The following is a 287692-nucleotide window of genomic DNA, read 5'->3' as shown; positions in this document are numbered from 1 at the left end:
ATGACGAACTCATGGAACTCGGTGGTGACGATGCTAGCGTTGCCGCCGGAAAGCGTCAGCGTGAGAACAACGTCACCGGCCAGGGCACCGATGAGTCCAGCAGCGGTGAGCCGCCAGCGAAGGCGGTTTTGGGGCGACGTGTGGGCTACAAGTCCAAACCAAGCGTTCCCCCCGACCGGCCTACGCCGCCCGGAAAGCCCACGTAGGACTGGACTGGTACTCCGAAACGTTTCTCTGCACGCCATTCTACTGGGTTGGTGTGCACTACAGTATCGAGGCAGGGGGGTGTGTTGAGTTTGGGGATTAGTGGTTACATTTAAGGCGTCCTTTCGTCTTTCATTAGTGTTCAGTTCACCACATAATTTGCGTTGTGCCACCTTGAATTTACGCGGATTGTCTGAGCGTAAGCGTGAGAACCAGTTGTACAGGCTTATCAACGAGAAAGATTTAGACGTGGTAGCCTTACAAGAAACGAAAGTGGAGAGCGAGCAGAGCACAGAAAGAATGGTGAATGTGTTCAGTTCACGATATCACGTCTGTGTAAGCCACGCGGTGGGCTTATCGGCAGGATGCGCACTGTTATTTCGTCAGAGTTGCGGCGTTGTTATCCAAAATGTAACGCCCAGTGTGTCTGGCCGGTTGGTTGTATGCGATTTTTTGTTATCGTCGCGAGAGTGGCGAATTATATGTCTGTATGCGCCGACTAAAGCGGATGAAAGGAAAGTCTTCTTTGAAGACTTAAGGCCGTGGTTTGGTACAGAGCGGGCTATTGTTTTTCTAGGGGATTTTAACTGTGTGTGCTCTGCTCGAGATAAATCCAGTTGTACACCGTTTCGTGATGGTAGAACAATTGCACTGAGCGAAATCGCAGCAGATTTCTGTTTAGAGGATGTGGGGGATGCCTTAGATGGCACAGGAGCGGTACATTTTACTCATTTTCAAGGTGTGAGTCATGCGCGTTTAGATAGTCTATGTATGCCTTTACCTTGTACCAGAGTGCGCAGAGTATAATGTTACGCCTGTGTCTTTTAGTGACCACTGCCTGGTCTCTTTCTTGATTGGTAAGCGAAAAGAAAATGGGAAGAAGTTTAACTGGAGCCTGTGGAAAATGAATCGTCAATTATTGAAGGATGAAAAATTTGTAGTAGAGGTCACTGAAAAGATTAGAACATTAATGGAACAGAAAAATTCTAGCTGTGCCGCTAAGTGGGAGAGATTCAAAGAAGAAATTAAGATGAAAGCCTTGGAACGGTCAAGTGCCTTACATCATGATAAAACGAAAAAAGAAGCCCTGCTCAGACGCAACCTAGAAACACTTTTAGCACTAGAGAGCCAGTCACCGGGACTGTGTAAGGATATATATATTAAAACCGTGAAACAACAGTTGGAGTCTATCGAAGAAGTTAGGTACCATGGGGCAATAGTCCGAGCCAGAGCGGAGAAGTTTTTGCTGGGTGAAGCACCAACCAAGCGAGCTCTTTGCTCTGAAAAACGTTACGCCACCAGAAACACAATCAGTGAAATAGAGTTCAACGGGCATGTATCAAGTGACCAGAGAATAATATCGAACGTCTTTTGTGAGTATTACGATAGTTCGTTTGCATGTCAACCGGTAAACTTAGACTGGTTTAGAGAAGAGTTTATGCGTTTCTTGCCGGTCATTGACGACGAGGTTAAAGATAGTCTGGAAGTTTCAATTACACCTGATCAAGTTAAGAAAGCAATTGACGAATTAAATCCGGGCAAGTCTTCGGGACCAGACGGGTTGTGCGCGGCGTTTTACAAAGCGTTTCGTGATGACCTCAGTATAATATTGTGTGAACTCTATAAGGAAGCATATGAGCGGGATAGATTGCCACCATCTTTCTCAAGTTCGCACACTGTGCTCATACCTAAAACAGATGACAGGGATGAACTAAAGAAGGTCACAGCGTATAGGCCAATCCCGTTAACTAACGTCGATTATAAAATATTAATGAAAATTCTAGCAGGGAGGTTACAGATGGTGATAACAGATATAGTGGGGGAGCACCAAACATGTGGTATAAAAGGAAGATCTATAACAAGTAATATACACGCAGCGAGAAGCATCCTAGAATGTTGTGACAGTATGGACTTAATTGTAGCCATGCTCCAAATAGACCTCGAAAAGGCCTTTGATAAAGTCTCTCATGAAATGCTTTTTAGCATCTTGGAACAAGTAAACTTGGGAAGAATAATAGCGGGGGTGTACAAATGGCTTATAAAGGGTGTTCGACAAGTTTGGTTATTAACAAGTCGGTGTGTCGTCCAATCAAGGTCACACGTTCGGTTCGCCAAGGGTGCCCGCTTTCGCCTTTACTTTTTTGTTTATACATTGAGGCCCGCTGCGCGAGCGTAAATAACAACAACAGTATTCATGGCTTTCGGTTGCAGGCATGTGAGGTCCGTGTACTTGCCTATGCGGACGACATTGCTTTTTTGTGCCGTGATAGGGAAATTATCAGCAGCGCCATTAAAATACTTAATTCCTTTTGTGAATATACTGGAAGTTCCGTAAATTGGAAAAAGTGTCTGGGGTTCTGGCACGGGTGCTGGGACTGGACACCCAGTGTGTTTGAAGGTGTCAGCTGGCAAGTTACGCCTGCCAAGTATCTAGGTGTCCCGCTGGAAAATTACCGCGACAGCGAGCCGTACTGGCGAAGCCAGACAGCGGCGTTGCGAGAGAAAGCGGAAAAGTGGGAGGGAAAGGGTAAAACGTTGTCTGTGTTTGCACGGGCGACGGTGTGTAATGTGTTTCTGTTCGCTAAACTGTGGTACGTTTTGCAAGTTATTCATTGTTCGCGTGCAAATGTACAAAGGTTACATCGTGTATGTGATGTTTTTATCTGGGGCTCGACCTGGAAACGGACGAGTAGAACTAATCTTTTCAGAAGTATGCGTGATGGTGGTTTGTCACTATCGCATCTTTTTCTGCGACAAGTAGTCAATAGATTTTATTTTTTGCGTGAGGTGAAGGACCCCCTACTTCGCACTGTAATTCAGGTTAGGTTAGGTAGATTTCTGCCTCAGTTGGTTATTACGTCATCTTTGTGTTATACCGGAGGACTTCACGGATATTTAAAGGAAGTCGTACAGGCAACACAATTTGTATGTTCGCGTTTTTCCATGGAGTATTTGACTTCAGTGTCGAAAAAGAAGTTGTACAAAGATCTCGTTGAAATCTGCTTTCCTGTGCCACTATACAGATCCATGTTCCGAAGTGGACCAGGACAAAATGTTTTGAAACGTGTAAAAGCAATGGTTGTTCCGCCGGGTGTTAAAACGTTTTTCTTTAAGCTTCATGTTGGTGTGCTCCCGGTTAAAACGTGGATGCTCGAGAAGGGTTTGTTCGTGCCCTGGGAAGCAGACTGCTGGCTATGCAAGAAACCGGAAACTGTTGAACATGTATTTTTGGACTGTTGGGATGCGGTGTTTTTGTGGGATGTTCTTCAGAGAACTTTGAAAAAGGAACTCCCCTTGTATCCTCATGATATACGGTTTCTGGCAGTTGAGAATGATTATGGAGTGCCTTACGACCTATTGATGTTGCTGGTCCTCCACGGATAATGGAGGTCTCGATTGGCAGCTCGTTACTCGGACGTTGATGGACAGCCCGCGAGGCAGTATTTCTGTGAAAGCGTTCATCGCATTGTAGAAATGTGGAAGGGTCAGCCTTGTACACCCGAGTCGCTGCAGGTAGTAGAGAAAGTGTTGTCTATGCCCCGTTTCTAGACATCATACGCTGGCTTAGGCAAAGCTAGCGTTTTTTTATCTGTAGCACGTTTTTGTGATGTCTGAAACCGGTAATAAAAAAAAAAGTGCCTGTGGCCGAGTGGTTTCGAGCGCTGGGTATATCATCGCAACTGTTTTGCAAGTCACAAGTTCGGATCCCCGCGGGTACGTGCTTTCTTTTTTTTTAAGTTAACTTTTTCGTTTTCCCCCGATGTTTTTTATACTGAGTTCACCTTTTTTTTGGGCCGCAACGTTCATTGCTCCACGAACGAGTTCACAGAACGCGCGCAGGCTGGCACTGGCGCGCTAGCGAGTTCTCGTTGGCGTGCTGTTGCCATAAGCACCGACTGCTTGCGGGCAGTGGGCACACGCCAGAATCAAGACCCTTGGCCTGGTGCGAACACGCTTTTTACGATACAGGCATGAGGGAGGCAAGCTCCAAATATGGGGGAAAAGCGCATGACATTTGGGCGTCTGCGGGTACGCGGAGGGCGTTCATGCACTGCGTAGGTCTCGGCTAGTGAATGCTACGATTCCAAGCCGTCCTGGGAGGCTTATCTTATGCATTTTACAGCCGACAACATGGCAGAAGCGGGGTACGATGATTACTGAAATATTGAGAATGCCCATCCAACAACGCCATCGGTTGTGTTTTACAGAACCGAAACCGAAACTTTTTTGATTGCTAACCTTGGTATCGTCCAATCACGGTGCCCCCTCCTCCCAACGTCACAGCCTTAGTTGGTGCGGGCGCCGCAAACCGCGCATGGTAGTTTTTTTTCTTTCGCGCTTTGTAAAATAATTACCGATTTGTCAACCGGATAAACGATGAAAAGTGGGCTAATTTGAACCAGTCTACGCAGTGCAAGCAAAAACGGAAGCTTGACAAATTCACTTCAGTGTCCCTTTAAGAACGATGAGAAAATCAAAGAAAAAATCCGTGCAGAGCTGCGAGACTTCCTAGAAGCGCGCGCGTGTGCGTACCGGCCGGGGAGAACTGCTGCAATCGCAATAGCACTTTCACTTGTGCAGTGTGCCACTGTTAAGCTAAAAAAAAAAAAAAACGTAGGATGAGATATTGCCCTTTCAAGTCAGTTTCCAGATCTGGTCATTCCGAAATGCACATTTATTGACGATAGATGGTAGCGTAGCTTATTTAGTGGCTCTAAGTCTAAACAAATTTGTGTTATTGCAAGATGCTTGATTGCTATGACACTTGCCCTTTGTAGTAACCGATGTAGAGCAAGCATTAAATTGCTTCCAACTTACAGGCTTCAAAAGGAGATGTGAAGGCCAGTATTAAAATATGCAAAATTTTTAGAACCTGCTGTTGCAAGTGAACCTGCAGTGTAGCATCTCAATATTTAATCGTGTGCTCTTGTGAGGTCCTTTAAAATGTTCCTCGGACAAATGAATTGCAACTTTTCAGATTGAGAGGTACAACTTGAAATGGTTGTGAATGTTGGTTACCTGGCAGTTCGTTGTTTAAACTGAAGCATAAATAAGAGACCAGGGGGCGATGACGTGCAAGTTTTCGTGTATTGTCCTCCAAATTATTTCCGCTATTTTTCACAATTTCCACGTTCCTGCAATATGTAAAAGGAATATACCAAATGAAAAATACAGTTTTTAGTTTTATTTATTCCCAGTTCCACAGCCATAGAAGACGACAGGTATCAGGGGTGCCCAGCACAAACGTTGTAGGTGCATCCAGATGCTCGTTGAGACCTCTGTCACTGAAAGTAAAAAAGAAATACCATTTTGAAAACTGGTCAAGCATTCCGCTTATTTCCTTAGGAGCCTCTCATTGAAAATTCAAATGACCAAATAGCTTAAACGCAGTATACTATTATTGCGTTCCTTGCGTGTATATTTTTAGTATGCCTATGGACACTGACGTTTCTGCTGTATTTTTTCTTTTATTTTTTTCCGTGTACACGCTTGGCAGAATTCTCTGATGTTATTATTCTTCGTTCAATCTGCTCAGGTACCGCACCCCTCATTATTGCCCGTGGGGCCATAAGGGTATCTTGAATAAATAAACATAAAACACCAAATACATGGAACTATTTCTACAAATTAACGTTCCTGTAGAAGTTAAAAGAATTATAGAATAATTAATAAAATGGCACATTTTCACAAAAACCCCTAATACAAATAAAAACATGGCCAACTCCAGCTTTCCTCAAAATTTTATACACCAACCTCTTTGAACTAGGCAATAAAACTGTAAACATCTTGCACACAAAATTGTTTGCACGTAAATTGCGGGAAGTTGTGGTTCCAGAGATTGGTTTTGGAGGGGGCGAACTTTTTTTTTTTTTTTGGGGGGGGGGGGGGGTGGGGGGGCGAATAAATAACCGCTCCCCTCTGCGCCAATTTTTCGGAGGAGGTTATAACCATGCCAGCGTGCGCGCGTATGCGGAGTAACCTGCTTGCACACAATCACTCTGCGGCAGTGGTTTTTGGCCCCCCTTAGGCACTAAGACGGCTGGCTTTAGCCCGCATTTCTGGCGGTCGCAACACGTTTGCGACCACGCGCACGTGGGATTCTTGAAAAAAAGAAAAAGTAAAAAGCTGAGGACCTCTTTGGGGGAGGAGGGGGCTTCACACCCCCCCCCCCTCCCACTTTTTGGGACCGCCACTGATTGCAGGCAGCTTAACTTTGGTGTCGCAGAAGCTGTCGTGCAACGATGATTTACTTGCTTGTCTCCAATTTTCTGATTTTGCCCCTCTACAAACAAATCACATGCTACAGTCGCCATGAGGTTGGTCGACACGTCAACACGTTCCAAAAAAGATAGCTATTGTATAGTGCTTTTTTCTAAGAGTATTTTAAAGCTCTTACTCTCACTCCTGTGACACCTAAGGCTGATTTCGCTGGAGAGCACTCCTCTGCGGGCAGCAAGTTCTATGGTGGTCCTAAGTGGAAAAGACTCAGCCAGACAAAACCCTTTCTGATGTAAGGATGATCATCTGCAACGTGAGTGCAAGGGTAGAGATTGCTTGACCTTTGCACGATAATGCCTTAATCACGACCAAGTTCAGTTAGGTGTCCTCAACATTTCAGAGAAGTGCAAAGCAAAAAATGTTTTGGAGAACGACTTAGAAATACTGATGGCCAGAATGTTACGGCCTCTCTTAACTCCAAACTCAAAACGTCAGCTTAAAACAACTAAAAAATACCTTAGGAGTAGCACCACTATTAAACGTTCATAACATGATTAGGCACTACTTAAAGGTGTACTGAGATGAAATATCAAAGCTGAGATAACTATGCAAAATGTTTCCTTTGCATATGAAGATTTTAATAGCAACCGTGCAGTATAACATTTTTTAATCAATTGTAATCTTTGCATGCATCAGAAAGCTCAGAATAAATACCCTTTTGACACTGGCATAAGCAAGACGCGTGGGCTGACTCGTCATGCATTTCACCCCAAACTGCCAACATCACGGCTCCAGTGACTTTACCAACACACTGGCTGCTGATGGTGCACGTTGCACTGCCTTGGGTAACATGTACACTTTTGGGACTGATATTGTGTGGCCCAAACGCGTGCGAACGCGGCCAGCCTGGCCGTGTTCGCTCACTCTAGCGCACGCGTCCAGTCTGACCATGATGCAATGACACCAGTGACATCAAGAGTGCCATTCTCTCATGGCGGACACCTTGGTGTTCATTTTGTCAAAGCCGAAACTGACACGACTAAACAAGGCTCAAAATAATTATTTATTTACCCTGCGGTTGATCATCTAATGTTCCATTCTATATGATTCCTGGGCTGGTAGGCAGCCATAGAAATGGGAAAAATGTAACACGAAAATTTCGTACCAGTAATTTTTAAAATATTTACATAGACACATCAGCTGCATGCTAATGGCCCTTTCTGCCAGTTGTTGCCCCCATCTGTCCACCATTCCTCAGTGAGCATGAAAGACCGGTACAATAAAGTGTCAAGTTTAGATTTGACAAGTTTGCAAGCTTAGTGATTCACATTGACCTTTTTGTGATCTTTTTTGACGAGGATTTAACCTATAACCACTCCTCACTGCCTTGGCTCATGTACAATGCTTAAGCTTCACGCACATACTGTACTTGGCACAGTTTAAATTACTAAAGTGAAGCTTCCAGCCTCTCCCTGATGTATCTTTGTCCACCCAAAATGCATTGCGGGAAAGCCAACTTTTTCTGATGATGACGATCATGGGTGAAGTGAAAAAACATTAAAATGCTTTCCATGATCTGAACTGAACCTGGGTCCCTCATGCTATGAAGCTGACATCTATCCCATTGTGCCATTCCAGCACAGTCGAAGCAATCTGGATTTGCATGGAAGTGGACAATTACACAGAAAATGTACACCTCCATCTAACGACAATGGTTGTACACTAAGGAAGGTCATGGATTGCCTGCATCAGTAAAGCTCTAGAGAGCACAACTGCAGTGCAGCAGACCGTCCCGATAAGAAACAGGTGTTCAGTACTGGGCGGGTTAATTTGGTGTTGTACTTGGTTTTGGAAAGCTTCACATCTCCCGTTTTTGTCGGTTCAACAGATGGGCAGTTGATTTTTTTGTTAAAGGGCTGGTGAAGAGCTTTTCAAAAAAAAATTTTGGGGGGCATTACATTATGGTTTTCCTGACGCTGAATTCGAAATACATGTTTATTTTATGTGTAAGTACACCCAAACCATCTTTTTTCGTCAAAACAAACGACCCCTGCCCGAGGGCACAGTGAGAGCCCTGGCTGCCTTTCGCGATTGGTTGGTGGCAGGTGACGTCATATTCGGAAGTGCCGGCGCTGCGGGGACCGCACGGCCTGAAGATATCATTCTGTCCCCGTTGAGATATGGGCTAGCAGGTCCTCTGGTGAATGGAGGGCTCACACAATCTTTCCTTAGAATAGGAGAGCCTGAGGGAAGTATAAACAAAACAGGTTCGCTCGCGGTGAGCTTTAGAAAGGGGTTCTCCCCCGACGACTCATGGCCGACTTGTTTCTCGGGTGCAGGGAAGTTGCGCAGATATTGGTTCGCCGCTTTCACTACCAGCTCTAGCCACAATTCCTAGCACAATTTTTCAACCAACCATCATCCCCATTCTCGAATGTGGAACTTTGTTTTTACATTTGGACAGACGGCAACAAGCTCTGTGCAGCGGCCTGCGATGTGCACAGGCAGCGCGGCCGCCGCCGGTCGCCGCGTCGCGCAGAGGTTCTGGTGCCGGGTCGCTGCTCGGCCGGTCAGCGGAACGTGGCATTGCTGCACATACGCATGTTTTAGAATAGGGGAGTTGAACGTTGGTCGCCCCGCAAAAGGTAGAGGAACCCAAGCGCAGCACGCTGGTCCCCGACGAGCTTTAGAACGCCTTCCCCAACAGCTCCAGCCGGCTCATGTTGCACGGATCGCCGGTGTTGTTGAGAACTTTAGGTTTAGCACCAAGGGAGATAGTTGGTCGCCGCTATCTCTACAATTGCGAATAACTATCCTTAACACAGTTTTTCACGACATTATCACCCCCTTTCTCGCATGTGGAACGTTATTACTACGTTGATAGTCATTCTAGCGATCGGTGCTGTGCTCATTCTTGCGCGCAGGTAACGCCATCCATCGGCCTCTCGCCGCATCTCTTGCTCGGGCAGGCCCGTCGACGAGCCTCCGCGACCGCTCGGCGCTCCGCATTGCGATACAAATTCAATCACCTCTTTCGAAATCACTTTGGATGACAATCCCTAGCACAATTTTTCACCACACTATCATCCTCTCTTCCACGTTTACCTTGCTTTTCGCGACGGCCTTGATTCTGGACGGCAGCGAAGAGCGGTCGCTGACGCGGCATGTGTGGTGCGAACCGTTTCGTGCGCCGTACGGGCATGCACGACCGGCGAGTGTGCGGAGCGCTTCCGCTCGCAGAAAACGCTTCATGCTTTCAGTTCGCTTGATTTCTTCTTAAAATCTAGCTATTCAGCTAAGCTGTCGTCACAGCCAACAACGTTGATCGGGAAAACGAGCAAGAAGTTCGGGAAGCCCAGCGCGCTGTGGTCCCACAAATTTTCTAATTCCCTTATAATAATGGATCAGAAACTTGGGGTACCTCCGTATTTGTTTAAACCCGTCGCTTCGCGTATGAAGCACAGAGCAGCCGACGACACGGCCGGCCCCGCGACTACTCGTGAAGGCAATGTAGTAGCCACGGGCGATCGGGTAGGAAATCTCTGGTATCTATAGGAGTCGCTTTAGGGAATCACACAGTAGCATTACGGTTAAAAAATCGACGCTAAGCAACTTAAGTCAACACAAACTGACACGCTGGGTACTGTCAGCGCAAATCGTTCACTCGGGAATGACCCAGGGAAATGCTGCGCCTACTTCGGCGTTGTCCCTAGGCGCTCAAAAACAAGTCCAGTGACGTCACGTTTTGATCACGTGACCCAAGGATTTCTTTCCTCCTTTTAGCCGCTCCGGGCTTTACCCGCCTAGTGGTAGGCTATTGTCCCTATTTTTCCCTTTAACCCAATATGGCGCGCTGCTCCTGAACGATTCGCGCTGTCAGCGCTGTCAAGCGTGTCAGTTTGTGTTGGGTGTTGCTGCCAAATGAAGCTGCAAATGAGTCAATATACCGTGAATGCTAGTATTGCTGCGAGCTCCCTATTCGATTAGATGTACTTACATACCTGCTGCGACATTTCAAGAGGGACTTGCAGCCTGAGCTCAGCGTAGATCAGGCATGCCAGTCTCCGGAGTTTGCTGTGACAGAGCCGGAAGAGCGGAAGAGAGGGCATCTATGCGCTAATTTTCCCAGCAAGGTCAGTAACATCATTATTTGATGTTTGTTATAGTTTTTTGTGTTTATACCACTGTACTGTGTACCTAAAGCTGCGGGAATTCTTGTTTGCGTGGCCGCCTCGGTCTCCTAGCTGTCATTCTCATTCCCGATAGTACTGTGACGGTAACAATTTTTGTATAATCTTGAAATCAAATTTAGCGTGTGCTGCATACTTGTACGAGAAACAGAGACAGTGGAAAAAGACAAACCAGACGTTGGCGCGCAAACCAACACCTGCTTCGTGTAGCCAACGTGCCTGTGGTTTGTCTTTTTCTAGTCCCTGTTTCCCGATCTAAGTATGCAACACACGCTAAATTCAAATTATACCATTCTATATCCCCACACACTCCGGCCGCAGTTTCAAGCGTTTCATTTTTCCTTTTGTGTAGGAGCCCATAACATTGCTCAAGTTTGATCGAACCGGTTGCGTGCACATGTACTCCCCGAAGCGCAGTACTGGATCTGTGAGGCGCAGTGCCTCGAACGTAAGTATGCATGTGTTTGATAGCGTTAATCTCGCGAGTATGTCGTGTGCACGCATCAGAGTTCTAGCTCTTCAGGCAGTTTAGTTGCGTTGCGGGAGATGAATGGAGAACGTCGCTTCTGTACAGAGAACGTAACGATATCGCGGCCAAAAGGAAAAAAAACAAAAGCGTGAAATCATTAGCCAAAAAAGACGGAAGAGGGAGAGAGAAAGGATAGACCAAATGACGGCGGCAGAATCAGATCGTCCGAGGGGCTGTGAAGGTTACGCGGCATTTTGGGCCATTTATGAGGAGGCACCAAGAGCAACTGTCAGTAAAGCGTTCGTTGAAGGTGAGTGGAAGAAGCTGCGTGTGAGACAAATAGTATGTGGCAGGGCATAAAGCCATTGAAAATTTGAATGCGCACAAATAACGTGTACAAGCAGGAGGGACACACACGAGCACTTACTGGCAACTGCCGATTTAATGAAAAACACAAAATTTCTACACGAAAACAAATAATAGATAAAAGAAATATGGTGCCGATAAGCGCGTGCGATAGACGATTTGCTGACACACTTGTTACTATGTTCATCGATAAAGAAGGCCTTAACCAGTTCCCTATCAATCTGATCATTATGCATGTACAACACCACAGTCTCATCCAACAAAGGGTGACACCCACACTTTTTATAAGGCACAGGAAGATTTGCGCCCGTTGAAATCGTTTTCGTGAGTTATTGTTTGTTATTGTTATGTTATGTTATTATTATTGTTAGTTATGTTATTGTTTGTTATCATAAGTGTCCATCTCTCTGAGATGGACACTTAGCGTCCTGTCTGGCCACATACACGGACTTACATGACAACGGAATTCTGTAAACCATGCCAATCGTACAACAAATTAAAGGTTGCGCATGGTTAACACCGCACTCATTCCTCCCTCTCCTCGGACGATCCTTGTTATTAACAATGTGGCAGAGATTGCCCACGTTTGCTTTTGCAGAAAACAACACTCAGGACGATGCGCTGTGTTCTTTTTCTGGTAGTGGGTTGCCCTGTGTGGTCTTACTCCACGTCACCATCTTTTATGCATTTTGTTTTTCAAAGATGTATTATTAGCCTACCCAACTTTCAGTTGTGCTGACACAGCATTTAATCCTGTTCCTGCGGCATCTGCATAGGAGGGCTTCCAGTGGAAAAAAGGAAGTGCTTGGACCTGGCCCCTACGATGTTGGTGCAAGCCCTGGAGGGCAAGCCTTGGTCTGCATCCTTTCTGGATACATATGGAAATCAGGTGAATGCCTCCAAAAGTGGCTCTTTTTGTGGTACACTCAAAATTAGCAGCAGAGAGACGGTGTCTCCTCGCAGACCACCCTGGTAGTATGACAACCAAATATGTAGCTGTGACCTAGTTACTGACCGGAAGACTTAATAAAAAATCAACTGCCCATTTGTTGAAACGGCAAAAACGGGGGACGTGAATCTTTCCAAAACCAAGTCCAACACCAAATTGACCAACCCAGTACTGAGCGCCTGTTTCTAATCGGAACGGTCAGCTGCACTGCCGTTGTGCTCTCTAGAGCTTACTGATGCAGGCAATCCGAGACCTTCTGTAGCGTACAACTATTGTTAATAGATGGAGGTGTGCATTTTCTGTGTAATTTTCCACGTCCATGCAAATCCAAATGGCTTCGACTGTTTTGGAGGGGCGCAATGGGTTAGACGTCAGCTTCATAACATGAGGGACCCAGGTTCAGTTGAGATCACGGCAAGCGTTTTAAAGTTTTTTTTTTTCACTTCACCCATGATCGTCGTCATCAGAAAAAGTTGGCTTTCCTGTAGTGCATTTTGGGTGGACTACAGATACATCAGGAAGAGGCTGGAAGCTTCACTTTAGTAAATGAAACTGTACCAACTACAGTATGTGCGTAAGCCAGTAAGGAGTGGTTATAGGTTAAATACTTGTCAAGAAAGATCACAAAAAGTTTAATGTGAATCACTAAGCTTGCAAACTTGTCAAATCTAAACTTGACACTTTATTGTACTAGTCTTTCATGCTCAGTGAGGAATGGTGGACAGATGGGGGCAACAACTGGCAGAAAGGGCCATTAGCATGCAGCTGATGTGTCTATGTAAATATTTTAAAAGTACTGGTATGAAATTTTCGTGTTACATTTTTCCATTGCTATGGGTGCCTACTAGCCCAGGAATTATAGAATGGAGCAAGAAGCGAGATAGTCGACCGCAGTGTAAATAATGATTTTGAGCCTTGTTTATTCGTGTTAGTTTCGGCTTCGACAAAACGAACACCAAGGCGGCCGCCATGAGAGAATGGCACTCTTGATGTCACTGTTGTCATTGCATCATGGTCAGACTGGACGCGTGCGCTAGAGTGAGCGAACACGGCCAGGCTAGCCGCGTTCGCACGCGTTTGGGCCACACGATATCAGTCCCAAAAGTGTACATGTTACCCAAGGCAGTGCAACGTGCACCATCAGCAGCCAGTGTGTTGGTAAAGTCACTGGAGCCGTGATGTTGGCAGTTTGGGGTGAAATGCATGACGAGTCAGCCCACGCGTCTTGCTTATGCCAGTGTCAAAAGGGTATTTATTCTGAGCTTTCTGATGCATGCAAAGATTACAATTGATTCAAAAATATGTTATACTGCACGGTTGCTATTAAAATCTTCATATGCAAAGGAAACATTTTGCAGTTATCTCAGCTTTGATATGTCGTGTCAGTACTCCTATAAGTGGAGCCTAATCATGCTATGAACGTTTAATAGTGGTGCTACTCCTTAAGGTGTTTTTTACTTGTTTTTAGTTCAAAGTTAAAAGAGAGCGTAACATTCTGGCCATCAGTATTTCTAAGTCGTTCTTCAAAACAGTTCTTGCTCGGCACTGCTCAGAAATGTCGAGGACACTTAACTAAACTGAGTCGGGATTAATGCGTTATCGTGCAAAGGTCAAGCAATCTCCACCCTTGCGCTCACCTGGCAGAGCATCATCCTACGATCAGAAAAGGGTGTTGTTTTGCCGAATCTTTGCCACATCGGACCACTATAGAACCTGCTGCCGACATAGGCGTGCTCTCCAGCGGAATCAGCCTTCGGTGTCACAGCAGTAAGAGTAAGAACATTAAAATAGTGTTTGAAATAAGCACTATACAATAGCTTTCTTTTTTGGAACGTGTTGACGTGTCGACCAACCTCATGGCGACTGTAGCATGTGACTTGTTTGTAGAGGGGCAAGATCAGAAAATTGGAGACAAGCAAGTAAGTCATCGTTGCACGACAGCTTCTGCGACACCAAAGTTGGGTGTCCTGCAATTTGCGTGCTAAAAAAAATTATGAAAGATGTTTACAGTTTTATTGCCCGGTTCAAAGAGACTACTGGTATACAAAATTTTGAGGAAAGGTGGAGTTGGCCGTGTTTTTATTTGTATTAGGTTCTTTAGCAAAAATGTACCATTTTATTATTGGTTTTATAAATTGATAACTGTTACGAGAACGTTAATTTGTAGATTTCGTTTTCATGTATTTGATGTTCTATATTTATTCAAGATACCCTTCTGGCCCCTCGGGCATTAATGAGGGGTGTGGTACATGAGCAGATTAAACGAAGAATAATAACATAAGAGAATCCTGCCACGTGCGTACAAGAAAAAAATAAAAGAAAACGATACAGCAGAAACGTCAGTGTCCATACGTTTACTAAAAAACGTACACGCAAGAAATACAATAATAGTATACTTTGTTTAAGCTCTTTCGTCATTTGAATTTTGAATGGGTGGCTCCTGGCTCCTTAGGAAATAAGTGTAATGCTTGACCAGTTTTCAAAATGGTATTTTTTTTTTACTTTTCAGTGACAGAGGTCTCAATAAGCATCTGGATGCACTACAACATTTGTGCTGGGCACCTCTGATACCTGTCGTCTTCATTAGCTGTGAAACTGGGAATAAATCTAAAAACTGTCCCCTTCCTTTGGTATATTCCTTTCACATTTTTGAAACAAAATAGTGCATGAAAGTGGAAATAGTATTGAGGACAATATACGAGCATTTGCAAATCATCATCCCCTGGTCACTTATCTGGAATTCGTGCTGCAGTTTAAACAACAGCCAGGTCGCCAACATTCACAACCATTTCATGTTGCACCTCTCAAGCTGAATAGTCCGAGGTACATTTCAAAGGTCATCACAATATGACATGATAAAGATTGGGAAGCACCACTGCAGGTTCTTTTACAGCAGCAGTTTCTAAAAATTTTGCATATTTTAATACTGGCCTGGAAGCCTTCTCTTCTGCTCTTGAAGCCTGTAAGTTGGAAGCAATCTAATGCTTGCTCTACATCGGTTACTACAAAGGGTGTGTCATAGCAATCAAGCATCCTGCAATAACAAACTTGGTTTGATCATCTTTCTTCAATAAATGTGCATTTGACCACATATAGAAACCGTCCTGAAGGGGCAATATCTCATCCTACTTTTTTTAGTTTAAAGTGGCACACTGTGCAAGTAAAACTGCTATTGCGATTACTGTTCTCCCCGGTACACGCGCGCGCTTCTAGAAAATCTCGCAGCTCTGCACGGAATTTCTTTGATTTTTTTCATCGTTCTAGGAAGAAGCAAGAATAATTCAGTGCCGGAGAAATAACGAAGAAAACGTCCTCCCATTCTGATGATTGGTTGGTGCGGCAGCAGCAATATTAGGGCCACACGGAGGCAAAAAAATGCAGTTTATAAGATTAAAGGAAACAACGCAGGACAAACGCAGGACGGTCAGGCAGGCACGCTCCACATTCGTAAAAAAATGTCGTCAAACAAGAGATTAGTCAAAACTGAAATAATTGAAAAAGGAAGCCTCGGTTCCAGCCCAGCCGTTTCTTGCGTCGTCTGCTGCTAGACGCCGGCAATCAGCTTCTTACAGGGAATTCCCTAGGAGGCGACGCGCGAGGCTATAGAACAAGCCTGCTCGCTTCAACAACAAATTCCCTGAATGTCCCCAACTGACAGTGGTTTTAGGAGCCAATCAAAACGTGGAATATTTTCCTCCTTTTAGCCGCATGCGGCATCCGGCGACTCCGAGCCAGAGGACCGGAGCGGCCAACCGAATACGCCATAATGCGTGGCGTGCGTGCGATGCGTCGTCAATGTTCACATTCATCCATCCATCCGCACACTGTTTTCGCTCCATGGTTGCCTTCCTGTTTAGGCGCACTCCGGCCGATTTAAATATGTTCAAGAGAAATCCGAGCAGGAAAAGAAAACATTTATCAACTTAAGTAAAATTGAGTAGTGCTATTACGTTATAGATTGCATTTTATATAATCAGTAAAGCCATGGGGGGGCGTTTAGCACCGGCGATTCCGCTCGCCCATGCTGTTGGTTCCGCTGTCAAGTTTCAACGCATGTCTACCGGGTGTCTGTATTTTTGGCGGACAGCGTGCGGGACGGCGGCGGTGGCGAAAATATCATCATCATCAACAACAACAACCTGGTTGCGTCCACTGCAGGACGAAAGCATCTCCTAAAGATCTCTGGGCAAGCCTCGCTAGCTGAGTCCATTATTTCCCCCAAAATTTGTGTAGCTCTTCTCTCCATCCAGTCTCGGCCTACCCCTATTGCGTTTGCGGTCTAATGGCAGCCACTCTGTTTAACGGATCACCCACCTGTTGTCCGTCGTGCGTGTTACGTGACCCGCCCATGCCCATTTCATCCGCTTAATTTGAACTAGAATGTCCTCCACCTTAATCTGTTCCCTAATCCATGTGGCTGTTTTTCTGTTCCTTTCAAGTCGTTGGGTGAGACCCCAGATTCTGCCCCGTAAGTCAGTCCTGAAAGGACTCATTGCTTAAATACAAGCTTTTTGAGTGACAGAGGAAGCTTACTAGTCAAGATATTTGAATTCTTACCAGAAGCAGCCCAGCCTATGCTTATTCTGCGGGTATAATTTCCTGTTCACGGTCTGAATCAGGACAATGGATCAGGGCAATCAGAACAGGACAATGTCGCGTGCAAATCTTAGGTCACAGATATTCCCCATTGATTTGCACTCTGGTTTTCGTCTAATTCAGATTTCTCAACGCACCCTCCAGACCAGCTGTAAATAATTGTGGCGAGATTGTGTCCCCTTGCCGTACACCCTTTTGTGTAGGAAATTTACAAGGGCTGTGATGAAGCCGTATTGTTTCCGTGCCTCCGTCGTATATATCTTTGAAGAGCGCAATGTATGCCTCGTCGACGCCGTGATCACATAACGCCTTTGTTAGTCAAATTAGGCAGTGAGTCAAATGCTTTTTCGTAATCTATGAATGCCATATATAGCGGGGTATTGTACTCGGAACACTATTCGTTGAACTGGTTGATAGCGCGAATATGGTCCAAAGTTGAGAAACCTTTCCTGAAACCGGCCTGTTCGCCTGGCTGTTGAAAGTCCAAAGTGGCACTTATGATTTTGAGAATTACCTTTGTAAATAATTTATAGGTAACGGAGAGGAGGCTGATGGGCCTGTAATTTTTAAGCTCTTTGGCATCACCTTTCTTATGGAGAAGAACTAAATTCGCATTTTTCCATGCGTTTGGCACCATTGAATACCTCAAGCACTGCGAGAATAGGGCTGCAAGCTCTGTTAGTACAGCGGGCCCTCCGATGGATGATATATCAGCCGTAATGCCGTCGTCTCCTGCAGCTTTACCTGTCTTCATTGCTTGCAGCGCCGTTGCGACCTCATCTGTCGTAACCGGCAGAATCTGATCGATATCAGTTACTTACTTTACCCTGCATGAGTCAGAGGCAGAAGCGAACAATTTCGTGTAGAATTCCTCGGCTATTTTTAGTATGTCATCAATAGTGTTTGTTACATCACCCGTAGGGTCCGGAGTGCATACGTACCATTTTTCCCAATAGTGAGCTTCCTTCCAGTCGCTTTCACACTTCTTCCGTGTTACTTCTACTTTTGCAACATTGCATTCACTGATGTCGGCAGTCTTGCTTTTGTTGATCAATTTGGGCAACTCTGCCATTTCTATTCGGTCCCGGGAACTGCAGGCGTTTGCGTGGGCGAATGAGGTTTTTAGTTTTCTGTGATAGCTTGGACTCTTTGTTTTTATTTATTTATTTATTTATTTATTTATTTATTTATTTATTTATAACGTACTGTCAACCTCTAGTACAAAGTCCTTGGTACGAGAGGGTGGTCAAAAACATAAAAAAGAAGCTACATGAACAAACGAAGGGAAGAAGTATGTAACAATCTGCCTCACTAAGAAAGGTTTATGTGCAGTGATATCACCGTAGGCACAATATAAAAAAGACAAAAAGGCACACAAAGGAAGGCACAAGCGATAATGCAGTATAGCACACGTACGCATAAAAAGAGAACTTTGCACAAAAGTAGCAACCCACTACAATGCGACAAGATACAAGGCATCCATTAAGCGGCAATTTCATCTCAATAGAACGCTACAAAGTGAGCAAAAATTATGTTCTACAACAAGGTAACAACTTTACTAAAAAGGAAAGTAAAAAGAAGAATTCACGTTTCAAGGGTCTTTGGGAGGAAATCACGAAATCCTGCAAGTGAGCCACAAAGCACAACTGTACAGAATGAGCATCAAGCGACAACTCGAGACGGACACTACAAGATATGCAACGGGAAGGTTGTTGGGCAGAGGAAATGTACCAGGATGTTTTTTTTTTTAATGCAGTCATGGATGATTCGACCGTCCTTAATTCTAGAATGTCAGCTTTAAGCTAATTCCACTCGCGTACGCTACGGGAAAAAATTCGTACACGGAACAGGGGCTTCACTTGACACACGGATTACACAGATAACAAAGCTTGGCGCAGCCGGTCGGTAAAAAGAGAACATAAACAAACCCAATGCATGGTTCGCGGCAATATGTTCGTTCCATTTTAAATCGGAAGGAATGATAACACCTAAATACTTGAAAGGGTCTACACTTGAAAGCACATGATCTTTGATGCAGTAGGCAAATTTAAAGGCTCTCGCTTTCGCGTAATGGTCATTGCTATAGTTTTTAGCACGTTAATTTTTATTTGCATGTTTCACATCATTGTAGTATTCGTTCGAGCGATGTGATTAAAAGGACCTCGTCAGCAGGGATGCACACTTCTTGATACAGAACGCAATCATCTACGAATAAACGCACCTTTACGTGGAGGGCATCCGGTATATCGACAAAAATTGGGAAAAATGGTCCTAGGACGGACCCTTGCGGAATGCCGGACTGAAATGGCTGTGGACTTGAGCAGACACCTTCAATGTCTACACTTTGGCACCGGCGTTAAAGATAAGCTTCTATATAAGACAGCAATAATTCGTTTTTTATAATAGATTGAAGCTTCGCTTTTGGTGAGATACGCGATCAAACGCTTATTCAACATAGAGAAATATGATGTCAATCCGCCCCTGTTCATCTAATACTGCACAGACTTCATGAACAGTTTCCAGTAATTGCGTGGTTGTTAAAAGGCCTTTCCGGTAGCCGTGTTGACATGCACTAATTATGCCATGGTTTACTACTCGTATAACATGTTACTCATGTAAAATTATGAAAGCAATATAAATGTCACTCGTATAACTTTGGCTGGTTTTCTCCTACAGCTAGTGCTGACTGAATGACCGCATTTGTGAAATATAAGTGGCAGAGTCCAGATCATTGTTTTCAATGATCTGGGCATTGGACATTGAAAACATTCCGTAGTCACTTATCTGCCAGCTGTAAGAATGCGAAAAACCCAACACTGGTTGAAATTCCAGAGGCAGCCCAAACCGATAAGGCGGAGATATAGTGCCCCCAGATACTCGGAACTACCACTAGCGCCTCCTCGGGGCTTTGAAAGAAGATTTCGTGGTGACGTCATTACAACACCTTCGGGCTCTCATTGGCTGCTGCCGCACGAAGGTCGCAACGATGGTACAATAGGTGACCGGTAAAAAGCGCAAAGGCTCATGGGTGCATTGTTTTCTCCCGCGGAGAGCCGCCACTTCCGGTTCGGGAGCTCTCCTGGCCTCCCGTATGCCGTCGGCTTTCACGCGCGTGTGTGCTTGTTGTTTATATGTTTCCACCGAAAAAAAAAAACGCTCATGCATCGGGAATTCGATAAATAACAAGGATTGACCCTACCAGGGGTTTATCTGACAGGTAAGCACCCTGTGACAAATAAACAGCGCGCACACGCGCCTGATAGCTGCCGGCGCACGCAGGCGTACGGGAGGGCAGGAGAGATCTCGAACCGGAAGTGGCGGTAGCATATGACGTACCTACGAGCCTTTGCGCTTTTTACCGGTCACCCATTGCATCTGGCTCGTCAGTCGCACGCCGTAAGCCTCCCCCGACGAGCGTACGACGCCAAATCGGTCCCGATGATCAGTCGTAACGATCAGTCGCATGGTAATCGCGTGCGGTAATCTTTGCGGGCGTCTCTCGTTGCATGCGGTAAGTTTTTGTGCAAGTGAGCAAAGCAACTGCTTAAAAAAATCTTTCGTTGCTCGTGGGTGCATCCTATGTTTTGGGTGGACTCGCTGCAGCCGTGCTTGCATTCTAAAGTTGCTGGTGAACGACTTTTCTCGTTGTGTGCATGGCCAAAGTAATTGTCGTCCACGGGTTGCGTGGAGAGAAGGATGGCGCGAACGTTGTTGAACGAAGGAGGTCCGACCGGTCCCCGCGCGTACGTGTCGCCCATACCAGCGTTGCGGGCGCTTCAAGGTCGGCTTGGGCCCGTCCCCGCGAAGGACGTACATTGTCACAGACGTCACAAACGGGACAGACAGTAGCGAAAGTATACAATGAACCCTCGTTGTGGTGGGAGCGCTTTTTTCCATGTTTTTCGGGTTCCCAACTGCACTGCAGCGGCAGGACATCGTCATCATCACTTTTAACGAAGTCGGTCTCCCGTACCGAAGACCTTGTTTATGGTTCGTTAACAGCAAACTGCCCGACAGATCTGGTTCGTGTGGAGCATGTTAGTTCGTGTGGTGCATGCATGCATACGTTAGTAAGAAACATCTTGTGCATGCTTTGTAACTTTCCCCCCGTGCAGTCGCTGTGATGCTGGTTCAACTCAACCGCTCACTGGAAGCGACAAATCGAACCTTTCCATTCTGGATCAAGATCAAAGACCTGGGCGCTTACTCAGTCGATGCCATCAGTTCCCGTAAGTTTTCACGGGCCCAGAGCAGGTACAGCATACGCTGCTGTCCATGGGCGCTTATAGATGCCGCCTTATTTCGCACTATAGAAAATCCCTACACCGAAGATGTGCGTTGACGTGGGATAGATGACTGGAAGAGTCGTTGCCAAGAGCGTCATATTGCCTTATAGATTTAAAATGTAGTCGTAAACGCAGTATTTTGTTCAAATGACCTTTAACTTCTTTTCACACCGCCTTGTTGATAAAAGTTGGCTTCACCTCACATTGACCCACCTTGCCGCGAAGTGGACATTTCTAAGTAAGGCTCATGCAGTATCGTATGTGCAACAGGCTTTCTAAATGTGCCACATTGCTGGTCATATTTTTATTCACTCTATAAAACGGAAAATGATAATTATGACGACGCAATCGTGTTCATGGTGCTTATGAGGATTATTATGAGGACGTCGACAGCAGTAGGGATGATGACACCATTTCCGCGGGTATGATTGTTTGCGCCACCTTGACTGTTCTAGGCAAGTCTACTGTAAGAAATTTGCACCTCAGCTCGTACTTAAGATGGACTGTGAAGACAAAATACACGTTTGGTTAATTTAAGACTTCTTTGTCTCAATCACAGTGATGTCAATGTTAATGCGAACTTTTAACAACTAGGCTGGTCGTTAAAAAAAAAGCAGAGGAGGTGGTAGCTGCCCACTCGCCACTATCTCTGCCATTCTTATGACGTCACAGGGACGTGTTTATGTGATTGTTGGAAGCTGACGAAAGCCACCGCCAATAAACATGACTCTGCAATTGTAGCGATGCCTCCAGTTCCGCTTCATCGGGCCACCTAAATGTTAACACGGAAGTAGCACACTCATAGTTCTGTTTTTAGTATTGCTGACGGAGGAAAGAATGTTTTTTTTTTCTCCCCGGCATTGCCTGTGTTATATGCCCTGCTGAACTTGTGTAGCGCGAAATTTGAAACTGTTTTTCAAGTTTCTTACCTTCTGGTGGGAAACAACGTCTTCCAGAGCTGGAGTGGAGTTGAGTGCGTTACTAAATGCTGTTTTTTTTTTTTTCAAACAAAACAAGGTTGTGTTTTGTCTTCGTTGTCCCCTGAAAGCTAGCCTAACCTCAGTAGTCATTCCGGTATTTCCCCACCACCATCCCTGTCACCTCTGCTAATGTGTGCCGCTGACCAGCCAAGCTGAAGAGTGCTTAGACAACCAATGACTTGCATGCTTCTTCCTTTCAGGCTACAGGTTTTCCCGCTCAATTTAATCCAGGCACCAGCCAATTTAATTCAAACTCCACCTAATTTAGTGCAAGTGCCATATAATTCATTCCAGGTGCTAGCAAATTTAATCCAAGTGCCAACCAAATTAATACAGCGGTCAGATCATGGGTCAGACGGTTGTTTAGGAGTGTTTTGTGCGAAATGAGGGGCAGCTTTGCGTACTTTATTGCGCATGATGTGGTGAAACGTGGTGTTTCTTGATTCATTATGTGCGAAATATATTATGCGCACAGCGCAATGGACATTAACTAACACGCGCAGACCAGGAGAGTGGTCTTGTTTGATCCGTTGATGCCGTGTGCTGATAGCCTGCGAGATCGTCAGAAGTATCGTCTGCTCGTACATTGTTGCGCCAGCAGACTTGCCAGCGTATACATACACACACATATATATATATATATATATTGTTACGCGAGCAGGCGATATTTCTGACGCCGTAGATGAATCACGTCTGACGCGATATTCCTAAAGCATTCATTGATTAGAAATCAGAGTGCAACGGGCATTTAAGTAATCTGTTCTTATCAAAGGAACTTCCGAAGGAATTGTAACGCGAGGAGCGGACGGTAGTTCGGACGTGAGTTATCGAAAGCGCTCCTGAAGACGATCAGCTTACAGCACGCGGCACCAACGCATCAAAAAAGATAGCTCTCTCTAGGTCTGCGCATTTTAGTAAATGTCCATTGGGCTGTGCGCATAAGGTATTTTGCACATAATGTATCAAGAAACACCACGTTTTCACCCCACAACGTGTATAAAGTACGCAAAGCTGCGCCTAATTTCGCACAAACAACTCCTGAGCAACCTTCTGACAGCTGGATTAATTTGGTTTGGCAACCGGATTCAATTGGTTGGCACTTAGATTAAATTCGCTGGCACCTGGATGAATTATTAGATGGTGTTTGGATTAAATTACCTGGCACGTGGATGAAATCGTATGGCAATTGGATTAAATTGAACGGGAAAACCTATAGTTGTGACGATTCCAATTTTCTTATAAGTCCCGCTTAATTCCTAAACAGACACAAATCAATTGCTCGTGGGTTTTATCATCCCAAGCCATCCCCAGAGGCAGAGCCTTCTGTATGTGTTGCAAAAGGTTAATCAAACTCAATCACCAATCAGGAGGGGAGAATCAGCAGGATCACAATTAAGGCAGCAAGTTTCGCTGCCGCATCTTTGTCCTCAAGCCACACGCACCGATTAGAAGGCGTATGACAGCCCTTACGGCCCAAATTCCGGAATTTTTTTATCAACGAACGCATCTCTAACACGCCTTCATACACAGCGGATCTTAAAATAGACGTTCGATTTAAATGAAGAAACCAAAGGGAAAGATTCCCCGTGAACAATGATAGACGCCATGGAATCGATGCACGACTGGGACTGTAAGTTGAATCGTGTCCGCATGCCTCCCTCGAAAGAGCGTTGGTTGCACGTGATCCGTGGTCGGACCAACCCTTCGTCGGACGACGACGACGACATGTACGCGCGCCCGCTGGCGCTGTCTCTGCTGTCCCGGCTGATGACGGGAGACCCGAGCACAGCACGCACGCTCCTCTGGTGGGGCGTGGTGCGCGAGCTGGCGCCGTACGCGAGCGGACGCTTCCTGCCCACGGACGCGAGACAGCTGAACAACTTCTGCGTGCAGCGGGTGGCCGCCGAAGCAGAGCTTGCTATCATGGCCGTTCATCTTTTCAGAGGTAAGAGCCCCACGCGGTCCGCCACTTAGGGCAGTATCACTGAAATTATGGTGGTATCTCATGGAAGAGAGAGAACCTCATTAGACCATATTATGCCCAGTTTGTGACGCGTTTTGATCTGCAAAATTTTTGCCTGCTCGGTTGTCGTGTCTTCACAAGCAAACCACTTCGAAGCTGCGGCTGTTTCGTGGAGTGCATAAAGCTGAGATCAGGGGTGAGCGACTGGGTGGCCGCACAGGGCGCCAATATTGTCACGAAGACAAGGACGATGCAGTTGTCTTGAATGAGAAACCCGTTTATTGGAGCGAACTTGTGCTCCCATAACAACTCAAAAGAATACAGAGGCGGCGAAGCAGCGGTCAACAAAGTGACTTGCACAGGCGAGTGTCGTCGAATCGAATGCCCCGGCGTCCGCACTGCAGGCTTTTTATCTTTCGGCGCGCGTGGTTCTCGAAACGTCGATTCGCATCGAGAACATAGTAGATCCAAGAAGATTATTCTGGGCTGTTCACGTTAGATCGGAATGCTCTCCCTATCACAACAGATAACACATGCGGCACAGAAAGAAAGAATGGAAGACGCGCTTCCCTTGGCGCAGAGATAACGCAGACCGGCGCAGCCGGGCGGTAAAAGCAAAACACAAATAAACAAACCCAATGTATGGTTCGCGGCATTACCCCCCCCCCCCTCTAAGAGTGCATCGACCCGATGCTAACATAAGCGACAGTCCGAACAAATGAAAATAAAAGTTCGTCATCGTCCGTAGAAAGGTTTTAGGCGAACCACGTGGACGACTTCAGGCCGCCTGCGTTGTCGTGATGTGCCGGAGTCACCATCAGGGATCACTTCGTAGGTAAGTTGGCCAACACGTCGTAGAATCTGGTAGGGTCCGAAATACCGTCGCAGGAGCTTCTCACTGAGTCCGCGTCGTCGGATGGGAGTCCAAACCCACACACGATCCCCTGGTTGGTACTCGGCGTCTCTGCGTCGGAGGTTGTAGCGGCCCGCATCCACCAGCTGCTGGTCCGTTATACGAACTCGAGCGAGCTGGCGGGCCTCCTCCGCACGTTGAAGATATCCGTGGACGTCGGCGTTGAGGTCGTCGTCTTCTACGTGCGGAAGCATGGCGTCGAGCATCGTAGTCGGCCTTCTACCGTAGACAAGCTCGAACGGCGTCAGCTGTGTCGTCTCCTGGATAGCCGTGTTGTACGCAAACGTGACATACGGGAGCACTTCGTCCCAAGTCTTATGTTCAACGTCAACGTACATTGACAGCATATCTGCGATTGTCTTGTTCAGACGTTCTGTTAGTCCGTTCGTTTGGGGGTGGTACGCCGTCGTTCTTCGGTGATCCGTGTTGCTGTAGCGTAATACTCCTTGCATCAGCTCCGCAGTAAATGCCGTTCCGCGGTCTGTGATTAGGACTTCCGGGGCTCCATGTCGCAGCACAACTTGGCTTATAAAGAACTTCGCCACTTCTTGTGCAGTCCCCCTCGGAAGAGCGGCGGTCTCTGCGTAGCGCGTCATGTAGTCTGTCGCTACGACAATCCACTTGTTCTGTGATCGTGACGTAGGGAACGGGCCTAAAAGGTCCATTCCAATCTGTTGAAATGGTCTCGATGGGACGGCGATCGGTTGCAGAAGTCCGGCGGGTCTTGTCGGCGGAGTTTTTCGTCGCTGGCAGTCACGGCAGCTCCGGACGTAGTGGGTGACGTCAGAGGTAAGGCCGGGCCAGTAGTACCTCGCCTTGATTTTTCCAATAGTGCGGGCTGTGCCCAGATGTCCGGAAGACGGGTCGTCGTGGCACGCTTCCAAAATTTCGTCACGAAGGTCCGCGGGGATGACGAGAAGGTAATTCGCTCTTGTTCCGGGGCTGAAATTCTTCTTCACAAGGACGGAGTTTCTCAGGCTGAATGCTGGTAAGCTGCGTTTGAAGGTCCTAGAAACGGCAACGTTGCATCCCTCGAGGTACTCGATTATGACGCGGAAGTCGGGGTCGGCACGCTGCCGCGGCTAGGTCGCTCTCCGTCACGATCCCGAAGAACGCGCTGTCTTCATCAGAGTCTTGTGGTGGTGGGTCGACGGGGGCGCGGGACAGGCAGTCGGCGTCGGAGTGTTTCCTGCCGGATTTATAAACGACTGTAACGTCGAACTCCTGAAGGCGCAAGCTCCACCGCCCAAGACGGCCAGAGGGGTCCTTCAAATTGGCGAGCCAACACAGCGCATGGTGGTCTGTTACAACCTTGAATGGCCTTCCATACACGTATGGGCGAAATTTTGAAATCGCCCATATAATAGCCAGGCACTCTTTCTCAGAGGCAGAATAGTTTTTCTCCTCCTTCGACAGACCACGGCTAGCATAGGCAATTACCCTTTCGCAGCCGCTTTGCTTTTGGACAAGGACGGCACCCAAGCCTATATCACTGGCGTCCGTATGCATTTCCGTTTCGGCATTTCCGTCGAAATGAGCGAGCACGGGCGGGCTTTGCAGGCGTTTTTGCAGCTCGCCGAATGCTTTTTCTTGGTCGTTTTCCCAGCTGAAAGGGGTGCTATCTTTCGTCAAGCGCGTGAGTGGCTCTGCAATGCGTGCGAAGTTTGCGACGAAGCGCCGGTAGTATGCGCACAACCCGAGAAATCTCCGCACGCCCTTCTTGTCTTTCGGCCTTGGGAAGTTCGCAATGGCTGAAGTTTTTGCCGGGTCAGGTAGGACTCCCGCGGCGTTGACGACGTGGCCCAAGAACTTGAGTTCCCCGTATGCGAAACGGCACTTTTCAGGCTTCAGCGTCAACCCCGACGTACGAATGGCCTCGAGTACAGACTCCAACCTTGCAAGGTGTTCGTCGAAAGTCCGGGCGAATACCACTACGTCGTCGAGGTATACGAGGCAGGTGTGCCACTTAAGGCCAGCTAGCACAGTGTCCATGACTCTTTGAAACGTCGCTGGTGCTGTGCACAGCCCAAACGGCATCACCTTGAACTCGTATAGGCCGTCTGGGGTTATAAACGCAGTCTTCTCTCGGTCTCTCTCGTCCACTTCAATTTGCCAGTAGCCGGTCTTCAGGTCCATCGATGAGAAGTACTTCGCGTGGCAGAGGTGGTCGAGGGCGTCGTCGATTCGGGGGAGGGGGTACACGTCCTTTTTCGTGATTTTGTTCAGTCGCCGGTAGTCAACGCAAAACCTTAATGTGCCGTCTTTTTTCTTTACGAGTACGACGGGCGCAGCCCAGGGGCTTTTCGATGGCTGTATAATGTCATCGCTCAGCATGTCGTCGACTTGAGTCCGGATGGCTTCCCGTTCGTGTGAAGAGACGCGGTACGGTGACTGTCGGGTAGGTCGGGCTCCATCTTCGGTTATTATTCGGTGCTTCACTAGAGGGGTCTGACGTAGTTTTGCGCTCGACGAAAAACATTCGCTATAGCGACGCAGCAAAGCCAATAATTTTTTCCGTTGTTCTTGCGGTAGCGCCGGATTCACGTCGAATGGTTGCGGGAGCTTGAATGTTTCTACGGGTGTGCTTTCAAAGTCGGCGACTGCGATCACATTACTTGCTTCTTGCGTTTCTTCGAGGAACGCAATTGCAGCTCCCTTGTTTAAATGCTGGTACTCTTCGGTGAAATTAGTGACCAAAACGTGAGATTGGCGTTGCTTAAAGTGCGCAATGCCTCTTGCGACGGAGACACCGCGGTCGAGAAGCAACCTTCGATCACTCTCTACGATAGCGTCGATGTCAGAAGCAGCATCCTCACAGTAGACGGCGATCATCAAGCTTGCGCGGGGTGGCAGGGTGATGTGATCGTCGGCGATCCTGACAGCAGCACGGTGATCGGGGTTCGGCTGCGGCGTCGTGGAGTGATTGGAGGAAAATGTTATCGACTTGGTCTGCAGATCAATTATTGCGCCGTTGTCCGTCAAAAAGTCCATTCCGAGAATCACGTCGCGGGAGCAGTTAGGCAGAACGACGAACGCCGCAGGGTACGTTGTGCCGTCTATGGTGACGCGCGATGTGCACGTTCCACTTGGCGTCACGAGGTGGCCTCCTGCTGTGCGTATGTGCGGACCGTCCCATCTGGTCATAACTTTCTTCAGTTTAGACGCAAATGGTCCGCTCATTACCGAATAGTCAGCTCCCGTGTCTACGAGGGCGACTACGTCAAAGCCGTCGATGGACACCTTGACGTCAGATGCAGTCGTCCTCGAGTTCCGGGTTCGTCGGGGCGTCGTATCTCTGCTTGTACGTGTTGATGGTCGGGCACTGTGCATCGTCGTTGTCGTCGTCTTCTCAACGGACGTCTCGGTCAGGTCGGGTACGCGTCGCGCCGTGTAGCTGTGGTCGTGTTCGGGAGTCTCGTCAGGGTTAGGTCGGGTCGTCGGGATGAGGGCATGTCGTGAATCACTGTCTTCAGCGCGTCCTTGCGTCGTTGGAGGGTTTCCAGTTTTTCGCCGTAGAGCAACTTCACCTCCAGAAGTTGCCGCCTTTAGTTTCCCCCGCGTGGGCTGGGGGACCTTCCACGGGCGAAGTCAGCGTTGCTACGGCGGTTCGGCGATTGGTAGGGGTAGGGCGACGGCGAACGGTTGAAACGCGCTGGGCCACGGCTGGTTTCAGATAGATACTCGTCGATCTCACGTGGTCGTTGGCCAGGGAGAGGGCGAGGTGCGTCGACGGAGAAACCACGCAGTCCGAGTCTCTTTATGGGCAGCGACGGTAAATGTGGTCGGCCTCTCCGCAGTGGTAGCACAGAGGACGGTTATCGGGAGTTCGCCATACGTCCGTCTTCCTCGGCGTCTGGTTTCGGGCTACCGGGGGTCGGGCGGGTGACAGTGGGCGGCGGTACGGCGGGGCCTCTTGACGGCGTGTTGGAGCAGGGCGGGGTCGACGAACAGCCGCGGAGTATGTCATAGCTTGTGGCTCTCGGGGTACCTCGGATGGCGTAGAAGTTCCCAACGCTTGTTGCACTTCTTCTCTAATCACGTCGGTGAGGGAAGCGACTTGGGGCTGCGGCGGCGTTGGGAGAAGTTTCCGCAGCTCCTCTCTCACTATTGCGCGGATAGTCTCGCGTAGGCTGTCGGCCGGGATCCGCGTGCTGCCAAAGTCGTTCGCATTGGCCGCGCCAACAAAGTTGCGGTCATACTGCTTAGCACGCATTTCGAGGGCTTTCTCAATGGTGCTGGCTTCGGTCACGAATTCAGTGATGGTTTTGGGCGGGTTGCGGACAAGTCCTGCAAACAGCTCCTCCTTCACACCGCGCATCAAGAAGCGTAACTTCTTTTCTTCCGTCATTTCGGGGTCCGCGCGGCGAAATAGTTGCTTCATCTCCTCAACGAAGATCACGACCCATTCGTTGGGGTGTTGTGTCCGAGTTTCAAGCAAAAGCGCAGCTCGCTCTTTTCTCACAACGGTAGTAAATGTCTTAAGGAACTCCCTTTTGAAGTGAGTCCAGTCGGTCAAAGAACTCTCATGGCTCTCGAACCAAGTTCGAGCAGCATCTTCTAAGTAAAAGAAGCCATGCCGGAAAGTTTCTTCGTCGTCCCACCTGTTGAAGATGCGGACGCGCTCCAGCTTCTCCAACCATTCTTCGGGGTCTTCAGCGGGGGCTCCCTGAAACGATGGCGGTTCCCGGGGCTGCTGCAGGACGATACGCGACGTTGTTTCTTGCACCATGGTGTTGGTTGCAGCGTTCCTTTTCTTGGGCTCTTCTGGCATCAAACCGAACTCGGATGGTAAATCTTGCTGGCGGAGGGTGGCTCTTATTGGACTGGCTTGACGGCTTCCCGAGGTTGTAGTGGGCATGGAGGGTGCGTACCCAGCACCTCCACCAGATGTCACGAAGACAAGGACGATGCAGTTGTCTTGAATGAGAAACCCGTTTATTGGAGCGAACAATTGTGCTCCCATAACAACTCAAAAGAATACAGAGGCGGCGAAGCAGCGGTCAACAAAGTGACTTGCACAGGCGAGTGTCGTCGAATCGAATGCCCCGGCGTCCGCACTGCAGGCTTTTTATCTTTCGGCGCGCGTGGTTCTCAAAACGTCGATTCGCATCGAGAACATAGTAGATCCAAGAAGATTATTCTGGGCTGTTCACGTTAGATCGGAATGCTCTCCCTATCACAACAGATAACACATGCGGCACAGAAAGAAAGAATGGAAGACGCGCTTCCCTTGGCGCAGAGATAACGCAGACCGGCGCAGCCGGGCGGTAAAAGCAAAACACAAATAAACAAACCCAATGTATGGTTCGCGGCAATATTACGGGCTGCCGCCGGGACTACGGTGTAGAGTTATTTTAGCTTTCTCCTTCATTTTTTTTTTAATTTTTTTATTGCGGCGATAGTATGCCCGTTGGCATAAATACTACGTCACAGGTATAGATTAACCCCCGTTTCGCGAAGAAACGCAAGGAGGGAGCGATGATGGGGTCCCCAAATCCACCGATGAAGGTCAGGTGGTCTGCCAGGGTGGAGGCCTGTGCTTCGGAGGTGTCTTGTTCTCGCCGCTTCCAAGGAAGGGCAAGTCCACAGCAAATGTACAGTGTCCGCCTCTTCGGCAGGAGCCGTGCAAAAGGGGCAGTTCTGTGCGAACGGGGCATGGTAACGTGGTGGCCAGTGGCCACTCCCGGGTAACGGCGGGAGAGAGGGCTACACCAACACGAAGTCTTCGCAGCAAGACCTCCTCCCAGCGAGCGAGTCTGCTAGGGAGGTCCGTTCCACACGGTGGAGTTAGAGCTCGTGTGGCGCGACGAAGATCTTTCCTTTGGAGAAACTGTTCTGGGGTGTCTATAGTGGCAGTAAAAGGCAACGGTCGTAGAATAAATGCAGTGTGGCAGGCACCATCCGCCGCAATGTGCGCGGGGAGAGTATTTCGCCGGACCCACCAGAGCCGCAAAGGGAGCACAGCTCCCGACTCCACGCTGCATGATCGTTTGCCCTCTGTTGGAATGCTGTTCTCAGCTTACAAAACTATCGTGTTACGCCACTGTTCAAGTGCTTAGCAAGACCGTCAGTTAACATATGAGTAGTATCTTCAATTAACCTCTTCCGGATTTATCTGTATGAACCTTCCCGATTTTTTTGTATACCACCGACCTTTTGTTGTTGTATAAATGTACATTAACGCCACCTTCATTCACATCGCCAAGCCAGCACTGGAATTATGGCTTTAAAGGGACCCTGCAACACTTACCATAGACTCTTAGGAATGTATTTTGGGGCGAACTCTATTGTCCCAGCAATCTCCTCCCTCAATAATTATGAAAATCCGTTCATTATCACTGAAACTATGCGCGATGAGAAATCGCGCGTAATTGTTCCCTCTCAACTCGACCGCGGACAACGCGACGAAAGCTGCGCGCTCTCCGCCGCAGAGGGGGGCGGTTCGCGGCGTCCTCTTCGGCGGCCTGGAAGTTTTCTCCTTTTCTCTGCAGCGCGGAGGAGTCTATTTCCTGTCTGGTGCCACAAAAAAGCAGGCATGGCTGCCTGCTCGCAAGCGCGCGCTCAGGCTGGTAGGGCGTTTTAGGGCGCAGCCCTTTGGCGGCCGTCTCTGGGTTGAGCCGCGTTTTCGGCGTAACCGAGTGAACGATGGCAAGACCGACGAGTGAAAGAAAAAGCGAACGATGAAAGAAAGAAAAGGAGGAGAGTGTCGCGAAATTGGGAGGGGAGGGCGGTTAGTCGTTGCGGCGCGAGCCAGCGCTCTCCGAAAGGCTGCGGTGGGAGAGGGCAGGGGGCAGTATGCTGTGCCCGCACGAGGTGCTCGACGGCGCGACGCTTGGTGAAAACGTGAAGGGGGCGTGCGTGTGACTATGATGTGCGTTCGCTTAAGACGCAGTTCGCGGTGCCTTCCTGAGGCGCACTTCGTGCCGCCGCCGCAGAGGCTCACCGTCGAGAGAACCCACAAGTAAGTGCTGCCTCAGAGCACTGCTGCTGCTCCCAAATATCGCAGTAGGGAGTATCTAATCGCCAGTTCCTTTTTTTTTGAGGAATAAATGTTTGTTGTCGCGTGGTCTTGTTGAAAGGGGAGTATTGAGTCCGTCACTCAAACGCAAAAGAAACACCAAAACTATGCGTACAGGTTCTGGCATAGAAGAGGTTGGTACACAGCGCTGACGTACAACGGTGAATCGTCACAGGAAATGCGAGAAATAAGCCGCGAAGTTGACAGCCATGGCCCAACTGACGTGTTTAGGGAATGCCAGGGGTGCATATAATGAGGAGAATTGAAGAAAGCATGGTTGGTTTTTCCGCGTATTCCACAGAGATTTGTGCGCTTACCGCTTCACGTGCACGTGTAATATTTGGCTCAGCTATTCCTGGCAGTGTAATCTAAACGGGGCGCAGGTTTACTTGCACTACACAAAGAGTGTTGCAGGGTCCCTTTAGATAGAACCGATTCTCCTTTTTCAAGGGATTATTGTGCATAACATTATGCTTTTTGAAACTGCTGGACATTTTTTGTAATTTCAGCATAAGTGGTTGTCAGTGATCTCTTGTCTACACCTCCATTTGTGACCCACCTCGCCTGACTAATTTCCCCGCAAATTATCCACAAATGTGCTTTCACTGCGGTGTAGGCAAAATGCGAGTGGGCATACTCGTGACTTCGTCATTCTCTACGTTGCCAATCGTTTGTAATGTACACGTGTCACGTACTGTACCCGCCACGTGCACGCGCTGCCTGACATCGCGAACACCACGTGCGTGCTTGGTATGGCCAGGGACGGGGTGCGCACTGCAGGCTGGCTTCGCCCCACAAGTGGGCTTCGTGCGGCGAAGCGCCTACAAACGAACACCGAGGATCTGAATGCTATGTCTCCGACGTAACCTGAAAGGCAAAGGATCGTCTATTGGGGAGCCCTTGTCGACAACAGGAGACCGGGTAAACGCACTGATAAGGTCGCGGGGGTCAGCAGGAACAACGGGGAGGTGAACGTGTTCAGCTGCTGTGGGCTGACGTTAAAATGCGCGAACGGTGTTTTGTTCAGTGCATGCGGGAATCAGAACGAAACAAAAATGGCGGCCTCGAAGCATGCGTTACGCACAGCGATTCACATGTGGGGATAGACCGAGCGGTCAACATCACTTGCGTGTCTTCTCTTGGTGCTTTTAAGGCAGACCATGGCCGCTAGGTGACTTATTTTCCAAGTTCCTGGGTGGAATGAGCACCCAGCTTGGTTGTGTGACAAGTGCGCATGCATCCCCCTGCCACCCACGGAGCCTCCCTTTCCCGCCGCAGCTACATTCCCTCCAGGGGTTGTAATTGACACCTCAAGAGCCGACTTAACTGTACTCGATGAGCGCGACTGGCTCTTCGATTTCACACTCCTGTATAGCCGGGATCGGGGCAGGAGACACCGTAGCAATGCACGTGCAAAAATAACACTGCACTACATCCCGGTCGACGGCAGACAATCCGCGACTGCAAATCAAAGGGTCGCAGCATATTTCTTCGGGCTAAATTTTGCGTAAGGGGTAAATCACCCAGACGAAAGTATCGTTAATGGACTTTGATTTCAGTATTGTCGAACAGCTTTCGGTAAATGAGAAAACGACCCCCAGGGCGCACTTCGAGCACACCGACGGACCGCAAGGTCGCAGACCGGAAGCAGCCGCTACTTCGTGCATCATTTTCCTCCACTTGGCTTGGAGCACTGCTGGCGAAATAAGTCTCTCTGCGCGCTCCCCGAGCTGTAAAAGCTTCGGCATGCACTGCGTGGAACGTGCACGGTAAACAGGTCCGGTCGGCTGCCGCAGCGGTGTCCCCGAGCACGACCTCGGCCGCCCGGGCCATGGCGCAGCGCATCCAGAGCGCCCTGGTGTCCACCCTGCGTTCCGCGCCCTGGCTAAGGGGCCGAACCCGCGCCGTGGCGGTGCGCAAGGCGTCCGCGATGCGGCTGGCCGTGGGCTTCCCGCCGTCCCTGGAGAACGAGGCCAAGCTGGACGCGTACTTCGCGGCGCTGGCGGACCTGCGTCCCGACCGCTCGCTGGCCTCGTGGCTGGCGCTGCGCCGCTTCCTGCAGCGCAAGGGAGGCCTCAACTACGACCTGGCAATGACGCACGCACACAAGGTGAACGCCTACTACGCGCCAGGAAACACGGTCGTCCTGCCGGCCGGTATCATCCAGGAGCCCGTCTACTTCGACGACGCCGCGCACGCCTACAACTACGGCTCGCTCGGGCAGGTACTCTATTCTTCTCCATCTCCTGTGGTGTAGACCCTCTCTTTTGCACGTCTTCTTTGAACCTACAGAGCGTTCTTGAAATCGGCTAGGTGTGATAAATGTTTTGTACGGTACTCGGGTCTGAGTGGTGGTGGCTGTCACAAAATATGCGCACACAGCAGTCGTTAAATATACGACTGAGTGATGATCACGTAAAGCGTTTATTTGCAGATATTAGGCAGCAGCTTTCAAATTGCGGAACTGATGTTTGTCCATGCTCGTGGCTAGGCAACATTTTCTAAAAATGTTTTTCGTACATCCATGGTCTTCGATTATCGACATCCAGGAATGACACTCAGATAAGCTAAATTTGTTGCAGATGGCGTCGACTTGGTGGTATTTCCTGCAATATGTGAGCTTAACTTCGCGTAACTAACCAAGTTAGAGATGTCAAGTCACATTCATGTCGGGAAATTTTCGAAAGACGATCTACACTTTGTTGGGTACGTTGTCATCCCACCTCTGACAACAGTTGTTGCGACCGGGAAGGCCGACCCGAGCCGAACTCCGTCGCCTCCGACATACGTTTGGTAGCGTGGTGTGAAGCGAGCGTCCAGCCGCTGTTGCAGCCGTGAAGAAGCCCAGAAGCCGTAGGCTAACGTAACTGTTTACTTCCATAGCGAGAGGTGAGCCGAAGCCAAAGAACAATGCCCCGACGGGCGAGGTCACTGTACAGAACTCGAGCAGAGTGACAGCATTGATTTACTGCTCAAACAGGAATGAACTACAGTGCTTGGAGGGTTCTTATTTATACCCACAACGCTAACGGTCGAAACAAGCGTTCCCTCTAGATTGTGCACGCGATACGAAGGCACAGACACACACAACTTTTTCCAGAGTTCGTGAGCAGTCGATAGTAGCGGCGCACGCTGAGTCCGAGAGAGGGGAGAGAGGAGGACTCCGCTGCGGACGCGGGGCCTCTGTGTCCTTGGGCCGCGTTGAAGCCTGCCTCGTCGGCAACCGCCGAAGTTTTGAAACGCGCCGAAAGATAGGCGCCAGAGACCCAGGCTTGTCGAGACGTAAAAGCATGAGTCACCGACACGGGGGGGGGGGTCGCTTGAAAGGCGCACGTAGTGGAGGCTTCGCCGCACAGCCGAGGAGTGTTGAAACAAAGCCCAATGGCGGGCTCAATCGTAAAAGCTTCTCCGCCGGGGGTCCGAGATCCCGATGGATAAGGGTCTTCAACCATTGTCCGAAGGGAAGGTTTTGGAGAGGAGTGCTCGGCCCGCCAAGAACGTCTCTGGCTTGTTCAGGCAAGTAACAGAACACAGGAAGACACAACCGCATCGCTGGCAAGTGTGAAGACAAATCCACACTGAAGCTCTACCAGGCCTTTAGTTGCGAAAAAATACGCGAATAAATAACTACACTAGTTATATTTTAGCCCAGCAGTACTTTAGACAAGCACACAAACCTGAAAGGTGACATTTCGCGTGATTGGAAGTGTCCCACACACAAAAAAACGTAATAGTAAAGGGCGAAACCTGCTTCAGGAAAAGCAATGAAATTGGGAAAGACAGGCGTCTATAGGCCACTTCTCGCGCAGAGAGCTGCGATTTGAGCTCTCGTCATTGCCCTGAGCTTTCCCCCTTTTGTACCGCACTTTAGGTGCACCCGTTCTCTGAAAGCGACTGCGACCGGTCGAGAGGACATCGGCCTTCTTCCGAGACGTGTCTCGAGGGCGCGGAGAAAACTGCCCTACTTTCCACCGCTCGATCAAGGCGTGCGCTTTCGTTCTCGGCCGCTTCGAGGTCCGCTGAGACCCAGCGCAAAGCGAGCGTGCGGCGCTGCCACTCGGCAGGCGCGCATGAGAGCTCTTGCCGCATTTGTTTGCGACACTGTCGGCAAGCGAACACCGCAGGGCGTTTTCGCTCACGTTTCCGGCTGTCAAGGCCAATTTGGGCACGGGCGGCCCGGTCTCAGACGACGGCTCAACCCCAGCGACACCGGAATGGCTACGTGCTCGGCTGGCCGTTTCCTGACATCGAGTATCTGAGTTTCAGGTGGAACGCTAGTGACTCGCTCAGTGGTGGCGTCGTCGTCACGCTTAGCTTCCCTGTGAACATCGTTCAGTGTCTCGACTGCCAGCTCTGCCACAGCGTTGCTCGGTTCGGAACTCGCGTCCGGAGAAACAACTTTCGTTTCAATGGACTCGTGTTGGCTCCTTTCGCTAACGTCACGGTTTAGGCTTTCCCGCGGAACGTCGGTAGCCTGCGAACTGCACGCCTTAGGGTCAGCAGCCGTTTTCAAGGCCTCCCGTGAACCTGCGGACTTCGAACATGGCGACGATGACACATCTCCGCTCACTGTAGGGTCCTTACACACAGTGTACTTACGCTGCCCTCTGTTGTGGGCCTCCGGAAATGCCCCATCCTCGCTATCTGTCTAAGTTTCGCCGTTCCTCTTAGAGGTGGCGGCACTATCGTTACTTCAGCCCTTTTCAGCGAGCCCAGCTGGTTTTTTCCTCGGCAGTTTCTCGAAATTGTGCCCCTTCTCGCGTAACAGCTGATCCGACCTGTTCGAAAATAGGTGCCTGTATTCCGGAAGAAGTAGTGGGGATGGATACTGCCGCATGTGTGACAAATGGACCTCCGATGCTGACCTTGGCAATCGGCAGGCGCACATTTCGTGCTTCTATGGCCTGCTTCACCCAAAGACACTGCCCCGTCAGCTGATCCGGTTCAACGTACGAAGGGTGGATCACGTCTACCGTCGCCGCGGAGTCGCGAAGAACTCGGCACGGTTTACCGTTGACCACGAGCTCAGGAACATACGGCTCTAGAAACTGCATACTGTCCTCACTCTGATCTAGCATGTGAAAGACGAGTTTTCCCTTTTTGCAACTCGCAGCGAAATGTCGCGTCTCGCCGCAGTTGTAACACGCAGCCTGTCTGCGCGCTTCAAAAGTTTTCTTTCTGCGCTGCTCCGCAGCGTCTTCTGCTCTTTTCGTTTTCGCGGCCAGTTTCCCTATCACTAAACTTTACACCCTTTTAGCCAAAAAGGGTATAGCATAAGTGGAAAAGGGTGTTGGGAGGCCTTTACGCCCTTTTTCTTGAATCTCAGCACTCTTCTCGTAGCTCTACACCCTTTTTGGGCGAAAAAAAGGGTGTTGATCAACTTCAACACCCTTGGTTTTTCTTAGGGTGTTGAAAGGGCGTGGAAAAGGTGTTCAACTGTTCATTGAATAAGGCCATGCTTGGATGCACAACAGCACTGTAAAGAACAAGACATCTCCTCATATACTTCTCTACTCGCAAAAAAATGTCAAACGCAAAAAAAAATAATTGATCGTATGCAATGATCGCTCATTTCCATATGCGGTGCATCTCATACCCCAAGTATGGCTTTGGCACGTGAAACACCAATTTGAACCTTCAAAATGAAAAAAAGACTGTAGTCGTGTGGCGCAAAGGGTGTCCGACTGCAACACGCTTGGCTTTCTGTAGGGTGTTGAAACGGTGTGAAATAGGGGTTCAGTTGCAAAAAAAGAACAGCGGAGCTGGGGTTCGACCTAGTTTCTTCCGGTATTGCTAAGTTTTGTTATGCTTGCTAAGCTTTGCAATGTTCTTGCTAAGCTAGGATGACGGCTGAGGGGTGAGGCCAAGTTTAACCGGATTTTACAAGGCTGTTCCAGCGTGTTCCCCCCTCCCGCACTGCCAAGGGATCCAAGGGGGAAACAAGCTAGGTCGGCCCCCAGCTATGCTGTTTCTCCAGCCTTGCACCACTATTGCAAGCAGCACCAATTTTTTTGCCTTTTAGAATCCAAAAAAATACTGGTACCTTTGAAATGGTACAGTAAGAGGTGCGCATACGCATACGCCCCTTGTGCTCACACTCTAACAAGCTCGAAAGTCGACTTCACTGTTATAATACCCTATCTGCGGTGGTGCACCCTTTACAGGTGCCGCAGCTCCTTTTATGTGTATTTTTTGCTAACGCCACCGAAACTAGCTCAAGCTTAAAGAGCTTCACTGGTAATAAATTATGTCAATTCATATTGGTTTAAACATCGTGAGGTCCAACACACCCCCGCTTGTAGAAAATCTTCAGTCCACCCGTGTAAACAAGTACAAAATGCCTCCAAAGTTGGAGGTCTCTTCACCTTTTTTCTTATCCTTTTTTCTTAGTTGGCGGTCTTTTCTTACACCTTTTTTCTTACACCCTTTTTCTTTACGACCTTTTTCTTAGTTTCGAACCCCTAATTTGTAGCTTTACACCCTTCTGAGAAAAACGGTGTTGAAATAATGAACACCCTTTTTGAAGGGCGTTGAGGTGGCGGGGAAGATTTGTTTGACATTTAATAAAATTCTATAACTTATGGAACACGAAAATTACCTTATGATTAAAACTTTTTTGCATATCCGCGTGTTGATTTGTATATCTTCATAGTAAAATCCATACCTCCAGAATTAGAGCTAAATATCTGTTTTTTGCAACAAGCTCACCGACTCGATCGGGGGGCTTTCCTCTGCTGGATATAAAAGCAAGAACAGCACATGTATTACTAAGTAAGTATACACTCCCTGTACCGCTTGCATCCCGTTGGTTTTCTTGCTCAATTCATTAGTGTTCTAACTGTAACTTGTGCGTATTGACTGTTTGAATTGAATGCTGCGCGCTCCGCCGATTCAGATTGCCCCTGCGCATGCCGTTACCTTTAAAAAAAGGTGTGACGATGCTCAACGCCCTTTTTTTAGGGTGTTGAGCTCAACGCCCTTTTTTCATCCATACACTCTTTTTTTGCCAAAACACCTTTTAGGGGTGTTAGCCTCGGGGAAGATTTTTACTCCCTTTTCGGCCAAAAAAGGGTGTAAAAGAGTTTAGTGTGGGCAACGACTTCCCTTGCTCCACCGCCTTCCTGGGGAGCTCTGCCTTTAAGCCCTGACTTATCAGGCCTCGGCCTGAACTCTTTTTGGCCGTCTTTCGGCCCCTGCGCACCTCGTCGTGCGACGAACTCGTCGGCTAGCTGAGCTGCATGATCCACAGTATTTACCCCTGGCCTATCTTGCACCCAGAGTCTCGGGTTTTCTGGTAGACGGCGGTAAAACTGCTCGACCGAAGCACTCAACTACCTTGTCGTGCTCTCCGAAAGCCTTTGCCTCTTTGAGCCACTCTTCCATGTTAGCCCTCAGCTTCACACTAAACATTTTTGCACCCTTAAGGGTGCTGAAAGGATGCACTCAACATTTTACACCCTTTTTGCACCTTTTAAGCACCCTAATTTAGCTCCGGCACCTTAACATGAGGGTGCTTCAAAATAAATGTTGTAAACAGCCGTTTAAAAGGGTGCAACAGCAGCCGGAAAGGGTGCTGATTCCGGGTGTTCACCACGGCACCCTCTGGTTTGGGTATTAAAATAAAGGGTGCAAATATGTCAATAGAAGGTGCAACATTGCACAAAACATGCTAAATATTTACAACCCACTCTGCACTACATTACTTCTTCGAGTGCATCACAACGTTTATTTCGATATCTGGGTATACGGGAAAGTAAGGCTACAAAATGCCTCTTGTTGTCCTATAAATAAAACTTTTACGCAAGGCATCGATGCCTCCAACGAAACTGAATTTACCTAAGAATTTGTTCTCGTATTATTATGCAGCAACACTGCTGACGCGAATCTACGCAGTCTCTGAATGAGGGTTTCGAATTTTATGATAATCAAAGAAGTTTCGAATGATTTTCTAACTGTTTATCGAAATCTTGTTTAACGAATGGAAAAAAAATAAAAGGAACAGTATACAACCAAAAATGAAGGCGCTTACGATGTCTCTTATCGCCAAGTCCAATATACAGCAGCAGCGGCACCGACGTTGAAACAGGAAAAAAAATCACCCCTTTCTCCTTACGAACATCGACGCAATAACACTCCCCCTCCCACTTTTTTTCTACAGCCTTGCGCGGACCCCACCACAACCTTGAACTGTGACATCTGTATCACCATTCCGTCGTTACCTGTTCCTCTCCTGCCCCACCAGCGGAATCATGCCCCTCTGACAACAGTCATTCTCTTCGCTCAGTGTAATTATAACGTACTAGCAATCACATTTTATTACGTCATCATTGTTAGCGACCGTCAATAAGTTGTACAAATGAAGAAACAGACCACCTCGGTCTTTCCTGGACAAACAACGCTGGAGGACGAGGCAGATATCAAAACAAAAATTGAGGGGGAGGGGGTAGCATGAAATCTGGCGCTAAATAAACAGACGCCAAATATTACTACGATTACTTACACTAAAACAGAACCAAATACCACGTGTGTGCGTAAACAGGTGAGCGCGTGATGCCGAACGAGTGTTGTGTACCTCGGTGTCGCAGGAACTACAATAACAGATCCAAAGTAGGGATACTCCGATTTGCGAAGGTTAAAGATTTGCGGAATAAATGGAGCTGTACCGCGAGAAAACTTCCTTCCAACCGACAACACGAGGACGAGTGGTTCTTCGCAGTTTATGTATTTTATTCAGCGCGAGATGAGCTGCTGTTATTAGCCATCAACAATTTTTGAATATTGATATGCAACGTCCAAGCTCAGCAGTACTGCTAAGGATTACAATTTAAAGCAGAGGTCTGAAGTACTAGCCACAAAAGGTGTTTATGTCTGTGAGCTTCACTTCCACCCGGAAGACATCACACTTGAAACGTCGTACTGGGCGAACAGTCACTGGCTCCTTGGTGTTTGCGCGCCTACTCCCAGGGGCAGTTCCGTCAATATTCCCCGATTGCCCGAAATATCTGACCTCACAGCGCAAAGCGAGAGAAGCTCCGTAGGCGAAACGATTGCGCCTGGAGTCAAGTGCACTGCAGAAAGTCGAAGAGGACAGGATTCAGTCCATCAAAGATGTGGGAGAAGGTGCGATTTATCGGCTTTAATTCTGGCACGCAATAGAAGCGAATGAATGCCTCATCCTGCTAGACACCGTTGATGAGGATGCCCCGAGCATAAAGGATTCCGTCACCATCCACCGGATTTCGGCAGTGTTTCATTATTTGAAGGACGCGACTAGGAAACTCGGACGTCACATCTAGGTTCCCGATGCAGCTACAGGAAAGGAAGAAATTATGGAGGTCATTGATGCTGTGGAGAAATGGGACAGGAACGTGAACCAGACAGATCACACTGTCTCCGTGGAGGACCCGAACTACGACCTTGTGAAGCAGCTTCACAGGGGAGGGCTCGTACATCCCTCAATGTTTGCTGTCAACGACGTTGCACACAGCTACGCAGTCGCGGAGGAATTGTCAAGACGAGACGACGTCTTAACGATTCCCAATCAGCATCAACTGGCGACAGATATCACTGTGGATCTACTCACTGATGATGATCCATTTGATTTCGATGGCTGTGATGCTGGACACACGAAATATGTTGTCCTTAAGCACATTTTGTGGTGCAGTACGAACATTTTTCTGAACAACTTATGCTCCATAATGAATGATGAGATTCGTGACGTGAGTGCAAAGTCGAAAAAAAAGAAGCTTCAAACACTGAGTAACAAGTAGAATAGGTGTGGTAACTGTGGTTTCTTTTACCTGAATAAATCGTCTTTGATAATCAGGTTGTTGAAATCATTCGTTTGTTTCCCTCTATTGCTGTGGCGGTAAAGCAGGGACATCAAAACATTAACAAGCCCTATGCAATATTTTGTTACCGCGCGGAACAATTAATACTAGGATGCTAAATCAGATTTTTTCCCACATCGTTTATTGGGTCTAACCGTACAAGGTAAAAAAATTGGTCGTGTATCTGCTCCTTCCGTTGCAAATGTCATCGAAAGACGATAGTCTTTGTACACATTTGCCAAGGAAATTCCCCTCTTTGCGTTCCCGCTCACCTCTCATGCTGTTTCTGTTCCGTCGCGCTCATCTCAAGGTAAACGCACTAAAGGTTTTCTCAAGGCGATTTGAATTTACCGCGTTCCACTGCGACAGGCGGGGTTCCTCGATGCCAGCGCTGCAGTACGGTGGAGACGCGCGTGAATCGAGGCGGCCGCCTTCAAGGTTTATAGAACTACGTTGCCATGCTCCACGTGCGTTCCAAGCAGAACGTGAAACCTAGCTAGTGGAACCTTTCTTTGCTGTTGCCGCGTTATTTCTCATATGCCGCCAGGAGGTGGCGCGGGCAACAGAACAGCAGGTGGCGGGTTTCTGCAGTAGATGTAGAATATCATTTGCTATCAAACAAACCAAGCATGCATGAATTTTTTTAATAAAGGAACACTGTAAATATCCCTTGTGTACTAATTTCCTGTCTTATGTTTGTGTAATGTCTTGTTCTTGTTCAACAAAGTTGACAAGTATGAACATATAAACTGGGGCTTAGGTGTTTACATTTGGCTGTGAGTATATAAGACTATACATAGCTTGCACGTGACGTCACGCTCGAGCGCTCGCGCGGCGGTAGCCATATCGGTGCAGTGGTGCAGTTCGGGGAGCGCACGCGTTTGCTGCTGAGCTAGTCGCTTTTCGCGCTTTTCCTGCGGCATGCCGCTGGTAGCGAGCAAAAAACCTTTAAACGCGACCTACCGCTCGGACCTTACGGGGCCTGCACGCGTGCGGTATGCGGAAAAGGTGCGGCTGTGCGACAACGACCGGGCATGGACACGGCCGGCGATGTGGACTCGTTTCCGGAGATAAGTTACGGCGACATCCTCAACTACCTCGTGTTTTCTGCCAACTTCCTCACACTAGAAGAGATGAAGGCATTCAAGTCTACCGAAGCACATAATTACTTCACGAGCGGGTGGGTGAAGTCCCTGTCGGCTTAACAGCTGCAAGACGACAAAGTGCTTCTGCTCGGAGAGGTAAGCAGCCGGGATCTTTTTTACTATTTCGTCGGTTCGGAAATCTTGCACGGAATGCTCGAAATAGAAACGGCCGTGCTAGAACAACTCTTCGCTGTTGCCGGTTACGTTTTGAGACACGATCAACAGTGACGAGCGCTCGCGCAGAGATGTGGGCAAGAAAAACTTGTGCATTGCATTTTTTTCTCTCGCAGGTGAACCATTCGCAAAGGTTGCGGGATCAGCCTCTGCATGTGTGGATTTTGTGCCAGAAAAGCGGGGTCATGCTCACTGCTCATTGCACCTGTATGGCAGTAGCAGGTGAGGCCTGTTCTCATGTTGGAGCCTGCCTGTATGCAGTTGAAACAGGTGTGAAGATGAAAAACGCTACAAGCTGCACCTCAAAAACGAACATCTGGCTTCCTGCGTACGTGGAGAAGGTGGAGTTCAAGAGGCTAAAGGACATCGACTTCACTTCGTCGAGAGGGAAGAAGCGAAAAATTGACGACATCATTAACAGCAGCAGTTCAGCAGTGAACGAATCAAAAAAACGAATGGACATCCCACCAGCAACCCAAGAGGAGCTTGGCGACCTGTACAGATCATTTCAGAGCACAGGTGTCACACCTGCAGTATTTTCTGTGCTTCCAGAGTATTGCGAAAGCTTTCAGGAGCCTGTGAAAACACAGCCTGCCCACTTGAGGAAGCTGTATCTTGAAGAGAACTTGGAAGACAACCTCGACACGCTTTTGAAGAAGGCTGACGACTTTCTTGCCACTTTTTCCATCAGGGACGACACAGTGAAGACAGTTGAGGCTGCAACAAGGCAACAAAGTAACTCGCCAGACTGGTTCCTTGCTGGCAGAGTGACTGCGTCAGTGATGAAAAGTGTGTGCCACACAAGTGTGCAGAGTCCTAGCTTATCACTGGTAAAATCGATTTGCTACCCTGAAAAAAATTCCCTCAGAGTTCCTACCGTCATGTGGGGCTTAGAACATGAGCAAGATGCTTTCGAGGCTTACAAAGCCAAAGAAGCTACAAAGCACGAGAACTTTGAGTGCCACAGGTCTGGACTCCACCTGAGTGCTGCTTACCCGTTCATCGGCGCAACACCGGATGCCATCACCTCGTGCAGCTGCTCGGGAGAGGTGTTGTGGAATTTAAGTGGCCATTTTTGCCAAGAGATGCTCAAGATATCACCACCAGCATTTCATGTTTGAGTTACACTGGCGGAAAACTTCAGCTTTTGGACAATCATGCGTACTACTACCAAATTCAGACTCAGATGACAGTGTGCCATGTTGACTTTTGCGACTTTGTGGTGTGGGGACGAAATGTGCTGCACATCGAGAGAGTGAGACGCAATGATCAGTTTTGCAGAAACATTTTTTCTTCCGCAAGACAGTTTTTCCGGAATGTCATTCTGCCCGAGTTGCTCAGCCGATACTACACGAGGCAAGAGGCAAGACAGAAGTCGTGAAGAACAGCCAGCAGACACAGTAGAGTACTGCTTCTGTCGTGGACCGGACACAGGCAAGATGGTATAGCTTGCGACAACGAGGCGTGCAGCTACAAGTGGTTTCATTTCTCCTGTGTCGGACTGAAACGGGCACCAAAAGAGAAGAAATGGTTTTGTCCCGAGTGCAAATAAGACAAGGACTAATGTCAGGCTTCCACAGTTTATTTTGCCACAGCTGTGCCTGCCAGTGTGAAGCAACAGACTATCTTGATGAAAATTGCTAAAAGAGCACGCTAATGTTTCTTGTGACGGGAATGCAGAACGAGCTTGCAGTCTTAAAATAAAGGATTACGTGGAGCGACAGCGACAATTGTCGCTCAAGTGTAACTGAATGGATGCGGTGGGCTAATACGAGCAACGAGCTGTTGCCGACACCCCTTCATACACTGACTTCTTTATTAAGCCCTCAGTGCCATGTTTCTTTCAAAACGAACACTCTGCACATGACCGCCAGACAACATTGAACACACGTAGCATCAGAATACAAAAATGTGTTGAAACTGCATTGTACAATAATTGTATTACTGCCAACCTACAAACAACACCGAAGTAATGAATCTCAAGAAGTCACATCACGTGCAGTGGCAAGGGCAGTTGCACAAATTTGTAAATTCAAAGAGTTGTAACTGTAATGCACGACACACAGAATATGGTACGCCTGAAGCACAGCAGCGCATAAGATCCAAACAAAAAGGTAAATGGTCACCTTGCCAGTCGTTGGCTGGCAAAAGAGCATTCTGCCGAGAATGCTGCTCTACACATTTCGAACAAAACAAACAGCAGAAATAGAACTATAAAATTCGAGCGTAACCACAGTGGAACTGTAGAAATTCCAGTTTGTGTTGTAGTGTCACAACAAAGTAGTGCAATAATAATATACAGACGAGGTTTCTACAGCTGAAAACTAACTAGTGTCCAACTAATTTTCAAACGCACAATCACGTGGGATATATCTTCCTTTCTTTGACTTGAACCATAACTTTGCTGCTGTTTGAAATCATAGTCGGTACAACATGTTCCATTGCATTCAAATTATAAGTGAAATAACTGGAGTAAAAAAAGTTTCCATTGATTATGAGGTTTAACGAGTCGACGCTACGCAGGCGATGAGGCACACCATACTGGAGATCTCCGGATTAATTTTGACCACCTGGGGATCTTTAACGTGCGCCGAAATCTCGTACACGCGGGCGTTTTCGCTTAAAAAGAATGTTTCCAATCACAGCTGACGATATAATGTCATTCGTCAACGAAAAGCACTTGCTCAATTAGCAGACTGTTTTAATGATGCTACTATTGAAGGGCACAGATTAGAAAGGGCACAGCAAACAGTAACAATTTTGTCAAGTGGAGTCAAATTATCTCCAGGTCGGCAAACCACATAGTCGATGGACACCGTGGCCATCAGGATTACATACTTATTTCTGATCAGCCCGATCACCCTCTCGACATGAATCCTGACATTGGCTAGTTTCCTGGTGCTTAGCACGTCTGCTGCCGACAGTTGCTTCTTGCCCTTGGTGAACCCTGGCACGTGAAATCTCGCACAGTAGAAGCCCACACTTTCAGACACATTGAACCCTCGGTCTGCAAGAACTACATCACCCGGAAGTAAGTTGTCCAAAAGACCGCGGTGCTCTTTTATGTGTCAGTAATTTTCAGGTCTTCTCCGGACCCAGGAATGCACCGCGGTGTCTCGTGTCGCCGTGAGGGACGAGGCAGACTCGGATGTCCAAGCTATGTACAGTTTATGTACAGGAATTATTTACAAGGCATATACAACGGGAGCAGAACTAGCCCGCAGTGGGGCTTAGAAGATTGCCGGTGTCTAGCCGGCGCAGGCGGGACTCTCCCCGTGACCTGCGGCAAGTTCAGAGCAAAAAGACCCCATCCTCTCGCCGGGCCTGACATAAATACCCTCGGTGAGGGAAGGGAAAGTTCAAAGAAAACAAGAAACGGCAAGGCCGGGTACAATACTCCCCGACCGAGCAAGGTGCGTTCGGAGAACCTCCACACATGGTCGTCGCCACCCGACTTGTCAAAGAGAGCGGCGCCTTTTTGTCCCGGGCCGGACACGACCCTGGTCGTTTCCGTAGGCGCCGTGCGTCGAGACGGCCTAATTGTTAGCGGCCCTCCGAAGGGTGACGGCCGTCTCCGCGTCTCCGTCGTTGGGGGCACCCGCAGTGCAACGACCTCCATGGTCAAACCTTACACCTCCCACACAAGATACATTTAATCCCACTAGATTAAATGGATTAGCAAAAAAAAAAAAAGGGTTTGAGCCGCGCGGCCGACAAGTCAGAGACACGCAAAACTTCGCAAGCCGCGGATCTGGCCGGTGCACGCACCCTGCACCAAAACACGTCCACAGAACAGAGGCACACGCACACACCAACAAAACAAGCCGCGGGCACCAAGGTAGAAGATAAATTAAAATTGCCGTGCGACGCAAGGGTCTGCTCAAGGAATGTTCACCTCCGCTGATCGGTCAGACGCTGATACGTCAACCCGCGAAAACAAAAAAAACATTCAACGGCAGTCATAGCCATCGGGACGCGATTGTTCATGGCACTGCGCAACACACACACGAAAGGGTTCGCAGGTACACGCATGTCCACTGGTGTCGTCCCCGCGGCCACACCTCTGCCCCAGCCCTATGCCACCTGAGCCGGCTGTTCCTCCCAGCATTCATTGGCCAAACGAGAAAGAGCATCAGCGTTTGCATGCGCGATGCCCTGGCGGTGCTGGATGGTTACATTGTAACGCTGGAGCGCTAGGGCCCAGCGGGTCAGTTTCGCCCCCTGGGGCACGCTGCTGGTTAGGTAGGAGAGCGGGTTATGATCGGTGACGACCTTCACTTGGGCACCAAAAACCCACGTCTCGAACTTCTTTAATCCCCAAATGACTGCAAATGCTTCCCGTTCAATGGTGGCCCACCGCGTCTGCGTTGGCGTGAACCGATGGCTCGCGAAGGCAATCGGAGCCTCAGAGCCGTCGTCGGCTATTTGCGCCAAACAGGCGCCTGCTGCAACAGCGGACGCATCAGTGGAAAGCACATAAGGTTTCGCCAGATCCGGGGTGGCAAGAGAGACGGCCTCACAAAGGGCTTGTTTCAGGGACCTGAACGCCTCGTCAGCTTCACTGCTCCAGGGAATTTGAGTAGGCACACTTTTGCCCGTCAATTGTGTCAGCGGCCGGGCTATCTCAGCGTACCTTGGGACATAGTTGCGGTAGTAGCCACAAAGGCCCAGGGCGCTCCTCAACTCCTTCTTGGTCTTTGGGGCCTGCAGGCCGTTAATGGCCTCTAGTTTCGCGGGGTCCGGCCCGTGCGTGCCGGAACCCACGACATGCCCCAAGTAGCGGATTGAGCGCTGAGCCACTTGACATTTTTCTATGTTCGCGTGTAGGCCTGCTGCCTGCAACGTCGAGAACACACGATGAAGGTGTTCAATGTGTTCATCGAGTGTCGCGCTGAACACGGCGATGTCATCTAGGTATGCGCACGCGTAGTGCTCGTGCCCGGACAGCACGTCATTCATGTTTCTCTGGAAAGTTGCAGCTGCGTTTTTTAGTCCAAACGGCATGACCTTCCACGCAAACTGACCTAGATGCGACACGAAGGCCGTTGCAAGCTGAGAATCGGTCGCCAGCGGCACCTGCCAGTAGCCCCGCCTTAGGTCGATGAGTGTGATGTATTTGGCCGATCCTACGCGCATTATGAGCTCCTGCGGGCAGCCCATAGGGAAAGCGTCAGTTTCCGTTAGCGCATTAAGCGCGCGGTAATCGATGCATAAGCGCACTGAGCCATCCTTTTTGGGCACGCAGACTATAGGATGGGCACACGAGCTCTCACAACGGTATATCAAACCTAGCTCGAGAAGTTCCTCTATTTGCTTGGTCACTTCGCCCTTGAGAGCCTCGGGGATCCTGTATGGGTGGCCGCGCTTGGGAGCGGCCCCCTCGAAGAGCTTGATGCCGTGCTCCCCCACGTTAGCGATTCCCTGTTTCTCCTCGAACAGGGCTTTGTGAATCTCAAAAACGCCTCGCACTCGAGCGGCTGTCGCGTCGTCCAGATGCGCGGTTTTTTCCAGCGCGAGACCGACGTTTGCCTGCTCCGGTTTTACGGTTCGCGGTGTATATTCCACATCCCCAAAGTCAGAGTCGTCGTGGAACATAACGCTTAACGCAGCCACCTCACGCAGGTACGGACGCAGTCTGTTCGCGTGCACGAGTAAACGTCGACCCTCTCGGGTTTGTACGTAATAGGAGTGTTCGCGGTACCTTCCCTTGACGGTGTAAGGCCCTAGCCACTTGGGGAACATTTTTCCCGGCCGTTTATCGTCAAAGACTAGCACTGTATCCCCTTCGCTGAAAGTTTTGACTGTCGCGTGCTTATTGTACTGCGACGCGTACAACTCTTGTTTTTTGCTTGCGGTTAGCTCAGCGACGTCAGCCGCAAGTTCAAGTTGTTCTTTGAGCTGTCTGAGGTAATCGGCAGGGGCTTCCGCTAACTCAGCTGGCATTTCGGTCTCCCCTGCCCAACTACCCTTGAGTATCGCAAGCGGTCCCACCGGGTCGCGGCCGTACAGCATCCGGAACGGGGACACGCCGGTGGTGTCGTGGGGCACTTCCCGGTAGGCCCAGAGTAAAAAGGGGACGAACCTGTCCCAATTTCTGGCGTCTTTCACGATCACATGGAAAAGCATGTTCTTAAAGACTCTGTTCCACCTTTCGACCGAGCCGTTGCTTTCCGGGTGGTCGGGAGTCGAGAAACGCGGAGAGCAACCTAGCTTCGCGAGGAATTCGCTCGTCAGCGCGGCTGTAAAGTTGGTGCCGCAGTCCGAGCACACCACTTCGGGTATTCCCGTGCGGCTAAACACGGAAAGCAGTGCCTCGCAAGTGGCTTTGGCCGTTAGCGACCTCAGGCAAACCACCTCCGGCCATCGGGTGCACAGGTCTATTATGCAAAGCGCATACCGATGCCCTCGCGCAGACGGGGGGTCAATAGGGCCGATCACGTCGATGTTGACTTTTTGAAAAGGCAACCTAGGTCGCGTCAATGGCGCTATGGGCACCCGTTCAGCCTGCCGCCTGTCCGATCGCACCTGACAACCGTGGCACCGACTGCAGTAGTCCCGAATGTCTGTCTCCATGTTCGGCCAGAAGAAGCTATGCCTGATACGCGCCTTGGTCTTGCGGAAGCCTAGATGACCGCCCCAGTACGATTCATGCGCGAGACGAAGCACGGCGCTGCGGCGCGATTCTGGTAGTACTAACTGCTGTACACTCTGCCCGAGCACCTTGTCTCTGTGGTAGAGCATCCCGTCTACGATGTGCATACCCGCCTTGCCTCTCTCGGCGTCTACCCAAGCCTTGCGTAGCGACTCGTCGTGCAGTTGTTCGACACGGAACTTCTGGACGTCGCTGTTTGTGCCCGGTGCCGAATGCTCGCCGTCTTCTATACTACGGTTCTCGCTTCCGATCGTCTCTCCTAATGGGGGCTCAACGTCGGGCGTGGGTTGGGAAGGCTGCGATTCTGGCGAACGGGGGCTCTCGCTCTCGGACGCGATTCGCTGGGCTCGTGTTTGTACAGCCTCTACGCGCGCAGCGCTGTCTGGCTCGCCCAGTGACGTCTTCAGCTTCCCCCAGGTGTCCGCTGAGATCAGACAGTCGGTGTGCGTCAGCTTGTCGGTAAGCGCGCACATCACCGGCGTCGCGTCGTCAATCTCCTGAATGAGCGACTGCCCTCCGAACACTGCCAGCGGTACGACAACGAGTTTCGCTTTGACCTTTTCACCGAATGCCGACACGAGGTCAATGGTGCCGTGGGGGGTTACCAGATCGTCCGGAACGCTGCCCTCCCGAAGAACTGTTATCTCGGCGCCAGTGTCGACTTGTCAAAGAGAGCGGCGCCTTTTTGTCCCGGGCCGGACACGACCCTGGTCGTTTCCGTAGGCGCCGTGCGTCGAGACGGCCTAATTGTTAGCGGCCCTCCGAAGGGTGACGGCCGTCTCCGCGTCTCCGTCGTTGGGGGCACCCGCAGTGCAACGACCTCCATGGTCAAACCTTACAGTGTCTATCGCTAGCACGCCCTCCCCAGCCTTCAGAGATGAAGTTAACAATGCCTTGAGGTGCAATGCCAATCAAATACTTTGCCGTATTGCTGCCTTTGTACTGAGACCATGTCTCACTTCGGGGCAAGTATGATGAAGGCCTTTCTATCTTTATCTCAAAACAGTCAATGATGACTGCAACATTTTCCCCAAAAGAATCGTAGAAGGCTTGAGGCATTGTGCGTTGCAAAACACTTCTAGGCGGCCACAATATCTGAGACTTAAGGCGGCAGTAGGCAGCATGCAGCCATTTGTCGAATATGCGCGACACTGTGGCCTCTGACACGTTAAACCTAAAAGCAGGGTCAGTGATGTGCAAATGTAGCTTTAACTTCATTAAGAAAAGCAGGAACTCCTGAAACTTCAGCAAGCTGTTGTTAGCGTTATGCGACACAAACCCCGCTACAACGTTGAACAGTGCGTAAAGGATCTGAAAATTCGCTATGCCGGTGTAGTACACAACTTTGGTGTCGCTACATTTCAGGGCATCTTCAGTCAGCTCCAGCAGCTCGTTTTCATTTCGCGCAGCGTAGAGGCGCTCGTTTAGGGATAAGCACTCCATCTCCATGGCTTCAATGTCACTCATTGTCAGGTCTGTCTGGACTGCCATCCCTGGAACAAAATTAAGTTGTTGCATGGATGATCAAGCAGCGCGAAAAATTCACTTGAGATGCGGAGAGGAGTTATTGGTGACGGGACTGGCAAATAAGCATGCGGAGATTCAACATCTGAGGTACTCCGCCGGATAAAAAAAAAAACTTTCTCTCCACTTTTGACACGCTCGGTTTCAAACCACGACGACGAAAGTAGAGAACACAGGACTAGCGCTAGTTCTGTGTTATCTAATTTTGTCCCGTTTTTATCGCGCTACTTAACCATGTTTCACAGTTCGAACCAACAAGCCCACATTTACGTGTTGACGAAAAAACGCTCACCTGTTTCGTCACTGTTCTCTACCCCGACTCCGTCTTCCGCTGGCGCCGGCGACGACGAAGAAACGGCAGCTGCGTCCGGATGCGTCGTCTGTGTTGTTGCCATTGCCTCGGCTCTACGCTCGGCGTCAGCTGCACGGGCCTGGTTCCGTCGTCTTTTTGCGCGAGCGTGGCGTTCGGGATCTCCCTGTTTCGCGTTGTAGCCGAGTAACAGCGTCGGGGCCCAGACGGGGTCCGCCTCCTTCCACAGCTGTGACGGTCTGCCTACGGACGCAAGGGCATGTTTAAAAACTAGATTCTCCGTAGTGCTTCCAAGTCTCACAGATAAATAATTATCGTGCACACGCCGATGGCTTACCTTTTACAAAGTGTGCGCCACAAACACGTATGCCAGTCCTCTTGGTGTTGAGATCGGCGCGGTTTATCTGGGCCAGCCACAGACTGCGTCGTTTCACACATAGCTCTTTCGTGCGGTCGCCCTGATGCTCGATTACCTTCGGAAGGCGAAAAAAAATTTGTTTGTTGATTTGGTCCAACATGTACGGTTCGAGCATCCAACAATTGCACAGATCACCACTGCGACGCGCTGGCAGTGGACGCACGATCGCTACGGCTAACAGCACCACTGCACCGGCATGGCGGAATGGTATCCCAGGGTTCCTCGCCGTGACGTCAGTGCAAGTCATGTATTGTGCAGTAAGCATTTTACTTTGGCCGCGTGGCTGAATCGAGTTACAGGCACACAGTCGGACAGACATACAGACCTATAGACATACCAAAATTTCTGGGTTTAAGTAGCCCAAGAAAGACTGTCGTCTTTAAAATCGCAGTATCTGCGGACGTGCGAGCGTTGTCTCCTAAAACGTGCACGAAACACTGGTTTTCCGCCGCGTTCGCCGGCGCCACTGGGGCCTCATCCCGTGACGTCATTGCGGCAGCCCTACGGCCTTGAAATCTAGCCGGTGTTGGGGAGAGGAGGCAGGTTCCCCGGTGAGGAGGAGCGACAGCGGCGGCGGGGCAGTTGGTGCCCGCCGGCGCGTCGGCCCGCGAGTTTACGTCACATTCGGCGCGAGAAAGCGCGCTCGTTTGAAGGTCACGCTTGCGGGAGGAGGAAAGGAGATCTAGCGGATCCCCACAATTTCTGGTAACATCGATCGCGTTTTTTTCATTTACACTGCTGATAGAAGAGTCCCGAACAAATTCTTGTTTTTATTTATTTTGTTGTGTCCACTTAAGTCCTCCCCGGAACCTTCGGTGTGTGCAGATAAAAAAAAATAAAAACGACAAGATAAAAGTGCCGGTATACCGGCGACAATATTTTCCTGATAAGTAAGTGCCGCTTACACCTTCCCCACACTAGAAATGGTAAGATAAAAAAAGCAAAGCCTTCATGTGTTGCTTTTTTCCTCGACCGGCGGAAACAGAATGTAGCACAAATATCACAACTTTTTTCGTTGTACTACTCTACTCTGATGATGATGGCGGAGGTCGCGCGTGTTTGCACGAATAAATCCGCTCTGGCACAAAACAAGCGGGATGCCGTCGACGCAGGCCTTGGGTCACGAGATGACGCACGCGTACGACAAGAACGGCCGGGACTGGGACGACCGTGGCAAGCGCTGGAACTGGTGGAGCCGGTCGTCCATGGCGAGCTACGAGGACAGGCTGAAGTGCATTCGTACGAGCCACGTGGAGGTGAGGCGCTTGCAACGGGCACACGCATCGGCCAAAGAAATGACCGACGGACATCCATGGCCGATGGGGGGGGGATCGAAGAGGTAGACAAGCGCGGGGCACCTCGCTCGTCGCCAATGATCGGAGCGTCATCACACACATCTTGGCGTAGAACAGAGCGCAATGACGTCGGACAGAGAGTAGTATGTAGTAGCTTCACTTCATTTATCATTGTGTTCAGGGCAGGCGGTTGGCGGAGGCCCCAACGGCACGGACAGAAAAGCACCCTGACCAAATGGCCCAGCCTTCCATTTCGCTGTCGTCCGAACAGGCCCCGCGGGCGCACGTCAAACGCGGTGTTGCCAGCTGCAAACGCTTCCAAACGGGGCCCGCCTTGTACGGCGGCCGCAGGTGGAACGCGCCCTGCGGCACTGGGAGGACGGAGCGAAGCAGGACCCTGAGAACCTGGCCGACTTCGGGGGCGCCTACGTGGCGTACCGGGCCTTCCGGGACCTGTCGCCGGACCAGCGTTGCTTCTCGGTAGCGGGCTTCAGCTCCGAGCAGCTGTTCTTCATCGGCCACTGCGTCAAGTGGTGCCGGCCGCTGAACGTGCACCGCAACCAAAACTACGCCCGGGGCCTCCTGCGCTGCATCGTGCCGCTCATGCACATGCCGCAGTTCTCGGACGCCTTCGGTTGCCGCCGCCACGACCACATGAACCCGGCCCGAAAGTGCTCCTTCTGGTTATAGATTGCCCGACGCCGCTGAAGGAGGCCCGGACATTCGGCGACAAACGCCAGGACCCTTGCCTGTCCCCATCATAGCACGAGTTTAAAATGACGCCATCAACAGCGTCTATAGCCCACGGGTTCTAGAAAGAGCAATCGCGAAGAGGACGCTAACAAATCTACACATAAATTACAGCGCTGGCTTCCATTTCTTTGTTATCTTTGCAGCGACATCAATAAATACGCTATTTGTTTCAGTTACACACCGAAACTGGTGTACAATGTTTTAGGGCATTATCATGGTTAATCCTAACAAAGCTATAATGGGCTTTTCTGCTCAAAAATATGCCTGCTGCTCTGCCACAGTCCACCGACAGGACTGCCACGAGTGGTCTTTAGCTGGTAAATAAACCACCAAATGCGCGTAATACAGTTAAAGGGGCACTGACACAAAAATTTTGCATCTTGTTTTTTTTGTTGCGATAAGTAGCTAGTGACCTACTTATAACCTGTAGAAACCTCATTTGCTTCAGCGTGCGACGGTTGTTTAATTAGAGGCATTTTCAATGCGGCCAGTCGCAGTTTCGGTTTCAGCGAGTGCCGCGAAACGATGGATTTTGTGGATTTTGTGTGAACAAAGCTGACCACGTGACCGTCGGAGGCAGAGCCGCCGTAGCACTGTCGAATCCGCATCGACGGCAGTTTCTGCGAATGCCCCCACGTACTGATCTCGTGAGGCGCTTAATTAAAAAGCGACCGTGGATGTGACGCAGGCGCTGCGAGTGCAAATGCTACCGCGGCTAAAGAACGACGCGCGACGCTCGAGACGGTGGGTGGCAAGACGCGCGCTGGGAGCAGCCGGCCGGTCTGCCTACAGGTCCGCCTACAGATGTGTTCGGCTTAGCACTGCGGCGGATATTCGCGTGCCGCTCTCGTAAGCGGTGCAGATGACAATTTTTAATGCAACCCACCATCGCATCATTAACTCCTTTCTCATGTAAGCCACCATGGTCGGGACTTGGGGACAATTTCGTGCAGCGGTAACAAGCTATCACTCAAGCTACCTGCGCCGGCCGCGGCCGTGGCCGCCGCCTGCACAGCTACCGTGCGGCTAGCTCAGTGGGCTTTTCGTGCCTCCGCCGCGTTTTCGCATCCAATGGTAATAAACAGTAATAGAAACAGAGTGCCTGGAATCGCTGTAGAACTTTGGTCGTGGCCAGCTGCCCGATGAGCTGACGAAATCACAGCGCCTCCGCCGCCAACGATCGGGTCGTTCGTTCTCGAGAGCAGAAGCTCCGCCCTCCGGCCCTCCGATTGGAGCGGCGAGCCGGGCGAGCCGGCAAAAAGCGCCGGCAGTGCGGAAGCGGCAAACACAAACTCGTGACGTGTGTGGATGTTGTTTATTTACAATTGCGCGTGGTCCTCTGCTGGCTGCTCGGTTGCGTTTCGCACACTTTAAAATTGATTTTAAATATGTTCTAGGCTGTATTCGCCGCTGATATTTTGCAGATGATGTATATGTGTTCCCACCAATCTATCTCCGAAGTTATCTCGCCTTCAAAATTTTGTGTCAGTGCCCCTTTAATGACGAGTCAAGAAGCGAATGCTTTCTATCGTTCTGCCTTGTTTGCGCAGGAAAATGTTTTTAACATGTGTTGGCGCAGACCTACGTAGTTTAGCACCTTTGTGATATGTGAAGTAAAGGTCAGAAATATTAAATGTCCATTACGTCTCCACCAGGAACTCGCCGCTTTTTCTCCCTGCGTTTTTGAAGCACGATACATGGTTGAGCTGACTGGTATGCAGAAAAACTTTATGAGCAAGCTTCCACACGCTTTTCTGAGGAAGAAAAACTATACTGTGAGCGAATAAAAATAGCCTTGTGAAAAAAAGTAAAAAATGTACGCTCTCATTAAAGGAGCACTGACACGAAAATTTTATGTTACACTTTTATTGCTTTTATCGATGCTTAATGGTCTGGCCAACCTGAAACAGCACTTCAAATACTTCAGCGCGCGATAGTTAATTACATTGAACAGCCTGAAAATCGTTTGTTTCAAATTCCCGCGCTTTCATCCCGAACGGCGCATATGACAGACTCCCTGCCTGACCTCACCGCTTTGTGCGGACGTCACCGGCGCCCGCTTGAGAGGGTGTTGCGCCCGCTCGCCGCTCGTGGGGCCGCGCGCGTGAAGCGACGTCACGAGTTTTTAACGAGCGCTGTCGCGTCACTTCTTTTTCCTCTCCTGGAGTGATGTCGCGCTGATGTCCATTTGCTGAGTGGCGCTCCGCGCGCTGCTCCGTCGGCGCGATAAATGAGATCCGATTGAACTATGTTCTTCGCGTCGCAGGCCGCTCATATTTCAGCCAGGGTATTCTGTTGAGTGAAGGAAGCGAACTGTGCAATCATACCCAGCTTTCTCGCTCAAAATTCCGACCTCTCAGGAACCTAGGGAAACCACTTCAGGAAAGTGATATTTGTCACAAAGCAAGACGCCAACGTGGAGATGAAAACACTAGGAGAATTTTCCAGGATTCTGAATATTTTATGTGCAATTCGCTGTCAAATCTTACTCCCCATGCATTTGTATGGGATAGTTTCCATGGCTCAGGAACCTAGCCGCAAAACGTGCAAGACTTGAAACTCTGCGCAAAGCAAGTTCTCACCCCCAATATTAGCAGCGCAAAATAAATTTCAATTACGCTAAATAACTACACGATAATCGCTGTTGAAAGGACTGCCATGAGCGGGAAAGCTGCACATGAATATTAACGCTAAAAATTGGTGTCAGTGCTCCTTTAAGCGAATATTCAGAGAGAGAGAGAGAGAGAGAAGAGCCCGAACCGCATTCCCACATGCGCACATGGCACATGCCCACGCGGATCCTGTGACTTATGGATATTAAGGCGAAATCCTCAGGTGCCTCATTCTGCGAAAAACCGTCGTTATTGTTGTCCCATCAAGAAAATGGCCGCCGATGCAGCAAACAGTAAGTAACAAGGACGTGTGATCCGATGGGATTTGAACTCGCGTAGCAGAGCACTACCAGCGGCGAAACAAAAGTTGTCGTCGTCGTTCCTTTCTACGAGGCACATACCGCACTTGGGGGATTCGCCAGAATGGGGAGCTTTGAGGGGCTAATGTGCCCGCTTCACAAAATTCACACAACATGAATTCGAAACGCACAAGCTGTAGAATAAACTGACAGGCGCACACGAGGAGCGAAGAACGTACCCTTGTTCTAGGGAAGGTGTCACGTGTGCAAGTGTGGTTGCTGACAATTCCCGACATGAAACTAAGGAAATGGAGTGAATAAAGAGACGGCAGAAAAAAGCCGCTTGAAGTTCTTCGCGCCAGAAAACAACGAAGCGAAAGCTTCGAAATAGACGCCAATGCACGGCAGCAGTGAAGTCCGCCAGGCTTTCGCCTTCGAAGCACGAGAGCAGACTTAATTAAGGGGGCCATGCAGACAAAACGCAAGTTCGGTTCATTCGAAAGATTGACTCCTTAGAATCACGTTTAACGTAAGCGTCGCTCAAATAAGCTATATAATTAGGGGGGAAAATGGAGTGGCCATGCGACCCACTAGCTCATTTCCAGCAACAGAACCTATGATGTCATATGCGACATCTCTGCGACGGGGTGAGGTCGGTGAAAGCAAGCGTAAATTAGGCTGAGCTTATAAGCTTGCCGAGCGAGCTATTCGCGCTTACATTTAGGGCACATTTTTTTATAGTAGTAAGCATGGTGGGGCAAACAATAGAAGTTACGAAAGTACACGTAAACATAGAGGTACCGATGCGTACTGCTGTTGGCACTGCGCGCACTATGCTGTTTTAGCGTTACAGCACTGCGGTGCTTCGGGTTTGTCTCAGACGACGCAGGCCGATTGGAGTAAGCGACGCTGTCTTACGTGAACATATTCATCGAGCGAACACCATGTTTCCCGAAACGATATTTTTATACACTAACAAAAACAAGCCAGGTACAAATACGGTCAAAAACAAAGGCAGAAAACGGCCCGCCGTGGTATGGTGGCACCATCTAGATTGAATATAGGTAAACGAGACTCCCCAGCACATATGACATCATTGCAGACGTCGCGAAAACACACGACTTGGCGGGAGAATCAAGATTTTTAACTTAAGTTGATTAATTTGTCAGTGAATAGAGCATCGTTTGCTTCCAAACAAGCACTCGGGGCACCATAAAACCCAAAAATATTTCGAACAGAACAAACTTGTATTTTGTCTTCATGGCCCCTTTAAGGGCCCGAGGAAATTTCGTATCGAAAAGCGTACGGAGGGTTTCGATAACGTAATAACGAGCAGCAATTATTTTGAATGTGGCGTCCATCACCCGCTTTCTTTTTTTACCGGTCCGCCATATATATATATATATATATATATATATATATATATATATATAGTCACGTGATTGCAGTGTCTGCCACCGACGGTAGAACAACTTCTTCTGACAAAAAATTTCTAACAAGAAGCTCTTATGAACGCCCGAAATAAAAAAAAACGAACTTTGTAATGAAATACAGCCTAATAAAATAAAAACGCTATAAAGTGAAGTAGTTGGATTCGCAGGGCAAAAGTGGAGCGAGAGAACGCGCTCAAAAATGCGCCATGCCCTATCCGCGCCTCCTTGGAGCGAGCTGCTCTGGGCTGGTTACGTCACCTCCATAATCAGCAAATAGCACGAATCGCATTTTAAAGCATTTGAACTCCGCCTCAAAATATTGCCATCGTCATACGTTGGCGTCACCAGAACTCGTGTCTCCGGAGTAGCGCTCAATCTCAGGCCTTGTGCCACGGAATAGCACCCCTGATTCCACCAAGGGTATTTATTTATTTATTATTTATTTATTTAATACTGTAAGCCTTTCTCAGGCTCATACAGGGTTGGCGTGCAAATATACACACTCGAGTAGAAACCAAGCAATATCGCACATAACGAAAGAAACAGAATCACAAGATGCCGGTGAAACTAAAACTGAACGATGGAAGCTCTTGCACAAAATCATGGCCAGGTCACAAAACATCATCGTGGCATCAGCAGGTGTTACAGTGATCAGTGTGTTCCGAAGCGCTCACAAACAAAAAAGGGCAACTTTTACTCTTCATAAAACAATCTTTCTACATTTTGAACAAATGAATCTGCAGAGGAAATGTTAACGCATTCACGTGGCAGTTTGTTCCACTCTTCCACTGCTGACGGGAAGAATGAATATTTAAAAGTGTCACAGCGTGACATGAATGGTCTGATGCACTTATTATGGTTGGTACGAAGGGAGTGATGGTTAGGCGGCTTTATATAGTTGTCCTTATCTATGTTTAAACCATTGTGATATAAAAGAAAAAGAAACTTTAAGGAACAGACACGGCGACGGGCTGCAAGGCTCGGTAAGCATGCCCGCCTGCACAGCTCAGTGACACTGTCATGCCTCGAATACTTTGAATAGATAAAGCGGAGGGCCTTGTGTTCGACGTTTTCTAATTAGTTGGAAAGGTTCTTTTGATGGGGGTTCCAAACAATGCTGGCGTACTCGAGGATCGGCCTTATTAGAGATTTATATGCTGTCAGTTTTACATTAGAAGGCGCCAATGCAAGTTTTCGACGCAGGAACCCTAGCTGGCGATATGCTTTTGTGTATGTGCTGTTTACATGTGCATCCCACTTCAGTTTACTTGTAAAAGTTATACCCAGGTATTTAACAGTGTCGTTTCTTGCAATCTCTCTTTGTTGATGATACGATCAATTCCAAGTTTTCTAATGAGCTTTTCAATAAGGCTGTAGCTTTCAGAGCCCTATTTTCATCAGAATCATTTGGCAATGGTATAAGGGACGAACGAAATTCTTTTATATCTTGGTAATTAACGTCCGCCTTACACCATCCTACTTGGGGAGACAGCTATATCAAAAAGTACCGGTATATGGTCGCTAGTAGTAGGGCAATATACTGTACTCCGTGCACAAAGAGACTGATGCGCACTTTGCGAACGTTGACTCCAAGAATGAGCGCATTCAGCTCGGAAAAAAATGTCGCACTACCAGAGTTGAAAAAAAGGAAATTATTATCGGATGTCCAGTCGTACAATCGCCGGCCACAGGTGCACAAGGATTTAAAGCCCCACAAGGTCAGATTTAAAGGTGCACAAGGTCTGATTTAAAGCCCCAACTGATGCCATGTGAAGTCACCGGTGACCACGATGCTTGGCTTACTGTACGAAAGAGCAAGATCCAGGGTATACCTGCGGTGTCTCCGTTCGGGAAATGTGCGTTAGGCTAAAGAAAAGGAAAAGAATCCAGGGAGGCATATACCTATCGCCAGCAGTTCACAGTCCGCTCATAAAAACTGGACATACAGTTTGGCTTTGTGGTAAAATTTAGATAATATCAGAATCAATAATCCACCACCTCGTGTCGCCCTAACCGAAACACGCGAATATCCGGAACAGTAAATAGCTCATCCTTAGACAGCCAGAATTCTCGGAGGATATATATATCTGGACAATGAATGTTAATGAGACATGTAAGATCTGTGTCCGCTGAAATTTCCGAACGACAATTATACATTGTAGCACTCGGATGGACATTAAGGGTAGTGAATAGCAACCATAGCTGCTTCCAAAATGCTCTCTTTAAGTTTAATTTCTGCTGGGCTCTTTTTGCTTATTTAGATTTCAATTCCGTGGGGGAAGTGGCTTCTGGCGACATAGATGAACTGCCAGGGCGCCTCGTCGACGCAGCAGGCATCTCTAGTTCCATTTAGAATTCACAATCTGGACCAAGAACTGAAGAGGATTACTGACCCTGGGAAACCACAGCAGCAGAAGGAACCAAAACCTGGAGCATTGAGGCAGACACCGGAGCCGGGTTTACAGCCTCCTTGGAAGTAGCCGTCTGGAGTGAGCTCGACGATGGAGGTTTCCTCACGAGCTTTGCCCCTTGAACCGCTGAAGCCTGGGACCCTTGGTCCCTGTGATTCGCTGATAAAGGCTGCCAGGAGGCCTTCTCATGGGAAGCCGACAAGGGCGAAGAGAGGATTTTCACAATATTTTGTGTCTGAGCTGACAAAATGCTTGAAACCTGCTTCATCACAGACAAGACCGTCTGTTTGGAGTCCTCAGGCAGCACTTCTTTTAAAGCTAGTGCTCTATTGCTCTGGCAATAGAATGCCCCACTGGATGGAGTTTGGCGGGTGGTAGCAGCTGCACACCCATGAGCCCTCTCTTCGTCTGTAGCTACCACTTCAGAGCGAGAACAGCGGCGGAGCACTGGGAAGTTCGACTAGTCAGCCGGATGAGCAGTTCGACAGAGGCAGCAATTAAGTAACTCCATCCGCAGTACGTACACTGGCCAGCCAGATGGTCGCCCCCGCAATTGCAACAGCGAGAGGACGATTTGCAAGACCCTGCACTGGGACCAAAGCGCCCCTGTAGATCAAGGGACAATTACCTTAATCTTTGAAGGGCATGAGTTGCCGTCAAATGTGGCGATCACCGATCCAGTTGGGGGGCCGGCATTATCCAATGCACGGAGCGATCACCCCGGCATCCAGTACCTGCTCAGAGTCCACAAAGGGAAATGTCCACATCAACTCCGCAGGCAATTCCGTTGGTACATGCAAGATGGAAGGGAGCGGAATGACACACCGGAAATGGAGCAAATGACGAAAGCTTCAGTATAGATCGACCAAGCAGGCCTTACCGACTTGACGATGATTCCGCCCTTCCCGTACGGTCTCACTTCCTCAACTCTCCTTATAGTGCTTGCTTGCTGCTCGTGGGTCCTTTTGAATGGTTTTGAAAATTTTCAACCAGATTGCCCCTCCGTTCTTGGGGACCGGAGCCAGCGTGACGGCCGCCACGCCATTCCGTAAGAAGGAATTCCGAAGTAGGTCCTGCGCCAAGAGGCCCCAGAGCAAGAACACGACGCTTTTTTTAATGCGATAGATTGCCCTACGACATAACAGGGAGGTTTATAGGTACAACATTGCAACATTGCAAGAAACTCGCCGACCAGGGAGATGACCCCTGGCCGGGAGAAGATAGATATGGGAAACGCCCATTCGTTAACAAAAAGCGAAATGTATACGCAGCCAATACCCGATGTTTGGCCAAACTCAACGCAAAAAACAACAGAGCGAAAGTGGTGTCGCTCATGATCGTTCGCTGCAATGCGCGCACGTGGAATCCGCCTCTTTCATTGCGGTGTGCTACCACCTAGCGTACGTGCCTAGCGCAAGTTGAAGCGGCAGGGTTCGCCGGCGTTTCCTCCGGCTGCGTTCTCGTTGTATGCACGGCAATCCCGCATTACGGCGAGGAGCAGCCCAAGTTTTTCTTCTGTGTTGGTGTTAAAACGCCTTAAGATGACAGCCCCTGGTCATCACATAATACCAGGCGGCTTCTTATCACTGAATGAGGGCTGGCAGAGAAATCTCGGACAGATCCGTGTGCCGTCCGAGCAGCAGAGCGAGCAGTACTTGGAGTCGTCTGGCATGAACTGCGATCGCCAGCTCAACAAAGGCCGGCAGTACGCACACGGCCTTTAAGCGCTGCACACATGTACGATTGGTACACGCGATTCGCATACGACTGATCGTTACGACTGTCGCCACGACTAGTCGTACGCGTCATTTTGAGACACATGGCCCGATGCGCGCATGAGATGCGTCGTCGGCGTCGCTCCGCACACTGTTTTTGCTCCATGGTCAATTCGATCGCTGAGCTGAATTTGTGGATTCTGCGCGTTTGTTCGCAAGAAATGGATAAAGCAATCAATCGTGAAGCGTTTTCTGCCTTCGGAAACAGTCCGCGCACACGCCGGCCGCGCCTGCCAGCTCGGCACACTCAGAGGCTCGAACCGGCGCAGACCACGGTAGCAATCGCGCTTGTCGCTGCTCTTCTGAATATCTGATTGCTAAAAAGAAGTTCCACATGCGAGAAAGTAGGTTATATTGTGGTGAAAAATTGTGCTACGGATTGTTTTCAGGGCTTATTTTAAAAGCGGCGATCAGATATCGCCGCGGTGTAAGTAAGTTCGTGGTCCTGATCCCATTTGACACAGGGCTGGCGCATCAAGCGCCACAGGAAGTTCGAACATATGTTTGCACATACGGAGAAATTGTTAAGAAATTGTTGCCACCCGTGGTTGGTGTTTGGGATCGAGTATGCGCCGAGCGGCCGAGAGATGGCGATACCTGCGCGGAAGCATCGAATCAGGCTACGCAGATGTCTTGGTCACCGATCGCTCAAACGGCAGTTATAGCTTAAATAAAGTCCCACATGCAAGAAAGGGGTGATAGTGTGATGAAAAGTTGTGTTACGGGTTGTCATTCGCAGTTGCACAGATAGCGGCGATCAAATATCCGCTAGGATGCTAAGCCTAAAGTTCCCATCACCCGAGCCGATCCGAGCAACGCAAGCCGCCGTAGCCGATCGCGTGCGGCCGACGGGAAGCGATAGAAGCCGTCACCGTTCCCTTTTCGGCACTCCGAGTTACAGCGGAACGCAGCACAAGTTGTAGGCATTGTTCCGCGCACAACGAGCACACACAAAAAATCAAACGATGAAAATACAACCACGACCCCTTCCCGCTTGTGCGGGAGCTGTGGGTAATGTTACGAATCGGCCAGCGCCGCAGTACTTCCCCGCATCACTCCTCGGCTGTGTGGCGAAGTCACTATGTGCGCTTTTGAAAACAGGCGCCACCATGTCGGTGACAAGTTGCGAAAAGCCGCGTCAGACGCTTCGCTTTCGGCGCATTGCAAAACTTCGGCGGCTGCCGGCGAGGCTCGTCTCCACGCTCTTCAAGGACACAGAGGCCCCGCGAATTCAGCGGAGTCCTCCTCTCTCCCCTCTCTCGGACTCAACGTGCGCCGAGGCTACGAACTCTGGAAAGAGCGTTGTGTGTGTCTGTGACGTTCGTGGCGTGTTGCAGCTTGTTGCGTTTTGACCGTTACCGCTTTTGGGTATAAATAGACCCCCGCAAGCGTTGTAAACCATTCCTGTTAGAGCAGCGAATCGATGCTGTCGCTCTGCTCGAGTCCTGTATTGTAACCTCGCCCGTCGGGGCATTGTTCTTTGGCTTCGGCTCACCTCTCGCTATGAAGTAAACAGTTACGTTGGCCTATCAGCTCTGGACCTCTTCCCGGCTGCGAGTCGGCCCTCCCGGTCGCAACAGTTATGTAGTAATGTCGTCTGCTGCCCCTGCTGGACTGCTTAGGGACTTGGCCTCTAGGGGACTGCGCATGCGCAGTGGGGTTGTGAAAGAGGCGAATTGCGCACGTTGAGTCTTGGGGGCCATCCGCTGCTCGCAAGACCGGATTGTTTGCCTCTTATTCCCGAGGTAACGAATCCCTCGACGGTATCGAGCCGGCACAAGATGCTTCCTTCGCTCCTTTTCTGAGCGGGTCGTTTCCAGAGGGAAAAAACCCAAGCTCAAACAACCCTATTCGCCGCGACATCGACATGTAGGTGGCGACAGCGTCGCGCTGCCCCGAGCGCGAACACAGTCGGCCCCTGGCGGCGGCGGGACGAACCGCTCCTATTGTGGATGGCGCTCTCGCGTCGTCTGCTTTTTCACGTTGCGTGCGGCGCAAGACGCGTGCTGCACACGACAAAACAACCAATATGTGTGCTCGTTTGGCAGTAAGCAATGACATAGTTACCTCTGCTTGCGCATTTCCTCTAGAAACGCATAATCAGCGGCCGTTGCGGGTTAATGAGCTGGTTTAATTCCACGAAATATCTTCGCCCTGGTCACCGCTTGAGTGTGAAACGTGTTATAAACATTGCTTCCACACATTGCACTTTTCTTGTTGTTGAGTGCAGTCGTCTGCCGTTTCGGGAACGTCGAAGGGTGCTTTTTGAAGGTGGCGTGGTGTTTATTTAAAGGATAAAAGTTTAGTACGCGAAACGGGTAAGAAGCGCGACAAGACCTGTGCATACGCGTGCAAATTCCACACCCTTGTAAAATTGAGCTGTGTCCTTATAGAAAGAAGAAACAAACAAAAACATTTACACTGCACACGACCCGTATGCTATCGCCCATTCATTACCGGACACGTATTTTACACCCGCAAGCGCCTGTGTGATCGTGTCCTTCCGGTACCTTTTCTAAAATAAATACCATTTTTGGACAGTCGTTGTTTATATTGAGGAGGAGGAAACATTTATTCAACTGTATCTAATTGCTAATTTTACGTATTATTTAAAATATGTTTCTATGGATGCGCAAGAGTATTTAGGGGGGATTTTTTGCTAAAATTAAGCAGCTGTGAGTTTTCGTCTGTGGCATTTCGTGCATCATTTTCATACATATCATTTTCAAATCCGACATGAATCACCTTGTCCAGAAACGTGTCTCACTCAGCATTACCAAATTCCTAATATGGTCACGTCTTAACCTCTTAAGGTGGACCTAAGTGTAAAGAAAGAGGAGAAAACGCGTAATGTAATGCACGTTGTTGCCCACATGTGTGAGGGGTGTGTGCCATGACTCGCTGTTTTTTTTTTAATTTTTTTCCACAATGCTTGCTTTCAATACAATTTTGAAAAAGGCGAGCCACAATTCCTGTACAATCCCGTTCCAAAGATGTTAATCAGTTTTGAAAATACCTACTGCTTTTTCACCGCTAAGAACACGACGCCAAGTGTAGTTTCGATTGTAAGTAATACTGATAACCATAGTTTGGCGTTTCGCGTTACATGCGTTCTCTTCTCGCTGCTCTTGCAACGTTGGCAGAACCCCCCCCCCCCCCCCCCTTCCCGAAAAAAAACTAAATGCACAGAATTTCATTTTTTAACCAATCCTCAAGAATTAAATGCCAAAACAAAGGCGATATTCAGTTTACAAAACATGGTAGTTTCCGGGAAACCGTTGCGCTGATTCGCAACGAGAAATAAAAAGGCAATGTTTTACTACATCTGCAACAGCGCAACTTCATTTATTGCCATCTTTAGGGTTCGTAAGCGACCTTATACGCAAGAATGCAAACACATCTCGCTGTTGCAGGCACCTGTTAGATTTTAAAAGGAACGCAAATGGTCAACAGAGCAGCCGTAACAGAAAATTTGTGCTTACTGTGAGGTCCCAGAAGCTTGGTTTGCACACTGTAAACCTGCTTGTCATTTTGCGAAAACCTTGCTAAACATTAGATGTTTATTGTACTGCGTGCGTTGACAATTCAATTCGCAAGTTCACTTGCTACGAAAGTCGTAAATAAGTGATCCGAAACCGATATTCATGAAACCTTCCTTCAGAGTCGTTAAAATTTCATTTAGAAGACCCGTTAGAGCGGTTACATTTATATCTCTGCGCTGATCAAAATTCAGTAATTTTATGTTGCCTTTTGAACACACAAAAAACATCGTAAGCTCTTAGAAAGAATTTCGGGGCAGTTAAGTAGTGTTACCATTTCAGGGCATCCCAGAAATGCAAGAATGCGTCATGCTACCAGTGAAAGCGATTGAGATTACCGTTGTAAACTGAATTTCAGAGATCGAGGTTCCTGATCATGATTTTTTTCTATTTATGCTTTTATTGAAGGCTCAAAGCCATAGTCTGGAAAGATCGAGCTTGCTACGAGCCAGAGCGTACAAGTTCATTGTCACAATTACGGCCATTCTGAGATTCCCGATGAGTCGTCGCTTTTTTTGGCGTAGTAATGAAAACTGACTGCCGCTTCCATGCTAAACATTGAACGTTGAGGAACCGAACTACAGCATACCACTCTTGTTTGCACCTTTCGTGCGCACATACGGCGGGAAAAAGGCACGAAGCGCGCCCAGAGTGTGCATTCTTACGGGCCGCTCAGCGGAGCATCCACACTAGCAGCGCGACGCTGTCGCCACCTACATGTCGAGCTCGCGGCGAATAGTGTGGATGCGTGGCCTCCGCGATTTGCTGGGCGGCGCGCCGCCGGTAGCCGATCGCGGAGGCCACGGTGGATGCTCCGCTCAGCGGCCCGTAAGACCCGTAAGAATGCACACTGTGGGCGCGATTCGTGCCTTTTTCCCGCCGTATATGCGCACGAAAGGCGCAAACAAGAGTGGTATGCTGTAGTTCGGTTCCTCAACGTTCAATGTATAGCATGGAAGCGGCAGTAAGTTTTCATTACTACGCCAAAAAAGAGACGACCCATCGGGAATCTCAGAATGGCCGTAATAGTGACAATTAACTTGTACGCTGTGGCTCGTAGCAAGCTTGACCTTTCCAGACTATGGCTTTGAGCCTTCAATAAAAGCATAAATAGGAGCAAATGATGAAGCCTCGATCTCTTAAATTCAGTTTACAACGGCAATCGCAATCGCTGTCACTGGTAGCATGACGCATTCTTACATTTGTGGGATGCCCTGAAATGGTAACACTACTTAACTGCCCCGACATCCTTCTAAGAGCTTACAATATTTTTTGTGTGTTCAAAAGGCAACATGAAGTTACTGAATTTTGATCAGCGCAGAGATATGAATGTAACCGCTATAACGGGTCTTTTAAATGAAATTTTAGCGACTCTGAAGGAAGGTTTGATGGATAACGGTGTCGGATCACTTATTTACGGCTTTCGTCGAAAGTGAACTCGCGAATTGAATTGTCAACGCACGCAGTACAATCAACATCTCATGTTTAGCTAGGTTTTCGCAAAGTGACAAACAGGTTTACAGTGTGCAAACCAAGCTTCTGGGACCTCACAGTGAGCACAAATTTTCTGTTACGGCTGCTCCGTTGACCATTTGCGTTCCTTTTAAAATATAACAGGTGCCTGCAACAGGGTGATGTGTTTGAATTCTTGCGTATAAGGTCGCTTACGAACCCTAAAGATGGCAAATGAAGTTGCACTGTTGCAAATGTAGTAAAACGTTTCCTTTTTATTTCTCGTTGCGAATCAGCGCAACGAGTTTCCGGTAACTACTTTGTGTTGTAGACTGAATTAACCACGCTTTTGTCTTGGCATTTAATTCTTGAGGATTGGTTAAAAAATGCAAGGATAAAAGTTTTCTGTGCATTTCGTCTTTTTTTTTCCGAGTGGTGGGGGGGGGGGGGGGGGGGTCTGCCAACGTGCAAGAGCAGCGAGAAGAGAACGCATGTAACGCGAAAAGCCAAACGTTGGTTATCAGTATTACTTACAATCGAAAGTACGCTAGGCGTCGTGTTCTGTAGCGGTGAAAAAGCAGTACTTCAACACGTATTTTCAAAACTGATTAACCCCCCTTTGGTCCGAGATTGTCCAGGATTTGTGGCTCGTCTTTTTCAAAACTGTATTGAAAGCAAGTATAGAGGGAAAAAATAAAAAAAATTAGCGAGTCATGACACACACCCCTCACACATGTGGGCAACAGCGTGCATTATATTACGCGATTTTTTCTCTTCCTTTAAACTTAGGTCCACCTTAGAGGTTAAGACATGACCATATTAGGCATTTGGCTATGCTGAGTGAGACACATTTCTGGACAAGGTGATTCATGTCGGGATTTGAAAATGATATATATGAAAATGACACACGAAATGCCACATGACAGACGCAAACTCACAGCTGCTTAATTTTACCGAGAAATCCCCCCTCAATACTCGTGCGCATCCATAGAAACATACTTGAAATAGTACGTAAAATTATCAATCAGTATAAACAACGACTGTCCAAAAATGGTATTTATTTTAGAAAAGGTGAAGAACACGATCACACAGGCGCGTGCGGGTGTAAAATACGTGTCCGGTAATGTATGGGCGATAGCGCACGGGCCGTGTGCAGTATAAATTTTTGTTTGTTTGTTTCTTCTTTCTATAAGGACACAGCGCAATTTTACAAGGTTGTGGAATTTGCACGCGTATGCACAGGTCTTGTCGCTTCTTACCCGTTTCGCTTACTAAACTGTTATCCTTTAAATAATCACCACGCCACCTTCAAAAAGCACCCTTCGACGTTCCCGAAACGGCAGACGGCTGCACTCAACAATACGGAAAGTGCAATGTGCGGAAGCAATGTTTATAACGTGTTTCACATTCAAGCGGTGACCACGGCGAAGATGTTTCGTGGAATTAAACCAGCGCATTAACCTGCGACAGCCGCTGATTATTGCGTTTCTAGAGGAAATGCGCAAGCAGAGGTAACTATGCCGTTGCTTACTGTCAAACGAGTACACATATTGGTTGTTTTGTCGTGTGCTGCACGCGTCTTGCGCCGCGCGCAACGTGGACAAGCAGACGACGCGAGAGCGCCATCCACACTAGGAGCGGTTCGTCCCGCCGCCGCCAGGGGCCTACTTTGTTCTCGCTCGGGGCGAATAAAGCCCATACTATTTCAAGCATATGCATCTCGAAATACTGGGCCCACTGCAAGAACAATGCAGCGAATGTCCGGCTCGCCATTCAGAGCTGATGATGATGATGATGATTAAAGGCCTCCCCTTTGAATCGGGGTGACGGCGCGCGCCATCTAGTCTATCTTAGTAGTTTGAATTTAAATTTAGTCCCTCAACTCGGATTTCTTTTTAAATTTGCCCTGCCGCTACCCCTGGCTGGGCTGTTATTTTATCGACTTCCCTGCTTTTTTCCACCAATACTCTAGCCGCTGCTTAGTAATACCTACTGCTGACCAGTTAATGTTTCCATCTATTGCGAAGCCCAGTGCCTCAGGAAGTAGGACTTTCCCCCCAATTCTATCCGGCTGAATATTTTGGCATCCTATTACTATGCGGTCGATTGTTTCTTTATCCCTGCCACATACAACACATGTCTCATCCTGGGACGAATATTTGCTCATGTAAGTTCGAGTTCTCAAGCAGCCAGCCCGCGCCTCAAAGAGCAACGCACTACCTTTATTGTTGTCATAAAAGTTCTCTTTCCGGATCTCTTTTTTGCTTGCTTTGTAGATTCCCAGCGACGCCTTCTTTTCCATCCTCTCTTTCCGCATGAGCGTCTCTGTTTCCTTCACTTGCTTTTTAACTTCCCCCCCCCCCCCCCCCCCTTGTTTATTTGCCGCGGTCAAGGTATATTTAGTCGCCAGCTTTCGCGTCCTCTTCCGCCATTGGGTGTCCACACTTTTAAGGTACACGTACCTGTGCACTCTGGCTGCCCAGTTCTTCTCATCTAAATGTCTAAGCCGCTCCTCAAAACGTATCTTACTTTGCGCTTCCCTCGCCTCAAATGAAGCCCAACCCATATCGCCTTGTACCGCCTCATTTGTAGTCTTTCTGTGAGCTCCCAGTGCTAATCTGCCGACTGCCTTTTGGTTAATCTCCAGTCCCGACAGGATATCGGACTTTAAGCATAATACGGCATTAGAGAACGTGAGCGCCGGCACCATTACCCCTTTCCAGATGCCTCGCACTACCTCGTACTTATTGTAACCCCAAAGTGCTCTATGTTTCATTACTGCTGCATTTCGTCTCCCTTTCAGTTTGAGGTGTTCTTCATGGGCATTCAGGTAGCCTTTTCCTTCATTAAGCCAGATCCCCAAGTATTTGTACTTGCAGGACAATGCGATTTGTAATCGCAGGACAATGCCGCCACCTCGCGGAGACTATGCATAACACACCTCTATATATACGTGCCCTACGTATCCCGCCAAATGCATATTCTGCATTATAAACAAGTCACCCTCCACTGCAGAGAGTGGAACTGCTCACCTGCAGCTTCGTCCTCTCGCCGCGAATGGGGGAGAAGGCACGGACGGCCCCGCAATATCCGACGCATCCCTGAATAACGACGCCTCCTACCGGCCCGGTCGGGTGCTCAACACTCCGACTCCAACCAGTAGTTTTATTCGATCAGCTAACTGACAAACATTTCCAACTTTGCACTGAACGTCCTTTGAACGGAGGGGCAGACATTAAGCTTGGCAGGTGTGCGACACGGTTCTTCCGTTCCCCCTCCAATTCCCATCCAGAGGCTGGAAGCTTGAGCTTGAGCGGGGCTTGCGGAGCTTCCGGTCGGTACTTGAGGCTTTTGCTCGCGTCCGCCAAGCCCTCGACATGTGGGGATTGCACTCACTCGTCCGCCTTGCCCGCTAGCAGAAGCGAAGACTGCAGGCATTTCAGCTCGTCGAGGACGTAGTAAGACGGAAAGAGGGCCATGGTGTCGCAGCACTCGCACAGCATCCTTGCCAATTGTGGCCTGCAGGGCGGCGCCACCCAGCGGTGCCAGTGCGCGATCCGCGTTCCCTTGTGACGAGCAGGCTGTCCTCCGGCCTTCCCCTCCAGATAGTCGATCCGTTGCTGCAGCTGGTGGGACTACTCGGCGTGGGAGCAGCGCCGACCGCCCGGCGAACCACTCGTCGATGGACGCCAACGGCGGGTTGGCGAAGGCTCGGCCGCGCTGCTTCGACATGGCAGGGACGCAGAGGTCGGCGGTGGGCCTGGCGATCCCTGCCTGTCGCGCGACCTTGGCGCAGAGCGCTAGAACGAGGCACTCCTGCGACATCAGTGGGCCGGGGTCCTCCGTGGCTCTCTCGGCCATGCTCCGGCGCTGGGTGGCAGCGGCGGCAGGCGGAGACTCGTCCTGCTCCCCGCCACATAGGTCGGCAAAACAGAAAGAACTCACTCAAACTCAATCACTATTTTTTTCATTCACGCTGTACTCAATCAAACTCAGACTCAAAAAGTTCGTCTGTTCACAAAATCACTCGTACTCACTCATCAAATACTCATTTGTAATCGTACTCACTTGTACTCAAACTCATTTGTCCTCACGAGTATTCGTACTCAATCTGTACTCCTGAGTACTGAATCTGTAATCATGAGTAGTCACTCTGTACTCATGAGTACTCAATCTGTACTCATGAGTACTACTCATTCTGCACTCATGAGTACTACTCATTCTGCACTCATGAGTACTCAATCTGTACTCATGAGTACTCAATTTGTATTACTCACGAATAATCAACTTATCTGCACTGTTAGCTAGGTCCTAGCTGGAATGAAAAACTAAGTAGAAAAAATAAATTGTTTGATTGATTAGAAAAACACAGGTTACATATAAATCAGGACAGAGGAAGAAAACGTTTGAAGCGGTGCACTGTCGTTGGGCGACTTACTGCGCGAAGGCTAGTACATGTGAGAAAGCGAAACGGAACGGAACGTAAGCACTCGCGTTGCGTCTGGCGTCTCCTCTTGTTCTCAGGCCGGGTCGGCCTCAGGGGAGCTCGGGGCTTATCGGTGCAGCCGTGGCCGTAAACTGCGTTTTTCTGCGTGTCTTCGGGTGGCAGCTTTTGTCGTCCGTTTTCTTGTTTGCACTACTGTTTGCACTACTGTACTCAGGAGTGCATATACTCAAGAGTGCAAGCACTCGCAAAAACAGTATTCATGAGTATTGTACTCATGAGTGCTGTGTACTCATGAGTACTGTGTACTCATGAGTGTCTTGTACTCATGAGTACTCATACTCATGAATACTCAAACTCATGAGTACTCATACTCATGAATACTGTACTAATGAGTACTCATACTCATGAGTAGTGTACTCATGAGTACTGTTCTCACGAGTAGTTGACTTACCCCTGTACTCACTCGTCATCGTACTCACTGTTTTTTTCTGGGTGTGTCATCACTCATCATCGTACTCACTCGTGAGTTTGAGTACAAATGAGTACAAATGAGTGTACTCACGAGTGAGTACGCCGACCTATGCCCCGCCATCGGGGCGGGAGCCTCCCTCGGCCTGTGCTGCATCGTTCCCCGAGCACCCCGGCTTGGCCAGGACCGCTGACATGGCTGAAGTGCAACTCATTCCGTTCTGACCTCGTGTCGCTCGTTCCACGTACGTCGTTCTGATTGGCTCACGAAATTAGGAGGAGTTTGCGAATATATTTTGATATAGAAACGATAAGTTCCATCATTAAAACACACGTACCAAATTTGCCATTCTTTGCTGAAAGATCTGCAATTGTAGTAGAGAACCTTTACAAGAAAAAGAAAACCACTGGTCATATCTAAGTAAGGGAGGGAAAATTAAGTTATCTTAATATATTATGTTTACCTAGCTAGCTCCAAGGACACCCTTGTCCCTTCCCTTCTTTGTTTATACGACGATGTACGTCACAACGCATTTCCATCATCGGCTCTATATGAAAGCTGCATTATCATCATCATCGTCGTCGCTGGCTTGGGTTCCTGCTTGGAGGAGCGCATAGGTTAGGAGCGCAGTGGTTAATTAGTTAATTATGTCAATACTGTTAACACAATGTGCAATGACGAAAGCCTTTGTCTCTAAATTTCAAGCGCGCGCGTAGTGAGGTACAGGAAATAGTGAGACACAGAAATAGGTGCGCAACCCGCGGAGCAGCTAGGTGTATGGCCCGGGAAGGTGGGTGGATATAGTAGACCTTTGTGTGAGCTGGACGTCGAAGACAAATGCAAGGAGTGGATACGGGGAAAGGAGGGGGGGGGGGGAGGAGCCACCATGTTCTGTTAGGAACAGGGCCGGCCCCGACTAAAGCACCCGTGTTTGATTCATTGATTGTAGGGTTTAACGCGCCGACACTTCACAGAGGATGAGGCGCGCCGTAGTGGAGGGCTCCAGATTATTTTTTACCACCCGGGGATCTTCAACATGCGCCGAAATCTCCAACACACGGGCGTTTTTGCTTTTCGCCTCCATCAGAAAAGCGGCCGCCGCGGCCGGGAATCGAACCCGCGTCGTTGTGCTCAGCAGCGCAACGCCATAGCCACTGAGCCACCACGGCGGGTAAAGCGCCCGCGTCAGGCCTTACATTATGAAGCAATGATTTGTCAATTGATGTATAATTGATTTCATTTGTCGTCGGATAGAGGGGGGAAGTACCAAGTTCCTCCCCATCTGACGCTACGTGAAAGTATACGCCGCTGTGGCACGCGCAATACAAACCGCCCTGAGAGGTTGTCGACGGGGGCGAACAAGACTCCTGGCGATGGCAAGTGAGCGGAACGAGCTTTGAAAGGTGCTGTCCTTCAGGGCGCTGGTCAAGTGGTCATTGTACAGGCGTGTTGCCACCACACCGGGTGCTCGTATTTCTCGAGTGCTGTGGTGAGTTTCGGCGGACAGGTAATTGCACGGCCAATCGCAAACAAAGCGTTGTTCAAGCAAACGTTTACTCCACGGAAAAAAAAAAAAAAAAACGTTATAGCCCACATGCAGAAAATAACGCGTCACCAGAAAAAAAATTAACGCCCTTCCACTCAACGTAAAAGCTGCCCGAACTGCAGAGCAGTGATTCGATAATGGGCTTTGGTGCCGTTATCCGCTCTCTGCTACCACACATCACGCTCTTCGCTGCCCTGTCCCACTTCTCTCCTGATGAATTGAATGGAGGTTTGTCCCACGCATTTCAAATTTGCCGCCTTCGCACTGCTCGAGCGCCCCCTGCCTGAAACAGCGCGAGCGGGAGTTCTCTACTTGGGTCCGTAATCTCGCTGCGCCCCTTGATGGCGACAGTAGCTTGACGTGCTTGCCTTTCATCCCGCCCGTGACGGCGACTTACTGCGCACTTCGGAAGGCGCTAATTTTTTCTTGCAATGCTAGTTTTTTTTTTTTCGCTTAATATCGTAAAAGCCTACCCAACGAGCGTTCCTGACTAATAGCATCCTCGATAAACACGCACTGGTGTTGCCCCCAAAACCGGCGCGGTGCCACAGAAGCGGTGCACAGTGCCCCACGACAGTGCGTACCGGCACGGGGCGTTGATCGAGGACAATCGGTGAGGTTCTACCCAAGCGCCATCTCTCAATCTAAGAAATCAACTCATAAAAACGTTCACAAGTGGCAATACGGCACTGTGGCAATACGACACAGCGCTATTAGAAAGTGATATTTATTGAAGGCCAATGCACCGGTGCGGTTTATCGAGGATGCTATAAATGAACGCGGGGGCTGCCGGTTAGTGACATATATTTTGCCTCAAATGTACCTGCAGTTTTCTTTGGGCCAAGCAACGGGGAGATGTGTGACAAGCGCCAGCGGTTCACGAGTTTCCAACGGTTATGACTATATAAACCGCTTGTTTTTCGAAGCTTGTGTGGGATGCCGTGACGACGGCTGTATACCTGGGTCCGTAATCTTGCTGCGCCGCCTGATTACGGCAGGCGCTTGACATCGAGCAGCGTACCAGCTAACGAGCTACAGCGGCTGCAGGGCGAGCCCCTAAAATGCTCGGCACTCAAAGACATGCTGGTTTTATATTTCGAATGCCATAAAAAAGCGTCAAAGCGCTGTGCTCACGGAAACGTAGCCATTGCCCGCTGAAGCAATCTGTTACACGAATTGACGATGGTTGGATGTTAACGGTGCAAGGCCGCAAGGCCAACTGGGGCAAAGAGCGCCAAATGAGAGGATATATGTACGAGGGGTGAAGATTAAACACTAAAATCTCTGAACAAGAATGAAAGTAAAATCAGTAAAGGCAATGAGGCTGGCTGGTGTAGAAGGCCAGGTTGTGATTATGCGTGGTATGAAATTAGGTCTCAAAATTTAACTTATGCTAATTATTTAAAAACACGCTTGACAGCAAACATAGGATCGTCAAACAGGGAAAACGCCGGGTGTAGTGTAGTCTGTATAGTCATAGGAAGTGTTTGCGTCGTATTGCGTCGAGTGCCTTGCATGTGATTAGGATGTTGAATACGGGTAGGCCCTCCTTACACCTGCTATGTATACACACGGGTCTTGGAGACCCAGTGAGCAGGTGTGAGTGTGTCGCGTGTGTGTGGCCCATCCGCAACCTGTCCAAGGCGACTTCCATCTGTCTGTGGCGTGCGCCTGTAGTGTATATACGGCCCCAAGTGTGGTTTTACTACGTCTAGTTTGTTATCTGCGTGTTCACCAGTGTGGTTGCCATGTTTTGCGGAGGTATTGCCTGAGGTGTGGTTTCAGGCCGGTGTAGGGTACTGATGTTATGTCCAGTGCATTTACAATTGCAGCAGTAGCGGCCATTGATCTTAGGTGAATTAATCTTAGGCAAAAAGAGCGCTTCTAAGCCCGTTGCAAGCTGGCGTGATGTTCCCCTGTGCTGTAAGGTCAGGTATTACTTATTAGCATCTAGCGCAATACTGCGTGGAAATATAATATAATAAAATAAACTACCAAAGAACGAGCGCGTCTGGAATTGAACGCGCATCACAAAAAAAAAAATGGACGTGGATTTAAAAAAAGGACAGGAAAAAGGGGGCGGTGTTTTTGAAGAGCGGAGCAACGTGCATGCTGGGAACGAGGAGTGCACGACGGGACGGCGCAGGTCTTTGAAGCAGCCCTTTCCGGCGCATGCCTGCGGAGGTATGTACGTGCGCGGAGGCCGGGCCCATCCATGTATAATGCAGCGGCCTTTCGGCGACGCGGGTCGCGCAGTGACACTCGTTTCGTCCATGCCATTATATCCTCCCGCTGTGTGCCTGGCCGCATGCGTAGGCAGCGCTCGCATGGAGTCCGCAATATGGCACGACACGAAGAGCAGCGCGCTCAGCAGATTAGGCCCGTCGGGAGGAGGCGACGTCGAGGTGCGCGCACATAGTTCGGTGCAGCAGCTGACCGCAGCGCTCAAGGCTGGCTGTTCACGCCGAAATGGGGGAACCGATCCTATCGGCGCCAATTCAAACAACCCGCTTAACAGAACCCGCAGCTAAGGCGTTTTTATTTGACGTTGACAACGCGCGCTAGAAGATTTAGGGGTCTTTGAGGGGCCTCAAACGCCAGTTTATTGTTACCTGTCGGAAACCTCGGTCTGATTTAATCGCCATTTTTCCTTCGCGTCCGCAGCGTATTAATTAGAGCAGCGACCGAAACAGGGCATTACGTCCGTGAGTTGAAGCTATGCCGCTGTAGGCACTCATGTTCTTGGTGTTAATGTGCATTGCTTATCTGTCTTATTACGACAATGCTGTGCTCTCATCAGAGTTGAGATGTCTGCATGTCAGAGAGCCCAGTATCTAGCACTCATCTGTGATGCTTTTTTTATCTTTTCTTGCAGTAAAAGCGCGCCTGCGGTAAATTTTTTTTTTTGTGTGGGTTGGAGTCTGCATATTTGTTATGGTAAGTTCAGCGATTCGAGGATTTGTTCTAGATACTTGACGATGCTCTATAAGATCGCTGAAAAATAGTTGGCAATTTACTGGTTGGACGGGGTGTGGGTATTTGAAGTAGTTGGCCTGTTGTAGCTCAACCCCTCATCCACAGTTAAACAGGTGCGAATACTTTTTACGCACTTTGCACACATCTATCCGTCCCCTGCCATCCCGCGCAGAACAACAAAATTAAAAATGTAATATCTTTAGTGCACATTGAAAAAATGTCTGTCATAAGGCCAAAAGCCGTCTTAACGAATTTACCGATTGTAAAGAACAGTCTGCCTTGGTGGGCTATCAGGAAATGCATCCAAGGCACAAGTACGCGAAAGGAACGCACAAGGGCACACACAAAAAATAAAGACAAGGGCAAAAAATGGCAACAGGACACAAAAGGAAGTTAGGGCTGTGTCTTGCCCATGTTCCTCTCGTGTCCGTCTATCTGCAGTGCGCTGTAACCTGATTTAAGATGCAACGCACAGATTTCGCTTCCCCGGATTAGGTTTGTCGCGATGTTACGGCATTGCCGAATTTAGGGCAGCATTTTACGCCCCACCAAAACCGTGAATTGATAAAATCTGCTTTTAATTTAGCCGCTTCCAGTCAGCCGTATACGGCCCGTTGCGTCCCGCCGTAACGGGGAGCCGAAGCAGCTCGCTCGTTGCGCTGCACGCAACAAGTAGGGGCCGGCTAAGCTCATCGCCATCGTAACGATGAGTTGACGATGCTGGGGGCTATTCACGAACGGGCCTCGAAACAATTTACCGGCTGCGGGGACACCGGTGAGGCTGAGGAAGACCGCCGCGAGCACGCCTATGCACTGCCCTGGCTGGGGCAGTGCATCGCTGGCAGCGCGATCGCACAGCTTCACCCGACTTCTGGAGCACCGCTTGCGGGAAGGGTTCGACGGACGCCGGAGAGCCGAGAATAGTGCATGCGGCGTCCGCATGGGCGCAGCCGTGTGTTTGCCCGCGCTGTCCGCGCCGATCGCAATTGTCGATGCGAACAGAATGTGGGCGCGGTTGGCTCAATATTTGCCGGCCGGGAGGATGCCAAACAGTAGACGGGCGCGTGCCGCTCTGGCAGGCCCCGCAAACCGTGGCACCGAGGCTCTTATCGCGCATGCGCCTCCACGGGCGGGTCTACCCACAAATGCGTGTGTAATCTGCACAGGCAGCGTGCAAGCGTAGCGCGAATGAAGCGTGTCGTGTATGCATGCGTACGTAGTTCTGAGACCCTTGGTAAGCATAGTCTGCGGCTTGCACGTGCGTCTGCTTACAAAACTGCCCAGCGCGCCTGAGCGTGCACTTTGCACATGTATGCAGCAGAAAGTGGAAGGGAGTGTGGAGCCGCTGCGGCAGCTGAATTGGTACAGCCACGACCACTCGATGACCTAGGTGCCTCCCCTTCACAGAGTTGGGGTGGTAAAGTTGTGGATACGGATTCCACCCACCAGGTGACACCATGTTTATCTCCACTTTATTTTGTAACACTTAAAATTTTCAATTTCCAGATGAAAAAAGACGCGAAGTACTCACAGTATAGACTCGCAATAATTCAAACTCAAAGGGGTCTCAGGATTTTGTTTGAATTATCAGAAGTTCTCATAAATAGAACGCGAGCAACAGACCAACTTGTGTTGTAATGAAACACTCACATATATATTTAAAAATACAATATTCCCACACAGTACTGAAGTGCTATTCACGCCTTGAAAAAAAGAATCACGGATGGATGGCCGCTTTGCCTTTGCATGAGAGTTCAAAGCACAGTTTCTGATGCCAGCAACAGCGACCAGTTCATTGCGAGAGTTTTCTGCACTGGTCAAGAACTTGCGGATCCCAACAGTAAGCTGAAAGAATATAAATGTGCAGTAAGAAGATGCAAATTCAGCAGATATTTTCCGCCAAGGACAAGAAAAAAGTACAAATTAATGAATTTACGCAGTGTAGTAGTTTGAATTGAGCGGCTTGAAAATACATTTGAAACATATATATAGCGCGCCAACAAAAATTTTGAATTTGTTTGAATTAACTGAAAGTTTGAATTATCAGAATTTAGATTATCGCGATTTTGCTGTACTTCTCTAGGCCCTCCATTGGCGTTCTGAATTGAGGACTTTCTGTGTAATTTCAGTGAGTAACTAGCGGCAGGACGGCCCATCACCGAATGCTATGGCGTAAAAAGGTCACCTCAGCTGCTGCTGCAGTGGACAGGAGAGGCCAGAGTGGAGAGTATTTTATCACCCATGACAAGATGTCTTCAGCCCTGAAGCTCACGCCCATCCTGCATGTCTTCGTGTCCATTCGTGCAGCGATCTTCCAAACCTTGGATGCAATAAACACCGGGAGAATATAGCTCCAGATATTTCGCGCACAAGAAAAGAAAAATAGAAAGATAGAAGAATGAATGAATGCATTTATTGTAATTAACAAGGAAAGGAAAGACCACCAGCAGGCGTTGTTTGTCTCACCTAAGGGTGGACACCGGAACACCTGCTGGGGGGGGGGGGGGGTGAATGAGGAGTACAGTTGTACAGGAAAGGGAGGAGATAGAGAAGGGAAGGATGCATATATACCTATATACAGGTCTAACAAGGACATGTGTGTACAATATATGCAAGCTAAACGCTAGAACACTAAGGAAAAAAAGGAAAAGCCCCCCTTCCCGACAAAAAGAAAAAGAACCGGACACACTTCAGTTTAGCTGGGCAGAAAGCTGAGAACCGGGAGGAGTCCTGAAGCGTCCAGGTAGGACCCCAGGGCCTGCATGGACTCCGTCCCGCTCTCTGGCGATTCCTGGCGTCCACAGGAAATCTTCGAGGGGCCCAGCCCCTCCCCCGAAGGCGGCCACCAGTTCGGTCCTCCCTGCCGCAAACTCCAGGACCAGATGCGGCAGGGTTTGGACAACCGCCAGGCAGATCTGGTACGACGGGTCGTCGACGAGCTCCAGGCGGTGTTCTCGCTCGGCCGTCCACGCGCACCCCACGCGGAGGCGCAGGACAGCCGAGCGTTGCTGTCGGGGCATCCGTGTGGCCCGCACAGGTGGTGGGGCCTCTCCACCACCTCGGGTCAGGGTTCTGGGCCCGTACATCCGCTGGATCAGCAGGCGGGCGTCATTTGCAGCTGCCTGGGCCGCAGTGGGCAAAGGGGGCAGCTCGTCTGCCCTCTCGTTGCCCTCCTGCCCAATGTGGCCTGGCACCCACTGCAGCCGCGAGCGAGCTCCCCGCTATAGAAACAAACAAACAAAAAAGAAATTTATCTTGAACTGCGGTTTTGCTAGTGATTATCTTTCTTGCGTGCCATCCCATGTTCGGGTCTGTCCTGTACCGATTTTATTTCTTACTTATTTATTTATTTCAAAAAAACCCTAAGGCCCTCTGGGGAGGGTATTACATAGGGTAAAGGTGGTTACACTGGTGTCATAAAAAACTACAAAAAGAGCAAAATGAACACAAGAACTAAAAAGGCAAAAATAATTTACATCGCTAGAGTGGAAACAAATAGAAAAAAATCAGTAGAAACAATAAGAACGGTTATCGGTACAGTAACTGAAATAAACTATACGCAGAGTATTACTACACGGAATATTACCACACGTCATTTGACAGCGCAAGAACTGAGTGAAAGAAAGTAGTGAAATGTTACACATACATTGGCATTTTTACTCAAAGCAATAGTAAATTTCATGTTATTCCATTCAGTAACAATGTTTGATGGTAGATTATTCCAGTCAATTGTGGTACGAGAAACAAATGATTCGAAAAAAGCAAGGGTGCGACATGTGATGCGTTTGAGTACGCCGCAGCGTACATCACACCAAAGTGTGGAATCAAAAAGGAGGAGGATGTGTTCTTTTCATAGAGCTGTGTATTTAGACCGCGATTCGAGTGAAATTGTGTTCCTATTGGTATGGACGGATGATAGCGCAGGTCTACTTTTTGGAGTAGAAGGAGAGCGATTACGGGGCCTCTGCTTGGTTCTTCAGACAGAGTGAGTGTCTTTGTTGCTCCTTATATACAGAAATAGCCGTGATCCATCATACAGAACGCGTTTGTATACTTATGCCGGCTAGAGAAGCGCTTACATGGCTTCCACGGATGGATTCGATAGAATCTCAGCAGCTACGCACTGTTTGCAGATAAGATCATTTGCGCGCTAAGTGAGTTCAAATGCGCCAGTGGAGTACCGGGCTGTCAGACAGGAGGGCGCGTCCTCTCGCATCGTTGAGCGCTGCGTGGGCATAACGCCCGCACAACCGCCAAGAGCTCGCCCTGGTGCAAACGACTGAGCGCTGCTCCGTTTGCGGACCGAGGTACGGTGTCAAGGGGGCGCTCCCGTAACGAGGCGCGCTATGCATCATTCGTAGCGTGTAGCGACGCGGCGTTCCGGTTTTGTTCACATCGGCTTTAAACTCGTTTCGCGCAGGACAATATTTATTTCCCGTGAATGATTACCGGCCGTACTTCATATTTCCTTCACCTTTATCTCTATACGTCTTCTCTGCCTCGTGTTTTCCCGCTAAAGGTCTTCACAAACATCGGTTGTTCACGAGGCTGGAGATTGGAAAGATTGTAAGCTGACGTTGCCTGCAATTGTCTTGTCGCAGTTTGGCGCTTGCCTGCTCTATTAGGGCCAAATTGTGTAGAAGATAACGGAAACTATGCTTCAAAGGAAAGTAGGTGCGCCAAGCCGGGAAAAGGGGGCGTCCTTTGCGAAGATCTGTGTTCCGGGGCCTCAGCCTCTCAATGATGGATTTTGGATGCATCGAAGCACATCTCCCGTTTGATCTGGGCCTCGTGTCCAACGTGCATGCACCAAGCACCGCATGACTCGGTGAGTGAGTGTGTGAAAGAACTTTATTGGGGTCCGGCGATGACGCGAGCTCGTCGCGCATTCGGCTAGTCCCACGTCGGGACCGGCAGGTCTAGCCCACCGTCCGGTCGCGGGCACGCCGGACCAACGTTGCGCCGGACTGCCAGGATTTGCTTGTCTAGAGCGGGGCTACGCAGAAGAGAGTTCCACTCCTCCTTGCTGAACTTGGGGTATGTGGACCCGCACTGTCAGAGCATGTGAGCTAGAGTAGAGGTCTGTGCGCAGGATGGGCAGGCATCGTCGCGATATACGTCAGGGTAAACTTCGTGTAGAACTGCCAGACACGGATATGTGCCGGTCTGTAATAGTCTAATGGAAATGGCTTGCGCCCTATTCAACTTGGGGTGAGGGGGTATAAAGACCCTTCTAGACATGCGGAAGAATTTTGTGACCTTGTTATAGTAGCGGGAGCGTCCCTGTGGCCGTAAGGGGGAGGGGAGTCAGCTCTCCTTACAGAGGAAGCGTGGTCAGTGAGGTGGCGCGCAGCCTCGTCAGCAGACTGAGGTTCGGGGGAGCACCCGCGACAGATCCTACATGAGCGGGAAGCCAGTGAATTGAATGATGCGTGACAGCATCTGGACACTAAACGCTAACAAGGCGAGCAGCTTGCTCAGCTATGCGGCCATTCTGAAAAACCCTGACTGCCGGTTTGGAATCACTGTAGATCTCAGTCCCACGACTGTATAGCAGGGCGAGGGCCATGGCGACTTGCTCGGCGACTTGGGGGTCTGAAGTGCGAATGGAAGCGCTGTTAGGAATCTTTCCGCTGGAGTCAACCGCAACGACGGCAAAGGTCTTCCCATTGCTGTACTCCGCGGCGTCAACGAAGCTTGCTCTAATGTTTTTTGTTTTTTTTTTTTTTGCTTGATCTGTTTGAGGATCGCTACTGCTCTCGCCTTGCGTCTGCCCTCGTTGTTGACAGGATGTACGTTACGGGGCACGGGGACCACTAGGAACTTCTCTCGAATGCACCTAGGGATCGGGGTACTGCTCCTCGAGGATCCTGCTGAAGGGTAACCTAGCTCTTCGAGGATGCGGTTGCCTGCTGCTGTGGCGTTCAGGCGAGCGAGTTGGGCGCGTTCTTGGGCTTCGGCAATCTCCTCGGCGGTGTTGTGTACCCCCAGCTTGAGGAGATCCTCTGTATGGGTCCTGATGGGTAATCCGAGAGCCCTTTTGACTACTTTACGGATGAGAGCGTTGAGCTTGTCTCGTTCCGCTCTGAGCCAGTTGTGCACTGAGAAATCGTGAACGTAAAGTGGCATAGTACGAAGGCATTGATCAGCCTGAGGAGATTGTCCTCCTTCATGCCTCGGTGTCGGTTTGCAATTCTGCGAACGAGGTGGAAAGCGTTTTCCGTCTCTGCGATGATTTTGCGGAGAGCCGTTCCATTCCCGCAATTGAATTGGACAAACATGCCCAGGACCCGAATCACGTCGACCCTGGGTATCAGCCCCACGTCACTGGTGCGAAGAGTGACCTTGCTTTCGGAGACTGGCTTCCAGTCTTTGGGTGTGCCTCCCTTCTCTTTTTCTGTAAAGCGGTAGTTCCGACTTAGCGGGGGAGCACCGAAGTCCGGTGGGGTGGAGGTACTGCTCGGTCACATCGATCGCCTCCTGCATCGCTTCTTCAACTCTTCCCTCGCAGCCGCCGGAGCACCAGATGGTGATGTCGTCGGCGTAGATGGTATGCTTGACTCCCTCGACTTGTGCCAACCTCTCCGAAAGGCCAATCATACAGTTAAACAGCATGGGGGAGATTACGGCGCCCTGAGGAGTTCCCCGTCCTCTGAGGGGCACATCGTCGGAGCAGAAGTCTCCAATGCGAAGCTTGGCTTTCCGGTCCGTTAGAAAAGAGGTAACGTACCTGTGGAATCTGGAACCGAGACCCAGGTTCGAAATTGTTTTGACGGTGAAGGTGTGGAGCAAGTTATCGAAAGCCTTCTCGAGGTCCAGGCCGAGCAGAGCCTTTACGTCCCTGGAACGGCCGTCCACGATCTGATGCTTGATTAGTTTCATGGCATCCTGCGTCGAGAGTCCGACTCGGAAGCCAATCATGTTAAACGGGTACACCCCGTTGTCTTCGATGTACCTGTTAATCCTATTAAGGACGATGTGCTCCATTACCTTGCCGACGCAAGACGTTAGATATATCGGCCTGAGGTTCTCGATGTTCGGGGCCTTGCCGGGTTTGGGAATGAGCACCGTGCAGGCCATTTTCCATTCTGCAGGAACAACGCCACTCTTCCAGACCTCGTTGATCTTGTCGGTCAGAAAGGCAATCGATGAGGCGTCAAGGTCTCGCAGCATTTTGTTAGTGACCCCATCGGGACCCGGCGCAGACTCGCGATTGAGCGCGAAGATGGCCTGTCTGACCTCAGCAACGGAGAAGTCTTCGTCCAGTACGGGGCGAGGAGGGCCTCGGTAGTCCGGGAGTTGTGTCACCACATCCCCGTCGTGTCGGACGGGCAGGTACTTCTGAAGGAGTTTGGAGACGAGTTCGTCGACCGTGTGAGTCCGTGTGGCCTCGTGAAGGGCCCAGGCCAGTGTGTGCTTCTGGTTCGATTTGGGGCCGCTTAAGTCGAGAAGGTGCTTCAGCATGCCCCAGGACTTGCCGTTACGTATCTGTCCGTCGATGGATTCGCTGAGGTCGTCCCACTGCTGCTTGCACAGCACTTTGCAGTGGTCATCGATAACCTTGTTGTGCTCTGAAATCTTCTTTCGAAGTCTGCGATTGAGTCTTTGCCCATTCCATTGGCGGAGCAGGGCGTTTTTGGCCTCGATCAGGTGGGCGAGCCTGCTATCCATTTGCTCAACGTCGAGATCGGTTACTACTTTCTTGGTGGCCGCGGAAGCGTCGTTGCGGGTGCCTTCACACCATTCCTCGAGGCTGGCAGGTGCACTCGCTCTCCCGGGTTCTTCCCGAATCTTGCGAAAATGGTCCCAATCGACGAACGTGAATTCTCTGACCCTACTCCGAGTGACCTTGAAATGCGTCTCGAGAATGTAGTGGTCACTGCCGAACTCCATGGTGGTGTTCTCCCATCCCACGTCCTCCACGTTCTTGACGAAGGCGAGTTCGGGTGTAGCGTCTCGGGTTGCGGAGTTGCCGATGCGCGTGGGAAAAGCCTTGTCGGTTACCAGAGTGAGGTCCATCTCGTTGGCGCCTTGCCACAAGTTTCGCCCCTTGGTAGTGCCATAGCCATAACCCCAGAGGCCGTACGGGGGCGTTGAAATCACCTACGACGACCAAGGGTCGAGGGTCGGCCAGGTCGGTCGCTTTCTTGAGGATGGTCTTGAACTGTTGGCGGGAGTCCCTAGGGTTTCTATAGATATTGAGGACGAGGACGCTATTTTTGCGCTGATTCCGCTGTGGCGCGTCGAGCAGTATCTCAACCATGACGTATTCGAGTCTACCGCTCGCCAGCTTGAGGTCGTGGGTGAGATGAGTAAGCCTTTTATCGATCAAAGTACAAATACCACGACCACCAGGCTGGCCCGATACGGCTCTGTAGCCTTGAAGCTATGCGGCGGAGACTAATGTTTCTTGGAGTGCCATGACCTGAGGTTTAACCGCCAAAGACCTGAAAAACTGCTGCAGAGGGGCTTTCAGGGTAGAATACCCCCTGTAGTTCCATTGCCAGATGCGAAAACTTTATTTGGAAGTATCCATTATGGGGCTGACCGAACTGACTAACGCCTAGCGGGGCAGTTAATGTTGCGCTAAGAATGGGACATTCTGTTACCGCGTTGGTGGGATAAATAAGCGTAGCTTCCCTCAGCACGGTGGGAACGGTTAGAGTATGTACGACAGTGGCAGGTGAAGCCATTCGCGCCTCAATGGCGTTGATGCCATCTGCGAGAGCTCCGAGGCCCCTGTTGGGATCCCCGAGCGCAACCTGAATTTTCCGAAGGCTGACGCTATCGGTGACCTGTTTGAGGCCGTCTGCCAGGACAGTGAACGTTTGCTTAATCTCGCCGACTTCTGTGGACAACACTCCTGACTCACATGTGTGATCGATCACTTCACTGCGTTTGGAGGATGTTGCAGTACCGTCTACCGGAGGCGGAACTGGAGTCTCGGTGGCCCTGACTGCCTCACCGTTACCCGACGTATTTGAAACGAGTTTTCTGATTTCTGCCATTTCGTTAACTAGCCTGTTGGTCATTTTCTTAAGGTCGTCGTTCTCTTTGCGTAAGCGAATGACTTCCGCGTCCCTAGCTTGCTCTGGGAGTGGGTTGTTACGAGCGCCCGGGGCGGCCCTCACGCTGGGGTTGGGACGCACCAAATCGGCCCAAACGAGGAACGGTTGCTTCCCGCCACGTGTATACACGCGGGCTCATGTCCGGATGCTGGCTGGCTTCTGGAAACCGAACGGCCCCTGGGCCGTCCCCCCCTTCCCCGCGCCGCCTCTCTTGTCCCCTCGCGCACATCCTCAAGCGCCGCCATTCAAATCCTGTGCTGGATAGCTATTTGAGGCGATTTTTTCTATCGAAATGGGGGAAATCCACCTCACGAGAATCTGAGGGGAAAAAAACACGAAAGTTTGGAACCGCACCTAATTGCAATTCTGTCAAAACTATTCAACGACATGCTTCGCATGTCAGGGGAAATCTGTAGCTACAAGTAATCAAGAATTATGCGGAGAATTTGAGCAATATTAGGATAAGTTCGGACTTAGCTCGTACTCAGTTGAAACAGGCAAGTTTGTGCGGCATTCTTATGAAAACTATTGTAATTGACTTTCAAGAATGGTACGATAGAGTTTTAAGCAAAAAAGGCAATAAACATGCAACAGAGCTTTAAGAACAGTAAAACTACACATGAAGAGCCGGTGAGTCCTCAATTAGCAGCTATTTTCGAATGGTTCCATAGGGTACGTTTTTGGGCACGCCTGAAAACACTCGGGAGGCTCTTCATTGCTTTGCTATAAATTTCAAAAACGCTTCACAAGATGCCTGCTCGTATCATCTTCCATGGCTTGCCATGGCTTGTAAGCGGCAGCTAATTTGTTAGGTGCGTAAATGGGAAATATGGGTGTAATAATAATAATAATAAGCAGATTTAGTCCGTAAGGACGAGGGAGACGAGATAAAATGATAGTATCACATCTCTCAGTTTCATTTCGTTCACTTCCGCTCACGTTATCGTAGACGTGTGGCGGCAGATCATTTGCCGATCTTTTCATTGCTCTCTGAATTCATGATAAGCCAGCTCTCAAAAGCAAAAATAAATTGATGCAAAAACGCACAAAACAGCCCGAATAGTCACACCGAAAGCTAAATACAATTGGGCAAATGAATTTGGCGCATTTTGATCTGTGCCACAACAGGGTCTGGCTCATTTTCCATACGAAGTAAAATCTGCGTACACGTTTGCTGGGAATTGTAACAACTATTTCCTAGCCACATTTTTTTCTAGGGGAAAGTTGCTAGGATTTTCTGGGCACTGCAGTTTTATCTGACTCAGTTTTGGTTTGTGAATTCGGTTCGATTCGAAGAAAAAGACGCCCCATTTGGTGATCAACGTGGGATAAAAAAAAATAAACAGGCGAGGTTTGTTTGCTCCGTTTACACGGAAGCCAGAACCGCTGTACACTGGCATCGTGCTCTGCTGCCGGCCTGCCACTTGCCATTCGCTGCACCCCCTTTACCCTGTTCGTTTGCAATTGGTGCTTCGGTTCTCTCGGACAGCAGTAACTTATCGCTTGTTTCGCCAGGGTGGCGTTTTCAGCGGGTCGGGTCGCCCATGCCTGGTGTTTGCGGCTGAACCGTTTCCTTCCCTGAGCCGAATTCACAGCGCGTTTTAAAGCAAAGCTTTTTACCTCTACCCCCCAGGGGTTCTTTCGCGACCGTTGGTGTCACCAGAAAACTCCAGCGAACAAATAAAAGAATTTACTGGCACCGCTGGGGATCGAACCTGGAACCAATAGACTAACAAAGTGAGAGCCCGTTGTCTTACCGATTTAGCTACGAGCCCATGCGAAAACGGGGAAGACAGGTGGTGTACTCACCAAGCACATCTACGGGTTTACCCCCTGCGTTCTTGCTGAATGCCACGTGAAAGCGTCACGCGACCACTCACGCCCGTCTAGCGGCCCTGTGCGCACATTGCTCATGTGCTAAGAGTTACAAAAATTAAAGGAAACTCACACCAATGCATGGCATCTCACTTCTACTACGCCAATGTGCTAAAGCCTGTGGCCTCCAGTGTTCACGTAAAAAATCACAGCTCCTTGTCGTCCGCCCTCACACCAAATCAAGGATCACATTCAAACACTCCTTAATGGCCAGGCCATCACTCCAAGCAACAGCATCAAGATCCTGGGCCTACATCTCGAGGCTAACACCAAGAGTGACGTCTCATTGCAGCGCCTCAAAAACAGCATTAATCAAATCATACACATGATCAGGCTGAGTTCCCACCAAGAAGCGAGGCCTAAAGGTACCTTTCGATTAATTGAAGCTTTTGTCCTCTCGAGAGTCACTTACGTCAACTCCCTGTCTTCTTCTCGACAAAGAAGACATAGAGATGCTTTATATAATGATAAGAAAGGCGGTCGAGCAGGCCATTGGTCTTCTTATGAGCACGTCCACACAGAGGCTGCTTAGCACGGGGCTCCATAACACGGTAGAAGAGGTGATAGAAGGCCATCTTTCTAACCAGAAGGTCCGACTCAGAACTGTGATGGGTAACTGCATGCTTCACCAGATTGGCTGGGCAGCCCAGAATGTCACCCCGCTTGACGTACCCCCAGACTCTTGGGGACTAAAACTAAAGATGCTCCCTTTGAAATCGAGGCTTCGACGGACGCCCGTCTGGTAGGGAATGACATTGAAGTACATAATAAAGAATACGCCGACCACAAGAGAAAATAAAAGAATATGAAATATTGTTATGAACCCCTCACATGACGATGGTCACCGAAAAGCACGGGCTCAAGCGCTAAACACCACCCTCGGTGGGGATCATGCAGTTATCTACACAGACACCTCCAAACATCGAGGGCAGCAATACGCCATCATCGTGGCTACCTCCAGAACCAACCTCCTTGCGTGTACCTCGCTTAGGACCCAAGAAATGACAGCAGCAGAAGAGGCAGCCATCAGCTTGGCTCTCACTCAACCAGGGGTTCGGAGGCTAGTCACCGATTCCCAGCAGGCCTACTGGAATTACCAGTCGGGTTGGGTGTCCTGACCTGCACTGTGCGTGCTAAAAAACCACTCCCCAAACGGTTCCATTAAGCTAATCTGGAAACCCCCTCACGCTTCAATGGAGGGCAACAAATACGCCCACCCAACAAACCTGTGATTTTACCTCCCGTGCTATGGAGCTGCACGAGGACAGTCACCCGCTTGTCACGTTCAGGGAGATAACCCAGCATTAGCGCCTTCTGAGACAGACCGTACCTTCGCCTTACCCTGACCTTTCGAGAGAACAACAAACTACCCTACGGCTCATACAATCCGGGCTCCTTCCCACAGCCTACGCGTCTTCACTTAATGCATCCGAATCGCTACGACGCTGAATGTAAATTTTGCTCAGAAGTAGGAACACTCCGCCCCGTAATCGGGGTGTGCGACTTTAGCCCTGAGCACCCTCCTCCCTTTCCGTCAACTACCCAACAAGAGCAATGGGAGATGATAGTGTCCTGGCCCTCTCTACCTACCCAGCTTCAGCGGGTGGACAGAACACAGGCCACGCGGACTGCATATGGGCCCCACAGAAGAAGGAATCCCTCCCCAGGGCTGCACTCTGGGCCGTTCAGAAATCTGAACAGATGTATTTCTTTCTCCTCCTGCTTCTTCTCTGCCGCAAATCTCGTCGCCTCCGTCCGCGGCGCAGAGACGGAGAAGTCAGATCCTCTAACACCGGGTTTGAGCTTGCTTTAATTTTATAAAAAATGTTTCCACTCTTGTGCTACCCCAATACAACTCGATCAAACACCGTTCATGCATCATGCATTGATTTAACCTTACCAAGAATATCTCTTTGAAGTAATAAATGGTGTGGTTAAGTGCATTTCACTTCTCTCTGGTTTTACTATTTGTGGAGCGATGTTACTGAATTTAAGTGACGTCGCATGGGTAATCGTTATGGGTGCCGTTTACAGCTTTGCTTTCCAACCACATTCACGGGGTGGATTGGCGCGATTTTTTTACGGCGCGGCTGATGTTACCCGCTATCCATCCTGGGCTGGCATGCGCGAACGGCATCGGCGTGCCTGACGGGACCTTGTCTGCAGATAGCGAGGGCTTCGCACGCTGCATCATCGCTGAATCATCGCTTCACTACAGAGCTGCACTTGCGCCGACATGGATGACCACGTCGGTGACATGCCATCACGTGACGGACCGAGGCGCTATAAAGGACGGGCGAACACCGGGCATCGCCAGTGGGCATGGCAGCAGCGAAACCGGCACCATGCTCAGCAACCCCTTTTGCTTCGTGCTGCAGGTTAGTTATTATCGGTACACGAAATGTTACCGGAGTGATGACCGTTTTTTGATTCTGCTGCCATGCCCACTTTGTGTTAAGTGCATTTTTCGTTGCGTTCTTGGTCTCCCTGATGACTTATTGTCTTGTGGCGACATAGAGGCTAATCCAGGACCTTCGAAAACAGATAGGGATATTCTGTTAGAACTGGTAGAGGGACAGAGTAAAATGACTGCCACAATTGAAGCCGTACTCACTGCGCAAAATAAAATTGAAGATAAGCTCTCAACCTTAACGGACCGCCTGGATAGATTTGAAAAACAGTTGACTGACCTAAATGCTGTAACTAATCAAGTGAAAGTTCTGGAAACCTCAATTTGATGAACAGATTTCAGAGCTGATGCTTAAGGTTGATGATCTGGAAAATAGGGGACGTCGGAACAACCTAATCATTTATGAGGTCTCTTCGATTTGGCCTGCACTTTCTGCACGAGTTCAGGATGAGTTCAGCCAGTTCAGCGCAGGCGCCGCCACTGCAGAACCGGTCCTGCACTTTTGTCGTCTGCTTCTGCACCTCCTCCCTGGGAGGTGCAGGGAAAGCGTGAACTCATCCTGCACTCTCTGCACCGTCGGTAAATCGAAGAGAAAAGTGCAGGCGCCGCGCGCTGCACTCGAAAATCGAAGAGACGAGTGCTGCACTACCTGAATGAGTGCATCGAGTGCAGTAAAATCGAAGAGACCTATGGTTTAGAAGAGCCTAACAAAGAGACGTACTAGGAACTGCAGGCAACAGTCAAAAATAACATTTTTCATGAAATGCTGGGTGTAACCGTGAACGGTATTGAGAGGTGTCACAGGCTTGGACGAAAAACGTCTGAGAAACCTCGACCCGTTATCCTAAAGTTCGTCGACTACCGTGAAAAAATAGCGGTACTGAAAGCTTCTCCTCAACTAAAGGACACCGATTTTTCCCTCTCTGATGACTTTTCGAAGAGAATTCGGGAAATCCGCAAACAGTTATGGAGGAGTGCAGCTCAAGAAAAAGAAAAAGGCGCTAAGGTCAAACTACTCTTCGACAACTTAAGCGTAGACGGTGTACTCTTTGGTTGGAACGAGGAAAAGGCGACACGGTTTAGGCTGAATAAGAAAACTGCAGGACAACATAACACTAAAAATCAGTCATTAAAAATAATAAACATCAACTGCAGGAGCGTAATCAATAAAGCTACGGAACTCGAAAGTATATTACTATACGCGATGCCGACATCGCAGTTCTCACTGAGACTTGGCTACATGAATCAATATACACAGCGAATTCGTCCCTGCCGGATATACTGTAATTCGAAAATACCGAGGCAGTAAAGGAGGCTGTGTATGCATTCTTTTTAAAAAACGTTTGCGTATAGTGAGAATGCCTGACTTGACTGACGTTGAGTGCATATTCTGCAAAGCGTACCACGATCAGGTTAAATATGTAATAGCAGTCATGTATAGACCCCCTAACTCGTCCATTGACATGTTGGAATCGTTAAAGGAGTATCTACATTCGAATATAAAACCTGGTGACAAAGTTATTTTGGCTGGAGATTTTAACTTGCCGAATATAGACTGGCCGAATTTCTCGCTCAATAATCAGAATGATCACTTGGGAGAAGCAATGCTAAACATTGCGTTCACTTTTGACTTATTTCAAATTGTAACAGACTTCACTAGAATTCAAGAAAATTGCAAATCAGTACTAGATCTCTTTCTAGTGAGTGAATCCATTAGTGCCAAAAGTTACTGCGAAGTAGTTCCGGGAATTCCAGACCACAAGGCTGTGTTGCTTACCCTAGCTAATACCTATATAAACAATAATCGTACAATTTTGTCATTTCCGAACTTCTGTCTTGCTGATGATGTGCTATAATTGACCTGCTTTCCTTTAATTTTGATGATTTCCGCAATAGCACTTGTGATGTACACCACCTTTGGGACAGATTTAAACAGATTGTGAATGAATGTATCGAGTGTTCTGTACCCAAGATTACAAAAAAATGTAAAGGTAAGAACCCATGGATTTCGAGGGAGACATTGCAATCGAAAAGGCGACTAAAGCGCTTAAAGAAAAGGTTAACAAACAACAGAACATTATTTATAAAGTAAGAAATATCAAATCTTACTTCGCAAATTAAAGACCAAGTAGCTGCTGATAAAAAGCGCTATTACGGTGAATCATTACCAAGCTTCATAACCACGTCTCCCGAGAAATTTTGGCGTTCAATTTCTCCACACTCCACTGAATGTGATACATTTGAAGTTGATGGCTGCCTTGCTCACGATAGTTCAAAAATTGCCCATGCCTTTAACAACCATTTTAAATCGGTGTTCACCCAAGATAATGGTATATCACCTGTGTTTCATGCATCCCTACCACCGATGTCTAATGTCATTGTTACTGAAGGTGGTATAGTTAATCTTCTCCTAAGGCTTGATGTCAAAAAATCATCAGGGCCTGATGACATTCCGAATTGCTTCTTGAAAAGGTACGCTGAGTGGGTGTCAAAATATCTTCATGTCATTTTTTCCAAGTCCTTACAAGAAGGAGAAATACCAAGAGACGGGGGAACTGCTAGAGTTAAACAAGTTCATAAGACCGGAAATAAGAAGTTCGTTAAAAACTATCGTCCAATTTCATTAACATGTACCGTATGCAAGATTCTGGAACATATCATTTACAATCACATCTGCGAATTTCTGGACAACTATAACGTTCTAACAAAATGCCAGCATGGTTTTAGAAAAGGTTACTCGACCAGCACTCAGTTGAAACAATACATGACTTTGCCAAATCAATAAATATTAGGACACAGACCGACGTTATTTTTATAGACTTTTCGAAAGCCTTTGACAAGGTATCCCACACTAAATTGCTATATAAGATAGGTAAAATAATCAATAATTCTCAAGTAGTTAACTGGATTTCTGCATATCTAACAAAACGTGAACAATTTGTTGTCTTTGCTGATTGCTGCTCAAATAGACAGCTTGTTGACTCTGGCGTTCCCCAGGGCTCCGTGCTAGGACCACTCCTTTTTCTCATTTTTATTAATGATATTGTTGATGGCATCCCGGTTAAAATCAAACCGTACGCTGATGACTGTGTACTTTATAACGAAATATGCTGTCCCGCAGACCAACAGGTGTTAAATAATGCTCTACAAAAAGTGTCCTCCTGGTGTGATGAATGGCAAATGGCTATTAACTTCGAAAAAACAGTGTTTATGCAAATAACTAATAAAAAAATCCATTAAAGTACGAGTACTCTACTACCCATACTAAACTTTCCGAAGTCCCACATTACAAGTATATTGGGTTATGGATCACAAATGACCTGAATTGGACTAAACACATTAATACGGTAACTAAAACTGCAATGCGTAAGCTTTTCTTCCTCAGAAGAGCATTGAAACTTTCTACCCCCTCCGTCCGCCTTCTGGCTTATAAAACAATAGTTATACCGACTTTGGATTATGCTTCTATTATATGGGACCCTTTCACCAAAGCTAATATCAACAAGCTTGAAAGAGTGCAAAAAAAGGCCATTCGTTTTATTTATAACAGCTTCGGACGCACTTCGATTACGGAACTTTCAACTCGAGCTAATCTACCAACACTAACAGGAAGAAACCGGTTATCTAGACTAAATTTTCTATATCAACTAGTAAAGGGATATTACAAGACAGACATTTCTGAAGTTCTTTCATTTTCGTCCGGATATGCAACTCGACAAAGGCATGAGCGCACAATAACACCTTATGCAACCCGTAACAACTGCTTTAAATATTCCTTCTTTCCACGAACTATAAACGACTGGAACAAACTAACCAACACCGAAGTTTTACAGCCATCGTTAACATTGTTTTCTTCTAGCCTCAACAACAGTGTTTAAACTAACATGCCAATTAATCTCTGTCCCCACAAACGTTGGAATTTTTTGTATATTTTGAGTTGCTTTGTGCGTACTTTTGTTTCTGTGTGTTTTTTTTATCTGCCTGCTTTGAAAATTTGTTTGTTTGCATATTGAGCATTCATGTAATTCATGTAACCCACTCTGCGAAAATCCCTAGTACGGATTGCAGTATTCATAAATAAATAAAATAAATATTATTTTGGAAAAAAGAGACCACGAATTGCGATTTTCGTGCAAAGTTTGAGCGAAATCGAGCCAGCCATTTTTTCTTTCAATTCTTTTTAAAGACGCTATTTATCGTTAAAAGACGTTGTATATAATGTATATAAGGGAAAAAAAAAAAAAAAGAACTGCCGCTTTCACATCAGGAACTGGCAAAGCTGCAGTAATAACGAAATGCGAACGGAAGCAGGAAAGTGGTGGAGCTAAGCTCGACACCTGCCGAATCATTTTCGCGCAGTAAGTGCTTTATACAACCAACCTTGCAGTTGTGGAAGCAATCAAAATTTGCGTAGATAAGTGAGTCACTCTAAAATTTTGAATTAAACAACGCAACCTTCCAAGAAGTAATGGTCCTGGATCGCATGCATGAGCGCGTTTCATAAAGCCGGAGTCCCGCGCTATATCCTTGGCGTTTACGACAGCAGCAGCAGCCTGCGAGCACGCCTATTTCCACGTGTCATGTAAACTAAACATCCTGCCAAAAGCCTATTTGTCACACGACTCCTGCACAGGTTAGCGCTTACGTCGCATTCGATGGTATTATTAAAGCAATTTCCTCCTGAAGCATAGCCGCTATTTTATCGCCCTGTCAGCTGCTTAGTCCTGATAAATCGACAGCCAAGTCCGAGGAGAGCATAAATCAGCCGGCATCCGGGCGTGCACGTGTGTGAGCTGTTTATTCGAGGCCTGACATTTGGCAAAAAAATGCGAGGTTTGGACCCCAGACTGCAGTAAATCCGGCCATAAATCAAGCTCCCTCCGTATGGCCACTCCGTTGGCGGCGAGAATTGAGGCAGCCATGCCAAAAGTGCCAGCAGGCTCTCTTGAGGAGCACGAGATTTTTATTGCCCCTGTTGGCTCTCTCCCCATCAAGAAAAGAGGGAGTGATGCAAGTCTTCTTCCTTCCACACACATTCTTCCCTCCATGTTTCCATAACAAGAGAAAAATCAAAACGGAGAAAGGCCGTTTCGTAGCGACCAATCAGAAAAGAGCAGCATCGCTGGCGACGTGCGCGCCCTCTGTGGAAAAGAACGCACATCGCAGCCTCCGCGCAGAAAAAGACGCGAGAGACCGGAGGCCGGTGCGGCGAACCCGGCGAGCGTGTTTTGTGCCACCGCCACCGCTGCCTCAAGTTGTGCGCCAGTGCAATGGCCCTAGTGCATCGACTACGTTAGTGCCGACCGTCGAGTTCAAACACGGAGGTTGCAAACAAGTGGCTGAGTGAGTAACAGCGTCTTGGCACCGGGCCCGACAATCGGCGGCGGCGGCGGCGACGGCGACGCGGCGTCTGTCCGCTGGCTTCAAAATGGTCGCTGAAGACCGGACGGCGTTGTTCGGAGCGGAGCGTGCTCTGGATTTCGTTTGATCATCCCCCGCCGCTTCTCTGATGGATTTGTGAGCCTCTTCGCTACGCCTAGGCAAGCGGTGGCAACTGCGTTCGTGGTGCGGCCGTCTTTCTGCGTGTGCGCTGCCTCGGATTACGATTGCGTGAAAGATTTCCTTTTGCTTCGTTTTAACGCACGCATTGGCAGTGTTCACGCATTGCGGCCAGAGTGCAGCCCCAGGCCATTTTCTGCAGCCCAGTGTCAGAAGGTAAGCTTTCTAAGTCGCTAACAGCTCACGGTTTTTACTACGAGCGCACGTGCTTCATGTTTCAGAAGGCGTGTTCAGGGCTGACGCGTGTGTGTCGGCTCGGGAGCGTCGCTGTGCGTCTGCGTTTGTAATTGGCCATCAGATTAGCTTCGTTGTCGGCGATTGGATATTTGGAATGCACGCCGGCGAGAGACCGTTGTTAGAAAACAGCCTTGTTCTGACCGCTGCGCTTATCAAACCGATCACGCCTTCTTTTTTTTTTTTTAATTTATTTTGAGGTGCACAGCCAATCCAGAGCAAGTAAGGGCGCTAGCTGGGAATTAAACTACGCAGAAACTGCAGCAGCAGTTGTAATTGGCGAGTGCGTTCTGGCTGCGCCGACAAAGTGGTACGCTCCGCAGCTTGCATGCCAGGCGGGTGACAGGTGCGCGGAGATTTTGCGTGCCTCAACTTGGGCCGTTTTGAAACGTACCAGTGGGGAGTAGCACAAATGGGAGTAAACTTCGTCAACGTTGCGCGTTCTATTTTAAACTAATAGAGGGGAAAATTCACAAGGTAACGACTGTTTAGCCCGCAGTCACCGCCTCCATGAGATTATATCATCTGGGACGGTATTCTCGTGATTGTCCGTTTTGAAAATGTCTGTTTTGGGTCCGTTTTGTTGTGACGTACTTCCAGTTGTAGGCGGGCTTTGGGTTGATTTTCGCGCAACTGTTCTTGTAAACACATTTTAAATGACTAAACCCATTTTAAACTGTCTTTTATGTGTTTATTGTTCCGCCAGCGAACCAACAACAAGGCGGCGAACAATTGTCTGCTCCAAATCGTCTGCTCCGAGAAGCCGCGGCTCATACCTCCGCCGTGCTTGCATGGCGTCACATCCGGGTGTTCGCATTTAGCCAATGAAGGCTTGCTCAAAACGGACACAAAAAGGACAAAAACACGAGAATACCGCCCCTGTTGACGGTTTTCCGTCGCGAACTGACCGTTCACATATTGACATTGGTACCATACTTGTAGTGTAGAACGCGCTGCTTCAATTTCAGAGTTTGGAACCATGCTTGGAACCATGCTTAGAACCAAATTCAAGCTTTTCATTTATGCGTGCAATTACAACTGAAACCCACATGTGCTCTTATCATCCACTTTGTATTAACGCGTGGTGCCGCCATGCGCGCTCTGGTAGCGAACCCAGCACCTTTTCTTGCCTTTTTCGCCTTTTATTATTGTCACTCGCAGTTTTTTGTTTTGTCCACTCGGGTTATTAAATATCGCTCTTGTCTCTTCAACATTACTCCTGCTTCGAAGTTTAGTTTTGTAGATTGGTTCCATCTGCCAGTCGAACTTTGAAAGCAGCAATTTTATCCTGACTTTGGGGCTGCTGAAAGGGCCATGCAGACAAAACACGTTCGGTTCATTGGAAAGAGTTCCTCGTTAGAATCATACTGACACCACTTCTAACGTAAACTTAGCTCAAATAAGCTATATAATTAGGAAAAAAATGGAATGGTCACGCGACTCACTAGCTCATTTCCAGCACTAGAACCTATCACGTAATATGCACAGTGCTCGATGGGCTGAGGCCGACAAAAGCAACGCAAGTTAGGCAGCTAGGGTTTATAAGCTTGAAGAATGAGCTATTTTGGCTTAAAGATAATGCATATTAATTTTATAGCAGTAAGAATGGTGGGGTAAACAATGAAAGTTACGTAAGTACACGTAAACATAGAAATACCGGTGCGTAATGTTGTTGGTACTGCGCGCACTGTGTATTTTAGCTGCACAGCCGTCTGGCGCTTTGGAGTTGTGTCACACGACGCTGGCCGATTGGCGTAATTGACGCAGTCTCACGGCACCCTGTTTGTCAAGCATACCCTTTGTTTCACGAAACGATCGCTAGGTATACCGTAACAAAACAAGCCAGGTGCAAATACGGTCAGAAACAAAGCAGAGGCAGACAGCGGTCGTGCGCGGTATGGTAACAGCGCACTACCGTTCGCGCGAAGGCCTGTCCTTGTTACGTCATCGCAGTCGTCACGGAACACGCGATTTGGCGGGCGAATCTAAATTTTAACTTAAATTGTTTAATTCCTCAATGAATAAAGCATCGTTTTCTGCCGGGCAAGCGCTGGGGGCACTATAAATCCCTAAATCTTTCAACTAAAACAAACTTGTATTTTGTCTGCATGGCCCCTTTAAAATTAGCACTTACTGTTTTGCGTGAAAGCATTAAATTTCCCATTACGCGCGTGAAGATACGACGACATTTGGCGGACGGCGCAAAGAGAGAATTAAAGTGCAGGGCATAAAAAATTGTCGCCATCCCGCCCTGCTGAAGTGGAAATCCAGCGAAGCTGTTGTAAACCTCTACAAATGCTGATGGGGAGGGTATGAAATGTTTCTCGTCGTCTCGGCGGGCCTGTCGCTTGCGCTCGGCTTCTCAGGCGGCGAATGCTGGGTCCTGCCTAGCCTGACGCATGCTGTCGGCGTCTTGGGCGAGAGCTGCTCTATTTATTAGGGACACTAGTCCTGCCTAGCCTATAAACACCGTATGCAAACATAACCTTTACCAGGAGCGCATGGTGGGGTGGGGTCCCATTGTCCACAGGCGCCTCATCATCCGTAATGCGGTTTCGATGCTTGTTTTGTGGCTTTTTTAAACGAATACTGTTTGATTAGCCTGGCGCATGCGATCGGCGTCTTAGACGAGAACTGCTGTTTTTTTTTTTTGTTGTTGTTGTTTACGGCTAACAGCTTCGCTGTAAAACGGGGCGAATCGGTTGGGGGATTCGAACCCGAGGCCTGCAGAAGGCGAGTAGAGCACGCATCCCCTGTACCACGGTCGACACTTGGCTCCAGCTAACCAAACGGGGAAACGGTAAATGCGTTGTGACCTTCGACGCGTGTTCTTAAAGACAATGCTTAGGCCCACAGGAGTAATTTGAGCAGGCTAATTATAGGTGCAGCAAAACACGTTTAGGTGAATAGCGCCATGTAGGTGGCGACAGCGTCGCGCTACTATAGTGTGGATGCTCCGCTGAGCGGCCCGGGGGAATGCACACTGTGGGCGCGCTTCGTGCCTTTCTCGCACCGTATGTGCGCACGAAAGGCGCAAACAGGAGTGGTATGCTGTAGTTCTGTTCCTAAACATGCAATCTATAGCATGGAGTCGGCAATACGTTTTCATTACTACGCCAAAAAAGCGGGGACCCATCGGGAATCTCGGAACGGCCGAAATAATGACAATTGAACTTGTAAGCCTTGGCTCGTAGCAAGCTCGATCTTTCCAGACTATGGCTTTGAGCATTCAATAAAAACATAAATAGGAACAAATCAGGACTCCTCTGGAATTCAGTTTACAACAGCAGTTCCAATCGCTTTCACTGGTAGCATGATGCATTCTTGCATTTGTGGGATTCCCTGAAATGGTAACACCACTTAACTTGCCCGACATCTTTTCTAAGAGCTTACAATATTTTTTTCTGTTCGAAGGGCAGCATAAAATTACTGAATTCTAACCAGAGCAAGGATATAATTGCAACCGTTCTAACAGGTCTTTTGCGTGCAGCTTTAATTAAAATAAATTTTAGAGACTCTGAAGGCAGATTTGATGAATAGCAGTGTCGAATCGCTTATTTAAGGCTTTCATCGCAAGTGAACTTGTGAATTAAATTTCTAACGCGCGCAGTACAATCAACAGTTTAGCTAGACTTGCAAAGTGACACGCAGGTTTACAGTGTGTAAAACAAGCTTCTGGGACCTCACAGTGAGCACGGATTTTCTATTACGGGTGCACTGTTGACCATTTGCGCTCCTTTTAAAATTTAACAGGTGCCTAGAACAGTGAGATGTGTTTACATTCTTGCATAATTTCGCTTAAAGATGGCACATGAGGTTGCCCTATTGCAGATGTAGTAAAACGTTCCTTTTTATTTCTCGTCACGAAACAGCGCAACGGGTTCCCCGTAACTACTTTGTGTTGTAAACTGAACCTCGCTTTTGTCTTGGCATTTAAGTCTTGAGGATTGGCTAAAAAAGGCTCGGATAAAATTTTTCTGTGCATTTCGTTTTTTTTTTTTCGGGTGGGGGTGGCAGTGTGTGTGTGTAGTTCGGTTAACGTTCCAAGCGCAGCGAGAAGAGAACGCGTGTAACGGGAAAAGCCAAACGTTGGTTATCAGTATTACTCGCAACTGAAACTACGCTCGGCGTCGTGTTCCGTAGCGATGAAAATTAAAGCAGTACTTCTACGAGTGGACGCCGGTATTTTCAAAACTGATTAACCCCATTTTGCACGAGATTGTCCAGGAATTGTGGCTCGCCTTTTTTTCAGAATTGTATTGAAAGCGAGCATTGTGGGAAAAATAAAAAAATCCAGCGAGTCACGGCACACGCCCTCCACACATGTGGGCAACAATGTGCATTATATTACGCGATTTTTCCTCCGTCTTTAAACTTAGGTACACCTTGAGAGGTAGGCATTTGGTTATGCTGAGTGAAACACATTTCTGGACAAGCTGATTCATGTCGGGATTTGAAAATGGGATCAATGAAAATGTCACACGAAATGCCACAGGACAGGCGCAACCTCACAGCTGCCTAATTTTACTGAGAAATCCCCCTGAAATACTCTTGCGCATCCACAGAAACGTATTTTAAATAATACGTAAAATTAGCAACACTGCTATAAGCAACGACTGTCCAAAAATGGTATTTATTTTCGAAAAAGGTACTGGAAGAATTCGGTTACACAGGCGCTTGCGGGTGTAAAATACGTCTCCGGTAATGTATGGGCGATAGCGCACAGGTCGTGTGCTGTAATTGTTTTTGTTTGTTTCTTCTTTCTATAAGGAAACAGCGTAATTTTAGAAGGGTGTGGCAAATGTACGGGTATGCACAGGTCTTGCGCTTCTTAGCCGTTTCGTGTGATAAAAGTTTTAAATAACTTTTAAATAACCACCACGCCACCTTCAAAAAGTACCCTTTGACTAAAAAAAATAGAGCGCGACTTGGACAACGACAGCAAAGAAGGACGACGAGACAAGCGCTCCCTTTGACGTTCTCGAAACGGCAGACGACTGCACTCATCAATAAGAAAAGTGCAATGTGTCGAAGCAATGTTTATAAAAGCACGCGTTTCACCACGGCGAAGATGTTTCGTGGAATTAAACCAGCGCATTAACCCGCAACAGCCGCTGATTATTGCGTCTCTAGAGGAAATGCGCAAGCAGAGGTAACTGCCGAACAAGTACACATGTTGGTTGTTTTATCGCGTGCAGCACGAGTCTCGCGCCGCGCGCAACGTGAGCGAGCAGGCGACGCGAGAGCGCCACCCTCAGATTCCACACTCGTGGCCTCCAAACGCGCGCGGGGGAATCTCGGAGGCCACGCCACACTAGGAGCGGTTCGTCCCGCCTCCGCCAGGGGCCGACTGTGTTCGAGAGAGAGAGAGAGAGGAAAACTTTATTGAGCAGGGGATGGCGTCTTCGTCCAGAAGTACAAGCGTCGTCTTCGCACGTTCCGCCCTCTCCGTCAGCATGACCTGGTCGGCGAGGTGTGCGCTGGACAGCGCTGTCTCCCACTGCTCGAGGTTGGGGCTAGGGAAAGGGGTGGCAAGTCCGGGTTTTGGCTACATTCCCAGACTACCTGATTTTCCACAGAACTTGCATTGAGGTGGATGCTGATTGGGGAATTGCATATGGAGCCGGACTGGGTGAGGGTACGTGTTTGTTTGAAGTAAGCGAAGTGTCGAGCCTTGTTTTAAATGCAGAGCATTTCAGTAACTCACGATGTCACCCGCGTTGACGTCCGTCGTAGTCCGCACCGTCGTTGTCCGCACCCCTCTCCCTGCACTATACATAAAAAAAAATACTATCCGGCGGCGGCGCCTGGTTTCGATCCCTCGACCCTGCGGGCGGAACGCAATGTACATGGTGCTCTACCCACTGCGCCACAAAGCCGACACAGAATGGGAGGCTACGAACGCGCCTTATATCCTTGACTCATTCAAACTACGTCAAGAAGCTGCTGATACAACGCATTCACTACCACCAACTCCCCAAACGCTAAACGTTAACGCAATACACCCACCCCCTATGCGACGCATTAACTCGAGTCCCCCTCGCGGGGAGATGGGCCCAATTTTTTTTTTACTTAGTTCTGGGTGAGGTGGTGGATAGACTCTACGTTCTAGCCGGTAATGCTGGGTAATGTTACGGTAAGTCACAACAGGGGTGGGGTCAGGTTCTCCTTCCAGGGCCTGGTGGGCGAGTGCGCAGGCCGTCGCGTGGGCGAATTCGTTGCCCGCGAGGGAGGAGTGTGCCGGCGCCCAGACTATCGTGAGGTGCCGTTTCGGGGGGTTTGTGTTCAGGATGCGGTATGCTGCGGGGGTCACCTATCCAGAAGTAAATCTTCTACAGGCCTGCTGCGAGTCAGAACTTATCGTCGTTGCCTTGGTCTGGGTTATGGCAAGCGCTATGGCCACTACTTCTGCTTCTTGAGGGGTAGTTTGGGGATGGTTGCGCTGGTGTTCGATCTCGGGGCGAATAGTAACCGGGGATGGGAAGATGATTATGGCGGCGGTGGTGATATGACAGATCTGGCCTACACGTTTCTGCTATGGTACCATATTTCTGCTGTCTCCTGCGACCGACCCTGAAGCGCCTGCAAAAGAAGTGCGCGGCCTCAGGACAAGATGCGAGGGAGCAGGGAAAAGCCGCACGGCGAGCGAAGAAGCAGCGGGCGCTCGCTGCGGCCGACGCCAGCCGTTGCGGCGGGCCGAAGATTACTCGCCACACAAGACGTTGTCCCAACACGAGATGACATGATCGCGACAGCGTTACAGTCAAAGGATCGCATTGCTCGAAATGCAGTGCTCTCGCATTCCCACGCGGAAGCAGTCTTCTGTTTCAATTCAATTCAATTCATTTTATTTGCCAGAAATGAAAATACCTAAATTCTAGCGGGATTCCCAGGCTAAAAGCTGAGTGAACACAGCTTGACGAGCCCTGTGAACCCGTAACAAGGCAGTGACTATACTCGGTGACAACTTAAGAACGGTACCGGAAGTTGCCGCTGTGCCTTATCACCGTAGCCGGATGTTTCTCCGCGCGGCGCAAGTAGGGCGTTACTGGGAACATTTTGAACATGGCTTGAGCCGTTCCCGTGATTTTTTCGACTTAATATGCTTATAAACGACTCCAGTGACGACAAACAGACTGCGTGAGACAAGGCAGACGATATCACGCATTCATAGCAAACCCCTTTCAAAACGCGCGCGCACTTACGTCATGGGTCCGGCGCTTTGGCTGAGTGATACACTACATGAGGTGGTGCCGTTCTTGAGTTGTAACCGAGTATAGGTGACAAAATGTTCACAATGCACTTATGAAATCACACACACAAGAAAGAAGCCGGAAATTTCTAATTACACAAGTAGCAACAAAGTAGTTTCCCTCTAGCTTTGTTGCTCTTACAATTATTCGTATTACATTAAGGCGATTTCCCTTACGGGCTGCCTCAATTCGGTTCGCGGGGGAGGCAGGGCCGAAAATCGGGAACCGCTGCGGTGTGCAGTCGCCCAGCGAACGCCGCGAGATGAAGTGGTTCTGTGGCCGGCCGCCGAGCAGCGCTGTGCGAGGGAACTGGGTTAGCCGGCGGTCGCCGATCGCGCACCGTACCGCTGCGCGAAACAAGGCCCGCCGAAACCGGGCTCGGGCTGCTGCTGCTGCTGCGCAGGGCGACCCGAAAGACTGATGGCCGTGCGACCTGCTGCTGCTGCTGCTGCTGCTGCTCGGGCCCGCAGCGGCAGCCGTGCCTAATCGCCGGTCCTTTATCCCTTCGCTCGCTGCGCCTGCTCGGACAGGCAGAGGTGCCACCCCCTTCCTCTCTCGCCCCGGCGGCGGCGGCGTTGTACGGTTCGCGGACTGATCGATGGCGCCTCGTGCGCGGACTCTAATCGGCTCTCGTTGCATCCAGTGGACACGTAATAGTAAGAAAGGGAAGTTACTATCGCCGCGCCTTGCCTCCCTGCACTCGAGGGCCAGTGAGAAGAGCGAAGGAAGGGCTCGTGGCGGGGTTACGTCGGTGTTCCTCCGCAGCACCCAGGCTACACTGCTCCCGGCCAGAGGTGCGCGCAAGGACCGAAAGCGGCGGCGGCCCACGCCGCCGGAAAGGCGAGGAAACGGTACTGAACGGACGAGCTTGGTTCGCGAGGTGGGAGACGAGGGTATGCACCAGGTGGCGGCCGAACAACCGCGGGTTTGCTAAACGGTGGTGTACGAGGAAATCTGGCAAAATTATTGGCAGAATGCTGCTTCACGCAATGCACCACTAGCCTGAAATAATGCTAACGCAATTGTTATTCTCATGGAATTTTTAAGTGTGTGCGATGAGAAAGAGCTCAAAAGTTACGGACCGATATCACCAGTCTACCCTCTGCTGTATACAGGTTGTCGCTGATAAATTTTGAGACACGCTGGATTTCGAACAACATCGGCAACAGGCTAGATTTAGGAAAGACTACTAAACAGTAGATCACGTTCGCGCCATGAAGCTGCCAGTGAAGAAATCCGCGGAATATAATAAACCTTTTTACGTGACCTTCATACAAAACGAAGAAGCATTGGATTCGGTTGACACAGCGGCAGGGGTGGAAGCACCTGGGGAACGTACATCTATAACGCTCCTGGAGGCCATATGGAGGGAGTGTACGGACACAATAAGCCTTGATATGAATGAGCAGTGGAAGGCCCCCTACTAAGGAAGGTCGTCAGAACAGGGGCCACCATCTCACGAAATTATTTACACTATCACGCCTAGAGGGGGTATTTATAATGGAGCCTGAGCTTTTGTGGCGTGTAATGCAGTGAGATGGGACTGGAACTTGGTAGTATACGGGAAGACAACGAACTCCATAGAGTTAGGAAAAAAGAAAAATCTATAGTTTCTCAGTCGTTTAGCTCACTAGTACACGAATGCCAAAGGCAAGCAAACGGGGCTCTATTTATTGATCAACTGCAACACAAATGCTGATCTGTGTCTACTCCGTGTGAACCTTGTGACTACATGGTTAATAAAGAACAACTGAGTCTCACGAATGAAAAGTCCTTTCACTAAACTGGTATCACCAGGTCCAATGCCAGTCAACCAACCAAACAGCATAACATTGTCTCTTCAAGACACTTATGCTTATAGCGACGCCTCCTGCTGTGATGCCAGCCGGTACCTCGAATATGCAATTTCTTGGGAATGTAGACTGTAATAAATTGTGTTCCTCCCCGAGGTTTTTCGAGAGCTATGCGCGGTGCTGCCAAGCTTGCACGGCTCCGTGCTCAATCACCGCAGACGCAGACGCTCATCGCGTTCCTCTCGTTCCGAATTGCGGAGCGCTTGTCTGCACAATGGGCCATCTTCTTCTCTCCAGCCGTCGGCCACTGCTGAGCGAACATGTGGGTCACAGCGACGATACGGGATCGTCGAGACGAACCCGGCTATATGCGGGTCCATTGAAGACGCCTCGTGTCCCTTCTGTGTACTTGCGACCTCCGAATAATCGAGCGTCGCTTTTGGTAGGCAACAGGGTAAGTGCATTTGCACGCTCGGAGCAAGTTTCGAGACGTCTTTATCGAGGGCGCGCATGGACACTTGCTGCCGCAAAGAAGCAGTGCTGTTCCAGTTGGTGGCAGTTGCGCTCGCGCACTCCTCCGGGCCAGGTTTAGCGCGGAGACGCCCATTTCACAAAGTGCCAGGCTGTCCGGCGGTATGGTTCGATCTTGCGCTAGTCGTTAGAAGTCCCGATAGGGCGGCATGCGAAAGCCGCGTCACGTGTGGAACTGCAGCAGGTGTGGGGGGACGGCACTGTAAGACGCGCTTGGTTAGTTCCTGCTCGTCGGCCTGTAGAGATGATCTTACTCCCTGGTTGCAACAGCATACTACTGCAAGCGCAGCACCGTTATAGTCGGTCTTACCAAATAGCGTCGGTAAGCGAGGGAATGTGCTCGCCTCGCGCAAAGACGAACGGGCACAAAGTGCTTGCCCAAATCAAATGGACCTCACGGGACGCTGCCCCTCCCCCGCCAAGTGCAAGAAGCGTTCTACAGTCCCCCCGTCCATTGCATGCAGGCTGGGCGAGAAGCTAAAGCCAAAAATCTGATAAAGACCACTGGATCCCGAGCTACCCACAGCGGTCTACAGATACAGCCACATGGCCTAGAAGAGACGCCCCGAGATCAGCACAGTCGGCCCCTGGCGGCGGCGGGACGAACCGCGCCTAGCGTGGATGGCGCTCTCGCGTCGTCTGCTCGTTCACGTTGCGCGCGGCGCAAAACGCGTGCTGCACACGACAAAACAACCAATTTGTGTACTCGTTTGTCAGTAAGCAATAGTTACCTCTGCTTCCGCATTTCCTCTAGAGACGCAATAATGGACGGCCGTTGCGGGTCAATGCGCTGGTTTACTTCCGCGAAACATCTTCGCCGTAGTATCCGCTTGAGTGCGAAACGTGTTGTAAACATTGCTTCGACACATTGCACTTTTCTTATTGATGAGTGCAGTCGTCTGCCGTTTCGAGAACGTCAAATGGAGCGCTTGTCCCGTCGTCCTTCTTTGCTGTCGTTGTCCAAGTCGCGCTCTATTTTTTTTAGTCAAAGGGTGCTTTTTGAAGGTGGCGTGGTGGTTATTTAAAGGTTAAAACTTTTATCACACGAAACGGGTAAGAAGCGACAAGACCTGTGCATACCCGTACATTTGCCACACCCTTCTAAAATTACGCTGTTTCCTTATAGAAAGAAGAAACAAACAAAAACAATTACAGCACACGACCTGTGCGCTATCGCCCATACATTACCGGAGACGTATTTTACACCCGCAAGCGCCTGTGTGATGGAATTCTTCACGTACCTTTTCGAAAATAAATACCATTTTTAGACAGTCGTTGTTGCTAATTTTACGTATTATTTAAAATACGTTTCTGTGGATGCGCAAGAGTATTTCCGGGGGATTTCTCCGTAAAATTACCTCGTTAAACTGCTTAAACATACCTCGTATTTGCCAACATTGTGGAGCAAAAAGAAAACGTTAGGCATCTTTGAGGCAGAACATCAGCACATAACTGGCACAGGAGTGTTCTTTTAATTGAAAATAGATGTGTGATCCATTTTCGCGGTAGCAAATAAAAAATGCGCGTTGAAAACATTATATTGCTTTAAAAATGCAAAAAAAAAAAAAAGAGTTTGTGCCCGAGCCTATAGACCTTGTGGCGGCATTCCAAGTAACGAAAGGTTCTAATGAGCAGTGGAAAGCGGGAAATTTGAATTGGCTTTAGCGAACCTCCGCCGTGTTTATTGTGGAGGGAGCGAGACGGGAGAGGAAGAGCGCGAGGGGTGGGCGGGGGAGAGAAGGGAGAAATCTATGAAGGCGAGAAGACTATCGCCTTTCGATGACATTTGCAGCTAAGTGAGCAGATATGCTGCCAATTTTTTTTTGTCCCCCGTCTTAGGGTCACTGCTTCGCGCGTTTAGCAGCAGCACTGATGACAACGTGAGAGGCGTACAATTTTAGAGAGTTATAGAATAGCCAAGTGCTGTAACGTAAGCAGACGAGGCAGTGATTGACGGAAGCAGCAACGATGGCGGCGCTACGAGGACGTCTCGGACTCGTGCGGGCTCGCCGGGAGGGAAGAAAACGTGCCGGGCTCTCGTGAACTGCGCTGGGATGCCGATCTCCTCGCGCGTAGAAAAAATAAAGCGCCCCGCGCTAAAGGAGGAGGAGGAGGCCCCTAACGTGTCCTGGCGCGGAGGTCCCACAACGAGCAGGAAGTCTGTGCACAAAGGGAGCCTGAAGCGGATAACAAGCGCGGATCATGCACCCAGCTGGACTGGGGAGCGTGTATACTACCGCGGCATGTGCACTTGTTGTAGGATATGCCCGCGGGGTCGAACCGCGCTGTGGCCCTGCTTCGCGCGTGTGTTTACGATCGGGCCCACCTATGGACCGCCGCCCCCTTTTCAAAAATAGCGGCCGCTCTCGAAGCGTGCAGCAGCTACGTGCGCCCCGATCTGCGCGGGCTGTTCTTCCCGCATGGGCTGCCGACGACACTGTCCGGGTACGGAGCTGCCGCCCTCGATCTCGTCTCCGTCCTGAGTACTGTCCACCGCGGTACCGCCGAAGCTGGAACCTGCTGGGCATGAGTTGTGCGCTAATGGCATGCCCGCATTAGGGCAAGTTCGCGGGGGTGTAGAACTTCTTGTTCTTTTTCTCGGTCTTCTAGAAGCCTTGCTTGGGCCGAGCATGGTGGTGAGGCTATACTAGTAAATTATTGGAACGTTAACGAAATTAGGGACAAAAATGGAGATGAGCTCAAGCAGCAGTCTTCGTGCTGTCGACGAGGATACGTGGATGAACAAGACACAAGAATTGCCCCCCTACTTCCTCCCTCTGGTGCGGCAGGCGCAGCCCGCTGATAAGACGGGACATTCTGTTTTGACGCCATGGCTGGGCTTCCCGCCCTCCTGATCCCCTAGCGTGAGCGGCGCTCGCGCCTCCGTCGACCTCCATCTTCTGCAGTGAGGCTTCGAGGTGGCGTCAAACCGCTCCCACGTGGCCGCTTATACTTCGTGGTAAACTGCCGGTCGTAGTCCTGTCGCGCACAGGTTTCTTTTCGGGAAGGCGGGCGGCCCGCAGGGTCCGACGGTGTCCGCACAGACCAAGACACGACGGCACACGCGCTCGCTGGGTCGCCGCGCTGAGAAGTCGACGACCCGGTCCGCGCGGTGACCTTTCCTCCAGTTTCCGCGCTCGGGGACGCGCCATTTGCGAGACGCGCCGGCCGCGTCACGACTTCGCCTTCCGTCACGCCGTCGTCGCTGGCGGGCTCGAGTGTCCACCAAGAGCCGTCTCTTCTCTGCCCGAAAGGGGTACGATGAAAGGGCTGCAAATGGCTGTGCGGCACCATCCGAGCGCAGCAGCATCCGCAGCCTCTTCGTCCTCCCCGCCGGCGCGCTCCCGCGTCGTGTCCAGCTTTTCTTCTCCCTCCTCGAAGACTCTCCCCGCGGGGGTTTGTGTGTTCTGCTGCCGCGCGGGGAGAAGACACCCCCGCGGGCCGGTGTTTGTTTGCTGGCCGCCGCTTTGAGGTCGCTTTTCGCCGCCTCGCTTCCTTGTCGGTATCGTGCAGCCCGGCAGCCGAAGCATCCTCCCACGTCTCCGCGGAACAGACGCAAACGCGCGCTGCACGCCTTGATTGATGAGCCGACGCTGTACCTGGGCATTTTTTCACCGGTTGTCGCTCTTCTCCCTTCCTGCTTGGCCTTTCCTTTCTTCGCGCATTTCTCGAACCGCAGCGCGGCGCTCGTTGCCATTCCCGGGTATTCCCGGGTAGGAGGGGGTACGCCGTGACCTTCCGCAGGAAAAAGGTTTCGGAAAGAGAAGAGGGCGAACTGGAGAGAGCGAGAGGCCGGAGTAGGACGCGGGAACAGTATTGACGACCACCCGTCGTCCGAACTCGGCGTGATGCGAGCGTGCTGCGATCGCGCTCGTTTTCACGCACTGTCCGTAGAAAATCGGCGCGTCTGTTCGCCCATGACATTGCCCCCCAGCCCCCCCAACCTACGAGTAGTGGGAGCGCGTGCTGCGCAGAGGCCAGCCCAATGGCCAGGCTGCACTGTTCCAACGGGCTGGGTCAACAGCTAAGGCACGTGACCTCCCGGAATAGGATGGCCACCCTTGCGCGCTTTCTATAACCCCCTTCCGCAGTTTTCAAAAACAAATGTTTACTCTATCTCTCTCATCTCTCTCTCTCTCTCCCTCTCTCTCTCTCTCCCTCTCTCTCTCTCTCCCTCTCTCTCTCTCTCTCTCTCTCTCTCTCTCTCCTCTCTCTCTCTCTCTCTCTCTCTCTCTCTCTCTCACTCTCTCTCTCCCTAATCAACGAGTGTTTGTCTGATGACATAGAAATTATATGTCGACAGAGACACGCAAATCCCTTGCCACTTCTTTGGCTGGGGCCCCAAGCGATGCATTTGTGTGTACTTGTGAAGCCGGCTTCAAATGGACTCGTTGGGATACATGGGCTCTTATGGAGGTATTTAATAAACTGTCCTAGAGCCCAAGGACGCGTGTCAATTCCCGGCCGCGGCGGCCCCTTTTCTGATGGACGCGAAAAGCGAAAACGCCCGTGTGTTCGAAATTTCACCGCTCGGTAAAGATGCTCAGGTGGTCAAAATTTATCCGCAGCCCTCCACAACGGCACGCCTCATCGCCCGTCATCGCCTACGTTGGCGCGTTAAACCCCACGATCAATCACTAAAATGCCCTAGGGCCTTCCTTTGCTGTTATCTGACTGCTTATACGGTCTCTGGAAAAGTGTACCCCTTAGAGTGCGTATGTGTGCGTCTTCTTTTTTTTTTTTTCTGTTTGGTTGTTGCTCACCGCAATGGTACTGGATGGTCCATCACAATGGCCTATCAACAAGCCCTGTAAGGCTTGAAATGCACATCAACCGTGCCGAGCGTTGTCGCTGCTCGGTGCCCAACTCATTTCCAATTTAGTTACTACTACGTTCTTCACTCTCCAAGGTGTAGCGTTCGGGAAAACAGCGCTTGTCAGTTCATTCAGCGTAGCGACGGATCGTTTAGACCCTAAAAATAATTTACGGGCGGCTAATGTCGCGTCTTATGCGCCTTCCGCGGCTGAGGGCTACGGTGCGCTTCGGGTCGTTTGTAAAGTGGTCTTCCTGGATGTCAGAGAAAGGGCCGAATAAGTCAGCTCGACTTCAGGCCAATCAGCATTCGTTTGTCTTTCCATTCCTGTATTTGTACCTGCGGTTAGAAAGACGGAGCACTACCGGAAGCGGGTGTTGGGGAGGAGGAGGTGGAGTTTTTCTACGCGGAGGCGGACTCCGTATTTTCTTTTCCGCCGAGTTCTCGGATTAGCGTCCGCCTTCGGGTGAATTCTCGGCTCTGTCAAAGCCTCGCCAGGCTGTCGCCCATCCGGCTCGTTTGTCTCCGTCGGGCCGAAGCGAAGCCGTCCAAGGACCCCGACGTCAGCGCGCTCACGGGCCCCCTCCTCCCCTTCCCGGGCACTAGAAACGGCGTGAAGGCTCCGAGCAGAATTTCCAAAACGATGGCATTGTTGCGGTGGCGGCGGCGTCTTTAATGTTGTCTCCCAGAGAGAAGAGAAGGTGAAAGGAAGTTACACAGAAAAAAGACGACTGGCGGACGTCAAAGTGGCTGTAGTGACGCCTTGTCCTCTCTGCCAAAGTAAAGGAATAAACAAGCACCTTGTACGTTGTGTTCGAGCACCTTCCTTCTCTTATCGCGACGGTTTGATTGGACAGCAAGCGTGGTATTTTCTTGAGATGCGTGGGTGCCTGTTTCGGTGCGGCACGTGTGCGCGGACAAAGTTCTGTGCGTCTTTTGTGGTTATTTTTGTTTTCTGAACCTCGGCTTATTTTGGGGAGATCATGTTGTGTTGTCTTTTTCTCGGGCTTGGCGGGCGACACGACGAAAATATGATGACTCGTAAATATGACTCGTGAAAATAAGCGTTTCACAGCGGGACGAGATTTGGCTCTCCTGTGGGCACAAGCTGCCACTTCCGGTTAAAGTCAGTCCTGTACGCACCCAGAGCCGCCTGCTGGTTCACTTCGAACACCTCTTCCACTGTTTTCAGCAACTGGTAAATGTACTCCGCCCAGGCACGTACCCGGGATTTTTTTTCGGGGGAGGAGGGGGGCAACCCAAGGTAACTTTTCTATGGAAATTAGGGGAGAGGGCGAGGGTACCGGCCGCTACTAGAACAAACACGATGAACTCCCAGCGTTTACCATAAAGGCGCATAAACCTGCATAGAGAAATGAAATTAAGTGTATCCGCTTTTGTGATGGAGGCGAAAAGCGAAAACACTCGTATGTTCGAGATTTCGGCGAACGTTAAAGATCCCTACCTAAGTTTGCAAAATTAAAAAAAAACAGCAGAATTAAAATATTTACAGCAATAAATAGCGTACTGCACAGTAACTATACATTCCCTCTGCTAATGTTAACGCATATTTCCGGAGCATTCCACACGTTATACGCCAGCGAAGTCGGCAGAAACGGGAGTGCATGTAGGTACCCGAGAGTTCAGATCTCCGTGGCAAACCTCTTGCGCTCCCATATTTTTCTCCAAACAAAACCTGTGGCTACTATAGTTATGAAGGAAGGAAACAAAATGCTAGGTAAATCGGAAATGTCATGTGCTTAATTCGGTGTGTTATTACCATAAAACACCCTCAGAGTTCGACGTTTAACCCTTTCAGCCCTGAATTTTTTCTTTCTACTGGAAAGATTTTTTCTATGTGTTTTCTTTAATGTTTGTACCCTATTAGTTTACAAACAAAAAATTGAGCTTGTGATGCATGTAATTAGCGATCTACAGGCATGACAACTAATTAGGTCATTAGGCAATTAAAATTTTAAAGTCGAGTACAAAAAAATATTTTTGCTTGTTTTCCTAAATTTTGGAAAGAACTTAACCCACATACAAAAATTGAAGATGGTAGTGCAAATATTTTTCGATTGACAGCCATGTAATCTAACTCTGACTTCAGTCCTTGGAGTCACCCTGACGTCAATTTGGTCTTCACTGCAATGCCTTCCTCTTTCATGTGTTCAGCTATAGCAAAAACGAACAATAGTTATATCAATCGGAAGGGGCATCCTTAAAGAACTATTTCCCAGAAAACTATCTGTTTTTGTTTTGTTCTCAAATTGCTAGAAGACTTTTGGTTAATGTCCTAAATATAGGACACCAGGGCCGAAAGGGTTAACGATCTTCCATTCAAAGCGCCAACGATTCAGGCCTCGGAAATTGCAGTATCGAGACGCAGTGGACTGCAGTATATGTAGATAAAAAAGCGGTGGCAAGCGCCAGCGCGTCAGCGCTTACCTATGGAAGTTTTGTAAAGAAGCTTGTTATTTCCAGGGATGCGCCTTGTCGCTTCCTCGGCGTCGCAGCGTGGCTTGTCCTGCTGTCCTTGCCCATAGCAACGGCTCAGGATGCAATGCGGGAATGAGCTTCTCCTCCGTCCTCTCGTTCGGCCCGTTGGTGAAATAAACTTGTTGCTACCTGCCGACACCTTGACGATACTCCGACATCGCGAGACTGCGCTATGTTTAATGCGCGTCGTATTTTAATCATATGTACCCGGAGTTTTATAGCCTCTCTGGTATAACCACGGGTCTTGGCGCGAACGCTCACCAATAGGGCGGAATTTTTTTCAGCACCTGTGACTTTTTAACACGAAAATGTTTTATTCCGGGATTCACGAAGATTTCGCTGACGTGATATCCGTCACGGAAGGGACGCCAGTACAATGAAGCAAGCGGCCTGTAAAGGGTGCACCCCTGCACACAGGGTCTTCTTGCGGGGAAGCAACCTTTAGCACTAAATAGTACGTTATACTTGGGGTTGTTCGTTTTCGGGTTTTATATTTTAACACGAAAGTGTTTTATACCGCGATACCCCAAGATTTCACTGATGTCATACTCGCCGCAGAAATGACGCCAGTACATCTTTGCCGAAGCGACCCGCCAGCGGGACGTCGCTCGCCAAGCCAATCCACAAGACAGTCGCTGACCGGCAAATCATGCCGAGCTGCAGATTTCACTTTCGTGTTTACCGATTCCTATGACAGAGGAATCAACCACGGTTTTTTGTCGCAAAGTGTTCTCTCGGGTCAATTGTACGCACCCTTTTCGTAAACAAAGGCAGTCTGGAATCTTTCATGTCGGTTTAGGGGTGGCGTGGCGTGTCTGAACGTCTGATTAACGTTCCGCATTGCACCGGAAGTGCCTGGCTTGTACCTATTTCGGAACAGAATACCGCGGGGGCATCGAAGCCTACTGGTCTCGCGACTGGCCCTGTTCTCTTGCGTGGTATTTACCTTACAACGAGGCAGTGTCTCACATGAGAACTACGCGCTCATGGCGATGAACAAAACTGAGCGCCATGAACACGCTGCAGATGCGAAAACGAGCTAACCGAAGACATATAACCAGCGAAGGATTCCAGTACGAGTCAAGATGGCTCGCTGATCCAAGGCACATTGCTGACGACGGTCTACTCCACAGAATTTACGCTTTATTACGATATTTACAGCTAAGTTACAACAGACATCGAAGATACCATTGCTCGAGGAGAGCTCGAGACGAGCCCGCAACAAGCGGGGCTCCCCCCTCCCTCTGCCACCAACACCTTGGTTTTATTTGAAAAAAACCACGCCTCCGAGAGAGGCGGACCCAAAGAGACAGAGCCATTCATTGGCCACACAGGCGGAGCTCATAATTAAGCAGTTGGCCCACCCCTTGTTCCAAACTCCTTTCCCATTCCCACGCAAACTAGACGTCAATACTCGGAAACGATTCGTCGCCCCGTAAGACGCGAGACGAAAAACAAACAAACTAACCAAGTCTGACGCGTTGTTACACCGATTTAGGAAGTGGCCCCAAAGGGCCCGACAAGGCCTACAGTCCCCGAACCCCACATGCCAACAAACGCCTGCGGCGTGTCGCCGCTTGTTTACCAAAGGTGCCGCCGCCGCATACAAAACCCCAAAAGCCCCAAGAAAGAACTTATTTGTTATTACGTTATAAAGGCGCAGATTCTTTTCCCCTTGCAGTAGCGCTCATTTACGCAGGCGTTGTCGTAAGCCCGCAAAGTGCAAAGAGAAAATAGTTACTCTCACTGAGGGTCATACGCGATCCTGGATAAAACTGTAGCCCTTTCAGGTTTCATTACTATCATGAACTAAAAATAGGTTAAATCGCAAATAACAAACACTCGTGTACTGTTTCTTCACTCGTTCGTACTGCATGCGCTCTTTCAATACGTTCGTAAACAAGATGTTAGGCAACAGGGCATTTGCACTGGAAGTAATGAAACGTTGGAGGTGTGGTGCATTGGATGTACTGGCTCAAATTGGATGTAATGACACAGCTTTGGATGTGATGGCACGTTGGATGTGATAGCACGTTGGATGTGGTGGCGCGTTGGCTGTAGTGTCACGTTAGATGTGATGGCACGTTGGATGCAGTGGCCAAAATTGGATGTTTCTGCTCGTTGGATGGGATGGCACGTTGGATGTGATGGCACGTTGGATGTGATGGCACGAAATTGGATGTTTCTGCTCGTTGGATGTGATGGCACGATGGATGTGTTGGCCCCAAGCGCCTGGACACTACTTAACGCGCCCGGTGCGAAACCACATGGCCCCCGCCCCTCGCATGCTTCCGAGAATTAGGGCCAACCGATTCCCAGTTGCCGCCGAAGCGCTAAGTGTACACGTCGCAGCAGAGGAGCAGAGCAATTTGCTTCCAGCTGCGCTTCTCAAGAGTTCGTTGTTGAGGCACTGACGAATTTACTTTGGCATGGTCGTGGTGACAGCGTCAGTACTTCACGCAGAAGCTGACGGCAGAGCCTCCCCCCCACCCTCTTCCCTTGTTTCTGGGTGTAACCTGTTGCTATAAAAGACCAATAAGACGAGATCGAAACTGACGCAGCACCAAACAGCGCTTCAGAACCCCTTGAGGTATGCGCGCGTTTCGATCGAAGTGCCGCCGCTGTACCTTTCTTCGTATGCAAGCAGCATGCCTCGGCGGTCGCGATGCGTTCAGGCGCCGCGACGTTCTTTGTTCTCGCAAGCGGAACGCGCCGGCGTCGAAAGCTCGGTGGGCGCAGCACGCATGGCTGGCTTCCAGCTCGACGCTGGCCACGGTTGGGGGCAACGTTACTGGTTGGGGGTCCCGCTCTCTTGACTTTCTCCCGCGGCGCGTGGTTGGAAAGGCTCGCTCGGCGGCCCTACCGGTCAACTCCTTCGGCCGAAGTTCTTTGCTCTTAGCGGCACACATTGTAAGGACGGGGCAGGGGGACGCTGCTGCTGTTTTAATGTGTCGCCGTTTCGTTTGACTCTCGCGGGGGAAGTGGTTTTCAGCTGGTCCCGTCCGTGGGAATCGAGCATGTACTGAGGCACGGGGTGTCATTAGTAAAGCACCGCCGCGTTTGTGCAACTGTACAACTAATGGCGAGGGGCGTAGCCGGGGGGCTTGCTTCGGGGTCAGAACGCCTCCCGAAATGCTCTGAGCGCCGCATCCCCCGCTCCCCTTCTTCTCGCCCCTTCCTTTCGCCCATCCTTGTTTACACACCGAACCGATACACCATAGTGCAAAAACAAAAATGAGAGTTGCGTCGGTTTATTAAAGCCAGAAAATGGCTCAAATTTTGTTGGGGCGCTGGATCTCTTTTTTTCTTTTTTCACCGGCGGCGTATAACATCCGTCGAACAATATTTCCGGCCACGCCACTTGCTAGTGGCATACTGTGAGGAGGAAAAGAAGTCAGTCTGGTCGCCTAAGCGAGTTGTTGTGGGGCGATATATACTAGCAGCCCTCGGTGCCCCTCATCTTACGTGATAACATAGATTACTGATATTTTGACTCGTTTCTTGTTTTTTTCCCTCGCTGTTCACCGACTCTATTGGTTCTTCTGATAGACGTGAAGTGAGAGATTTGGCCGCACCGCGGGAACGAGTCGGGCCCGAAACCTGGTACGCATATGCGTACGAGCCTTGGGCCGGTCGCGCTACACCGTTTGATACCCCGCAGGTGAAGCACGCGAAGCGGAAGGCGGATACGAGCCGCGTACTCTGAGAACAAATGCGGTAAAAACCGGAAATTTGGTGCGGGTATATTGCGGAAATAATTGGCTTCCGTCGCGTTCCTTTGACCGCATGCGTGAACGAACAGTTCTTTCGCTTGCACTAACGCCTTGCTTCATGATTGGCTACAGATATCGCTTTACACGATTGAATCCATTTTTTTCTTCACGATCTGAACTAACCGGAGAGTTGTGGGTCGTCTTGAAAGTGTGTGTCTTAACCAGGCTGTTCCTCATTTTGTCATAATCATCATCATCGTCGCCGCCTAATCTAGCAACCCGGACATTTTGTTGACGCTATGCTGGTAAATAGGTTTTCTCCTTCCTTGCCCGCCAGTTTTGAGTCGCCTCGGTGGAGATGATCAACAGCTGTAGCTTTTCACGACTGGTGGAGAGAAGCCGGTATTTCAGCGATACCTCTTGCGCCGTATTGAGTGTGAGCCGCACTTCGTGGTGCCCTCGCGTACTGAGCTGCAGTAGGCGACAAAACAAGTTCTGCGGCCGTTCGATTTCCCGACACGGGCGTCGGTGCGTGCAGCGAAGAGCGGCCGTTTCCGGGGTCGGGACACGCGGCAGCAGGAGCGTCGTGGACGCACCGCGCCGAACAGCCGCGGCACCGGACCAAGGCTGCAATCAACCTGTCACGTGCCCCGAAACGTCGTCGTACCGCGCAGTCTTTGTCCGGGCTCCAAGTACGAGTTACTTCTACCGTGGCAGCGCGCCTTAATAGCATGCTGGCCGGTATGTGTCCATTCCTTAGCAGCGTATAAATGCACTGCTTCCTCGCTCTTGGTAATCCCCGACACGGACTGGGTTCGCGGCGGAACGGAGAGTACTTGACGGTGGAGGCCTGTCTCGTATTTCTTGATGAGCCTTAGGGGAAATAAAATTTATGCGGGCCCTTTTGTAGGTAGGCACGTCGTCTGTTGTCCCGGTTAAGCTTCGAGCCGCTGTCGACCGTTTTCGCTTCTGTGGGTATAAGGGAAGCATCTAAGCCCATCTAACCACCGCCACCTTTTTTTTTTTTTTTGACGCACGGGGTAGATAATTCATTTTTAAAGACTTTTGCAGTGTTGTCGTCTATACCGCCGAGCTATATACGTACGGCAAAGGAGGTGGGGGGAGTGGAGTTCATGGGGTTCTCCTGCATGTGGTGTCTTCGCATGAGCAAACACCCTGTCTTTTCATGGCGTACGGATACCGTTGAGAACGTGTCCAGCCACTGCAGACGTTGCTTCACAGGTCAGGTGTCAGACGGGTATCAGCCCCAGCTAAAGCTACGTCTTTCCGGGCACACCCACCATTTAAAGCGAAGCTTGATATGGCAAGGCGAAAGGAAATCGGGCGGTCCTGTGTGGGCAGAAAACTCCTCCGGCGCAACCCGATAAGCGTGCGTGCAGAATCCAGGTTCCAGAGGAGTTCGATGTAAGCTGTCGAGACTGTGGCTGTTTCACAACTTCACAATTCCGAAAGTTGTAACAATAGACTTCTTCACACCTCTCGCTTGCTCGCACCTTTACTTTGAGAATGTCGCTTTACGTGCCAGATGGATGGATGACTTTTTCTGTGCATAACTCATGGTTGATTCATTTGCGCACACGCAATTCACAGTGGTCAACACACACACGAGCTTTTCTGTACTTTTAGCTTTCTTCTTCCTGGCCGTGTAAAGTGGTTTGTAAAGAACCGCTGCGCGACTGCCTAGTATAAGCACACCGCTTCAGCCCCGAAAGCATCCTCGAGCAGTTGGCGTTGATTTCCCTATCTGAAGAGCTGAAGTGCTACATGTTGTAGGCGAGTGTGTAGGGAACAGTATACGGGTTACACTGTGGCTGCAGACTTCATTAGGCAGAAAAATAGCTGGAACCCGCCCAATGTGACTCTCGCAAAGCCCCGAGCTGGGCTCGCTGGTCCGAACTGCAGGGCCACTTATTTCCTCAGAGCAGCAGTAGTCGCTCGCGCCTGGTCCTCTCCCGCAGACGTGCCATTCACCGACTGCTCCGCAATTCGGCCGGGCAGCACAATAGCCGTTTGGTGCGTAAAGAGACACTCCGCACAAAGGCCGCCTCCTCAAGTTTCGGTCCGCGGTGGCCCGTGTGGCTCGAAGAGGAGGCGTCCTCGCCCCCGCCACGCGTATAAAGACTGTGGTCCGTCTCTCGGTGGCCTATTATAGTTCGGTACAGGGCGTTTCGGTACGGTCTTTTCGGTGCACGGGCGTTTCGGGACACGGGCGTTTCGGGACACGGGCGTTTCGGTACAGGACATTTCGGTACAGGGCGGTTCGGTACAGGTCATTTCGGTACGAAAACGAATTCGAGCGAGCGTTTGAGGCAGCAAAATTCGCGTGCGTTTTTAACATGGGAGTTGCAAGGACGCAAATAGAAGTTGTTTATTACAGCGGCTGTTGCTCGTATTTCTGCGTTATTTTAGGCCAGTAAAAATTTATGTAGCCTAGCCAAAAAATGCCTATCTATTTGCGTAACAGTAGCTCGTTCATTACTTCGTCTCTCTAGCGACAGTATCATCATCTATTTTTTGTCGCATATTTCATGAATAATCAGCGACAGTAACTATTTTTTGCGCTTTCCAGAAACTACAATAACAGCTAGCTGCGTAAAAAACGCCACCGCAGGGGCAATGGAACCTGTATCTTTCCAACGTAATGACCAAGAAGATCTTACAAAATGTTGGCATTACGTATTTGTGGGCGTTGCTTTCTCTTTATAACGCAATGCACATACTGATTGATTATCAATTCATTACCGAAGGCACCTGTTGTACATTGTCGCACGCTTACGTGCCGGCCTTATTGTCGTCATCAGTTACAATGCTGGGTTTACTGTTTTTTGTAAATTGGAAGTTGAAAAGGCTCATAATATTGTCACGAAGACAAGGACGATGCAGTGGTGTTGAATGAGAAACACGTTTATTGGAGCGAACTTGTGCTCCCCTAACAACTCAAAAGAATACAGAGGCGGCGAAGCAGCGGTCAACAAAGTGACTGCACAGGCGAGTGTCGTCGAATCGAATGCCCCGGCGTCCGCACTGCAGGCTTTTTATCTTTTGGCGTGCGTGGTTCTCGAAACGTCGATTCGCATCGAGAACATAGTAGATCCAAGAAGATTATTCTGGGCTGTTCACGTTAGATCGGAATGCTCTCCCTATCACAACAGATAACACATGCGGCACAGAAAGAAAGAATGGAACACGCGCTTCCCTTGGCGCAGAGATAACACTGACCGGCGCAGCCGGGCGGTAAAAGCAAAACACAAATAAACAAACCCAATGTATGGTTCGCGGCATTACCCCCCCCCCCCCCCCTCTAAGAGTGCATCGACCCGATGCTAACATAAGCGACAGTACGAACAAAGGAAAATAAAAGTTCGTCATCGTCCGTAGAAAGGTTTTAAGCGAACCACGTGGACGACTTCAGGCCGCGTGCGTCGTCGTGATGTGCCGGAGTCACCATCGGGGATCACTTCGTAGGTAAGTTGGCCAACACGTCGTAGAATCTGGTAGGGTCCGAAATACCTTCGCAGGAGCTTCTCACTGAGTCCGCGTCGTCGGATGGGAGTCCAAACCCACACACGATCCCCTGGTTGGTACTCGGCGTCTCGGCGTCGGAGGTTGTAGCGGCCCGCATCCACCAGCTGCTGGTCCGTTATACGAACTCGAGCGAGCTGGCGGGCCTCCTCCGCACGTTGAAGATATCCGTGGACGTCGGCGTTGAGGTCGTCGTCTTCTACGTGCGGAAGCATGGCGTCGAGCATCGTAGTCGGCCTTCTACCGTAGACAAGCTCGAACGGCGTCAGATGTGTCGTCTCCTGGATAGCCGTGTTGTACGCAAACGTGACATACGGGAGCAATTCGTCCCAAGTCTTATGTTCAACGTCAACGTACATTGACAGCATATCTGCGATTGTCTTGTTCAGACGTTCTGTTAGTCCGTTCGTTTGGGGGTGGTACGCCGTCGTTCTTCGGTGATCCGTGTTGCTGTAGCGTAATACTCCTTGCATCAGCTCCGCAGTAAATGCCGTTCCGCGGTCTGTGATTAGGACTTCCGGGGCTCCATGTCGCAGCACAACCTGGCTTATAAAGAACTTCGCCACTTCTTGTGCAGTCCCCCTCGGAAGAGCGGCGGTCTCTGCGTAGCGCGTCATGTAGTCTGTCGCTACGACAATCCACTTGTTCTGTGATCGTGACGTAGGGAACGGGCCTAAAAGGTCCATTCCAATCTGTTGAAATGGTCTCGATGGGACGGCGATCGGTTGCAGAAGTCCGGCGGGTCTTGTCGGCGGCGTTTTTCGTCGCTGGCAGTCACGGCAGCTCCGGACGTAGTGGGTGACATCAGAGGTAAGGCCGGGCCAGTAGTACCTCGCCTTGATTTTTCCGATAGTGCGGGCTGTGCCCAGATGTCCGGAAGACGGGTCGTCGTGGCACGCTTCCAAAATTTCGTCACGAAGGTCCGCGGGGATGACGAGAAGGTAATTCGCTCTTGTTCCGGGGCTGAAATTCTTCTTCACAAGGACGGAGTTTCTCAGGCTGAATGCTGGTAAACTGCGTTTGAAGGTCCTAGGAACGGCAACGTTGCATCCCTCGAGGTACTCGATTATGACGCGTAAGTCGGGGTCGGCACGCTGCTGCGCGGCTAGGTCGCTCTCCGTCACGATCCCGAAGAACGCGCTGTCTTCATCAGAGTCTTGTGGTGGTGGGTCGACGGGGGCGCGGGACAGGCAGTCGGCGTCGGAGTGTTTCCTGCCGGATTTATAAACGACTGTAACGTCGAACTCCTGCAGGCGCAAGCTCCACCGCCCAAGACGGCCAGAGGGGTCCTTCAAATTGGCGAGCCAACACAGCGCATGGTGGTCTGTTACAACCTTGAATGGCCTTCCATACACGTATGGGCGAAATTTTGAAATCGCCCATATAATAGCCAGGCACTCTTTCTCAGAGGCAGAATAGTTTTTCTCCTCCTTCGACAGACCACGGCTAGCATAGGCGATTACCCTTTCGCAGCCGCTTTGCTTTTGGACAAGGACGGCACCCAAGCCTATATCACTGGCGTCCGTATGCATTTCCGTTTCGGCATTTCCGTCGAAATGAGCGAGCACGGGCGGGCTTTGCAGGCGTTTTTGCAGCTCGCCGAATGCTTTTTCTTGGTCGTTTTCCCAGCTGAAAGGGGTGCTATCTTTCGTCAAGCGCGTGAGTGGCTCTGCAATGCGTGCGAAGTTTGCGACGAAGCGCCGGTAGTATGCGCACAGCCCGAGAAATCTCCGCACGCCCTTCTTGTCTTTTGGCCTTGGGAAGTTCGCAATGGCTGAAGTTTTTGCCGGGTCAGGTAGGACTCCCGCGGCGTTGACGACGTGGCCCAAGAACTTGAGTTCCCCGTATGCGAAACGGCACTTTTCAGGCTTCAGCGTCAACCCCGACGTACGAATGGCCTCGAGTACAGACTCCAACCTTGCAAGGTGTTCGTCGAAAGTCCGGGCGAATACCACTACGTCGTCGAGGTATACGAGGCAGGTGTGCCACTTAAGGCCAGCTAGCACAGTGTCCATGACTCTTTGAAACGTCGCTGGTGCTGTGCACAGCCCAAACGGCATCACCTTGAACTCGTATAGGCCGTCTGGGGTTATAAATGCAGTCTTCTCTCGGTCTCTCTCGTCCACTTCAATTTGCCAGTAGCCGGTCTTCAGGTCCATCGATGAGAAGTACTTCGCGTGGCAGAGGTGGTCGAGGGCGTCGTCGATTCGGGGGAGGGGGTACACGTCCTTTTTCGTGATTTTGTTCAGTCGCCGGTAGTCAACGCAAAACCTTAATGTACCGTCTTTTTTCTTTACGAGTACGACGGGCGCAGCCCAGGGGCTTTTCGATGGCTGTATAATGTCATCGCTCAGCATGTCGTCGACTTGAGTCCGGATGGCTTCCCGTTCGTGTGAAGAGACGCGGTACGGTGACTGTCGGGTAGGTCGGGCTCCATCTTCGGTTATTATTCGGTGCTTCGCTAGAGGGGTCTGACGTAGTTTTGCGCTCGACGAAAAACATTCGCTATAGCGACGCAGCAAAGCCAATAATTTTTTCCGTTGTTCTTGCGGTAGCGCCGGATTCACGTCGAATGGCTGCGGGAGCTTGAATGTTTCTACGGGTGTGCGTTCAAAGTCGGCGACTGCGATCACATCACTTGCTTCTTGCGTTTCTTCGAGGAACGCAATTGCAGCTCCCTTGTTTAAATGCTGGTACTCTTCGGTGAAATTAGTGACCAAAACGTGAGATTGGCGTTGCTTAAAGTGCGCAATGCCTCTTGCGACGGAGACACCGCGGTCGAGAAGCAACCTTCGATCACTCTCTACGATAGCGTCGATGTCAGAAGCAGCATCCTCACAGTAGACGGCGATCATCAAGCTTGCGCGGGGTGGCAGGGTGATGTGATCGTCGGCGATCCTGACAGCAGCACGGTGATCGGGGTTCGGCTGCGGCGTCGTGGAGTGATTGGAGGAAAATGTTATCGACTTGGTCTGCAGATCAATTATTGCGCCGTTGTCCGTCAAAAAGTCCATTCCGAGAATCACGTCGCGGGAGCAGTTAGGCAGAACGACGAACGCCGCAGGGTACGTTGTGCCGTCTATGGTGACGCGCGATGTGCACGTTCCACTTGGCGTCACGAGGTGGCCTCCTGCTGTGCGTATGTGCGGACCGTCCCATCTGGTCATAACTTTCTTCAGTTTAGACGCAAATGGTCCGCTCATTACCGAATAGTCAGCTCCCGTGTCTACGAGGGCGACTACGTCAAAGCCGTCGATGGACACCTTGACGTCAGATGCAGTCGTCCTCGAGTTCCGGGTTCGTCGGGGCGTCGTATCTCTGCTTGTACGTGTTGATGGTCGGGCACTGTGCATCGTCGTTGTCGTCGTCTTCTCAACGGACGTCTTGGTCAGGTCGGGTACGCGTCGCGCCGTGTAGCTGTCATCGTGTTCAGGAGTCTCGTTAGGGCTAGGTCGGGTCGTCGGGATGAGGGCATGTCGTGAATGATGGTCTTCAGCGAGTCGCTGCGTCGTTGGAGGGTTTTCATTTTTCCGCCGTTGTGCAACTTTACCTCCCGAAGTTGCTGCTTTTAGTTTCCCCCGCGTGGGCTGGGGGACCTTCCACGTGAGAAGTCAGCAGTGCTGCGGCGGTTTGGTGACTGAGACGGGTAGGGCGACGGTGAACGGTTGAAGCGGGCTGGTCCTCGGTTGGTGTTGGAGAGGTATTCTTCGATCTCAGCAGGGCGCTGGCCGTATCGGGGGCGTGGGGCGTCGACGGAGAACCCTCGCAAACCGAGCCTCTTGTATGGACAGCGACGGTAGATGTGGTCGGCCTCTCCGCAGTGGTAGCACAGCGGGCGATTGTCGGGCGTTCGCCACACGTCGGTCTTCCTTGGCGTCTGGTATTGGTCTACAGGGCGTCGGGCGGGCGGCGTTGGACGGCGGTATGGCTCAGCCTCTTGACGACGGGTTGGAGCAGGGCGGGGTTGACGAACAGCCGAGGAGTAGGTCATGGCTTGTGGTTCGCGGAGTGCTTCCGACGGCGTAGAAGTTCCCAGTGCGTTTTGGACTTCTTCTCGGATTACGTCGGTCAGGGAAGCCACTTGAGGTTGCGGCGTCGTTGGAAAAAGCTTCCGAAGCTCCTCCCTGACCACTGCTCGGATGGTCTCTCGCAATGTATCGGAGCTTCCATTTGCAGCACCGATGGTCTCCGAGAACAGCGCGTTTACAGGGCGGTCGTACTGCCTGGTTCGAATTTCTAGCGTCTTCTCCATCGCGGCCGCCTCAGACGCGAATTCGGCCACATGTCTTCGGAGGGTTACGGACTAGACAAGCAAAAAGCTCTTGCTTCACTCCTCGCATTAGAAACCTGAGCTTCTTTTCCTCGGTCATTTCAGGGTCCGCACGACGAAAAAGTCGCTTCATCTCCTCAACGAAAATCACGACTCCTTCGTTGGGGTGCTGCGTTCGAGTTTCAAGCAAAAGCGCAGCTCGCTCTTTTCTCACCACGGTAGTGAAGGTCTTAAGGAACTCCCTCTTGAATTGAGTCCAGTCGGTCAAAGAGCTCTCATGGTTCTCGAACCAAGTTCGAGCAGCATCTTCTAAGTAAAAGAAGACATGCCGGAACGTTTCTTCATCGTCCCACCTGTTGAAGATGCGGACGCGCTCCAACTTCTCCAACCATTCTTCGGGGTCTTCAGCGGGGGCTCCCCGGAACGATGGTGGTTCTCGGGGCTGCTGCAGGATGATTGGCGACGTTGTTTCTTGCACCATGGTGTTGGTTGCAGCTTTCTTTCTCTTGGGCCCTTCTGGCAGAAGACCGAACTCGGGCGGTAAATCTTGCAGGCGGGGGCTGGCTCTTGTTGGACTGGCTTGGCGGCTTTTCGAGGTTGTAGTGGGCATGAAGGGTGCGTACCCTGCACCTCCACCAGATGTCACGAAGACAAGGACGATGCAGTGGTGTTGAATGAGAAACACGTTTATTGGAGCGAACTTGTGCTCCCCTAACAACTCAAAAGAATACAGAGGCGGCGAAGCAGCGGTCAACAAAGTGACTTGCACAGGCGAGTGTCGTCGAATCGAATGCCCCGGCGTCCGCACTGCAGGCTTTTTATCTTTTGGCGTGCGTGGTTCTCGAAACGTCGATTCGCATCGAGAACATAGTAGATCCAAGAAGATTATTCTGGGCTGTTCACGTTAGATCGGAATGCTCTCCCTATCACAACAGATAACACATGCGGCACAGAAAGAAAGAATGGAACACGCGCTTCCCTTGGCGCAGAGATAACACTGACCGGCGCAGCCGGGCGGTAAAAGCAAAACACAAATAAACAAACCCAATGTATGGTTCGCGGCAATATTCAAAGCTGTCTGCAATGTTCTCTGCAACCTACATAGATATATTCTTTGCAAGGACTGGTCACTTGTGATCTCCAGACGGTTCTGCCGGAATTTATACTTGTCATAATTTGGTCGGCTTTTATTCCTATCAGAGATAAATGGCACCTGCAGCTAGCTCCCCACCATCAGTATTTTTTCTTGGGCTCATTAGGAGCGGAAAATTTGGCCTCTCTGTGCGTCAGTTTGTCTGCCTGCCTCCATGTCCGTCGATACAGCCACTCGGCCAAAGTTGCTGCAGAGGTTGAACGATACGTTTACAGATAGCATTTTATAAACGCGTTGTCGATTAATGTGTTTTGACTGTGTTGTTTAGCTCGCATCATACATTCGCGGGGGTTCCCAGACAGTTTATCGAACGCCGTTTTATCGAACGACCTACGTCTGTTTTATCAAGAGTGTGGTTTTGCGGCTTTCATTGCAATTTTCGGGGTTTATTTTGTTTAAATGGCCATCGCATTAACCTAACCTGCAGTTAGTCTCTGCTGTGCATTACACACAAAAACCTGCTTATATATTTTGACGCATCTCTCCCGTGTTTTTGATCACCTTTGTTTTATTAGATTTTTAGAATTTTTTGCGTCTTCATTGATTGCACTCAAACATGTATGTCCACCTTGTATACATTACAGAATTTGACCCTATACTATAATAGCAAACCTAACCCCGTGAGCAATATACTTTGGGTGTGTATTTAGGTTGCTGTTGCCAAATGTATCCCTTGCGCCATGGTTCGTCATTACGTGATAAAAAACTCTTGTCCTCCCCCAGTTTTTCTAGTCACATGATTTGCACGCAACTCCTACGCGGACCATGTGGTCACATTGTTTGCATCTGGAGAAATATCGTGCCAAGAACTTCTGAAAGATTAGTGCTATATGAATGGAACAGGGGGGGGGGGGGGGGGTCGGACAATGAAAGTGAGGCCCCAACAGAGGTGGTGGAGTCTAGAGAACTCACAAGTGAACCCGTCACAGCCAACTCGTCATATGTGAACTTATCAAAAGATCTAGAAATACAGATGTAGACGCAGGCTTTTACTAGCTGTCCTGTTTAAAGTTTTGACTCTGGACGCACAAGCGCTGATTTGATTGATTTTGGGGTTTAAAGGAGCCATGAAGAGAAAATACAACTTCGTTTAATTTGAAAGAAGTAGTATTCAGTATCTCACTCAGCTCCATTACAGCCACAAAAAATGTTTTTTAACGAAAAAAAAAAGCAAGAAGTATTTAAAAACTTTCAAATTTTGCGCCACAGTGACGTGTTATGAGCAAGAATGACGTCACACGGGCCAACAATAAAACATAATTTCCAGTGCGTTAACTGCACGTTAGCATTCAAGTGATGCGGTCAAATGGAACCAGAGGCCCCATTACAGACGTCCAGTCATGTGCCGTCGCGACAGGTCAGTTAGGCGGCCGCCAATCGCACAAACAAGGTTCCGTGACGTCATAGAAAAGTTGCGAGAAATTGGCTAGGGAGTCGCGACTGCTTCACACGTTTTCTTTCTTATCTCCGTTATTTGTTCGAAGATTGCGATGATACTGGTATCATTGTTATCGGGACTAAGCAGTCTTTCTAATAAACCCAACTTGTATTTTGTCTTCATGGCTCCTTTAACGCGTCCAATAAAGACCTCGGCAACGAAGCGCGCTGTTGTTGAAGGCTCCGGGTTAATTTTGACCACCTAAAAATCTTTGACGCGCGCCAACATCTTGACACACGGGGGTTTTCGCTTTTCGCCTTCACCCGAAAAGCGCCCACCACGGCTGGGATCGAACCCGCGACCTTGGGCTATGCAGCACAGCGTAGAGTCATTAACACCGCCTTAGCCCTTGAGCCACCGTGACGGGGTTGCTCAAGCGCCAAGAAGTGCGTTACTTACATAAACACACGCGGGAAAGTAATTATGTGGCGATACCAAGGCGGAGTATTGAGAGGCATATCAGGGCATTATAGCCTATACGCTACAATGGCGTGTATGCTGCGGATCAGATGGGGGACTATACAGAGACGGAGAGTCGTTATAGAAGTGCCGCCTGCACAATGAACCGAATAAGAAATTGACGAAGAGAAACCTTGCGCATCCCAAAAACATGAAAAGCATGCAGGAAATAAGAGGCGTCTACTATAAATACTACAACTTTTGGTAAACAATAAGGAACCGCTGTGGAGACAATCTTTTTGAATTACGTAGCATAGAGGAAACGAAAAAAGTATACTGCATAATTCCCAAATGTACAGGCTGAGAAAAACATTTCGATAAAACGGCTTTCGATAAAACGACTTTGATTAAACGGCGTTCGATAAACTGTCCGGACCCCATTCGCGGGTACTTCAAACGTATCGGGGCCCATAAAGACTGCGGATCTGTCACTCCGCTCTTGTTATAAGTCCCCTTGAACAGTAAATCACGAAATTTTCAGAATTAATGGCAAGAAGCCTCTCTTTTTAGTATTTTTTTTAAACCCTCGCTCCCCCTCCCCCACAGCTACTGAAAAACTCTCCACCTAGAATAACCACCCCAATGATTTTTAACGGTCGAAATTTGTGTGTGGGCTTTTCAAAATTTGCTTTCGTGGAGCTTTTTAAAAGTTCATTATTCCAATGGACAGCCCCAATCTTTTATTCTCAGTGTTGCTGAAAAATTTGAATGAGTGATTGTTCGTTGATTTTCCGCCTTGCACGTCTTTGCACTCTTCGGGTACAAGGCTTCCCGTCGACAAAGTAAAAAGAGGGCCATGAAGACCCAAGTTTGAAGTGTATGCGTTCGTACAAAATAACAAAAAAAAAAGGAAAGCATTGGGATTGACTACCAGGGAATGAATCCCTCTTCAGCAAAGCCGATGGGGCAGCGCACCGTACGCAAAAATACGGAAATACTAAATATTCGTCGTTTCGCGGGGAAGTATTTTTTATTTGCACCCTCGCGTTTCCCATCCCGTCGTCACCCACGTGGTCGCTCCTCCACCCACTTCTCGTGCGTCCAGAGAAATTCGGGAAAGACAGGTGACTGACCCCCACGGCGAACGTCCATCGGGATGCCGCAGCCCCTTCGGTCCAAAATTTTGGTACAGAGTAAAAAAAGTTACGGGTTTAAGGAGTTTTCGGTGCATGAAAATATCAGTTTGTTCTTTATTTCGTTTTTATTTTGATTGGTTTTTGCACAGGGTCTCCAGCATCTATTTTTTTAAAGACGGCATCTAAGCTCTTATTGTGATTATTTAACGCCTATTTATGCATCCGCGTACTTTTCAAGCGATATCTCCTGTAAATATTTGTTTAGGACAGTTCCTCGATTCTTTTTTATTTGTTTACTTTTCTCATAAATGCTCTTTGAATAAATTTTTCAATTACGTAACATCATTTTAATTTTGTTTTCTGAGTAGCGAAGTTCTTTTTCATAAACGTAGCGAATGTGAGCTTCAGAGATACCAATGAGCCGCGATCCAACATCACTCCTAATCGGGGACGCTGCTTTGACGTGCATGCTTGCTGCGGAAAATATTTCCTACGCACTGAGCTCTATTCCGTGCTGTTAAAAAAGTAAACACCTATATTATAAATCAGAATGAAAGGGTTTACCAGTGCTGTTAAAACACATTATCAGTCGGAACAGTAGCGCTAAAGTGTTACACTTCGGGTTGTTCACTTACATCATTCCACGCGAGTTAACCTGATAACCCGCAGCATGCCTGTTGCAGTCGGCACTTGTTCTTTTTTACACCATGCCTATTTTACACCATAATGTCGGGTAGATACCTGCTTCTGCGAACATATCACTTAGACGGTGATATTGCGCGGCTCAAAAAAGTATTGGTGGGGAGAAGGTGACACTGGTCTCAGATAACATCACGACCATATTATGGCAATTATACTCTGCGACAAAACGCTAGCAATTCCAAATGAGCATCCATTGCGAAGATGAATATTTGTATGTATGCTGCAGAAACATTTCAGAGTGCTTTAAACGTCATTGCACAGCATTTCCAACTTTCGGTTCACAAACACAATAAACCCGCCGCAGTCCCTGCTAACTACGAAGAAGTCGGGACGGAAGCGTGCGGCAAGATACAATGGCTGCCTTCCGAATGCATTGCTAATAACGCCTTTTAATACTTGCGTTATCAGGAGGAAGCAACGCACACAAATGGAGTATTCCAAAAAATAGCAACTTCTTCGCCAATACGTTATAAAGGCACAGGTTCCTTTCTCCGTGCAGTGGGACTCATTTCCGCAGCCGTTGTGGTAGGGACTCCGCAAAGTGCAAAAATAAAATAGCTACTCTCATTGATTTTCGAAAAAAAAAAAACCGCTGATATTAAGTCGTCGAAAAGCGAGTGAAAAAACACGATCATACTGTCACTGATTTGTTATTTAAACTACTGGTGATAAGTAGTCGCTATGAAAAAAAAAAGGAACACTTATAGGTTGTCTAAATGCTACAAATATCGCAGCTAATAGTCAACAAATCAACAGAGGTTCTTTTGGCAAGGTCGCATAACCAACTGCTGGCCTAAAATAACGCAGTATTTCGAGCAAGAACATCTGCAATAAATAGGTACGAAGTGCGTGCTTGTAACCACCACGTAAACAACGCGCGCAGCCTAAAGCGCCCGCCGAAATTCGTCTTTGTACCGAAACACCCGTGTCCCGAAAAGTCCGTGTCCCGAAACGCCCGTGTCCCGAAACGCCCTTGTACCGAAACGCCCGTGCACCGAAAAGACCGTACCGAAACGCCCTGTACCGAAACGTCCTGTACCGAAAAGACCGGAGCCGCCCGTGGCGTGTGCGACTTTCGGATTCGCCAAGCCACTTCCCTTTGGCTGTGTCCCGACTATCCCAGCTTTGAGCTGTGTACATCAACATCTTTCTCCGCCATCCTCCAAGGGGAAAAGAAAAGGGACAGAGAAAGACGCTGAACGAAAATTCACGGAACCCTGGCCATAAACAGGATCGCTGTAAAATTTCAGGATCGCAGGATCCTGCAGCGCCTGCAGGATCCTGCAAACAGGATCGCAGCGCACAGTTGTCCACTCCATTAGCCGCAGCGAAGCGTAACTGCCTCCTAGATGCGACCGCCGAACTCCGCGAGAGCGTCGTGCGTGTTTTGTACGATCTGGCCCCGAGCATCCCTTCGGGGGGCAAGCTGGAAGCCCAAGCGGCCACTCCTGCTGCCGATACTCGGCGGGCGCATTGTGCGAAACAAAGGGGGCTTCGTCCGTTGGGCAACGCAGTGCGTATACCATAGTGCTTTGAGCGGCTGTCGGCGTGGGAATGGAGTATTTAAAAGATGTGGGCCACACGGCGCAGATTTCGCGCACGGCGATAAGCCGCCGTCCGCACCGGTTCGGAGACTTGATGATGCGCGCTCAGGGAGTAGAGATCAGATGCATGCTCCTTCTCGGCTTCTTCCGTTTCTGGCTTTATTTTGTTGAGAAGGGACGGTGCATTTGATGTGACGAAAGATAAAGCTGCCCACCCCTGAGTGCGTCTTTAAGAAGGCGCTATCTCTGATCTCTGCCGTTGCGCGCTAAGCTGTTGCCTAACTGTGAACCACTCCCCGTCAGTTGGCGGGCTGGATGCAGCATGGCGGCAGGGGCCGATCAGACGGCCAGCGTAGCTGCTCGTCGATGTAGCGCTGCAATGGGGAGATACTCGGTGGCGCCTTTTCCGTTCCCGTTTGGCTGCCTTTCGGCCCCTTGCAGGCGAGCCACTTCACCGCGACGCCGCCGTTTTGGTGCCGACTCATGTGTCTCCTTGCCCTATGTGTGCGTATGCTGTATGTCTCGCGATTCACGACGCGGCCTTTTACTGACAGCTGTTCTACTTGAGACATCTTAGCGTTATCTTTTGTGGTGGTCTCAAGCTCTTGCTGAATAAAGTCACCCACACGCGCACACCTACACCTACGCGCACACACACCTACGCACACACACCTAAACGCGCACGCGCACGCGCACACACGCACGCGCACCTGCGCGCACGCACACACACACACCTACGTACACGCGCAAACGCACGCACGCACACACACATATACACACACGCACGCACGTATATACATACACACACCTACACGCACACGCACGCACGCACACACGGCGTCGTCTGATGTCTTCACTAGCACGGGCCATGACAGTTTTTGCCCTGCCCAACTCCCTTTTTTTGTTGTGATAAAGTGCTGTGATGGCTGGCTCTACATCAGTGCCCCAGGACACGGCGACGCCTACGTGGAGAGGCCAACTTTATGCTCAGCCGTTTTCTCCGCAACCAATCGGATTTTGAAAGGGAGAGATAAGTCACAGGGAAGGGGGGCAAATAGCTATGAAAAATGAAAAAGACCGACAGAAAAAAGAGGGAGATTCTTTCTATAATTCTGTTCATCCGATTCAGAAACGCGCCTAATTAGCTAGATGTGTGTGCACCTAACAAACCCAAACGCTAGCCTGATGTCCTTTGTGCAAGCAGAGCCCCTCAATAAGCTTGATTTGCTTCGGGAAAGGAAAGGCTGCTTGGGCATAGGCTGGCATTGAATGAAATGATTGACACCCAGTCCTCCTCACCTTATCGGACGGCGAAGCTGTTGAACTATTTTGCGAAAATGGCACGCCGTATGGGTTTCGGATGAGCTTTGGATTGCAATTTGAAAGTTCTTTACTTGAGCGTATTGACCGGGCACAGTCACAAGGAGGGCAGAAAGCAAAACACGTTTGTTCCTCATTTTCGAGTTAGAATTCTTCTGAATTAAGTAGCTACTTAGAGGTACTACACTTTTATCGTAGCAGGAAAACATGGGGCTGTCACACCGGCTTTATTGTGATGCTGCTGGCATGGCTTGGGGGCGGCGGCTTCACGTCATTTGCATTGAAACCGAGACGTATTAATTGTTCACGATACCTGCTGAGAGTAAACTTGCGATGGCCACGTGGTCGTCTGAGCACTCCGCCGTCACATAACTTCCTGTCAGAGAGGGCGGCTCCAACGGCACTCCGGGGGCTTCAACACTATAGTACACCATACAATTCAATGGACAACAATGTCGCCCATCAACAGGCTAAAGAACTGGCCCACCGAGCCCCCGAGGTCACTGCAGCTCCGGCACCACTTCTTGCCTGTCAAGACATTGCTCAATTTTGTGGGGACCGCTAGACGGAAATTCCCGAGCCCTCGCGCAATAGCCCTCATCAAAAATCAGGAAGGTCACGCTCGGGGAATGACAAAGAGGCACGTACGTCACCCAGTCTTTTCGCAACACATTACACCGCCGCTCAATGGAGATTTTGCCAACAATTAGTCAACTTACAACACATACTTCTCGAATGCGTACACAACCTGCGCCTCTCCGCCCGTTCCTTTCCGGAGCTGCGGGCAACGCTGTTGAGACCAGCTTTCAGCTGGAGGACCAGACGGTGACACGAGTGAAGATGGCTAGGACAACGCATATATTCTTGGACTATTGCTCTCTCACTTTCGAGCTCATTAGAGTGGTCTCTCTCTCTCTCTCTCTCTCTCTCTCTCTCTCTCTCTCTCTCTCTCTCTCTCTCTCTCTCTCTCTCTCTCTCTCTCTCTCTCTCTCTCTCTCTCCTATCCGAGGAGGGAGCCGCCTACAGCTTTGCTGTGAAGCTATATATATATATATATATATATATTATACACACACATACAGAAAGAAATGCAGGAGGCGTAGGGGAATGGTTGGACTATTTTTTGACCGTTAGTGAAATTATATTTTTTTATTAATTTGCGTAGAAAGAAAGAAAAACACGCGCCCAGAGTGGGGACCGAACCCACGCCTTTCGATAAGATCTCGAATGCCTTACCAATTCGGCTATCTGGGCGACTGTGTTCTTCACTTTCTGGGGTATTTATATTTACTACAACTGTATCTGACGCTTGAGGGTGGTAGCCAGCGCCACTCAGACTATACGGGGAGAAGGGGGCCTTCTTTTCGAACCCCGAGGCGTGACTCGAACGTCTACAGCCTGTCATGAGCGGGTAACTGGCGGGAAACCCTCTTATGCTACCTTGGCATCAAGGCTGCCAGAACCGAGGCCCTCGCTAAGCTTTCGCAGGATAATATGATTTGGAAATGAGGGGCTCGTTAGGAAATACAGAAAGAAATGCTGGCAGTCTACAACACCACTCGGTCCCCACTCTGGGCGCGTGTTTTTCTTTCTTTCTTTCTTTCTTTCTTTCTTTCTACGTAAATTAAAAAATATATATATAATTTCACTAACGGTCAAAAAATAGTCCAACCATTCCCCTATGCCTCCTTTGGCGTTGTAGACTGCCAGCATTTCTTTCTGTATTTCCTAACGAGCCCCTCATTTCCAAATTGTATATCATCATCATCATCATCATCATCACCAGCCTATCTACGCCCACTGCAGGGCAAAGGCCTCTCCCATTATTCTCCAATTACCTCGGTCCTGTGCCAACTGTGACCAATTTATCCCCGCAAACTTCTGGATCTCATCTGCCCATCTAACTTTCTGCCGCCCCCTGCAACGCTTGCCTTCTCAAGGGATCCACTCTGTTACCCTTAATGACCAGCGGTTATCTTGCCTTCGCATTACATGCCCTGCCCACGTCCATTTCTTCTTCTTAATTTCTACTAATATGTCTTTAACACCAGTTTGCTCTCTGACCCACTCCGCTCTCTTCTTGTCCCTTAATGTTACACCTATCATTTTCTGCTCCATTGCCCGCTGAGTCGTTCTCAATTTAAGTTGAACCCTCTTAGTGAGCCTCCAAGTTTCTGCCCCGTAGGGGAGTACCGGTAAGATGCAGCTGTCATACACTTTCTTCTTCAGCGACAATGGTAGGCTGCTATTCATTATCTGAGAATGTCTGCCATATGCACCCCACCCCATTCTGATCCTTCTAATTATCTCTGCCTCATGGTTGGGATCTGGGGTCACAACTTGGCCTAAGTAGATATATTCGCTTACCACTTCCACTGCCTCGCCACCTATCTCAAACTGCTGTGCTGTCCCGAGGTTATTGATCATTACTTTAGTTTTCTGCATATTAATTTTCAGGCCCACGGTTCTACTCTGTTCGCCCAGTGCGGAAAGCATGCTTTGCAATTCGTCCCCCGAGTTACTTAGCAAGGCAACGTCATCAGCAAATCTGAGGTTACTGAGGTATTCTCCATTAACCCTTACTCCCACCTGTTCCCAATCCAACGTTCTGAATACTTCTTGTAAACATGCTGTGAATAACATTGGAGAGATTGTGTCTTCTTGTCTGACACCCTTCCTTATAGGTATTTTACTGCTCTCCCTATGGAGGATGATGGTAGCTGTAGACCCACTGTAGATATCCTCTAGTATTCTTACATAATGCTCATCTACCCCCTGGTTCCGTAATGCCTGAATGACTGCTAGGGTTTCGACCGACTCAAATGCTTTCTCATAATCTATGAAGGCTATATATAGGGGTTCAGTATACTCAGCGCACTTCTCTATCACCTGATTGATCGTGTGAATATGGTCCATTGTTGAATAACCTTTACGGAACCCTGCTTGTTCTTTAGGTTGACTGAAATCTAAGGTTGCAGAGATTCGGTTAGCGATTACCTTGGTAAATACCTTGTAGACGACTGACAGTAAGCTGATCGGCTTGTAATTTTTCAAGTCCTTCATGTCGCCTTTCTTATGGATTAGGATGATGTTCGCGTTCTTCCAAGATTCCGGTACCATTGCGGTCATTAGGCATTGCGTATACAGGTTTGCCAGCTTATATATATATATATATATATATATATATATATATATATATATATATATATATATATATATATATATATATATATATATATATATATATATATATAACCGTCTATAGAAGAGCATACCGCTTCAGTCAAGCCGTTTGTTCTGCCTTGTTTGTGCTCTTCAAGCAGCCACGGAAGCAGGCCGCACCAGCGTTACCCCAAGGCACTCAGTGTCCGCAACAGGCTGCCACCGAAAGCATCCTATTGTTCATCGCTCGAAAAGCAATGGACCGCTTGTAAAGAACGCGCAGAGAGCGCTTTGTTGTCTCGGGGGCTTCGTACGGGAGCGGCATTCCGAGACAAAGGCGGCCGGGCACCGCCCCATGAGGACGTTCACGTGCACATAATCAGTGCAAATCGCACGGACTGGAAATTCAGAAGCTGGGCGGGGCACGCACTGGTTCGCGGATGTGTCGCTGCTCCCGAGGCTTATTCGCCCGCCACGGATGCGTAAGCCGCACTATACGGGCCGTGCATGTGTATGTGTGTACGAGTGGTTGCAGACTCCCCTGCGGCGTCCATTGGGCTCTGTCCCGATGTGCATACAAGTCGAGCGGCGACCGGCCAGACTTGCGCGCCCGATCGTCGTATTCCTGTTCCCTGGCGCTTCCCGTTTTGCAACTTTTTCCGGTCGGCTGACCTTTTATCTCTCCTGTTTTTGCTGCTTCAGATGCCCGTTCATCTCGTTCTGCGTGCTTCGCTGCTGCATCGGGCCACCCCCTTGTTTTATTTTTGTTTTTGCTTTTGGAGTGACGGGCTGGTGGAATCGGAGGGTTGTAATTTATACATGCGATCTTACCTGCGTATGCAGACGTGAAAGAGCCGCGTTGTTCAAAACAGAAGGAAGGAAAACAAAAAGACGAAAACAGCACAGGAAATAAGCTAGGGAGGTTATCTGCAGCGGGGAGGCGTACGACTTGCTATCCTGCACGTTCGGAAGGGGATAGGAAGTTTGAAGGAGAAGAACAACGGGGAGTTACTTTGACAAGAAAAATAAAATCATAAGCCCCTCCGTTTACCGACGACGATGGCTGAAACGCGACGCTTTCTTGAGTGTGAAAATCAAATGGCGAAGTGCCAAAGTCAAAGCCTCTGCAATCAAGTCGAGGCGCCAACGACCAAAGTGCAAACCGCCTGAGAGTCAAAGCCCAAACTCAGACGACATCGTCGTCGTCCAAAATCCAAAGCGCCAAAGTCGGCTTCAACTCAACCACTAACCAGCCAACGCCCGCGCAACGAACCCACAGGGAAGGCTGAGCGTGACAGCGCTGTCGGATAGACGTCGGCCTCATAGCGCGGTGGACCCAGGTTCGATTCCAACCACGGGAAGCGTTTTTTTTTTCTTGTTCAATCATAATCATCCTCCTGCCGTTCTGTAAAGTTGGCTTTCGCGCAGTGCGTTCTGGTTACGGCACCGCCATCAGCGAGAGCAAGGAAGCTTCGCTTGAAAAATAACACCCACAAGACAAGTAAATTGAGCGAGGTAAAGCGTAACACCGACAGGCGCAGAGAACTGCACGCTGCCAAGGTCCCTACAACCGTTCGCACCGGTCTGAAGACTCCAGGAAGCGAGGTACGCTTTCTTAGTTGTTCTTTTTATTTATGTAGGAGTGGTTGCCTCCTATGCGTCAATAATGTCTGCTCTTTAAAGGTACAACTACGTAGTTTTACGGAGGGATGGGGTAGGAGCTGCGTGGTGAAATCGCACGAATTGTAAGGGATGGAGCTGTGGTTATAGATGCGTCGTTGTGATTTCTTTTTTTTTTTTTTTTTTTTTGCGGAATTCCGCGGCTGCGCGAGTGTTGGTGAATAGGGGTAGACGGGTCTAAATAACGAGAGGAGGTGAGTAGCCGAGGAGACCGCCGCAGTAGCATTTTTCTGTTTCTGCGCGGTTCTTCAAGGCTGCAAGAAAAAGAAAATCGAAGAAGAATTTAGACACGTAAACAAAACCTCTCGCTCTCTCTCTCGCTGAGGATAACGTACGAGACGGCGCTTGCCAGCTGTGTCGGTTGGCGCAAGAGCCTCTTCGTGAGGACGTTCAACGAGGTGGAGGAATGGCCGCCTGGCGTCCTTGCACGCATTTTGCAACGACCACGCATTGAAAGGCCCGATAGCATTTCTTGCTCCTCCGCAGCCGATCTTGAAGGCGGGATCACCCTCCACGGGCAGCGCGCGATATGCCATTAAGAACTACCTCGGGTTCGCTATGTCGCTGTTAATTTTCGCTAGTTCCGGTTAATGACCTCATCGCTTCATTACTGTGGCCAGCCAGCTCCACCCGCCCTGGCCCATGCGCGAACCAGGAGATTGTTCGAGCGTCGTCTCCTCACCTCGGAGACAAGCAGCTGCATCTCGCACCTGGAACAACGGAGGCGGGCCGCTTGCTGCCGACCAAGGGGGTGTTGGGTGTGCACGTGTGAGCCTTCTCCGCAAACTGGGCGAGCGCTTTCGTCCTGGCCTCCCACTGCGGGCAGGCAGGAAGCGTATTCGCTCGTAAGCTGGGCTCGATGGCTGTGTTTATAGCTGACGCATGTATGGCAAAGACAGAACGTGTACCGCTCTGTGCTTAACGGGCCGTTACATTCCCCGAGGGTGCGCAGCTGTAATTGTTGTCATGACGTCGCTTGTAGGCGTCCTTTGTTCGTGCAGCAACACCCACTTTGTCAAAAAGTTGCTTCAGCAGCCAGAGGAAGTCCTCGCTGCCCGGCCGGAGTGCTCGTACAGCGCTGCGGACACGCGCTCATGAGCGATGCAGCTGTTCGCCGGGAGCGAAGCAAGGGACACACCGGGAGGAAATGGCCATGTTCGCGTGAACTGCGCTCCTGCCGCCGCTGACCTCAGCTGCGTTGTGCGGCAGCGCCTCTCCGGAGCAGGTGCGCTTTCCGGCCGCCCCGTCAATGGGGCACGACGACGAGGACGAAGCATTTGCGCGCTCTTGCGACCTGTGCCCCCCTCCCGGGAAGAGCGTATTCCGCCGAGCTGGTAATGGAGTTGGACGAGCAGCTGGGGTCATGCAGTGGATAACGAGGAGGGGAACAGCGCAAGACGGGCGATGCACGAGGCGAAGAGAGAAGCACAACCACAGGCGCTGGGTAGTCGTACCATCTCGCTGTACGTCGGTTCTTGTTCCGATAACATCTGATCAGAATCAGAATGATGCTGAATTACGTTCAGCCTTCCACCGATGTATGGCAACATCCTCGTCGTGTTGGAGAAACGCTTCCCGCAGGCTTTATTTGCGGCGTGTGGGATGTATTGCGCTGGTATGTGGTGCGTGGCTTAGCGTAGTGGGTGTACTTCGCCCCCGTAAGCTGCGAGGACATCCACCCGTGTGAGTAACTCGGGCTGACGCATGCCGTCTTTAGCTGCAACTATCCGTACCTGCAGAGTTACGCAAGTCCTATAGGTCTTAGCCAATCGGCTCCACGTTGATGCAAGAAACCCATTTGGGCACCGTACGAGGCCAAGCACCGGCCAGCCAAAACTTCGCTCTGTCGGCTGGTGAGCCTCTTGTCAGGTTACGGTCGGAATAATTGGAGGGGGGGGCGTGTTATTCAGCCAATATATATATATTGTACAGTTAAAACGGGATGTAACGAAGTTGACAAAAATTCCAAATTTTTTCAGGTTTCGAGTTAAGGCTCGCGTGAATGAAGCAGAAACGAAACCAAAATGACGGGCATGAGTGATTTCACAGTGATTTCGCGAGGATTTATTTCACAGTAAAAGTCTGCGTGATTTGAGCCTGCTGCTGTTTACACGGCGCTCCGAAGAAGCAAGGCCACTTACCCCCGCATTTACAAAGGCAACTTTATTATAACTTTTGCCTTTCGACGACACTTTTGGTGCCAAGCACGTTTCAAGAACCAAACGCGGGCTGAAAGCGCGCCTTTTCGCGAACTCGATGCTCTTTCTGTAGTACTCACAATTGTTGAGAGGGTGCTGGCTTGGATACTAGCTGTATACCTGGCGGCGGCTTTCTTCTTCCTTGCCGGCAGAGGCGACGTTTAAAATTTTAAAATTGCGAGCTGGTCTCGAAAAGACGAAACTTTCCATTTTCTGGCGTCAGAACTGCCCACCGACGAACCGACACCACAGATAGCAGTGGAGACACGTGAGTAGGCGCCGACAGGCTAGCCTAGCACCTAACCGACACCGTACTCGCACGAGGAGAAGCACCGTAGTGTCCGCTGCGCGCGAAATTCGCTATATTAGTGCATTTATCCAGCCGATTTTTGGAAAAGGGAAAAAAAAAAAAAAAAGACAGCAGCGTAGCGAATTCGTTACATCCAGGTTAACCGTCGCAGCGCCTTCGTTGCACAGAGGTCGCAAACACATGGGTTTCAATGGGGCTGGCGATGGGGAATTGAAAAACTTCGTTAAATCCAGGATTTCGTTACATAGAGGTTCGTTACATCAAGGTTTGACTGCTTAGCCAAACGTGTCAGTGCGATGCTGCATCTAATGAGAACAGCACACTCAGCCCGAGTGAATCGCCGAAGACTGACCAGACAGAGAATGGTTGGAGGGGACATTTAGCTCTATTCGTCGTGGGTAATTTCAATGACGACGCCTTGGCAGAAGTGCCTGATTTTGCCAGCGTAGATTGATCGTTGGCTAAGGCGGATTAGGGGCGCGGCCGGGCTCCCGTTTGTGTAGTATTTACCGGTCAGCGCGGTTGATCGCTTTTCTTTATAACCATTTTTTTCTTCTTCAGAGCGCACTAAGAACGAAGGACGTGTCGGGCACGGCATGATTCGAGTGGCGCACTCGAGGCTATTTTAGCGCGTCTTCCAGCTAGCCTCGCCCCGGGGCACGCCGTTTCCCAGATCTTGCTCACTCGTGTGCGTGCACATGCGCGACCGCCGCTATTTCGTCTCGCGTCTTGAATTCCCACCAAAGCCCTCTGGGCGTCGCCGTTCTCGACTGCCATGACGCGCGTGCGTCTGAAAAAAGAGATGATGACAAAATATCGGGGAAAAGCGGCAGCGGGGGTCTTTTGCGAACGGCGATCGCATCAGTCCAATTGCAGCACTTGGTAGAATAGGCAACACGCTGCTTAAGGCCGAAGTGTTTTTTTTTTCGCGTTTTTTTTTTTTTGCATGCGACGCGTACCTTTGAGAATTTAGCCAGCTTTTTTGTGTGTATATGTGTGTGTCGCTTTTTTGAAGCCGGTTTCAGCTCCCGGGGGGCTGTACACCATTGTAAAAAAAAAAAAAAAAACATTCCGCGGCCAAAACATAAGGCATGAACATGAACTATAGGTAAAACATTTCAAAAGTACTAGCACAGGCGCACGACTTGCACATGCCAACATTGTTTAAAGCAAAGGAAACTATGTTTGAGGTACAGTCGGTAAAACGCTTGTCTATAACAGCGATTTCAACTTCAACCAGCTACATCCGAAAACTGCCGAAACATACTCGTTCCAAACATGTCGGAGGAAAAAGCGAAGGGCTAAGACCTCAGTATTCCGCAGCAGTTTTATTCAAATCCCGCTCCGGCGGGGCAGGATAGGGCTGAGAGTACGAAAGCTGTGTTATAGACAAGCCTTTTACCGGCTGTACATGTTATCACGACCACCACCGCCGCTACCGTCAGCAAAGCTAAAAGGGTTTGAGTGCGTCCACTCTGTGTTCTGGGGACGTGAAACGCGGGCAGGTACACGTTGGCCACGTCGCCGCGCTGCTCCGGCGGGCTGCATATGACATTTTTTTGTACAGTTATCTCGCCTCCCACCAAGTGTGCATGGCAGCCTTTACTTTTTGTTTTAGTTGCCGGCATTTTCTTGGCTTGCAGTATTTCGTAAATCAATACGAATAGCTAATTATTATTTTTCTTGCATTGAACTTTGCGGTCTCTACCTCACAACATGCATAACCGATGCATTACATGAGGCATGCACTCATGCACACTGCGAGGAACCTCCGTGGGCTCGAGCTAGCTGAGCACGCTCACGAGACTGAAACGACGTCGCGCCAACTCAGCACCGCCTCTGTTGGGCAGGTGGAGTAGGAGCAACAAAGGAATATGCCGAGGGTACGGAGAGAAGACGTTTATTACGCCAACCTCCCAGTTACATGGGTGACGTGTACGCACTTCCCTTTAGATGGGAGGTGCGATAAGGCGCCATGTGCAAGTGTGCGCGTCGTCGCCGCGCAGAGCCAGTGGGCTCTTCGGTATGGGCAAAATCCGAGGCGCGGCGTGATCGGCTCGCAGTAGCGAGGGAGACGCGGTCCGTCCGTCCGCTCGCAGGCGCGTACCGCACGGCGTGATCGTATGAGCGCAGGGACTAAGGAGCAACCCAAGGCACGGGCCGGCAGCCGGAAGGGGCTCTGGTCGGGAAGGAAAGACAGCGCGACACATATCTTGGGCGTCCTGAAGAGCGTCTCTCCCGAACCGACCGCCGCGCAGGGCGCGCTCGGCGCGTCCCCCACTATAACATGGCGGAGCGACTGCTGCCTGACATTGCTTCATTGCCACAACGGTCGCTACAGCCTTCACCTCAGCCAGGAGTTGGAAACGTCTGCTCGGCTGTACATATATCGGCGCCGAGGCGAGCCGGCCTTTTGGGAAGAGAAGGGAAAAGCGCCGTGCGACGGTACAAACCCAGCAATCGCGCAATGGCAGCAGGTGCCAGGATGCCCGCAACTTTTCATCCGTAGCGAGAGCAGTGCACGTCACCCCCCGAAAAGTCGCGTATTAGTCCGCAAGCATACGCCTAAGCATAGTGGACGGCCCAGGCGTTGCTTTTAGCGAGTCACTCCGAGTGTTGGCCTTCTCGGCCGCAACGAGCGCCGTATACAGACGATCCCTGCGCAGAAACCTTCGGCTCCATCGGGGCGCCGCTGTGTAAAGCTGAGCTGCACGTCGCCATTAGCCTTCTTCTCCGAAGCCCTCTGGGGAAGAAGGGCCGGCCGACAAAATTGCGCCTCATCAGCGGGATTCCGTCCCGTTACCCCGGCGGCGCTGTTGAGCGGTGCTGCCCGCTGTCTCCAGCGGACGTGTCCCCGCCCCAAGCGGTGCCCTGCAGCGCGCACCCGTCAACAGCGGCGCCCGACCGGGCCCTGGGAACCGAGCTCCCGCGAAAAGAAAAACAACACGGAGATGTGGGTGCAATAACAAAAAGTCAGTGCACGTGAGGATCGATTTGAGAGGGGACCCCTCGCGGTGCTTCGTGTAGCCCGTCACAGTAAGTGGATCGCAGCAGTGGCATAATTCGCTCGTTCGGTCGCCCATTTTGCGCCTCTGCGGCCCCTGGTTGCGCGTTTCCGCCGTGGTAATGTCAGTGGTCGGAGGCGGAGGAACTGCTTCGGCGCTGGACACACGTCGACGGTGGGGCATAACCCAACACCACCTCGAGGCTGGCAGCAAGTTTCGGGCGGGGCGCCGTGCTGCAGCTGCGCAGCCCTCGTTTGGCGCAGTCGCGATGTTTATTAACCGGAGAAAGCGCGCACTCGGTTGACGTCCGAAAAAGCGCCCACAAAACTTTTGGCGCGCGCGTAATTCCCGTTGGCTGCGACGTATTCCCCAGCGCGCGCATCGGACACCTCCACGGCAGTGTCGGTTGGCCATAAGCTTCTGTGGAGGCAGTTGCGGTGTGGAGCGCATTTGAGTCCAACTGAAGGTGTGAAGCAAGGGCGGCAGGTGGCTGACACAGCTGTCAAGTCCACATCTCCCGCATGAACGCGGGTCAGGTACACTTGCACCAAGTCCCGACAGCCTTTGCATGGTGCTCCTTGTAATGGCGAATTCCATTGGGAGAGCAGGAGCACTAAAAAGTACCCCGAAAGTGCTCTCTTCTGAGCCAGAGTGTTTGAGTGGTTGAACAGCACTGTCATCCAGTGGTAGAGCGAGATCACTTAATTTCGCTGCGCCCAGAGCAGCCGGGAGCAGTCCGATCTGCTCCCGCTTGAAAATCGGAGTGAGCACAGCACGAAGGAAGTCACATGACTTTTAACGTGATATCCTCCCCTTCTCGTGTGTGTGTTTTTTTGCTCCCGCGAGTTGTCGCGCGGCCCGGCGAGCGCGGTGGTACAAAGGCAATGGCGGCAGCTACGCGTATTTGGTGCTCGGGTTCCAACGAATTTGACGTCATTGTGGTTTGTCCTGGCAGTACCCGTTCACCTTGCCTGTCGTTAGATGCACTAGGGACGGAGGCAGCAAAGCGTCGTCGCCCTGCCGAAGTTATTGACGAACTATAGAGAACGACAGCAGCGAGAGCTGCTGGCGCTCAACGTCAGAGTCAAGTTCAAGCAGTAGCAGCATCAGTGACGCTGACGACGAAGGGTACCGTGCAGCGGCGTTTCACCACCCGTTTTCGATGCCGGACCAAAAGATGGTGTCAAGCTACTCAGACCAGGAGCTGGGTTGTTCAGCTTCCGACCGTGGTGAGATCGCTGAAAGGCCTTCTGGCTAGTGAAGATTGTTTGGACGCCAGCGCACTCAACCCTCCAGGGCAACACGACCGCCCACGACATCGCCCGAGTTCTATCCCGCCAGGCGACACGAGGGTGTAGGTTAGAGACTGCGTGTCCTTTGGTTACGTATCAAGAAATAACGGGGTACTATAAGTGCCAAAGAATGATCTATCCCCCCGGTCATGAATCCCTAACCAAAGAGCAGGAGCACTGCCTCCGGCTCCTCCAAACAAATACGTTTCCTCATCCGTCAAAACTTCACTTGCTCCATCCCACTCAGTACTTCCCGCTGTGCAAATTTTGCGCTTCCCCGGGCACCCTGTACCATATGGTATGGGAGTGTTCGGCAAACCCCAAAATTCCAAGAATCGCGCACCCTTCCCGTGAGCAGTGGGAGAAGGAGCTGTCCAGCTCCGGTCTCGATTCCCAGCTTAGGCTGGTGGAAAGGGCCGTAGCGGCAGGGGTCTCCAATGGGGTCCTGGACTGAGGGCCCCACACCACATTACTATGCTCCAAATAAAGTTTATCCTCCTCCTCCTCGTCGTCGTTTTCTTTTCTCCCACCTGCTATCTGGGTGCGTGCCGTATTTCACTGGTAGGTGCAGTGGCCCTGCTCCCAGGTGCTCCCAAATGTTCTGCCCCCTCCCTGCCCCTGTTCTCTTAGTGGAATTCGCCATAACAGACGAAGGTGGGCGCAAACGGCTGTCGAGTCCGCCTGGCGACGGAGGTCCACCACTGTCACGAGCAGTTCTTACCAACAGCGGCTTTGCGAAGGTTCGCGAAAACTTTTTGTTTAGATGTTAACGGCTTGCGATTGGCTGTTACCTCTCGTAAGATCAGTTTGGTCTCCTTTGGTCCAAACGTGATACCAAGCACAAACTGAGTCGGTGACCCTATATACGAGCGACATGCGGTGACCATCATCGATGATATTGAGAGAAGCTTGGATTAAAGGCGGCGCGTAATCATTGGTTACAATTGAGTCTTGTCGCACCCGGACGTGTGGGCGGAGTACAGATTACGGTATACGCTCGCCGCTAGCGTTTCGTATATGTGCCTGATGACATGGGTGATACTGCTTCCACATGGAGGACTCGATCGCGACTGATGGCGCACGTGTCCGCCCAAACGCCGTAAGCTGGACCGGGCGGCGCCTTTGTCGTGGGGGGCCCGGCGAGAGGAGTTTTCAATCAGCACCCGCCGCCGTTGTTGACGTGGCGTCATCTCCCTGGACAGCCAGGGGCCCCTAAATTAACTTCCCGTCCTGTCTCCTTGTGTCAAGCTGCGTGGCAGTAGAGGTGTCGCAACACATTCTCCTCCCTGGAGTGTGCCCCCTTCACCCTCTTCTCTTTTCGAAACTGCTTTTGCACTTCGTAGCTGCCGCCTCGACGCGGATGACATTGTCGCCTCCGCGGTCTCGTTTGTGACTCCATTCCTTCGGCGTCTTTTCTACCTTTCTCCTCGCAGCGTCGTCTTCCTGTCGGCTGCCGTTGACGTACGTATTAGTCCCTCCTGAGCGTTCCGAGAGGAGGAGGAGGAAAAACGAGCGAACTTTATTTCAGGCTTCTATTCCAGCTAGCCCTGCTGCCTGAGCCCGGCGAGTCCGGGCGATCAGGTGTTGAGCTGATGTTGAGGTGAAGGGACCGGAAGCTTATTAAACGGACACTACATGCTGAGTGACTTTTTTTTTTTTTTCAAACTGAGAGATTACGGATTTCTTAGCTCTTTTCATTAATCCTGTTACGCCATTCATGATTTGCTATGTCACAAGTTGTAGTGCAGAAAAATGTCTGCGGCGTTATAGACTTTCACGTTTCGGCCTTTTCTACGTTATTGAATAACTTCTGCTGCCGCGAGTGGTATATTCCGATTAGGATTCACGGCGTTGTTGTTTACCGATACAAGTGAACTTGTTATGAAACTTTTGTTTGCTTTAAGATAAATGGTTAGATGATGTTGCTCTTTAAATAATACGCCAACGCTGCTTCCTATCTCGTGGTTCCTTATTTGCTCTGCCCAGCTCGGACGCCTTGTGCACGACGCAGTCGCTCAGACATGCGCCTCGTAATTGCTTCCTGTCCGGAGTTCGGTGCTATACCCCGCATCCACAACTGCCTCGTCTTCTCAGCCCGTTTGCAGCTGCCGCACCTTAAGCTTTTGTGGTGTGCATACTCGCTGTACAGTTCGGTCGTTTCACTGTATTTTCTGCTTCACTGCGCGACACTAACGTCACCGAACGTGCGACGTTAGCAGAAGCGATGTCAAAACTAAAAGGAACGTATCCGGCCATGAATCACTGATCGACGAGAGTCCCTTCCCATGTGACGTCACGACCTGTTATATCGCCACAGATGTTATGAATCGGCCTGCTGCCCAAGGACGGACATTTTTTGGGGCCGGTGCACGCCTTAAAGTGGCCTTGAAGCGGCCTTGCCGTGTCCTCTACGTGCCTTTCGATCAATGCAGGAGCTTCACGAATCCACGCTCGGAGAGCAGCCGCCGTATTACGAAGAGTTGGGGGACGTTCCGAAGTGCCGCGGGAGCATAGTTCAGCTGCCCTTGAACGTGCGGTGGAAGTTCCAACTCCACGATGCTGGAATGCTTCGACAGAACTGGGCCGACAAAGAATGCACGTAGTACTGAGTTTCGTGCGGCCAGAAAGGGCTGATGACTCGTCGAAGCCATGCGTATTGGCATGCCTCACATGGGACGTTCCTTTCCTCTGCCGTCCCGGCAAGACAGGGCGCGCACTTACGCATGTGTAACGAATCCGTGGGTATGCGTTGCCGTAATCCCACAATCGGCTTTACGTTTCTCCCGCGACCACTTAACATGCTGGGGGGCGGCACGCGAGTCACGATTTGCCTCGCTTGTTTTTCCCGTATACGCGCCCTCTCCACGAGTCATGCATGATGTAAACGGGCTTCTGGCGCGGTGGCTTGTGCTCTTTTGTGCTGCTATCGCAGCAGCGCGTCCTTTCCTCGTGAGCGCCTCAAGAATCGAATAACGCCACGGCGTGCTCTTCTCGCTGCAGGGTCCGTGCGGCGGACGACGAGGAGCACGAGCGCGCCTAGTGCAGGCGGAAGCCTGGCGTATTCACGAATACGGAAGCTCATTCTCTTCTGCGCCGTCCGTTCCGGAACCTCGTGACTCGGTGAGATAGAGAGAGCCGGGCCTTTACCGGTCGTGCGAACCGCTGTTGGAACCAGGGCTGGCGGCCGCCGTGGTGGTTTATCATCACCCACGTAGCACTCCTCTTGGTGCTTGCTGAGCACATTCGGCCGTTGGTTACCACGCAGCAGCGCCCTCGTCGTGCTGCTCTTTCTCTTGTGCGTCTCGCTTCCTTGCGGCGTTCCTTCGGTTGCGTGCGGACCATCTTTCGGGGCCAGCGGCCCTTTTAATTGGCAATTCATTCTGCGGCGTCGGGGAAGTCATTTAGGGTGTGAGCCGCCACCTCGTCGGGCGGAGTTTGCGCGGTGGCTTCAAAGGCACGGGCATCGGCAGCGTCGCGGTCCTTTATAAACGAGAGATTTAATTAGGCTCCCGAAGCTTATTAGTGTCGCAGGGAAATCTAAGTTTCGGCTGCAGTGCCCTTTTCACACGTACTCGTGCATTGGCTAAATGTTCCATGAGCGGTTGAGGACTGTACGGGAGCGGTGGCCTCGTAAGCGACTTCCCCTTCTTGATTTGACTGTAAAGCTGCGCCTTCTTGTTTGCGAGACAGTGTACATCAAATAAGAATGGTGTAGTCGTGTCACCGCGCATGCGCATGACGACGTGCTTATGTGGACCTTGGTTGCTCGGGGCCTGTCGTTTATAACCGGTGAGCGCGCGCTTGTTGCGCATGTTCAGAAGCAACGTATGCATGGTCCAACCCCGCTTGGAAGTGTAAATGCCGAGCTTATTTCCGCTGTAGTGAACTAGGAGATGTTATATAGTTCGCTGTAGTTCAGCACATATGTCTGCTGTATGGTGGGAGACAGCGGCAATATGTGTAATGTTTATACACAAAGAACCGTTCGTGCAGCGCGGGTTTACGAATCAGGTTCAACAAAAAGTTTTGGCTTGCTTGACGCACAGTTATAAAGACCATTCTCAATCGCTTGGGCGTCTGGGAACTACAAAGAACGGGACTAAATCAACTAAAATTCGCAGTCTGGATACTTACGGAAATGCTACCGAATCGTTCGTATGGAAAATACAGGCCCGCAAAATTGGGGGTATGTCTTAATTGAGCGTCGTAAAAAATATCAATGAAAATAATTTTTTTTTCTTCGGACCGTGCGACTTGACATTTGATAAGAGACACCACGGGTGTTTCACCTGCGCCTCAAACTAGCTCATACACAGCAATTTCGCTATAAAGAGGAGCCGATCAAGAAAATTTAAAAAAAAAACAGGCTCAAGTGAATCTGCTGATTTTATTCCTTATGAGCCAGCTTGCTTGCGTGGATGCAGCTGTACTGCAGCTTATGCCGCCAGTGAGGCGTACGACTGCGACATGCCTGCTTAGAGGAATGTTATACCATAAATTATAGCACAACTCCGCAACCGTATATGCAACAATGTATTTTTTTAGATATCTCTGCAAGTTTTTTTTTTTTTTTTTCATCGCCAGGCGTTCTGCACGGGGGGCAACTTAATAATCTCGCCTTCATAAAAAAAAAAAGAATATCCGTACTGTGCGCACCGTGTCGCGGTTTCTCATCTTATGCATCGTTTCTTACGGTTTCAGTCCTCTTTATTCTGGCCACAGGCAGACGTTAAGGCGAGCGAGTGGGAAGGAGGGAGATTCCTCATTTAAGGAGGGATCGTTGTTAATTACAGCACGAGCCTCGCGACTCCCAAGCGGCCGCGCTGCCGTAATTAATTTTTCCTCCTCCAGTTGTGTACCTGGATTGCGGGAGTATTCGTTAATAGACGGCGTCGTGTGTACGGCCCTCCGCGGCGCGTTCCGGTCGCGTAGAGGCCGTCTTCTTCCCCTTCCTCTTGCGCGCAGCTGTCGATAGGCAGAGGACCCGCTGCACGGCCAACTCGTTTGGTGGGTGACTCGTGGCTGCCGCAACTGTTTTTGCCTTTCATGATTGTCATCATTTTCCGCGAGCGCAGCAGGCGGCACGGGCGAGGGGCCGCCGCTCTTGGCTTCGGCAGCCGCCGGGTTATGAATGAGCTGTAATTGCTCCGCAGTAATCAACGCCGCCGCCACGGGGAGTAATAAGCAGCCGAGAACAAAGGACGGAAAAACGATGGACAAGGAGTAAACGGAGAGCGTAACCAGGCCACGAGCGTGTTCGGGGGCCGGGACAACAACGGGACCCACGTTGGGCGCCAAGTGGGGTGCTATATGATGACGCGAAGGCAAGAGAGGTCACGGGCAAAGCGGGCGTGTATGTAGGTTGATGTCACCTTGACAAGTGCACGCGTTATGTCGGGCGTTGTATGGGCTGGCGCGAAAGATGTTTTGCGAACGCGTCTACTGAGGGCATCCGCAGGTTTATTTCCCTCGTTGGGGGTGGATGACGTGTGGTTCACGGACAGCTCTGGTGGCGGACAGTGATTGTCATCGAGGAAGTGCTCACGCAGATGGCGTATACGATGCTTCAGCTGCGCCCTGAGTGTAGTTTTTATGGGCAGGATGATGATGGTGATTTGTGAGGGAAAAAACGAATAAAAAATCACCGCGTATTATGCTTCGTTGAAAATGTTGCCCCTAGCTGCTACGTAACACGCTCTCTCTTCTCTCCCCTCCCTCTCGCTTCCCCGTAGTGTATGCATAAAGGTTGGCTCAAATCAATTCAATTTCCACGAGTTCGCACCTCTCGCGCGCCATCTGTTGGGAACTTTTTTGCTGCCGTGCTTGGCGCTACTCGAGCCTGCACCTTTTGTTTTAATGTTTGCCGTTACCTCTCCTTGGTATATGACACACATTTTGGCGCCTTTTTGATAACTTAGAAGCCAATGCACACGCTCCATTCGAAGGACGCTGGTACTTTGGGTTATATATCTGTTTCACTTCAAATTGTCTGAAAGGTTCCTTTTCACTGAATTGTGGCGGGGACATGTGCGAGCCATGGCAGCAGTTTTAGGAGCTATAGGAGCGCACACTCCTCGTGTTCTTTCACCCGCCCTCTTTAAGACCCCGTCCGGGCCCCGTCGGGTGACATGCAGATCAGAGTTTTCGCAAGAAACACTATCGTCTCTAAAAGGAGAACAAATGAGCAGCTAATAAAGGAACACCGAGCGGGCATGACGGTGACGTCATAGTCACGAGCTACAGTAATGGGAGCATTTCATCGGCGGCCTGCGGTCATTGCACCTTCCTTAACTAACATTGCCCATCCGCGTCACTGGGGGTGCATATAGGGCGGAAAGGCCAGTTGGCCATTATCGCCGCCTGCTCCGCTTCCGAGCAGGCCGGCATCCGCGGTGGTAGTTAATAGCACCTGCAGAGGGACGAGAAGAATGCCAACTGCTCGGCTACTGAGCACTGGATGTGCGCGAAACGAAATGCTCTGCACATGGGAAACATTCACTGTCCCGGTAGATGAAGGCAGGGAAAAGAAGAAGAAAACTAAACACGTTGGACGCCCTCGGTGCAGGGAAAGGCGAGAGGTGCGAGTCCCGTAAACAGGAACCGCCCGTCTTCTCAGGTCAGACTCATTTGTGTCGGCGGCCGGCGGCGGCATATGCATCACTCGTAGCGTGTGCATGTGTGTTCCGCGTCGTTGGTGTTCGCTAAAGTGCGGAATTGATTTTTGAAAAATGGTTTCGGGTTAACCCGCAGGTCAGCTACTCCTCGCAGCGGCGGTTGTAAGCATGCCGGGGGTAAACCGGTTCTGCGCATGCGCGGTGGTCGTGAGGCCCGCACGTACGAGGGAGCAACGCCCCGTTGGGTAACAAGGCCCTGTCATTGCGAGCGTCGCACCGACTTGACGAGTGCTGATGGACTCGACGCGCGCGCTTTTGTAGAACATTAAAAAAAAAAAAAAAAAAAGAAGCGCAATTTCAGTGGTTCTCAGGCAACCAGTGAATATGATAGCTAAAGTGAAATTTTTTTTTCTCGCGCCGGCGTTGACGGTGCCTGCAATGGCGGCGATATGGACTGCCAATGGCTGGCGCCATATGCGTGATTTGTCAAATCGAATTAGATTGCGCCCTCAGGGGGCTGGGGTTTCAAAAGCGCCCTCGGGTATTTTACTTCTGCTAGCTACTAAGGAAAGACAAAGAAAAGTAGGCTTTTGATGCGTCGACGATTGCAGGAAAGCCCGCGGCAACAGTGTTCGAAAACATTCATTAAGCCGCGCGCGCAGTGGAAGGCAAACGCGTAGCCTCTAATTACGTGGACTAACCAGGACAAGTAATCATCCACGTGTACGGTGTTTCAGTAAACGCGTCCTCAGTAGTTAGCATGGTTGATGACTCCACTCCGATGACGGTTTTGTGGAAGGGCGAATGGGGACGGCCACTTTGCGTAGTGGTCATGAAATGTCCGGCGATGGCGCGAGCGACGCTTTATTTTGGGCTGCTTGTGTGCGTGATCACGATGAAAGGAAGGGAAAGAGAAACACTGCGGGCACGGGTCTCGTTTATTCTCCTGGTCAAAATCGAACTGATGGCATGGTGGCTTCGCTGTAGAATCGTTTCATCAAAACTTTGCGCTGTTATTTTTTCTTTCGGCGCAGTACGAGGGATGGTATCACGTACTATTCAACTTTCGTGGCAAGTATTACCACATATTCACTGTAAGGATATTTTGCTTTGTTTGAGCTATTTATTATTATTATTATTATTATTATTATTATTATTATTATTATTATTATTATTATTATTATTATTATTATTATTCTGTTCCCCTCGTCGGGGGGCTGAAAGCAGGTCTTAGAGCGTGAAACGCGTGTTTGCGCACGAACGCACACGTGCAGTACTTCCTGCCCTCTGCTATATAGACAAGCACGCACGCCACTTCCGCTTCCGACCAGTGCAAACGTATGTAGTCGAAACACCAAGAACAAAACAAAAATCTCGAAAAACTAGGTATGCTTAGGTGCTCATTGTGCCCCTTTTCCAAGGCAAGTTTCTTTCTGCCATTCGGCACATATATGTACTTCCTATTCCGACGAGTCGAAATTAGCAAATCCTTTGCACTTTGCGGAACCCCTTTGCGGCTCCTGACGCTGCCATCTCTTTTCCGATGGACTCTATGGTTTCATCGCCCACTTTCGCATGCCACACACAAAATAGCATCCAGCTAGGCAGGTGGACATTTCGAACCTTTATAGCCGTGTGTCTATGAAGTGCTCGTAGCGCTATACGCGGGGCTTCTGTATACGGGTATGCCCTTTGACTTGAGGGACGCTTCGTTTCGCTATAAACTGAATTATAACACTGGAACGTATGCGGACGGACACGCAGGCGGGAAAGCGCTTATCAAGTCTTAGTAGCCGAGCCATGCTGAGGGCCCTGAGTCTGAAGCTTGTGCGGGAGAGGGGATATCAACGCACACAGGGCGGCCAGGTTAATAATACGCACCGAGCTGCTCGCTTAAACGCAGGCGCAGGTCGCCTCGTCGCCAGGACCTCGTGCGATTGGGCATGCACGAACGAGGGATGGCGTGGAACGGCCGAGTTTACAGCCTCTTCGAGGGGCGTCGCTTCCCTTTACAACCGCCTCCTAATCGCGCTCCCTGATTCTGCAGTTCGAACCGCGTGCTGTGTCCGCTGCCCTCCCGGTGATAAATGTTTAGTGCCGCTTGCGTATGCGTGCACCTTCCGTTAACCGGGCGACTGCCAATTACGGTGGCGCGCGCAAAGAAAGCATGCCTGGTGCAAGCCTCTCGGTCCGCGAACATAATTCCTGCTGCGTAAAATGTCTGCGCGAAGTCGGCTCAGTCCGCTACTAAAAAGAAAGAAAAGCGGTTCGGCCGCGTAAACCGTTCGGCAATCGCCGTGGACATGCGAGCCTCTCTTACAGCGCACGAATAATCTGAAAACGGGAGTCGTTGTTGTTTTGAATAAAACCGAGAACAGTGGCCGGTGGCCAAACTGGTCGGCGGAGAGAGAAATGCAAGAACAAGAGCCGAAAGGCCTGTTCGGGCGATCGTCCGAGGGTCGTCCGCATCGCGAGGCGTGCATCGTTGGCTAAATATAATAATGGCCAGGCGGCGGTATGTGCTCTAAGGTCCAAGGATAACAGCCGCTCTTGAGCGTACAATGAGGCAGGAAAGGCCCGTATTCTGAGCTGTGTACAGGCCCCTGTCGCGGTCACACGGTGTCCCCCGAGAAAGGGGCCGTTTTTTTTTTTCTTGTCTTATTTGCCTTACGTCGGTCGCCCCTCCTTTTCTCTCTTTATATTCCCGTCGGGTCGCCTTTGTTTTCATTTATAGCCCTGTGGCCATTGTTGACTGTCGGCGGCCGCCTACCCTATCGTCGTTCTCAGCGCGTCGCGCCGTATACGCTTTTCTTTTTTTCCCTCCCGCGGTAAATAGAGAAATGAATGGATAAGGAAAGGTGCGCATAACGCACGACAGGAGAGGGTCAAGAGAAGCGGTCGTCGCGGTGCCTTGACGGCGGAGTGAATGTGCCCCTTGGCATCCACGTGCTTCTCGGGACGTCCAGTCGCTCGCTGAAGCCGACCTGACCATCCGTTCAACGCCTGCAGTTCGCGGCCGATCTCCCACGGCGCACTTTCTTGAAGCAGCCTTGCCGCGAGACTCCTGATGTGATTTTCCTTCTTGCTGCTTGGCACAGTAGCGTTCGACTGCTGACTTGAATAATTACTCCAAGGTGGGAAGGATATTACGCTGACCAAAGGTGGTGCTTGTGTCGCGCAACATTTTCTCTGCACTCGGCAGGTTTCGCTCGACGAGCAAAGCGCCACCACGTTCGTCTGGGTTTATTCGGACAATCGACCTTACTGGGGGCTGCTAACCCTGATACCATATTTACGAGCTGTTGGTTTGTGCTGCTGCTGCTAAGTGGAAACTAGAATGTTCGTGTGCCACTTTGCAGGTGGTACCCGCCGCGGTGGCTCAGTGGCTAAGGCGTTGTGCTGCTGAGCACGAGGTCGCGGGTTCGATTCCCGGCCGCGGCGGCCGCTTTTCTGATGGAGGCGAAAAGCGAAAGCGCCCGTGTGTACGAGATTTCGGCGGGCACGTTAAAGATTCCCAGGTGGTCAAAATTAATCCGGAGCCCTCCACTACGGCGCGCCTCATCGCCTGCGTTGCGTCGGTGCGTTAAACCATGTGATCAATCAATCAATCAATCAATCAATCAATCAATCAATCAATCAATCAATCAATCGATCGATCGATCAATTAATCAATCAATCAAACGAAACTTATAGGCTGTGAGAACTAACGAAGCGCATCCTGTAGAATCAGGTAGCAACATGATGAGAGGGCAGTGCGGATTCCATCTGGCCACGACTTGACAAGATGCGATGCGCGTATAAACTATGGAAAGTTTATCCCCGGTGCTCCCGGCTGTCTGACCCAACAAGATACAGTAAATCATCGTTTCAACGGAATCCCCTTATTCGGAACATCGCTTTAGTTGAAATTTCTGATGGCCCCAGATGCAGTGCAGGGAGAATAAATCATTCCTGCTTTTAACGAAGTTCCGCTTATAACGACGTCGGTTTCCTGTTCCTAGGTTATGGCGGGGTGTGTGCTGGTCAGCGCTCTTCGGCCGCGTGACGAAATACCGCTGCGTTTCGAGACCCCGCACGGCCAACGCTCTTCAGCGGTATTGGCCGCACGTGGCCGGCGATAGCCTCCCCTCGCCGAAATCGTCGCCGATGCTCCTGCCCCCTCCCCGTCGCCCGCGGAGCTTGGCGGCCGCTCGGCCGGCTTCTTGGCGTCCCCTCCAAGCGGCGGCACTCTTAATCTGACGTTGACCCCGTTTGGCGCGCCCCACCGCCTCCTCCGTTTCTTCTCTCGCCCTCGGTCGTCTCGGCGAGCGCTCATGGCGCGAAGGCGAAAAGTTTGGCTGCGTCGCTCGCGACCCGGTGACGACGCCGGCCGTGGTCTGTTTGGTCTCTCAAGATGGATGATGCGCCAGATATGATCGTGCCGCGCCAAAGTGTTCCACGCTGCTAGAAAGGCCCGCTCGCGTAGCTGCCGTCGCTCGCTTGTATGGGTGGTGGTACGTGTGCCGGGGCACGCTGCGCAGCGGCGGGAGCTTGGTTGGGTGTTGTGCACCCGCGAGGTGGGCTGCTGCGCTAATGGAAAATTAGGCCTGTGTACATGCGGCGAGTGCGAGCGGCTAACCGATAACACGTGCTGCCGTTATCGCACTTCGTATCTACGGCGTGCTATGATTGACGGCATGGCAGGACTATTTGAATTACTCCGGGAACGGACAGTTGGAGGGCACGCGTACGCCACGAGCCAGATTGTCGCTTTGTTGCGTGACGCCAGCCGTGTGACGTCGCGATGATTTCAGGTCAGTTCGTTGTCGTAGTTGCTGGTTGCGTGCTCTCTCTCTCTCTCTCTCTCTCTCTCTCTCTCTCTCTCTCTCTCTCTCTCTCTCGAAACAAATTCTGACTTCTTTAACAATCAGTTGTAGTGTTCGTGTTTTCGATTTAAAGGAATTATTTTCTCCTTTTTTTTTTACTTTTTTACGGGCGTTCACAACAGTGCGTACACAGAAAAAAAAATAGGGATGAAAAGAGGTTCGCCCTACGTTCATCGCCTCCACAGCGGAGCCTTTTCAAAAGGCTTCGGAACACCGAGGAAAAAGCCTTTCTCCGTGGTCTAGAGGAGGTTTCCCGTGGGTCGGCGCGCGTACTTCCGGGACCGGGTACATTTACGAGCTCGCTAGGCGGATTCGACTGATGCCGCGAGCGCTCTGTACCGCGGTAAATGAAATGCGCACGAATACCCTTGCGCCGGAATTCATTATTCAAGCGCCATAACTTCACGGTGGCAAAACGAGTGAAAAGGAAAAGGCAGACTTTACTTTCGTCTGGGCTCGTCGGACATGGAAGCCTACATACTCCCTGCTGCCCGTCTTCGTCTCACACACACATACTAGGAAGACAGAGAGAGGGGGGGGCAGAGTAGGTTTTAAATTATTGTCCGACCCTTCTTTCTTTCTGTCGCACCCTCGGGCACCGCGCTCAACGTTTTCCGCCGTCACGCGTGAACCACAGCCAACGTTCTCCTGCTGCGGGACAGGGGCATCCCAGCTTGGGAGCACATATGCGGCCGGCGCTCGCATCCGGCGTGTATATTTACGGCCCCTGCATGGCCGGGGCGTTGCCGCGTGGCCCCGTAAGAGGGGGGAGGGGGCGCGTTCGCCCGCTTGCCCTTGTGCGGACTGCGCGAGCACGCGCGCGTCTCGGCTTTCGCTCCCCCTCCTGCGCAGCCTGTGTGGAAGAGAGGAGGAGGAGCGTTGATAAAATATCCCGGCCAAGGGTTGCAACTGGAAACGGCGGCGAACAAACCAAGCAGAACAGGAGCCGGCCGACGCCTGAGCGGCCGGGGGCGTAGGTGGCCCAGCTCAGCACGCGGCAGCTCGGCCGTCCATCGTGGCTCCCTTTCTCCACTCTGCCACCTCGGCGTAAATTTGTCCAACCGTGGGAGGTCGGCTGCTTTTGTGCGCACGCCACCGAAGCGCTTCATTGTTCCACGGCGTGCATTCCGTGCATGTTGTTCGGTTCGACGATAAGTCGCACGGTGAGCTCGCACGTGCGCTTGGGAACCCTGAAAGCTGGGCGGTCACTGCGCCGTCGCCTACAGATGCGGATTTATGGGTATTCTTTTTAACGGGAGCACGTCTTACTCCCGTTTAAGCTCAAACACCCACCACAATGGTTGCTTCAGCGGCTCCTCAGTGCATTCGTACACTTCAGTGCTTTGTTTTTTGTCCAATCTTCAGCACTCGTGTCACAGTTTACTCGTCCTCGTCTCTCTCCCCCACGCCATTTATAGTCTACTTCGCTGCCTTCGTGCCGCGGGGCTGATACTGATGCTGAAGGCGTACTGGGGCTGTTCCCCGTGACCAACGGGGTTGGTGTCCCCAACCCGACCAGCGGGAGTGCGACAATGTTCGGCGCACGGTTAATATCCCCGTGCGGTTTGAAGTAATCCGGAGCCCTCCACTACGTCGCGCCTTATGTAGGCCAGGTGTCGCTTCGGCGCATATTAGCCCCCCGCATCCCCTCTCTCGAGAAAAAACAAAACAAAAAACATCACAGCCGGCAATGCACTTGCTTTGCGAACTGAAGGCCCTCTAATCGAAACCTGGGGGTCTATCAAGGTCTCTTTCTTTTTTTCGGTTGCAGCAGTTTACCGGGGCCACACTGGGCATCCATCAGCAAAGTGTTGAGACTTGCCCTGGCATTCCGAGTCCTTTGAAATCGATTTCCCCGTGCATCGCCGAATCATCCCCCTCAGCCGAGTGGAGGGCGCAAATGGAGCGCAGGAGGGACGCAGAATACGGCCCTTGGTCCCATAAGCCATCATAGTCTAGTACGAGGCATGAAGCAACAATGACAGCTCCGAAAACCGCAGTTTCGCGTGTTTTGAGTAGATCCTGTTGTCGATCCACGAAGTTATCGTTTGGTGCCTGGGGCCGATACGTGCCTTACCCGCGACAAAAACGTGCCAGCGATAAGGGTTGCCGTGAAGCATTCGCGGCGGGGGCAACGCTCGGCAAGGTTCCGGCAGAGAGCGCGTCCTCGCATACCAACGGCCGTTTGGTGCCGGAGCTGCGGGTGTGGCGAGCATCGGCAACCATGCAGTCTCGTCGACGACTTCGTGTGTGCCACTGCAAGCGGCTATCGTCGGGAGGGACATTAGGAGAGATAGTCGCCTCGCGTCTCCCAAAGAGCGGCGCACTCGTGCAATCTCGGGTATAATCACAGCTAGATCGGAATTAAGATTCGGTCGTAGCTTTTACTGACCGCGTTTATTTCTGGGCTCGTGGACATCTTTCGAGAGTTGACGGGTCGCCAAATCCGAGCAGCGCTGCCTTAGCAGCTGCCTAGCTTTCACTCTCATTTCTAGCGGCGACTCGTCCTATCGGCTTTTTTTGTTGTCCCTCGTTCTCCAACTCGATCGGAACATGATCTGGAGTACCCGACCTGGCAGTGACCACAAACTAAGCGCATGGGTTTTAAGTGTAGTTCAAATCTGCACGAAGATTGGGGGCGAATGATCCCTTTTGAAAAAAAAAAAAAGAACTGTGGTCGATTCCTCTGTCATAGAAATCAGTAAAACACGAAATTGAAATGTGTAGCGAAATCTGCACCTGAGCATGATTTGCGGGTCGGCGGCTGTCTTGTGGGTGTGCTTGGTGAGCGACGTCCTACTGGTGGGTCGCTTTGGCAAAGGTGTACTGGCGCCATTTCCGTGAAGGATATGATGTGAGTGAAATCTTGGGGTATCGCGGCATAAACCACTTTCGTGTTAAAATATAAAACCCGAAAACGAACAACCCTAAGTATAACGTACTCTTTAGTACTAAAGGTTGCTTCCCCGCAAGAAGACCCTGTGTGCAGGGGTGCACCTTTTACAGGCCGCGTGCCTCGTTGTACTGGCGTCTTTTCCGTGACGGATATGACGTCAGCGAAATATTCGTGTATCCGGGAATAAAACACTGTCGTGTTAAAAGCGGATCATGGAACCGCTCATAAACAGGGATGCCCTAACGTACGAACGGCCCGAGTTCGCTCAGGACCAGACGTAGATGGCATTCTGATGAAAAAAAGAAAAGCGGCCTTTCCTCCTCATTATTGTTCCCGCTCTGGTCTTCCGCCGCTCTACCTCCCCTCCTTATTGCCCGTGTTAGGTGGGAAATTAGAGCGGCTTTCGTGCCGGTCTCCTTTAGCGTTTCGAGGCCTGCTTACCGCAGTAGCAAGCTTTGCCCACGGTGACACGAACACTAAATCGGTTCGTGCTGAGTAATGCAGTGCTCGATCCGCACCACCTTACCGGCAAAGAGGGAACGAACCTGGCCAAGTTCAGTGACAGTGGAGGACTGAGCCGTCGGCTTTTCTATTGTCCGTGCGCTGGGATTATAAATACAGGGAAGAGCGGTGTCCGCTCTGCAGTGACGTGGAACGGTTCGCGGCGCAAGCTCCGGCGGCGTGAAGTGTGCGCGGCAGTGATTTCGCGGGAGGCGGAAGCGAGAGGAGGATGCTCTCCTTGGTCGACGGCTTCTTCATTCATCATCGGCCCAATCGGCCGCCTCGCACGACTGAGCCTCAAGAATGGCTCGAGATCGCGCCTTTGTCAACGCCTCGGGGCCCCCGATTGGAGCTGCGTTGCTCGAGCGCTCCGCTGTCGCAACCGCCGGCTACTGTGCCGTGACGCCCGTGTGATACGAAAGGGAACGAGCACGGCGCATCCTCCCGTCCGGTATCTCTCCTCTCTCTCTCTTCCACGCAAGGTAGACCAACGTTACTAGAATAAACTTCTAGTAACGTTGAGGTAGACCTCGTCGAGCGAAATCCGCCTTTTTCATTGCGCTGTGGCGGCCTCTGGTGGCGCCGCCGAGAAGCGATATGGCAGGGGTGCAAGTGGGCTGCCACTGCAGCGGAAGGGGAATCAGGGCTGCGTTGCTGGTTGTTTATTTGTTTCACGTGAATTGTATTGCCAACCAAAAGCTGCAAAAGGAATAGCTATGCTGGAAGACGTACGTTTTCAACGAGGGAAACATCTGAACAAGCATGCGACTTTTGCATGCGACTTTGGCCGCGCCGCGGCGCCCTGTTCTGTGGTGCTACTCCAAGATCGGGTACGCGTTCGGTTGGGGAGCGGTGACTCTTGCTCGGATTGGGGGAAGCGGCGCATCGGCGTACTCCGAGTCGGAGTATCAGAGCGACCTCCCGAATACAGCATATAAGTCGGAGCAGCCGAGTAGGGCTGCCTCCCAGTCCTCCCGGGTGGGGTTGGGTTTTGGGGCGAGGTTCGGAGTTGATTGGCATGCCCACACCATGTGGAAGATGTCCGAAGACTTCTCCGCACAGTACGGGCATTGTCCTGTATAGGCAGGATCAAAGTGTTTTAAAACTGCCGGGCACAGCAGTGTTTTGGTGTAAAGACGGAGGAGGGTGCGTTCCTCTGCCTTTGTAAGGCCCTTACAGGGCTTAGGATAAATTGCGTGGCCGAATAGGTATAATTCAGTAATTTCTCGAAAAGTGAGGGCCGGTTTGGGTTCGGGATCCATTTCGGAAGGGTCTGAAGACGTTGCCCGGAGAGTGAGCGCGCGGGCTGCGGCGTCTGCCGTTTCGTTGCCTTCGAGGCCCATGTGAGCAGGAGCCCATACGATGGTTCGAGACGCGGGGGCCCCGAGATAGTCGCTATTTTGAAGGATACGATACGCAAAGTGAGGAATGTACCCCTGTTCAATGTTTCTGCAGGCCCCTCTCGAATCGGTGATGATGACTCGCGACTCCTGGTCTGCGGCTGCTAGCGCGATGGCGACTTCCTCCGCATGTGTTATGTGTTGAGCTCTGAATGTTAGGGCATTTACCGCGACGTTTTGGTGGACGACTGCGGCCGTGTACCACCCCCCATGGTGAGGGCCGGAGGCGTCCACGTAAAAGATTCCGTGCTTGTTCCCATAGTGGCGGGTCAGTGCCTCCGCCCGCGCCAGGCGCCTGCCACTGTGGTCGTCACGTGTCATGTTGGCCGGAAGATGGCGCACGTGCAGGGCGTATCTCCAGACTTCGGGGATGCGTACGCGCTCTTCCGTTAGTGTTGTGTGGTGGATGTGTAGTCGGGCTAATAGGCGGCGTACGTCCCGACGGCGTCTTTGAAAGTCTTGTATATTGATTAGTCAAGTGTGCCTCCCGGAGCTCCGCGAAAGTGTTTACCATCCCCAGGCCCATGAGGCGCTGGTTTGACCTGTTTATCGGGAGGTCGAGGGCACGCTTGTACATCTTTCTGAGAATCACTTCGAGGGCGTTCTCGTCAAACTTGCGCAGATGGAGGTAAGGAGTCGAGTAGAGGACTCGACTGATCACGAATGCATGCGCCAGCCGCAAGGCATCTTTGCACCGTAATCCCCCGCGTTGGTTGGAAACCCGGCGGACCATCCGGCCCACCTGGTCCCCCACCTTACGCAGTTTGGCTATTGTTGTATCTACCCGTCGATGTTTGTGGATAAAGAGGCCAAGTACTCTAATCTCATCGTGTTCGGGTATCGGGCCGCTGGCCAGGGAGAGTTCCATTGTGGTGGTGCACTTAGGCGACGGGCGAATGTGCACAAATGCGGATTTGGACGGGGAGCATTGAAGGCCGCAGCGGCGGGCGTAGGCGTCCACAATTTCCGCCGCTTGCTGCAGGTTCGCCTCAATGTCTCCAACCGATCCGTGTTTGGCCCAGATGGTAATGTCGTCGGCGTACAGCGCATGCTGGACGACTTCGACCTTCGCCAGCTGAGCCGGAAGTTTCATCATAGCCAGATTGAAAAGTAACGGCGAGAGGACCGCGCCCTGTGGGGTTCCTCTCGTTCCCAGTTGATAGGGGCCGTGTTCTTCGTCTTGTATTCGGATGAAAGATTGACGATCCGAGAGAAATTGCTTGATATACCGAAAGGTATTATGTCCACAGTCGGTCTGGGATAGATGTTGCAGGATAATTTCGTGTGTGACGTTGTCGAAAGCCCCCTTCAAGTCTAAGGCGAGTATTGCCTTATCGTTGAGGGGGTATTCGACAGGGTTGAGAATTTCTCGGTCGAGTTGAAGCAGAACATCCTGCGCGGACCGGTGTGGGCGGAAACCGAACATGGTGTCTGCGAATGCATTTTGGTTTTCCAGAAACAGACAGCCTGTCCCGCACCATGGTCTCCATCAGCTTTCCCGCACAAGACGTGAGGGAGATGGGGCGGAGGTTGTCCGTGTTTATGGCTTTGCCGGCTTTCGGAATGAAAGTTACCAGGGCGGTCTTCCATTCGATTGGGAGGGGTGCCTCACCAAGCCAGATCGAGTTGATGAAAGCGAGGAGGGTCTCATAGGCGGGGTCGGGAAGATTGGCAAGCAGTTTTACAGTTATCTTGTCCCGGCCCGGTGCCGTTCCTCGTTTCATTTTAGCTAGGGCCGCCTTCAGGTCATGCAGCTGGAACAGCTGATCCAGCTCCGCGTTCTCGGAACCCGCATACGAGTACGCGGGCCCTCGGGGGTCCTGCTGAGTGCAAAGATACTGGTCGCGTAGCTTGCACGCTAATTTTGAGGTATCTCCATCGAAGCTATGAATAGCTCGTAGGAGATGTTTTTGTGTCTCGGCGCGGGTTTGAGTCGGGTCAATTAGGGCGCGGAAGAGGCGCCACGTGCTCCGGCTAGACATTTGTCTGGCCGCCGTGTTACAGCGGTCCACCCAGTTCGAGTCGGCGAGTTGGGCCGCGTACTCTGCCGCTCGCTGGGTGAGCTCTGCGATACGAATTTTAAGCTTTCTGTTATGTTTTTGGCGGCGCCATCTGCGGGAGAGGCTGTGCCGCGCCTCCCAGGTATGCAGAAGGTGGTTGTCCACCTCCGGCGTTGCCTCCGAGAGCTGAATTTTAGTTTCCACCAAACGAAGGTGTGTAACCAATCCTTGTGCCCATGCGTGGTATCCTTGTTCGTGAATAGAGGCCGAATTGATGTAACTTTGCCGGAACTTATTCCAGTCGGGGAGCCGAGCTTGTGCGTGGGGAGCGATCTCTAGATTTGGCGCGCCAGCAGGTTGGCGTCCCCGGCGATGTGAATGCCTGGTGTGACTGCGACGGGACGCAGAATGGGGCGTTCATGCATAGTGCCGAGGCGGACAGCTCCTATTTGTTTACTTTCGTTTCGGGGTTGGCGTGTGTCGATAGAAACAAAAATTTCACCCTTCATGTCATTGTTTGCCCGACAGTTGCATTTCTAAAACGTACTGCATTCTGTTTTCTCGATGGGAGCTGAACCCGGCCGCGTGTTTTCACTACACGGGCTCAGTTACAGCCGCAGACAGCAGTGGAGTCACCGCGGAGCAGACCGGCCTGGCCTACCCCTGCCAGCCTGTTTCCGGCCTCTTCCGCCAGGGCCTTGCGCATGCGCAGTAGCGTTGTGAAAGAGGCGCGGAGGTACTACCGTGCTCTTTTGTACTTGTGTAGTCATATGAATGTCCGATCTCCCTATTGCGCTACGCACCATGTGCGGCCGAAAGGTAGAAGCCGGGCGAGTTGGGCGGTAATGCCATGGGGAGTGTTATGTGAAGGCCGATCCACTGCCCGCGCTTCCACCTCGGAGTCTGCCGGTTTTCGGCCGCAGTTGAGAGCGGAAGTTGACAATGACGACGATGAGACGATGGACGTTGATGTGGATCGATCGCTCTTCGATGATGTCGTAGTCGACGATAGATGGCTCGTTGGTCGAGGGCACGTAGCAGACGACTGACTTTTCAAGGAATATTTACAGTTTATTTACAAGTACAACTATGTACAGGGCATGTATTAGCCCTCAACATTGAGCCGAGCCCGCAACATGCGAGACTCGCCTCGCCTCTCGATCGACCTGATCTCTCAGATCTCCTGATCTCTGACTGACCCCAAACAATCCACAACATTCCGTTTTTGATCACAAAAACCCCGCCTCTAAAGTGGGCGTTTAAGAAAGAGTGAAAATCCCTCCCAAAATGGTTGAAAATCAGCACTCATTGGCCACAATTACACCCAATCACGGATACATTCATTCCCCCTCACGTGACCCAACGCTCTCTCCCCACACGGGTTCGAGCAACAAACAAACCAAAATGGAGCACTATAGAACGGTACAAACCCAGTCGAGCGGTAAACAAGCCGTTTCGAAGAACGCGTGTCTCTTACCACGCCGAAGCCTTTAAGGTCATAAATTTCCCTTTTTTGTGACTGAGCACGGAATCTACCGCGTCTGACACTCGACTTCCGCGAAGATGACGGTTCACGGAAACCCCGCTGTGCCATATGAGTGCGAACCCGTGTTCTACAGCCTCGCCCTCTATGGGGTGGCTGGACATGGACGTTTGACGAACGCAGTGCCTATTCTGTGGACCAGTCCACAGGATAGTGTTCAGCTTTATTCTGTGGACCAGTCCACAGGATAGTGTTCAGCTTTATTCTATGGACCAGACCACAGAATAATGTTCAGCTTTATCCTGTGGACCATTTGAGGCGGCGCTTGGCGGTGGTTCTGCCAGGGCGCCTCACCAGGGACGTCCGGAGCCTGCTGCTCCGGATGCGCCTCAACTGTTGCGAGGTGGCGGCCCTGCTGCACCACCAAGGACGACGCGCCTCTCCCGCCTGTGCCGACTGCCCCGAACCCGAGACGCTGGAGCACCTGCTCCTGTCCTGCCCCGAGCACGCAGCACACAGAGCAGTGCTGCAGGCTGCACTCCAGCGTCTCGGACGGCCCAGACAAAACCTGCAGGACCTGCTGTTCCCGACGGGTCCTGCCAGCTCCCGTCGTGAAGTGTTCCGACACCTCCTGGCATTCCTCGAGGCCACTGGACTAACCCAGCGCCTGTAGCTGAGGCTACTCAATGAACACTTGTGCCGCTGTCGCTTACGTAATGCCCCCCCCCCCCCCTCTTTTCTTTTTTTTTCTTCTCTCTTTCTCTGTCTCTCTCTCTCTCTCCTTTCTTCCTGTCTTTCTCCTTCACACCTTTTCTATTCCACCCCTAGCCTCCTCCCAAGTCTTTTATCCCCTCTTCCCCTCCCCACCGCACTGGGTTGTATGCAGGTGAGCTCCCTACTGAGCTCAATAATATCCCCAGTGCACTTTCCTTTCCTTTCTTCCATCCAATCACTTCTCTCTCTCTCTCTGTTCGGCGCGGTCGTGTCGTGCAACATTTTTTTTTTTAGATACTTATTTCAGTTTCGTAACTGCGCCTTCCAGGGCGGGCGCTCCGGTCGCGTGTTGCGCGGTGTCGGCGGCAGCGTTGACGGTGTGCGCCGGTCCGCTGAGCTCTAAGTTGCGGTGTGTAGTGCATGCGTGTCTGCTCTACAAGTTTCTTCTTTTCGCGTGCGAGAACCTTGCTTCTTCAGCGCGCGGTTGTGCGGCCAACTTAACTTAGCGTTTTCTGCGTGGTTTGTCCACAGGTTTGTGATCTGGTTTACAAAAAACCTAGGCTATGAACCTAGTAACACATATTTTTGATGCCGATTTTGAACGTACTGCAACATTTTTTTAGCAAGCCTGCCCCGAAGTCAACTGAAGCCACGCCAAGCTTGTTGTTCTATAATAAACATTGCGACTACATATTACAAAGTTCGCGTGAGACAAATACGGCACAAACTGAGCGTCCTGTAGCGTTAAAACGGTCGGCATCATGTCATCGGGAGTTGAAGACGTTTCTTTGCCCGCCTAATTTTTGTGAACGTGAACTCGGCCGCATTTCGCCGCATCGTGGTCGTCGTGGTGTGGAACGTAGGGCTCGCCGCTTCGGAAGTCTTTGTTGATTTCGTGTGTTCTGTTATGCTGTGTACTAAATGCCTGACGACGACATTACGCTACCTGCATCGCTTGCTGTGCGTAAAGGGGAATGCTGTTCTGATTAACGGAGTTGAAACCGTCGGAGAGGGTAGGGGGGGAGGGGATAGAGGTATACAGCTTTGCTGTAAAAGTCTCTTGTCTTCGAAGCACGAAGCGTTCTAGCTCGAGGCGTAAAGGAGAGTCTCTGTGTTTTCCTTTTTTGTACTATGCTTTTTTTTTTCTTTATTGCATATAGAACAAACAGGCACGTGAATGACTACGACGCTGGTTTAAAACACATCAGTGTCGGTTTAAAACTCGCTCACCGAACTTTGGTGGTCAAAAACTATCATACACATCGAAAGAAGACAATTCTTCTAAAATTGGTAACCACGTAAGCTCCGGGCACTGCATATTAATTATGCGTTACAAAGCGCTCTAGCGCGAGGCGTAAACGAGTGTCCCGGTGTTGTAGCACCGTGACATGAGAGGACGATTACGACGACGGGAGATGCCAGCCCCAGCCCCTAAGCGGCTCGGCCCCTAAAAAGAAGTAGGTGCCGACAGAAGTAACTGGAGCATGCGAGCTGTGGCCGAACCGCATAGGAGCATCGTGTAGTTGCACCGGCGGTAAACGAAAGGGGCAGAACACGCATGCGCGCCTGCCGACGGTGATAGCATTAAGAATTTTTCGGTTTTTCTTCATTAGGCTGCTTGGTTTTATTAAAAGCTTTTTAGCAAGAGATTTCCTCCTCGTTCATTTTGTAAAAGACATAAGCATGTGCCCCATGCACAATGCATGTGCTCAGCCATCTCACAAGCGTCAGCTGCTTAAGTGGGCTGGGAAATTATGTGTACTGTTCCTGTAAATAAAGATTCCTATTATTATTATCCGCTCGTACAGCCGGCTGTGAGGTAGGTCGGGGCGCCAAGACAGCACATGAAAGAAAACAGCGTGTTTACGGAGTCACGAAACGTTTTCGTCCGCGGTCGTACAACCGAATGCACTGAAGAGGCAAAGTTCTCGCACAAGGGTAAAGGCAAACGCAAGCGAAAAGAAGAAACTTGTAGAGCAGACACGCAACTACACACTGCAACTTAGAGCTCAGCGGACCGGCGCACGCCGTCAACGCAGCCGCCTAAAGTCCCTCCAACTCGCGACCAGAGCGCCCACCCGGGAAGGCACAGTCGGCGCAGTTACGAAGCTGAAATAAGTATCTAAAAAAAAAAAAAATGTTGCACGACACGACCGCGCCGAACAGCACCGCCAAGCGCCGCCTCAAATGGTCCACAGGATAAAGCTGAACATTATTCTGTGGCTGGTCCACAGAATAAAGCTGAACACTATCCTGTGGACTGGTCCACAGAATAAAGCTGAACACTATCCTGTGGACTGGTCCACAGAATAGGCACTGCGTTTGACGAAATGCGTACCGGAGCAGGGAAGCAAATGACAAAGGCGGCAGTGCTGTCCCCGGGTCTTAAGAACCCGTAATTTACTGCCGCCACGTGCCGAACAGAGTGCGCGTCTGGCATTCTGACTTTTCGGCTCTTAACGATTCCTGAAACCAAAGGCAGCAGAGTTAGTTGCCCGTCCACCGGAGACAGCAGCGACACACACACTTATAAATCTTGACCTCCTCGCTCCCGGCCATTACTTTGACACTTCGTTTCACCGTGCGGTTGGACCCTCGTCGCTAGCGCGCTCCGGCTGCACCCTCTGCAGCGCTGCTCTGCGAGGCGGCGCAGTACCCATTCAAGGCTGCGGTCACGGCGCCGGGCCGACTTCGAGCGTCCCCGGCATCCTTACAACAATGAGCGGGAGCGCCAGGCGCGCCACTTCTCGGAACCTGCCTCATGCGCCCCCCGACTACACGAAGAAAACGCTTCCCCATCGTCGCGTTCCGCTCTGCCCATTCATCTCCTCGTCCCAAAAAGGCGGGAAAAGAAAAACGAACGACCGTAAAACGAGCAGCTGGCGATCTTTGCCAATTAAGAAGGGTGCTCGAACATAACACCTCCCCACCAAGAATGTTGTCCGTACACTTGCTGTACGGACAACATAAACTTTTGCCGCGGTTTAAGAAAGCCCATTTCACAAGAACGAAAAAAGACAATCACTCATAGCACGTGCTACAACATAAACACCCAATGAGTGCAACAACACCACTGAATACGCAGGCAACATTACAACCGTGGCGTGCTCCCTTGATACAGAAGAGGCAACCAATACCACTGATGGTGTAAACAACAACACAGCACATACTCCCGCAATAACACAGGCGCTCCTACAACACTGGATAACGTTCTCATCGTCTCTTCGCGCACGCGCACAAGAATGTTTTCACAAACCACAACACACACTGTTCAAACGGTCCAGTGCCCACAACTCCACACATTCACAAGGTGGGCCCCACTTGTACATTCCATGCTCCATGAAGGCGGTCACCACACTTTTACTGCCAACGGGCATTGAAGGCCCCACCTTAGGTTTAAGATTTCCCGCTTTATTCGGACAGATCTCCCCTGAGCTTCGCCATCACGCGGCTCTCAATTATAGCTCTCCAACCTTGACAGGGCATCAGCACATTTGTTTAACGACCCTTTGATGTGAGAGAACTGCAGATCATATTTCTGCAGGTCCAGACTCCAGCGGGTTAGGCGAGCGCTTGACGACGTAGAGCGCGTCAGGTACGTCAACGGATTATGATCGGTCACTACTTTCACCTTAGCGCCGAATAGCCATGTATCCAAACGACCAAGTGCCCACACGACCGCAAGCGCCTCTCTCTCAATGGCTGACCACTTTGCCTGCTGGGGAGTGAGCTTCTTACTGAGAAACGCAATGGGCCTTTCTTCCCCGTCGGTCTCCTGCGCTAGGCACGCTCCAACCGCCATCTCAGACGCATCAGTTGTTAAAATAAACTCTTTACCCACCTCGGGTACAGTTAGCGTAGGCAAGCTGCTCAATGCATGTTTGACCGCGTTGAATGCACTCTCTGCCTCCTCGTTCCAAGGAATCGCATTTGGGACTCGGCGGTTAGTCAGATCGGTCAATGGAAGCACCATTTCCGAGTAGGAGGGGATGTAGTCGCGGTAATAGTTAAATAACCCTAACGCACTACGCAGGTCCTTTTTGGTTACCGGTGCCTTAAGTTGCAAAATGGCCTCCACCCTCTCCGGGTCGGGGGAATGAATACCCGATCCGACCACATGACCGAGGTACCGGACCTTTGACTCTGCAAATTTGCATTTAGCAGGATTAACTGTGAACCCAACTCCAGCAATAGTCGCTAGGACCGCGTCAATGTGCTCGAGGTGCTCCTGCCACGTTTCGGAATACACTGCCACATCGTCAATGTATGCACAGGCATACCCTCTATGCTCCTGCAGGGTTTCATTCATGACGCGCTGAAATGTGGCGGCCGAATTGCGAAGCCCATATGGCATCACCTTCCAAGCGAACAACCCCTTAGGCGTTGCAAAAGCGGTGTATCTCTGGGAGCTCTCCTCTACGGGTATCTGCCAGTACCCCCGTGTCATATCCAAAATCGTCACGTACCGAGCCCTGGCTACCTCGAACAGCAACTCCGTGACGTTTCCCATCGGAAAGTTGTCAACCTCCGAGACAGCATTCAGCTGACGATAATCAATGCATAGCCTGACGGAGCCGTCTTTCTTGGCTACACACACAATCGGGTGCGCGCAGCTACTAGCTACGGGATACACCAGGTCCCATTCCCTAAGCTCATCAATCTGTCGGTCGACCTCAGGTCGAAGTGCCACTGGGACTCTATATGGGTACGCCTTTCCGGGTACTCCACCGGGCACTATTCTGATCTTATGTTCACCTAGCGCGCACCTGCCTGGTTTTTCGGAAAACGCCTCTTCATATCGCATGATGACTCGGCCAAGCTCCTCGGCTTGCTCGCTCGTCAAATGGTTTGCCTCACGCAACACCTCAAGTATCTTACTTGTGCCTTTTCCAGAGCACGGGGTACTTTCTACCTCTCCAAATTCCGCGTCTTCCTCGAATATTACGCCTACGTTGTTTGTACGGACGTAATACTTTCGCAAACGATTTGCGTGCACCCAGCGCTCCGTTCCGTCTTCAAACTGCACCACGTAGCTGTCAGGGCGCTTACGTTCTTTAATTTTGACCGGCCCGATCCATTTGGGGTGCATCTTATTCTGCGGATTGGCATCTAGGACCAAAACCTGCTCCTCCTCGCTGAACTCCTTTGAGCGAGCCCTCAGGTTATATTTCTCGGCGTATGCCCGCTGTACACCTTCTATTCGCTCGTCCACCGCTCGCGCCGCCTCCGACATCTGCTGCCGGAGCCCCACTAGATACTCCGTAGCTACTTTGTTGAGCCCGACAGGCGGCGACCACTCCCCTGACCATGTTCGTTGTAATATACTCAGGGGGCCTTGCGGCACCCGGCCGTACATCATCTCAAACGGCGAAGTACCGGTGATCTCATGTGGCACCTCTCTATACGCCCACAGCATGCATGGAATTAGGCGATCCCATTCGCGCCCCCTTTCAAGCATTACATGCCTTAGCATGGTCTTAAAGGTGCCGTTCCACCTTTCCACTATGCCATTGCTTTGTGGATGTTCCGGTGTCGAAAATCGCATCCTGATTCCCAAACGTTCAGCGAGCTCCCTTGTCAGTGTAGCGGTGAAATTTGTACCTTGATCGCAGCAGATCAGCTGTGGGGTACCAAACCGTGAAAACACTTCAAGGAGCGCCTGGCACGTCGCCTGGGCTGTCAAAGAGCGGAGCGGAATAACCTCGGGCCACCTGGTGCACAGGTCTATGAGGCACAGGGCATACCTGTGCCCACGCGCTGAAGTCGGTTCGATTGGACCGATACAATCCAGATAGACCACTTCGAACGGTTCTTGCGGTCTTGTCAAAGGGGTTATCGGAACTCGATCCGTTATCCTCCGGTTAGAGAACATCTGGCATGAATGGCAAGACTGGCAATATTTCTTAACGTCTCCCGCCAGGTTCGGCCAGAAAAACGCACTCCGGATCCGCTGTTTTGTTTTCTTTTGCGAGAAATGCCCGCCACATGGCCTGTCATGCGCTAGTACAAGTACCTCCTTGCGGCGCGACTCCGGCAGAACAAGCTGCTTACACCGTCTACCATCGATCGTTTCCAGGTGAAAGAGAAGGCCATCTTCTATCACCATCCCATGTGTTCCCGTTCGCGCCTGCTCCCACGTTTGTGACAGCGAACTGTCGTCCCTTTGCTCTATCACAAATGCTCTCCTCGCCTCAGCCTCATTCTCCCGTGGCAGTGTGTCGACTGCGGCAACCTGCGCTATTTCTCCGCTTTCTCCATTGCGCTCGCGTTCCTCGGGCTCTAGGGTGATTATCGCGTGCCCCACACTTTCCCGCTGTGCCATGTCTTTCTCAGCCTGTACAATCCTAGCGGCTAGATCATCGGCTTCTTTCTTGGCCTGCCTGAGCTCATCGTAAAGGTCGGGTGTAAGGATCGCGTCCACCCCTTCCGCCAACTCGTTAGTCACCGCGCAAAGCGTTACCAACTGCGGGTTCACGCTACCCTCACCGGTACTCAAGCTCAAAGGAACGTACATGAGGTCTGCCTCTACCGCATGCCCAAATGCACCACGCATCGTTAGTTTCCCCGACCCCTTCTCACTTACGGCGTCTGGAATCAGGTCCCTTCTCACAACTGTTATCTCTGCCCCAGAGTCCAAAAGGGCTCTAAACGGGGTCTTCCCAGAGGTTAGCTCGATCCATGTCAGCTTAGATACCTGCACCCCCTTGCTCACTCCACACTCCAACACGCCCCCCGGGTCACAGTGTGCCCTCGCGGTTAGTTTCGAAGAAGGCGGTTTATTCGGTCGCTCCGGAGGCGGTTCTCCTCTCCTCTCCTGCGGGCAGCTCCACTGCATGTGACCAATTCGGCCGCAGCTGAAACACTTCGGAGGGTTTCTCAACTCGCCTCTCTTGTTTTTGTCTGCGAACTCCCGCTGACTTCCCTCGCGTGCCCCGTTCGAGTCACCGCTCCGCTGGTTTACCACGCGATGCTTCGGCCTGCTGTCTTCAAATTTCTCCGCAAGCGATGCAACCTCCTTTGGTTTCAACCAATCCTTCGTTTCATGCTGAAGAATGAACGCACGTAGTTCGTCATTCATCAGCTGTTTAACCCGATCTGCTACGAGCAGAGATCGCAGCTCTTCGAGAGAACGAACGTTGCGGCTTCGCAAGTAGTAATCTAACAGCCCTTCAAGCTTAGTGACAAACTGGCCCCATGTCTCATTTCCCTTTTTGCAACCGTAGAGCCTGCGTTTGTATTCTTCGGGAGTCAATTTTAGTTCCTCTAAAATGACATCGCGGACTTCCTCAAACAAAAGCCTTCGACCATCCGACTTGTTTGCAATCAGCGCCCGGCTCCTTTCATTTAGGAACGGGACAATGATTGATCCTGCAGCCTCATTAGGAATATCCCAAGTACGGATCATGTTCTCAGCGCTGCGGAACCATGCGGGCACGAGCTCATCGGATTCCGGCATCGGCGCAAGGACTGCTCGTAGTGAATCTGCCCATCCTTTCAAATTTGGCCTATTACCACTGTCCATGCTACCGTTCTGCTGCCTTAATCTTTCCAGTTCAATCTGCAGCTTCAGTGCCTCGATCATTTTGTCGGCGTCGCTGGTACCGCCGCTCGCTACTGCCTGTTGCCCTGTCACCATTGACGGATCGCTCAAATCTGTCCGATTAGAAGAATTTGATTCGTCAACCTCTACGGCTTCCCCCTGTTGCTCCTGGGATCGTGTGGTGGGCGCCATCATGAAACCGGAGGAAACAAATCAGGGCCCACCTGTGTTCCCTCCGTGTCCCGCCTGGCGTTGCCGGTGCTGCCGCTCGCCTCTCGACGGCCGGTCGTAGCGTCGCTCCAGTAGCCTCGCACCTATCTGTCGCTCCGTTGAGTCTCAGCTCGAACGCTCGAACGTCTCGTTCGACGACGCCGGGTGGTGCCGCTCGCTTCTCGACGCCGGTCGTAGCGTCGCCCCCGAAGCCTCGCACCAACCTGTCGCTCCGTTGAGTCTCAGCTCGAACGCTCGAACGTCTCGTTCGACGACGCCGGGTGGTGCCGCTCGCTTCTCGACGCCGGTCGTAGCGTCGCCCCCGAAGCCTCGCACCAACCTGTCGCTCCGTTGAGTCTCAGCTCGAACGCTCGAACGTCTCGTTCGATGACGCCGGTTGCCGCCGCAGCCGCGGAGACCGCTCCCGTTGCAACTCTCTCTCCCGTCCCGAGCTCTGCTCGAACTCTCGGACTCTCCTTCGCTGAACCCCGGGTTCTGCCGCAGCCGTGGAGACTCCGCTCCCTGGGGCCTCTCACTGGGATGTCGCCCGCTCCTTGAAGTAGCCGCCCCGTCGTCCGCCGAAAGCCACCTCGACCGATCCTGGTCACGGCACCAGTTGACAATGACGACGATGAGACGATGGACGTTGATGTGGATCGATCGCTCTTCGATGATGTCGTAGTCGACGATAGATGGCTCGTTGGTCGAGGGCACGTAGCAGACGACTGACTTTTCAAGGAATATTTACAGTTTATTTACAAGTACAACTATGTACAGGGCATGTATTAGCCCTCAACATTGAGCCGAGCCCGCAACATGCGAGACTCGCCTCGCCTCTCGATCGACCTGATCTCTCAGATCTCCTGATCTCTGACTGACCCCAAACAATCCACAACATTCCGTTTTTGATCACAAAAACCCCGCCTCTAAAGTGGGCGTTTAAGAAAGAGTGAAAATCCCTCCCAAAATGGTTGAAAATCAGCACTCATTGGCCACAATTACACCCAATCACGGATACATTCATTCCCCCTCACGTGACCCAACGCTCTCTCCCCACACGGGTTCGAGCAACAAACAAACCAAAATGGAGCACTATAGAACGGTACAAACCCAGTCGAGCGGTAAACAAGCCGTTTCGAAGAACGCGTGTCTCTTACCACGCCGAAGCCTTTAAGGTCATAAATTTCCCTTTTTTGTGACTGAGCACGGAATCTACCGCGTCTGACACTCGACTTCCGCGAAGATGACGGTTCACGGAAACCCCGCTGTGCCATATGAGTGCGAACCCGTGTTCTACAGCCTCGCCCTCTATGGGGTGGCTGGACATGGACGTTTGACGAAATGCGTACCGGAGCAGGGAAGCAAATGACAAAGGCGGCAGTGCTGTCCCCGGGTCTTAAGAACCCGTAATTTACTGCCGCCACGTGCCGAACAGAGTGCGCGTCTGGCATTCTGACTTTTCGGCTCTTAACGATTCCTGAAACCAAAGGCAGCAGAGTTAGTTGCCCGTCCACCGGAGACAGCAGCGACACACACACTTATAAATCTTGACCTCCTCGCTCCCGGCCATTACTTTGACACTTCGTTTCACCGTGCGGTTGGACCCTCGTCGCTAGCGCGCTCCGGCTGCACCCTCTGCAGCGCTGCTCTGCGAGGCGGCGCAGTACCCATTCAAGGCTGCGGTCACGGCGCCGGGCCGACTTCGAGCGTCCCCGGCATCCTTACAACAATGAGCGGGAGCGCCAGGCGCGCCACTTCTCGGAACCTGCCTCATGCGCCCCCCGACTACACGAAGAAAACGCTTCCCCATCGTCGCGTTCCGCTCTGCCCATTCATCTCCTCGTCCCAAAAAGGCGGGAAAAGAAAAACGAACGACCGTAAAACGAGCAGCTGGCGATCTTTGCCAATTAAGAAGGGTGCTCGAACATAACAGCGGACTTGTGTCGATCCGGTTGTAATTCCCGATCGATCCGTAACCGAGCGGCGGGGTCACGTGCGTTTCCACCCCACGCTTACCTTGGAGAAGTTGCGTAGCTTTCCAGTCCCCTTGAAAGTGTTATTTTGGGATTTGCTACCTTTTAAATTAAAAACGAGACAAGACTGCGGCATAAATGAGAAAGACGTTCCATTTGTGGCAGTTAACGTGACGGGGTAAACGGACTCTTACCATTTCGACGTCTTCTTCGTGGCTGTTTTGTTTCAGTGCGCCCACGGTGCGCCGAGAATCCGCGAGTACGCATGTTTCGTGTACATTTCGCGAAAACGGCCGCCCTACAAACAGAGGAGGTCCTGTAACCGTGCTGCCAAAAACTTCCGAAGTCGAGCACATCTCTCTGTGGAGTGCGGGTTGTACCTGTGCTGACTGGGTTCAGCAGCTCGCAGTGCAGGCCCGTTCACTTTCTCCCATTGCGGCGCGCTCATTCATTAGTTTATTTGTGCGCGGCGTGGCCGACTGCGGGTATGCATTCACGTGCCGCTTGGCACAAGTCTAATCGACGGTACGCAGCTCGGTGGCGGCTGAGCGGCATGCTGCTGCTATGCAACGCCCACGAGAGAGAAGGCCTCGCTACGGCGTCGTTGCTTAGCCTCTGTTCACATGGTGCCAGTGGGCCACCACTTGTAAAGAGAAAAGATAGCCCGGCGGGAAACGTCAACGGGAGGGGAACAGGAAGATTCTGCCTTGCCAGAAAGGTTCGGCCTGGGCCCGGGCGGAGCGGCTTAGTCTCCCAGCCTTCTTGTCGTGTGGGCGTTGCGCTGCTCCTGCTCCCAGCCGCAGAGGAGGCGCGGGACAGCGTCGGCCGGCCAGAGAGCGCCTCGGCGGCAGCGTCTGAGCGCAACCGTGACCGGAATGCATAATGAACGAAGCGGGGCCGGCCGGGCTTACTTGACCACTGATCGCAGCGACGCCTGGCCGATAAGAGGGGCCGGATAACGGGCGCCCAGCGCCTTATCTCTGCAGAGCGATTGGCTGAACACGCCCGAGATTCGGTCGCTACGCGTGGTGATGGCGTCGAAACTTGGCTGCTGACATCAGGGGGCTCGCCTCGGGCTTATGACTCTCTGTGAAGACGTCCTTCCGAGTCGATGTTACTCCGAGCCGACGGTTACCGTAACGACGCAACCGACGTCGCTGCTAGCAAATGAAAACGATGGACACTTTGCGTTTTGTCAAAGTCTTAGTGGGACCGATGTCTTCCTGTCAAGAAAACTAATTCATTTCCCCGTGGACCGGTTGGTCGACCGAAAAGCTCTGATAAGACCTCTGGACACTCGGCATGGGCGGGAGACCGGGCTGTGATTGTGACAAAACGGTTACTTGAAATTCGTGAAAAAGGAACGGTTCTACACTCTTAGCCAAAATGGGAGAAAATAAGACTAACTGCAGCAATTACGCCTCGCGAGGAACATTTAGTCCCCAAAAGACCAAACGCGCCAAGATTAGGGCCGTGTGCAAAATGAAGGGACCAAACGTTGGTCCCTCGACGCGAATGGGACCAACGGAAAGACTAACAGCGCCCGTTGCTCCCGCAACGTTGCTGTTGCTCCCCCTGGCGGGGGCCCTCCGATTTGTTTCTACTTCCCTCCGATTTGTTTCTACTTGTTCGGCGGCCAGCGGGGACGGACGTGCGAAAGGTGAGCTGCGGCGGCGACCGCTTTTCCCCATTCGCCCTTTTTTTGAAGTTCGTGAGCTTGCATCGTAGCGTCAGAGTGCTGAGCTATTTTTTAAAACCAACGCCAGTCGATTCGCTGTGCGTTACTGCCGACGGCGACCTAATTTTTATTTGTTTCGGTCAATATTTACCCAATTTTTTGCTTAACCCTAAAATAGTAAAAATGTAATTTCTCTTTAAACAAGTGGCCCAACCGCATAAATAACCGCCCCAGCAGGAGCAGTGTACAAAAAGGAAGCTAACCGCTAACTTCTTTTCTGTTTAAATTGCAGTTTTAATACATTTATAGCCAGAAATGTCAAAGCGTGGTTAACACGTGGCCGAGAATCTTGAAGGGCTCTAACTTTTTAGGCAAACATATGAACACTAAAATAACAATATGGTACTGTTAGGACACAAGAATTACTCGCAGACATATTAAATTTTAAATGAAAACGTGATATTTTAAGCACGAAAATTACAAGAAGTCTGGCAGAACGCCGGAACTGCAACGGACGCGTACACTCTGAGGCTGAGTAGGGCAAAAATAGTTGCACCCTCGTAACCGCAACTACGTCCAGAATAAAACTAGACAAAAACGGTTAAAATCTGATGTAAATTGGCTGAGTAAGGTATTTTTTTCCATAATTTGCGGAACCCGAACTTGTAATCTGCCGGACCACAGCAGAACGGCAAAATGAAGTCTTCCTTGAAGGCGCGGTCTGACCGCCGTAATAAAAATCCTCTAACAAAATCGTAGAATCTTTATGTATGTCACGGCAAGTTTTTTTTTTTTTTTTTTTGAGAATACAGTGTCATCTAATGGCCCCTTTTCCAGTACCGGCCCTCCTTGTGGCCGCCACGGCGAACCTAACTGGCAGTAACGCGCCCCCCCAAAATTGTTTGGCTTTCGGGGAACTCGTTCACGAAGCATTCTCGTCCTGCAGTCCTTCCCGCACCCACCCGTCACCCGTGCCTTTCACGTGAATTTCACAGTAGCAGGCGGCACGCTCGCGTGACTCATCTAACGTGGCCGAAAGCTTCCTTCACTTTTTTTCATTTTCGTTGCTCCCTCACTGGTAGCCACGCGCTCGCAGCGTGGTCAGCCTCAAACATTTTTGCCCCTTTTCTTTGAAAGCCTTTTTTTGTGTGCACGTACGAATTCACTGTGAACTGTCCGTAAAGAGGAAATAAAAACGTGCAGCCATAGCCACTCCCCATGCAGAAAGCTGAGAGGACGCCGTTTTGTTTGTTTCGCCCGAGGCTATTTCTGAAACATTGTTAAATTTATTAAACATTGAGAAAATTTGGCTCTTAATACATTTTCGAAATAAAAACGCATTCTTCGACACCGGCATCACAGCCAGAAATCAATAATGACCTTGTTCTATACAAACCCGCACCATCAGCGCAGGAAAGCAGGTTTTCTTCCAATAAATAAATATTCCTTCTTGTTTTCTTTTTATTTTTGATTGCAGTCAAACCATTTTGATTTAGAGCTGGTGCTGACAGGAAGCGTCTCTTTCCCTACATGTCTTGTGAAAGAGAGGGAAGAGGCCCTTGTTTCGTGCTACGTAAGCCTCTGAGAATGATAGCGAACCTGCATGCGAGAAATGAGCAATCTTTCTATTTTCTGTTGCCCTTATACAGTGGTTCAATGCGTTGAGTGAGGGAGCATGAGTCCCCAGGTTCTATTGCTGGTTTGAGTGGCGTCTTTTCTGCTGGAGTCGGAAAAACAACAATGTCTGAGTTTCGCTTGTTAACTACCGTGGCCATGGTCTTAATTAATCCGTAGTCTTATACGCAGTGCAATTCACAGGCCACATTTGGCTGCACTACATAAAGCGTTGATTTTGCTTCTTTTTGCTTTTTGAGGTACTTTTTACGGATGCTTGTTAGGGCTGCTGGAAACTGCGTTTTTCTCAATTTTGCGTCCTACCATGAATAACACTTCTTTCGTTGCCCTATTTATTTCCTGCAGGAGCGTGACGACATACGCCCATTGCCGACAGCGTAACGGAGGTTGGCTGTCTCCTCTCAACGGGCAAGTACCTCAAGACAAGTGGAGCACGCTTGCGTCAAGGACAGCAGCCATGTATACCCGGAATAGCCCAATACTGGGCGCATCGCCTCAATAAGGTGTGCCGTACAGGCCTTCGAAATAGAGACTCCAACGTCAAGAGTAGAGTACGGTTTACTTTTGTTGTGTATGTTGCTCACACAGTGTTGCAATAAAAAGCTTGAAAGTAACATTTTCTTTGTCGTGAGTACTTTGTCGTGAACAAGTGGCCAAGAAATACTGCTTCTGGTCTCTTGTGTTTACTCCTGTCTTCTGAATTGTCGGTCTAATGGAACGACAGTCATTCATGGAGTACTTGCACGAGCCAGCACATCGTCTTTTAGTATGCACGGTTAATCCAGAGGGGAGCATTTGCAGGGATGAACATTTAGTCTTGAAAGCATCAATTGGTCTAGGGAGAGTAATGGGAAAGATTAACGATTGATACTCAGAGGACCAACGGTTGGTCTCCAGTCGACTAACAGGGGTGACTAACAGTTGATCTGCAAGGGACCAACAGTTAGTCTTCATGGCGGACCAACAGTTGAACCATCAAGGGATTAAGTGTAGAGGGACTAACAGTTGGTACCCTTGCCGTTAGTCCCAAAAAGGACTAATTCTAGTGGCAACGCAGTTAGTCCCCAAAAGGACTAACGCCGATGCCCCGTTAGTCCTTTTTGGCTAAGAGTGTAGGTAAGACAATACACGCCTCGATCGTGAATAAGGACTACAATAGAATGCCTTTCGCTCATAAACCACGTATCGGCAGTCAAATAGTGCGTGAAAAATCGCCTCACGGGTTCGTTTTTCGTTTCCCATTTGCGTCTTTGAAGGTTTGTCAATCGATTGGACCCACTTTTAGCTTTCGCGCTTCTCCCAACTTTCGATAGGAAGGGATGGTTTTTCTTTTTCTTTTTGCTAAATGTATCTCGGTGGTCCCCGGCAGGTTTCTGGCGTCACTTTTGTTGCGCCGTTTTTCTATATATGCTGTATTTCTACGTGGTCTCAGCGAGAAAACTCGCCTGTCCGATCGTAATGCCTGGTCAGTTAGTACAAATTCTGTTAGTACAACGCGCTGGGGACTTCATACGTAGATACCAAAGTCGGTTTATTAGCCACAGAAGAACGTCTTCCACTTGCATCTATTAGTGAAGTCGACTTTAGAATTAAAGAGATGGAGATATTTATAAAGCGGCAGCCGCCGTTCTTTGACAGCAGACTTCTCATAGTCCACTAGAAAAATGTCTTCTCAGCCATGTGTTTGTGTTGTACTCAAGCCGGCTCCAAAAGGGCTGGGTGCATAGCTCGGATAGGGGTATAGGCGGATTTATGAAGATGTTTAACGTGAGCCCATAGCGCATTCATATTTTAATGTTACACCTCCAAAAACCTCTCTTTCCTTCCCTCCCCCTCACTCTCTTTTGCACACGGACGCAAGCGCTCGTTCGCGGAGAGAGAGAGAGAGAGAAAAGCTTTTATTAAATATATGCACGCAGGCCTGCTTAGTCCTCACATTTTAGAGGACCTCTGGTGACGTCTTCAAGCCGCTGCCTGATGTACGCCGCCAGTTGCCTTTGCTCTTCGGTGGTGCTTCTTGCGGTCAGCCATCCTTTGTTGGGTGTGTTTGTAGTGTTGTGTATGGTTGCGCAGTCCCAGAGGATGTGATCTTGGTCCAGTATGACGTTACAGGTGGAGCAAGTAGGGGGTGGTGCGTCAGGATCTCCCCATATCTTGTGTAGTCCAGCTGGAGTGTCCAAGGTGTCTGTTTGAGCTTGTCTTATTAGGGTTGCTTGGTGTCTTGTGAGCGTGTCAGGGAGCTGTGGCAGTCCCCTCCTTCCCGTGGAGTAGTCCTTCAAATTAGGTGCTGTTGGGACCGTGAGCGTTTGATTTGGTTCGAAGTTGGCAGGAGCCCGGGCTGCTGCTTCTCGGGCCAGCTGATTAGCTTTTCCGTTGTCTGTCATTCCTTCGTGCCCAGGTATCCAGTACACTGTTACAGCTCCCTTGATGCTGTTGTTGATGGCCGTAGCTGTGGGTCGGGGCCGTTCCATGCTTAGCAGTTGGTGACGGGCGCTTTTTGGATCCGTGTGCTTCGTGGGGCTGGATGTGTGGGCAATGGCCGTGGCGATTGCTGTGAGTTCAGCCCAGATGGGTTTCATAGGGGGGATACACTGCTGGTACTCCAATTGTCCTTTGAGGTCAGCATACGCTATACTGTCGCAGGTTGCGGTTCCCTCTAGCAAAGGCTGCATTTATAATGCAGACAAGATATGGAAACATTCGAGGGGTCCGCGAGATTTGGGCGGCATTTAAACATCCGCGGATGGAAAGCGGAGCTCTCCACTACGACATGTCATTAAGACCGGACGTGCACCTTGGGCGCTTTAGACGCACATCCCCGCTCCCCTGCTTTCTTTCATTTGCTGGATGTCGTGGTCGCAGCGCACATTTTTAATCGAGAATGCAAGTTTGCGCGGTTTCTTCCTTGGTCATCCGGAAGAAGCAGGCCGCGCGCGGCGTCGTCGTGATAAATTGAACGGGGCGTGCAACGAACCGAGTGTACCACACGCAGTGGTCGAGCTGCTGCAGAGCAGGGAACGCGCTGTTCGCTTTGCCCCGCCGCTCTTGGAGCTGTCCCGTGCGCCTCTGACCACAAGTGGGGAACGAAGTGCCGCTGTCCGCCGGTGGGTGTCAAGCCATAAGTTTCGCCGCCGGCTCGTGGCAGCCCCGGGAGGGAGGAGGAGAAAGGGCGCCCGCTCGCAAATGAGCCCGCTGCGGCGGGCCTGTCTGCTCGGGGGCGTCCCGCACGCTAGTCTAGTTGCGTGCAGCGGCTGCAGGCTGACCGACCGCAGCGCGAAGAAGTGCATGCATGTCCAAGAGTCAGCGGGCCTCGAGACAAAGGAACGCTATATGCGGGACCCTTCTTTGTCTGCAGTTTGTCTGTCTGCAGTTAGACAAAACTTTCGTGTTCTATTAAATTCCGAGACTGCGCTAAGCCTGCTGGAAGGGATATTGCTTGTGAACGAATGAGTGGTAGCACTAGCAGTCCTGCAAACCATAAGCGTCCTATTTTCTACGCTACTACATTCTATAATGGGCTGGGGGGGGGGGGGGATAAGTACTGAAGCTTCTAGTTAATTAGTCCGAATCCGATTGGCATAGCTTGCACGAATGTGGCTTTGAGTGAGTGAGTGAGTGCTTTATTGATATATAAAGTGGAAAAGAAGTGGACTGGGGATATTTTGAACTCATTTGGGAGTTCAGCATACAACCCAGTCCGGGGGAAGGGGAGAAGGGGAATGAAAGGGGATAGGCGGGAACATATGGGGACAGAGAACCAGGGAGAAAGAGAAAGAAAGAGGTAAGGAGTGCGTAAGGCTGGCCGGCAGGCATTGGGCCACAGCCGTTGTATGAGGTTGGTCTCCGCGAGGTAGGCTAGGACAAGTCGGAATGCTTGGGACCCGTCGGGAAAAGCGGGCCCATCAGGGCGTGGCTGGGCAGCCCGAGACGCTGGAGTGCAGCCCGAAGCTCTGCTCGCGGGGAATCGTGCTGGCGGCAGGAGGAGAACAGGTGCTCCCAGGGTCTCGGGCTCTGGGCAGTCAGCACATGTGGGCGACGACCGGCGGCCTTGTCGGGGCAATCGAGCCGCATGCGGAGGAATATGAAGCGGGCTTCCCTGCGGCCAGGCAGGCTTTGTGGAGCTTGGCCGCTGATCACTTTGTATGCTGGTGTTTGTTGCAAGTGAAATCAATTCGCAGTGGGTTTCGTGGAATTTCGGTGGATGGAAATAAATTTATCTCAACTCGCTTGTTTGTCTATAAGGTGTATTCACAGGGCCTTGAACCGCGCGGCGGCGCTACCTGCGCGGCGGCGGCGACGCCATATTTGAGGTTGCACTCCGCCGTGCGGGCAGCGCGTTTCCCGACGCGAAACGTTGTTTGCGGCGTGGTGCTGGCAAGAACGTTCGTGTGGACGGTGTTTTTCTCTGCGTGATTCGTGTGTTCGAGAATGCCTGGTCGTAACGAGTAGCCAGCATATTGTTTTCGCTGTGAAATTACGGATGCGCTGTTCACGTCTCGTATACAACCGCAGACCCGAAGCAGGCCGAATAAAGAAAGCAAGCGCACCGTTTTTTGTTGTTGTTGTTGTTGTTGTTGTTGTTTCGAAGCGAAGGCCAGGGCAGCGCTTGAAGACGGTATGATTTCGCGCGACGAATGCAAATTGTCCGATGGTTTGACAGACGCGAACAGCGGCGAGCATAACCCTGTCCGTTTTGGCGATTTCGCGCTATCTCGATCGGTGTCATCCCCGTGCGCCGATTTCCTTATTTCCTCCGTTGCTTGAAGCGACCGTGGTGCGAGTTCAGAAAATTTCTTCACCCAAGGCTGCGAGGATATTTGATGTGGTGGTGGCGTCTGAGATGAGGAGGTGGTTTTATTGTGCCACCCAGGCATGTTGCGCGCTTCTTGAGGAATATGAGAGACGGCGAGGTTCTCTGGCGACAGTGTTCTGTGCGTTGAAAGCACAAAGGTCGTCCATTTGAGCTCCTAATGAAGCGGAACAATTACGCACAGGGTCTGGGTGGAAACCATCGCGGGGTAAGTACGTGATAAAATTAGGTATGGTGGCGACGACAAAGATCCCACCGATGATTTTCAAGTCTTTTTTCTTTCGGTAAAGACGAAGCGGAAATTATAAGCAGAACAAGATTATGAAACACGCTTTGGCTAGGTCGAAATCAGCGCAGAGACAAGTGACAAAGGCTGCTCTAGCTTGTCCCTGCATACATTAACGTTTTAGTCTCAACGCTGTTTTTGAAGTAGTCAGACTGTGTACCCAGCGTCAAGCTTTAGTGCCTGATCACGTAACGCGCGCTTGGTCATTAGAGAACAGTCGAAGGCGACGAAGAAGAATTGGATCAATTTGGATGCCCGCAATTACCTGGGAAGCGATATTGCATGTACGTGTGTGTTTACCTCAACACTCGAAGTAGCCCATGTTGAGGCTGGGAGCCCAGTATGGTTCGTCACATCCATAAAGTACGCCGGCTACCTTAATTTGTGAACATTTTAAGCATGCGAATGTTTCAAACATGTGACGAGGTGCGAGATGAAAGCTCCGACGCCCATCGTCCCGGGGCCCACCTGAATGAAACGGGCTCCAACAGATTCGGTACTGATTAGCCATATTATCGATAACTTTTTTTGGAATTCGTTGAATGAAGACAGACAGCCTTCAAGCACTGCTCTAGCCGTCGCTTCGAAACAGCGAAAGAAAAACCAAAAAAAACACGGCGCGTTGATTTTGTCGTGCGGCCTGCTTCGGATCTGCGGTTGTAGGAGACCAGCGCAGACCGGATTTTCGAAGCGAGAACAATGCTAGCTACTCGTTACGACGAGGCATTCGCAAATCCGCGAATCACGCAGAAAAAACACCGTCCACAGGAACGTTCTTGCCAGCAGCATGCTGCAAACCACGTTTCGCGTCGGGAAACGCGCTGCCCGCGCGGCGGAGTGCAACCTCAAATATGGCGTCGTCGCCACCGCGCAGGTAGCGCCGCCGCGCGGCCCAAAGTCCTGTGAATACACCCTTGTCTATGTGATTCTCGTTTAAATGTTGTTTCACTTGTCTCTCTTCGTGAAGTATATAACTGCTGTTATTCGCTCATTTTATGGGTGACCTCACTAACCAAGCAAAATGAAAACTGTTCATTTGCTGGAACTGTGATGTTCGATGGTTGCAGGTCCTTTCGAAGGACCGTCGATGCAGGCGGGCTGAATTTCACGAACGGTGGGAAATAGTGTGCCTGTCGATGCCGTCAGGGAGCCTTCAGACGCAGAAAAAGCACCGTGGAATCGCGGGTCTGGATGCGTTGTTTTGAAATCGTGTGCTTTCAAGACGTTTTTAGGGGAATGCACCAGACTGCCTTGGTTCCGTGCTGAATTCCTAACGCAGAGAAATGTTAATATAACATGTGTCTACCCGCGTTCCACACGCAGTGGTAGGCCATCCGCGCAGCCAGCGGGAACCATGAACGGACCGCGTGAACTTAAATAGAAACTCCACAGCTTCACAGTATAGTAGTAGCTTGGAATTAATCTCTTCTCTGCGAATGTCAACCAAGTGGGCACTCGGAGTCTCTCTCTGCAACCGCAGTTTCGGCGCTGCTCGAAACTTCCCGGGCTGAAGGAGGCGTTTACGCGCTTCCGTCGTCAGTGCGGCGGAGCCGGTTGCCCGCAGCCGTAATAAAGTGCGCACGTGATGCGTTCTCCGGCCACCCCGTCCGAAGAAAGATACGCGGCCGAGGAACGAGGGGGCTGCGATAATTACACGCACGGGGAGAATCAAGAGAGGGCGAACAGCGGAGGGGAAAGTACACACGACGGGAAGCACGCGGAGGCATGCGGGTCTTCGTGGTTCAGCAACCTCCGCTCTCCGGAGCCGGCAGCCACCGTTGTCGCGTAGCGTGTCCAATCAGAGGCAGCGGCTGATCAGGGCCAAAATTAGCGCGAATTAGGAACAACGAGGTGTGCGCGTTCAATGTGGGGTGAGGATTATAAAAAATAAAAAATAATTAGCTGCGGGTGACCGCTAGGCTTTTTGTATACGGGTGTACTCTGTAGTTGAGCATTATTCGTGTGATCTGCGTATTATCTAGACGGGGAGTGCTGGTTATAGAATAAGACCAGAATCTTACAGCCTTCTAGGAGGCAAAAGAAAGGGCTGTAGCCTCGTGAAACGGAAGTCAGTTCCCAACGCACCAAAGAGGAGGCCGGAAACTCTGTGATGCCCGTGGGAGAAAATTCTATCCACGTTGACTTCCCCGCTGGTCAGCGAGCGCGAAGGGGACCCGTAGAATCTTCAAGACGAAGCAGGCGCGTCTGCTGTTTGCACACTGGTATGCTAGCGGCTGAATGACGCCTTACGTGTGACCACTATGGGAACTAAATAAATTTTCACCCATGCTTTGATCAGGTTCGTATTCCAATATAATTCGAACTAATTCTTTATCGCACCCGCCGGGCTGGCATATATGTATTGAGACAAAGGCCTTGTGCTGATACACGAATGAGGCCGCAGGTTTGCTCTCCCGGCAGGGAGACTGCGTTTGTGATGACAACAACAACAACAACAACAAAAAAACGGTACACTAGGAATCGGCGTGCGCTAGGCCTCGTATGCCCCATGATGCGGCCTCATCGCGTCAAATCCCGGATATTGAAAAAAGAAAGGAAGAGAAGCCCTCACCACATTGATTTGAACATCCCATTTTTTGTAGATATTGGCAAGGTCATGGGTTAGCCTTTGATTGCGACCCAAAATTGGGGCCAATAATGAGTGTAAAAGAAGTTCGATGTCATTTTTTTATTCACACTGAGTTAGGAACACGGGAAACTGACTTTCTTATCCCCTGTGTTCTTGCGTGCTCGGGCGTGCTCTTCGTCTATCGTGAATGGTCACACAAAGTGCCGCCAAACTAGGTTTCAGGTCGATGACCCTTACAGAATTTTCAACTGAATGCTGGTCGTGTAGCTTTCAGTAGTGATTGCTGGAATTAAAAGAATGGATGATACCTAGCCCATCTTAAAAGATTGTTATTACTTGTGTGTATATTTTTAACAGGGATTCGAAGACAGGAGCACCCTTAATGTTACATGGGATTGAATGAACAACGAGTGGAATGTAAAGACCCCGCTCGTTTCAATGCGGAATCCTTTTCTGTGCAAGGCAATATTGCTTTTTGTCGTGCCCAAGTTTTGCGCGTTTTATGAAGCTCAATAAGCGGTAGAATCGGAGTTCGGAGTTCGCAGATTCAGCCGGAACCAGCGATGGCCCGAATAACAAAAGCGAGGCAGGTCGCGAAGAGTGGTTGTAGTAGTCATCATAATCATCCGCAGCCTATTCGTGTCCACTGCAGTACGAATATGTCCCTCCCAGTGATTTGAAACCGTTCTTGTGGCGGGCTTTTCGGGTCCGTTGTCCCTTCGAATTTTCGCATTTCACCACTACCTCGTCAGAACTGCATGATGTGGCGCGTGTTGTATTCTGCCGTGAAGAGAACACTGATCGCATGTCTTTGGCATTTGTTTCAGAGCTTTTGAGAGAACTGCAGTGTTTAGTCATTGGTAGTATTAGAGCCTTGATTAAAGCGGATGGCCGGCGAAGGGAGAGGAAGTGGCGGAGAGAAGAGTGTTCCGGCCCATGCCACGTGCGGGGTGCATACCTACGCAGGGTACTGCCCCAGAGTGCGCTCAACGGACACAACCAGGAGTACGTCTGGTGTCAAGCAAACTGCCACAGGCCACATACTGGCACATGGCACATACGGGAGCACACCAAGTTGGGGTGTGCTCCCGTATGTGCCAAAAGCTGCACCAAGAGCTGCGCGCCAAAAGTGCAGCAAGGCCGGCTCCCTCGATGAATCCCTGAAACAGAGGTTCTTTCTCACCTGTCATGCGCGTATTATTCAGAGAACGCTGCAGCACGTGCGTCCCCATTTGTTCGGAGCTGGTTTTGTCATGTTGATGATGTTGCCTGAGGTTGAAGGGATTAGATCGATTTCAGGCCTGATGCGGCCTGCGTACCAAACGTCCGCATGCATGCTGCAGCGTGGTTGGTGAGTGCCGAGCGATCCAGGCCCCGAAGCAGCGCCAGCTAGAATGAAACTCTGGAGAATTCAGTGGCCCAAGACGACACAAGCCGTCCTGCTCCCTGCTCTTCCGTGGCTGCTTTCTCTGTCCTGCTTGGGCGCCAGCCCAGCGAAAGAGAGCGTGTTTGGCTTTCTGCAAGGGCCCCGAAACGCTTCGCTGCTGCCCGCCTTGTTGCACAGGCGACGGGGCCCCCTCTGGGAACTGGTTTCTCTCCCGCTCGATGCTTTCCAGTCATCTGGATTGGCCTTTTTTTTTCCCCCTGCCCTCTCGTCTCGTCTTCATCTTATTTTAGCTTTGTCCCGGCCTCTCTCTTTCTCGCCCTCTCGGCTTACTCCTCTTCGGTGTGATATTTATGAAGGATCATTGCGTCCGGCCAGTACGATCTCGATACGTGTGCGAAGCGTTACCAACTCCGAATGCTTCCGATGTGCGTTTGTTTCTTCTTTGACGCCGTCTCCGCTGCCTCCCGTTTTCGGCAATCACGATTCCTCGGGGGCGTTCGGTGCGCCTGCGTACCCGTGTTTTCCAGTCGAGCAAGCGCCCTGGAACACGTGCTTCCGTTGTTTTCGGAGCACGCCAGCCGGCTGGACCGAGAGAAAGAGCGGCGAGCGAGCGCGTCGGAGCAGCTGGTAGATGGCGGCGGGCGCTCACTCCTCCTCGCCGAGGCCGTGCTGGCCGCCGTGGTCGAGTGCCGTGGCTCACTGAAGTCCTTGCTCGGCTGGCCGCCTCGACGGTATCGGAAGGAGCCCGAGAGACAGCAGGCGGCGACGCTGGCGGCTGGGAGCGCCGGCGGTGGTGGCGGGCGCTCCCAGTTTCGAGACGACGTGCCGGAAGCGTTGTGTCTATCTCCTAATTATGAGATATGGCCGCCCATCCTCCTCCTCGCCCTCTCCTCCTCCGTCTGCGTCGCTCACTCTCTCTCTCTCTCTCTCTCTCTCTCTCTCTCTCTCTCTCTCTCTCTCTCTCTCTCTCTCTCTTGTGCGACGTTATGGCTTGACGCTCTCGGGGAATGTGGCGTTGCCCCAAAGTCCAGCACTGTGGCTCGTCTTTGTAGGGTGATTCTTTTCGGTGCGCATGACGAGCTCAGCTCGTCAAACATTGCGGCAGAAAGTCGTCAAGAAGAGTAGAACTCGTCCAAGAAGCCCTATAGTCTTTCGGAATTGTTGTTTTAAGCCTTCGGAGCTTGTCCGCGACGCTAAGTTCCTTGGAAAGGAGCCCGTACATGTGAGATACAGCTGTTAAAGCGAAAGCTTTCTTAGTGGGATCTATGGCGTCCTGCGAACAAAACTAATTAATTTCCCCATAGACCGGTTGGTCGACCGAAAAGCTCTGATAAGACCTCTGAACCCACGGCGCGTGCGTGAAAGCGGGCTTCCAGTGTGTCAAAACGGTTACCTGATATTCGTGAAAAAGGAACGGTTCTACATAAGACAGTACACGCATCGATCACGAAGAGGTAGTGCAATGGTGTACCTTTATCTCATAAACCACGTATCGGCATACATTTAGATCGTTCGTTGATGCATTTACGTAGCGCGCGGAAAATCGTCGCATGGATGCGTTCTTCGTTTGCGATTTTGGTCTTTGAAGGTTTGAAGATAGATTGGACGCACTTTTAGCTGTCGCGCTACTGTCAACTTTCTTTGGGAAGGGATGGTAAGTTTCTTACTTATCCCCAACGATTAATTTGAAAATCGGTTCTGAAAAAGGTGTTTCTTGCCTAAGGGGACGTTCTTCTTGAAACGAACTGAAATTTACTACAGCGTGAGGCTGTTCCACATGACCCATCACATGAGTGCAGTTCGTTAGAGAACAAAACGCGCAGCACAGCCAACCGTGAGAGCTCCTAGCCTGTTCACCGCATCGGCGAATGCGCGGGTCGATAGCTTATAGGCACGCACCGTACCATTACGCTGATGCAATCTCACTTCACCGGGCACTGCCGACGGCGCAAGTTGATTTGTCTCTGACTTCGAGAGACCCGCCGCACTGCCGAGTCATTTTCCTCGCTCTTCTCCGTCTGCTGCACGAACCGGGGGCGGTCGTTGAAGGGGCCGCACAGTAGGTGGATTTCCACTTGCGCCGTTGTAATATTGTAACGTAGTATTTTGGTTACAATACTGCCGCTACTGTAGCATGAAGATTTCAGTGAAGAAGTCGAAACGTTGCAGAGGTTTTAAAGATTAACTTGTTTACTTTACAGATGACATGGGTTACATTTAGCACATACGAACTTGAAACAATTACACTTATTCATCATCATCATCATCACCAGCCTATCTACGCCCACTGCAGGGCAAAGGCCTCTCCCATTATTCTCCAATTACCTCGGTCCTGTGCCAACTGTGACCAATTTATCCCCGCAAACTTCTTGATCTCATCTGCCCATCTAACTTTCTGCCGCCCCCTGCAACGCTTGCCTTCTTATTACATAGATACACTTATACACTTATTACATAGATGAAAAAGGCAGTCAAAAGATTCAGAGTACTTAACGAAACATGGTTGGCGGGAGAAGGGCTCCCGGCGTCTGGCCCCGACGATCGGCAGCAAGCGGCTTTCCTGGTGTTGCTCGCCATCTCGCTTCAATAGCCAGAGGGGCCGCGTTATATTTGCTTTGGGGGGACGCATTGGGGGAAAAAGCGCATCCTAGCGTGTGCTGACCGGGTGGAAAAAGGCTAAGGCACACCCGAAGCCAATCAGGAAGACGCTTCTTAGCTCTAATCAGACATGTCCCCGCCAAAGTGAAAATGACCAAAAACACAGACACAAGGTTCCGACTCGAAAACGCGCGCTTGGAGAATTACGGGCGTAGAGCAAGTAGTTAGACAAAACACACTAAAGTAAACAGGAGAAGAAACAGGAAGGTCGTCGGAAGAACACAGCGACCCGCGTATAGGCGCGCAACGGGGGTCGGAGACGCCAGTGCCTGTGGTAATACAAGATGCGCGGAGGGTCCCTCTCGAGAGCCACGTCTCCCGGGTCGGCCGACGGGCCAACACACACCCGGCCTGCGTTTCTTAGAAAAAAGGGCCAGGGCCCAACTGCGTCCGAAGCGCCTTCACACACAACACTTTGGAGGACGAGCCCTGGCTGCGGGCAGAGAACTCAAAAAACAACCATAAAACATCAAGAGATCTCCGCTTCGCGACAATATTTACCGGCACGTTCGCGTGTAAGTGGCGTTTAGCGTCGTCGCGGCAAGAAAACAACTGGCACAGTGACGGCGAAGAAGCGGGCTGACGGAGGAAAGCCAAGGTGATGAACGCTCCTTGGTGGTCCAGGAACAAAGGCAGTCTTGCAGTTGCGTCTACAGAAACTAAATCCCGTCACTACGTAACATTGTTACGTACTGTTACTGTTTTGTTTTTGTTTTTTGGTTACTGTTTTGTTTTTTCTCAAGTTTTGCAACTCCTCCGTTTTATAAGCTGACGTAAGCAATGTTCGCGAATGATATGTATATCTTCTCAGGTGTCGCTCATTATTTCTAGTCAGTGGTCAGTACATGGTCATATTTATTTGACGCTTTTCAAGAGTTAACCACACTGCTCAATAACAGCGTGAGTTCTGTTGACAGCCACATCCTGTTCTGATATTTTGTTTGAACCAGCGGTGTACGAGCATCGCGAGAATTTTCGTCCCGTTCTGTGCACGCAGTGGCACTGCTATTGCGGTACACCACATATGTAGCATTGCAGCTGTCCCTGCGCTATCATGAACTCTTCAAGCCAAATTCAGGCATTACAACACAGCACACCAGCGTCACACTCACGCGCGTTTATGGATAATGCAGTTGTACCTTTTCTTATTGTTACTCGATAACCCATACCATCAGGCCGACCTTTCTGTGTTTTCTTCAATAAAATCTCTCTCTCTCTCTCTCTCTCTCTCTCTCTCTCTCTCTCTCTCTCTCTCTCTCTCTCTCTCTCTCTCTCTCTCTCTCTCTCTCTCTCTCTCTCTCTCTCTCTCTCTCTCTCTCTCTCTCTCTCTCTCTCTCTCTCTCTCTCAACCGTCCGTTTTGAAGTGCACCCCCCGCTATGAAAAAAAAAAATAATGCCATGTTCAAATCTTTTTTTCTGCATGCAGCACACCGGGAACTAGTTCTATATATACGTCGGTTTATCCTGGCCGACTGATCAGCTGCGATTTTATCCCAGGACATTCGCGTTACTGCTCGTTTCTGTTTTCCCGAACCCTGTGCGGTGGTTGCTACGGTACGTCCAACGCAGCATGAGTAAAGAAGACGGCTCTCTCAATGTTTTTAAATACAAATGCCTGTTGTAGGCGTAGGATTGAAGTGCATGGTAAGTACTTGTATTTTTGTGCCGCAATAGGCGGAAAGTCCATACATTGTTAATGTGGTGCTCCGACCAAGTCGTTGATTATCATTAGGCCCAGATATCTTTATTAGTCTGCTTGCTTGAGTGTTTGGGCAGAAACGGGATAAGAAAACTGAAGAGGTTCCTTTTCTTATGAATACAAAGGAATACAGTTCTAGGATAGCAAATTTGCGTACCCGAAATTTCGCTTCTGAAACACCTGTATTAATGCCGAGCTTAGCTCAAGTTCAAGAAAAAAAGCAGTCGCTGGTTAAAAACCTTCTTGAACGTGGTTATTTACAACATTAATAATGTCCTTACAATGAATTAAAGCAAAACTCAAACGCCCTGGGTCATTTAACTGGGGAACGTCAGATGTAATGATGCGTAATGGGAAAAGCACCCGAATTAGTTTTGTCAATTTCGGCGTAGTGGTTGCGATTTGTTAGGTGTGCGGAAGCCCATTCAATTGCTAAGGTTGGAGCCAAATTGTGATAATTTCTCAATTTTTTGGGGCGTGACGCCATCTCACGCCTTGCTGAAATCTTAGAGAATCAGATCAGCCTTTCCTCTCTTATCGAAAAAGCAAATTAGTTGTCTCCTGTTGAAAATCCTTTCGAAACCTGTCCTTGAAAGGGCATATTGTTTCATATGTACATTGACCATTGAGCTGTTACAGAAAATAAGATGGTCACCTTTTTTTGGGAGTTTATAGACTTTAAATTATACCTTATTTTAAATTTAAACCGGGAAGGCAAAGGGGCCGGTCGATTAAAAGTTTCAAAAACATGTGCCAGAAACCTTAGAAATCTTGCCGAAGTATCAGTGTATAGGCCTGGCCACGCTCAAGAAACACGTTCGGCAGAGAGAGAGAGAGAGAGAGAGAGAGAGAGAGAGAGAGAGAGAGAGAGAGAGAGAGAGAGAGAGAGAGAGAGAGAGAGAGAGAGAGAGAGAGAGAGAGAGAGAGAGAGAGAGAGAGAGAGAGAGAGAGAGAGAGAGACCCCATGACGAGGGTGAGGTGATGCGGGTGTCAGGCGAAATCTGAGTGAGGTTTTCCTTTCATTGTGTTAAACAGAATTCCATGATTCCATGTCACAATTCCGTGTGGCTCATTCATCACGACGTTCGCTAAAGTGTGCTACACGATGGTTACAAAGGAACGCTGTTTTGCCGCTTACTCCATCAGCGCTGCGAAGGCTGTGGGGGACGTGACTTCTTACTCGTGCGGGGCGACCCTTCTTCCGCGTGTCTTCGTGACGCATGGGGCGACCAAACGGAGAGAACAGGCCAGAGTGTGCGCGTCCAGCGAGGTCGCCGAGTGGCGAGAGGAAATTGCGCCTCCTGGCCGGTCACACGTCCCCACTGCAGAATGGGAGGGGTCGCCGCTGCAATTTGGACTTCATTAAGGCGCAACCACATGCGACGTTTTGGTCGCGTTTGGAGACCGTCCGCGGCGACGCGCGTTCAGCGCGCGCCACCAAATACATAGCAGCGCGCTCGGAGCGCCGGTGTCTGCGCATCCCAGATTTTCGGTCCGTTTTCGGCGTCTGCGCCGGATGTTGCTGTCCTCAATTTCCGGTCCCCCTCCGCACGCAACATGGCGGCTCTTTATTTGGCGGCTCTTTAGCACTTTATTTAATAGAACATCAATTTAACGTGTTTTGTTTGTTGATGTTTTGATTATTCTTCAGTTTATTAAGAATGACTTAAACAGAACGATGCTGCCTTTACCAAAGTAAGTCTGGCAACTTGGATCGGAGAAGCGCTCTTCGCGCGTCTCATGTGGTTGCTCGCCCTCTCCAACGCCCGTTCCGCGTCGGCGCCAGGCGCCGCAGACGGTTGCAAGACGCGGCCAAAACGTTGCATGTGGTTGCGCCTTTAGGCGCGTCTGCTGGGAGCTGCTTCCCTCATACTTACCACAGGGTGCCCCCGCGTTCTTGCTTCGCTGTCAGCACTGCTGGGCTTGTTTCACTTCGTTTCTCCTCCTTTTCACTTCACTTCGTGGCTCCTTTGGTACGCTGTAGCTCGAATCTCGCGGCTAAGGTGTGCTCGTGGTACGCAACGCTGCTTACGGTTCATCGACTTTTGGGTTTGACTGGCAACTGGGTTTTCGCTCCGTTCCTTTTCTAAACCAGGAGGTCCCGCTGGGGTGATGCGCTCACATTCACGGCAGCGAAACAGCGACCAATTTTACGCGCAACCTTGGAAATTCGCGTTGCGGGTGACCAGTTTCGGAGTAACACTGAAAGTCGGGCGAGTTGGTGGGAAACAACACAGCGCGCGAAAGAACGGGACGGCAGAAAGAGGCGCAACACAAGCGCTGACTCCCGCTCCACGATTACGATTTACGAAAAAGAAGCTCACGTGAGCTGTCAGCCCTTCTTTCTGCACGTGCTTCTCCTGTGGTTTCTTATATTTTTTAGCGCTTTATCGTATGCAGAGCTGCATCAGTCTTTTCGTGTCCCTCTGCGCATGTGCGCGCTGCGTGTATATATTCTTTGTGTTTTTAATAAACACTAGTTGTGAGTCAGCGCTTGTGCTGTGCTCTTTCGGTAGCCCCGTTCTTTTGCGCGCTGCGCTGTTTCCCACGATCAACAGTTTCGGCAATAAAATTGTCCCAGCGTCAAGAAGGGTGTCAGCGGCGCAGCTATCACGGAGGAATAATGTGACTGTGCTGTCTCTAAGTGGGTAACAAATATAAGAGAATTCTCATAATCAACTCGATAACCAACGAGAGAATGCTTACATAAACAGTGACTGCGGAAGCGAGCGAAAGTAGGCTCCCGTGAACTACGGGTTCACTTCGTGGGACGAACTTTTTTAACCCGGAGGCAGGATGACAGCCTTCTGAGACGAGACGCGGTTGCCTTTTTGTCTCCTGAACAAGACTGCTGCGAGTGGGGGCGGCTCGAGAAGGATTGTTTTCTTTCAGCTGACGGGAAACAGTGTACACGTAGCGGAGGAGGAACAGTTCGCCGCGAGTGCGCAGCACTGTTCCCGAATCACAACCCTCCTTGTCACTCCCTGCAATCTTTCTTCCGTTCCCACCTCTCGTTGAAGCTCACTGCGGATATATATACCGGGGAACTTATCTCTTGTAACGTTCTACTCATAGAGCCAGGAGACAACTACGGAGATCTTTTCTGTTACTGTAAGTGCGCTTATATCGCCTGGGCACCAAGCCTGCATTCTGATTGCCATGAACGCCGTCGGAGCTTGCTTTCGAAAGCCGACTTTCCTTAGAGTTGATTGGAGCGTTTCTCATGACTCTGTTTATTATTAGGTAGTAGAAACGTAAAACAGCGCTCAGTTCTAAGCAGAATCTCTTCTTTGCGCTCCCACACCCCTCTCGTATACCCTTGCTCGTAGCCCCCCCTTACAAAAATGGGTTCTGAATTTCTGTTGACGTTTCATTGAGTTCTCATTGATTCAACGGAAAATCAACAGAAACTCAATGTTCATTGAGTTTACACATTGAGAACACAACGGAATTTTCGTTGTGGTCCGCACAATGATTTTTCTATTGTGGAGTTCTTGTTGACTTTTTGTTGTATTTTCAGTGACTCATGGTGATTATTTGTGAAACTCAATGTTCATTGAGTTTACACATTGAGAACACAACGGAATTTTCGTTGTGGTCCGCACAATGATTTTTCTATTGTGGAGTTCTTGTTGACTTTTTGTTGTATTTTCAGTGACTCATGGTGATTATTTGTGAAACTCAATGTTCATTGAGTTTACACATTGAGAACACAACGGAATTTTCGTTGTGGTCCGCACAATGATTTTTCTATTGTGGAGTTCTTGTTGACTTTTTGTTGTATTTTCAGTGACTCATGGTGATTATTTGTGGGCAAGTCATCAGCAACTGATGCCAAATACTATCTGCATGCTTCTTCGACATGGACAGCCACGTGCACTAAAACTTTAATACCCACTGTCCTGGATGTATGAGCCTAATTAGGCAGCATCTTAGCATATTTTTGTGCAGTGTGAGTGTATTAAATAAGTTGCATTTTTCAAGGAAGTTGCATTTTGTACAGGTAGCCAGCTTTCACAATGCAACTCTCAGCACTTTCTTGTTTGATTGATTGATTGTGGGGTTTTAACGCGCCGACGCAACGCAGGCGATGAGGCGCGCCGTAGTGGAGGGCTCCGGATTAATTTTGACCACCTGGGGATCTTTATCGTGCGCCGAAATCTCGTACACACGGGCGTTTTTGCTTTTCGCCTCCATCAGAAAAGCGGCCGCCGCGGCCGGGAATCGAACCCGCGACCTCGTGCTCAGCAGCGCAACGCCTTAGCCACTGAGCCACCGCGGCGGGTAGCACTTTCTTGTACCAGTACGTATATCCCAGCTGAAAATATGGCAACATATTCATACGACATGCATGATATCATAACGATTTCGAGATGTCTTCAATATCACAAAGATTTCAACGAAAATCACATAACTTTTACGGCATGTTGTCGACACCTTATGAATTCAACGACATTTCGTTGTCCTCAACATCATGAAGGTCCAATATCGCAAAGATTTCAACGACTTGTCGAATAAGTATAACGACATGTCTTTAATGATAAGGACTTTTACTAGATGTCGATATACTGCAAGATTATAAAGGTCTGATATCGTAAAGAGTCAAACAACATGTCGAAGATCAACAACATGTTCATGATATAAAGATTTTAACGATGAGTCCTAGACGTTCTGCAACATGTCTTCAAGGTATTCTTACAACATGTCACATATCGCACAAATCAGCGTGTCATGTCTGATGATTTGTGTAACATCTCGCAGACAATATATGTTCTGCCTTGTCAGCATATTGGAAGCATGCAAAGTACAAGATACAGCACAAGGTAAAGTACAGTACAAACTCTGATAACTTGCACTCTCAGTGTGATCGAACAAAATTCAAATTCTTGTTTATACTGTTGTTTTATCAATGTTTCTAGAGTGCATATTTCAATTTCAGCCATTCAGTTAACCCATAAAATTCACTTGTCCATACTACAAAATATCCGCTGCTTCACCACCAGCTAAAAATTTGTCTCCAGATATCATTAAACAGCAGCGTCTATATCTGGTATAGACGCTAGACGAAAACGTTTGCGTTCTGATTTTTCCCTTCTAGACGGACGATAGCATAACGACAACGATGTCAAGATATGCTTTGACTCATACCACGGCAAGCACAATCGTTTGTTGCTGAAGCCTCGGTTGCTCTTCGTCAACATTGCTCTTCGTCAACAACAAACTGAATCGGCCGGACAGTTTTTTTCGATTGCGTGTTTCCATTTCTGCGCAGGCCGGCGGGGGCGGCCCATGTTACATCTTTTTCGCTCGTCGCTGCCGCCCACAGTACCTGTTTGCTGCACTTATTACGTCGCCGCCACCACATGCTTCGGTCTCTTTAATATTGCCTTGCATTATATCCCAACTTGTTACAAACTCAGAGGTTTTCGCTGCTGTATGCGCCTGACATGCCAGGAGTGACGTCGCTTGTAGTTTTAACGCGATGTTGCTTGTCTGCAAGATCGGTGCGTGACAAACAAGCGTTACCAACGCCACAATTCCAACGGCGCATGCCATTTCCTTCGTGGCTACCGTGGCTTGCGAAGAAAAGATCGCGGGTGACCTGCGATAGCTTTGTTTGAGTCAAATAAGGGAGCTCCGGCTCAATCGCTCGGAGTACTAACAATGTGACCTCGTCTGCAAGATCGGTGCGTGAGAAACAAGCGTTAGAACTGCCAGAATTCCAAAAATGCAGCATTGACTAGACACAAACGACAATTTTCATTGCCGGCTTACGTAGTTATACAATCATTTTAGGCTTCGGCTGAAGTCCCGCCTGTGTGGCCGAGTGGTTACGTCTTCGATTACTATTTTGAGGGTCCGTGGTTCGAATCCTCGTCGGACTTTTTTTTTTTTTTTTTTCCCTGATGAAGGTTTTATTACCTCTTCTTTTTTTAAAACCATAGTAAGCGCCTGTTCCTTCCTTTCAATCACACCGACGTTTGCCACCCTCTTCCTAAACCCAAAGTAGTTCGTTTTCTCGCACCTCCTCTGTAGAGAAACCCGCCGTGAAAACAAAACCAAAACTAACTTTAAAACCTTCTTTACAATTTAAGTATGGCAGCGTCTCCTGCCACGCGCGTGGCACCAGCCACGCCCCCCTGGCAACGGCTGCTGCCACGCGTGACGTCATAATGACGTCAAAACATTAATAATTGACATTATTTTGTGTAGTGTAGTCCGAAATACACATTTTTTTTATTTGCAGTACAAAATAACGCACCATTGAACTGCTAAAACTTTTCTAAACAAATAATTTTTGTTCTTGCGGGAGCAGCCGGCGATGCTGCTGCTGCTGCCAGCTGCCGTATCGCGTACATGGAGTCGCGTATCCAAAAGCGTGACGAAGCTCCGATTTTCTCGGGCCGACAACGTAGATAAACCGGAGTTCATATTGTTAGAAGCACTATCTGAAAACGTGAGGAAGTTGTTTGTGATTATGTATTGCGTGGGGACCCAGCCAGCCTTTCCAGACCGCAGCAAAATAGCCGCTCTCGAGTAATGTTGACCTGTGACCGCTTGGTTTTGCTTGGTGTACGCCGATGGTACCTGCGTACAGTTTCAGCGTACGTGAGACGACATCGCACAGCCGACTGGCCCCGTTCGAACAAGCTACGTTCCACACAAGAAAAGACACCGTGCGAGCGTAATTCTGTGAACCTTCCGACGCATGTCGGCGCGGCGGCATCTGCTATCAACAGTTTGCACCACGGCAAGTCCAGAATGCTTAAATGGGCGACCTGAAATCGCGGTGTGTGTTCTCGAAATGAAGACAACTTAGCAGCGCCAAAAGATAACCAGAATGTACAGTGCCGAGGACGAAGGGTAGTGGCGGCAACTGTTTTTTACTAGGCACATGTGCGCATTACAATTACAGGCAATTGCGCCAAGAATAGGAAAGTTAATCTTTGGTGTCCCCACACATGTACCACGTACGTACCACTACAGTAGATCTCCTCTTCTGAAATATTAGCAAGGAAAACTTCCGAAAATCGGGAAGTTCTTATTTTCTAGTGGGCGAAATTGTAGCTTAAAATTTGTTTTACACCCACGATACGTTTTATGAGCAGAAAAGTCTTGTGAGCATGCGCCACAAGGATCATAATTGCGTGATATTCAGCGCTTAAAAAGATTTCCTAGTAGAAACCAAAGATTTCGTAGTAGAATACATGATTCTACCACAGTTTAGGACCTGCGACCTTCAAAAGGTAGACTAGCTAGACGCTTCATCTCATAGCCACTGCACTGGTATAACTTTCACGTCTCACTGTACCGTGGTGTACGCTATGTTGGCCAGACTTGACTGAGTCCCTCATGCAAAGGAAGTTAATTCAGGACACACACCCAGACGATAGGGTCAGAGAAGAGGCTGTACAGACGGTAATAGGAAGGGTGTACGCTTGGCCGGCCATCATGTCTAATACACCTACATGCACTCCAGCATATGAAAACCTATGGGTTCTGCACAGGCTCAATATGCAACGCCAAAGAGAATCTTAAGATGTGCCTGGAACGTGAAAGCATCTACGGATTGTTTGTCTAAACAGGTATAAGCAGCGAGCATGCTGCAAATGTAATTGATAGGCAAACGTCAAGGCTGTCATGGGGCAAATTTAACAAAAAGAAATGGTGAAAAAGATCCCAATTTCAAACTACATTGATGTTATATGTGCATGCACTATAAACACAGTCATCAGTATGTTAACTGTACGTAAACACTCAAGTGATATGATCAAACAGAACTAGAGGCCCCACTACAATCGCCCAGTTATGTTTCTTTGCAGTGGAATAGGTCGGTATCTGTTAGTCGCACAAACAAGATTCTCTGATGGCATGGAGAAATAGCCGGAAAGTGGCTATGGAGCTCCAGCTGCTTTACACATTTTCTGTAATACCAGTTATTTGTTTGAAGTTTTCAATAAAATTGATGTCATTTGTTAGTCTTTTTAATTAATGAACGAAACTTTTCGTGGCCACAAAACAGTGGTCGATAAACAAATGCTCACTTTCTTTGGTGGCTTGTAACGATTCACTAGAATTTCACATGGCCAACCCAAGGAATCCATGGCTCGTACACTGCAGGGTAGTGCTAGTCTCCAAAAACATTTGACAGGACGACTGGAAACTAACGCGGCCTACAAGCTCCAAACCAGTAGCCCACCCACAGTGCCATAAAACAGCTAATGAATGGAGTGAGTCTCTGCTAAATATTAGGCAGGTTCAAAGGGTAGGTTCGCATTGATAGATTTTATGCCATCGTTCACTGTGCGTAGATTAACTATTTAATGGGCACAATAGTCATTTTTGTTATTTCGGACAGTTCTTGAAGGGTTGCCTAAATGTTCTTTAACAAAACAAAGTGAAAGCTCTCAGTTAGGGATTTTAAAAACACTGTTTAGCCTCTCCAGCAATTGTCCCAGCCTGAAGGAACTCGGCTGATAGTTGGTGCCGACTGTCGTCCTCGCTTGCTAGCTCCCTGACCAAGCACATGAATGCAGTGACTAAGAAAGATGGTGACCAAAGTGAGAAGAGAAGGTGGATCCCGTACAACAGCCCTTGATCATCTAAACACCAGAAAAAAGCGCCGATGATTCACAGGCCACGACTAGGGCGTTAAAATACCTTTTGACATACATTTACAGGGCATTTACAACCTTTTATAAAAAAAAATCTTATGATTACGCACAGTCCCTCCATAGAAGGAGTTTGTTTCAGACAAGGTTGTTGAAATTTGTTATTAGTAACAACATAAACTCATCATTGGTCCCTTTCATTCAGCACACTTACGGGCTTCGTTTTAAAAACCCTGCTGTTTCTATTTCACGTATAAATGAACTGCTTATGCAATATTCTCTTATTTACCTATGTTCGAAGTAAACTGTGTTATACCGTAAAATGTGATGTGCCGAGTGCATGCAGGTGTAACATTCTTCAATGGGACATGCAGAACATGAAGCTCAGTGCTGATAAACTTAAATCAGGGAAAATAAAGCTTCCCATGTTGCTTCTTTATTTTTGTAACTATTCCCTCTACCAAATACCTTGGTGGTAACTCAACTAAGCTCACCTTTACCCTAGGCCTTTATAATTATTTTGCTCTGCAATTACACATTCTCAGCTGGAGCATGTCTGCTGAATTCAGGCCCCAACCACGCTTTGCTATTTCACATTTGCAGCTGTATGAAATGTTCTTTAGGTTTTGCCAATGATTTCCAACAGGCCACTTAACTCGTGTCAAAACCATTGTATACCTTTAATTGCTATTTATAACAAACAGTATTATATCATTTTTCATAACACATTTTGTTGTAACCTCATTCAATGATTTTGTTACCCCGTCAGCCTGGTTCATAAATCTTTGCGTGAACATGCTTGTCTTGCAGCTAATCTGCAGTAACAGACGCCACACATTTTGGCTTTCCAGCGTAGCTTTGATGTCCGCAAAAAGGAATCTTTTTCTTGGCTCGTCTGCAGTGCTTTGTAGAAAAAGATCACTTGCTGGTTTGGCTTTCCCGCAAGACTCTAGTGCAAGAGAGTATCGCTTGCTTATTCCTTTTTTGTTGAGGTTTTAATACTGTGCATCTTCCAGAAGAACCCTGGCATTTTGTTTAGAAATGGAGCTTCACACCACCAACAGTGCACAGAAAGTAGAGCTACTCACTTTTTTGTATAGACACGGAAGTTTGGCAGATCACTTGTCATTGACAAGCAGATGTTTGATTTCTGGCTTAAGGTGCAACGCTGGGATAGTTTACTAGTTGGGGGGAAAAAACGCAGCGCTGATAAACGGTACTGAAGTACTAGGAAAGGTGCCGTGATCAACATGGTTTCCATGTGTTGGCAGCTTTTTAGTCCAGTGTTTTTCATGAATATTTGCCATTTGCCAGGGGGCCTTAACATGGCCTGCTTTTGTGTAACAAAAATGTCAACAGTGAAGCACTTATCAATGCTCACATGCTGCTCATTGATACCAGAGCAAAAGTAAGTTCAGCAGTCATTTTATTGTTAAAGCCACCCATGATCCATACACCTTCCAGCTGTACTGCAACTTTCACAACCACCGACAGGCATTCACATCCACGCACGTGGCCTTGGCTCCAGTTCTTGCACAAGGTATTAAGAAGTACTCTCGGTAGTGGGCAATGTCACACTCGACACCAACCATTACCCAGAAGTTGTACATGAGAACTATTTTTTAAGCCTGTTGGCTTAAAGGATTGTTTAAGTGCCCGTTTTGTGGAAGAAAAAGAAACAGCTAATGGGCACACAACACACAACCCGTGAATGTGTTTTCTAGCAGCTGGCTTCTGACGAGACTTGCATCATTGTGAACGAAATGTGGGACATTTTATAATGCCCCTTACCACTAAGTAAATTCAATTGAGCAATTTTCCAAAACAGTTTACACAGTGCGGAGTTAAAAAGCAATAGAATGTGAAACGTTCCCTCACAATTGGAAACTCTTTCTGTTCACTACCCCAAAGGCTTTGACAGTAGACGCTTAAGCACGCTTCACCAGTTGCGAATACAAGCATTAGTGTCAAGTTGAACTCCGCAGAGTGCTTGGGATGGGCATATAGATGTCACAGCCACTTGGAATTTGTGCATAGACTGCAAGCCTCCGAGATAAGCTCTCATCATCATTAGCCCATCCTGCTGAGAGTGAATGAAAGTATTGTGGCTGGTTATGTTCAATTCCAACCAAGCCAAACACCTATCAAAATACATACTCAAAGCAGATGCAGGAGGAAGTTCTGTTGCCTAACCAGTTAGAGGAGGCGAAAGGTACTGGAGCGAAAGAAAGGGAAATAAAAGCCAAGCAGTAATTTTAAGCCTTGCCTATCATTTCATTAAGACTTCGTAAGTTGAAAGCACAATGGTACTCTAAGCAACAAATCTGAGCATAGATGAACAATAACTGAATTGTCACTTATTAACCTTATGCACACCATACTTTTAAAGGACTACGTATTAGCAGAATTTCCAAACTTGGCTCACACGGCGATCTTATCGGCTGCACTTCTCCCATGCTTGCACAGTTGGAGCTTGAGCCTCCTTGCACAAGAAGCCAGCCAGTCAGCGAATGGTTTGAGTGGTATCTTGAGTAGATATCTTTGGACAGGCAGTTGGGCTCCACCCACGAAAGTGAAGCTGCGCTCCCTGCACGGATTCTGCAGCGCCGCGTGCACAGATCGTTTCTGCGGAATAGTCAGGATACATTTCTCGGCGATAGTACTGCCCCGGGGGAAAAATTGCAGAAGCTACATGCGAGGTCGGATTGCGTTTGATGATGCCGTGCGCTACCTGACGACACTAGATTCGTGCACACGCTGACACTACGTCGCTTGCGTTGGCATGACATCAAAGATAGCTACCTTGTTAGCCACGGCGCGACACGGTGGAAAATACTGATCCCCACGTTTTATAATTGAGCCACCACGCCAGAATCAGAACACAAGGCTTGGCATGGAAGAAGCGAGGCACAAGTGGACAACAAATGCAGGCGCGTAAAGCCGATAGCACGCGAACTGCAAAACAACGTGAAGCTTACAAAATATTAAACGACAACAGTACAGTTCTAGGAGCATGTAAAAAGCGGGGCGAAGCAGCGTGCAGAAAACAATGCGTTAGGCTTACCAAGACGTGCAACAGCAAGTTCACAAAAAATACCCAATCTAAATAATTACAAGCACACCTCCCAACAAGAAAAAAGCGCCGCGAGGCAGCCGCTGTACAGGGAGATAAGGACGTAACGATGCGTCAGGCCTGCCATTCGAACCACGGGCGGAGAATATCGGGACACAAGACGCGAACACCCGGCTGCCGTCGTCTTTAGCACAAAAAAAGTAGCATGATCAAATGACGTAAAAATGACGTTTGTTTTGTGACGTCACAGGAAGTCACGTGATTACTTTAGCTTGACGTCACTTCTGCGTGGCAGCAGCTGTTGCCAGGGGGGCGCAGCTCGTGCCACGCGCGTGGCAGGAGACTTAACCTTTAAGTATATATGTCAGTTAGTTTACTTTTATTCGCTTTTGCGTTTAAAAACCTCAAATTCAAGTTATAAACACTTTTAATACTTTAAAAGCAGGAAGTTAATTACCAATAACACAATTTTCGTCAAACACAGAAATGCTGCTATTGCAGTCTGGCAACTATCACTCCCTTTTTGTGTGTTTGTTCATGGAGTTGGTTTTGTGCGGAGTGGTAGCTGGGGCGATTTGTTCAGTTTTATCTATTTCAAGCTTAAATCATAGTTATAAAAGCTTTATAGGGTGATGATTGCCCTTCCAACCTACGCGTGTGTTGAACACGCGGGAACGGGAAGAACGATCATCGCCTCAACGATCATCGCGCGTCAAAGGTGGATGACATTGCGTCCGAACAAAGTGTCGGTGTCCTTGAAGGGGAAGACGAGCGTGAAGAAGGATTTTAGGCGGGAAACGTCGTTTCTGCTGGGGTGAGTACGCATTTTTTTGTTTTTCTGTTCTTGTTCGGAACGAGTTCTGGTGCTTATGGGTCAGTTATTCGGTAGACCCCCATCTCATTTGCTCTCAGAGCCTATGCGATATAGCATACTTGTTTGGCGCCTTGGATTTACCAGTCTACCGTTTCCGCAGCCGTCAGCATCAATTTACGCTGAAGCTAGACCTTTGTTGCGATGCTCGCGCTGTAGAACGCGGCAGCTAATTATTTGACATCACGCAAGGCTCTTAAACACCGGGGCGTTTGTTTGTTATGTGTCTCTCAAACAGTGCCTTTGCGGCGACTGTTAATTCCGTGCAGTGCGCTTCGCAGCTATTACGCTCGCGAGACCGGCTGCCGCCGTCGCGACCCGTCTTGTGGTCTTCGGGCCGCGATATTCGTCGTGGTATGCGTGCCGTACTCGTGAAGCTCACATTCACATACGTGGAAATTGAAGGTGAAATGCGCGCGCGTGGTCTCGCAGGGGCGCCTGCCCACTCAACTCTATTTATATTGGAGAATCGAACTTGCAAAGGCAAGCTAGGCATTGAAATGGAGGAGCCTCAACTAGTACTATCGCGCCCAATTTGACTCGCAACAGGCGAGCGGCCGCCGCAGCTGCTCCCCGGGAGGCGGTGGCGCCTTGCAGCGAAGCACTCGAGAAGTAAAGGAAGAGGGGGTCCGCTCTTCCGATACCCATCGGCATCCCCCTTGTGCTCTGTTGCCTTTCGCGCTCCGAATGCGGTGCGCATGAAGCTGCCCGATGTAGTTCAGCTTGGCGCAGCCTTGCGACTCCAGAATTGTGGTAAGGCAAACATAGTGGCGCAGTGGCCATCAGTGACGTAGCTGAAAGCATAATAGTGCATTCCGTACCTTGAGGCATTGTCAGATTTAGAGGCAGATGCAGTAAATAAAAAAATGCGGTCAGCCAGTGTTTCACATATCTTTACTTGTGTGGAAGATTCAACGTTATCGGTATTTCGCGACGCCCTATTATTGCCAAACTGGAAGGCTTGCGCAAATGCGCTTAAGGACATTGCATCCAATGATAAAAATTATCGCTGGCGATGCGGTAATCCACCCCGAAAATTGCTGAGGCAAAAATTTATACCAGACGCAAAGGAAAGAAGCCAGCAATGGTGCGCACGGGGGATGCCGGTGGGTTTCGGAACAGCTGACCCCTCTCCCTTTACTTCTCGAGTGCTTCGCTGCAAGGCGCCACCGCCTCCCGGGGAGCAGCTGCGGCGGCCGCTCGCCTGTTGCGAGTCAAATTGGGCGCGATAGTACACACCAGTTCCGATTGAAAGCTAGGGATGCATATGGGCTGCTAGCAAGCGTTCCATGCAAATTAGCATAGCAGAGAGCTTTGCATATATCAGGCATACCCCACTCACAGAACCTGCGTGCCTAATAAATACATTACTGTGACCTAAATTTCAGTTTGGGTGTTGCGGGAATGTTCTTATTAGGGCCTTGGAGGTTACTCATTAACGATTAATAATCTGCTTAATCTAAGCATTCGTGGTTTGTGTGTGCTTTTCTTGTATTTCATCAAGTGCCACCACACTCACAGATTATGCACTTTCAGGTGCTGCTGCTGGCTGTCCGGGTTGGCTGGCTGGCTTTCAGTCCAGTTTCAAAGGCTTTGCCAGGGCCCTCCGTGGCCAACTGACACTGCACCTGCTGTACCCAAGTACTGCCTGGCCTTTCCTTGGTGCTGGGTACGCTTTGCCGCCAGGAATAGTCAATCCTTCATCCATCATCTGGCCGCTTGGACCACCCGTTCAGAAGCCAGCGCATTTGCTCAACGCATCGGTCCAGGCACCGCTGCCACATCAGCGCACCCACTGATTATGTACTTTCAGGTTAGTTATTTCATGTTGGAACCTGTCATAATGTATACCTGTTAGCAGTGCTCTAGCCCCTGGTTATTTGAAACAGTTTCATGAAGCAGTGTTGTGCATTTTGAGTGTGTCATTGCTTAGCAGGGATATCGAAGCGAATCTGGGGCCAATGGCTAAAGTGCAAGAATAGAAATTGAACTGACTTTGAAGCAAGTATCCGTATGTAATCAAGCCAAGCAAACATTTAGGATTTTCGATATGGTTTTGAATTTGCAATACAAACTGGTGTGGAGCTACTTTCCATTTTAAGTAAGCTTACAATATTATCTACTTCAGATCATACTGTTATTAATCACACTATACCGAAAAGTACATACCGCAGTCTGTAGATTTTGTCGGCACTTTTTTCGCAGTCTCTCATGACAGGCACTATTCTCAGTGATTGGAGGATAGCCGAGGTAGCACCAGTCTTTAAATCAGGGACGGTACTTCACCATTAAATTTTCCTAACAAGCACCATACGCTAGGTCAGGGAACATTTCATCCACTCTCAAGTTGCTAATTATTTATAATATCACATTCGAATATCAGCACGGTTTTCACAAGGGTTACTTGAGAATTTTTCGCGTACCCAAGCTGCAGCATAAGTGTCTGATTGATTTTCGATGGCTTCCCGTCAATGAAACGGACCAAACATACCTCCAAAGAACAGAAACGTGCGATAAGGATTGAGCATGAGGGTGATTAAACAGCGCTTCCAAAAGCAGCGTACCACCGGGCTCATTCTGGCAAATTTGCGAGGCTCTAAGTCTGCGATTTAGCGCGACGACCCATTTACGGTGACACTCAAGCGATGCAGGAAATTTGTGCAGCCAATAGACTCCGCACATGCAGACACTTGTTTTGTCATGGTGCACTTCGCACGGTTCTTGCATGAGCACTTTGCGCTTACGCTGATTGTTGGTGCAGCCAGTAACGACGTAATCACGCCTGCCCGGACAAGTAGCTTCTGAACATCGCCAAGTAAAAGGCAATGATGGCAATTTTCCCAGAATTCCGAAAATAAACATCAATTGAGGATAAAAAGGTCAGGCGTCCTGCTGGCAGGACGAAACGTGGCCTCACAGGCAATGCCTGTCAGGACAAAGTGGTGTGGACTGGCCCGCCACCTTAGCGGGTTAGGAACAGAATTGATGGGCGAACGGGACACCTCTTGGAAGAATTAAACGTTCTCCTTAGGCACTGCTAAACTTGTTGCTGCTGAAATGCCAAATAAATGACACCCGATTTTCGATGCCGTTCGGGGCGTCTGATATTCACGCATGGCACGGAGCAACAGCGTGGGACTCAGCGTCGTCTGCTCACCCCGCAGTCCGAAAGAATTGGTGGCGCCCAGTGCAGGATGGAAATTCTTGTCTATCATGTCTGCTGCAAAATATGCCCATGTGGTCGAGATTTCGGCGCATGTAAAGATGCGCAGGTTGTCAAAATTAATACGGAGCCCTCTACTATGGCTCACCTCACAGTCTGTGTAGCGTTGGTGCATTAAACCTGAGAATCAATCAATTATAATTTATGCTTCATCTACATTGAAAAGAAAACACTTGAAAATCTTTGTCCCCCAGGTGGAATCTCTGTCACCGCCACTGTATGTAATTTTATTGCACTCTTACCTCGCAGTCGTTTCCACCCAGATCCTGTGCATAATCGCTCAGCATTGGAAGCTCAGGCGGAGGATGGTCATGCGCTCAACATACCAGAACACTGTCACTAGAGCACCTCTCAAACTCTCGTACTCACTCCTCAAGAAGTGCGCAGCATGCCTGGGGGGGCACAGTAAAAACAGTGCCTCTTATCACACGCCACCACCACATGAAATATCGTTGCAGCTTTAAGTGCATAAATTTTCCTTATTCGAGCCACAGTCATTTGAAGCAATGAAAAATAAAATAAGGCAATCAGCGCGCGGAGGTGACACAGACAGTGCAAAATTACCTTATCTGAGCCGCTGTCCGCACCTGTCCAATTGTCACGCTGTGCTAGCTCGCTGTGCTAGCATTCATCGTGCAGCCTGCTTCGTGTCTGTGGTTGTAGGAGGCGTGAACAGCGCAGTGCGGAATTTCGAACCAAAAACAATGCTGGGTACTCCTTACGACAAGGCATTCGCAAACCCACAATCCTGCAGAAAGAACACCAGCCACACAAAAAGTTCCTGCTAGCACCACGCCGCAAACCACATTTCGCGTATGACCCTCGTGCACTGCTAGCCAATGAAAAAATGAAGGAGCAAATTGGCCTAGTTGTAACTAGGGTTCACTCTTTTCAATTTAAATAATTTAAAAAATCAATAACAGTCTGCTCATTTTATTTTTCTGAATCGGGTGCTAAAAAAAGGTCAGTTTTTTATAGATAGTTGCATGAGTCAGGGCAAGGCATCGTACTGCCTACTTTGTGTGCATTACAGCCATCTGACTATTTTAGCCACATAACCTTTCATCCAGATTGACCTAACAGCACCCAAATGGTTTTTTTTGCCTTTCTACCACAAAGCAATACACCCACGGTGTACTGCAGTGGGCACTTGGCAAACACTTTAATGAATTCTTGAAACGCTTGTTTAAACAAGCCGAAAGCATGTTGAGGTATGCATGTTCACCCATAAAAACTAAAAATATACATTTAAATTAAAGCTATTCGAAAATAATTTTTAGTGGATCAATGCCAAAATCTGTAAATGAATTACCGTAATATTCTGAGAAATTGTTCATGGGTACTCAAACTCTTCATTGTCTCGATCCTGGAGTTCATGTTGGTTCAACTGTTTCGGTTTTATTTTCTGCTCGCAGGTTGACATTGGGGGCGGTGTGCTAATTGAGAAGGGGTACCTGGATCAGCTGGTGCATGCGTGTGCGAGTGGCCCTGGCAAATTTGCCAGGGCTCTTTTGCGCCATGTCTTCACTGCGGAGGAGCTCAAGGGGAAAACTCTCTTTGGAGGGAAAGGCAAAGCCCAGGGCGACGCTCCTACAAAGCCAGGATTGGACCAGGTGCGGGTGAAGGCTGTGGTCGGTGAGTGCACATGATTTGCATTTAGAGTGCCAAGAACAAAGCTGTCATCTTTGTCAACTTGTAGCTAATCACCCGTTTTTCTTCATGTGCACAGTGAGATCAGTGCATCCCTTTTATGCTTTTTGGGAAAGTGTCTATTTTTGCACACTTTTATTACTAATTCTGAGAACTTGCTGAACACGTTTTCATTTTTTATAGTAAATCATAAATTCATTCTATCTCTTGCAGGCTACACGGGCCGGAAGTTTCCAGGTGTGAGCGCCGGTTACATAAAAAATAACCTATCATCGCTTTTGAATCGGGAAATAAAATAAAAAGTGCACGCTGAACACCTTGTTTTTCTTTTTGCATGTCTGCATGAGGCAGAATTTTTAGTCACATGACATGCACTACTGCCACACCATAAACTCGTGTATTGGTGGTGCGATAAAATGTAGATTCTTGTTCAACCTACAATGATCGCAAAAACCTTTGAAAGAAATCACAGCAGAAACACATTGAGCATTCGTGTAAAACTCAACAACATATCAACAGAAACGCATGGGGCACTCGTAAAAATCTCAACAAAATATCAACAGAAACGCATGCGGCACTCGTAAAAATCTCAACAAAATATCAACAGAAACACATTGGGCACTCATAAAAACCTCGACAAAATATCAATACGAAATTCAGTGGAGACTCAACGGAAAGGCAACAGAAACTCAATGGGAATTCGACGTAAGAAATTCAACGGAAAATCAATGAAACCACGGTGGCCACTTTTCCTGAAAAACTCAACACAATCTCAACAGAAATTCTTTGGATACTCAACAATGTTTGTTGAGTGAATTCAACAAAATTTCTTATGAAACTCAACAATCATTTTGGAAGTTCGGAAGCTTCCGAACCGCTGTGACCGTTCCGGTGTATAGGTGTCGGGAAGCACGACCGTCCGTACCTCGTGGTTAGAGAGCGGCCGGTACGCGTGAATGGGAGGGAAGGAAAAACTCGATTTCGCGGCGGGGCACTCGCAGCTGCCGCGGTGGGCGGACAGTCGCTTCTGCGGAACCGCGCAGCGACACGGCACACAGGCGGCGGCGGCGGCACGCCCGCGAGTGTTCGAAGGAGACGCCAAAGAAGTACGATGAGAGCAAAACAAACGGTTGGCTTATAGGAAGTGAGAGAAGGGGAGAAGTACATTGGCAGCGAGGGGGGCGCTTAGATGATTAGGCGCTTGCCCGCCGCCCATGGCGATTATTGGACGTTCCGCCGCTGCGTGCATATATAGTAGACGCGGCGCGGCTAATGCTCGCGAACTTTCCGCCCCCACGGCCCCTAGCTGTTACAGGGAGCCTGCGCGGTACCCGAGAAGCGAGCCGGGCACCTGTCGCAAAATTTCGAGGGGAAATGACTCGGCGGTAACGTCCTTATGGCCCAGGCGACGAAGGTTCGTGCGTGCGTATTCGCGCACGTCATTACCAACAGCCCAACTTTCGCGCACGAAGAGAGGGCAGGGGCTTGCGCTTGCCGGCCGCTGCTGCATTTTATGCACCAAACCACATTCCCGGTCTTTTTCCCCTTCGTCCTGCGATGCGCATAGATCACGGCGGAGAAGAGAGAAAGGGAAATGGTGGCGGTACGGGGTGGCGCTTCTTGCACGCGAGCTATAATTTGCGGCCCACTCTTCTCCGGCGGAGTTGCTCTTCTTTCCGAGAACTGCGCCGTTGCGGCGGCTCTCCTTCCACGTTTGTCTGCGCTGCAACTTACTCCGCTGCGGCTGTTTCTCTGGCTCTGCTTGGCCCTGTATGCAGGCCGCCAAGTCGGGTCTGCGGCCGAGAGACAAGGTGCACCTGCTTGTCAAGGCGGCCACAAAAAGGCTTGGATGGCAAAATAATCCGCCCTTTGTGGCGGTGGAAGCCGTACCGGGTCACTTATCAACGATTTGATGCGTGCGTCTCTGTACCTACTGCACAAGGGGTAAGATTTTCGCTCTGCAAGTTAGTGACGAGTGAGATAAAATTTCACTAGGGTAATTTTTCGTTAACTTCACTGGCTACATGTGCACTAGTGTGGCTGAGCGCAGTCAGTGTAGGCTGTAAATAAAAAAATGCCATTGTGTATTTTACCGTGGTCATGTCAGTGCCTCATCTTAATGAGCGTGGCGAAAAAAAATTGTTTTGTTTTCTTGAACAGTTTACTGGTAATCTGGAAAATTGGCAATTTTTCGGTATATATATGCTTGAAAGTAAAAAAATCTTGCCCAGTTCAAAGCAGCAGACTTGGGGTTTAGGACAGTGGCGGTCCTAAGGGAGGGGCAAGGGAGCGATAGCCTCCCCCCGCCCCCCCCCCCCCCCCTCCCCTCAAAGAGGTCCTCAGCTTCTTATTTTTTGTTTTTTTCAGCTCAGCTTCTTATGGCGACCACATTTTTCGCAGAACTGGTGCAAGGAGGGGAGCGGTTCTTCATCCCCCCTCCCCTCCGCCAAAAAAATCCCCCCCCCCCAAAACCAATCTCTGGGACCGCTACTGGTTCAGGATGTGCTGTTATTTTCTTTTCCAGGCGAAGAATTTAGTTAATCTTGGAGAAACGCACAGGGCAGACAAATCTAGGCCTCGAGCTGGAAAGCGCACCACCTGGTGGCGCGCATTTAGGTGTGTGCTAACTCCTGTGAAAATATAAATATGAAATACCTCCGCGAAAAGTGCACACGGTTAGCATTCGCTTCAGTTATAAGGAAATGTTTTAGAGCGGAAGCTGTGATACGCCGTGTCTCCCAAAATCATTTATCATGTCTCCCAAATCATGTCTGCCAAAATCAAAGCAGGGGAAGAGATATAAAGTCTACATGGGAGGCCATCCGCAGAGAGGAAAAGGTGTTGGCGACGGATCGTTTCCCCGCTGTTCACTTTTCGTGAAAATGGCCTTCACGTGACTCACATTCCGCAGTGACTGAGGCGAAGTCCACGTGCGTATAAACTGCGCGCGGATAATTATAGAGCGAGTGGCTTGCACGAACTGCCCGGTAGCATTGGCAGTGAGAAAGAAATGTCTTTAGCCAGGCTAAGATTACCTCAGTCCAGCTGCGCAGCAAAATAGAAAGGAGGAAAACAAACCTTACACGGGGAAGAACGGGGCACATTGTAAGTGGAATTTCGGGGAATCGATCGCTCTCTGCTTTTCTGTGAAAAGGCGCTCTCTGCTTTTCTGTGAATGCCTGAAGGTCGGAGTGAATGGAGTGAATCTCTCGTGGTCGGGAAGGAAAAAAGAACAATAAAATGACCCAAGTTGACACACGGTGAGTCTATCCGGTAAATTCGAAAAACAAAAAACAAAATCATGCACCCCTTTCCCCGTCAAACGGCGACGATGATTGAACGCGAAGCTTTCTCGTGACGGATTCTTTGGTTGTCGGCTGAGTTTCCTAAATCACTTCGTCGACGATGTCGAAATGGGCAATCGGATAGGCGCGAGGGATCCAAATTAGATTCCGGCCACCGCAAATGTTTTCTTTCATTTCACTCACGTCATTCATCATCATCGATATATAAGTTGGCTTTCTTGCAGGGCGTTCTCGCGTTACAGACGCCATCAGTGAGAACACCGAGGCTTCGCTTTGAAACAATCAACTGCGCGATCATTCGATGGAATTGCGATGGTGATAGACGTCTCATAGTGACTTTTAGAGGCGAAGCTGGGGCTGCCGGAGTCTCTTGTCGTCGTAGTCGTCGTATCTCGTACCATGGAGTCACGGCACTAAAACACCGGGACGCTCGTTTTCCAACGCCTCGCGCTAGAACGTGTCGTGCTTCAAAGACAATTAAGCGACTTTTACAGCAAAGCTGTATCCCTCTACCCACAACGTTTTCATCTCCGTGGGCAAAAGCGCCAAGAATACTCTTATACACTGCTTGCTTCGCCCCTTCCCAGCTTTCATGTTAGCGGAGATTGCCCGGGATTTTCTTCTGAAGCCACGGTAAACGCTGTACTAGCACCCTTACGCTGCTATTGAGGAAAAAGATGACAGAGTTGCTCTTTTTTTTTTGGCGGTAATACGTCGATGTTTGGATGATGTCACGTCATAATCTATGATGTTACGTTTTAGCGACTACTTCGACCCTGTCTGTACCGTCCCACTCTTGCACACGCTTTTCTTGGCGTCTGCGTCTGTATATTGATTCTCTGCGCTATGCTTGGTGTTCTGTCGATGACCGATTTGGATGGGCCAATTCTGTGCAATCTGTTCTTTTAGGGGCGAAACCCCTGAGGGGACCGGGCTGTCGTCGTCGTCATCGTCATCGCATGCAGTCACGGTACTCAAACACCGGGACACTCTTTTTCCAACGCCTCGCGCAAGAACGTTTCATCTTTGTGGGCCAAAACGCGTTCTAAAAGAACACACCGGGACACCCCTTTTCCAACGCCTCGCTCTAGAACGCTTCGTGCTTCAAAGACACGAGACTTTCACAGCAAAGCTGTATACCCCTACCCTCTAACGACTTCATATCCGCGTGCAAAAACGCCAAGGTGCCAAGAATACGCTTATACACTGCATGCTTCGCCCCTCCCCAGGTTTCACTTTTGTGAAGCTGGCCCGGTTTATTTTTCTTCTCTACAGCATGAGCTCGCCTCTTCATTCACGTATCACCTCGTCGGTGAATTTATTTTGAGGAGCCATCGCAATTGCGCTTACCCGCTAGCATATCAATTACGCTTCATTCCCGATTCTTTTTAGGACGAAGCACCTTAGGGGGGCTCGCGCCGTCGGCGTCACCTGTCGTCGTCGCCTCATGTCTTCGCGGTAAATCAAGTTGTCAAACGATGGTCAAAAAACAAGTGTTTATTCTATAAAACCGGTTCAAAATAAACTAACGGGACTGAAACTAATTTAAAACACAGGAATATTCAGGAATAATCGGCATAATAACAGAAATTTGTTAAATTACGTCTCAAAATTAGTATCAAGCGCCAGGTTTTCTCCTGTAAAGCATACTTCTTAGCGTGCTGCGGTGTGTGACACGAAGACAACTTACGGCCAGTCTGTCTCTCGTTTAATTGCTCAAATCCGGTTCAACGCAAGAGCGGGCGCCCCGCCCCAGCAAGCGCGCGATTGCTTTTTCCGGCGCCAAATCAGTGCGCGCCACGTGGCAAGAGAGAGACTGAAAATCTTTGAATGCACTTATACAATGCATGCTTCGCCCCTCCCCAGGTGTCATGTTTGTGGAGATGGCCCGGATTTTTTCTTGTTGCTGAAATGTAGAAATAACTTGTTTGTAAAACCACCCCCGCGTGCTCGCAACGAGGAGGCCAGTCTGTCCGTGTAAAACGCTTAATGTGTCTTGCTTGCGCCGCAAACAAACAAACAAACAAAAAAAATATTAGCAGTGGCTTAGCTCGGCTATGCCAGGATATACGTAGCGTGAGCTAAGGTTCAGCTGGTTATTCTTAGCTTTCCTGGTTGTCTAGGATTAGCTTGATTATCATGCTTACTGCTGCTTCAATGACACACACACGGTATACGCATTGTGTGACACGTATATTTATCAAGCGGCGCCGGCGCGGCGTCATCAACCGCCCCAGAGCTAAGCTTGTTCCACAGCCGCACGCAGGTGCTGCTGCGACGCACGAGCCATCGGTTCCACACCCGGCCACCCCTCGCATGATCATGAAGTTGACCGGGCCGCCAAGTACGGAACGGAGGTCGGTGAAGACGCTGGACGCGTGGGGTGTGAGGGAGACGCCGGGCAGCGAGCAAGGTTCGGTGCGCCGAGTGACGTCACTGCTCCTCGCGCATGCGCAGCACAGCTCTCCAGGAGCCATGCGAAACTGCTCAACCTCGGCCAGTGTAGCTTACGCTACAAAATGGGGGGGGGGGGGGGGGGGGGGGGGGGGGGGCTGTTAACAAAAGGCGCAAGCCTTCGAACTTGCTGTATGTTGACCCTAAACATGTCTTACCAGCGATGCAGACGTGCGTAACATTGAGGCCGACTTTACAGGGACTTGGCGTAAAGCGCTTCGCGAGGGTACATGAGCTCTTTGGAGATGTTTAATAAATGGACCTAGGACCTTCCCACTTTTCTATCAGACTGTTCATATCACTCCCGGTAACTATCGTCCCAGCAATGCTTCTGTGCGTTGTAGTGAAGACTACTTTAAATTATCTTCGTGTATAGCAGAGTGGCGTACCCATTTATCGGACAGTTCCCGCTTAAGATTTCTGGCATTTTTTCTTGTGAACAAAATTTGCTTCAGTACTTTTGTACCTAAGTCTTCTCGTTGTCATATCCTGCCTTGCTTGGAGCCCATTTTTATCTGGCTTTGAGCGACCATTTCTGAGCCTGGTATATATTATGCTACGTGAATTGGCAGCTCGGAGCTACCCTCGAAATTATTAAGTGACGCCATGGACGTACCATTTGATTGGCGTTTTTCGATGTCCCGCCTTCTCGCAGTGAGTTTCTCGCAGTGAAATCACTTATATATAACCGAACATGATCACACGATTCTCCATTCATAAGTATAGCCGAGGTGCATCTGCGGTGTTTATTATGTTTAGGGAATTTAAAGCAAAAGATGTATGTTGTGATCTTCTGATTGAACGACGGTTTACAAGTTTTGCATGCCATAATGAAAGCCACAATCTTCGAGATATGTGCTGTGCATGCCTGTGAGTTGGAACGTCTTCAAAAATTTTAAGTGCAGCGCACTTTAGGGTCTTGTGCGCCTTAAGTGTAGTGCACTAGGCGGGAAGCCCTTTACGAGCGATCGTCTCTGAACGCAACGCTTGGTAGCATGTCGTTGGGCAGTTTCTGCAAAGGTCGCTTTCTTTCCTGAAGGTTGACGACCCGTTCTTGGTTCGGAGACCACAAGATGTGTCGGACTTATTTGACGCAGAGTGCCCTGGAGGCGTCGATGCCTTCTCAATCGACATCAAGGATCTTTATTACTGTGTACGAGGTGGTCAGTGAAGGCATCGACATGTATAGAGCTATTCGTTTCCAGAATGCCTGCGGGGTTAGTGCAAGCGGTTTCATGGAACTACTGACGTTCTACCTCCGGTCAACCTTCGTCCACTTTAATGGCGAATGCTTCATCCAGAAGCAGGGAGAGTGCATGGGCCTTGCTCCACAGCTTAGCGATCTACTGTTAGCCAGCCTCGACCGACGTCTGAAGGAAGCGTTGGAGGACGGCCCCATGGTGAGGACCCTCCGGTACGTGGACGACTTCTTGGTGATCTACCGGGACAGGAATGACGCCGTAACAGAGTTAGAAAATTTGTTCGGAGCCTTCGCCTCTGTGCTTCGCGAATTCGTCCTCAGCAGGGAGCTGCCAGTTACGGGCAGCTGAGGTATCTTGACATGAGGCTGTGAATCAGCTAAGAACATGTGTGTTGGGGATACGCGCCGAGAACACAGAAGGAACTGCTGCCACACTCCTCCGCCCACTCCAAGCTCGTGAAACGACGCGGAGTGGCCACAGCCGTTTTGAAGAACGCCCTATTCAGATCGCGCCATCACCAAATAGAGGCGATGTTCCTGGACCGGGAGCGTCTGAAGCGTCTACAAACGTCTGGATACCCCGAGGACCTCATCCGCAGCCTGTCAAACAAGTTGCTGACGGAAGAGCGGGTAGGAACACGCACCAAGACGCGCAAGAAATACAGGGCCACGACGGTCATCCCATACGTTCACGGCGTCTCGCACAGATTAAAAAGATTGCGGAACGTTCAGGGGTGTGAGTTGTATTTTCTGCGCCCAAGAAGTTGGACGGCCTTTGCAAGGTGGTGAACTCGGGAGAACCGAAGGCGCAATGTTTGCAACAAGGGACACACAAGGGCGCCAAGGAGAAGTGTCTCCTGTCGCCCTTTCCCACTGCCTTCCCGTGTACCCCAGTGTATACCGCCTGCTCGCTGCACACCGCGGATAAACGGCCGATCTAGGCGTCTCTGCGGTCACCGTTTGTCACCCTTGGTGCGCACTGTGAACTGGATTGTGCGGCTTCTGCAGGGCCGAGTAGTCGTCGAAAGAATAATACGAAATGAGTTTGACGGCGACGGTGGGCCGAAACTGCTAAACAACGGAAGGAGCAAGATGCTCGCGCGTTCCTTCGGTCCACCGATGGATCTCCCGTCAAATTTTTACTGCCTAATTTTTACTTCACTGTGCAGTAATGTTTGCCAGATTTCTTTTGCTGCAATGGGCAGGTAAGACGTGTACTGAGCATAAAAAAAAGAAAAAAAGAAAGGTGGGCGGCGTCTCCAGTTCAAAGGGCCGCGAGCCGCCGTTGTCGGGTGGCCGGCTGGATGAGGCTGGGCTGCTCTTGCGCTGTTTCCGAGCAGTGAGAATGCCCGTTGAGCGGCTGTGATCCGGCCCCAGAACTGAGAACACACGGTCCGAGATACAGTCGTGATTGATAAATGCCGAAGGTTTTCTTCCCCCGCTGATTTCAGAGATACGCTTTTCGACTTTTCGTGCGCTGACCTCGAGGAAAGCTGTGCGTTGCTCCTCAAGCGCGTTCACCTTTGTTGCGACTAGCTCGCGCGGTGATTCGTCTCATATTTTTCGATCCAAATCACGCTTTGCATGCCCACCTTGTCACCCAACTAGAGCGGCTCAGGCAAACTTCGACCGGCCGCACGGTGCTGAGGCAGCCGGCTACCAGATAGCGCACGCCAGCCCCTCGACCGGACACTGTGCCACAGGACATCCGTGCGCTCATCAGGGTTGCTCGGCTTCCGCGAAACATGCACCCTGAGCTTCACGCACCGCGCAGACAAGCACGGGTACAATTCCTACAAGGGAAGTGCTCTGACCACACTCATGTGCGGTTCACGGACACGGCCCACTACGCGTCCCATCCAGCCACAGCAGTAAGCGTCATAGACGGTTCAGGCGATGTCGTTCGCAATGCGACCGTAAAAACCAGAAACATCGTTGAAGCTGAAGAAACTGCCATCGAACTGGCGACGACGTCTCCAACTTCGAATAATACCCTTCACGTAATTACAGACTGCCAACAAGCACGCAGAAACTACGGCAACGGTCGCATCTCAGTATCCGCCCTCCGACTACTAAAAAAGCACAAGGATACCCTCAACCTACTAATATGGACGCCAGGTCACGCAGGGCTCGATGGAAACGGTCGAGCACGTGCTACAACCCGAGAATGTTCCCTCCAGGCACCAGGCACCAGACCCAGAGCCTATCCAGCAGCAGTACCGTGCACATCTGCAACACCACCGCCTTGCCAGATGTGCCTAGGCACCACTGCACCAGAAGCTCACCTGAGAGAAGGCTGTTGCCCGGCGGCAACTACAGACAAAGACATGTCCCCACCTTAGCTTCCTGCATATCATTACACCCCACAATATATCCACCAACATGCCCACACTACAGCGAACATCCAACACTGTACCACACCACGTGGGCTTGACAAAACACACCAGCAGCCCCCATTATTCACACCCCAACCCTCGAGCAGTGGGAGGCCGCGCTGCGCACTTCGGTCCCTGAGGACCAGCGACAGTTGGTGGACCGGACTCGCAGGACCGCCGCTGCCGCAGGAGCCCTGGACTGAGCTTCTCCCGCTTTCAAGCGCGAACCTCTTTTACTTGAATAAAGGTTTCAGCACCACCACCCATGTTTTTTTCCCGTGTCGTCCACATTTTGTTAACGAGGCACTTCGCAGCGAGTCATAGCCGTGTAAACCGAAACTCGTGTGCTCGAAATCCATTAGTGGTAAGTGCGGTGCTATCGCACCTGTTTTAGGCGAGCCTAACTGCACGCTACTAAAAAGGGGATGCGAGTGGTTATTGCGAGCATTTATGCTCCTTGGGCGAAGCGCGTACCCGAAACTCTCGGCCGGGCGGCAAGCTCGGGTATCGGGGGCACCCCCATTTTAGTAGCCGCCAAATGCACTCTGCTTCTCTTGTTGCGGTCTCATGATAAAATGCGCGGTGTTCAAACAAAATGGCAAAACGAACTCCCGAAATAAAAAAAAAAGTATGCCCAGAGGCTTGGTAGGGACAGAGAAAATAGCAGTGTAGCTCTTGCTTTTTAATGGTCATTTAAGTGGCCCATAAGTGCAAAAAAATGTTTAGTAGTTAGTTTACGAGTACGCTTCTCAGCATTTTTTTACGGCCCGTATTTATCATTTTTGGTATACAGTGCTACGATATGGAATATTCGCGCGGTCGTCGTTTATTGTGGTTTCCATTTAGTGCACTGAGCTTTTTTTAATTACTCGCAGTTCTTTTAGGCCTTAAAAGCTGGTAAGCCTGCTTTTGCAAAAACGTGGTGCGTTCGCATACCGAATTTTCCACCTTCAGCAATGCTGGAAGCAGCAGACGGACAGTGCCCCTCGAGAAGCAGGCGTCCACTACGGGTTGGGAAAAAGAAGCAGTAGGACGCACCTCAAGGGTTGAAATCTCGGCGGGATTCCTTGAGCTCCGTGCCTTCTCGGAGAAGTGCACCAAGGCCGTAAATGGTCACTCAGAACCCAGAACAGGCCAATTGTGGCGCCTTGGTGTGAGCTCTCGGACCTGTAGGTTGACTCTAGGCTTAAGAACTTTCAAACGGAAACTAACCCCTGCAGAAGTGACTGTTATTTGGTTGATTGCAGCCGTACACATCATGGAAAGGGTTCTCGATTACTATTGCGCAGCGCCGGTGGCTAGTGACGCAGTTCCTGCAGTGGCGTTGTACGACGAGCCGAAAGCTAAGACCTCCACAAATACATACGCACGTGGCACGCAACACGGGGATTGGCCAAGAATATCAAACGCCCAGTTGCCCCCTCGAGGCAACTGGGCGTGGAGCTAGGAATTCTTTGACCACCCGCCACTCTTTTGATTTGGGGTCCGTGGCGCTTACGTAGGAACAGACTGCGAACGGACAGACTCGCCCAGCGCTTCACCCGTGGCAGTGTCATGTTGGAGTCCAGAATCGTTTAGGACTTTGGTCAGTCGTGCACGATGGCTATAAAATCTCCGGCAGGTTAATGCAGTGCACAGATGTGCGGTTATTCGCAACTTCGGAATGCACATACTAGCGGTAGTGTTTCACTGGCCGTTCCGTTATACTAGTCGAGTGAGAGTTGGAGGTGCATAGGGAATAAGTTTGCGCCTGAAATCTAACGGAATTGTAGCGATACGTTTAGAATATTGCTTTCCAGCTCTCTCGGACAAACAAGTGTGGGAGAGCGGGGCACCGAGATTCTGCTTTTGAATGCTTGAGCGTTTGTGTGCGGACTCAACTAGGAAACCCGTATACGTCCATCGGCAACGCTTCTTGTGTCGCACCTTCGCCGCGTAAGAAAAGTTCGTTAAAATGACCGAGGCCCTTCATACGTTGTGTAAACCGAGGAGAAAGTGTCTTCCTAGCAATGCATTTGCGTATGCTTGTGAAGCCGACTTTAAGGAAGCTACGTATGCACACACACAGTCTTATTTATAGACGTATTATTATGTTTGTGTTTGATGGCGCAAGTATTTATAGAAGTATTGTTTAAAGAAATGCCTTCGCACTATCTCAAAAGGCTGCCCGTGTTGCCCGTGAAGAGATGTCTCCCCAGCAGTGCATTTCTATTTACTAGTAAGCCAACTTTAGAGGGGCTCGGTTTATCTTGCGCATTCATCCGACAATTCCCACTTAGGAGCTTCTGAAAATTTTGGCCTTGCATGCATAAGTCAAAAAAGCTCTGGAAGGTTACCTGGCACATACTTAAAGAAAGAAGAAAACGCCGCGCAAACTAGACGTGGACGAAGAAAACAAGGTAAGGCAGATACAGGCGCCTGTGTCTGTCTTACTTTGTTTTTAGAGAGGAAAACTTGCGAAAAAACAAGAGAGCTCAAGGAACAGAACCTTCCTTCTGCTTCTTCTTCTTCTACTGATGGCTCTGTGACTGCATCCCGGTCCACCGCGGCTGTGGTAATTCCAAGCTTATGCGTTACCCGAGGATTCACACTAGACCACAAGACAACTTCTACTGCCACTGAGTTGGTTGCCATACGGGAGGCGATTCGTTTAGTCTCCCGTGAATCACCTCAAGCTTGGACACTGTTTTGTGATTCCAAGCCAGCACTCCAGGTCCTCAACGGAGTTATGAGGCAAGGACCCTATTATGCCCTTGCTGCGGAAGTACTCGAATTATGCTCATTGGCACTGCAACAAGGACATGTCCTCACCATTCAGTGGGTACCAGGCCATTGCGGGCTAGCTGGTAACGACTGGGCTGACCAGGAGGCAAAGAAGGTTTCTGCAAATGCAGATGTTGTACGTCTGCCCTTCGCAAGGACGGACACGACCGCCCTTCTGTTTACCATTCTCCGCCACGCCTCGGCGAATCACCGGTCCCACCCTGACAATCGTCATAGAAGATTACACCGCCTGGACCCCGACTGCAAGTTTCGGTTACCTCCTGGTATTCAGCGAAACTACGCCACGCTGTTTCACCGACTACGGCTTGGCGTAGCTTTTACCCGTCGCTACAAGCACCTCATTGGCTTTACGAGTGACCCCGACTGTGAGACATGCCATGTACCAGAGACTATTTCGCATGTTCTCTGCCACTGTCCACGCTATGCGCAACCTCGAGAACAATTAGTGAGAACATTGGCCCGTTTGGACTGTCGTGTGGTGTCGGAGGAAGTGCTGCTGGGACCTTGGCCAGACGCGAAGCGTTCCTACAGTGCATTTAAAGCTGTGCTGACATTTCTGCGCAGCAGCGGCCTCTCAGAGATATAGTAGTTGAGGCCCGTCCGGCTGAACTTTAACACATACACCGTATCGGTATAGGCATCTTCTATACATAGCCCTTCATTTATTTCTCCGCCATCTTCATCTCTCTCGTCCTCTATCCACACTCTTTCCTCCACTTTCCCTTCCCGCACACAGAATAGCTGGCCAGATATGCTACCGTCAGGCCGACCTTTCTGTGTTTATTTCATTTCAATAAAATTCCTCTCTCTCTCTACTTTGTTTTCTTCGTCCACGTCTGGTTTGCGCGGCGTTTTCTTCTTTCTTAGCTCAGCAACAAGTTTCGTTATACCTGGCACAGCTTTCAGCGGAGGGAGAAGCTAATTGTTGACAAAATATTGCGTAAAAAATCATTGCAGCGCGTTCGTGAGGGCGTAGCGTAACTTAGTGGGAAAGTGCATTTCGCGCCTACTTACCTGAACACTTTCGTAGTTCTGCTAAATACTCCCGCACAGCATCTGTTGTCTGTTGTTGGAAATGGGAGCTTGCGGCGTACAAAACATCGCATCTTAGACCATTTTTGGAGAAACACCCAAGGGGAGTAAGTTTCTTCGAAGGAAAAGTTTGATATCCTCCTCAAATCCGGCCCTATGGCTCCCGAGGAGAGCTACCTATAGCTTTATCAGAAACTACCTATAGCTTTATCAACGACGCCCTGGCCCCGGGCCAGGACGTCGTTGTATTCTGATGTACAGTGTGAACCATCTTTCTTCTTCTGTACTGGCGGTTACAAAATTATTCCGATTGGAATCGTTGCAATTCGCTCTGCTGGATTCGCTTGAATCAGACATCTGGGCCAGTTTAAAGGAGTCCATAGTTGAACGTTTCACTGCGCGAAGCAGCGAATAGAAGTCAGCACACAGACGAGCGCCATCTCACTAGAGACGCAACCATGCGGTCACATGGCCTCTCACGGGATGCTGCACGTTGGCATTGTAGGGGTTTCTTTTGTTATAATGTCAACGTTCAGCATCACGTGAAGGGCCATGTGACCGCGTGGTCGCGCGTATATCAGCTGAGTTTGCAATAAAAATTCTCCTGTGACACGGCGTTCGTCCTTACTCCTACTCGTTACTTCAGGCAGTGAATTTTTCAATTGCGGATTTCGTCCGAAGTAAAAAAGAAGACACTGTTCGCACATTTCCATAGAAATCACGGGATGCTTCCAGCGGGTGCCCATTTCTGGGCAGGCCGGCGTGTGGAGCACATTGAAACGGAATCGTGCCCATTGTCTTCAAGGATGCCACGGCGGCAGTGATGGCGCCGCCTTGCAAACACCGAGACAGCGTGCTGAAGTCGCATGTTGTACACCCCACCCGCGGGAACAAAAACTGAGGATACGAACAAGAAACGTGAAATCTGCGTAGTTTCTTTTCCTTTTACGTGGTTTCAGTCATATTAAACAAAAAGAAATAGAAGTTGAAGGGACAACGAATGACGGAAATGTGCTTTCGCCTTCGAATAAAGCATATATTAGCCCGAAAAAGAGAAAATAGAAGGAACAGAAAAAATATGGTTGCACTAAATTTGATTCAGTAACGAGGCGTATACGTTTTACACCCCTCGCAGTTGGCTAATGACTGACGCAGGCATCGCGGCACTCAACCAAGGCGGAACACATTAGGCCATTTTAGAAAACCAACCTATCGGGACTCGAACTCGAGTGACAACTGGGCCCAGAGCCTTCAGGCATGTACTTCCCTGCGTAACACTTCTTGAGCTCGCCTTCGAGCAGTCTACTCGATTACGCCAGGTAATCGGGAGCCGATGTAATGCACACCGTCACGCAGTTAGCGCCCTGCTTAGGAAACGAGCTTCCGCGTGCAGTCGACGACGAAGGTGGGCTTCCGATCCATCACGCGAGCCCGAAGGCAAAGCCACGCTAACGAGGGTAAAAAAAAAGAACCCATTGCAAAAAGACGGACGCTCATCCGCCGACTGTTTATTTAGCACCGCACATCGTTACGTATTCACTATTGTCTTGTAGCTCTTTTCTGAACGCTGCTTCAATGCGCCGTTAGACCCTCAGGGCTGTTTATGTTTTAGTACCTGTTTTTATCTCTGTCTATTTCTCGCTTCTCGCGTTCTCACGCACATTCTCGCCCAGCACCTAATGACATCGCGTCGGGCATTCGGGATTAGTTGCCCGGGTACCTTGCGAGCTGACAACTAGGCTGCTGCTGTTGTGCCGCAGTAGCGGGGCCCCGACGGCGCTGGGGCGCAGCCGCGTCTTCGCGGGCAATCACCGACTCGAAGCCCAACATTCCGGCTGGGAGTCGTTGGATGGCGGCGCGTGAATCGAGCCTCGGGGGCCGCGGCACGCGGTTGCCTGGGGCCGGGAGTGCTCGCCGGTTAAGACATTAAGTCGTTAACGAGCCTGGCCACGGTGGTGACGCCGTGAGCAAACATCCCCACGCGACGCTCACCCGGGATGCGGTCATTGGGCGCCTCAGGAAATCAAGACATAACCTGCCGGGTTTTCGTAGCGGATGTTCGCATCGACCTCCGTGATGTAGTGCATTTCCTTGGGCGAGCTGCCTGGCGGGCGCTTTGTTATGATCCTTAGCGCAAATAATGTCCCCCTGGTTGATGGTACACGTCAGGGGTCTCATGCACGCGGACCTTTCGAGTGCGGCCGAGTGTCTCCGTTCACTTATTACCAGCAGATCTGCTTCGGCTTTTAGTTTCGCCGTCGAGCGTTATCAAAAAAAACATGCCAAGAAAAATAGCGAGCGCACGTGAGCGTGCGCCTCGTGAGGAGCGCCAGGTGTCGGCCAGCTCGAAGTTTCTGGCGTGACCTCTCGCGTGCTGCTCCCCTCGCCAGTTCACGGGGGGGGCACAAACGCCGAGTTCGCGAAGGTGGTGGCCGCCGGTTCTAGCCCGTGCTAACGTTGTCCACTTTGTGAGAGAGGTGAAAGGCTGCGGATAAAGCGATCCGGGCCTGCCAGTCATGGAGAACGTTCAGCGGCAATTTCGGAAATGCACGTGACTTGCAACACATGGGTCTCTGACGAAGGGAAAGGGGCCGCCAGCTGTGCTGCTTCTCCGCCTTTGCACGACTAGTGCAAGCTGTGCCAATTTTTATTTGTTTTTTTTTTTTTTAAGAGCGAAGGTGTGAGTGCGCGCCTTGGTCGCGTAGCCGACGACGCAAATGGCGAGAGACTGCCCGAAAGCGCGTCGATATTGTCTTTCACGGCTTCATGTAAAGAGAGGGGACACCCCTCTTTAGCGCTCGGCGTTATTTGGTGGTCCCATGCAGTCACAATGTGTCGAAGCATCACCGTGAAACAAATGTACATTTCAGGATCGCCGTCCAGATTTCAGTCATCGTGGAGATCGGTGTCGATATGTTTCTCAAATTGTGACGCCAAATTCTATTTCGATATTACCCGGCATATTTAGAAGATGCGGGAAACGACTTGTTTCTTTCAAATGGAAGTGTGAGCTGACATTTGTTAACCCCCTCCCTCGTTCCAACATTCTTAGCTGCCTCGGCCTTTGCAGGACTCAATTTCGCGACTGCGGCCCGCTCACTCATGTGAGTTTGGTACCCCTGGTGTACGAGCACAGTTTAAGAATATATTTGTAATCGTGAAGGGCGACTCAGCGCCGCGTGTGTGTTTGCGGCAGCATTACACTTCCGTGTCAGGAAGCTGTCATTGCGTGGGCAATAAGCGGGGCACGTCGGCAAAGCTTTCACAGGGCTCTGTTCATTTTCGCGTCGCTCTGTAACCAAGGGGAGCGATAGAGTAGCAGAGAACGACGGAGTGGAGGCAACGCGCTGGGAGCCGTCTCCTAGAGTCGGCTGGGAGTCGTCGCTCGAGCCCGGGCAGCCAGCCAGGACCAGGGCATCCCGGACTAAGGTTGCCCCCCACAAGGCTGGTGCCCCTGCCATCTAGCACCAAATTTGCTCGTTTTTATTAAACGTTTATTTTTCTCTCTCTCTCTCTCTCTCTCTCTCTCTCTCTCTCTCTCTCTCTCTCTCTCTCTCTCTCTCTCTCTCTCTCTCTCTCTCTCTCTCTCTCTCTCTCTCTCTCTCTCTCTCTCTCTCTCTCTCTCTCCTACATTCCTTTTCTGTCGTTTCTTTCATGTCTCAAACGGTCAGGGTATACCACACGCCTTTTAGTTTCCCCTTGAGTTGACGTGCAAACATCAATGGGGCTGCCGAGTTAGAAAATTACGTGGAAGTGCCGGGCGCAATCTCACAAATTCCACTTTTCATTTATTGGCAGCTATGTTTTTAATGCCCAAGCATTGTACCCCAGAAATCATTCCGCCGCTCCGTAACGCTTGACGCGATGCGCCCCACAGATTTATGTGCATTTGTAAATGTCCCTGGGCCTAGCGTTGTCTAAGGCAACGTAGCAATGTATGTGCTAAGGTGTGCCCCTGGAAAGAAGGCTTGCTCGAATTGTAACGGTTCCGACTACGTGGAACTTGGGCATGATTTTTCACATCTTGTTGACGTCTCTAACACGACCATTATTATGTTGTAGTATATTTCTACGCTGCTGCCGTTACAGAAATGTCGGACATGCGCGACCATTACGTTTAGGGCCCACATAAAGGGATGCAGTATTTTTTTCCCCGACGTTCTCAGCCTCGCGGCAGCCCAACTCCGTTCCTCCCGGGTGCGCTTGATACCGGCGTCGTTCACTTGAGATCGCCTAAAATGGCGCGAGCGTCGGCGACTCCGGTTGCACGGAGGAGCGGCGGGACTCGCGAGACGTCGCTAGGACAATCCATCTTGGCTAAGTGGCGGTGTCCGCGCACACGTCGAGGAGGCAAGGATTCGGCGGCCCAAGCTTCCCTCCGTCTTCCTCGAAGATTGTCTCGTGCCCCGCAGCAGGCGCGCGAGCGTCGCTAAAGGGACGTCGCGAGCTCGAACGGTTCGCAGGTGTGTTCCCTCGCGGAGAAGGAAGAAACAAGAGCGGAGGAGGCGCTCATCACCAGCGCTATCAAGTGCGGCAAACTCGCATGGCCGTGCGGGGCCGCGCACCGCGGTCGGCAGCATTCCGTCACTGTCCGTTGCATGTTTGTGGCTTGTTGCCCGTGGCTGTTCCGTGGACACGTGGGGGGATGGCCAGATCGATTCTAACTGTCCTTACGCAGAAGGGTGCGTCCTGCTTGGCCGATAATTCCGGGCCGGCAGGGATGGGTCAAAAATGGCTGCTTTCCGGCAGAATTATCGATCCTCGCATCGCTTCGCTGTCAGCATGAACGCGGGAATAGGGAGGCCTTTCCTTGTTCCGCCGTGCACGCCGTAATATTAGTCGCGATTACCCGCGCATTAGCGGAACAGCGAATGGCGCGGCGGCTGCAGTGTCACGCACGGTGCGTCAGATTGGAGCGGCAGCGCCTGCGCACATGTTTGCCGGCGCCAACGGCCATGTAACGGTCTATCGCGGAGGAACAAGATGCAATCGAGGCAACAGCCGGGAGCCGCTGTGTGTCGCAGAAAGATGTGAAGCGCGCTCCTTGGGCACCCGAGCTGCAGCGCGCAGAGCGGCTGCTGTGCGCGCCTCCGCAGGAGACCTTGCGAAGTGGGCAGTTCCGACTGGCGCTCTCCTTTCGCGGACGGAGCCGCTAAGCAAACCGTCGAGCCGAACACCGTTACTAATGGGCTCCGCCTAAACAAGGCCTATTTGCTGAAGCTGCCCCTAGATACGCATCACAGTCTACGCATACACGTCGGGCTGATTAACTTTAATCCCGCCGTTTTTTGCTCCGCGCCCACTTTAATTTTCCCGATCGGGCGGGACAGTTAAGACGTCTCCCGTGCGCACGCGCCGGGACGATCGACCGGCCGTTGCACGCGTCACTGAACTCCGCGCTCTGATAATGGCGCTTGCAATCACCCGACTGCAGCCCACGTGAACAAGCGACAGGCCGGCGAACCTGCTCCTGCGGCACCTGTGCAAGCGACGCTGGCGAAGAAAAAAAAGAAAAGGCTTGGCCCTGTACTCGTGTCTCGAATTCGCGTGGCGTTTTTGGGCGCTCGGGGCGCACCCTCAGCGTAATCGCCGCTGCGCGGCTACGCGGGACCAGGGACGATTAAAAGCTCTTGTGGCCAAAAAAAACTAACAAACGGACAAAAGCAAGCTCCTTCCCGTTAACTCAACGTGTTTATGCATGTTTGCGCGGATTTTTCTGGGATTCGAGAACCGGCGAGGTAGCGGTGATTTTGTTAACGACGCAGACCGTATCCGGTGTACTCCCTTAATTGCTCGCTCATTTCTGCCGAGTTTCTCGTACTATTTCCCGCATACTTTGCTCGCTCCTCCCGCCCAAATGGCGCGCCTATTAACGGGCAAATCGATTTACCTTGGTCCACACACTGGCCCGTCAGGCGCTTGTCTACAGCTCTTCCAGACCGTACTCTTGCGTGCCGCATTCGAATTTTTATCATTCTTCGTCCTAAGGCGCAGATAAAGTGTCTCGTTGTGCATATTCTAAGCGTAATATAGGCAAAGTTCGTCTTCGTTGCCCTCGTAGTGGGGTGATATTTAACAGACAAAAAGGACAGTCCAGTTAGGTTCCCGCGCTAGATTGAAGCGTAGTTAAGGCAACGATATAGCCTAGCTGATATATTTGTTATAATCTCATTAAGGTTGAATAGTAAAATGCTAGAAGAAGAGATTTCTATAGCTTGGCGTTGTTGATATGCAGTCTCAGGTTGCTATGGCGAATTCGTACCTGCAGGCGAATCCGGGCTTTCAGGCGAGATCGGTGTTACGAAATTCGGTTTACTGCATGAATTTGGTCAAATCGATTTTTTTTTATAATGGAAGTTCGATCAGGCAAGCTTGGTACTCTTCAACCACGTCTGTGGTGCTTGCGAGCCAAATCGTGCTTCAGCACGCCCAGCTGTAGCCACAGAAATATCTAACGTGTACATAGCTGCGCAGATAAGGTCCGGTTAGGACTTTACAGCGCAGCGACTTTTTCCCCATGCGTTGTTGGGGGAAAATATAGAAATGACAAGGTGCGTGAAATGGCAGGTTGTCTGCAGGCCGTTGAGGCTGTGTTTGGGCGGACGCGAACACCAGTCTGAGTTTTTATAGTGAACGAGCAGACAGGTTTCACACGCTGTGAGCCGGCTATTCCGGCTACTTTAGAGAGAGAGAGAGAGAGAGAGAGAGAGAGAGAGAGAGAGAGAGGAGAGAGAGAGAGAGAGAGAGAGAGAGAGAGAGAGAGAGAGAGAGAGAGAGAGAGAGAGTTAAGGCAACACTCCACACCAACACGATAAGAGCTAACCAATATCGAACTGCTTTGTCCTCTTTTTTTTTTTTTTTTTTTTTCCAACTTTCGGGCTCACTGTATGATCACGTAGACGCGCAGGTGCGCACACGATTTGTTGTATTTGCAAGGTTCCAAACGTTTAGTCGTCGGCGTTATTTTCTGACCCTTGCTGCCTTTGGTTTCAGGATCAGGTATGGAGAGCACACGGTTCGGAACCCGGCCTGCAGGCGAGATCGCGCGTCCATTGGGGCTGACGTGAGGTGAGCACACGCCCTCGTCTCTTTGCAGCGGAGCTCCCCCGTTTTCTTCTTTTCCCTTTTTCTTTCCTTTTTTTCTGTGCGTCTGCAGGACGAGAAAAGCCGCCCCGTCGTCCTAACTTCGGCACACCATCACACCATATCTTCTCTCCCAGTATACGCCATCTTACGGAGCATATACATAAATATAGGAAGCAATATACGCCATGATATTTATGAGATGGCGTATATTGCTTTATAATGGTATCTTCTCAGCAAGGCATTAGTTGTTCCACCGTGCATTAGTTGCAGGTGTGAATAGGCGCCCAGATAGCCGAATTGGTAAGGCATTCGAGATCTAGTTGCAGGTGTGAAGCCGACTTTAAGAAAGTCGGTGTAGGCTTGTTCTTCGTAAGCTGGCTTTCCTACGTGGTGTGGTGTTGCGCAGTGAAGTCAGCTTGGCATCCCGCTGAACGCTTCCCCGGCGCAGCGGCTCGGTTTGAGCGGTAGCTGGGGGCCATCCAACAATAACCCGAGAATGGCTCCGCTGGTCACCCACCTTGGCAGAGTAAATTAGCCCTGAATTCTTTTTTTGTTTGGCATTTTGGCTAATAAGGTGTCTTTTTCTCTGACCACGTATTCTTACCTGCCTGCCTACATGTCTGCCCGTCCGTGTCGAATTGCTGGATGAATATAAAATGTCGGCTGATTCGAAAGATTGGAATACTAAATGTCTGTTTCTTCCGTAGCATACGTAGCGAAGCCTATCACTTTTGGGCGCGACCTGCTGGGAAGCAATCAATAACGCGAGGTTTATTTTTTGTCGACATGCTCGTTCGTGTGTGTGTGCTCATTATAACGGTATATTTCTAGTGGTCGATTTCGTGGTGGGTATCGGTTTGCTTAACATAATCAGGAATAAACGATTCGACTCCCCCCCCTCCTTCCTCGAGCATTGCCCAAAACGCGCGAAGCATATATTAACTCGATCGCGTGAAGGATGCTTGCAGGAGCTTATCGCCTGTCGCACCTGTGCATCAATCGAAGGGAACCGAGGCGTTCACCACCACTGCTGGACGTTGATCACGAGTTTCCCACATGAAGTGAAGGCCATTTTAGAACTGTGATTAAAGACACTTCCATCTTAATGGAATTTCAGAAGCATCCATACATTGTATTCATTGTAGGGTGTTAGTTGATGCTATTTTCCGCAAACAGTTGAATACGATGAATTGGAGCGTTGGTGCACAGCCCGTGGCTGAAGTAGGTCATGAGACTCATTAACCGCGTCAGACGATGAGGAACTCCGGACGGCTCGCAGTGAAGATAGAGGACTGTGGTGGCAGAGGATTTGCGAGGGGAATAAATTCATTACTCTGATTTATCCGATCGATTACCCTCGCCTCATTAATATCTCGTGGCGGTGGGTGGTGTACGAATCAAGTGCCGACAAAGGTCTCTTCCGCGCGGAGAAGGATCACTGCGCATAGAGATTAGGGCTGATAACAACGCGCACTGCGGGTATGCCGCAGGCGGAGATGTGATCAGCGGGCGTGTGTGGGCAAACCCTGGCACGACGGGATCGCAAATTAGCACCTGTGTGCCTGCTTCGTTGCGAACTATCCCCGGAGCTTTGCTTGCATGGCCCGTGATCCTTTACGTGTTACTCACGCGGTCGCGTTGGTCAAGAGTATTCTTTGGCGAAGTCGATGGCTCGTCCGAGATTTTAAAATCGGAGCTGTTGAAGATTGAGCTTGGTCCGTTTGCGTTAGCAAAAAAAAAAAGTACAAAGAAAAAACTTCCCGACAGGACCTTCGCGCAGTGGCTTTAGCAAAAAAAAAAAAAATGCCGAGCGCACGCGAGCGTGCGCCTCGTGAGGAGCGCCCGGCGTCGCCCAGGCTTGCGCGTGGGCTTGCACCACGTAAGGAACTCCCGCCTTCGTCGTCGTCATCTTCGGCGCGGTGGACCCGTGGCGCGCCGGTCGCGACAGGGCTCCCCCTGTAGAGCCGGAGGCCGTTGTCTTGCCCACGTGACCGGTAAGCTTGGGAATTCCGGGGCGGGGTCGTTGAGGACGAAGCCCTGGGTGGGTCGGAGGGAGGGGGACGTAAGCGGGCTTGACTCGGTCGGCGGCGACAACGTCTTCGTTCCGTCTGTTCCAGGATCCGTTCCATTCGTACCGTGTTGACCGGGACGCGTACTTCCAAACGCTTCGCTGCACAGAGTACCCACGTGACATATCTGTTCGCGCCATGCAGAACGGTAATTAAACGTCGTCATTGGCTGCGCCCTAAACCTAAAGCGGCTAAAACATACCAAATCACTATTATTAACAAAAACAATACGCCGATTTGAGATTTAAAAAAAAATTAAATTTAGAAAAAAAGTTAGGCTTTTTTTAAATGAAAAAAAAAAATCTAAAAGATAGACCTGGTGGGGCTCGAACCCAAACCGTCCGAGCCAGTGCTCAGTACTCGAGGCCACCGAGGCCGGAAGGTAGGGCCTGCTTTAGCAGGCACTAGAAGAACAGCGCGCGCAGAGACATCACACATGTCACGTGGGTGCTTTGTGCAGCGAAGCGTTTGCAATCACGCGGCCGGCGACCCGCCTGGGCACTTGCGCATTTGTTCCTTTAGGGTGGATTAGTTCCGCAGGCCGGCCCTCACCATGTGCGCGCCTTCGTTACGGTGGGGTCCTGCTCACCGTGCCCGCGCGCAGGCGCAGTCGGGTCCCGGTACTGACGGTAAGCACGGAACGGACGGAACAGACGGAATGCTAAAACTCTAATTCAGAGAGTGGCAGTCTTGGGTTGCCACTCGCCGTTCGAGGAACGTGCATAGACTTGCCCGTTCTGCTGCCGTTCCTCTGGGATCCGCTATCAGTGTGCGGAGAAGCTAGGTCCACACCCAACTCTGCTGTTTCTCCAGCCTTGCACCACTAGTGCGAGCTGCGCCAGTGCTTTTATTATTTTTTTTGTTCCGGATTCGCGTAGACCATTTGCCACTTCTCCGAGCTCATTATGCCTACACTGTGGGTCCGAATCGGCGGCGCTACTGCCTGTTGCGCGTACAACGCATGTTTTGTTCTCACAGCCAACCTCTGGTGTATTTTATGGCGGTTTATTTTCGTTTCGGGGGATCGAGTGGCGGGTCGACGCATGAGACCTTCCTAAACAAAATAAAACCGATGGCGGAGAAAGTCGCGGATTGCACTCTGTGGACGAGCAGCGGAGCTGTTTGTGGTTTGTTGGGTGCCGGGCCACCAACCGCGCCGTCGCACCACCGGGGGAGCGATCAGAGGGACGGTGAGCAGGCTTCACTGCGCAACACGCGAGGCGGGAAAGCCACCCTGCAAAGACCAAACTTGCACCGATTCCCTCTAAGTCGGATTCACTTCTAAACGCAAGTGTATTGCTGGGAAAATATTTCTCCTGATTGTACGCCCGCCTATATTTAAAAGTGAAGCTCCGGAGATGAACGGGTGCCAAGGGAGAGGTAGTTCCGAAGGGAAGAGGCAGCAACTTTTCTGGTGCCGCGCATGCAAAAAAAAAAAAAAAAAAAGAAGGAAACAGGGAGTTTGTTTGCAACACGATACTGCATTATTGTTGCAAACTTTACTCCCCCGTTTTTTTTGTTTGTTTTTGTTTTTGCATCCGCGGCAACAGCTCCACTTCAAGAAACCAAAGAATGCAGCATCGTGTTGTGGTAGTTTTTATTTATTTATTTATTTATTTCAATACCTTCAATGCCCAGAGGGCGTTACAGAAGAAAGTGGTTAGGATTACAAAACAATTGTACACGGGGAGATTAGTCAAGTTACACTATAAATGTGGTTTACATATAGAAAATAATAATGTTTCCAGAAATTATACAAAGGTAATAGCAGTATACAGGCTCAAACAATGAATTAAATACAAAGCGAGCATATGAACTAATGCAATGAAATTAAAAACCACTTATCAAATAACATCAGCGTATGAGACCAAAATACAAGCAGAAGAAAATACAAAACGAACACACGAAAAATAGACCCATCTACCAAAAAGAAATCAGTATAAAAGATAGGGAGACCGAATACGTGTTCGATAAATATACAGTGCACGCGTGTAAACAACAAGAAGAAGAAAAAAGTTTAATGGGAACGAAAGTAGCGTTCGGCGGCTGTTTGAAATGCGCGCGCATCGATGGTTGTGGCGATTGAGGTTGGCAGGTGGTTCCATTGTTTCGATGTTTTCGGGATGAAGAAATCAAAAAATAGATTTGTATTGCAATGCGGAATTTTAACCTTGTAGATATGATCAGTGCGTGGTGATATATATGATGGATACTTACCAGTTCGTTTTTTAAAATTGGGTTGGAGTGGTATATCTTGTGAAATAGATTCAATCGATTTGCTTTTCTGCGCAAAGAAAGATTGGGTAGATTAAGGGTGAGTTTCATAGATGTTACACTTGACGTGCGAGAGTAGTTGGCCAAGATAAAACGTGCGCTGCGGTTTTGAACGGATTCTAAAGCGTTAGTAAGATAATCGAATCCTGGGTCCCATACTGCGCAGGCATATTCTAGCTTTGGACGAATTAGTGTTTTGTAAAGTATCAATTTCAGGTCAGAAGGGGCAGCAGAAAAGTTGCGTCGGAGGTACCCAAGGGTCCTATTAGCATTGTTAATTATGTAATTCACGTGCGTTTCCCAAGATAAGTTATGAGTTATGTGGACTCCTAGATATTTATATGTTTTAGTCTCTTCAAGTCGGCGGCCTTCAGTAGTGTAAATGGAAGCTTCAGAGGGATTCAGACGCCGGGAAATTATCATTGTTTGGCATTTATTAATGTTTAGACGCATTTTCCAATTATTACACCAGTTAGACACTTTGTTTAGATCACACTCTAGCAGTGACGAGTCAGAATTTGAAGAAATGGTTCGATACAGTACACAATCATCCGCAAATAATCTGATGGAAGAGTTAATTGAGCTGGGTAGATCATTGATATAAATTAGAAAGAGAAGGGGGCCGAGTACGGATCCCTGAGGCACGCCTGATGTGACTGAACAGAAAGAAGAGTCAAAATCGTTAGCGGTTACAAATTGTGTTCTATTAGATAAAAAAATTTCAATCCAAGCTACAATATTAGCGTCCAGATTTAACTTTCGAAGCTTCATGCAAAGTAACTGATGAGAAACAAGATCGAATGCTTCGGAGAAGTCCAAGAATATGCAGTCAACAAATGATCCGTTATCTAGAGCAGAGAAAAGGTCATGTGTGAAAGAAATGAGCTGGGTCTCGCAAGAAAATGATTTCCTAAAGCCATGTTGGCATGAAGAAAAAAAAGAGTTCTTTTCCAGAAACTTAACCAGGTGGGAATAAATTATGTGTTCGAAAAGCTTACATGGGATGGTAGGTAATGAAATCGGACGGTAATTTAATGGGCTGTGCGTGTCGCCGGACTTAAATAATGGGACCACCTTGCCAATCTTCCAATCGTCAGGTAAGGTGTTCGAGGTTAATGACTGGGTGAAAATCTGAGCAAGAATTATGGATGTATATACTTCGGTGCTTTTGAGAAATTTTGAATTTATTCCATCTACTCCTGATGACGATGATAATTTTAAATTCCTGATGAGCGGTATGATTCCACCCCAGTCAATAACAACTCGTTCCATTGGTGGAAAATCGACCGCTTCTTCAATGGGACACAAGTTACTATTTGGGGATGGTTGAGTAAGGACCTTAAACATGTCATTCAAAACAAAACAGCTTTTGGAATGAGGGATGACTGCACCGTTTTCATGAACTAAAGAGACTGCGTTGTTTTTTGGGGCGCCGATTATAGTCCAGAATTTCTTGGTATTTTCAGCAAGCAGCAAGGGAAGTGTATCATTGAAGAAAACGCGCTTTGCTTTTTTTAACTGCATCCTTGAAAACATTATTACTTTGGCGGTACGTAGCCCATGCATCAGGGCGGTTGCACTTGCGCGCTTTGCTAAACAGTCGCTTCTTTCTATTTAAAAGGCGCTTGAAGGAAATATTAAACCAAGGGACACGGTGTTTACAAGGAATGACGCGCGAGGGAATATACTTTTTTATCAAAGAGTGAATTTTATCTTTAAAAAGGGCCCAGTTTGTATTTAGTGTACGTTCATAAAATTGGACCATGAAATCATCTATGAAGGCTACAAGCTCAGTGTTAATAGCCGCAAAGTCGGCGTTAGCTGTCACGCGCACCTTGGCAGTCTATATTCTAACCTTATCGATGTTTTAGGGAGGCCCGTCGTGCGTTTCGTTGCGTTGCGTTGCTTGGCTTTGACCACTGCGATGACGTATGCGCGTAGCCTGCGTGCCGCACTGTGTTTTTTGGGGGATACTCTGTCGGACCTACGTGTGTGTTAACATTTGCGAATTTTTTTGATTAGAGAATAGTTACAAGGCCGCGGCACGGCGGCAATTAAGCGTGGCCGCTCGCGAAAACAATGACTGCTCTTATTGATACCCTGCGCTCGCCGTAAAAGGCATGTCGTTGCCCAAACGACCAAACGGGTCGCGTGTATACGGAGTCATGCACACACAAAAAGAAAGAGAAATACTATTTGTAGGGCCTTGGATAGGTTCCGTTCCCTCGAGCAGCGTGGCAACTGAAAATGGTCAAAGTATTGCACGGTTCGAAATCCGTGTTGGGCCAGCCAGTGCACCGTCTCCGCGGAGAGGTTTCTCCTCAGCAGAGACGCAAAGTTCAGAGCCTCTGCCCCGGCAGCGCTTTCAGCAGTGCTAATGACGGTTCGTCGAGAGGATGCGCGCTCTTTGTGGAGGAAAAGGGGGCCCGGGGAAGGGGGAACGATTACAAGCGTGAAAGTGCGCTCCTTGCTCGACGCATATCCATCCATCCGACCTTGCCTTCCGCCACTTCATTGTCCGGCAACCGCTATGCTCATTTGTTGGTGGCTAAGTACGCGAAAGACGGAAGAGCGTGTGCGCGTTGGGAAACATGGCCATCGTGGCCTCTCGTTTGGGGCTGTCTACCACAGGGGTTGGAAGAAGTTGCTTCGCCGACAAGCGCCGAGTGTAGACGCGAATGCTGAGCGATGGCGCCCCGATGAGCGGGTCCCCGAGACGGCGCTAATTGTCACTGTCCAGCAGCGCCTCCATCACGGGCTACACGAGCTGCGCATGCTAAGCGGACGCCCGAGAATTCGCACGTGCCCCCCTTTTTTTTATCGAGCTGCATCGGACTCGCGTTAAGCCTACATTAAGGGCTGCAATGAAGCGCGGAGCCGACGTAGGAGCGAGTGGAGCTCTGGACAGTGATGCATCGCGGAGACCCAAGATTGCGCCCGTAATGGGCGCTCTTCCAGGCAGGGACAGTGGGCTGTGTAATGACCCCGGAGCGCCACCTACGTGCGATAAGGCCTGGCGGCCGCTTCATCATCGGAGTGGGCCGGCCGCCAGGTATCGCACCCTTGTGCGCGACCATGTATAAGTGAGAGCGCTATCAATCGAGGTCTAAACGCTCAAAGGAACGAGCGGGCCTCTGTATTAACGGGCTGGTCAGCCGTATGTAGCTAGTTCACACGCATGCCAGCCCGTCGACGCGTTCGTTGCGAAGGGGGCTGAAAACTTCTGCTGGCTGTGTCTGCGAAACAGAGTGGATGGATACTTGCTATCCTTTTACAGCACTCGGCACTGTTACTCCGATTTCAAAGCAATTTCGTCTTGTGTTTCAGCGGTGCATTGACGGCCGCTGTTCAACGACGATGTAATGCACAATGGGCGACCTCCGTTATCTTTTCAGGCCTGCAGATAGTCCTTTGACCAAAGGCAGTTCGCACTCCCCCAGCGCCGTTCGTTTCGTTGACGACGAGCATAGAGTTTCATACATGTATATACTAGAGGGAAATCTGGCGCCGCTGTCTAGGGGAGCCGCGCTTGGGCGAGCGTTCCGTCGTGTACTGGGCAGGCACGTTCCTCTTAACTGTCCTTGTCATGGCTCGTGAACAGGCTGAAAAGTTTTCGATTCCCGGCCGCGGCGGCCGCTTTTCTGATGGAGGCGAAAAGCAAAAACGCCCGTGTGTACGAGATTTCGGCGCACGTTAAAGATCCCCAGGTGGTCAAAATTAGTCCGGAGCCCTCCACTACGGCGCGCCTCATCGCCTGCGTTGCGTCGGCGCGTTAAACCCTACAATCAATCAATCAGGCTGAAAAGTTGGCTCTGGCTGCAAAAAAAAAAAAAAAGCACAATATTACTGTAGAAGAGTAGAGGGCAGCGCAACGAACGGGACGAAGCGAAGACGTGACAAACACAAGCGCTTGTGTTTGTCTCGTCTTCGCTTCGTCCCGTTCGTTGCGCTGCCCTCTACTCTGAAAGTTATGTACGAACCGGCTGAAGCTTCGGCTCTTCTGAGGTGCTGTAGAAGGTTCATCAAATTTATTTTGTTATTATAAAATGTAACCTCCAAAAAGATTAATTTGTCAGTGGTTATGGAGAATCTTCATGCACGACGAACAAGAAAAAAAAATGTTACCCTTTTCTGTTGATTTTGGCTTCGAGACAAAAAAGAAGCCATATAGCTAACTAAGCCAAGTAGGCGAGGAACGTCGCTGGCGGCAATGGCGCCGCCCACCGCGGCCCGCGACTACAGCGACAATTTTCCCTCTAGTATATAATTAGCAATACTAGTATGAAACTCTATGACGACGAGCGCCGGAGTGTTGGTCGTGTAGTGTGTATAATGCCGGCTTGCTATCTTTTTCAGTCCTCCTCGCTTCCTGCCTTTATCGTGTTGCCGCGCCACGTGCCGGGCGCCGGAATTGCGTAACGGCCGTTGCCTGCCCACTCGGACGTCGTACCGCCCGATTGCACAGCTTCTGAATCAGGTTATTACCGCCCGGCCGATGAGCACGCAATTTCGACATGCGGCGATTCCGGAAATGAGGCTGCGCTTTTGGGTGCGGAAGCCGCGCGAGATTTGTCTTCTCGCGACGTACGTGGTGGTGGTAAAAACATTTATTTGAGCTTTAGGGGGGATGGAAGGGGAAGTGGTCAGCCTCCCATGTCCAGGAGGCCGCGAGCCCGCGCCGATTCCAGAGCTCGTTTCACCAGGGCGAGTTGCTGCTCCGGTGCCGAGCTGGTCAGAGCGGACTCCCACTGCTCAAGGGTGGGGGATGGAAGGGGGGTTCGGTGCTGCGCGCAGGAGAAGACTAAGTGGAAGTGGTAAGAGGAACGTACGTGAAAAGATTTCATTGAGGGCCGCTGATAGTCGGGTGACCGGAGTGTGGGGTTGACTGATCCTTGGCCGGCCAGAGTCGGTTTTGACGGGAAAATACCGACTTTAATTTAGCAACGCAAACCGGAAACGATCTATTTTAACTCAGCACGAGCGAACTTGTAGCCAGTGGGTCGATGCACGACTGGGCGTTCATGTCAGGGTGACAATCCCCCTCTTTTATTTCTCGCGTGCGCTAATACCTGCGGAAAGCGTCCTCATGCTATTAGATTTCTATGCCTTTTGGTTTTGCACCTTGCAACACCTAAAATAGGGTCCTCGTTGCTCCTCTCGCGCCGTTAAAAGGGCCGCGAAGACGGAATACAACTTTGTTCGATTTAAAAGAGTTAGCCTTTTTGGTAGCTCACTCATCTCCATTCCAGCCACGAAAGAAGTTTTTAACGCAGGAAATCTTGGCAAACTTGCGAACTCCGCGCTGGTCAAGAGTAATGTAATGTGGGCCAGCTGTGATAATTATAGTTATTAGTGTGTTGACTGCCCGTTAGACCGGGTTCAGGCTGTTGCCGCAGCTGTCATAATAACTTTAAAGAATGACGTCATTTCACGCCTCTGCCAACCGAACTGCGTGACGCGCCGATTTTTTACGTCCATAGGTCACGATATGGCCTTGGCGTCGGTACATAGCCTTAGCATTCAGGTGATACGATCGAACGGAAGAACTAGGGGTCTTACTGTCGCCCAGCCATAAGGGCTTTGCTCAGTCCATGGCCGCCAGCCGCACAAACAAGATTTTGTCACATCCTGGAAAAGTAGTCGCCGGAAAGTGGCTGCGGAGTAGCCACTGTTTCCTTTACTATCTCGATTGTTTGTGTGAAGTGTGAGATAAAGTTGGTATCATTGTTATCGGGACAAATAAGTCTCACAAAAAAGAAAAATGAACCAAACTTTCATTTTTTCTTCATGTCCCCTTTAAGCATCTATCGACTCGTGCACGTGCGGCATTGGTAGTGATCAATATTCAAGGTATCGCGCGCGGCTGGAGTGTTTGCTTACAGTGGAATTTTTCGCTCAGACGGAGCGAAAATTTCAGATGGACGTAAGACCTTTATGTGAGTGTTCTCCTCTAAAGTACGGACAGAAAGTGCTGTTTTACAATAATAAATAAATAATAAAGACTTGTGCGTTCACTCTAAGGGAGAGCAGGTCGCTCTTGGCCAAAGTGTGCATATAGAGAAAACTCTGAAGGGGTCCTTTTTTATTTTACGTCGCGCCAATGTTTAAACCGCGAAGTTTGTCCGTACACAATGTCTAAAACAGTTCCCAGGTTACTTCGAGTACCAACTAAGGCTGATGATAAGCTCATGTGTATAAAGTCCTATAAAACTAACCTTCGCACACGCGTTGTAGTGCAAACTTTCGGAAACAACGCAGGGACAGGAAGAAGGCAGGGCGACAGAACGGAGCGCTGTGCATTGCTTGAAATGCTTGTTTGTCATAAACGTTTATTTCCGCGTGGTTCTCGGCTGATTCTACGCGGTGGGAAGGGTTGGCGGGCCGGGTAGGAGAAGGGTGTGGCCCAGAGGCGATGTGGTTCGGTCCGTCGGTGTAGAGAACGAAGGCGACGGATTGGCGCAGTGTATCCTCTGCCTCGCTACGCGTGCGACCACTGGGGCCGAGTCACTCGCGCCGTTGAGGCCTGAGTGACCCCGGGGAAAGTAGAATTCGGTCGCCACGATTTCGGTAAATGTACCAACCAAATGTACCAGTCAAGTCTGCAATGTACCAACCAGTCCAAAAGCCCACTTTGTTGACGGGTTGCTGCGCCGCACGCGCGACGGAAGTATATGGGACGGGGCGCTACTGAGACGCGCACGGAGCCGAGGCCAAGGCGCGGCCGTGGCATCAACAAGGGTCTCACGTAGAGGCCTTCCCGGCCGGCTGGCAGGACGGCATTTTGCCGTCGGCAGTCCCGGGAAGCACGTATCCGCGTGGCTCAGCGGCGGGACGCGGAAGGAGCGTCACCGCCCTGCGCAGTCTCGCCGAGGAGACGACGGCGTGTACGCTAGGGCGCCGCCGGTAACGACCGGTTGGAGGAGCGAGCCATGCGGCGACCCGTCCACGCGGAGGATGAGGAGTCGAGGAGGCCAGAAAAAAGAACGAACAGCCGAAGCTGCAGCTATCCCCCCTGCCTTAACCCTGCTCTGATTACGGGCCTGCTTCGGGCGTCGCGAGTGCCGAGCGTCGCTACGGGTTAATCGTGTGCAAGCTTGGGTGCAGCAGCTCCCGTAATAATGCCGTAACGGCTGCTCGCCTCTGTATACAAAGAGGAGAAGGGGGAGGCGGGTGCGAGAGAGGGCCCGTTTCAGTGTCAGGACTGCAACACTGCTCTCCTTTCGAATCACGTGTGTTTGGTGTCTCTGTTCAGTATAAGTGAACGTTTACGCACCGAAAACGCGCACGCGTGCGGCAAGCGACATCTGTACATGTATCCGGGCACCTCGTACGGAGGTTTCACAGCAGGCGGACCATCCGGGTGACAGGGCGGCTTAATTCCGAGAGACGGGGCCATATAGAAGCGGGGGAAGATCGCTAACTCTGCGGGGGGTCCAGGTAAGAAAATTGGGGACAAAGAACGGAGTTGGGAAGCGCAGGACAGGAGGGGTTCGGGATCTGTGGGGAGGGATACTTTTATTGAAAGAGGGGAGGCACGTCTGGAGGGCTGGGGGTGAGGATCTCCTGTGGCAGAGGCCTTCGCCCTGCGGGGCGGATAATGCCGACACTCCGCAGTTGATTTTGATCAGCGGAGGTGTGTTTTGGGAGTGGCATGCCTCTCTCCCGTGCCATCCGCTAATTGACTATGTCTGTTGAAGACCAGGAGGCAGACGCGGTTAAAGGTGCACCAGTTTATTGGCGGCCTTGCAACGGGTGATTCTGTCCAATTCTGAGGATGATGATGATGTCACGAGCTCCGTTGCCCGTGCGATGGCTACTCGCTTCTTGTTTCTATTTCGTCGTCTTCCCAACCAGACCACATTTTCTAACAATGTCAAACGGAGCGGGGAAAGCAGCCGGAGCCCGCTCGAATGCATGAAATTCTCCGTCACGAATCTATAGCTGCGTAAATGATGCGTGCCAGAGCCTGTGCAGAAGGTCGGTTAATGAGAGGGTGTTTCTGAGAGCGGCTATTGTTCCTGCGCTTTCTAGGTTGTCTTCACCGATCCTAAATCGAGCCAGTGATCGCGGCAAACAGCTTTGTTTAGTGAAACATTAAAACAGAGCGGTAGAGACGAGACAAGAGGACACATGGGACTAGCTCTCGACATCAACTGAATTTTTTTTCACACACAAATGAGATGTATACAGAAACAGCGCAGGTGCGAACACGGGCGAAGCAATCGGGACAATTTTCTCGGCGAAGTCAGGTGGTTCAAGTTTCCTCACGTGGCAAGTGCGCATTCAGGTGCTCTGTTTACTCTCAGATACACGCGTCAAACATTTCACTTCTGGTCTTGTCCTTAAAGGAGCCATGAAGAGAAAACACAAGTTTGGTTCATTCGAAAGATTGCCTCGTTAGAACCATAACGACACCACTTATAACGCAAACTTCGCTCAAATAAGCTACATAATTAGGAAAAAAGGAAATGACCATGCGACCCACCAGCTCATTTTCCGCAACAGAACCTATGATGTCACTCGAGAATGCTCTGCGATTGGCGGAGGCCGGCAAAAGCAAACGCATGTTAGGCAGGGCTTACAGTTTGCATAGCGAGCTAAATGCCCGTGAAACATACTGCACATTCTTTTTATGACAAAGAACGGTGGAGTAAACGGTTGAAGTTCCGAACGAACACGCAAGCGTGTGCACCAATGCGTACGAAACTACCGCCTGGCCGAGCTCGACATCTCGCCGTCGCGCAGACGAATTTTCGGGTTCGAGGCGCTCTGACCTTGGGGGAAAAAATGCCGTAAACACCGCGCATTGACGCTCGTATCTTTCTGGTCGAAGCAGAGAGCTCGCGCGAACGGCTTTCCATACACGACACCGGCCAACTGGCATAAGCGATACTGCTACTGAAGTTGAACTATTATTAACCGTAATAAAAATACGGCACATGCGTACCAGTCTGTATTCGTCCGTCGCGACGGGGCTGACGAGGCAGCGGTGCCGACGGCAGGGCGTTCGTCTGTTGTGGCTATCGCGGAATGGTCGCTTTCCCGTCCACCGCGTATCCCACAACTCTTGCCGCTCGTGCACTTAGAAGCATTGAGCGTTCAAGTGGTGTGAGGTTGTTAAATGCAAGCCCGAGCTCCTCGGCGAGAGTTTTGTTCTCCGGATCAGGCGATTCCATGACTAGGGCTGCGGGTGCACTAGGTTTTACTAGTATTTTTAAAATGGCCGCCGTCTCGGTCGACTCCCGCGTGTGGGTGCTATACGGAGTCGACATACTAAGTATCTGTTTCATGGACCGGCCCGTGGGACGCCGTTGCTCACGTCACCAAATGTGCAATTTTAGCGGGAGATTTAAAATTTTGGCTTAAATTGCCTTATTTCTCAGTGAATAAAGCATCATTTGCTTCCGGGAAAGCGCTTGGGGTACCATGAAACACCTAATCTTTCGAATAAAACAAACTTTTGTTTTCTCTTCATGGCTCCTTTAAAGGAGCCATGAAGAGAAAATGCAAGTTGGTTTTATCCGAAAGATTTCGTGTTTTATAGTGCCCCCAGCGCTTGTCCGGATACAAACGGTGCTTTATTCACTGAGAAATTAAACAATTAGGTTAAAATTTTGATTTTCCCGCTCAATCGTGCGTTTTCGTGGTCCCAAATGACATCACAGGAACCGACCGCTCTGCAGCCTAGAGTACCTTCATTCACGCATCCGCCGTACAGGGTAGAGACACGTATACGCTGGCGCCGCCATTTTCGGTTGCTCGCTCGCCGCCGAAGCAAGTCATTGTGTCAAAACCGCGCTAAAATTATCGCCGCAACGCGGTTTACTGAAGAAGTTTGAATCATATTGTCTGTTTCGCGTTGCTAGGTCTCGTGGGAAACGAAAAGAATAACGCGTTGAGCCCGTTGGCCCAATTGCGGCGGCACGGGACCGTTCAAAGGTTGTCTCCACCCTGTACAGCGGTGTTGGTTTGTTCCCGCGTTTCTTTACGTTCCGTAACCTAGATGGCGCCACCATACCGTGGCAAGCGTTTGGTTTGTTTTTGCCCGCATTTAAACCTGGCTTGTTTTTGTTCTGGGAGAAAATATTTGTTCCCTGAAACAGTGCTCGCTCGACAAATGGGGTCTTGTAAGACACCGTTGCTTGCGTCAATCGGCCAGTGTCGTCTGAGACAACCCCAAGCCCCGTAGTGCTGTGCAGCTGGCTAAACCAAGCATGCTGTGCGCAGTACGAACAGCAGAACGCATCAGTACTTCTATGTTTACATGTGCTTTCGTAACTTCCACTGTTTGTCCCATCATTCTTATTGCTTTGTAAAGAATGTGCCCTAAATTTAAGCGCAAATCGCTCGTTCGTCTAGTTTGTAAGCTCTACCTAATTTGCGTCTGCTTCTGCCAGCCTCCGCCAATCGCAGAGCTTAGCTCATGTGACATCATAGGTTCTGTTGCGGGAAATGAGCTGGTGGGTCGCATGACCATTCCCGTTTTTCCTAATTATGTAGCTTATTTGAGCGAAGTTTACGTTAAAAGTGGTGTCAGTATGATTCTAACGAGACAATCTTTTGAATGAACCAAACTTGTGTTTTCTCTTCATGGCTCCTTTAAAGCAGCGCAACACGGTCAGCTAAATGGCCCCCCGCTGCGAGCGCTTGAACAGCTGTACGGTGCTCTCGGAGCCTGTCATTAATGCACCAACCTGTCTGCCCGCTATAACATTTTCCACGCTATTGTGGCACTTTGGGCGCAACACCCATAGTTTGCAACCAACAATGTTTAAATGTGTTTCACCGCTCCAGCAACCATTGACAAGCATCGATTACACCGATCACACGCTCGCAGTTCTTACGCAGTTTTTCCTTCCGCTTAACTAAGGGCATATTTGACTGGAACCGGGTGTATGTCCTCTGGCGCCAAGCTTACATTCCATCACTGAGGTGTTGGCCACGTTTCAGTGGCTGCGGGGTTCAGATTGCGTTACTTAACTTGTTAGTATGTGGTGTACGTATGCAATAACCAGTGCGTAAATTGTTCTCTGGAGGGGCGTTTTTGCTAGGGCTAAGTGCGTGCAGTGGATGTAATCGCCCTGGTGCACGGGAATGACCATACTGCTGCGTAGCTGGGCCGGAATTTAGGATTGCACTGGACAGCACCACGTCTTCGGTCGCACCGCGTACCGAGACTTAGTTCGCGGCAATTGTTGGAAAAGAGGCCTCATTAAACAAAGAGCACGTCCAAAGGATGCGTGGTCCCCCTCTTTATCTTTTCTTTGCGTGGCCACCGGAGGGCACGCGAACAGGTGATTCCGGAGCGCCACTCACGAACTCTAGTCTTTCAGCCTGACAACGCGAAGAGGAAAAGTGGATGGCAAGAAACTATCCTGCGCCGCCGAAGTAGTGATCAAAAATATTTTTCAGAGCGGAACTGATTAAGCTTGAGCTTAGACCGGTGGCATTAGCAAAAAAATTCCCCGCATTTCCCCGAGGGGAAGAATGTGAAAGGGCGAATGCACGAGTTGAATTTGCGCGGTTCGGTAATGTTCGCGAAAGAGAGATCACACACACACACACACAACTACAAAGAAAGAAAGATGCATTTATTCACAGACACCTATTTGTGTTGTCGTTGTACTTGATTGCTAGAGCGGATCTCAGCTTTGAAATTTCGTGTCAGTACTCTAGCCCTTCTCACGCCCGATTCCCCACGTGGGTATGTGCCATGTCAGCGGCCAGGCAGCGCGCGCCCATCTCCCCCCGTTGCCAAGGAAGACGAGGAGCGCGCGCACCCGCAGCTGTTGCTATGCGGACGGCGGCGGAATGCGGACGGCGGCGGACGCTTCAGGCTCGCTTAAGAAGTGCATTCGCACTTAAAAGAAATGCCAAGGAAAAAAACTGCGGCGCCTGTAGAGGATGCACCACCGCAGATAGGGTATTATAGCAGTGAAGCCGGCTTTCGCGCCTGCTCGAATGTGAGCACAAGGGGCGTATGCGTGCGTGCACCCCTTACTATACCATTTTATACGTGATAGTATTTCTTGGGCCACTAAACCGCAAAAAATGGCGCAGCTGGCACGTGGCGCAAGGCTGGAGAAACAGCGGAGCTGGGGGTTCTCCTATATCTTCCCCCCCCCCCCCCCCGCCCCTCCTCCCATTGGGATCCGCTGTCAGAGTGGGGGACCGACCAGAACGGCCCTGTAAAATCAGGCTAAGCTTTGCCTCACCCCTGAACATTTAGCCTAGCCTAGCTGGAACATCGCAAAGCCTAGGAAAACGTAGCAAAAGCGGAGGAATCTAGGTCGGTCGACCCCCAGCTCCGCTTTCTCCAGCCTTGCACCACTCGCTCAAGCTGCGCCACTTTTTTTTTTTTGTTCTTGCGTTTTGTGTTGCACCTTTTGCAACTCATTTCTGTTATAGCATTTGAAATTCTTCCTAAAGGAATGGTGCATTTTGATGATTGGATATTAAAGGGCTTTTATGGCACTAGGACTTGGGGTTCTGTGTTTGTGGAATGACAACTCAGGTTTTCCAGTGACTCGCTTTTGGGGCAGTTTACGGTAATCATAGCCCTCTCGACTTCAGTGTGAAATTTTATGCAGCTGTGGTGCTTTTCGAGTGCACTTTTCTTTTTTAGGGCGTCTCATTCTGAGGAAATAAGCGGAGTCACGTGCGTGGTGCTCGAAGCTTGGCGGGTAACTTGTGATTATACGGGCCTCGTGTCTGGGGCAAAGCAGCGCCATATTTCGTGACAGTTTGGCGCCAGACAATCACGAGTATCGCAGATTTTGGAGGAATGCAGTGTATATATAGTGTTACGCGGTATTCGTCAGGACAGACCGGGTAGATGTCCCGCCACGCCGACAGGAACATTCATCGTTCGGGCGAGCCACTTTAACGTGCGGCGGCTGTCAACAATGGAGATGTTGAGCGGCCTCGCTGCATGGTTTCCCTTTTCCTCCGTACATTCATTCGTCCATAGTACGCTGCCTTGGCCGGATTGGTCTCATTTCGTCGTTTCAGGCGATGGGCTCGCGAACACGAACCGTTGATTCTGTGTACCAACTCATCGCCAGTCTGTGTGGCGACCGGTCTTCACGCTGCGTTAATGCGCAACAACCAAGCCAATAGACGCAGCTTTCAAGATCGCTTCCTCCAAATGAACAGTGAGTGGTCGGTCCCCGTGCGCTTCCACCCTGCAGCCCATCGATCGGGCCGGTGTGCGCGCTTACCTTCCTCCGCCTGTCGGGCACCTCCTTGTGCGGGGAGGCCCTTCTCCCTCCCGGGCCGCCCGTGCACGTCTGCGCAGAGCTGCGGAGTTACGCGAGAATTTCCCCGTCCCGCTGACTCATCAGCGACTGCTGAACGACCGGCGTTGTCGCATAAAAAGGCAGACTCCGCACCGACCACCACGATGCGGTGTCGTGACAGCGCGTGCCGTTTCATTATCATCCTGAGCGTGCGCTCGCTGAAATAAATGCGCAAGAATACGCGACCAAAGTAGTACTACCACTCATACACAGCAAAGGGGGAGGAGGCAAGCGCCGCCTCTGTGGCGTCCTCGCTTGCGTCGGCTTGGCCCGCGCACATCTACAACGCGCCATGACAGGTGACTGCGTATACGACACGTGGAGACACGGGGTCGTGCACCTCCCCGCTTCCTCGAGCTTTCTTTGCATTCTTCTTATTATTTTTTTTTACCTTCTTGCTTCCTCCCAGCTTCCCTCTTCAGGGTGGCCACGCGGTTAAACAAACATGTCGGATTTTACACCCGCAGCGCGGTCCTTGACCCCTGACATCTTCATTGATCATTTCTGCCGTTTCTTCTTTGTCGCAATGGCGGCACTTGCGCAGGGATTATTTATAAAGCCGCAGATGTGGTTATCTGATAGTGCAGCGGACACGAAAATTCTGTCGGGGCACGGGGCACGTTCCGTGCACAACGTATGCGCTGCGTAATTTCATTTGAACCCTTGTGCGCATGCTCACGCGTGTTGGGCACAGTACAGAAAGCGGCCCTTTCGCTCTGCTGCAACTGCCGTAGCCACTTAGTAGTGCGGTCTGCCGTAGTAACGCGCTTTCGCTTAGGTTTTTTTTTTTTTCCCCGCAGGCCATGGATATTGTTACATAGTGTTTGCAAATAGTCGGTGGTACCTATTTTTTTGTGAATCGTGGGACACAGAGCAAGAAAAAAGTGCGCTGAAACGCGCCGCCGACCGCCACGCGCCATGTGGAGTAGAAAAATGAAAGCCAGCTTGCACAGCAGTGCGAGCCTGATGTTTCAGCTGAGCCGTGTTCGTCTCGATTTGGCTGATTGCTGGGTTTAATGCGCCGACGCAACGCAAGCGATGAGGCGCGCCGTAGTGGAGGGCTCCGGATTACTTTTGACCACCTGGGGATCTTTAACGTGCGCCGAAATATCGTACACACGGGAATCGAACCCGCGACCTCGTGCTCAGCAGCGCAACGCCTTAGCCACCGAGCCACCGCGGGGGGTCTGTGTTCGTCTCACTAAGCTAAACTCGACGATGGCCTTATAAGTAATTCAGAATAATTTACTCTGTGTATATATATGGCGCTGGTCAGAAGGATACCAAATCAAACGAACATTGAAGTATATACGTGCCTTATTTGCACAGTGTCGTCTTCGGCCTTCATATACTTCATCGGCCGCCGCCGCAAAGTCTTCTTCGAGCGCTCCGTCGCCGTTGAAGACTTGCACTACTACTACTTGTTCTTCTGGGCGATTGCATTCTCGCCTGGCAGCGCAGCGCGCTTCCTGATGAGCCGGATCGAGACAGTAGTTAAGCACGCGACAAAAATCAAATACACTCCCCGTCAGGCAACACTAGTCGAGTGGGACGAATTCCTATTTCTTTGAAACAGCAATGCAGATGACGCTCCAATATCAAACATAGACACGTGGACGGAACAGCTCCTAATGGACATCAAAACCCCCACTAAAAAGCTTGATCAGGACATCCCATCCCTAACCATTGATGCCAGACTTGCCCACCTCTGGGAGGCCTTCAAAAGCATCCAGAAGCGCTGGCGCAGGCAAAAACACAACCGCAAGCTTTAGTTGCGCATGACCTCAGTGGAAAGGGAAACAGCAGCAAACGCCATAGAGCTCGCGCGAGACCAATGGGACCAAATTTGCGACCAGCTTCAAGGAAATCTAGGGATGAAGAAAACATGGCAGCTTCCCAGACACCTCATCGATCCTAACCGCAGCAAAGCTGAGCAGAGAAACCGTCTAACACAGGTTATGCATAATTACCCAGGATCCGATACCGAACTCCTTGACGAAATTCGTTACACATATTTGCCCCCAAGTCCTAGCCCCAAGCTCCCAAATTACACAGGCCTCCCGAATTCTGAAATGGACCGAGACATCTCGGAAGCGGAGCTCAGTTCGGTCATCGCAAAACTTCGCACCAGCTCAGCTCCTGGCCCCGATGGCGTAACTCCGGGCACTCCCCAATCCGGATGACAAATCGATTGCATCCCTAACGCATTACATGAACGAGTGCTGGAGTGCTGGAGATTGACCTCGGTCGTGGAAACATGCCAAGGTAGTTCTGATTCCAAACCGAACAAACCTCTCGCACTCGAACATCTACGCCCTATTTCACTTACATCCTGCCTCGGTAAGCTCATGGAGCACATCATACACACCCGACTGTCAAATCACGTCATAGACGCAGAGCAATTCCCCCATACGATGATAGGTTTCCGAGCCGGTTTATCTACACAAGATGTGGTGCTCAGACTCCATCATCACGTCATACGACGTTCGCCTGACAGGTTAGATTCATCGGCAGTGCTAGCACTAGATCTGACCAAGGCCTTCGACAACGTTGGCCACGAGGCCATTCTCAAAGGCCTGCAATCGATCAATCCTGGAGTACGCATCTATAACTACATCAAAGACTTTCTCTCAGACAGGACGGCTGTCATACACGTGGGTGACCTCGTAACCCTCATTTTCTCGGTTGGAGGAAGGGGTACTCCTCAAGGAGCCGTTCTTTCCCCACTCTTGTTTAATCTGGCCATCCTAAAAATCCCGGAGAGACTAGAAACAATTCCGGGTCTCCATCATAACCTTTACGCGAACGACATCACTCTGTGGGCCAACAGAGGTAGTGATGCCCAAATTGAGGAAATCCTGCAGATGGGCATCGACATCGTCATAGAAGAAGCTGGTCGAGCGGGACTCTCTTGCTCTCCATCTAAATCCGAGCTGCTTTTACTTCCGTCGCCGGCTCAAAGACCACCCCAGAAACCGAACTTCGAGCTCTACATAAACGGCAAATCGATCCCAGAGGTCCCGATAATCCGAATCTTAGGACTAGGAATACAAAGCAACCGCAAAAGTGACACCTTCATAAGCCTAATGAACCAAGCCGCGGACCAGACGGCCCGACTTGTCCGCAGGGTCACCAACCGCCATAAGGGTCTTACCGAAAGGAAACAGTTCGCATTCTCCAAGCCTCTGTTATAAGCCGGCTAGTTTACTCCCTCCTTTATCTCCTCCCAACTAAAGCCGACCTCGATAAAATAGACGTGCTAATTAGGCGAACCTATTAATTAGCTCTTCGACTCATTACAGGCACTTCCACTGCCCGATTGGACGGAATGGGTCTCCCCAATACAGCTCAAGAGCTGATGGAAGCTCACTTAACGAGTCAGTATGAGCGACTGGCCCGAACCAGCACGGAGAGGCACATCCTTCAAGAACTGGGTATCGGTCACCATACAAACTTCGCGCAACTACATCCCATCCCCGCGCCAATACACTCCCAACTAATAATCAAACCGTTGCCCCGCAATATGCACCCTGGGCACCTCGTCACTAGGAGACTAAAACGAGCCGAAGCACTCCACAAGATGTACGGCAACAATCCCCGAGTTGGGTACGCGGCAGAATAGAGATTCCACGACGCATACATGATTGTAGCCATGAACAACGGCAAGGAACTTCTCAATTCGGCCACCGTTCGGTCCACCCGCCCAGAGACGGCGGAAGAGGCGGCCATAGCCCTAGCTCTAACACTCGGCCCCACTCCCAGCACGATCATTTCTGATTCTAAAACTGCAATTCAAAATTTTTCCACTGGACGCAACTCACAGCCGCACTCAAAATTTTGACAGGAAACTCTGCCCGACCCCTAAAACAGCCAGTCCTTCTGACCTGGACGCCCACGCATTCGGGCCTCGAAGGGAACGAAGCGGCCCACGAACACGCCCGAGGACTCACGATCCGTGCTGGGCCCAGCCTCTATCCCTACCACGGGGCGCGATCTGCGCGGGATCGCCTGGTCTCTTTTCTCGACATCACTATGCACTACCGCCTCTCCCGCTTGACCTATCCTCCGGCGGACAAAACTTTAGACAGTTCTGAGGCTCACACGTGGCGACTTCTTCAGACAGGCACCTTTCCTAATCCCGCCGTCCTGACGGACATCCACCCAACTCTGTACCCCACTTCAGCCTGCTGCTTATGTGGCGGTCATGCCACACAATCCCACATCATCTGGGCTTGCCCGAAAAACCCCTTTCCCGAAATACCCTCCGGGGAACGGTGGGAGGCTGCGCTGCGCAGCTCGGACCCGGACCTACAGGCCCGCTTGGTCGCCAGGGCTGCCGAGGTCGCTGATCAGTTCACGCTGACAGCCATCAACGCGATCTAACCACCAGCATCGCTTTCATTATGCATAATCACTGGTATTCCTCGAAACAGTTTATTCTCTCTCTCTCTCTCTCTCTCTCTCTCTCTCTCTCTCTCTCTCTCTCTCTCTCTCTCTCCTGATAAGCCGCCTCTTCTTCGGGCGTCCGGATCTTATTTGGTCGGCCCCTTCCCCGTGTGCGCGGCATCTTCTTCGCATTTTTTCTGTTCATTGACGGCGCAACCGCTCTGCTGTTAAAAAATGAGGGAGTTAGGGTTGTTACAATTGTGACCGGGTCTTTTGTAAACAACACTACCGAAGATGCATCGAAATAGCATCTTTGGACGCACTTCTGCTGCTGAAATACTGCTACACGCGTTATCTTCGATTCGCATTCGTAATGACGTCAGTCGCGCGCATCCGCAGAGAAGAGAGGACAAGCTAAGCCTCCCGGAGTTGACCGACTACAACGCATAAACAACAAAAAATAGCGGCACCCATGAACCGTAGCAGTGTAGACAAATGTCACGTAATGGCGGCGGCACGGAACAATAGGGGATGAGAGTCCCAGTACTTTGTACCCTTATCTAATGATGTCACTAGCCGAGCGCAAGCGACCCTTCAAGACGACGAGAAACATTTCATACCGATGTCCATCATTATTTGTAGTGGTTTACAACAGCTTTGCTGGACATGCACTTTCGCAGGGAGGGATGGCGACCTATTTTTATGTTGTATTAATCTCGGTCTGAGTTAAAAAAATATTTATACCTAATTTATACCTAAAGGCAACATATTTATACCTAAAGGCAACAAACTTTTTCGGGCTCACTTTTATAGTCTGTCGGACTCGGGCCTATATTGAAGAACAGCTCTGTCTGGCTCGGGCCAGGCTCGGGCGGTTGCCTAAATATATTGTGGGGATCGGCCGGGGCCGTGTCTCTGCCGGGCCGGGTTGGGGCGGACATAGGAACATAGAAATTCCGGACCGTGCTCTAACCTCATGTGCACAGCGGACAACTTAATTGACCTCATAGTCACTACCACAGCATTTTGGGAGCCTCCGAAAGGCGACTTCATGATTGCGACTAGCAATGAGCGGTCTCGTTTCTGGCCCGAGCTGTTGAAAAAAATCTTCAGGGCGCTTGGCACTCCAGATTCGCCTTGAAGTCATAAAAGGCAGCGAATCTGCATTGATAAGTTTTACTCTATGTGGTGGACATTGTCACGTGGACATTGTCACGAAATGCCGCACAAAAATCTAACAAGAATGTAGTCACGCGTGCTTTACACGCATATATTTGAAGAGCGCAAATGCTGCTGTATTACTGCGTGGGATAGCTCTCACATAGTACCGCGTGTTGTTGGGCTAGTTGGTACTGCATTTCAAGGAGTTTCAAGAAATAGCTCCCGCGGTCCGCCCCTCCAGGAAATTGAAATGCCAGCGCTGAATCATGGTAAGATAAGAATACACAGCGTGAATGTTATCATGGAATGCTCAAACATACGCGATGCGGGGCTGGTTCGCTGCCCTGGTCACGACCACTTTCCGTGTCTCAGGAGCGCGCACTGTGGTCGCGGAAGTTGTTACTGCGGCAGCACATTGGATTGAGTGGGAAGGTGCAAAGAGCAGTTCTGCGCGTTTCTGATTTCCCTTCTCTACTCGCTTTGCTTGGGACGTGGCTTCATGGATGGCGACGGAAGTTTCCATTCGGATGCACTCACAAGCACGGCGCGAGTTTGTTGCTTGTAGGGCAAATACAGTGCGTAGCCCGGTCTGAATTATGGCCGCCTTGTACGTACTGTGCACAGACCTTTACATTTTCCGTTGTTCGCCTCATTTGATCTGTTGCCTCCCCGTAGCAACTGGTTAACTCGCACATGCCTCGCACAGTTGGTTGCTCAAACTTCCCGCTTCCCGCACATTTCTTTGCGGTAGGTGTGGTGGCGCCCTCTCTTGATAAATGTCTGAAGTAGATGGCTAGTCGCGGGGAAAGACTGCCGATGTGCTTGCATAGTGCGTGCAGGTTTTGCGGTTTTACGCTTCCAAATATGATCTGCGGGATCTGCCAGAATGTTATGCGAGTGATACTAACGTGCGCAACGAATCAAATGTTCGCTGTTTGCAGTGACCTCGGCATTTGGGTCGCTGCGACTGCTTGCCGCCGTGGCTACATCGGTAGTGTCATGAGCTACAAGTCACGAAGGCGTGGGTTCGAAACCCCGCCGGCGGCAATGCTGTTACAAATTCCGGATAGGTGGCATATTTCCACATTCCGGGCCAAAGACAGCTACAGTACAGCCGTTGCAGTGTGTGTATACTCAACTCTCGCCTGAGTTTGAGTTAAGAGGCGCGGCTACAAAGTGGGTTTTTCCGTGGCTTACAAATACGAAATTTTAACCCTGTTACTGCCTGCCCTTGTTGACCGCGGATTCGTAGTTTTAGTTTGAGACGTAGCTGTGGCGCATATTTGCTCGAAAATACGAGGAGGCATTGACGTGCAGGCAGGTTTCGTTGACCGTATCCTGCGGTTTGTAGCTTTTCCCCGTGTGCTGTAAGAGCGAAGCTAGCTCGTTTTTCTTGCATCACTTGACGCCTCTGTCTGAACCTTGCGCTTACAATAATTTTCTGTCTCGTTCCTGAAATCAAGTACGGATCCAAGAAGCTTTTTAGTGCTAGTACACCGAACTATCATCGGGGAAAGAATATGCGTTTATAAATGTTGATACATGTTTTGGTAAACGTAGTCAAGCATGCGCAGTGGTCACTGAAATGTGTGCTACACTGGAATGTGTAAAAGCTTACTCATAGATGCTTAGAGCATAACATTTAAAAAACTGTATAGCCCTTTCAGAAATATGCGTATTTTTCTTTCACTTCGAGTTGTATAAAAAAGAATAATACACAAAGTCCTACATCTGTGCTTGTTGCAGTGTTAGCCCTGTCTACAATCCAGTCTTCAAAACATTGCCTTGGAACTTTAAATCAGAGTTTTGTGGGAAAAGGAAGTTTTTCTCTTGGTCACTTTGTCAGGCTGTGCACAATGCAAGCAGGACTCCTGTCCTTGCTGCCACCATAGAGCAAGAAACGTCAAATGGCATTGCTAAAGTACCCTAGTTGCCTTGTTAATCCGTATATGTTACAAGTGACCGCAATGGAGTTTTCTGTTCACATTACAGCTTAAGTGCTCAAACTGTGGCATCTGTAGATTGTTTTTCTCAAGTGTTTTAGCATTTTAGTCACTGGCTTTAACGTTTAATGCTGCAGGCAAAAAAAGACTTGCATGTGTCGTCGTTCTGCCGTGAAGGACAAGGTTCCTAATTACAAAAACTGATCATCCAATGAAGCTCTGAAATATTCTTGCTGTATTTAACCATTTGCTGTATATTAGTGCTTATTGTAAAAGAGATTCAGCGGTACCTCTTCTCGAGAAGCTATACAGAATTAACTGGCACATTCACTACAATGGCAAGTTCTATAGGAGGATTGTAGGCTGGAATGGGACGCCGCTTGTATGCTACAAAGCAGTGCAATTGTCTCTGTGTGCAGGTGGACAGCTGAAGCTGCGGGGACCTGGGTGGACGGGCTGGCGGCCCGGCCATGTCCCTCTGGTCGGGGGACATCCACGGCGGGATTCAGCTGCCTCCCAGCTACAAGATGTCGCACGACAACGAGTCCGTGAAGTCGGGCCCCAGTGAGCGGTCGCGCCGGTCGTCTTCCTCCCGGCACCACAACCACACCAACAATGTGCAGAACCATAGCAGCCACCACCATCAGCGACAGCAGCAGAAGCAGGAAGACAGCCAGCAGCAATCGTACCGTGCCAGCCGAAGGCATTCGCACCGTTCTGCACGCTCGTGCACGACACAGGTGAAAGTGGGCGACCGCAGGGACGAGGTGATCGAGGTGCAGATCCTGCCGCAGGACGACAACTGGGGCGACAACACCACCGCCATCACGGGGAACACGAGTGAACGCTCCGTGAGCGCTGAGGATGTGTCGAGGCTCGGGCGCGAGCAAGACAGCACGCCGGGCGGCCTCTTCCGGTGCCACATGTGGGCGGGCACGGTGCTCACCAGCGTGCTGTCCCTGGCCGCGTTCCTCTCGCCCATCGTCATGGTGGCCCTGCCGCGCATCGAGATGCTCGAGTGGAAGGTGCAGAAGTGCGGCCCCGAGTGTGACGGCCTGCTCATCAGCTTCGCCTTCAAGCTGCTCATCCTCGCGGTCGCCACCTGGGCCCTGTTCGTGCGGCGCCCCCGGGCGACCATGCCGCGCATATTCATCATGAGGGCGGTGGTGCTGGCCCTGGTGTTTGTGTTCATCTTCTCCTACTGGCTCTTCTTCAGCGTGCGCATCTACGAGCGGCGCCACCTGGACTACGAGCTGACCTACCTGAGCATCGTGCAGTTTGCGCTGTCCCTGGTGGACTCGCTGCTCTTCATCCACTACCTGGCCGTCATCTTGGTGGAGATCCGGCAGCTGCAGCCGCAGTACTATGTCAAGGTGGTGCGCTCTCCGGACGGGCAGAGCCGAAGCTACTCTGTGGGGCAGCTCAGCATACAGAGGGCTGCGGTGTGGATGCTGGAGAAATACTATCAGGTGAGAACCTCAAATAGTGGCAACATCGTGTCCCTGGGCGTGAACCTTGTGCTTTGCTACCATAACTCCTTACCTACTGTTGATGCCGGTATAAGCGGCAGATCATCGGGTGTAGGAAGAACTCGACTATGTATGTGTGAAACTGCGTGCTGAGTGCTGGAGACATTGAGCACTAATGCTGTAAATTGTTCAGCGAAGTAAGCCTTCGTGGCACTAAGTATGGAAGCAAGAACAGCTATAGGAGCAACATCAGTGTACATTGCCAAATTTCCTTGACCACATGGCAGTACAGATTGCAGGATGGTCCTGTTAGTGCAGTTGAACCCGGATGTACCGAACCTCTGTGCAACGAATTCCTGGATTGAACAAAGTTTTTCAATTCCCCATTGCCACCCCCGTAGAAGCCCATGTGTTCACGACCTTTATGTAATGAAGTCGCTGCGACGGTCAACATTGACGTAACAAATTCGCTTTGCTGATGAGCCATTATTTTTTGAACTCTTTTTGAAAAACCTGCTGGAGAAACGCACCAATTGAGCATACTTGGCCTGCATTGCAAACTCCGTGCGTTTCTCGTGAGAGTGCAGTGTCAGTTAGGTGCTAGGCCTGTCTGTCGGCATGCAGTCACACGTCTCCAGTGCCGTATGTGGTGTCGGTTCATCGGTGATGAGTTCTGGTGCCGGAAAACAAAACGTTTTGTATTTTCAAGACAAGCTCGCAATTTTAAATTCCAGCGAGAAAGAAGAATGTTGCCACCCAATATTGTATTCCAGCTAGCACACTCGCAACACTCTTGAAGGTGGCAAAGAGCATCAAGTTTGCGAAAAGGCACCCTCTCAGCATAAGCTTGGTCCTTGGAACCGGTTAAGGCACTGGAAAGTGCCGAAAGGCGAAAGTGGTACTTAATATACGTTGGGAATACCTTGCTTCTTTGGAGTGACTCAGTTCATGGGAAAGCAGTAGGCGCAAATCTCAGTTTTTCTCTGTGAGATAAATCCTATAAAAGGAGTTCACCCTCGCTGATGTCTAGCATTTTGTTTTCGTTTCTGCTTCAGTCACGCAAGCCTTAACCCGAAACATGTATGCAACGAAACCTGCATGTAATGAAAAAGTGCGAATTTTTGTCAACTTCGTTAAGTCCAGGTTCCACTCTACATTAATTGGTGAAGTTTCTGCTTCACGCTTGCGCTTTTAGCAATGCTTTCACATCTAATCACGATTACAGTCATTAGAAAGGCCCTGCCTTTGTCCACATGTTGTTTCGAGGGTTGTCTAGAATTTCGCAGCATAACTAGGTGACAAACTAGTTGATTATCTGGCACTCATAAGCAAAATCAGTGAACGTTTTTTCAAAGTGGAAGCTGCACTTCTGCCATGTGGCTTCAGATGGACGTTCTCACCGACTCTCTGACCTTTCAGCTTTACGCTTGTTTTCCACTACACCGCTGTCTGTGCCTTCTTCCTGCTGCAGGATTTCCCCATCTACAACCCCTACCTGGAGACAGTTCCCAGTCGTCATCGAAAGCAGCAGCAGCAGCAGCAGCAGCAACAGGCATTCAAGGCAGGTGTCTTGCAGTGCTCTTAATTCTAGCCCATCAAGGAGAATTCCTGTTTGCTTTAGACCATGAGTTTAAACGAACAACACACAAGAAAATAGCCGGGAACAGTCACTTTATGGTAGACATTTGTGTAAACACTACTGTGTCTGTTCTTGTTGTCTTAAGCATTAAGGAACTACTTTTTGCTGCAAAGGAAATCGTGCATTGCTTCGCTAACTTTTTTGGCTCACCAGAAAAACTTCATCATTGCCACGAAGTGGCCTGAGTGACTAGCCAATAAGGAGAGCCGTAAGGGGTGCAACTTCCAGCTTAGTGAGAAAACGAGAGGAAGGGGCGAGTGACTGCACAGTGTATCCTTGAAAAGTACAACCCTCTGCCTACTGAAATACATTTATTCCCATTTTTGTGACAAATGCACGCATAAAAAAACCTTGCTGCTGTGTGTACTTTGATAATCCTATTGGGTACAGTGCGGCAATATTGGGGTTGTGTTTCACCGTTGCTTGCACAATTGCTCATATGGCTGCCTCAGCGAGTGATTGGGACAAGCGATTGCGGATCTCCATCACATCGCTCGTCGCACCGCTTGTTGCGTCGCTCGCTAAAATCTTTCCGTGTGGTTACAGCTTTACTTTGTTCTACTGTGTTCCACACATCTTCCCCTCAGCAACCTTTAATTTATTATTCCTGCAGGCCACGTTGTCATGTAGTGTGCCAGGCACAGCTAAAGGCTGCTTGACACAAAACAAGCAGCATCCTGCTTGTATACTGACAGCAGTAGCCATTGATAGCAAAAACATGAAGCAAAGCACAGGAACATTCCTTTGTGTGGTGGGCAACCACGTCAGTGGGCAGCCGCTTGCCAAATAGAGTGCTCATACAATTTTTGCTGAAGAGAAGTGGGACATCTCCAAGTGTACTGGGTGAAAGGAGCATTGGATATGCCTGGGTGTATGTGTAGCGTATGCCAGCCTTGGCGAAAAATAGCCCTTTATGAGAGGAAGAACCCCTTACCACTTTGCGCTCACGTGCACATTGATAACGGTGGTTGCCTTCCTTTTTGGAACTGTCAGTTTCTGCTGGTCATAGGCAGAGCAAAGCAGAACAAGATTGTGCCATGATCGTGCTACATTGTGCGAAATGGCAGTGCAGCTTTCGTCAAAACATGATGAAGCGGCTGCTCTCTTAGACTTAGGCTGGCCGCTGACCCATCTTGCTGGGCAAATGGAAGCAGATGCTACATTTCGCAGCTCTTATCACCGCCCTGCATCAGCTGGGTTAGTGAGCGCTCAAGGCCGCATCAGGTGACGCCTCTCTGTTCTCCCAGCTGCTCTCCCGCATGTTTTCCGCAGTTGGATGCAAGGGGAAGAGAAGGACGGCTGCTTCTTTGGGCCGGTCCCATGGAGCTAAGTTTGCCGCAAAGCATTTCTTTTTGCCAGGGGTGCCTTCTTTGCAACTGACAACCACGTCGCACCACGAAGAAGGAGTCACTTCTCTGCTACTGAAGCGACACCGACCATTAGCAAAGCAGACTGCCTGGATAGAAGAGGCGAGCTGCCACAGGGGCCTGCCACAAGGGCCCTCTTTCTCTCACCCGTCTCTCTCACTCATCCATGTGCTTGCATCCCTCCGTGTAAGGCTGCTTCATACTTCACTTGGCTAAAATAATGTGAGATTTTAAAAGCTGATTTGAAGCCGGGTTATGGATGTGAGCTGGAGCACCAAGACACTTCAGCTTTCACTTGAACTGGCAACCATCGAGTCCCTCGTTTGGTTTCGCTCTAGTCTGTAGAAGGAAAGGGGGCTATTTTATTATTTTTTAAAGGCGAAAGCCTTACTGACCTAGTCCAGCGAGTTTCACCTGTGTGACAGTTTGACCTTGAAGTGATACCACGTGACTCGCCACAGCCGTGAATCAGGGGTGGGGGGGTGATAATGCTTCAGCATCCCCCCCCCCCTTCCCCCTCCCTCAGAATTTTGTCACGCTGTCATGCACGGCTCCCAAGGCAACTACCTGCGCCGGAAACCATCCTATAGGATTTTGTCTAGAACCCCAGGAATCCTGTGCAGAAAGCACGCCCACCCTCCCGTGGTGGCCTGTTTCCCTTCTGCCATGCCCAACTCCTATGCAAGGCTCTCATCTACAGTGGCGTTCTGCAAGCTCGCGCTCCACGACGTGGTGGAGTGTCGCTGTTCAGAACAAACTAGGGGAGATTCGTGGGCAAAACCACAGGCCTGGCTGCTTCGGTACCTCCATGCAATCAGGGCCAGTGCCAGAAACCAGTGCGCTAACGACTTCAGACGTCGTCAACCCCACCCCCCTTCCCTCTCCACATGTTACGAGTTTACCTGTGAATTCGCTGCGGCGGCTCCATTCTTGTGGCAAAACCTCAGCTGCAAAAATAGGTCGTTCTGCCGAACGAGCAGTGCCGCAGCAATGAATTTGCAGGCGAATTTGCACTGTGGAATGGGCTTTCTGTATAAAGGTACACCCTGTTGCCAGTGACACTTTGTTTCCCTGATCAAAATATACAATCCCGCTTTTTTCACCACAACCATACATTTTCACGGATTTTTCTGTGATTAATTTTGGTGAAATTATTTGCAGTACGCGACGGTTGACAAGCTGCTCCTACACAATATCTTGGTATAAAAGACAGGTCTGGTAAGATTTGTCCCATCCTGTCGTGTGTGGGCAAAAATTTAAAAAAAATTCTTGGATGACAAACCAACTATAACATAACATGTCCACCCACAAGTTGTTTGTTTTGTGCTTTCCGCATGTATAATGCCCGCTCTCTGGTTTGTTAATTTTAGATTAATTAGTTCTTTACTTCCATGTTTGTTAAGCATATATGTTTATTATAAGCATATATGTTTATATAAGCATATATGTTTATATTTGTTCTAAATTTTCATACTTCTCTAAGTGCTATTTCTTCTTATGTGGTAACAGAAAATTTCAAGCAGTCATAGCAAGTCTGCCACAATTTTCGGAACGTGCAAATAAATTTTTCTATAGAATATTTTATTTACCTTGTTCCTGACAGTTAATAGTTTTGCATTTTCATTTAATAGTTCTGTGTATTATCAGTTTATAGTTGCGTATTTATTAACACATCTTTAATTTCTTGAAAAATCATATGGAGAAGGTCGTGGTGCTCCCCCCTTGTCCCAGCAAAATTTACGGCCACAGCCCTGCTGGGCACCACTGCTGCCACTGCACCGACCGCCGCCTCCCATGTGTCTGACCACGCGACTCACCGGTCGTTTGAAAGGGATCGAGGCAGCACCGTTCTCTCTGCCGCCTTGCAGTTTATTGCTATAGCCAGCCAGTGCTTCAGTTCAGCCGTTGTGCAATGGAAGGAGGGAGCAAGGACGCGGGTCCATCTGTGCCGAGCTGGTTATGCAAGCTTGCACTTGCATGACCGGGCCTAGCCGAGCTAAGCCGCAGCCATTTTTGTTGCAAAATCACGCACTTTTATTTTCTGCAGTTAGTATCACTTTTTGTCTCCGTTCAATTGCAACAACCTGCTGCTAATGTGGTTTTTTTTTTTGTTTTGTTTACCAGATTACTCTTCAATATTCCTTACAACATTCACCACAAAAAGAAACTTCTCCTGTTACGTCTGCATTCAAAAATCCAGCTGGTCAACAAATGCAGGAGTTGGGCATTGGGGATTGGCCAGGGGCATGGCAGCTCTTCCCGGCAGACCACGGGGAAGCTTGATGTGAAATGCTCGGCCCGCGTGCAGGTGTACGATGTTGACGGTGTTGCGGAGGAAGACCACGCCCCGCTGAACCACCAGACAGTTCTCCCTGGGCGGCGGTCGGGTCACAACGACCGCTTCTACGAGGAGCACGAGTACGAGCGGCGAGTGCGCAAGCGCAGGGCCCGCCTGGTGTCGGCGGCCGAGGAGGCCTTCACCCACATCAAGCGCATGCAGGAGGAGAACGGTACAGCCCCCCGGTGCTTGGCGGGTGCGACACCACAGTGTGCCGTACCACGTTGGCTTCTGGTGCTGAGGAAGAGTGCAGAGTTTCACATTGTGCAGAGTTTTGCTATGAGGGGCATTCTTATTGCAGCCTAAGAAAATGTAGCCACAGCTGCGTCAAAAGGAAAAGTATGAAGCAAGTGCATGTGTTGCTTCCTAGCAGCTGCGTCAAGCGGCAGCAGGTTCTATGATGGGATGCTAATATGTTACCTTAAAGGAGTACTGACACGAAATTTTTATGTTACGTTTTTTTCGCTGCTATGCGTGCCTACCAGCCCACTAATCATAGAACGACAGATTAGACGGTCAAGCGCGGCGTAAACATTCATTTACGGCGTCGTTTATTCGTGCCATTTTCGGTTTCGACAAAAAAACGCCGAGCGGCCGCCATGACAGCATGTATGACATGGCGTCACCATTCTTGCCGTATCGCTGCCTCTCTGGAAGCGCGCGCGAGCGAGCGCACGCGCGCGCCCAGACCGGCCGAGGTCTTCGCCGTCCCCACAGGCCCGGGCAGCATGACGTCAGTCCGGGCATGCCCCGAGCAGCGCGCGCCAACCACAGCCAGCGCGTCGGCTTCGTCACGGGAGCCCCGACGTCGGCAGTTTGGGGCACGTAGCAGATGATGTCACGTCGGCCCGCTCTGGGCTTTCTCGTGCGGGCGAAGATTAAAATGGATTTTAAATATGTTTCGCTGAACGGTTGCTGTTGAAACTTGCTGGGAGATATCTCCTGATAAAAAGGAAGCGTTTTACATAGTTATCTCAGCTTTGAAATTTCGTGTCAGTACTCCTTTAATTTTCGACTTTTTTCATGTACTTCACTTGGCACACGAAAAATATTTTTGCTATGACATGTTTCTCCTCGAAAATTTCAAATAGCTTTGTGCAGCACCTCAAATGTGATCATAGCTTCGCAAAGTAGCGCACACATGTGCTACAGGACCTTGCATGTATGATGTCTGGAAGCTGCGCTTAGCCATTGCCAAAAACCCCGTTTGGTAGCCCACATTTCCAATTATGCCTCTAGTGAAGTACTAGCTGGGTCAGGTTCTTTTTTCTTTGTCCGAATTTAATACAAATTAATGGTTTATACTCGTGTTAGTGCCATGTCAGTGTCCCAAACCTTTACATCGCAGCCTTGGCATGAGGTCACTATACAGAGGAAAAACAAAGGCTCATGCTTTGAAGATGATAGTTGTAGGTCTTCCTTTTGGTCCTACCTATAGGCACGCATTTCTAGAGTGCATGCGTGAACAAGACTGTGCAGAGTGGTTCCCTGCTAGTTAACGGATCATAATCAATCGCAATCTCGTCGTATTCCTCACGCGAGTGCGCCTCCTCCTGACGTCTCCCGTGCAGCAGGGGGTCCGGCCATCCCGATGGACCCGACGGAGGCGGCGCAGGCCATCTTCCCGTCCATGGCGCGTGCCCTGCAGAAGTACCTGCGCATCACGCGCCAGCAGCCGCGGCACAGCATGCAGGGCATCCTGGAGCACCTGTCCCAGTGCCTGCACTACGACCTCAGCCCACGGGCCTTCCTGGAGAAGTACGTGCAGTCGGCTCCCGTGCTGCAGGACGACCGTGAGCTGCTGCGGCCCGTGCAGACGTGGGCCCTGGTGTGCGACGTGCTGCTCTCGCGGCCCCTCAAGCCCGGCGTCACCTTCCTGCTGCGCCAGGGTGAGGTCTCCCTGCTGGTCAGCGTCCACGCCCGGCCCCACTTCAACGTCACCGAGGAGATCGTCGACCCAAAGTCCAACCGCTTCGTGCTCCGGCTCAACTCGGAGACCTCCGTGTGACACGCCCGCACGGCACTTGGGCTCGTGCGTGGCACCCAAATGCATACGGTGTTCGCATCCTGAGCAAGGACTGTACACAGCCACCACTGCCGGGAAGAGCATCACGTGTGCTGTGCGGTGTTGGTACAAGTGGCCGAACAGGCTTCGGTGTTGCATGTTCTGACTTTACACTGATCCCCGGCCTGTGATCACTTTTGGCAGTGATTGTCCGTAGGTCCACCCAATGAGACTGAACATGTGGCTGCGTGTTATGCACACATCCAATCACATGTACGTGAGATACTGCATGCTCTTTCAAAAGACAAGAAAGTCAGAATTGAGCAATGCCTTGTTTTCTAATGGTACATCTTCAAGCCATGGAACCAGTGTGTCGACAGAACACTTTGTTTTTTATTCTGTATTGTATATATGAAACTTCAGTCTTCAGTCAGTCTTCAACTGCGTCATGTAGGCTGCAGCTACGTCATCAGTTAAAGATTGCATCAGCTTCTTTTTCAAAGGTTCAGTTGTTTATGGACATATACTGACAGCTATGCTCATGCAGATAAGTTTTACAATATTGCGCTGTAACGTGAAATGTAATATAGTGCGAAGCACTTGAGATGTGAAGTGTTACAAATCCTTATTGTAAATTGCGGTATGGTGTTTGCTGTGACATGGCTGTTGCATATGTCCTTTAGTAAGGTCTGTGTGAGCTGTCTTGGCAAAGTATTGCCAACAAATAAAGGTCTGTTTCTTTTCCTAATGTTACCTTACCCCAATCAGATGAGCATTAGGGCCATGAAGACACAGTGGAAGTTTAGTTCATTTGAAAGAGTGCCTTGTTAGAATAACATTGACACTACTTCTAATGCAAGCTTCACTAAACTAAGCTATATGAGGAGGAAAACTGAGGGTAGGCATGCGACACCCTAACTACTTTTCCACACTGAACTCGTGACGTATTACGTTGCAGCTTGCAGGGGTGGAACAGCTGGGCCATTTGCACCTTTGAGCGCCCAACTTGTTTACCTGCCCCAGCCTGCGCCAAACCACCCCTGTTGCGCCGAACTTGCTTATCCTGTGCTGCAAAGCCCGAATTGAGCCATGAAATATGACCACCATGAGGCCCCATGCTCGAAAACTTGGCTGAAACATCGTGTTTTTGGTTTCAGTGCGGTTATGGTTGCGGTTTCATCAAAGTTATGAGCAGCTATGGAAGCTGGCTTTTGCTTAGCTGTAAGGCCGCAGGCACTAAGCACCTTCTGCGCCTTCACTGTGGATTTATTTATATCACATTTGCACGTTTCATTTGTCGATGCCAGCCGCTGCACCACAAACAATGGAAAATGACTAAAAGTTAGTGAAATGTTCTTATTACATCGCAAGCAGGTAGAAAACAGAAAAACATTCACATAAAAGGTTGCAGTTTATTGGAGGTGGAATTGGATTGGATTGGAACTTCAGTCCAGTTGACCATTTTTTAGAAGCATTTTCTTAGTCGACCAATTTAGTCGACCATTTTTGACAATACTATATGCAGCTGCATGTATTGAAAAATCAGGGTCTTGGGCACTATGCCCTCTCTTGTTAATTCGGTGCACTTTTGTTGGGAGGTAACTACTCTCATTCTCGCCTGTGAACTTTGGGATTAGCTTTGCTTATGTGGAGGATGGTCCAGCATTAATGCTGCCTTCTAACATGCTCTCGTTACGTAGTCGACAGCGTACGCTCGTCGACTCTCGCAAATCTGTGACAGGCGAGGACAAAGCTATGTTCTGCTTCACATGCGCAGAAGCCGCTGTTCGATAGAACAAAAGGCAAGCAAATGCCTTTTTTCACGGAATTCTGCCGTGAGTTCGCTTAACAATTCCGTCTACCGGATACTATGGAAGGCCTGTTATCTGATCCTCTTCGACTTTGTGTGTGAGGTTTACCCTTTGAATTTCTATAACGCGGCGCACTCGCTGGGGCGGAAGGTAGATAACTCCGCATATTGTGAATTTCCAGATATAGTACAAGAACTGCGTTCCTGGTTCGCAGTAGGTTCTAGTGCACGGTAGAATGCCTGATATAGTAGATGCATAGATTAAAAGTTAATTGGCATTGGGCTGGCGCAGCAGCCTGTGCCAGTCCCCTGCCAAACGGCCTTTCTGGCTGCTCCACGCCTGCCACAAAGGGCAGTTTTGCCTGCTCCCAGGACTGCTCCCAAACCGATGTACCCTGTTCCACCCCTGAGTGCAAATTAGGCAGGGCATATAAGCTTGCCGAATGAGCTATTTGCGCTTAGTAAATTTAGGGCACATCCTTTTTATAGCAGTAAGAATAATGGTGTAAAAAATCAGCCAGCTACGAAGGAACACGTAAACATAGAAGCACCAGTGCGCACTGCACACACTATGCCGGCCATAGCTGCACAGCTCTTTGGCTGTTGGGCTTGTCTGACAAGACAGTGGCCAACTGGCATAAGCGACAGTGCCGCTTAGTGACCCTGTTTGTCAAGTATGCCCCATGTTTCACGGAACAATCCCTATCAACCGTAGCAAAAAATGAGCCAGATACAAATCCAGTCAAAAACTGAGTGCAACAGCGGTATCGTAGCGCCGTCTGGGAAAACAGATGGTAGAAGGTATCTGCTCTGGATACACCATCACTGATGTCACAAAACACGTGGTTTAGCAAAATAATTAAAATTTTTGTCTAAAATGTTAAATTTCTCACTGAATAAAGTATTGTTTGGTGCTGAACAAGCACTGGGTGCATAAAACACCAAATCCTTGGAATAAAACAAGCTTCTGTTGTGTCTCCATGGCCCCTTGAAGCTTCACTTTTGTTAAGGAGTGAAGGCAAAGTTTTGAGAGAGAAAACTTTATTGCATTTCAGATTAGTAATACATATGTCGTTAAAACAACTTTTTCGAGAGTTTAAGAACAAAATTAGAGCATTGACCTCTTTGTAGCCTCAAAAAGACCTGGAAGAAGGCTTGTGATCATGGTCCTACTATATGGCAGTGTGGAAGAACGTATTGAATTGCTTTTTCGTATTTTTTGAAATTATGGGGCTGCAGCAATGGTTTGAGTTTAGTAACTGGTGAACTTAATTGCTCAGAATTGCAACTTCCCATCAAGAAGACTACTTGGTTTTGTTTCAGAAGGACCTTTTTGAAAAAAAAAAAAGGAAGCGAACGATGTTAGTGCAACGTTTACTTGCCACGCTGCTGCAGCAGTTCTTGTTTTATGCTCTAGTAATTGTAAAATAGCGCACGTGTTGTGAGGGAAACAACTGTACAGCATGGCAATGCATTGTGTATAATTTTTTTTCCACCTGCCTCCTCCATCCTGTTCCTCAGTCTTCTGTTCTTGTGGGTTGTTTTTGCCACAAGAAGTGAATGCCAAACTGTGCTGTGTAGCGTCTCTGTTACTATTTCATGTTTATTTATTTTGCATTCTGTGAAGCAGTAACATGAAGCTGGACTTTGTACGTTATTTTTTACGCGATGATTTTTAGGAACTAGCACGGAGCTGTGCCAGGAGAGCAAAGAAATTTACGAGTGAAAATAACCTCTTAATGGCACTCAACCACAGACAGACCTGATGGCTCCTAACTTTAAACAGATTTTTAAATGTTTATACAATCAAGCCATTTACAATTGCTCTGGTGGATTTTTGGGCTGCAAGCATACAAACTTAAAAATCTGAAATTTCAGCCTCAGAATAAAGGGAAAAAAATTGCTTGTCAGTGCAGAACAGGAAGCTTGTACAGCTTTCACTTGTAAGTGCACATCTCATTCCTAAAGTTTGTTCTGTTATGAAACCCCGTTGTAAAATGCTAGAGGCATAAAAAAACAGTTCCTTTGGAAGAGGGGAAATATTTCATTGTCTATGAAAACAAAACGCAGCTGGCAGGCGGCAAAGATTATCGAAACCTCTTCTGTATCGCATCCCCATTACAGTGGGGCCGTCCCATCGCAGGGTGATTGCCGCAAGAATGGAGCCACAAGGAACACCAAGTTCAGCTGTGCTGCACGTATACCGAAAGTCGTACGAACAAGGTTGGACTTGTAATGTTAACGCTGCCAATATGCGCGTTCTTTTGAATTGAGATTAATGACACAAACTCGGCATTTTTTGACATTGCCAGCCACAGACCGAACAGCCATGGGCTACAGGCCACAAAATTGCACCGTTTTTTTACTCCTAGCTTCTCCTTTAGACACATAAGCATGCGCTACGCATGCGATGACTCACCTGAAGTGTAATGTACTTCAGCATCATATTGTGTTTCAACAGATACTCATTATGTGCCACATTTTAGTTTATCTAGGATCATGTGTTCAGATGCTACGTGAACATTTACTGTACTCATTTTTTTACCAATGCTCTTTGTGCCTTTGGTGAAAAAGCAAATTGATTGCCATTTTTTGCAGAGGTGTGTGGTGCGCCCAAAACATGTGCATTCTGATCACTGCAAGTGTCCCATTAATGTATATAGTGTGTTTAAACTTAATAAAATTAGCCACGCATACCCAAGCACATAGCAAACCGTGTAGGGAGATGCGTACTGAAATGTTGCGGTGTATGTCAACAAGTGCAGGCCGCAGTTATGCACATGGCACATATGCTACATGCAGGTTGAATTGTCTTCACCTTATCAGGTTCAGGACTTTCTGGATGATACAAGAAATTTCTGGCACCAAGCCTCGTTAGTTACCAAAGTTGTTACATATCACTCGCTCTATACAATGAAATTTTTTCATTTTACTGTACCCAAGGCCTATCTTGAACTTCTGCCTCCAGATTTCCAGATGCTGTTCTGGCTTGGCTGTCATGCACTGTGTCATATCTTGTTAATTTCTTGCCTTTCAATTTGTCCATCTGTGTATCAAAAACATAGAAGTTTCTTTACAGGTGAGGAGTAGACATTGTAGGCATCTGTTTCATAAGCCTTCTGTACCTTGAACGTTATGGCAACGTACTGAAGAAAGTTCACAGAATCCAAGGTGTCCAATTTATCACTTCAGTGCCTTTACTTGAAGTATAATTTCAGATGCATTGCTCTCCTCTTTTAAGCACAAGAAGAAAATCGGCATTAGCACAAGTGCTGCCGACAATGGTTGAAAAGTTTGCGGTGCATAGCCACTCTTCACATCGCATAGAACTTTGTCTGTGAACCACGGCATTAGCTAGACTTAGTTGAGGAAAGCAATGCGTTCAAAACTGGTCAGTCCGGAGTTTCACTGCCAACAGAAGCTAGATATGTATGTGCATATGGCACAGCACAGCACCTTAAACATGCTAGAGCAGTGGTGTTGCCTTCTGTGGCTAGCAGTTAACATGCCCCTGTAGTGCACAAAATAGCATGGTACTACCGGATCATCAAACATAAGCGCATGTGTCCACCTTTTCACACCACCTTGTGTCTGAACTGCCATGCAGCTAAATGGGTGCAACTTATACGGAGTGAACGTGTATTGCAATGTGGCAGCTCTTGCGGATGTCAAAAGCGCCATGCAGTGTGGGAATGCAATAAATGGATATGATTATTCTTGGCTTTCTTTTCTGTCTCCTGTCCTTCTTTTGTTTTTATTTTCAAGCAGAAGATGTTTTGGTGCCTGAAGTAAATCAGGGTTGTACCCAGAATTTTTTTTTTTTTTTTTTTGGGGGGGGGGGTTATGGTTTATTATAAGGAAGGAGTTTTGCCAAAAGCAACACTAAGCCTTGCTTACACGCCACCTGGAAAAAATTTTGGGGATGGTTGGAGGTTCGAACCCCCAAACCCCCTCTGGCTTTGTCCCTACCACTAATACCGTGGTAAAATCAACAAAACTCGACTAGGGTAGCACGGCGCTGCCCAGACTGGCCTGACTTCAATGGATCTGCTACCCACTCTTTTCTGATGCCTTCTATAATCCAAGCAAAGCTTTTAGGTCTTCTGGGAGCACTAAATCACACCACCTGTTCTGGTCAATCCTCCCTGCCGCCCTGTATACAGGCTCTTGTGGACTATCGTGGCGTCACTAAAGTGTTAGCAAATTCATTAACTTCCATGTACACTCGGCCTTAATTTTGTCCCGAAAACGCACGCAGACATGGATGCCGGGGGACCCTCTGCGTATGACGCAACATGGGAGAGCCCCCTCATCGCACCCCTGCTGGTGCTGGTTGCCCCTGCTTCTCATTCGTGTGCCTCTCGAGTCTGACGTTTGACCGTGTGTGGCATGCCTGAAATCGCCACATTGCAATCGTGACACCTCTGGGGTGCCTTGTTAGTGGCCCCCTTTGCCACATTCCGCAGAGATGTCGGTAAACAAAGCCATGGCAAATACTAACCCTACTTCACGCATCCTTCTAAAATGGCTCTGCCTCGTTCAGCCAGCACCCCTAGATTTTACCGTTTTGTAACACTTTGGTTACATCCAACAAGCCACACTTAAACTGGTATCGTCAAAATTGTAAGAATGGTCGAATAAAGGATGAATGAATGAATGAATGGGGAAAAAAAAAAAGACACTTGCTTCGAGCGCTCCCCTCGTCTTTTCTCTGGACAAACCACCTTACCACGAGCCCAAATTTATTAACCAATTAAGCCCGTCCTACATGGTGCAAAGTTTGCTCGCAAATTCGCTGCTGCGGTGCCACTCTCGCGGCAACATGATCCATTTTTCCTATTTTCACTGCTGCGGCAAATTTCCAAATGCCAAGCAGCATTCACAGGAGACGCTTGACTGTTCTAAACATTTGACAATTGCCCACAGCAACGAGAATAGATTGTTTTGCCGCCGAGCGGCACCACAGCTGCGAATTCGCAGGTGAAATTCGCACCATGTATAATGGCTTAAGGCAACTATTCTATTATGAGAGCTCTGGCGAGATCTCTGTGAGGAGGAACCTGTGCCCTCCTGATCAGCTCCCGGGTGCCTACAGCGAGCTCCAGCATGTTTTCAGCTGATGTGACCTGATTGAACCAAAGGATCCTTTTTTTCTTTTTGTACGCACACCTCTTTCTTTCCCCCTGATGGCCTGAAGGCCTTCCTTCTATGAATAAAGGCTGTTTATCGCCATCACCTTGTTCGTTGCACTTTCTTTAGCCACGCACGCTTGTATAGGCAACTGTCTTGATTGTGTAACTTTTTGCTCCTTCGAGTAAGCATATTTATTTATTTATTTATTTATTTATTTTCAATACTGCCAGTCTCGGGCGAGACCATAGCAGGTGGGCATTCATACAATTTCAGCAGGAACAACAGCGATGGGCCTAACATTGGCCAACAAGCAAAAACAACAATAAACCGTACAATAAAAGGGTATCACACACTTTCACTTCACGTGCAGAACCGCTGAGTTGTGCAGCGTCGTCAATGTTTACATAAGGGGAAGGTAAAAACAATGGTATAGAGGCAACAATGATGTAGACACAAGAATACAGACAACAATACGGACGTACAGACATGTAAACAATGTAAAGACATAGACATACAAAGTCTTCGCGCACTGTAGACCACCGAAGTTTAGTTACGAAAAGCATCAAATTCCTTCCACCCCGACATCCAGTTCACGCTTCAAAGCGAACGCGATGGCTCCCTTCCCCCCCCCCCCCCCCCCCCTCCTTCTTATTTGATGTCCAAGTGACGAGTAGACCGAAAGGCCTCAGGTGTGTCCTCCCTATTCCCAGAGCGGCGACTGTGTGTTTCCCGTTTTATACCCGCAAAGAGAGCAGAATCGGGTAATTTCGGACCCAACAACAAGAAAGAAGAAAAAGAGAACCACTCTAAAGGTTTATCTTTTCCGTGTCCGCCGCCGTAAGCAAGAGAGGGCGGCTAACTGCGAGAGGGCATCGACCGTCGGGGCCCTGGAACGCCGAAGCCGGTGCCCGGCGTGCCATGAGCAAGCGAGACGCCAGACGGCTTATTCAGAAAAGAGGGGTGCAAATCGTCCATAACCATCAACGGCGACGGGCTACCCGATCCCGGCCCCAAAGAGAGCGCCCGGAAGGCAGAAACGAAGTCGGCGGACAGAAGAAAGGACGCAGCGCCGTCGACGAACAATGCGGGACAGGATACCAGGAAGTTGACCTTGCCGGGACGGCCGTCCTCGAAAGGGGAACGAACTGGGGGAAGCAGCCCCTCCCTTTGTTGCCCCTCCGGGCCTGAATCATTCGGCTTAGCCCTGCCGACAGGCGCCCGTCCGTGTAGGAAAAAGGGCTACGTTGTTCAGCGAAGATCCCCGAGAGAGGTCAACCGCGCTGAAAGAATGCAAGACGGCGCTAGAGAATGCAAGACGGCGCTAGAGTGGGGGCGCCGCATCCGCGAAGCCTCAAGGCCGTGCCGGCCTCGGAACGTCGGGTTTCTATTCCCTGCGCTATTGGTTGGGCTGGGGTGCAACCATATCCAAAGGACATGTAGAGGAAACCGCAAAGTGAGCTCATCGCGTGGACAACAGATGTGCTTTACAAAAAGAAAAACAAAACCAAACAAAGGTGGCATTGACCGGAATATCACTTTGAAAGGAGGGCACTTTGTACTTAAAGCAGGTGGCTATGGGAATGAGTACAAAAGAGTGGTCTTAACATGTTTAAAGTTCGCCATTGTGATCGGTTGAGTCGTTATCCAGTAATTTGCAGAAAGTTGAAAAGCATACTGTATTTGATATAGTTGGATCCAGTTCGTTCCATTCTTTCACTGCAAGCGGAAAAAGCGAGTATTGAAATGTATCATTATGGAAAGAGTACTCTTTTAGTGTGTACGAGTGTTTGCGGCGTGAGAGGCGTGAAGTCGAGAGTGATATATATTTGGAGGCATCTATTTTCAGCCGATGGTGTAGTACCTGGTGTAGGAATTTCAAGCGCGCTACTCTTGCTCTGTCTGATAGTGTTGAAAGACCCGCAAGAAGTAGCAAGTTTGTGGGCGAGTCGTTACGGGTGTACCTGTTGTAGATGAACCTGATGGCTTTTCTCTGTACCCTTTCTATTTTATTTCTGCTGGAAATTGTGTGCGGAAACCAAACAACGTTGGCATACTCGAGAATTGGCCGTACGAACGTGGTGTAGGCCAGAAGCTTGGTACGCCATGGTGCTAGTCGCAAGCGGCGTCTAAGAAAAAATAACTTGCGCAGAGCAGTTGAAGTGATGATGTCGATGTGTGAATCCCACTGAAGGGTTGATGTTAGAGTGACACCTAAATATTTGTGCTGGTTGACTTTGGTAAGGACGGTTCCTTCAAGAACGTAGGAGAAGTTAGAGGGATTCTTTTTCGCTGTAATGGTCATACACACTGATTTGTTTTTGTTGATGGACATTTGCCACGTGTTACACCATTCGGCAATTTTTTGGAGTGAACTATTCAGAGTGCAGTGGTCTTTCGGGCCCTTAATTTCTTTGTATATGATGCAGTCGTCTGCAAAAAGTTTAATGTGACAGTCTAAGTTGCAGGTGATGTCGTTAATGAAAATGAGGAATAACAGAGGTCCTAACACTGATCCCTGGGGGACGCCTGAGGTGACGGGAACTGTATCGGATGGTGCTTGGTCGCAAACAGTGTATTGCAATCGCTGGGACAGAAAACTTGTGATCCATGCTGTGATCGGTCCTTCCCCGATAATGGCCCTCAGTTTCGAGATTAACTTGGCGTGGGATACACAGTCGAATGCTTTTTTGAAGTCTAAAAGAATTATGTCTGTTTGACCGCGGTTGTTGATCGTTAGCGCGAGATCATGTACTACCTCGGCTAACTGGGTGGTGGTTGATAGGTTCCTTCGGAAGCCGTGCTGGTGAGGCGTAAGAATGTTATTGTTTTCTAGAAAGGTGGTTAAGTGTTTCAGTATGATGTGTTCCATGATTTTGCAACATGTGCTAATGAGGGAAATTGGTCGGTAATTACACGGTGTGTCATCGCCGGATTTGTGAATTGGTACAACTTTGGCTATTTTCCAGTCATCTGGTAACTGCGCAGTCTCAAGAGATTTTCTGAACACAATTCCAAGGTAATGGCTACACAACTCCGCGTATCGTTTCAGAAATTCGTTCGGGATATTGTCGGGGCCATTTGCTTTTTTGTGGTCAAGGTTGAGTAGAAGATTAAAGATACCGGCGTCCGCTATGTTTAGGGGATCGATAGGTGGATCCGCGGTAGAACTTAGTGTCGGGAGCGCGCCGTTATCGGATATAAACACGGAGTGAAAGTAGTCGTTGAACTGGTTAGCCTTTGCTGTTTTTTCTTCCGACGATACCACTGGAGCTGTGGTTGGGGGTGTGCGAAAATAGTTCCAAAACCTCTGCGGGTTGTTTGTAATGAATTGTGGCAGTGTTTCGTTAAAGTAGTATTGTTTTGCGTTAGTCACTTGCGTTTTGAATTCTTTTGTGGCACTTTTTAGTCTACTATTTACCAAAGGGCTGCCACCCTTTGTTTTGCGGGTACGCCGTAGTCTTTTTACTTTACGCTTAGCGTGAATTACATCTCGGGTAATCCAGGGGTTGTGTTTTCGCGTTTTTAGAGTTTTCAGGGGAATGAAATTTTCTATGCTGTTTACAATGATGGATTTAAACCGAAGCCAGAGATCGTTTACATTAATTAATGGATCGGAAGCCATTTGGGAGAAGCTTTGGAATTCGTGGGCCAGGTAGGTTGTCACGCTGGCGTCGTCCGCCCTATTGAAATTGACGACTTCCCTTTGAGTATGTATTTTTTGAACAGCAGTGCCAAGTGGTAAGGTACATTTGGGTATATCATGGTCGGAGAAACCATCGATTACGACTGTTTGGCTTTCCTGCAGAGGAAACAGATCACTTAAAAGTATTAGGTCGAGAATGTTGTGCGCGGTACCCTGAGTGCGTGTGGGATGACGTACCACTTGATGAAGATTAAAGTTTAACATTAGGTCTGTCAGTGCGCTTGAACCAGGGGATGTGTAACGCATGGACAACCAATCAAAATCCGGGAGGTTGAAGTCGCCGAGCAGAATAAGGCGTGAGTTCTGGACGTAGTTTTGCATGAAGCTCTGCAGTGCTATTATGGGTTCGGGTCCAGACTGAGGGCTTCGGTAAAAGCAGCCGATGAATATGGGGAAGTCGTTGCAAGTAATTTGGGTGAAGACGGCCTCGGTGTCTGCGATGGCAGGAAGGGGAGTGAATGGTATTGTGTTTTTAATCAGCAGGGCTACGCCCCCGCCCCGGCTGGGTCTGTCTTTGCGGATAACAGAATAATTGGGCGGCGCGAATTCGTGGTTGAAAATATCGGAGGTGAGCCATGTTTCGGTGATGCCGACGATGTCGGGAGAATGCTCAAGAAGCAGGCTTTCAAAATCTTCTGATTTGTTGAGTATGCTTCTGGCGTTCACGTTTAGTATTGTTAGTGCATTTCTTTTGTTCGGCTGCGGGTTTGTGGGCGGCCTCTTTCTGACATCGACTTTTTTTGCAAGGACACTCTTTCGTTCTTATCTTCGTCCCAAATGAACGCGCAGTCATTGATGAAGAGCCTATCGAAGGAGAGAGAGACCTTGTCGTTGTTTTCTCGGTTTGGTTTAGCACTGTCCCATAACTTTTTCCTAACATCTCGGATTCTTTGGCTGAAGTCTTCCCCGATTGAAATGTTTGTTCCTTTAAGTTTTTTGCAGCTTCTCAGTATGGGCATTTTCTTACTTGAATGTGTTTAGTATGTTTAGTATGATGTGTTTAGTATCATTTGCTTCCCTAATATATCATGCATTCATAAAGAGGCATCCCTATGTCTTATTTCGCAAATGGTGACTCAAAGCGTGATTAGCAGGCTACCGTAGGATATTTTTTGATAAGGAGCATTCAATATAGTGGGCTACACTTGTAGCACCCTGACATTACCGTTCCTAAAGGCCCGTTCACACTAGCGACGAAAGCGAGCGAAAGCGACGGGAATTCCGTCGCTTTGTCGCGCGACGACCGTTTTTGGCGAATGGTCGGGACCGATTCTTGTCGTCGCGCGACAAAGCGACAGAATTCCCGTCGCTTTCGTCGCAGTGTGAACGGGCCTTAACTTTTATTTTATGTGTGATTAATACAACTAAGGTTTTGTTTTCTGTTGGAAGGAAGGCAAGGAAGGCCTTGTCGGTTAGCCTGGTAGCCAAGACCTCTGGATCAAGATGTAGGTAGTATTCTTAAAAGTCGGTTGTATGCTAGGAGAATATTCGTCGCTAGTTTGTTAGGCTGTGATTATTCGGCTGCAAACTCCAGCAACTGCAGTACACGGCTTCTCCATGGAGTTGAACGCAGCAAGCAATTAGCGCGAATTTATAATTGAAACATAAAACAGTAAATCAAAGGTTACTTGTAAAAGTCAAGCGCGAATTTTCTTTTTCTTTTTGTTCATAGCTGTAAATAGTTTTGAGTTGGTTAAGTCGATATTAAAATAGATAATTGGTAGTGATCATAGAGTTTCTAGAAACTCTATGGTAGTGATGGCAGACCGCGGTGTTAGTGCTGTTTTAATCAGTCCCACATACGCTTTAACATCTGTTTCTAGACACTGCGTTCCTTTATAGCTCGGGCCCAGGCTTAGCACAAAAGTTACTTCTTGGTTTATTTACGACAAAACAGTTCGTTCCACTCGGGGTTTCATTCTATTTGTTAATCCCAGTATTATATACTTTCGGAATATAAAAACACACGTTCACTTCTACTTGTGTTTTTACATTAGGTATTCTGTTCATTAGATCTTATGTTCAGTTCTACTTACCAGCTAGGTCAAAGACAAAGTATGGCATGACTCTTTGCGCTTTGAATTCGTTTGGAATATCCCGCGGTTAGAAACCAAAACAACTAACTTTCCTCGTCTACGCTTTGTTACTGTTCGGTGCTGCCACTTAACGGGGATATGAAGTACCTCACTCGCTGTGCTGTTCGTTACAGCGGCAGCCGCAGCGACATCGCAATAGTTTTTGCCGTTGTTTTGCTGGTTTTGCTACTGCGTGCTGTTGTGGTCCGCCCGTTGTGGTAGGCGTGCATAGTCCGCGGTTTAAAATTGATAAAAGCATTGCTGCAGTCAGCATCTGCCGTCATCCACTGTGTCAGGCAAGTCAGCAGCTGCCATGGAAAGAAGTGACAGCAAGGACTTCGTCCTGCCTGTATGCTGGAAGGATGATGTGCGTATGCGAGCTCTTTTCGCAGAGTTTCGGGCCAAAGAAGCCAACCCGGAAGGATGGCAGGACAAAATGGACTTTTGGGTATCGCTCATTCTCCAGTGGAGCCGCGAAACTAGAACTCCCGTGTTTTCAGCCGGCGACATCGCTGTCGCCTTCGAGCGGAAGAGGAACCAGCCCGCGTGTCTGAAAACAGTGCTGTCGCACATGAAGAAATCGGGGGACCTGATAAACAGCAAGGACTACTTCACTAGCGAAGGCTGGGTCAAGTGGGGTTTCGATACCTTGGTCAAGCGGCCGTTAACTTGGATGTGGACGTGGAGCTCGGGCAGCGGCGAAGCCGACACGGACTTCGACGAGATGCTCGTCAACGTTGAAGTTCTTCGGCAGCTTCAGCAGGAAGTCCTGCGGCGTTGCGAGGATGAGAGGTTCGTGGAAGATGTTGTTCCCTACTCCGAGGTGTGGAAGGTGTGCCAGGACATTTGCAAGGACCAGCGGTTATTTGCCTACGTCATCAACGGGCTTGAGAAATCGCGAGAAGTGCGGCTGTTCCAGAGGGAGGGCAAGAAGGTGGTACAGTTCCTGCGCATTTGCAGCTCGCTGAGCGAGCAGGAGAAGGCGATGCTCAAGCTCGAGAGGGCCAAGCAAGACCTGCAGCAGAAGGTGGACCTTCTACAGGGCGACATCGACCAGTTGACGCGCGAGGCTCTCGAGGCGAAGAAGCAGGGCTTCCAGAACAAGGCGCTGTACATACTGAAGAAGCGGCGCCGGGCGCAGCAGGCCCTGGACAAGCAGTTCGGCATGCTGGACAACATCCACTCCCTGGAGATGAACATACACGAGAGCAAGGACATGCAGCTTATCTACGACGGCTACAAGACGGCTGCGCAGGCGCTGAAACTGGCGCACGGCGGTCTGGAGGCGGACCGCGTGGACGACGTCGTCTCCGAAATACACACCACCATCGAAGAACAGCAGGAGCTCCAGAGGCTCATGGGCACGGCCATGGGAGCCGATGCCGACGTGGACGAATTGCAAGCCGAGCTGGACGACATCTTGGGCGGCGACGCGAACAAGGAAGATTTAAATGTCAGCGACGTCTCTGATGTCGACAAGGGGCTGGTGTACCCTTCTGTGCCGTCGGAGCCGCCTCACTCCCCGCCAAAAGTTACAGCACGTAACACTGAACCCGAAGCAGCTGTGTGGAGCTCCAAGTAGACTTTGGCTCTTTTACAAATCGTCTGTCGTCGTTTGTGCAGGCTTTTTTTAGTATTAGTGCTTTAGGGGCTTGGAGAAGTTGGGAGGCTACTGTGTCTTAACGGCCTTGGATGTACAACAGCTGCCTTTGAACTGTGCGACATAGATAGATGTGTGACATAGATTGCTATGTGTTAAATCTGCTGCTGGCAGCACATGTGCCATTTTGTGCTGAATTGAACTGTAGCCTTTTCATCAGCTTATCAGTGTGAATAAATTAATTTTTAAATTAAACGCATCACAGCCAATAGGCTCACTCCTTTTCAAACCTGCCACAGGAGAACCCTCCATTTTAGAGCAATGCCATGTCACCCACTCCTTGCAAGGGTGAGGAGGCATGACACAGACGGCGGCTTTTTCACTCGATGAGCATTTGATCCTCTTGCACTAAATTCGCATCACATCGCAGGCGGGCCTTTGCTTGCTGGATAAGTAGCAGGCCATTTTTATCGCAAAATCCATTGCACAGGTGTGCATGCTCTTGTCGAGGCTGTAGTTCTTGCATTTGTCGATAAACACGATGGTTAGTGCATGTGTACCCGAGGAATATAGATGGAAAGCCCAACCATGCTTTCTTCGCTGCATGTGCACCTGTTTCTTGCGATTGCTGCAAACAGTGATTGCTGGGCCATATTGTGCTTACTGCTCCTGATACTTGACACCTGCACTAGTTCGCGGGGGTTGGTTAGCTGACTCTGCTCAGACCCTGTGGGTCACAGTTTCCTTAAGGACATTTCGTCGCGAGCAGATGATGGAGCCAAAACCATTCAAAGGTGGATCGATGAGCGTGGCTTTGTGCGTCCATTGGGTAACTGTGTGCAATGTCCGGCAAGTGCCAGTCTGCCACAAATGCTGCTCCACCTGTTGTTGTGAGCTTGTTCATGCGTCCATTTTGGGACCAGTAGTAGCAGTTGCAGGAAATGCTGTCTGCTGAGGTGGGCTCTCCATATTTGTTGTTCTATTACAGCATAAACATTGCATGAACTAACAGGATTGATTCGACTGATGCTTAGAAAATACACTGCCTATGTAACCACAGCTTTTACCTTTTATGAATTGACTATTGCCTGCAGAAAATGGGTTGCAGCACTGATGCAGAAAAATTCTTGCCAGTCTTGGAACCATTTAGGGTTATAGTGGTGGAGCTGAATAAACGGGTTTTGGCCCTTTTTCCTATAAATGTGTGTGAAGAAATGAGTGCTAACACAAAATTGGTGAATTTTATGAATTGCAATACTTTTCTGGTAACGTTTGTAGACATGCATGAGTGTCCGCAAGAGGGAGGGGGTCTTTGTACCTCATTCACACCTGTGGTCAGGGGCCCTATTTTTCTTGTCGGCCTCAGCTACCGTCTTAATTTTTATAGTACCGTATTTACCCGATTCTAACGCGCACTCTTTTTACGGAAAAATAGGCCGAAAAATCGCATGCGCGTTAGAATCGGATACGAAACCGAAACAGCGGAAATTTCGGCCCAATTATCGCCATTGCCATCTTAAGATGGCGCCGAAGCTTTTAGCATCCACAGCATGGAGGAAAGAATACTCAGGAGAGGCCCCTGGCATCCCAATGCATTGCGAAAAGTGTGGAGGAAGTTACGTCATTTTTCTTGAGCCCATGGACAATGTTGCTTACTTGTTTATAACTGCGGCGGCCAAATTTGGGCAAATAGAACGGACAAATTTTTAAGGCGCTTGGCATTTCGCTGCCTTGCTACGCTTGCAAACCAGCGCAGTCACTACGACAAACGTTTTTAGATTAGGCCAGTTTGAAAACTCTGCCGTCGTTGCGCCATCCCGCGAGCCTGTTGCTATGACGACGACAAACGCTACTTTGCCAGGCTTAAGAGCTGAAAAATCGTCCTTCTATCTCAAAAACGAAGGCCGTTTTTCGATTGAAACTTTGGGTGAGGGTTAGAATGGGCAAATTGAAGGCGAAATCAACAGCTTAGAACATCACATCGCACCGAGGAATTAGCGACGAAGCTGTTTTCGCTTCGAAGCGGGAGGGCAGGGCGACGCCATGTTAGTCAAATCAAACCGGAGACAGCAAAGGATGATGGGATAGAGTGCTGGGCTCCGTGGGCTCAAGTCATGGCGGGACTCGGCTTCACAAATGTGACGTCACGGCCTCTCCTAACCTTTTCTTTCCTCCATGATCCACAGCATCCATGGCTTTTAGCAACAATTTTTTGGACGCAGGAAGCCTAGGCGCCTAGGCTTTTCTATCGGCGTTCACACAAATCGTAAAATCGTTTCACTTGCGCGCTTGATAACAGCAATGGCAGCAGCGGCTCCCACGCGTTCAAAACGAGCAGTGGGCTGAAGCGTGCACGTCTGGAGAAGCTCTCGGGATGGGCGTGCGAGGCGTGGGCCACGTTCCCATCGACCATGGTTAAACATTCGTTCAGAAGTGTGGCATCGAGAACGCACTTGACGGCACCGAGGGCGAGTTGTTGTGGTCAGCGGAGAGCGACGAGCAGTGAGATGAGTGAGATTACTTCGGGAAATAAATCACCCGTTTCTCTCGCATTCGTTTGTCTGGGTCCCAAAGTCTCGTGCACGTTATAATCGGAGGTGCAAGTTTTTTCGGTTTTTTTGCCAGGAAAATCGGGTGCGCGTTAGAATCGGGTAAATACGGTACATGCCAAGTGTGTTTATATATTTCTTGCACAATATTTGATACCTTGGTTGCGATCTTTATGCGTGAATCGTCAAATTACACTGCATGTCGTCATAGCTATAGGTGCAGCACGTCACTGATTGCTTACGTCGTGCTTACGCAAAAAAACATGGCGAATTGTCGGCAATTTGTGCAGTCGAGAATAGGGCCCCTGCTGTAACTTACAAAATTTAAACTGCTGTGACAGCTGCAGGTTTTGATCAAGCGCCAGAACCTTCAGATTACTTTGAAAGGTCTTAGGAATTTGCAGCTTCGAGCGCATGAAACTTGTGACAACATAACTTGAGTGCAGCGAGTTTTCACTGTGGCAAAATGACTCATACGTTTACAGTTTGCTAGTCATCATTTGTGATGCCCAGCAGTCATCATCCTCATCAGCCCACTCAGGTCCATTGCAAGACGAAGGCCTCCTACATTGACCTCCAACTGCTCCTTTCCTCCGCTGCTCAAGTTCACACTTTACCCCGAATTTATTTTATCCCTCCACCGGGTTAATGGCCATCCTTTGCTGCTAAACCCATCTTTTGGTATCCACTCGGTTACCCTAATTATGCACTGGTTGTCGGTTCGCCTCACTACATGGCCAGCCCAAGTTCATTTCTTTTTCGTTATTTGAACTATTACAACTTCTACTCCAATTTGTTCTCAGATCCAGGTAGCGCGTTTCCTGTCCCTTAGTCTTACTCCTAATGTTATTCGTTCCAAGGCCTGTTGGGCCGACCTAATGTTCATGTGTTGGCCCAACTATTGGCCAACACATGTTGGCAGTATTGGCCAACTATTGGCCAACACATGTTGGCAGTAATGCCAACACAAAACTATTGATTGGCATTACTGTGGGCACTATGAATGGTCCACTCGCAACCCAACTAGCAATAGGTGAAAGAAAAAGAAGCTAGTACTATCAGTAATGGGACATTTGCAGACCGCAGATTATATGGATTTACTACTTGCTAGTGGGTGAGCAAATAATATACGCACAATAAACATGCAGGATTACCATTCACTCTGTTTATTCTGCAGAAAAAATCAACCAATGTGACACTAACTATTCTTGAAAAAGGATCTGGAAACACTGCCTAGATCATTGCCAGGCAAACAAAGCAAATATGTTCCTTCCGCACTGCTCACTTAATTTCTTTGTGTCAGAAGTTCCCTGCGTCCTCCCTCCCTGCATGTACTCCCATTGGCTAATTTTCACAATACCGGGCGTCAGCAGTAAATCCTATATAGTGGTGGTAAAAAACATTTATTGGGTATCTTAATGAGAATACATGGGAGGTATGCACGGTAGGTAACGACCCTTACAAATACTAGATAGAGGTCCCTAGTACAAGGCCCCCATTGGCGTCGGCCGCTGCCTGCTAGCAGCGGCTGATGGCAGGGCCTTTTGGTCCTGAGGTGGGAGCAGCCTAGCAGGGTCGCCTCCCAATCCTCCCGGGTTGGGTTAGGGATAAGGGGTATAGCAGGATTGCCGATACCATCTTTTGCTCTAGAGCACATTTGGAACTACTACCCTAACCACAAATTAACTTATACACCGATGCGTCGTCGGTGACAGTGGGAATCGGTTCCATCGACGCGGACTACAACAACGTCGACAGCCTCAGAACTCGCTGCTTTGCAGTACATTCTGGGGGGGTGATTTTCCCAGATTGGGCGGCGCTTCAACAACTAGCCTAATTTCCGCGGGTCAACAACTAGACTGATTTCCGCAGGAGCAACTGGCCCACGAAATACACTTGCATACACAGGCTACCAGTTTGCTTAACGACAGAGTGATACAGTGTGTATATGGGTGATTGGGAATGTGGCGGCCGACGAAACAGCTTGCGCGGCCCACCAGTCCAGCTTCCGGTCCCGGTACCTTTATCCATAGAGTTTCTCACTAGCTTACCTTTATCTTGACGTGATGCCGCGATGACGCTTGCTTGCTCTGCCGCGCGGCAGTTACAACTACCAGTACGAAAGAAGAGATAAAAAAAACTTAGCCATTGTATAAAGTTGATCTCGTCTGCGCTTTCCAAATGCCGTGTGGCCTGTAAAAGCGCGACTAAATATTGCTCATCGCATTCACCTACTTGCCACTACTTGCACAAGATGCGCCGCGTTGCCTCCCCTCACTGTCACGCTTGCAGTGCTCATGAGGACAGAGAACATGGACTGTGTGTGTTCCCGTTTTTTACACTCCATGGCAAAGCATGAAGACAACTTTGGGACTGCGGGCTGATGCACCACTGAAACTTTATGACGTCATCGGTTCATGGCACTTAACTGCCGTGGCAACACGGAATACAAGGACCTTGGTGTCATTTCTCCGTGACTCCGGCGCCTGAACGAAACTTTCTGAATGTCTGCCGTGTGCGCATACTGTGCGTGTACAGTGCGTGCCCCTGCATTGTCAGTTTCTGTGTGCTCATCTGCACGTTTGTTGTGTTTTTATGAGTTTTTGTGTCTTCGCTCGTTTTCGCCTATCTCATGTTCACAGGGAGTAGCGAGCCAAACTAGCTGTCAGGCTGACTTCTCTTCATCATTGAAATCACCCCTCCCTACCTCCTAGCGGAGCCTTGCCAAGGCTTCAGCGCGCCAACATGCCCGAGCTCCTGTTTCTTTTATGCCTACACACGGCATCCCCGAAATGTCCCATTCGATCCTTCACTTACTCCGCCGGCGGCTCACATGTGGCAGCTCTTACAAACGCACCGACATTGCACTCTTCTTGTGCACACTTACCCACACCAATTCGCCTCCCCTCTTTGCCCCTCATGCAGCGCACTGGGCACTCTTCCAAACCCTATGTGACAGTCCGCGCGACCCCTTCCTTTTTTTCTCCCCCTCTCACTGAGGGCAGGCTCTGCGGAGCTTCGACATGGCAACCCAAGAAGCCGTCACGGCCAGAGCCCTGGACATCGCGGCCTCCACCACACCCCTACCCTGAACCCAATCTTAAAAATTTAAAGCAGTTCCAAACAACGTAAAAGTTGCCAAGTGCGGAGCAGTGATGGGGCTCAGGGAGCTCTGATACCTGGAAAGCAGTTCCAATCAATGTGAAAATGTCAAGGGCGGAGCAGTGATATCACCACTGCTGGGGGCTCTAAGGAGCTCTGAAACCTGGAAACCCAAGAAGCCGTCACGTCCAGAGCCCTGGGCGTCGCGGCCCCCACCACCTCCTTACCGTGAACCAAATGTTAAAAAATTAAAGCAGTTCCAATCAATGTGAAAGTTGTCAAGTGCGGAGCAGTGATATCACTGCTGGGGGCTCTGGGGAGCTCTGACACCTGGAAACCCAAGAAGCAGTCACGTCCAGAGCCCTGGGCGTCACGGCCTCCACCACTTCCTTGGATACTAAAGCAGTTCCAATAAATGTGAAAGTTGTCAAGTGCGGAGCAGTGATATCACTCTGACAAATATTCGCCAGAGGAGCCGTGGCTCCGTTCTCCGCTCTTTGCTGCCACCCCTCACGATATTCCCCTTTCTGTCTCACTCCTCTCTTGACGAATAAAACAGGTTTGTTCAAAGCAATTCAATTTTACAGCCTTCGCAGTGTTCGCACCCATCCTCCTGGGAAAGCTTGCATCATTTTTTTAAATCTTTTGTTGCCTGTTCTGCCTGGGAAAGCACGAGCGGAAGTTCTGTCCTTTTTGTACTTCCTTTCATCGCGCACGTGCTGGAGCCTTTCTGCGCCATTTAATGGCGACGTTTTTTTTTTTTCCGAGTCCACTTTTTTCGCTTACTGTCGTAGAAGCCAACCCAACCAGCATGTCTAACTAAATAAACACGGGGAGTGCCGGTTTAGGGCATGTATAATGCCCCAAATGTACCTGCAGTTTTCTTTGCACTAAATATTGGGACATGTATGACCGTGGCAGTGGTTGCAGCAGTTCCGAACAGTTCAGCCTATATAAACATCTTGTTCAAGTATCCTCTGGCGGGACGGCTGAATCAAGGGACAAGTGTGTTTCTATTGGAAGCCTTTGTTTTAGGTGCGTGATGCCCGTGACACCGTAACCGCGGACGAGCTATGACGACAAGCCGGGACCCTTAAGTGCTCCGCACTCGATAAAGTGGCACAACTGCACTGATTCTGCCCACAACCTTCGTTGATTGATTGTAGGGTTTAACGCTCCGACGCAACGCAGGCGATGAGGCGCGCCGTAGTGGAGGGCTCCGGTTTAATTTTGACCACCTGGGGATTTTTAACGTGCGCCGAAATCTCGCACATACGGGCGGTTTTGCTTTTCGCCTCCATCAGAAAAGCGGCCGCCGCGGCCGGTAATCGAACCCGCGACCTCGTGCTCAGCAGCGCAACGCCTTAGCCACTGAGCCACCTCGGCGGGTCTCCCAGAACAGTGTTCACATTTGCAGCTACTACAATGTGTAGGCAAGTGGGCATAAGAACGAGTCGTGTTCTGTTGCATGGTCATTGATACATTATCCAGCCTAGATATGCTTTGCGGCAATTCTGCGGAATACAGCACAATATTTCAACTGCACAGTCCACACATGGCCTAAATTGCCATATTTTAGCATGCCTACTTCTTGTCGCTATTAGGGCGAGAAGGCGGACGAGATTGTTGTGAGCAGAAAACACCTCCGCTGCATTGCACTGGAGAGTTGTGAAACACTTTGTGAATGTGTGGCACCAACGCCGGCCTTCAAAGATGGCAGACTTTCTTGGGCTGCCCAAACGCGAAAAAGTTTGTGCCTGCCACTTGAATCAATCAGAAATGCTACGGGTGACCTTGTTCACAGTGGGTTAGTGACTTTATGGGAATAGGTGGGTGAGTGATCAGTGAGGGTAAGAGGAGCATGGAGAGAGGATGCAGGGGAGGAGAAGTGGAAGGCAGAGAGAGGTGCAAAGACTAGTCTAGCCCGAGGGAAAAGAAGGGAGGTCTTTGAAGGGAACAGCAAGTTGGAGGGGGATGAAAAAAGTGCGGGGGAAGGGGGGAGGGAGAGAACGACGAAAAACAGTGACGTGGGGAAAGAAATGAAGTGGAGGGGGACGAGTGTGATTGGAGGGGAGAAGGAGGATGGCTGAGGATATAAGAAGAGGGGCAGGGGGATAAACAGAGACAAGGGAATGGGGTGATATAGGAGCATACAAAAGGTGTAACAAAAGAGAGTAAGGTTGGGAAGGGAGATGAGGATGGGAAGGATGGTGTGGCAAGAGGGGACGAGGGAGAGTGGGGTAGAGGGGAGAGAAGGATGGAGAAGGGGGTTTGGGACGGAATTGGTGTGGTGGCAGCGAACGAATAAGCATGGCTTAGTTAAGAACATGATGGGTAGGAGAAGTGGAAGAAGGGGAGGAGGAGGAATGGGCTGTTGCGAATGAAATTTGAGTCGACGTCGGCATCATCATCATCAGTCTATCTACGCCCACTGCAGGGCAGAGGCCTCTCCCATTAATTTCCAATCATCCCGGTCCTGTGCTAACTGCTACCAATTTATCCCCGCAAACTTCTTTATCTCATCTGCCCATCTAACTTTCTGCCGCCCCCTGCAACGCTTGCCTTCTCTAGGAATTCACTCTGTTACCCTTAATGACCAACGGTTATCTTGCCTTCGCATTACATGCCCTGCCCACATCGATTTCTTCTTCTTAATTTCTACTAATATGACCTTAACACGGGTTTGTTCCCTGACCCGCTCCGCTCTCTTCTTGTCCCTTAATGTTACACCTATCATATTCCGTTCCATTGCTCGCTGAGTCGTCCTCAATTTAAGTTGAACCCTTAGTGAGCCTCCAGGTTTCTGCCTCGTAGGTGAGTACCGGTAAGATGCAGATGTCATACACTTTCTTCTTCAGGGACAATGGTAGGCTGCCATTCATTCTTTGAGAATGCCTGCCGTATGCACTCCACCCCATTCTTATTCTTCAAATTATCTCTGCCTCATGGTTGGGATCCGGGGTCACAACTTGGCCTAAGTAGATATATTCGCTTACCGCTTCCACTGCCTCACCACCTATCTCAAACCGCTGTGCTGTCCCGAGGTTATTGATCATGCTTTAGTTTTCTGCATATTCATTTTCACGCCCACAGTTCTACTCTGTTTGTCTAGTGCGGAAAGCATGCTTTGCAATTCGTCCCCCGATTTAATTAGCAAGGTAACGTAATCAGCAAATCTCAGGTTACTGAGGTATTCTCCATTAACCCTTACTCCCACCTGTTCCCAATCCAACGTTCTGAATACTTCTTGTAAACATGCTGTGAATAACATTAGAGAGATTGTGTCTCCTTGTCTGACGCCCTTCCTTATAGGTATTTTACTGCTCTCCTTATGGAGGATGATGGTAGCTGTGGACCCATTGTAAATATCCTCTAGTATTCGTACATAATGCTCATCTACAGCCTGGTTTCGTAATGCCTGAATGTCTGCTGAGGTTTCGACCGAGTCAAATGCTTTCTCATAGTCTATGAAGGCTATATATAGGGGTTCAGTATACTCAGCGCACTTCTCTATCACCTGATTGATCGTGGGAATATGGTCCATTGTTGAACAGCCTTTACGGAACCCTGCTTGTTCTTTAGGTTGACTGAAACCTAACGTGGCAGAAATTCTGTTAGCGATTACCTTAGTATAAGTACCTTGTAGACGACTGACAGTAAGCCGATCGGCCTGTAATTTTTCAAGTCCTTCATGTAACCTTTCTTATGAATTAGGATGATGTTCGCGTTCTTCCAAGATTCCGGTACACTCGCGGTCATTAGGCATTGCGTATACAGGTTTGCCAGTTTTTCAAGTACAATTTCCCCGCCATCCTTCAAGAGGTCTGCAGTTATCTGATCCTCGCCAGATGCTTTGCCCCCTTTCATTTCTTTCAAAGCCTTCCTTACTTCTTTTCTCTTTACTGGTGGGAATTAGAGTATGAGAAGGGTATTGGCAAAAGGGGAGGAGGAAAACAGATGTAATGTGATGGAAGGATGCTTGAGAATAACAAAGGGCGAGGGGAAGAAGAGGGAGAGGTGTGGGGGTCAAGAAGTGGTAGGGAAGAGGGGAAGATGTGGGGAGGAAAGCGAATGGAGATAAAGATCGGAGCGGAGGAGGAAATGTGGGAGTGGGAGGGCCCAAAGAGGAGGATAATGCCTGGAGAATGGGGAACGGGAGGAGGAGAGAGGAGGGCGGGAAAAGTACGACTGGGAACAACCCGGTAGGAAAGTAAGCAGAGGAGAAACCAGTGAGAGGTGAATGGGAGATGGGAATTGCTTGAGGGGGAGAGTGGAGGCGCCGTTACGCGACAGGCACGGCCGAAACCCTGTCGTCTTTTGACGTCATTTACAGCGGAGTAAGCAGACACGGGGCCAATTTCGTTCAATTCACATTAAACATCCGCCTCGCCATCTCCCTTCCTGACCTCACCTCCTTCGGTCACAATTTCCCACGTATCCTCTCCCGCCTTCCTTTTGTTAGGCTTCCCTCCACCAGGACCACCACCAATTCCCCCTTCCATTCCCTCATACACCCCACTCCTATCGCACGTCTCCCGCCCACTTCCTTCCCTTCCGAGTCTTTCAATTTCCGGCCACACTCTTTCTCTCATCATCACTGCCCTCCTTCAACCGTGTGCGTTCTTCCGCTACTCTTCTTGAATCTTGCTTTGACACATGTCTACCCGCTCTGTAAGGGAAAGAGCAAGAGCAGGAAAAAGGAAAATTCCGCTACACTCATCTTCCCCTCGTCTATTCTATTCCCCTCGCCAATTCTCCTTACCCTCTCTCTGACATTACCCCACTCCAATCACATATCTCCTCTTTCCCTTCAATCCCTGCCGTCCCCTTTCCGCAACACTGTTCTAGAGCTAAAACTCGACTATGATACATCATCCAATGTTACGCATTGCGTCGCAAGTGGCCATCGCTACGACGCGACTAGGGGAGGGTGAAATGGCGGCGTCGCCTTCGCTCGGCGCCGGCTGAGGCGTTTGTGCGAGCGCTCCAGATCAAGCGCTGGTCCCGCAGTCTCGCCATCAATGGTATGCGCCGGTTGGGCTGTCTGTGCGCG

At 49.9% G+C, this 287692-nt stretch overlaps 5 protein-coding genes across 9 annotated transcripts; 4 read left to right on the top strand and 1 right to left on the bottom strand.

The window, feature by feature from the left end:
* Nucleotides 1-19950: 19950 nt before the first annotated feature.
* Nucleotides 19951-54446, top strand: LOC144180262 (endothelin-converting enzyme homolog). Its single transcript, XM_077708639.1, has 6 exons — nt 19951-20504; nt 21109-21222; nt 23926-24204; nt 33950-34377; nt 53319-53462; nt 53853-54446. Exons 2-6 carry the CDS (start codon nt 21117-21119, stop codon nt 54189-54191), a joined length of 1296 nt encoding a protein of 431 aa, XP_077564765.1. The 5' UTR covers nt 19951-20504; nt 21109-21116; the 3' UTR covers nt 54192-54446.
* A 41276-nt stretch (nt 54447-95722) lies between these two features.
* Vang (Strabismus domain-containing protein Vang) lies at nt 95723-268203 on the top strand. 5 transcript variants are annotated; one of them, XM_077705741.1, is made up of 7 exons: nt 95724-96281; nt 147114-147233; nt 228626-228700; nt 254269-255318; nt 256790-256879; nt 260633-260834; nt 262234-268203. In XM_077705741.1, the coding sequence occupies exons 4-7, from the start codon at nt 254320-254322 to the stop codon at nt 262668-262670; spliced, it is 1728 nt and encodes a 575-aa protein (XP_077561867.1). In that variant the 5' UTR covers nt 95724-96281; nt 147114-147233; nt 228626-228700; nt 254269-254319; the 3' UTR covers nt 262671-268203. The 5 variants fall into 5 exon arrangements, with proteins under 5 accessions (XP_077561870.1, XP_077561867.1, XP_077561866.1 ...); XM_077705744.1 differs by lacking the exon at nt 147114-147233 and having other exon boundaries at nt 95723-96281; nt 262237-268203; XM_077705740.1 differs by lacking the exon at nt 147114-147233.
* On the bottom strand, nt 159883-161603 carry LOC144180261 (uncharacterized). Its single transcript, XM_077708638.1, has one exon. The coding sequence runs from the start codon at nt 160708-160710 to the stop codon at nt 159898-159900; it is 813 nt and encodes a 270-aa protein (XP_077564764.1). The 5' UTR covers nt 160711-161603; the 3' UTR covers nt 159883-159897.
* Nucleotides 203117-208795, top strand: LOC144178159 (uncharacterized). The gene is made up of 4 exons (XM_077705739.1): nt 203117-203551; nt 205145-205421; nt 208247-208466; nt 208695-208795. Exons 1-4 carry the CDS (start codon nt 203370-203372, stop codon nt 208778-208780), a joined length of 765 nt encoding a protein of 254 aa, XP_077561865.1. The 5' UTR covers nt 203117-203369; the 3' UTR covers nt 208781-208795.
* A 7322-nt stretch (nt 268204-275525) lies between the features above and the next one.
* Nucleotides 275526-277247, top strand: LOC144178158 (charged multivesicular body protein 7). Its single transcript, XM_077705738.1, has one exon. It carries the CDS (start codon nt 275702-275704, stop codon nt 276968-276970), a length of 1269 nt encoding a protein of 422 aa, XP_077561864.1. The 5' UTR covers nt 275526-275701; the 3' UTR covers nt 276971-277247.
* The last annotated feature ends 10445 nt before the right edge of the window (nt 277248-287692 follow it).

This window comes from Haemaphysalis longicornis, unplaced genomic scaffold (genome assembly GCF_048455015.1).
Source record: "Haemaphysalis longicornis isolate Haplotype H1 unplaced genomic scaffold, Haemaphysalis longicornis Haplotype H1 scaffold_4, whole genome shotgun sequence".
In the NCBI taxonomy this organism is placed as follows: Eukaryota; Metazoa; Arthropoda; class Arachnida; order Ixodida; family Ixodidae; genus Haemaphysalis; species Haemaphysalis longicornis.
The sequence above is the reverse complement of the archived record's forward strand: the minus strand, read 5'-3'. Positions and strand labels throughout refer to the sequence as shown.

Excerpts from the sequence above, each read along its gene's own strand:
- LOC144180262 (XM_077708639.1), top strand. The coding sequence starts at position 21,117 with ATGCTGGTTCAACTCAACCGCTCACTGGAAGCGACAAATCGAACCTTT. Across the intron at positions 34,378-53,318 it reads ACTACGGCTCGCTCGGGCAG|GCCTTGGGTCACGAGATGAC; the intron begins GTACTCTATTCT and ends CCGTCGACGCAG. Across the intron at positions 53,463-53,852 it reads TTCGTACGAGCCACGTGGAG|GTGGAACGCGCCCTGCGGCA; the intron begins GTGAGGCGCTTG and ends CGGCGGCCGCAG.
- LOC144180261 (XM_077708638.1), bottom strand. The coding sequence starts at position 160,710 with ATGACACGTGACGACCACAGTGGCAGGCGCCTGGCGCGGGCGGAGGCA.
- LOC144178159 (XM_077705739.1), top strand. The coding sequence starts at position 203,370 with ATGATTGCCCTTCCAACCTACGCGTGTGTTGAACACGCGGGAACGGGA. Across the intron at positions 205,422-208,246 it reads CACTGATTATGTACTTTCAG|GTTGACATTGGGGGCGGTGT; the intron begins GTTAGTTATTTC and ends TTCTGCTCGCAG. Across the intron at positions 208,467-208,694 it reads GCGGGTGAAGGCTGTGGTCG|GCTACACGGGCCGGAAGTTT; the intron begins GTGAGTGCACAT and ends TATCTCTTGCAG.
- Vang (XM_077705743.1), top strand. The coding sequence starts at position 254,320 with ATGTCCCTCTGGTCGGGGGACATCCACGGCGGGATTCAGCTGCCTCCC. Across the intron at positions 255,319-256,789 it reads TGCTGGAGAAATACTATCAG|GATTTCCCCATCTACAACCC; the intron begins GTGAGAACCTCA and ends TTCCTGCTGCAG. Across the intron at positions 260,835-262,233 it reads GCGCATGCAGGAGGAGAACG|CAGGGGGTCCGGCCATCCCG; the intron begins GTACAGCCCCCC and ends TCTCCCGTGCAG.
- LOC144178158 (XM_077705738.1), top strand. The coding sequence starts at position 275,702 with ATGGAAAGAAGTGACAGCAAGGACTTCGTCCTGCCTGTATGCTGGAAG.